The 245,378-nt window shown below is 36.1% G+C and overlaps 3 protein-coding genes across 4 annotated transcripts in view; 2 read left to right on the plus strand and 1 right to left on the minus strand.

The window, feature by feature from the left end:
• IER3IP1 (immediate early response 3 interacting protein 1) overlaps positions 1-6,982 on the plus strand; it is a 10,348-nt gene extending 3,366 nt beyond the window's left edge. The window contains exons 2-3 of the mRNA XM_051969656.1: positions 5,935-6,036; positions 6,770-6,982. Of these exons, the coding sequence (XP_051825616.1) occupies positions 5,935-6,036; positions 6,770-6,825 (158 nt within the window). The 3' untranslated portion in view covers positions 6,826-6,982. The remainder of the gene's footprint in view (positions 1-5,934; positions 6,037-6,769) is intronic.
• A 14,499-nt stretch (positions 6,983-21,481) lies between these two features.
• On the plus strand, positions 21,482-62,471 carry HDHD2 (haloacid dehalogenase like hydrolase domain containing 2). Its single transcript, XM_051969657.1, has 7 exons — positions 21,482-21,626; positions 33,150-33,260; positions 36,986-37,194; positions 41,207-41,291; positions 52,560-52,776; positions 56,370-56,433; positions 59,043-62,471. Exons 2-7 carry the CDS (start codon positions 33,160-33,162, stop codon positions 59,144-59,146), a joined length of 780 nt encoding a protein of 259 aa, XP_051825617.1. The 5' UTR covers positions 21,482-21,626; positions 33,150-33,159; the 3' UTR covers positions 59,147-62,471.
• Positions 62,472-69,470: 6,999 nt separating this feature from the next.
• On the minus strand, positions 69,471-199,566 carry KATNAL2 (katanin catalytic subunit A1 like 2). 2 transcript variants are annotated; one of them, XM_051969659.1, is made up of 16 exons: positions 199,455-199,566; positions 144,702-144,772; positions 131,969-132,135; positions 130,365-130,401; positions 123,549-123,666; positions 121,591-121,689; positions 120,355-120,453; positions 120,091-120,168; positions 115,834-115,932; positions 114,684-114,747; positions 114,360-114,478; positions 106,727-106,818; positions 102,272-102,382; positions 72,545-72,707; positions 70,326-70,428; positions 69,471-69,828 (listed from the first exon to the last, which is right to left on the minus strand). In XM_051969659.1, the coding sequence occupies exons 1-16, from the start codon at positions 199,503-199,505 to the stop codon at positions 69,689-69,691; spliced, it is 1,611 nt and encodes a 536-aa protein (XP_051825619.1). In that variant the 5' UTR covers positions 199,506-199,566; the 3' UTR covers positions 69,471-69,688. The 2 variants fall into 2 exon arrangements, with proteins under 2 accessions (XP_051825619.1, XP_051825620.1); XM_051969660.1 differs by lacking the exons at positions 69,471-69,828; positions 70,326-70,428; positions 72,545-72,707 and adding an exon at positions 97,600-97,715.
• Positions 199,567-245,378: the final 45,812 nt, after the last annotated feature.

Below are 245,378 nucleotides of genomic sequence, written 5' to 3' on the forward strand. Positions count from 1 at the left end.
AGTTCCACCAACAATGTATTAGTGTACTAGTTTTCCCATATTCCTGCCAACATTCATCATTATCTTTTCCTGTCATCTTAGCCAATCTGAGAGGTGTGTATTGGTACTCAGAGTTGCCTTAATTTGCATTTTTGAGCTAAATTTTGAACAAAGCTAGGAAATAGGAAACATCCAAGACAGTGACAGTGGAGAGGGAAAGTTAAGAGGAGCATGGAGGTAGAGTATCCTGTGAAAGGAAAAGCAGCAGTCCCAGGAAACCGGATTATATTATAGAAAGAAGTAATAAGAAACCTGGAATAGCAAGAAGGGGCCTTGAATAAAGAGTTAAAAATGCCAAACATAGGACTTTATATTTGATGCTTGTTTATATTTGAATTTGTTTTGTAGGGAGTCATATGGTTTGCCACCAGAGTGGAGGACAGATTGGAATAGGGAGAGAGTTAAGTTAAGGAAACCAGTTAAGAAACATGCAAGGCTGTGTTAACTTGGGCAAAGCATTTCCCCTCTTAATGCTCTAGATACTTCTCTAAGGCTGTAAGTTTGAGAAGAGGTGCCTACCTTCATTGATTGAAGGAGTTTTCTCACTTGGGAGTTCACCATTCCAATTGAAATTCAGTCCCTATCACCTTCCCTGTACTAAAGTACTAAATGGAATAATATAAATTATCCTTTTCCCCTCAAACATTTTCAATCTTTCTATTGCCTTTCTATCAATTCACCTACAAATATTCTCATGGGGGTGGGGGGGAGGAGGGAATCTTCTCTTGACCCTGCCATACTCTCATATTATTAGCCCATATTTTTCCTCTCTCTCTTTCACTGTCTTCCTTCCTGATTACTCAACACTTTGCAATCTGACTTCTCTTCTACAACTCTACTCAACATAACCTGTAATTAATCCAATCTAGTGGTTTCTCTTTTGTCATTTTTCATGACTCACTCTGGTATTTGGCAGTTTGAATCATTCTTTCATTTAGTATATATTCTCTTCAGCTATCTTGATGTTATACAATTCTCTTGGTTCGTTCTGCCTCTTTAACCATTCCTACTCTGACTTCTGACCCTCATCTTCATCTTACTATTACCTAAGACTTTTTTTCCTTAACCCTCTTCTTTCTATATTCTGTCCCTTATCCATCTCATCAAGTACTGTTCTTTCAATTATTTGGTTTAAACTTTGTAGTTTTTCTTGCCCTGCCACAGTGTTTTCAGTATACAATTGCTTAATAGTGTGTATATTGATTGTTAAAGAACTCTCAGATCTTTAATTTCACTCTCAGACATTTTCTAGAATTCTCATTCCGTATTTCCAGCTGTCTGATGAATTATACTCTACCTCAGTGGTTTCTTGTCGAACTAACCTTGACACAGCCAGTATTGAATTCACCAATTCCCTTCCATGTGCAAAAAATCCAAACTCCCATTTCTCTATTCTTGTTGATGGCCCTACTATCTTCCCATTGTCCTAAGGCTCATATTCCAGCAGGATTCAACTACATGTCCAATTATTTGCAAAATTCTGTCATTATTACCTCTACAGTATCTTTCATTTACATTCTCACTTCTCATAGCCACTGCAACTATCCTAATTCTCATATAGATTAGCCTTCTAATTGGCCTTCTTGCCTACAGGCTATCTCTTCTCTAAAACATCTTAGAGAACCTTTTTTCATACCATGTCAAGTCAACAAGTATTTTATAAGTGCTTACTATATCACTTGTCCAAATTAGATTCTAATAACTTAGCTAATCATTTCACTAATTAATTATGTAACTTTCAGTGAATCATTGCCTATCGATTGAAGTATAAATGATCTTAACCCTCATTCTTCAGATTGTCCTCTGATACTAAAATTATTGCTTATTGATTGTTATCTATTCCTTTAATGCAATTCCTTCTACTATATTGAAATCCTTCATATTATGTGTTAACTCAAAGCAGCCTTTTCAATCCCCTACTGTCGGAACTTGTCATTTGAACATACCTTAGTCTCCTTTGTAGCATGATGTCCATATCCCTTTTTCACAAACGCAAAATTAGATTGGTGATTGCTAGAGATTAGTCTCTTATGTACATATCCTTATATCCCAAGACCTCAGAACAGTTTTGTCCACAGAATACACACTTAATACATGCTTGCGGAATAAAACAATGAAATAAAAATTCAAACCAGAGATTGGGATGTGGCAATTATCTAGATGTACAATGCGGAGAAGTCATAAGGAGGAATGAACATTCCGAAGAACTAAATAGATTGGGGGGGAGGGGGAGCAGAAGATCAAGGATAGAGTCCTAGGAGACCTCTATAGGGTCACAAGAGAGGAAAAAAAAAGAAGCAGCAGCAAGTTAGAAAAAGTAGTTGGATGTGGAGAACCAGAGTAGTGGTTCCTACTTAGAAAAAGAAACTTAAAAAGGAAAAAATTTCAAGAAGTTTTGGTTGGTCACTAGCATCAAAAGCTGCAACAAAGTTTAGTAAAATGGGGGCAACACATTGGATTTGGTTAAAATTAGAAGATGGTTATTAGGAACTTCCATAGAATAGTGTGGTTTGTAGAGGATCAAGAAATGACTGGAATGATTGGGTGGCAGTATATTTCTATCAGGTATGAGGACAAAACAAGGCTGCATCTTCTGAAAAGTAAAGTAATTTTTTACATTGAAAAAACAAACTATAACAAACAAAAACTAACAAGAAACCCATGCTGCAACAATTTTCTTACTGACTTTAACTTTAAAATTGTGATATCTTGTGCTAGCTTAAAAATGTCCTGATTTTCACTCAGAGATTATGTTGTAATGCTAACACCATATATATAGTAGCTAAAGATCTGCAGATTCTTGGGAGATAATTTAGCTAAGAAGGTCCACACAAAGCATTTTAACAAGAGAACTGAATCTTAGCTGAACAAAGATTCAGGAGAGAAGTGAGCTTACAGCCCTGTTTCTCAGGCAGGTAAGTGAGGCAACCAATTTAGCAGGGACAGTGACTGAGATAAGTGGAATACAATCTCAGATCCATTACAGATAGGTTGTGTATTGGACCGAAATAAGAGCAGGCTTTGACCCAGGACCAGGCTGATTCATTGTGGACTGAGGCAGAGACTTGTGACTAGGTAAGTAAAACTAGAAGAATAAGTAAACAAAATACACTAATGGTAAAGAACTTTTCTGAAATCTCAGGTAGACAAGACATAGACCCAGAAGTAAAAGACAGCTTGGAGGAAGGTCAGCTAGAATTCCTGAAAGAAATTAAATGAGTTTTTTAAGTGATATTACAAATGAAAAGAGAGCTCTAGAAGAAAGAATCAGAAAAGAAAGGCAGAATCTGAATAAAAGACCTGAAAAGAGAATTAACTGCTCAGTACAGAAGTCCAAAACCTTACCCAAATAATAGATCTCTTGAAAAATAGAATAGACCAAAGAGAAGTTAAAATAAAATAGGATAATACAAAAAAAAAAAAAAAAAGTAAGGTATCTCACACCAAAAATAAGTAATCTAGAAAATCATACAAATAAAAAAATTAAGAATCATTGCTCTACCAGAAAATTGTTGTGAGGAATGTGTTTAAATAAAGAATTTGGGATTATATATTTCAAGAAATCATGAAACCTCCTAGTCCTATTAGAACAAGAAGGCAAATTGAAAATACTACTAGTTGGTCTCCTGGCCTAAAGTTTCTCCCCTCTCCAGTTCAGCTTCCATTCAGCTACTAATATCATCAGCACAGCCTGATGCATCATCATCATCCCTCTCCCACCTTCTATTTCCCCTGCTCATTCATTAAACTTTGGTAGCTCTCTATTACTTCAAGATCAAACAAAAAATCCTTTCTTTGCCTTTTAAAAGTCCTTCCTAACTTATCCGTACTTTTCCAATTCTTTTAAACCTTATTTCCCTTCACATACCCTTCAGTTTAGTCATACTGGCCTCTTCTGTTCCTTACATATAGACACTCCATTTCTAAGCTTTGGGCATTTCCATGGGCTGTTTCTATGCCTGAAGTGCTTTCCCTTCTTACCTTTTAACTCCTTACTTCCCCAAATTCCTTCAAGTCTTTACTGAAGTCCTATCTTTTGTGCCTCCCCCTACCCCCCCCAAAGAAAACCCCTTTCACAGGCTTTCTTAATTTTAGTACCTAAGATTATCTCCACTTTATTCTGTGTGTATTCTTGTATATAGTTTTTGCCTTTTTCCTTCCCTATTAGAGTTCTTGAAAGCAGGGGCTATTTTTTAAATTGTTATTTCAATTTGTTTTGTTGTTGTTGTTGTTGTTGTTGTTGTTTTACTTTCTTTGAATCCCCTGTACTTAGCACAGTGTCTAGCATGTAGCAGACACTTAACTAAAACGCTTGTTGAATAAAATTTAAATCTATGGCTATACTTTAGGCAGTCCTCACTGCCATTTGATACTAACTTTTGCAGATGACAAAACATTCTATAGATGGAAGCCCTCTGCTTTTGGACATAAATGCTGTTCTAGAGATGCCCATGAAAAGTATTATAGAAGAGAAAGTATTGTGGAGGAGAAAGTTTTCTCAGTACATCTTGAGATGTATAACCAGCAAAAACAACAAACACCTTACATAAACTATTCTTAATTGACTGTACAATTTGAAACTGATTTTAAGGGCAGTGTTGAAGGCCACTTTTATAATTTGAATTTTGAATAAGGGCAATACAGTAACTCACATTTGTTAATAATATAAAAATGAACAATCATTGCTTTTATTGCAATTTTTTTCATTAATCAGAATTCATTTTCCTGAAATTTCTGTTCTCTTATAAATAAAACCAGCAAAAATGGGGTTCATTCATCTAAGTTTAAATACTGACATGAATTATGTGAACCAGTATTCTTATGATTAAATAAAACATAGATCTAGACAAGGACAAGGAAATTGAAATTAAAGGAAAGATAATAAAGATCATTAGAAAGCTTATTCAAAACTAGATTTGAAAATAGGATTTTCACAGTGGGATTTAAGTTTTAAAAAGTGAATATCTACCATATGTTGTTAAGTCATTTTTCAGTTGTCTTATTCTTCATGACCCAGTTTGAGATTTTCTTGGCAAAGATAATGGAGAAGTTTGCCATTTCTTTTTCCAGCTCACTTTACATATGAGGACACTGAGGCAGACAGAATTAAGTAATTTGCCCAGGGTCACATAATTAGTAAGTATCTGAAGTTAGATTTAAATGATTTTGAATGAAGTCTTCTTGACTTCAGGCCCATTGATTTATCCAGTAAGCTACCTACCTTCCCCAGGAATATTTACAAGACAAATAAAATAGAGAAGATGGAAAGATCATTTGAAAAGAATGAGAGAAAGCAGCTCAACACAGATTTTACTGGAATATATATTCACAGAATTTAAATCAAAGAGTAGACAGACATTATCATTAGATGGGAAAATACCACCTAAATTCTAAAGTTATAACTTGATAAAGTCTAAATCACAATAATTCCTTTGAGTAAAGCAGACAACAAAACTTGTCTCTATTCCAATTCCTGTTCTGAACTAGCTGAGTAATTATTCAACCTTCAATTTATTTTGACTTGTAGATTTAATCTGAGAAACAAAAGTTCTTTATTTCTTTTTTAAAAATAGGATAGTGTATTACATTATTGCTTCTCTGAATTGAGTACTACTGGGTATTTCAGTTTGAAGTTTGCTTTGTAAAATAAGAAGTACATTATAGATGAATTATTTTTATATTTGTTTCTGCCTTCAGTCAAAAGTAAAAGATATTTGACCTCAGATATTTTAACTATTATTGTTTTATCTTAGAGGTAATCTGATTTCCTGATAGTTTGGGATCTTTAACAATAGCTTGGATTAATCTTTTTCAAGATGGATGGCTCTGTTGCTAATGTAGTAAGGTGAGTGCATAATAAATTTTAACATAGCTAATCATCTTTGTATTATGCAGTTGGCTGGGGAACAGACCAGGGAATTGGAGGATTTGGAGAGGAGCCAGGAATTAAATCACAGCTAATGAACCTCATTCGATCTGTACGAACAGTTATGAGAGGTAAGGAGAAGAAACAGTTTAGCTATTTTATTATATCCTGTCCTATAAAGTATTAATTCTGTGTTATGGTTTGAGGAGCATAGGCTTCTTTCTTTGTATGATGCTTCCATTTTAGAGTGGGGCCTTTTGTATTAACCTGTGAGTTTTACAATCTGAGAAATCTTTTTATTTGGTATCAGTACTTTGCTCTGTCACTTTGCCCTTTGGCAAGTTACTTTATCTCTTAGAAACAGTTTCCTCGTATTGAAGTAAAGATATACTTGTACAGATTGTTTTGATTGTTATGAGAAGACAGCTTTACAGAGGCTTAGGCCAAACCTTAGCATGCATTTTCTTGGGGTTGTGTTTTTTTTGTTTTTTAATTTAGACCAAATCTAGAGGCATAGAGATTTGCATAGACCTAGTTTGATTGAAAGCTATAAGAAAAATAAGTTTAGAAGCTCCAAATTTAAATATTTTACAAACCAAGGCCTTCAGAGTTACTCTCTTTATGATGTCTAGTGGGCTGATAAGTTTGTTAAGGACAGAACTGTTGAACTGTTAAATCTTGATGTTTAGTGCAAGATTTTTGAGTTCCACATTCCAGAAGATATTAGTCAATTTTTATTCCCTCCAAATAATTTGCATGTATTGTCATCTATTCCTGTTTCATTATTCATTGAAAAGTATTCCTTCTTATTTTCCAAACATTGTTTGTTTATATTAACAAGAGTTTGTTTTTGTTTGTTTGCAGTGCCACTGATAATAGTAAACTCAATTGCTATTGTGTTACTCTTACTGTTTGGGTGAACTTCTAAAATAGAAAAAAAACTGGAGAATCAGAAGTGGAGAAACCAGCAAGAGCCATCACTTCAGTCGTTATTGGGATGTGTAGCTTAGCTGGCCAAGCTTGCACTTGAAGTAAACTACAAAGCTGACAATAAAACAACAGTTCCTATTTATCTGATATTTTATTGTTCCACTTGCTGTTTCATTACAAAAAACCAGATTTTTGGAGCAGGACTGGTTCAGGTTTGTTCACTGACTGTTAATAACAACCCATGCCATCTTAATTATTGTTTAAACGGCACCGAATTGTTTCTTTTGTTTTGATTTCAATTTCTCACTTCTCAGGGATGAATTTCTTTTTAGTATATTTCCCAATGACAAAGTTGTTATGGAAAAAAGGTCCTTCACCCCAGTTAAGTTTAAAAACTTTTTAATAATTATAGCATGTTAAATTATGCGCCTGTAATTTGATCTTTTCTTTTTAATTGTTTTTAATTCATTTGGCAGATTCTGAAGAAATTCTTTTTAGTCAAAGTAGTTTTAAATAGTAATATTTTGGTTTTGATTTGTTTCTGTTGTCAATGATTAAAAAAAAATCTTATATATGTAACATCTAAATCAGTCCAGCCGGACGACCTAATGTTAGTGAGAATTCCTGTTAAAGAAGCACATAACCTTATTTGTCCGATTTTCTTGCATATATGTCTCCAAGACTTTTTTAATATAGTATTTTACCAGATTGGTGAACTCAGAACAGAATTTGTATTTTTTTCATTGATAGAAAAATACTGTACCCTTTTTACAACAGTAATTTATTAAAAAACAAAAATTAATTATCTTTCTGACAGAACTTATCACAGTACTTGTATCCTGAACACTTAGTACTGGATTTTATTACAATATAAAGGCCAGATTTATTGTGAATTAAGGGCTGTCTGAAAACACAACTTCTGTCACTTTTCTTTTTTATACCAAGATGCTCTTAACTCTTCTTCCTGAATAACAGCAGATTTCATCTGGATAATGTTTTGGTTTTCTTTTTTAAGTAAAAAAAAAAGTTTTTGCATTACTTCTTGCACCTTCTTATGAAGTCATTGACTCAACTCAAAAAGCACTTCTGCTTCTCCTGGGGACTTTTATACCAAAAACAGTTTTATACAATAGGTAGAAATTATGTATTAATGATTTGGGAGGGAGGGGGGGATATCAGTTGCAGTATTTTAAAAAAAATAGAATTTCTTTGTTTTTGGAGAAATTTTGTAAATAAATTTGAATTTCTAAGTTAAGCACTTGTTTTTTTAACTTAGTATATGTTGATCCAGTTTTTAAAGACTTAATATGTACAAGGCAAAGAGAAAATAAAAAACAGCCCCTTCCAACAAGAAACTTACATTCTCCTGGGGGGAATATCATATGGAAAGATATATAATAATTTGAGGAGGGAGAAAGCATTAATACCTAGGCATACAGAAAAGACTTTTGTAAAAGACAGTATATGGACTGATGTGTATATGAAACTAGGAATTCCAAGAGACAGAGGTGAATAACTTCGAGACATGGTGGGGACAGTCTTTGCAACACAGAAATAAAAGATGAGATGCCCATTAAATAGGTCAGTTTGTCAGGAAAATGGACTTAGAGGTAGAATCAGCAGCACTTGGCAAGTGATTGAATGGGGGGGTTGAAGAAGAGATGAGAATGACTAAGGTTGAAAACCTGAGTAAGTAAAAGAATGGTTGTGCCCTTAGCAAAAACAGAGGGGAGTTTGAGGGGGTAATAAGTTATGTTTTTGGAGATGTGGGGAGTTGGACGTAGAAAGTGATCCAGTGAAGTAGTAGACAGATTGTATAGAAATAGAAGCAAGAGAACAATGTCATGAAAACTCAGGGTTGAAAGTACAAGAAGAGAGGGTAGGTAACAATATTGTGTTTTTTTTTCATTTTCTTTTGTTGAGGCAATTGGGATTAAGTGACTTGCCTAGGGTCACACAGCTAGGAAGTATTAAATGTCTGAGGTCAAATTTGAGCTCAGGTCCTCCTAATTTCAGGGCCAGTGCTCTAACCACTGTGTTACCTAAATATGCCCCATTAAGTAATAATGTTAAGTGTTAGCAGAGAGACTGAAAAGGTGATGTAAGAAAAGGGCATTATTTCTAATAATTAAGATACTCATCATTGGTATTCTTGGAGAAGGCAGTTTTAGTTGAGTAGTAGAATCAGAAGGAAAATTGCAAGAAACTGCAGAATAGAAAAAAAGAAGGAAAGGCAAAAGTATAGGTGACTTTTTCTTGGAGTTTTTGACAATATTGTTGATTTTAAAAAATTTCTAAATTTGTATATAATAATTGTTTTGTCTTTTACTATAAAACTGGAGGGCACCCATTTTGTGAAACTATAGCAGCAACATCATTTAAAAAATTAAAAGAGAGCAAGATTAAGTACCTTTATTTTTTTTTCCCTGAGGCAATTGGCATTAAGTGACTTGCCTAGGGTCACATAGCTAGGAAGTATTAAGTGTCTGAGGTCAGATTTGAATTCAGATCTTCCTAACTTCAGAGCTGATGCTCTATCCATTGCACCATCTAGCTGCCCCATCAGGTACCTTTCCATGACTATGGCTAGGGGGAGAGTTATTAAAAGACAAAGAGGCATTCACAAAATGTAGATAATTTCAGTTGTATGATATGAAAAGTTTTTGCACATAATCTGCATCTAGCATAAGAAGGGAAACAAAATACACATGTGTATACATTATATACATACATATATACACACACATACATACACACATATATGTATGTTAAAAACGGAATGCTCTGTCATAATACATACATAAACATAACCAAGGGCTATTCCTGAATGGATGTGATCAAGAATCATTACAACAATTCTTAATCCACAGTTCTGAAAGAACTACAAACTATCAAACCATATGAAAGAGAAATCAAAACTACCTAGATGTTTCACCTCATTTCTAGCAAATTGGTAAAAATGACAAAAATGGAAATTCTTTATGTTGGAGGGGTTGGTGAAAGACAGTGCACTACTACACAGTTGGTAGGTCTGTTAATTGTCCAGCCATTCTAGAAAACAATTTGAAGGAATTCTGAGAAAATGACTAAAATGTTCATATATCCAAATATCCTTTTATTCATTTATGTGGACATTATGCTTCAGGACTTGAAAAATAGAAAGAAAAGTCTTACATACACAAACATTCATAGCAAAACTATTTGTAATAGCTAAAATTAGGAAACTTAAGTAGTAGATAATAGATGCCCATTAACTGGGAAATCATTAAACAAATTATACATGAATATTGTAAAACTCAAGCAGTGCCTGCCCCAAAGAGTCCCTCTCACTCTGATTGGAGAACTCCTGCCTGATCCTCAACTATTTAAGAATGACATCCAGAGAATTCTCATCTTTTCCTACATGGCTACTTTCCTGGACTTCATCTTTAAAAACTTTATTCTGCAAAATGAAATCAACTTAGATTAGAAATCACCATACGTCCTCAGATCATTTTCTACTTTGGCTCCAGAATTTTCATCATGCCTCATCCCACTGGGCAACTGTTCTGTCTCCCTGCCCCTTTCCAGTCTATTTTTTATTGTCTTCCCTACCCTCCCCCTCCCCCAATTAGAACACATCAGAGGCAGGACCAATTTTATGCCTTTCTTTGTTTCAGTGCTTAGTGTATGAGGTGCATAGCATTTATTGAATATAATTGCACAGTAAGAAAATATGAATTCAGGAATCACAAGAGAGTTTATAGGAACCACTGTAAAAGTAAAGTAAACAGAATTCAAAAAATCAATATTCACAAATGTAAATAGAAAAACAGAAAAGAAACTGAATGCTATGTAATTATAATGACCAAGCTTGGTCTTGAAGAAATCAGAAAGTGCACTTCCCTTCCTTCTATGCAAATGGAGTAGTGGACACTGAGTGAGGAATGTGTCATATACTCTCAGATTTAGTTTATATATTGGTTACTGTGCTGAATTGGGCTTTTCTTTCTCTTTTTTATTTTTATTCTTTTATGAGAAGAGAGTGAGGGACTAACTTGAAAATGATAGTGATGCAAAAACAGAAGATAGCCTTTTAAAAAAAGAAATCAGAGCATCTCAAGATTTAGAACTGGAAGGAATATCAGTTCTTTTCCATCCCCCTTATTTTATAGATGAGGAAACTGAAGTCTTGAGAAGTTAAATGATCTGCCCAGTGTCACATGGATAGTAAATAAAGTTACATTGTTACATTATTCAGAAGTTATTCTTTCTAAAAACTGTTACACAGAAAAGAAATTATTAATATTTTCAAACCAATTTTCAAAAAGAAAATGGCACAGAATGTCAAGAAGGGTAAGGAATCTAGACTGCTTTTCTTCAGTTTAGAAAAGAACTAACTTAATCATGTCAAAGTATATTGGATGTTACCAAATAACCAGTGGTGAAAATTGATATTCAAATCACAACAGTATAAAATTTACTTGTTTCCTAGGCAGCTTTAGCTCTTTGTATTTCTTCCTTTTGCTTACATGAGAAGTTTACAAAACACGAAAAATACTGAATATTTCCTTTTTCAAGTAAAAAGGCCATTTCTCTTGGCCTGGGGCATGCAATGATATGATACCTAGAAAATAATTTTCAAATTTCTTGATGGCTTTATAGTACTAACATACCAAATAATCAAATACGTTGTTACAAAAAGTTCATGTAAAATATGCAGAATACCTGAATTTGTAGCAGATTTTAAAAGCTTCCAATTTTGAAGAAATTCCTTATTATATGTAATGAATTGTACAGAACATAAGAATGACAATCCTTGGTCTGGTATTATATATGAGTATATATATACACCAGTATATGCACACACACACACACACACACACACACACACACACACACACACCCCTACATAGGCTTGTGAATTCCAATGAGTAAAGGTGTAAATACAAGCATTATATCAATTAGTTCTTAGTACCTTGTTTCAGGTTCTGGCCCAAAACATCTTCTTGTAAGATCAGATCAATAATCTATCAACTCTAATGAGTTAGCAATTTGTAAAGATTCCAACATATCTCCCTTTCTTTTGTTTTAGGACATAGGGTGGTCATGATCTTCCTGACTTCTCAAGGAGGTGAGAACCCCCCAAAAGTGATCACGCCTTCCCTGACACCTCAGGAAGGGAGATGAAAACACCAAAGGAAATAGGAAATCAAATCAGATTAGCGGGTTTCTGAAGGGGCTCACTTGAAACAGGTACACATAAATCCATCAATATGGGCCAGAACTTTGAAACAGATATACATGGTATACATAAATCCATCAATATGGGAGGCATTACACGTAATTTACATTAGCACATAGCAATATAACACAGCCAGTAGTAATGTAACAAATAACATGAATCAACATGAAAATTTAAGTACTGCAATAGTCTCATCAAGCCTTTATGACATTTTAGGAACAAGAGCTCTATATCCTACAGGCTCAAGTACAGAATCAAAAATCTGCTTCAATCAGACCACTTTGTTAGGTTACAAAGCACTAACTATTGAAATAGTCCGTTTCCATGCCTGCCACTTGATCTAAATTATAACAGTGCTTGACAGGAGACCTGTAAGCTTTTATAGGTTGGCCCCAGTTTTCCCAGGATAGTCCTGACTCAGGAACCATAGAATCTTATTTTAGCAGACAATAACTTAAGTGCCTGCCCACATCCTTCCCTAATGATCCGTTCCAAGGATTAACAATGTGTGGTCATCCTGGACTCCAAATGTCCACAAGCTGCTGGGACTTTTTATAGGCCTCTGAACCTTTGCTTAGTCTTTCTGGCTATTACGACTGATTTACTATTGTAAATGCTAGCCTAGTCTGGCTTTTTTTTTTTTTTTTTAATATGAAATCGCATAATGCTTTAAATGTTGAAATATATGCTCACACAATTGGGTATCTAAAGGCAAGACCCAAACCAGTTCTAGTACACATATACATATATACACATATACATAAAAATGTGTGTATGTATATGTATGCATATGCAGCTATAGGCATTGTACCTAAGGTTTTTATTCAAACTGCATAAAAGAATAGAAGAATGTAAGTAGACATTTAAGTTACTATCTGCTAAAATATGGTTCTGTGGTTTCTGAATCAAAAATATCTTAAACTGGGGCCAACATATAAGAGATTACAAATCTTCTATATTTATGTCTATACATATATATATGTGTGTATCTGTGCATTTATATACACATATATAGTTCTGTAATTTTAATTTATATAAAATGAATGCACAGATGTATTTTAATAGCTTGTGTGTGTTTGTAATTTAATGTTTATAAATAAATTTACTCGTAACTATGAGATAAATGATACAAATATTACATCTATTTTATAAATAAATAAAAAGGCCCAGAGAAGTTAGTTATATTCACAGCTAGTAAATATTTTCACAGAAGTTTTTGTTTGTTCTTCATTCTTGAAGAGGACATCAGGAAGGTGATTTCATGACATGTAGGTGAATTGGATTTGAAGGAGGGAGGGAGGGCTGTGCAAGGTCACCTGCCTCACTTCCCACTCCAGAGCCATGTGAATCTAGTGGACAGATATAAATCAAGATGACTGGAGATGGCCCTGGATGAAATGATGAAATGGAAAACCTTGATCTTTTTAAGCTAAGGTCTTCAACAGATCTCAGTTTGACTGAGGCCATACCCATTCACCGATTAAGGAAAGGTAGCAATTATGGCCAGTAATCTCCTCTTTCACTTAGTCCAAAAAACAATAAACAAAATAAATTGGGGAGGGGAAGACTTCTTTCTTTCGCTCCTTTTTTTCCTTCTGTCCACATAGGATATCATACCATTATCTACTTACGCATTTTTTTCCCTCTTTTGCAGCTCTGAACCTCCCCCTTCTCTAGATATCTTGGGATTTACTGGCTAGATTTCTTTTTCAAGAGCCATGTCTTTTTTTTCTTCTTAATAGCTTTTTATTGACAAAACATATGCATGGGAAATTTTTCAACACTGACCCTTGCAAACAATCCTGTTCCAACTTTTCCCCTCCTTCCCTCCACTCCATGTCCTAGATGTTAAACATGTTAAAGTATATGTTAAATATAATATATGTGTACATATTTATACAGTTCTCTTATTGTACAAGAAAAACTGGATTTAGAAAGGTAAAAATAACCTGGGAAGAAAAACAAAAATGCAAGCAAACAACAACAGAAAGAGTACAAATGCTATATTGTGATCCACACTCATTTCTCAGTGTCCTTTCACTGGGTATAGCTGGTTCTGTTCATCACTGATAATTGGAACTGAATTGGATCCTCATTGCCGGAGATAGCCACTTCCATCAGAATTGATCCTCATATAGTATTGTTGTTGAAGTGTATAATGATCTCCTGGTTCTGCTCATTTCACTCAAGCATCAGTTCATGTAAGTCTCTCCAAGCCTCTCTGTATTCATCCTGCTGGTCATTTCTTACAGAACAATAATATTCCATAACATTCATATACCACAATTTACCCAGCCATTCTCCAATTGATGGGCATCCATTCAATTTCCAGTTTCTAGCCACTACAAAAAGAGCTGCCACAAACATTCTTGCACATACAGGTCCCTTTTCCTCCTTTAAGATCCCTTTGGGATATAAGCTCAGTAGAAAGACTGCTGGGTCAAAGGGTATGCACAGTTTGATCATTTTTTGAGTATAGTTCCAAATTGTTCTCCAGAATAGTTAGATCCATTCACAACTCCACCAACAATGCATTAATGTCCCAGTTTCCCCACATCCCCTCCAACATTCGTCATCTTTTTCTGTCAGCCAATCTGACAGGTATGTAGTGGTATCTCAGAGTTGTCTTAATTTGCATTTCTCTGATTAATAATGATTTGGAGCATCTTTTCATATGAGTAGAAATAGTTTCAGTTTCATCATCTGAAAATTGTCTGTTCATATCCTTTGACCATTTATCAATTGGAGAATAGCTTGATTCAAGAACCTTGTCTTAAACCAAAATCTGATTCTCATTGGCTACCAATAAGTCCTAGGCCAACCCCCATTTGATCATTGTTTGGGTCCTGATTGACTCAGATTGAATGTAAATAACAATCATTTCTGTTTGACCAGTAAATATAGGAGTTAGAATTTTAACACAGGCCTTAAGAGAAATGGGCTAGTGGAAGTTTTTAAAGCAGTCTTCAAAAAGCAAATTGTATTTTCTCACTAATTTATTATAATTTCAGGAATGTGTTCCAATTTTTTTTAACTGCCCCTATCCTATCCAGAGTAGTTATTTAGGTCTTTATAAAGTACCAAGTTGTTAAAAAATTAAAAAAAAAAATCCTCTCCATGTAAGAGGACAGGAATGTGGTGATAAGCACTTTCCTAGGGTTTTCATTCAATAAAAATCAATTCAATTCCAAGCTTGCAGAACCTTGTTCTCTTTTTTGCTTCTATTCCTAAATCTGACCTCATTGTATCTTACTTTTTAACCATTGCTCTTCTGATTTCACTTCCTTCTTTCTGACACCTACTTTTAATGTTTCACTTTTTAAGAAATAGTAGATTTTTTTTTTTTTGAGTGGCTGAGGTCATGACACTGCTAGTGGAAGAGTGGACTGGTTTGTCTGCCTCATTTTAATGGATAATGATGATTTAATGGATAGTGTTGATTTTCAGCTGGATATCTAGGTCTTAACATGAAAACGGGAAGTAATATGAGTTTGGGCCCATTTGAGCCTCCTGAAGAACAATCTTAAAAAGAATTGAAGCCTGCAGAATTGTTAAACATGATAATACTCAGAAAATGACTGGCTCAAACTGAATTAAATAAACTTCTCTTCCCTGAATATTTCTACAAAGTAGAAAGAGAAAGGAGAAAACTTCAGCAATAGCATGGTGGGCAAACTTGCTAGGAAGAGGATATTTATTATAAAGAAAAAGGTAATTTCATCACTCATTCATCCAAAAATTGGTTGAAGGAACTCTATATAATTTAGCCTAGAATCAAGAATACTGGAGGGAGAAGGGGAAAACTAAGAAGATGATCAAACTTCCTGTCCTCCAAATTTTGAAAGATCATCATATGAAAGAGATTCTTGCCCCAAAGCAAAATGAAGAGCAAAGAGTGGGAATTAACAGCAATTAAAGGAGTGTTGTACTTAACAAAAGGAAAAACTTGTTGATAATTTTTTGAATAATTAATGCTGTCCAAAAATGGAATTGAAGTGCTTTAGGTGGTAGTTTTCAATCTAGTAGAGTCTGGATGACCATTATTCTGGTGTGAGTTGTGGTCCCTGTAAGAAACTAGATTGATTTATTCCTTTTTGATTCCCAACCCCATAATACCAATTCAGGAAGCTAGGAGCTTTGATTCACAAATCCTGGTCAAAAGCATCCCTTTGAATTCCAATAGAACATCTGGACCTCTCCCAGCCCCCACCCGGATCTGAGCCAACTTGGGCTGTTTCAGCCCCCATTCTAATGATCTGCTCAGGTTTCCCAATCCCCACCAAGCAAACTCTAGCCCTCACTGAAACCCAGTTAGGAGTCAACTTGGGACTCTACCCACAGACCCCTCTAGCTAAATCTCTCACTATAAAAGAGTCAAGCTGGAGCCCTCTCTTTGCAGAGGATCGAAACATGTCATCACAATGCCTGGCACCCCAAGGACTCTCTGCCCACTGGAATCCTGTTTCCAGTGTCCTCCTCTCTTTATCCTCACCTATTTCCTTAATTAGACTTTAACCTTACATCCAAACCCCATAATAAACCTCTTTTATCAATCTACGTTTTCAGGCCTGTAAATTCCTTTATAGGGGACTCTCGGCTGCTACTAGACTTCATTTAACTCTCTACCCTTGTGCCAAATCCAAAGGGGTTGCAGGGGAGCTCTATTTGACTCCCTGTAAGCCAAACCAGCCACTAGACTTCAGTTAAACCCTAATTTCATTTAGGTACCCCATCTAGACCTTAACAATTTATTTTAAAAAAATTTTTTAAGACAGGATTCCTGCTTAAGGACAGTTTGGACTTGATGATCCCTGAGAAGATCTTGTCTAGCTCTATGAGTCAATACCTTAACCACCTTTTAGTTCTCTAGTATTTAGTACCATATCTACTATTATATAGTTGTTTCTCTCTTGCTTACTCTTGCCTCAACCACTTTGCAGCACTAGCTATACCATCTATACTATGACTATCTCAAATTTTTCCACTATCTCTCATTCTTTTGATATCATTGTGATGAGGTTTGTATCCCCTCAGTTCCCAGTGATGATGAGGTTAGTGGCAACAAGAGAGTTGTTTTAAATCCCCTTTTAATCGGCTGCAGGTTTAAAGTGAAATAATTCACTTATTCCCAAATTATTAATTGCAAGTGAAAGTTTATTGTTGGATAGAAACCATTTTGCTAAAAGACTAACTTCTATAGTGGCAGAGCTCTGTTAGGGAAATGGAATCTTATACTGAGAATGCTCAGCAGGCAGGGTCCTAGCAAATTGCTTAGCCCTCTGCAAGGAATTCATCTGAAGGAATTATATTATATTATATTATATTATATTATATTATATTATATTATATTATATTATATATATTATATCATATTAATATCTTGGTGGGGGGCTGAGACAGCCTGAGCTGATCAGACCAGGATTTCTCAATTGAATGAGAATTTAGAATTTCAAAAAGATCAATGGGAGTTGCTTCTGTTTTCCTGGGAAGATGGGCCCTGTCTCTAGACTCCTTGGAGTCTGGGAGATCCTGATCTCTCAGATCAAAAAGGGGACACAATTTAATTTTAAAAGGAACACAGTTTAGTGATAATCTTAAAGGGAACACAGCTTCAGTAAAGGAAACAGTTTCCCTCCCCCTTCAATTGCACCAAGTGGTTTATTATTTTGTCTTCAGGTAAACTGAATTTTAAAAGGTTTTGTGCTTCATGTTCTACATTTAAGATGTTTTGTTCCTCAGTAAACTGATTAGGGAACCAAGAAGATATGATGATTTTTCTGAGGGACTTTATGTAATGCTGGAGAAACTGAGCAAGATAGAGATTAGAGAGTATTTAATAATTTATTAAATGGAGAGATATGCTGGGACCAATAGATCTATGTTTGGTCCCAGGGCTGAATGAGATTGTCATCTCCAAGAATCCAGCAAACAATCAGAGTTCTCAATGACATATATATTCGTGGCTCAGACTCAGAGGGTAGACTGAGGCAGGGTTAGAGTCCAGATACTGGGAGTGGGAACGGGATTCTGACAGCGTGGGGTGAACCTCTTGAGAGGGATGACATAATCAGGGGGAGGCACCCCAGATGTGGGGAGAGGCATCTTGATAAGACAGTATCTGATATTCTAATAGCTTGGGATGGAGAGAGGCATTCTGATATTCTATCAAGTATTCTGATAAAGAGGGAAGGGAGGTTTTGCAGAACTGAGAAGCAGGGAAACCAAGGCAGGACTGGGTCAGGATAATTAGGGAAACTGAGTCAGGACAATAAAAGAGAACTATGGCATAACATTTAGAGCCACTGATCCACATATCAGAACAAGAAAGGGTAGGAAACCAGAGATCTCCTTCCAAATAGACAGGCATCCAGAGATGGGATGACACCATGAAACTTGAGTTCTCTTTCCAAAGGGATAGAAGACAAGGGAACTGACTAGTTTGGATCAAGGATTGAAATCTGGGAATGAGAATAAGCAAGTAGTATTGTTCTCGTCTTATAAGTTTAAAAGACAAATCGATTTCTAAATCCAACACCTTGATACTGCAAGCAGTGCATACACTGTATGCAATGTGTGAAGGTCACTAGATTATGTATTCTGATTCTGTATTCAAGAGTAACAAAAAACAAAATAAAAAGTTTGGGTAGACTAATAAGAGACAGTGAGTATCTCAGGAGAGGAAGTTTTTGTCCCATTTCCTAAGGCCTGCTTGTTCTATCAAGAAAGAAAGGGGATAAGTGAATGCCCCTCTGTGAGGATTTAGCAGAATCCAATGTTGATTTTTCACAAACATTAATAGGGAAAGGGGGGTTCTCACTGCAGAAATTTGAGTAAGGGGAAATTTAAGTAATTCAAGAACAAGGAAGGGACTTGATCAGTTTCTCCTACTCAAATAAATTTCTTCATTTGCTGGCAAAAGTTTCTACAAATGAATGATTATGTAGTAATACTGCATCTAAACTAGGAAGAAGAAAAGAAAATCCTTGCAGAAAACTTGTGTCAGAGATTTGTTTGAGGATATTTTTCATAGTTGACTGGAGACAGGAATACCCTGGAAACAGTATACCCAATCTGGTTTTAGATTGCAGCACTGCTATCACAATTAGTATGGCAGCTCCAAAGATGTGTTCCCAATTTTCCTTTTTTTATATAGGAAAATTCTATCTCTGATAAGTATTAGAGATGCATTCTTTCCTTTTCAGGGATTCCAAGAAGGTGAATTGTGGAACACAAAATGTTATCTGATTCTTCTGCTTCCAGATCTAGGCCTTGGAATCTTGAGCAAAGTAATTGGTTAAGTGAGATGAGACTGGAATGTTTTCTAATTTACCCAAGGTTAGCTACCAAGCAACATGTGGAGGAATCTAAAGTATAATGCTAATAGCTGTATTGTCTAGTGCCGATGGTTATTTTATCTGTAAATTTATTGGGAAAAAGAGAGACTTCTTCTGGTCATAGAGATGACCGAAAAAAGCAAGGGACAATTAATACTTATAGGATACATGCTAATTACCTGAAAAATAAACAAATTATTTTAAGTCCGCAAAGGTTTCATAAAGATACGATTCAAAAGAAGAATCTAAGACATAAAGATTCTAACAAAACCTTACTTATTACTGTAGTTATGTATAAATGTATATATGCATGTATATATTTCATGGCAAGCAATATTGATTCACTTACATTCCTAAGAGAAGGTTAGCTTTTGTATTTAGGGTTCCATTTCTTTAATTTCAAATCTGAGAATTTAAAATCCTAAGAAGTAAAACCATTATCTATAATTAGAAAGTGCAAAGAACTACATCTGATATTGTAGAAAATATTGTCTCAGTAAGTTTTATTGGCCTTGCCACACAGAGGAAGGTGAAATGATAATGGGATGAAGCATTTCTGTGGAAGGTGCCAGCATCCTCTCAGTTTGAAACCCTGGAGTCATACTTGACTCCATCCTCCCTCACATACTACATCTAACTAGTTGTCAAGTGTGGCCAATTTTACCTCTACATCTTCTGCATGTATCCCTTCTCTCCATTCACAAACTCATCACCCCAATTTAGCCATCTTTCACATCCATACAGCCATCATTTGCTTTCTCAGGTTCACAATAAAAGATAATAATAGCTAACATTTATATAGTGCTTTAATGTTTGCAAAGTGCCTTGCATATATTAATTCATTTGATGTTCACAAAAGTCTTGTGAAAGGTAGTATTATTATCATTAACTTGCCTACCAAAACCCAGCTATTTAGTGTTTGAGGCCGAATTTTAATTCAAATTCTGACTCTAAATCTGTCACTCTATCCACTGAGTATGCTCTCTGTTTTCCCAAAACATCTATTTCAAACCTTTTACTTTCTCTCTCAAACCTAATTGTCTCCTCCATGCCCCGGCTCAGTTAGGACTTAAGGCTCCATCTTCACTGAGAAGATTGAGAATGCCTGATGTGAGTTTTCTCCATTTCTCGATCTTTTTTTTTAAAAATAAATTCACTGATTCTTAACTATTTTTTAATATCGTTGTTTCTCACTAAGGCTGTTGTTTGTCCTTCATTTGTAAAGACCTGACAGATGAGGGCTTCTTGACTTGCATACGAATTGGATTTAAGTGAAACAAAGTTGCACAAAGCTGTCAGTCTCAGTCTCTTCCCAAGTCGTTGAAGTCCAGTGGCAAGACAGAAGTTCGACCACTGGGCCATGGCCCAGCCGGCAGTGGATGCTCGGCATTTTTGATGCCCTAAATCCTCCACAAGGCCTGCTCCTGCCAACTTCACGGCCACTGGAATAAAGTGTCCTCGGGTGTCCATTTCCCTGAGGAAAGTCTTCCCGTGCTAGGGGAAGACTCACCCACAGAGTAGGATTATCCACTACCCTCAACCGGGTTTAGCCCCGTCTGCCAAGGTGGTTTTGCAGGGGTGTTTGCCCTCTTTGTAGCTTCTTGGAGCTCAGGGGACAGTGGGGTGACAGGTGGACACCAGGATGAGCAGTCCTGAAAAGTTAGGCAACCCTCACCGAAGAGCTAGCCCTCCTTGAGCGCCCCATACACCGACATCTTTGTATTAGAGAGAGAGTCTCTTCTCTGTCCCTCTCCCTCCTCCCCTCTCCACCCCGCAATTAATGATTTCCTACTTCTCCTGTACATAACTGAGTTGTATTGTTTGCGCCGTGTCTCCCTCGTTGATTGTAAGCACCTTGCAGACAGGGAGGGTTTATCCTAGAGTCAAGTGTAGGGCTGGGCACAGTGCAGTGCTTAGTGAATGTTAATTGATTGGTTTTAATGGATTAGTAGGTTAAGTTATAACAAGGCGAACTACATGGGAAAAACTCCTAAGTTTAAAGCGTTGCGGCGGACAAAGAAGGCGGGACTTCTCCGGGAGGAAGGCGGGACTTCCTCTGCAGCTCTAGTGTTTCCGGGGCTGCGCAGAAGGTGCAGTGGGGCCGTGCTCGATCTGTCCTTTTGCTCCAGGGGTAGCGTCTTGCGTGTTCTACTTGGGCCGCATCAGGACTGAAGAAGTTGCAGAAGCGCTAGCGGTTGGCTCAGGGTTCGACTTGTTGCTTTGTTCTGAAGGGGTGTGTTTCCCGGAGCTTTCTTTTTCTCGACTTGAGACTAGTGCCAGCACCTTCCCCCCCCCCCCGTGAATGGACGGGTCCCCCGGCCTCTCTTCCAGGGCGGCACGGGCGGTACCATCTCCGCGGGGAGGGGGGAGCTATGGTGCGGCGTGAACCCTAGGTTTGGAGTCCTAGGAAAAACCTGCCTCCTGCGCGGGGATAGTGGGGGCCGACGTTCTCTTGATTCGGGACTGTGCGCGGACCGCCCAACCTCTCAAAGCCCAAGCTTTCTTCTCTATAAAATAAGTAGCAATCAATTCCAGTAGTAGCTCATTCCCAGGCCTTTTGAGGGCAAAACTCTTTGCAAATCGGAGTCGCAGTCACTGAGGGCCGGGTTCAAATCCCGCCACTGTCAGTTACTATGCATTGACCTTTGTACAAGTTGCTTCCGTTCAATTTCCTTTTATAAAATGAGAGTGTTGCACTGGATGACCTCCAAGGTCTTTTCCACCTCGTAAATCCTTGCTGAGAGGTGAGAAAGGACTGATTTGCTGCTTCCCTACCCAGAGAAGGTGGGAACGGGATTAGCACGCCTTGAAGCTGGGCCTGGTGCTTGTGGGGGCCTGTGTATGGTTAGAAACCAGCCCCGCTGCTTTTCGTTGACCTAGTACTGGAAGGGACTTTTGGGGTTGTCCCTGGTAACAACCCTCCACCGATTCAGCATTTTCATGAAATTGACTTAGGTTGCCTTAAGAGCAGGGATTTGGATCCAGAATCTAATGCTGCCCTTTAATGCATATTCCATTTGCAGCTATTATTTATTCTAAATGGTGGAGCTGAAGGTGATCCTGGCACTCATCTAGTTCAGTCATTTTATTGGAAGAGGAAGCAAGAAACCCGGAGAGGTTAAAAGGCCCAGAGAGTAAGAACCCAAACTTGAATTTCAGTCCTCTTCCTCTGACTCAGAATTCAGTGTTATCTGGACCAGAATGTTTATATCAATCAGGGGAGTTTATTTTGTATGTTCTTGTCAAAATGGTCTTTGATTTAAAATCAAAGCTGAAAATGAGAATTAAGAGATTCTGCTGTTTCTCTAGTACGTATTTAATCCATTAAATTTTACTGAGGAGGATATGATTTACTTTTTTTTTTTTTAAATTAACATTCAGTTACCAAATATTTGTGCATTATAGATACTCAGATGTTTTTTGATTTGGCTGATTTGTGTTCTGCAGAGACAAAAAGGAGGCCAAAGAGGGTGATACTACAGCCTGTTGAGAGAAATTGGGTCACCTTGGAAAGAGTTGCTTGAGGTTCTAACAATCAGTGTATGGACAAATCTCTTACTTTTTCGGCCCTGTTTTATTTTTTTTTTTGTGGGAATGAGGGTGGGCCAATCAGGATTGAGCCCAGGGTAACAGGGCTAGTAAATGCCTCAGATGGGATTTGAACCCAGGTTCTCCTAACTTCAGAGCTGGGGTTCTGTCCATTGTGCCAATCAACTGCCTCTCAGCCCTATTTAACAAAGGCCTTAATTATTGGTTTTATCTACCTTGAAATGTGAGGAAAGCATTTCTATTTTTAAAAATCATTTAGGGTTAGGGTCATTTTTTTGCTATCTGTTTTTACTATTACGCCTTGACAGTTCAAGTTATTGAATCTAGAATACTCTTTATCCTGGGATGAGAAGAGAAGAGAATTAATTTTTCTTTTGCTTAAGTAAAAGATTTACAATATGTTTAAGTTTCAACCAGGGCTTGGGTGAGATACAAGAGGTGCAAGCATAAGGCAGAATTAGGAAGGGCACTTGAAAAACTTATTTTTCTGTTTGGCATGAAGTCTTAGAAGCTGATTTGTTGAGAAACAGAATTTTAATCATTACCTTATTCCAGCTTATGGTAGGAGAAACTTAGGGGAATTTCCTCTTGGTTAAATTGAGGTATCTAGCTTTTAATAAGACAACTAAGTAGTTAGGGTTTTTGCTTGTGATGCTCCAAGTAGTCAGTTCTGTTGTAACGCTAAGGTAGAATTCTGAGTTTGAAAAATACAACTGAGTGTAATAGGAGGTTTTTTGTAGTGTTTGGCAACCTGCAAACAATGAACTATGATGAACTGTATGGAATTACTTAATAACAATTGAAATTGTCATTAGTAGATGTGATTAGATAGAGATAATCTCTTCAGTAAAGATATACTCCTTACAGTTCCTGTTCTGATGATTTGTCATTGTGTAGAAATTACCCTAGTGTTTTGAAGATAGATATGCTAGTAGTATGCTTTGACATATTGAAGTCCTATCCAATAGGATTCTGTGAAGCAAATCTCTTTATTTTCATTGATTCTTCAATCAGTTTGATTTTAATCATTTTCATCTTTATTTAAATTTATTTGACCCTCAGAAAAAAATTTTAATTTTTAGAATTCATTTTTCTTTCATTAGAGATTTAACTATTATGAGGAATATGGAAAAATCTACTTTACTTTTGTTTTCTGATCTTTTGCCTACCTGTGTGGAAATGATATTTACTGTTGACCAGTGACTTATACCCTGGCTACAATGAACTGAAAATTAATTTTATTTGGAAAGGCAAAATAACTATATTGATATATCTAATGAAGAATATAATTTTGTTTTAAGTAGCTTTATCTTTTATGGGATAGTTATTAAATTTATCCCCAAAGGTAGAATCTGAATATTTTTATAGACCATTTAAGCATCTTAACATGATGGAACATTTAAATGGAATTTCTAGAAGTAGCCTTAGTCCTTGGAGCCTGTTAACTGTTCTCTTTTTGAAAAAGTAATGGTTGAGTATTCTAGCCATTAATGATTATTGTTCTTTCTCAGGATAATGTTAAAAATGCATACCAAATGACTGCTTGCCAGATAGATTTTAGAGAGGATTCTTGTTCAGCTACGATGGATTGGACCAGAACCTCTAGCAGTTCCTTCTAACTCAGAGATTCTGTGAATGATTCTGTATTAAATGATTCTGTAAGAAACAAAATATCTTATCAAGAACTCCACTGATTAACTATGAATTCTGGAAAGTTTATTTTACATTCTTACAAAAATATGGAATTCATAGAGGAGGTATGAAGGCCAGATCAAGTCTTTTTATGTTACTACAACAAACCTGATGGTCAAGATCCTTCTAGGTTACAGTTCTTCCATATATAGTAATAATATACTCATACTAAGCAAAATGTGACCAGAGCAGCTCCTCCTTTGGTTCTTTAAGCTTGTGCTGACATTCACTTCTCCATTTTCCCAGCCCTTCCATTACTCTTCTTAGCTACAATTCTAGCACATTCCCTGTGGGTATTTACTCTGTCTAGGTCACCTGTAGAAGCAAAATAGCTAACATTTATAATTTCAAAAAGGGGAAAGTGGCAGAGTTAAACCTGTATTATTTAGAAATCTTGATATCTAGAGCTCCTAATTAACCAGATTGTTTTCCTGTACTTTTAGGTAAAAGAAATTAAATAAGAAAACAAGCTAAATTGGAAATTTTAAAAATATAACTTTCTGAAGATATCTTGAGGTCATTGGCAATTCCTATCAATTTTCTATATTTCTTTATAAACTTACTGAAGTAATTTGGAGACTAAATTGTGTGTGTGTGTGTGTGTGTGTGTGTGTGTGTGTAATTTAGTCTCTAAATTTATACACACAATTTATACAATTATATATATACAAAACATATGCAAATATATGTAGACATATATAATCTCCTAATTTACATTTTAAAGCCAGTGTCACCCACTTCAAAGTAATCAATATGAGTCTTGTGCATTTATTTTATTTATGCTGTCATTCGCTTTTCTGACCATTTTTAGAATTCATCTAAATTTATTTTCAGACTTAAGGCACATCCTTTTGGATATCTTCAGTGATAAAGCGATTTGATTTAGAAAACCAAAATTCACTTGTAATGAATCATTGTGAATGAGATGGGGAATCAAGATTGACAATATCATTTTTTTTTCATTTAAATTTTATTTTATTTAATAATAACTTTGTATTGACAGAATCCATGCCAGGGTAATTTTTTACAGCATTATCCCTTGCACTCGCTTATGTTTCGTTTTTTCCCCTCCCTCCCTCCACCCCCCCCAAGATGGCAAGCAGTCCTATATATGTTAAATATGTTGCAGTATATCCTAGATACAATACATATTTGCAGAACCGAACAATTCTCCTTTTGCACAGGGAGAACTGGATTCAGAAGGTAAAAATAACTCGGGAAGAAAATCAAAAATGCAAATAGTTCACATTCGTTTCCCAGTGGTCCTTCTCTGGGTGTAGCTGTCTCTGTCCATCATTTATCCATTGAAACTCAGTTAGGTCTCTTTGTCATAGAAATCCACTTCCATCAGAATACATCCTCATACAATATCGTTGTCGAAGTGTATAATGATCTCCTGGTTCTGCTCATCTCACTTAGCATCAGTCCATGTAGGTCTCTCCAAGCCTCTGACAGTATCATTTTTTGATAAAAGTTAATATGAGAAATGGGTGGGCATTTGATTTCCACAGTTATGAAAATTAAATAGGAGGAATGAAACTTAAATTAGAAAATTGAAGCTGACGAGGACATCAAAGAATCATCAAGGATGGAGATTTTAGATTTGAACAGCAGCCCTCTGGACTTTGCTCTTCCCCTCCTAGGGTTATCTTCCCCTCATTGGGCATTTGTTGTCCTTTGTTCTCCAAGAGGACCAAAATGACATCACAATGTTAGAAGTGAGTTACAATGTGTCCGGCTGTGGCTGATCAGACCAGCAAAAGGCTGGAATGTTCTGCCACAGGCTGGACACAAATTGTCTATATGCATATTTGAAATAGCTTCTCTAATTTTGCACATCTTGCGTTTCTTTTGTGCTAATTCAGTTCTGCTTTGCTCATAAAGCATAACATCTTCTCTGGTAAAAGCAAGCCATGCTGGATGTAGGATGTGTTCAGGGAATATTAGTACCTCTGGTGTGAAGGCTGCCAAGCCTTTTACAAGGCTGCTTTTCACTTTTAGTGTCCAGCTAATCCACTTGACTCTCACCTGTGACTACAAGAAGCTGTATAGCATGCACAGTGGCCACATCCTGGCAGACCAATTCAGCAAATAGGCTAAACCAGGTTGAGGACAACCAAAGGTTCTCAGTCTTCCCCCAAAAGAATGTGAGAATGTAAACTCCTTGGGACAGGGACTGGCTGTGTACTAAGGAGAAGAATTTTCCCTCTTGGGCAAGGAAGGATCAGGAGAGTGGAGACATGACCAACTGCAGAAACTCAAAGAACCAAAGGAAGAACTGCTCAAGCCACATTTTGCTTAAAAAAGTATTATATACTTTATAAGGGAGAATAGTAATCTGCAAAGAATCCTGATCTGTCAGAATCCTGAAGGAAGAAGTAGAGTTTAACTAAACCTCATAAAAAGGCTTGACTTGGCCTTAGGTGTATTCCCATAAATCTTTCCTGCATTCATCAGTGAATCAGTGGAATTCTTGATGAGATACTTTGTTTCTTACAATAACAAGATTGATTATTTTATGACCCAAATGCATGGGAAAATGTTAAATTATGAAAGAAGAATTAAATTATGATTATCACAGGATTATATAATATTATCACAAGATTATATAATTCTTATCCAATCACCTAATTTTAATGATAAGGAAATTGAAACCCATTAGATGTAATTTTCTAGTATCCTTGATCATGTTAGCATGATCTTGTTTCTCTGATTCAACTCTTAAATCTCTTTCCACTGCTTGCTTAGTAAGACATTTAAAAAATCTCTTCATTTCAAGCTGATAACTGAACTGTTGAAAATAAAAAGGAAATTTTGTTTAATTTTTATTTAACCAAAATATTACCTTTTCTAATGATCCTGGCTAATAGAACTTACGCTGTAGTTGAGGAAGAATTTCAATCACAGCTACTTCATTTTTTAAAACACTTAGCCACCTTTTAGAATAAAAAAGTAGCTCCTTGTGTGTGTGCATTAAAATATTTCATTAAATTTTTATTCCTTTTGATATCTAAATTCATACAGTATTAATAGCATAATACTTTTCCTTGATGTGATTGGTACATTACAAGTTATTGTGTCAAAAATCCATTTAATAATATTTGTGGACAGCTCCTGATACATATTTTGTGATGAAGCCAAATTTGGTCTTACATCATGATAAATTCATTATCCATTTAGAAAAAGTCATCATTATATGATTCAGTCACTGAATTTTTTTCATTTCATTTGTTCATCTGGTGCCCTCACTGTCTGTATGAGATGATAACAAAATCACAAATCCCTAAAGTTCCTAAGCCAGTTATTTGGACATCATTTTAAAAGTGTTTATGTGTCGAACTTCCATGTTCAGAAGGTCTGAAATAATTTTTATCTGATCATAACCTTCCATTTTTCATCTCTCACTTTAACTCTTCTTCAGTAGTCAGTAAATATTTATTAAGCACCCATTATGTGCCAGATACTTAGCCTAACCACGGGGAGAGGTGAAGAAAGGTAAAAGACAGCCCATGTTCTTGATAAGCTCACAAGCTAATGGGAGAGACAATCTAGAAACAACCATGCACAAACAAACTCTATCCAGGATAAATTGGATTTAATCAGTTGAGAGAAGATACTAGAATTGAGGTGACTGGGAAAGGCTTCTTGTAGCAGTTGAAATTTTAGCTGGGACTTGAAGGAAGCCAGAGGCAAAGATGAGAAGAGAGAGTTTTCCACCAGCGGGAGGCAGCCAATGAACATCCCTGCAATTCAGAGATGAAGTTTTTTGTTTGAGGAACATCAAGGAAGTGAATGTCATTAGATCCCAGAGTATGTAGAGGCAGATGGGGAATGTGAAAGACTAGAAAGGTGTGTGTGTGTAAGGGAACTTTTTAAACGACAAAATTTTATATTTGATCTTGAACACGATAGGGAATCACTGGAGTTTGAGTGGGGGAGTAATCTGATCACACCTGCACTCCACAAAGATCCTTTGATGGCTGAGTGAAGGATGGACTGGAGTGGAGAGAGTCTTGACCCAGTGGACCTCCCCCCGCCCCCAGCAGGCTGTTGCAGTAGTCCAGACCTGAGGGCCTGCATCAGGGTGGGTGGGTGCAGGATCAGGACAGAGAAGGGGATGTGGTAAGGGGTATCACAAAGGGAAAATCATAAAGCGTTAGCTACATGTCAGATGTGGGAAGCCTCCAGACCATAATGCCCCTCAGTATTTTCTTAAGCCATCATACATGCTTTCACTTTTTCCCCTTCTCAATAGTGACCCTGTAGTCTCTACCCAGCCCTTCACTCTCAGATCCATTACCTGCTTTTTTTTTTTTTTTTTTGCCACATATGACTTACCAGATCCTTTCTGCATTACTCCCACCATTGGAATTGTCTAATCTTGGGCCCTCATTGTAGCAAGATATCTTTTCATGCCTTTGTCCTTGTTTTTTTTTTTATCCTTTACAGAAGCTATTTTAGACAAACTCATTTTCCCTCCACCTCCCACACCATCACTTTCAGATGAAGAACTTACATCAAACTTTACCAAGAAGATAAAAGCCATTCCCATGAGTTCCCTGTTGAATCATTCCCTATGTCTCAGTACTTGGCAGCCTGACATCACTTGATTAAAACTCTCTCCAAAGCTGTCAGTGATCTCTTAATTATCAGACCTTATTCTCATCCTTCACCTTTTTGTTGCATTTTACACTGCAGACTAATATTTTTGGGACAGCTCATCTTCTGAATATTCTTTTTGTTGGATCTTCATAGTACTCTTCTAGTTCTCCTAGCTACCTGACTATCTCTGTGTCCTTTCCTTCATTTTATCTCCTGTCTCCTGGGTATACCCTAATGTGGGAATACACAAAGGCTCTCTTCTTTTCTGTTCTCTCCATGCATGCCCTCCTGCAGGTTTAATTATTTTTTTCTATATATATGATTCACTGGTCTGTACATTCCTTTTATTCTCTCTTAAATTCCAGTCTGTTGTCTCCATCAGTCTGCTGGATAGTCAAACTAGATGACTGGTAGATATCTCTAACATGTATAAAACAAAATGTTATTTTTCCTGAAACCCCTTCCTCTCCTGAATTGCTTGAACCCCTCTTCTATTTCTGTCAAGGCAAGGGACCCACCATCCTTCTAGTCACTCAGATTTAGAACTTCTGATTCATCTTCAGCCTTTCATCTTGTCACATATCTAGTCATTTACCAGATATTCCATTCTGTTGCTATATCTCTCTAAAATAACCTTTCTTCTTCTCATGTGGCCTCCATCTAGTTCAGGCCTTCATCACAAATGTCTGGACTATTGTAGTAGCTTCCTACTTGGTCTCCTTCATCCCAATCTATCCTCTACATTGGTGTCAAAAATGTTTTTCCTAAAAGGTCTGACCATATCATTCAAAAAATTCCAGTCATTGGCTGTTGTCTGTTTAGTCTTTAAAGTCTTTCACGACTTGGTTTCAATCTGCCTTTTTGTGTTTATTCTATATTCTCTTCTAACAATTTTAAGGTCCAAGACCCATTTTAGGCTTTTGTCACCTTTGATACAGTATTCCATGCCTTTGCACTGATTTCCCCCATGCCTTGAATATATAATTCTTTTAAATCTGTGGTTTCCTAAAGACCCAATTCATATGCCATTTTTCTATGTGAAACTTTTTCTGATTATCCCAACTGCTATAAAAATTTTCCCCCAAAAGTTATCTTGTATTTATTTTCTAGACACTCAAATGGATACATGGATACATGTTACCACCCCCATTCCCCATCCAGTGGAATGTAAGCCTCTTCAGGACAAAGACATTTATATATGTACGTGTGTGTGTGTGTGTGTGTGTGTGTGTGTGTGTGTGTATGTGTATGTTAATCCCTAATATGGAAGAATCAGTTTTAATATTATTTCGCTTATTCCTTATCACCATTTATATATTAGTTCTTGTGGTACCCAGTTCTGACCAATTGCTAGCTGCCTGCCACTGTTAACCCTTTCTGCCTTCAACATCAAGTTGTGATGAATAGAAAGTTTGGCAAGGAAACGGCTTCCTTAGTATTTATGGTTCCTCTCCAGAGGATCCTGGAAGTTGGTACCAGTAACTTGTAAATGAAAAATATTTATGTGAAAGAAAATAATTGGGTACATCTATTTTTTTTTTGTCTTAATTCCTCTCATGGCAGTCTCTTTTAAAATTTTGGTTCTTTTAAAAATAATAATATCTTTTTTATTTTTCAAAAGACATACAAAGAGTTTTCAACATCCACCCTCCTTCCATATTTTTCTCTCTCCCTCCTCTAGACCGTAAGTAATCTCATATGAGTTAAACATGTACAGTTTTTCTAAACATTTTTACATTTATACTGCATAAGAAAAACTAGATCAAAAAAGGAAATCAATGAGAAAGAAAAAAACAAGCAAGCAAACGTCAGAAGGTAAAAGTACTATGTTGTGATCCCCATTCAGTCCCTACAGTCTTCTTTCTGGATACAGAAAGTCTCTTTCCATCACGGATCTATTGGAATTGGCTTGAATCGCTTCATTGTTGAAAAGAGCCATGTCCATCAGAATTGATCATTGTATAATCTTGCTGTTGCTGTATACAGTGTTTATACAGTATTTTCCTGGTTCTGCTCATTTCACTTAGCATCTGTTCATGTAAGTCTCTCCAGGCCTCTCTGTATTCATTCTGCTGATCATTTCTTATAGAACAGTAATATTCCATAACATTCACATGTCATAAGTTTAGCCATTCTCCAATTAATGGGCATCCACTCAGTTTCCAGTTCCTTGTCACTACAAAAAGGGCTGCCACAAACATTTTTGCACCTCTGGGTCCTTTTCCCTTTTTTATCATCGCTTTGCAATACAGGTCCAGTGGAGACACTGCTGGATCAAAGGGTAGTACAGTTTGATAGTCCTTTGGGCATAGTTCTGATTTAATCTAGTTTGAAGAGTGTATTCTAACATTGGAGTGGGGTTTGATGGATTTATGAATTTCTCCTGTGGATGGTTCATAAATATGCTTAGTGCAGGACAAGAACTAAATCTTAGTGGTTAAAATTGAGTTTTATAAATGTAATTTATTTTTTATCATGGATATTCCTGTAATCAAATGAAAGTTTTGTCATGATAAAAGTAAACATTTATTGTCTTTTTTCTTTTCCCTAACACAATGTTTATAGGCAGGTGACAATTACAATAAATCAATATTCACAGAATTACATAATTTTTAGAGCTGGAAGAGATCTTAGTAACAACCTAGTCTAACCCACATATGTTACTGAGGTTCAGGGTCAGTGACTTTAAGATCACATATCCAATTAGTATAAAAGCTGGGCGTTTTTTGTTTGTTTGTTTGTTTTTGTGTGCTGTAATTTAAACTTAAATCTTCAGACTCTTAGTATACTGTTCTAGTTTCTTTGACTCATCATAACTTTTTAAAACCAAAATTCTAGTTGTACCTCTGTCAAATGGCTGTGTTATTGTGACAGAACTGTGCTATCATAACATTATAACATGTGCTATTTAGATGGAGGGATACAGTAGGATTTAAACAATAATCATATAAGTCTTGTTACTTGGTAAAATGTTTTGTAAAAATTTTGCAGGATGTAATCTAGGTTTTTGATTTGGTAGCTTTTGAAAGAGCTTAGATAGGTGCCATGTTTTTCTGTCTCATATTCTTCCTCCAAAATGTCTTACATAAAAATTCTCTCTCCATATTTATTGACATTTCCCAAAATAAGGAAGAAAAACAATATCTAGGTTTTACAAATTTAATTCTATATCCACCTTTTAATTTAGAGCAGAAGTTTGACCTTGGTTGTTATAGCATCAAATTTATTCCTTCATATTATACTCTATAAAGAAAGATTTAGATGGCCCATAAAATCATCTGCCCAGTTTATATCCTATCCTTGAAGCAAAAGAGGGTGATTGGTCTGAATAAAAGAGAAGTGTCTTAATCTGCACAGTCTATAAAAAAGAAGGGGCAGGGGGAAAATAACATTGGTAAATTAAGGAAAATATTATGTAATTTATGCCATATTTATAACCTATTTTTTGCCTTTAGTGACCCAAATATGTCATCAGAAAGTGGTAAATGTGTATATGGGATTTTTGGATGTGATCTAAAAAGCATTCATTTTTATTATGATTTAGTAAATATAATAGGAATTTGATAAACCCTTAGTACTTTCCCTTTGCTCTTAGATCTACAGTTTCCTACATTTAACATACGGTTGCATATTAATCTTTGAAAGATCATTTAAATATCTTGATGTGTTCTGACTTACATTTTTGCATGCTCTCTTTTATTTTTAAACCTTGTAGGAAAAATAGCATTAGAAAGAAGTTTTTTACTATTTGTGTTGAATTCTTGCTTTTCAAAAACTTGTTTTCTTCCATAATAGTGATCTTACCACTGAACAATATCTTTCTCTTTGTGAATAATATTATTTGCATACTTATCAGTTTTTATTTTCCATTGTCTTCTAAATAGTATTTTTAATTTCATTTTCTTCCTCCTAGGGAATGAAGGATGGCGGCACGCCGTGCATTAAAAGCTGTTTTGGTAGATCTCAGTGGCACACTTCACATTGAAGATGCAGCTGTACCAGGCGCACAGGACGCTCTTAAAAGGCAAGCTCTCCTCCAAGTTCAGTTGACAAATACATTTGTGAGTGCCATTTTACCCAAGCAGATCATTAGCTAAATGGATGGTGTGAAGATGACACTTCATAAGCTTACCCTCTAGAAGAAACTGCTTTGAGTTTAACTCTAAGATGCATGGATTGTAATTTTTTTAAGCACGTTTCTCTAAGCCTACATGGCTGTAAATAGCATTATTTCCAAGGCACTAGCTGTATCACTTAAGATCTCAAAGCCCCAGTTTCCTCATTGTAAAATAATACTCTCTATCTCACAGGGTTGTGGTGAGGAAGACGCTTTGTAAACCTTAAAGCATTATGGGATAATATGTTTTTTTCAGCATCAGAATAATACCTTGCTCAGAAAAGGTACTTGATTATTATGTTTTGACATTTTGATTTAATTAGCATTATTTCCCCCTCTTCACTTCTCTGTAGTGAGAAAAAAAAATCAGCTCTCTTAAATATAGAATAATCACAAAGAAATAACTGAATTTGAAGATTGGAATTTCCAATTGATAAGAAAAACTTGTTCGAAGTCAATTTGATTTTCTTTATGTTTTTAGGCAGGCAAAAAGTTAAAGTTGTTTAAATAAGATTTTTAAAAAGACTAGCAGTTGTGACTTTGGTTGTGGAAACAGGGATGTGCCCTGTCCTCCAGGCAGGGAATGCTTTATCCTTCTCATATATCTCCCAGAAGCTTAGGGTCAGGCACAGAGTTTGGTTAATGCAAAGTTCAGGAAATCCAGGCCACATATTGTGAGTCATGATGTTTACCTGAATCAGTTTGATACATTTTCTTTTTTTAAAAAATTAAATTTGAAGAATTCTTAATGCTTAGAACTGTTGTGGAGTTGGGTTTTTTTTTAAGTTTAAAAGACATTTTAGGATAATTCTGATGTGGTTTGTCAGTCAGTTCACGGATAGACACAGTGAGTACCCCAAAACATAAGAATACAGTCCTTTCCTTTGAGATTTGAACCTTGTTGAGGGTTTAATACTTGGGCATAAGACAAAGTGAGACTACTTCAGAGGCTCTCATCAGATGCTCAGTTGTATAATGTAATGGCCATAGACTGCTACATACGGGCTGTAGATTAGAAGATGTTTATAACTAATATTTGTACCATAAGTTGAATAGAATAATATTTTAATCTAGAAAAGACCTCCAGCCCTCTAGTCCAACCTCCTCATTTTATCCATGAGGAAAACACGGTCAGAAAGGTCAGATGATGTGCCCAGGATTATATAAGTAGTGACAGGTAGTATTTGAACTCAAGCCCTTTAGATTCAAAACCCATATTTTACACTGTATCATAGTACCTTTCAGTATATATGTATATCTATGCGATATATGTCTGTGTATATAGATGTGTGTTTTCTGTACACAGATGTGCAAAGCATAATACATATTATATACACCCATGTGTGGATTATATGTATATATATGTACATATATATGTATATGATATTTTTCTATTGTATCTAGATTACTGTTGTCATACAATAGGTTCATTTCAACATATTGCATGAATTCATAGCAATTTCTTGCTGTTATGTATTATATCAATCAATTGAAGATAATTTCTGAGAATCTGCAAAAGACACTAAAAGGGATTACTCATAATTTGAAAGTTTGGGAATCACTGTTAAAATGATAACATTTTCATTCTTTGATATAGATCAGGAATATAAAGTACCATAGAAATTCAAAGGAAGGGATAGGTCAAAGTGTTAGCTTTTCCACTTTACAGATGGGGAGTTGAAAACAAAAAGTCTTATCAAAGCAGTGTGGAGAAATAGTAAAAGAGATGTAACTTGTAATTATGAACATGGGCTACCGACTTTGAAACAAAACAAGTTCTTTTGATTAGCAGGCAGTGTTGCTTCTGAGTAGAACCTCTGTTTATTTTTTTTTTAACTTAAAAGCTTAATTTGTAGAATAACAAATTAATTTGTAATTAATGAGAAGAAGAGGAAAATTTTGTTAATATATTTGGCTATTTTAAATAATGACTTCTCTAAATAGGTGTGTAAGCTATGAGTCTTTGATCCCAGAGATGCAGGGACCTGCAAATCGCTCTGATACTAGGACTGGCACATTTCCATTCCAAAGAAAAAAATCCTCAATAGCAGCACTGCCAGTTTTCGTTTCTATAGTAACAAATAGTCAAAGGGAAGGTGGGGGAGTAGTAAAAATAAAAGTGAAAACTCATTAAAAATGATGTGACTATTTCAGTACTTACACATGTTCATTTTTAGGATAATAGTTTTGTTGAGGTAATCAATTTTTTTGAAAGGAAATACACCAAAGTTAATGTGTTTTGCAGAAAACCTGCCACATGGACAATTATATTTCCAAGAAAGAGTGAATTATTTAATAAAATAAATTTGGTGTAGTGTCCTTTGGGTAAATTCACTCTTTCTCCCCCTTCTCCTCTCATTCTCTTTATTTCCAAGTTTCTCTCTCTCTTTCCTACCCCAGTATTTTAAGTTTCTGAGACTTAAAAAGTATGTGAATTAATTATATCCAAAAGCATAATTATTTTAAAAATATGTTTTAAATTTTCTTTTAACAGGAGCCAGAGATTCACTTTGATTCTGAAACTTAAAGTCATCTGAAAGCTTAGCTTCTTACCTTACTGTCTCAAGAATAATACACGCCATAACATCATGTAACCAGAATAAAAGCATAATTTAGGCATTTTGGCCTCTAAAAATGGAATGTTTTACCTCAACTGCTGAGGTAGTGATAGCTTTCTAGACTTGACTACAAATGAGATAACATATAAAATGCTTTGTAAACCAGAAAATATGCTATTGCTTGTTAGTTTCTGATGTTTTTCTGCTGTGATTGTTATTGTTGTTAAACTGGTCTAAGTGCCTGAGGAAAATTTATAGTACATGAAAAGAAGAACTTTATATTCTTCAAGTTTCACAGCAAAAATCCTGCCATAAGAAGTATGGCATGTTCAAATTCCACATTCTTCTCATCATTAGCGTTACAATCTCAAACAAGTCAGTTATCTACTCTGTGCCTCAGTTTCCTAATATATAAAATGAGGAACTGAGCTAGATGACCTTCAGGCATCTTCCCTTATGCCTCTGATTCTGATTCCCTTTTCTTTCTGAAGTCACCTGTGGTGGGATTTTGAATGTAATTGCTGTCACCCTTGGTTTTTTCTTTACTTCTTTTCTTTCTTTTTAAAATTTAAACCCTATGGTAAATAAGATGCAGTTAAGTTAAATATGGGAGTATCACTGAAGCACAGATGGATGGATATAACTTTATGGGATATAACTTTGCTGATCCTTGAAGTTGTAGGGTTAAACCATTTATGCAGACAGGTTAAACCAGGTGGCACCTAACTGATGGCCTCAGACTTTTCAGTGAGCTGGGCATTATCTGACCCAATCTTGTGCAGACTTCCCCTGGCAGGATGGGCAGGTGAGAACAGTTTGTTTCAGTGACTGTGAAGGCAGCTGAAGCAGGCACATGGAGCACTTAGAGCTGGGTCAGACACAGAAGGTCAGAGGAACTTGTTTAAGTAATAATAAAATGAGCTTTTTCATTCAGAAAATATCATCTTAGGTCTTATTATATGAAAAACAGAATGCTTATTATTATAGGAACCCAGTACAATTCTATTTGTTAAGCTGTGTTTTTTTCTTTTTTAGGTAATTACTCCATTAACACCAGCATTTTCTTTTTTCTAGGTTACGTACTGCTCCTGTTGCCATTAGGTTTGTGACAAATACAACCAAAGAGAGCAAGGCAGAATTGTTAGAGAGACTGAGAAAAATGAATTTTGATGTTGCTGAGCATGAGATATTCACTTCTCTGACAGCAGCCAGAAACCTAGTGCAGGAGAAACAAGTTAGGCCCATGTTGCTGATTGATGATCGAGCACTACCAGATTTTGAAGGTATGGGAAATTTAGAGTGTGAGAGGAAGGGGGGGGAGGGGGGAGGGAGGTGTTTATGCGTGTAATATGTGTGTGTTTATGCGTGTTATATGTGTGTGTTTATGCATGTTTGCTCCTGGGGGAAAAAAAAGGTCTTTTCCCCTGATTTTCTTCTAACAATTTAACATTGAAATAGCTGGTGTTCCTGGTGATGTTTTAGTCTAATCTCCTATTTTATAAGCTTTTCATGGTGATTCAATACCTAGATTACAATCTCCTTGCCACTTCTTCCTATCCTATGACATAGGATTTTAGCTTGTCTTTTCATCATTTTTATGGCCTCTCCTTTGTTATTTAGACAATTTTGCTTTGGATGTGGAACTTTATTTTTATGTTGATGATCTTGCCTCCTTGTTTCCTTTTACACATTACACATTACACATTTACACATTATATAGGAGGCAAAATGATACTATACAGAAAGAAATGTAAAAATCAACAGTCACAAAATATGGACAATTTTTAAAGATAATTTGAAATCACCGTATAAGTCTGTATATTTATACTTCCAATTTCATTAAAAGACCAGAAAATAAATTTTCTCATTTTTATTAGGCTTTTCCCTTTTGTCTTTATCTGATGAAAATTGGAAGTTTCCAATATAGAGGTGATATTGAAATGCATTCATGTATTCCTAAGTCTGAAACAAACCTTAAGATACCTTCTGGTCCAACACTATGCTATATTATTATACTAAATGGACAAGAATACTGCAGATGGTCTTGCTTTATTAAGATATTACCATAGGAACGGGAAAATGCCTAAGCATCTCTTCTAATAGGGTATAAGGATAATATAGATAACTCATGCACAACAATCCCAAACATGGCCAAAGGTTTTAGCTGCTTTCTTGCTAAAATTTTAATGATTATTGGTGATAATAGGAATGATACTACTAAATTAGAGTTATCACTTCAGGGAGCCTTGATTTCAGAGATCTGGCTATTTCTCCCTCATCTTGGTAGGGGATCTCCAGCATTATATGGGATATTCAGGGGGGATAAGCTCTGTCAGGGTGAGGGCCTGCTGATTCCTTTTCAGGCTTGTTCATCTACCTTTGGTATCCATCTGTCACCCACCTCTCACCTGTGACTCAAAAAACTCAGTGACCACATCTCAGTAAACCATTTATGCAGACAGGTGAAATCAGGTGGCGCGTAAGTGACGGCCTCAGACCTTTCAGTGAGCTGGGCGATATCTGCCCCAATCATGTGCAGACTTCCCCTGGCAGGATGGGCAGGTGAGAATGGTTTGTTTCAGTGGTGTTCAGGCACGTGAAGCACTTAGAGCTGGGTCAGCCACGGAAGATGCCAGCATTACCCCTGGCATCCCAGCTGTGGCCAGCCATCTTGCCCTTTCTCCTGCCACTGGACTTCAGCGACTCTGGAAGTGAGAGTGAGCCTTTGTACAACTCTGCTTCACTTAATTCACACAGAAATCAAAGACTTCATCCTGTGATGTCATTGGTCCTTTTTGAAATAAAGGACAAACAACAACAATAACAGGTCACCTTTGTGAATTTCTGTCACTGAAAATTGTGTTCATTTCAGCCAGCTAGTGGTGGGCCTCTCTGAGCTTGGCTGGGGGGGTCTTTGAGGAACTGACACACATCTTCCTTTGCCAGTCTGAACTCTAAAGCTTCCTGGTGGATCAGTCTTCCCAAATTGGTACTTCACTAGCATAGCTTTGGCCAGGGTCACCTTCGTGCTCATATAAAGCAGTGAAGAAGGGTTTAGTAGAGGGAGTATTCTGAAAAAATAAGAAAACTAGAACTTTTGATCCAGGAGATGCTCCTTCTGCAGAGAAGCCTTCTTTGATCCCCCGCACACCCAGTCTTAATGTTCTCTCATTATTAATATCTTTCTAGAGTTTTGGTTTTTTAACTTTTCTTTGCATCTTTTTACTCTCTATCTTGTATTATGCTTGGATGATATGTTTTATTCCCCTCCTGGAAAGTAAGCTCCTATTTTTCAGGAAGAACTCTTTAATTTTCCTAGGACCTACCCTGGTATCTTACACATAGTGGATAGGGTCTTAATAAATGCATGTTAAATTCTGTTTACTCTAGTTCTCTTATTTCTTCATGGAAAAATTAGTGGCAAGACAGCTACAGAGAGCAGAACAGCCAGGATCCAAGATAACCAACTCTTTGCTTATGAAACACTGAATAATTAAACTGCCTATATTTGTACAACAATTTTGCAGTTCAGCCAAATCTTGCTCTTTCTGGGCCACAGTGAATATCAAAGATGAATAGAAATCAGTGAGTTAAAAATTTGGAAAGGAAAAACAAATGCCCAATGGTAGTAGTTGCCAGCCTGTTGAGTAGAATTGGCGACTCTCAGGCAGGGATCCTGCTGGCCCAGACACCCTTTTCTGTGGCTTCTTAGGGTTCCCATAGCAAAAGAAATGTGGCCTGTGATAAAGTTCTCTCATCTTCCACATCTCAGAAGTTTTGTTACAGTGTGGCAACTCTTTCCTCTGCCTCTCTTGCCCTCCAATCCTACCTTGTAATCTTAAGGTTTCATGGAAGTGAATAATATTTCTTCTTCACAAAAAAAAAAAAAAAAAAAAAAAGATCCCCAGCCTTATAGTGAATGAGTCAATGACTTGAGAGATTGTACTGAAAATCTAGTACCAAGGAAAAAACTTCATCAACCCTCTCAAGCACAGGCTACAAGCTTTTTAAACCCTTAAAGGACCAATTTCAGTCCCTCGTGTAGCTGTGATTTCACAAGTGTTAAGTTTTCTTACATGGAAGCAAACTATAGAGTGGCTGTAACAGAAGAACTCCCCCATGGGCATCTGGCCTATAAGGATCCATGGCCATGGGACAGAAGGAAAAATTTCGTCAGAACTGTGTCCATGAGAAATACTTATGACACACTAAGAGAAATGTGGATAACGAGGTGCTCTCCTCCCCCGCCCCCCATAAGATCTGAATCATCTCATTGTTGAAAAGAGCCACATCCATGAATTGATCATCATGTAATCTTCTGTTGTTGTGTATAATGATCTGGTTCTGCTCATTTCACTTAGCATCAATTCATATAAGTTCTCCAGGCTTCTCCCTAATTATCCTGCTGATCGTTTCTTACAGAACAATAATATTCCATAACATTCATATACCATAACTTATTTAGCCATTCTCCAACTAATGGGCATCCCCTCAGTTTCCAGTTTCTTGCCACTACGAAAAGGGCTGCTAAACATTTTTATACATGTGGGTCCCTTTCCGGGAGTCAAAGTTTTTGAGTAGAAAAGTATGTGACTAAATTTACTCATTAGGAAGATTAATCTGGCATTATTATGCAAGTAAGATTGAATGTAGAATGTAGAAATCCTAGGTGGAAGTCTATTGCAAAAAATGTGACACTTGGAGAACCAAAACTGTGTTTGGGATTATGCAAAAAAACTGTATTCAGGTTACAATGTACTGCATATTTATTGCAAATGGGCTAGCCTTAGCTATATCAATTAGAGAATCCAATTTATCTTGCTCGTTGAGTTTTTAATTTCTCATCAGTTGATATTGATCTGTTAGCTAAGTCTTAGCTGCTGTTCTTTCTTACAATCAGTGAAGTTTTTTGAAGTTGGAAATTACTTGTTTCATAGCAGCAGGTTGTTGCTTCTAAGTTTTGTTTGCCTGTATTCTGTTTCAAAAAGAGCAGAAAAGAGTTTATTGTGCTTTTTAGTTGCTTAAAAAAAACTCCCTTTCTTGCCATTCAAAAAAATAATTAATGCTTGTTCTTCTAAGGTATAGTTTCAGAAAATGAATGAATGAATGAATGAGTGAATAATTGAATAAAGTAGAGCATCAGGATCTATACTTCTCAAGTCCATTTCACTTCAAGTCATTGTATGACTAAAATGGGAGTTTATATATGTTTGAAATAAAGTAGTTATAAAAGTAGAAAATATACAATTCATTTTTCATTGCTAATTTCAACAATTCTACTTTTTACCTTTCCAGGAATACCAGTAAATGATCCTAACGCTGTAGTCATAGGATTGGCACCAGAACATTTTAATTATCAAGTTCTAAATGAGGCATTCCGGTGAGTCTTTAATAAAAATTCTTAAACTGATTCCTTTTCAGCTTTTGTAGAAAATCATCTCAGGAATTGCTGTCCTTTTTCCCCCCTCTTTCTCTGATAACAGTAATCTAGTAATTGAGTTTCCATCACCGGCTTCTATCCATAGCCTTACATTTGTTAAGAATATTTTGCATGTTAAATACTGTGCTCATTGTGGAGGTGGATTTTTTTGATGTTTTAAGTTCTTCCAAATCAGGCAGTGTTTTTGAGCTAGGTAGGCTAAGTCCATTCCTCCCCTGTGTTTCATAGTATCCAATGAAGTCACAGCTTCGAATAAAATTGACTAAAATACTTTTAGCCTTTATTTTTACCCTCCTGTGATTCTCTACTGAGCTTATTTCTTAGGATGAACAGCACCTAGTTTAATGAACTAATAATAGATTGAATTGAAAAAAGGTTTTTCCCCAAATGGAATCCACTACTATGAAGAAATAGATATGTTTGGTTGTGTTTTAGATTAATTTCTTTGTAACCTCAGTAACTGTTGTTTGGCGTTAATCCTGAGAATTTGATTTACTTTTTGTGGCCTAACATTTTGTGGCTTATCATTTGACACTAATTAAAAGCCTTTGCTGTATGTAGCAATCCTTGCCATGCAGAAGACACCAAAAATAGTGACCCTGATCAATACAGGATTTCAGGTGTGAAATGCAAAAAAAGTAGATAACTACTAAAAGTGCAAATGGAGCTAATGATATATGTTGCAAGTTTTTGGTTGTTTGGTTTATTTCCTATTTTTTGTGTTCCTTCTGAAAGAAAAAATGGACAATAATGTGGTTTCTCAGGACATCTGCATTATTAGTATAACACTTTAAAATGTGCAAAGTATTATTAGACATATTCTCATTTGGTTCTTATAGCAACCCGGTGATGACTACAGATATTTTCTCCATTTTACAGATTAAGAAACTGAGAAACTAAGAAAGCTTAGCCAATTTGGCCCTGGTCACATAAACTAGAAGCCATCAGTCATAGGATTCAAACCTTATCCTTACTTCATTTGGCAAGCCAGTAATAAATTCATTTCAAACTAGTGGTTAAGAATGCTTACTGGGGAGAATGTGAACTAATTTAATAATGTTCCAAAATGGAACAGTAAATTTTTTATCTTTATCTAATGCTATAAAAAAATCATGTCACTAATAAGCAAAATACTTCAAAAATCAGTAGTAGTCTTGCCTTTTTATAGCAGTTATGATTGCACTCACCTCATCTTATTCTCTTCATTCACACAACTATTCCCCAGCCCATAACCTTATCACCTTTTTACCTAGAGAATTATAATCACCTGCTACTAACTGGACTTTTTTCTTTCCCTCTCTTTATATCCCCATGCTTAGCACAGTGGGTGGTGCATTGGAAGCCCTTAAATGTTTGTTGACCGACTGACTAAATTACCGAGTTACTTAATGCCCTTCACAACTTAGACCCAGTCTACCTTGCCAATCCTGCTTCATGAATGTAGGTACAGCCACACTAGCTTTTTTACTGTTCCTCAAACACAACACTCCACCTCCTGTCTCTGGTCATCCCTAGAATGCCTTCTCTCTTCTTCCCTCTCCCCTCCTTTTTTAGAGGGCTTTAAGACCCAAATCAAGAGGTTGGCTGATCTCCCAACTGCCAGAGTCTCCCCTACCCCACCCCTGCCATCCTTTTGTATCTACTTTACATATGCTCATTGTTTTCCCAGGCTACATTGTCAGAACCTCAGAGTTGGACTGTTTGATTTTTGTCTGTATTTCTGATACCCAAAAACATGCCATGGGGTAGGTAGGTGCTTGATAATACCTGCTTATTTGCTTGATGGCTTGATAGTCCCAGACTCAGGAAAAGAGGAAGTCACCTATTCCCTTTGCCTCTATTGCTCTCCTGGGTTTTTGGAGATTCCTCAGGCTGCAGTTTTTCTGATTATGTGAGGGAAAAAGAGGGGTCAGCTGAACCATTCTGGCCATTTTGGCTGTTCTGCATCCACTCACCATTTGTCCTTTCCCTGCTACGGGAAGGATCCTTTGTTTAACAAGAGTAGCCTGGTGTTCCCTGTTTGCCACTTGCCTATTTTGGTCATACCCCACACTGGGGAAAGCTGTCTTTAGTTCATTCGCAAGGTCGTCCTGCTGGGCTTCCTTAGGGGTTCCTCTACTTCAGCTGCTTAGAGATTACCCTACCTACCATTTACCTCCAGACACCTCCAACTACACTAACCTGGGCCTTAGCACTTTATTTCTTCCTTCAGAATCAGACTTAGCCCAGCTATTTTTTATTCAACTCTTTAACCACTAAATTCAAGGAGAAGGTATTGATTGATTTTAGCCTGCAACTTGGGAAGGACATCTTTAATAGGAAATGGGTGGTCTGTGTTCTTAGCTGCATGGTAGCCTCATGGTAATAAAAATGTATCTTGACTTAATACTGACTTTCTAATTGCTTGGATGCTGTCTAATTAGTACACTTTTCCAATGATATTGATTTTTAAAACGCTACATTTTAAAGCATTACAGTGCACTTATAGGGTCAACTCGAATTTCACAAATGCACTTAACAGCTGTGTAGAGAGTTAACAGCAAGAATCGGAGGTCTTGCCCTTCTTTGCATATTGATGTTTCCATAGAGAATATGCCTCCCAACAAATGACTGCAGTTATTTGAATTGTGTGTGGCAAATATAGACACTTAAAATGAGCTGCTGATTAGTTAAATTACTATTCAGGTTGATTATGAGAATCAGAATTAGGTGCTAAATCTCATTGCTTTTCTGCCTTAAAAACTAGCCCTAGAGGCATGTTACCTTTGGACACATGCTCCTTCCAGCCTTATAAATTATAGTGGATCTTATTTACTGTGTATTTAGTGGGTAGACCTCTCTCTGTATTTAAAAGTGTATTTGTAAATTGCTGTATATTTGTCTTAAGATATTTAAGCAGAATTAAGAGAAGCTAATTATTCTTTTTTTTTTTTTTAAAGAATAGAAAATAGAAAGACAGAAAAGGAAAACAAAACAGAACAGAACAGAAGATTGCCATGTGCCCAGTAGATCATCAGGGAGGATTCAAAATATATGACAATAAATTTCCAGTTCAAGATATATAATTGTAGAAGAAATTTTATTCATGAGCTTCTATCTTTTCTTTGCTTCCTTCTGGTTGTTCTTTTGTTTTCTGCTGCGTACTTTTTTACTTTATTCTTTTCCCCCCCTTTCATTCCTTTCACCTCCCCTAAGCAGGCTATAGTTAAGCATAGATATATTTTAAAAATATATACATATACACTCACACACCTCACCTCCCCATATACATTCACATCCTTCCACGGACCACACACACACACTTATACTTACATCTATACATACATATACATAGAGTAATCCGAATACATTTCTACACACACACACACACACACACATTCTCTCTCTCTCTCTCTCTCTCTCTCTCTCTCTCTCTCTCTCTCTCTCTCTCTTTCTCTCTCTCTCTCTCTCTCATATGCAACTAATTGTTCTTAAAGAACCAAGATTGTAGGCTTTTAGGTAGATGGAAATCAGAGGGAAGAAGATGAGCCAGTTATAAAGAATGGATTTGATTCAATATTAGTTTGTATAAACTTCTAACTACTACATAAGAGTCATAGAGAGCATTTCTTAATGGATTGTAAGTTTCCATTCCATCCAGCTTTTCCTATTTAATATTTCAAAAGAGAAGAATGTTCTCTTTTTTTCTTTTTTTAAAAAATGAGGAGGTTTCTTTGAGCAATTCATTGTCTGTCTTGAGCCACAAAATAATTCTTTCTGGGGGAAACTGATTTAAAACAAAACAAAAAAAAATAATAGCAAACTTTTTGTGAGGTCATTTCTAAATAGAAATGGGCTTGAGGAGCTCTAAATTCTTGATTTCATGGCCATCTGGTATTGAATTTAAGGACATGAATCATAATTTCCAACATTGTTTTCTATTGTGGGTTAAGTTTACCTTTCAAAATGCTTGATAAAGCTGACTAAAGACTTGCTATTTAATTGGGAGTTCAGTTTCTGTACTTGAAAGCTCTTCTGCATCTTTACTTAAAGATTGCTTGCTGTAAAGATGTCTGAGCTTATTCGTATGTAGTCACCAAGGGAAATAATAGATATAAAATAAATGTACAAACTTTTCTTTGGGAAAAATCTATCTTAATCTTGTTAATTTTTTTTTCCTCTTTCTGTTCCTTTACATTCTCAACTCTTCATCTTCTAATATAGCATTTTGGTAAAATACACAGTTGTCCGAGGTATATCTCAGTATATGTCTTTGTTCATCCACCTCCAGCTTTCTGCCACATTCCTGCCTTCTAACAATTTTGTTAGAACCCACTTTGCAGACATTAAGCAAAAATTTGTTATTCTCTTTGATAGATCAGATATTTGAATGAAATGAGTTTTTGAAAATTAGAAGAGATAACATAATCTATGAAAATAAATTACCTCAGATTTTAACATTTTTAAAATTCAAAAAAGTTAAACTCTCAAAAACAAACTGGAGGGGGAAAACTTAAAGGCTTTTTTCTGGAGTTGTGAAAATAGTTTCCTGTGTAAAACTTAAGCATTTTTTAATATTCTTAATTATAGGTGTCTTCATCAAGATATCATCCGACAGTGATTACACATTTAAATGTGTAAAAATTCATTTTTAGAAATGTGCTAATTTATTAAAGTCCACTTTGAATAATTGTTGAAGCCATTCTCTGCTAGCAGTCCCTGGGGATCAGAGAATAGGTAGGGAGTTAAATTGCTCTAATGTACTCCCTTAAGAAAAAGAGATAGAGAGCTGGAACAAAGCCAGCAATACAGGCTATAGCTATTACTGAATTCCTGAAGGAGACTCATTCTTTATTTCTAAGCCTCGAAGGCCCTGGCCATTAGGAATGCCAGAAAACTTGGTAGTAGCACATAAACGAGAAATATTTTTTGGTTTTGTTTTTTCTAAATGTTGAATGCCACTCAGTCCTTGAAATAGTTTCTTCTTAATTAAAGCCTATTATCATGAAAATAAAACACTTTAGAGATGGGAAATGTGTTTAACATTATAAAGAGCTTGAGCTTCTTAAGTATCCCATCAGTTTGTGCATTTAGAAGAACTTGATGTGCAGATTTAAATATTATATACTAGATAGAACTGAATCAAATTTCCAAGCAATTCATTGCCATGACTGCTGCATCTGAAATGATTTTGAAACACTATTAAGGCAATTCTTACTGCCCCAAATTAATGTCCCAGTGATTGGATCTGACTTCACAGAGTTAAATAAAAGAAATTTTATGTAAGAAATTTGTTGTTACCTAGTAGTCAGCCATTTTAGGCATACAAAGGTAAAACTACTTGTTTTGAATTTAATACAGTTTCTTTTTTATCTTCTCTTTTTAATTCCACTCAAAATTATCTTCACTCAAAATTAAAATACCTCCAACAGCCTTCTCAGTAAGCAGTTGCATTTATTAACATGGCAATGATTTTTCAAAATTGTTTAAATCATACTCCAACAAGTAAAAAAAAAATAATATATGCATATTTCCTTAAGTACTTTAGTATGCTGTGCTAATAATTATATAAATAACAAATCTTAAATTTAGACATTATAAAAGGATGAGATAGAACTGAAATGAAATACATTCTATATGTAGAATTTTTTGAGTAGGGGGGGAATGACATAATCAGATCCCAGCCTTAGGAAAATTATTTTGGCAGCTGTGAATGTATAAGAGAAGGGAGAGTCTTGAGGCAGAAAGACCATTTGCAGTAGTCTAGGTGAGAAGTGATGAGGCCTGAATTAGGATAGGGGCTCTGTGAGTGAAGGAGTGAACAAATGTGAGAAATACAGTGGTGTAAATGAGAAGTTTTGTCCACCTATTGAATAGACTAAGAGGCAGTGAAGAGAAGATAACACAGAGGTGATAAACCTGAGTAACTGAAAGGATGGTGGTACCCTTGATCATCCGGAAGAGGGGTAGGTTTGGTAGGGAAAGGTAATGTGAGTGAGATCTGCAATCTGGAACCATCAGTTCACTCTTGTTCATCTTTTTACTCACTGTGTCCCACCCTAAAAGAAAAGGGAGAAGCCTGAGCTTTTAGTCCTTTCTCACTTAGCTCTTATTCCATGGTTGTTCAAGGGAGGCACTGTGATGTGTTCTAGGAGAGTAGGGGCATGTATGCTGGGGAAGAGTAGAGAGCCCTCCCAGAGGAAGGTAATGGAATGGAGGAATGTTGGAGGGTTAGGGTAGGTATAATTATATTGGAAACAAGCCCCAAACTGTCGTTTATAAACAAAAGCAAAAAAAAAGAGCATGCTATAATCCATTTTCTCCTCTTTTGTCAGATTACTTCTGCCTGTGGTCTACTGTTTGATGGCAGTGTGATAATGGGAACATTCTTGTGCACTTTTTTGAGAACACACTACCACAAAATTATGTTGAAATGAGTGTGGTCTTCCTATGATGTTTTTCAGCTTAATCTATTATGTCAGTTCAGTTTGATTGCTTGATGTTTTGTATTTGTCTCTCGTTTCGATTAAATATAGTATGCTGCTAAAAATTGTTAGTTAGCAATTTTAGCAGTTGCTCAAGTTATAGCTTAATTTCAAGTTGTGTTTCACACTATTTGTTTCAAAATAGCCAGAAGTTTTCAGCGGATATGTGTGCCTAAAAGTAATGAAGCATTTTCTAAGTAGCAAAGACTTTAATAAACCCAAAGACCTTACTTACCTGGGTAATGACTCAATATTTGACAAATGCTACTGAGGAATATAGGAAAGCAATCTGGCAGAAATTAGGTATACGCTAACATCTCATAGCATATAACAAGATAAACTACAAATTTATAAATAACTTATCCATGAAAAGTGACATGAGTTAGGGGAATAAAGAAGAAATTACCTTTTGGACTTATGGAGGAGGGGAAAGTTCATGACCAAACAAGTAATACAGGTTCACAGAGAGGTAATATAGACAATGATTATATAAAATTTGAAATTTTCGGCACAAATAACACCAGTGTAGTTAAAATTCTAATTTTAAAATTACAAACAATTAGGAAAAAAATCTTTTGCAGCAAATTTCTCTGATCGAGGACATATAAGGAACTGATTAAAATTTATGAGACTAATTGCCATTTCTCAATAATTAAGTGGTCAAAGGATAGGAACAAGAACAGGCATTTTTCAAAAGAAAATCTATATGAAAAAAATGCTCCAAATCATTAGTAATTAGAGAAATGAAAAATAAAGCACACAGAAATATAGCAGTTTTAATGTCTACTAATTGGGGAATTTCTCAAATTATAGAATATGAACAGAATTGAATGTTAATATACTACAAGAAATGTTAAAATGGATAGTTTCAGAAGAAACTGGGAAAACCTTTGTGAACTAATGTGAAAAAAAGTATGCAGAATTAGAAGAATAATTTATACAATAACATTATAAAGAAAGAGACCTTGAGAACTCTGATCAATTAAGTGACATTAACTGTGCCAAAGATGAAAATGACAATCCAATAATGATGAAGAAGCTGATGGATTCAAAATGTTTGGACATGGCAAGTTGGAGTATTTATTTTTCTTGACAGCATATTTGCTTTAAGAGTATTTTTTTCTTTTACAGTGGGGAAAAAAATAAACAGAACTAATAAAATCTTGATTTTTTAAATTTTCTTTATTTTTCTTTAGACTCATTTTCTTTCTTTTTTTTTAATTATAGGTTTTTATTTACAAGATATATGTATGGTTAATTTTTCAGCATTGACCTTTGCAAAAATTTCCGTTCCAACTTTTTCTCTCCTTCCCCTACCCCTTTCCCCAGATGGCAGGTAGACCAATACATGTTAAATATGTTAAAGTATATGTTAAATACAATATATGTATACATAGCCATACAGTTATAAAATCTTGATGTTAAAGCAGAATAAAAAGATGAAATAAAATATTGTACAGATCCTTTTTTTTTTTTTAAACAGTCTGCTAACATGGTTCTACCAAAATTATTAGAAGGCAGAAATGTGACAGAAAACTGGAGGTGGAGGGAAAACTCCACCATGAACTATGAGATATACTTAAGGTGACTTTATGTTGTGTCAAAATGCTATATTAGAAGATAAAGAATTGAGAGTGTAAAGAAACAGAAATTGAAAAAAAATTTAATTAAGATAGATTTTTCCCAAAGAGAATCTTGTATATGTATTTTATACCTTTTATTTTTCTTATTGACTACATAAGGACAAGTTGAAATTTCTTTAAGTTGCAGAGCAGAGGAGCTAGATTCTCAATTAAGTAGGTAGGTTCAGTCTTTAGTCAATTTTATCAACTTTTTGAAACAAACTTAACAGAAAATAAAATTGGGAACTGTGGTTCCATGCTCTTAAATTCAATCCCTGAGAACCCTAAAATGGCCCAAACCCATGCCTCTTCCAAAGTTACCCACTTCTGTTGAACCATCCTTCTGATGTCAGGTTCACAACTTCACTGTCATACTTGCCATCTAACTCACTTGCATGTAATCCAATCATTTGCTACATCTTGTAGTTTGTACCTCCATAACACCTTTTGCATCCATCTCTTCTTGCTATTCAAATGGCCACTGTCCTGACCGAGGCCCTCATCACCCCTCAGTCTGACAGTGACAGTAGTCTCTTAATTGGTCATCTTGCCTTAACCCCCTTTTGCCTTCCAATTCATTTTCCACATAGTTCCTCCTTCACAGATGACTGGAGTAAGTTTTCAAGGCAGAGATCTATCCATATTGCTTTCCTACTTAATTAATTGCAATAACTTTTAGGATCAGACCTCCTCTGATATTTGTAACCTGGTTCTATTTTCCACTGTAATGGAAAAAACCAAGGATTGGGTGTAGAGACCTGAATGTTCTAGCTCTGTGTTGGCCCTTAATCAGTGACAGAAAAGTTAACATGTTTCTTAACTTCCTTAGACCTCTTTTTTTTTTTTTTTTAAAGTTAAGGAGTTGAAGGAAGATATCTATTTAATTTCCTTTCAGCTCTAAAATTAGTTTGAATCTCTATTTCTCTTTAGCTTTTTTTCCCTTCATTTTTAATGATCCTAGTTTTTGTGACCTTCTTTTGAATTTTAGTTTATTTTTCTTCCAAATCAGGATTTGGCAAACCAGCTTGCCTGCTTATGAGCCAAGAATGGTTTTTAAATTTTTAAATACAATAAAATTTTATTTAAAATATGTTAAAAACAACCGCAACAACAACATGTTTAACTCTTGGTACCAAAGCAGCTAACCCTGCTCTAGATCATTAGTATTTTTTTGGTTTTAAATTTCCTCAAGACAATAACAATGAATTTTTCCAGGTCTTTGCATGTTATCTTCTAGTGTAGACTTTTAAGTCAGGGTTGCTTTAATCCACCTTTTCTCTTTGTGTTCCAAAAAGGCTTACAGTTTGGCAGGAAATCTCAGGTTTTCTGTGGTAGATCCGTACCAATTGCAAAAGCAACCTTAATATTACCTTAGAACCACGTTAAGTACTGTGATGTACATGTGAATATTTGTTTTATATTAAAGATCTGTTCATTAATTTCCTGGATAAGGTTTAGTTTCTAATCCATTCTAACTGCATCTGTGTACATATAACAAAATATATACTATAAGAAAGATTGATAGGAGCAGGAACCATTTCACTGAGAGATTTGTACATCCTGCAGTCTAGTATAGGCCCAATTCCCATTTAGAGTAGTATAGAGCAACCCACAATTTCACCCCTTCCAGGGAAGGCACTGAAATACTGTCTGGGAATTAAGTACACACATCAATCAAACTTACAAGCCCTTTTCCCAGTTAATATATGATAAAATATTTACTAAGTAAATCAAATGTTTTTAGTTTAGCTATATAAATGGAATGCACTTTTGAGGTCTGTTGCATAAAGAAATCCAGTTCCCCAGCACAGAAGCAAATGAATGGGAAATGGGGATGGGGGTGGGGATATGTCTAGTGAAGGACACTAGGAGGTGATTTGTCCATTAGCTGTGGTTCTTTAAGGCAAGCACAATGGCTTTGTTAGACTTTTAAACAATTGGATCATAGAACCTCTCCTAAGAAATAAATTTCTGTTAATATCAGTGATTGAATTTGAGTAGTAGGAAAGGATCTTTCTTGTGCTGTGAGTCATCTGTAGTAATGTGGTACATTTTAACTAACACTTGGGCATGGTAATAGCCCAGTATTGGTTTTTACTTAATGAAATATTTAATCACAAAGGTCCGAATTCTGCATCTCCCACAGGAAGGTAGTCTTGAGACCACTGACAAAAATAATTTAGCAGTTTGATAGTTGAGTGCTTAATTACTAGAAATTGTTAAGAGAAAGATGTGATGAGTTTTTAAATAGTGAGCTTAGGAAATATTTTAATATAAGTAAATGTCTCAAAATAACTTAGACTAGTGGAATTATACTGGTTAAAAGCTAGTTAAGAAATCAAGTTCTTCTCCCCTCTTACACAGTATATGAATGTGATTGCTCAGAAGTCTGTTTACTGTTACCATTAGGGGATGGGGAAACCATATCTGAGTGCACTTGTTCAGTTGCAGTTTTTCACCTCAGTATTGGTACATAGGATCTTTGGTTTAGTGTAGGATTTGACTATCAAACTGGTAATAGAGTCCTCTATCATCTTATGTATCCAAATGGTAATCAGAGTAGAAAATTGTAACTTTAAATAGCAAATTCAGCCCTAAAAAAATATACAAATGGCATATAATGTTACTACTATAATATTAGCAATTATAGGATTAAAAAAATAATAAGATGCAAAAAGAAATAAGAATTAAACTTGGGATCAGAAAATGAATTTTTTTTCTTAAAGCATTTTAAAATATTTTGAATAAGAAGAAATGCTGAACTATCATGTGAAAGAAAAACTTAGTTGACAATTTAACTAAAGCAAGAAAAATTATATTAACTTACAAAGAGATTCCTGATCCTCCTTGGTAAGTAAGTAAATAAACTTTATTCCTTGAGTTATCTTTCTTTGGTGATGTAATTCAGTTGTCTGAAGCCACTAAGGATAAAAGGTTGAATCATCATAATTGTAATTCATGGCAATCTTTTCCATTAAAGTCTTTGTATGTTCATTAAACAGACAAAAAGATGTTAAATGATAAGAAGAAATTATGTATTTAAGTGAGAAAAATCATTGTCTAAAGTTAACATCCCTCTCAGTCTCTTAAAGTCAGTTTGCATTTTTTTCTTCTCTTTTTAGGTTATTATTGAATGGTGCTCCTTTTATAGCAATACATAAAGCCAGATATTATAAGAGGAAAGATGGCTTAGCCCTGGGACCTGGCCCATTTGTTACTGGTTTGGAGTATGCTACAGACACCAAAGCCATAGTGGTGGGGAAGCCAGAGGGAAAATTTTTTCTGGAAGCTTTGCGTGGCATTGATTGTACACCAGACGAAGTCATTATGATTGGAGATGTAAGTAAATGTTCCACAACTGTTTCATCATACCTAGTGAACTGGTTTAGAATAGCTACTTTAGGAATGCAGGTGTTACCACTGGCCTTATATGTAGAGTAATAATTCAAATTGTTGGCATAATTAAAATGATATAAAATTAAATGTAAGAATAATGTAAATTTTAAAATGTAAAGACTCAGAGTAGTTGTTATCTTGATAGATGATTTTTGGAACCTAAGTTTTGAAGGTTTCTAATAATTCCAAAGAAAATGGTGAAGCATGTGTGTGTGTGTGTGTGTGTGTATTTGACATATTTATATATAATATATATTTTTTAACTTCTTTATTATAAGCCTTCAAAATTATATAATTACCAGTCATTGATTTCCAGTTGATAAATAGTCAAAAGATACGAACAGACATTTTTCTAAGGAAGAAATTCAGGTTATCAAAAGCCATATGAAAAAATGTTCCAGGTCACTAATAATTTAAAAAAATGCACATTGAAGCTCCATCTCACATACCCATCAAATTGACAAAATTAATAAGAGGAAAATGACAAAGTTACTAATTGTATATGCTCTTTGACTTAATGATACCACTCCTAGCGATATATTCAAAAAATTTTTTAAAAAGAGTTAAAGGACCCATAGGTACAAAAAGTTTATAGCAGTTCTTTTTATAGTAGCTGAGAACAACAAAGAAAAGAGGCTATTTATCAATTGGGGAATGGTCAAAAAATTTATAGTAGCATGGAATATTATTATCCTGTCAGAAATAATGAAAGGGATGGTTTAAAAAATTTAGAAGATCTTTATGAAGTAATGCAGAGTAAAGTGAGCAGAACCATGAGAACAAGTTATACAGTGTAATATTTCAAACTCAAACAACTTTGAAAGACATAAGAACTCTTATAGTGCAGTGACAAACCATCCTTGCCTTCAAAGGACTCATCATGAAGCATACTACTTACCCCCTGACATCGATAGTGAATGCAGGGCTGATTGGGACATATTTTTTTTTGATATGACCAAGAGTGGAACTAATTAATTTTTTCTTGATTTTGCATATTTGTTACAAGTGCTTTCTACCTCCCAGCCTCATCCCCAATTATGAAAAGTAGGAAGGAGAGAAAATAGATTTTGTTGATAGAAAGAAATAAAATTACATCTTTAATAAATGAATCTAGACACTCCATATGTAGTAGAGTGTTTAGTGCTTAGTGACTGAAGTACTACACTTGAGTTAGGAGGGCATGAGTTTTCATTCTGCTTTAGATACTTGCTATCTTTGGGCTCAGGCACAAGTCAGACATTCACCTCTTTCAGCCTCACTTTTCATATTTTTAAAACAAAAATAATAGCACTTCACACGGTTGTATTATGTAAAGTAGTTTGTAATTTTAAAGGCAGTATACATTTTAGCAGTTAATATGTTATTGCTGAGTCATTTTTCAGTCGTGCCCAATTTTTCATACCCCACTTGGGATTTTCTTGGCAGATATTAGTATACCATTTCCTTCCAGTCATTTTACAAATGAGGAAACTGAGGCAAGCAGGATTAGATGACTTGTCCAGAGTCACCCTGCTATGACAACATTCTGTACTCTATGGCGCCACCTAGCTGCTTCCCTTACCATGCAGTAATTTACACATTTAAATCATTTAAATTCTTTCTACTTCTCCGAAGAAGATGGATTATGTAAATATATTTTTAAAACTTGAAAGTCTCTTATGGAAGTGATCCTGGGTTCTTAATAAGAATAACAACTGTTGTTTGTCCAATATTTAATGGCTTAACAAAGTGTTTTACCTGCATTTTCTCATCTAAGCCTAAAAGGAAATCTCTTGAGAGAGGCAGCAGAGCAAAAGCTTGGCCAGTTATTGTCAAATTACTTGTTGTCCAAGTATCAGCATCCATGGGTTCTGAGAAACTCACCATCCCTAGAATTTGGCAGCCCAATGATTGATAGGGTTTTTCAGCCATAGCAGTTTTTGAAGACCAGCTCCTAAGAGTTTTGAATTACATTATAAAGGGGAGAAATAAAGGGAGAAATCCTTGAAGTATAGTAATTTCAGTTGAACAGTCATATTAAATGAGCTTATTTTCGCTTCATGTAACTAAGCAAATAGCAGATCTATCCTTTAGGATGGTAGTGGAAATATTAATCCATAGTCTGATTCTTTGAAGATTTTCAGGTTATTTTTTGCTAAATTCATTAACTCTCAATACAATAGGCTAGAAGATAAATATAATACTATTGTATCATAGTTACTCCTGGACTCAGTGATACCACTACTAGAGCTATGTTCAAAAAAGGGAAATGTAATTGCTGCATAGAACATCCTTTCACAATACTTTATAGTTTACAAAATATTTATACAACATATACTGTCATTTTATGCTCATAATTATCTTATAAAGAAGGTAACACATGTGGCATTGATTTCATTGTATAAAAGACAAGTTTAGAGCTTAAATCCAGGTCCTTTTAGATAATGTTCTTTCCAGGACATTGTGGATTCACATCTTCATTGGACCCTGGTTATGTCGGTGGCAAGTGGCACTAGCCCAGTTTTGAATCATAGAATTTAAGAAAGAAATTCTAGAGTTCATTTATTCTACTCTTCCCTATTCCTCCATTCATGTATGACAGATAAGGAAATTGAGTCAAGTAAGATCTAATTCCTTGCCCAATCTTACTTAGGTGATTCAGAATAAAACTCAAACCAGATGTCAGCACATTTTTTGATTTCTATATTACTTTGTCTCACTATAATTGGATATGGATAAAATTGCTTTCCAAAGTCACTTGAACAGTTGAGATTTTTATTCTCACTTTCTCAGTTCCTAGTCCTCCCTTTTCTGAATTCTGCTCTCTGTTATGGATTTGTAGAATCATAATCTGATGACACCTTTAGATGCCACCTTTTTATAGTATTCCTAATCTCTAGAATTGGACTATATTTAAATTACACCTAAAAAGCAAAAGTTTATTTGCCCTATGTTTTAATATTCTCAGGAAAGGAGCATTTTAATATTTTCACAGGAGGAGTCTCTATCCTCTCATAGAAAATGTATCATGTGAATTTCAAGGCTGTACACTAGAATACCTGCTTTCAAAATCTAACACAATTAGTGACTACTATATTACTTTGGCTTCATATCTTTAGAAGTGGAAAAAAATGGGAAAAAATGTCTTATCCATTTTCTGCTTTAATGTAAAAAGTAGCATATATTTCTGAAAGTACAGAACATTTAAGTTCAATAAATATGTTCTCTGTGCTTCATATAACAATTTGGCTACTCTAATGCCTGTTTTAATCTTCAGACATTTCCCCGACAGGTAGGACACGGCTGGGAGACTACTTTGTCTTACCTCTTTTTCACTTCCTTTTCATGGAAGGTGATGGAATTACAGAAGTCATTATATGTGAAATGTAGGTCGTACCTCATTTCATTTGTAGCTTCAGAGAAACAACTACGTGCACTGAGTCATAGTGATGTTTATGCTAATTGATGGGTTGTGGGTGGTTTTTATAAGTTGACTTTTTGGAAGTAAATGCTGGTGTCTTGACTGGTAATTAAACTAATTCTATTTTGTTTCCTAGGACTGCAGAGATGATGTAGGTGGAGCTCAGAGTATTGGTATGCTAGGTATCTTGGTGAAGACTGGTATGTATCTTTTACTTCTGCCTGTCCTCTTGGGCAATAGGGGAGGGGGTGGAGGGAGGGAGGGGAAAAATCAGAACAGAAGCGAATGCAAGGGATAATGTTGTAAAAAAAATTACCCTGGCATGGGTTCTGTCAATATAAAGTTATTATAAAATAAAATAAAATATTAAAAAAAATAACCAAAAAAAAAAAATACCATAGGGGGAAAAAACCACTGGATCCAAAAACTATCTGTCTGCAAAAATGGCAAAGCCTCCTGGAGACCTTAGTTTTCCTTATGCTTCCAATTGGAAGTAAAGTGCTCTGAAGTTCCCAATAGGCAGAAGTCTATAGAGGGAAGGAAGGCCTATATTTATGGCCATATTCATATTACTAGAAGCTTCATTATAATGATAATTGTGAGATCTGCAGTCCCCTTTGTACAAATAGAATTCAAAACAAGTGCTTTCTGGACATCTCCTATGCCATCTGAGATTGATTAGATCAGTTCATCATTGACTACAATGTTTTGTAATATATAGTGACAACATAATCATTCCTTTAGTTCCTGTAGTGTGTGTGTGTGTGCGCATGTGTGTGTTAAAGCCATCACATTTGGCATCTGGCCATTTAAACCATCCAATATATAATATTCAGCATTCCTAATAACATTTTCTAAAGCCTCTTTTTGCCTATTTTCAGTTTATTATAATTAGTAAAGTTTGAGAAACAGTAGGAATTCAGATGTTTGAGACCAAGGTATCACAAAAGTGTTGATTTCTCAAATACAGTTTTCCTCCAAAGAACATAATCGACTAAGAGCCATTTGTAGATGAAGAAGTGGACAGTAGATGAAGTCCAGTAATTTATCCTATGGCCTATTGTATTGAGAATGAATTTAGCAGAAAGTAACCAGAAAATCTGTCAAAGAATTATCGTCAAAGCCTGGCTATGGATTAATGTTTCCACTGCCATCCTAGCTCCATAAAGTGATAAAAACCATTTAATGTGACTGTTCAGCTGAAAGAAGATTTAAAATACACAAGTCTTGAAACAATAGACTCTAAAAATTATTCTCATGAGAAAGTCACGTTGGCCTTAGTGTGAGAATGGGTTTTGTCCAAGATGGTGTTCAGGCCATTGCATATACATTCCAATATTTAGAGTCCCCATTTTGCCAGGGATATGTATTTTTGCTCTGCTGTTCACTAATCTAAGATTAATTTATAGATTATTTATAATAGTAGCCCCAGATCTTCTCCAAGGTCTTCCTTCCTATGTAGTGAACTGATAGTTGGTGCTCTATTTTATTTTGTTTGTTTATTCAAATTATTGTACCTTTGCAGCCACACCATTCTTGCCCTGGGAGCCCATGATCCTGTAATTGAGGATTGACTGAAAGGGCCTGAAATAACCTTATTGCAGTTCTTCACTGGACAGGCTCTATAAGTGGGAAACCTAAAGTTATCAAGTAATTTGAAGTAAACTTTCTTTTACGTGTGGCTTACTACAGAGGAGCTCAAAGATAATACCAACAGAGTAACAATACTCTTAAATGATTCCTATTTTAGGATTTGAAAAAGTTCACTCTTGCACCTGAAAACTTGTCATAAATTCTTAAGAGCTGTAGGAGAACTCAGTAGTCATTCTTGAAAAGAATTCTAACAAACTACACCTTATCAACCAGTGGCTTCCTAGCCTTTGCTGGAAAACTTCCAATGAGAAAGAGCCCACTAGGTCTCCCATTAGCCCATCCTGCTTTGGGATACCCCTGATCGTTAAAGATACTAATCTTTAGGGCATGAATCCTAACATAGCTTTTCTTCCCTCCCCCCAGTCTCTGCCTCTGTCTTCTCTCCCCTCCTCCTGTCCCCCGCACTTCCCCTTCCTATTTCCTTCTCTGTGTCTGTGTCTCTTTTCCCTCTCTCCCCTATTTCTTTCTTTCCCCCTCCCTCTCTGTGTCTGTGTATCTCTTTTCCCTCTCTCCCCTATTTCTCTCTGTATCCCCCCTCCCTCTCTCTGTCTGTCTCTTTTCCCTCTCTCCCCATTTTTCTCTCTCTCCCTCCACTCTCACTTTTATACTCTTTCAAGTCTTTATCTCACTATATCATAATGTTGATTCTTAAAGAGCAAGGAATTGTGGGAAAATGTAGGTTGGAAAGTGAGAACAAATAGTATAAATAGGTAACAATTCACATTTTTATATACAGTCTCTCATCCCATGATCCTAGGCCGTTAATTCAAAAATGATTCCCATTTTTTCAAATGAGGATACAGTGATTGTGATTTTTCTTGCTTCCAATTTAAAGACATTCATTTTTCATCCCTGTCTTTAAAGTAAATGGGGGGATGGAGGATGATTTTGGCAGTGAAAGAAATTTAAAGTTGCCATAAAACAATACAGTAATGTTATCATTGAGCAGTTCCTGTGATTCTGAAAATGTTGAGTGTGAAGTTTGTTTGAACTATTTCTTAGATCAAAGCTTTTGCAGGACATGGTTACCTTCTGGTTCTCCAGTGACTGGGGGAGGGGAGAAAAAGGGGAAGTTCCAGGATGACCTAGGTGCTCTAGGACCAGGATTAATTTAACATCCAAAGCAAATGCCTTTGTTTGCTCTGTTTACTTTCAGGGAAATATCGAACAGCAGATGAAGAGAAAATTAATCCAGCTCCTTATTTAACCTGTGAGAGTTTCCCACATGCTGTGGACCACATCCTACAACATTTACTTTAAGGGATGATGACAACATGAACCAACTTGAAATATAACTTTATTTCCCAGAATGCATCTTTCTTTGAAGACTCATTGGACCAGAATACATAGAAGCAGGAGGGAAAGATATCGAACTTTAGCCAGTTACCATGCCTTAGGACTAATCCCCTTTGGTTATTTTTTTATGTGTGTGTGAACATGATAAAACCTGAAGAAACAAAAGCTGAAATTTTATGCCATTCCTTTTAAAATATCCACCAGTTTAGACAGTCCTTCGAAAGAAAATCTACCTTAAGAATGGTGTTCTGCTTATCTTTTAACAATTACTCTGGGAGGGGATAGTATTCAGTGTGTGAATAAAGTTGACTCAGTTTTTTAAAATTATAAAACAGTGTTAATAGCCTGTAGTTTTAGTATTTTATGTAGACTTAGTATTGATTGCAACTGTGAAACCCATCAAATATTTGAAGCAAATGAAACATGTAGAAAGTAAAATGAATTATCCCTTAGACCAAACAATCAAGTGAATTTGCTTTAACTGATGATGAAAACTAGATTATCTGCTGTATTATTCCCATCACGAGTGACTTTTTTTTTCTCTTCATTAGCCAGAAACGACTAATTTAAATTTAGAGCCTGATTTTAATTTAAAATAATATTACCATTAATAACCTATTCATTGCAGATACCTATTATGCTGTGTAACAGTTGTTTTGGAAATTTTATGTAAAATTAAAACTATCAGTATTTTACAGATGTTTTAATTAGACATTGTTATTAACAGGAACAGTGCAGAAACTAAAATCAAGCCTTTAATGTCTTATAGACCATGCATTTTTGAAGTTACTGTCCACCAGGGTCCTATTAACTGTACATTTGTAAGATTTCATTATTTTTCCCTCTAACACTATGGGAAAAATCTTTTAGAAGCTACTGGGACATATTCAAGCTTTTATGTACTTGCTTAGTACAGCTGTAAAATGAAATCCCGTCATTTAGCATGGATCATTCTTCTCATGTTAAATCCACCAAAATGAAGGGGCCTAAGCTGGTAATGATTTTTCTTGCACATTTGCATACTGTGATAATCCCAGTCCTTTGCTGCTGTTGTACAGGGCTCTTGGGCATTAAATTATTAGAATGTAATTGTACATCATCATAGCATTCACCTTATTGAAACTCATTGGTGTTAATGAGCTGTGTGTTTTGGTACTTCATTGAGTGTAGTTTTGGAGAAGGCTGGGTTGAAGTGGTCGTCATCTCTCCATTCAGTCCTTTTCCTCAGGCTACCAAACGCTGTTTGAATATCACACAGACCATAGAAGGCACAAGTTCAGAAAGCATATGAGAGGGACACAGACAAATCAGAGCTGCCTAGATCTTCCTCCATGTTTTTGGAACTACCCGTGTTTTCCTTGCCTTCTTAGTGCTGGAGTAGCAAGAGAATTTGGAAATGAAAATAAAATAAAATTGAACTAAAATAAAAAAGTATGAACAATAATTAATTCTGCCCTTGTTTACTGATTCACTGCTTTAAAAGTAGGAAAAATAGTGCCAGAGAAGACAAAGCTCTGGGTCTCAGCCTGGGTTTCTCACAGTGTATGTATCAGCAGCAGGGGCACCTCCAATTAAGAGTAAGGGTGGGAGTGGGGAAAAGAAAATCCTGTTTATAATCTCTGAATATTTAGAATGCATTTTTACAATCAAAACAGACAAGCAGATATTGAGCTTTCTAATTTGTTTCAGTAGGGAGAAAAAAAAACCCCAAACTTCTCTAAGGGTAAATCTTTCTGGAGAGGATTCTAACTACTGCAGTTGTTTTTTAGGCACTTTTGAGCACAGGGTCCTCTGAGATTTGCTGCTTTGGCTGTGTACCTGGTTACCTGTGTACCTAAATACCTGCTTCTTACTGCTGCTTTTTAAACCTCAGTTAAGTAGTTGAATGCCTGTTAAATATCCAGCTCTGTACTAAGTACTTTAGGGAATACAGAAAAGTATCCTGGTCTCCAGGATAAGAAGGCAAGACTAACAGGAAATAATTAGAGCACAGCACAAGCCAGGGTAAGTGATGAATTTTGCAGTATCGATAACAAAAGAATTATATATGTTCAAAGAAGGGTGAAAGTGTGAGTTGGGTAGTTAGGATCTGTTTCTTGAAAGAAGCATTAATTAAGTTGCAACTCTTAGAAGGGAAAGAGTAGGCATGAAGACAGCTCTCTCTAATGATTTGTAAAGAGCTTATTTCAATTTTTTTCTGAAAAGAATATGCCAAAAATGAGCTATAACCTGCAAATATCAGTATGAATGATATGCAGAACTAACTGCCACTCCCACTGAAGTAAAGCCAAATATGAGAAAAAATGAACTAGAAAAATATTTTGGTGAGGAAATATCAAAGGACATTCACAAAGGTGCCCATAATTTTTGAAGACTCTTAAGGTTTGGATAAACTGGTATATTGTTGGCACATCCCCATAACCGTTTCTTTTAGAAGGAGATTCAGTTCATGATCTGTTTTCCGACCGTCCAGTGACAAGAGACAGAGACTATGGGTTATGGTATTTGTCAATCTTTGTATAATCTTACCATGGCCAGGAAGTGGGAGAACTTAATAGCAATTTCATGAGATTGTGAACCTGACAGAAATTTTATTATTTTTCACATTTATCTTCTGAGACCAGTAGACACTTGGTATGATTTTGTTGAATGAAACTGAGTTTTGAGGTTCTTTCTAGGGCTCAGTCTTTGCTCCCCAGATATTTAATGTGCCCAGAACATGCAGTGCTAACAAATTTAAGAATTGATAGGAAGTTTAGCTATCATTAAAGATAGATATCATTAAAGCAATGATTATAACTAAATCCTTAAGTTGCTGTGTTGTTCCTTCTTGTACATATATGTATAATATATCTCTAATCAAAACAAACTCTAACTTTGTTTATATAGGAGACACACAAACCAACTTAATTTTCATTTTAAAAAGCTAGAGGAAAAGTAGAGTAAGAAGTAGGTTTAAGGACACTTCTTCACTTCATTTTTAAACACTAAATAAGCAAGTGTTAGAAGTTTTTAAGTTCTTTGGAAATCTTGAGTAGTCCCTCTAGGGATTTTTTTTTACTATTACTTTCTCCAAATGAGAATGAAGGTTGGTCAAAATCCTTAAAAATGTCTGTACGATGAAGGCATTTTTTTTTTTCTTTTCTTTCTTTTTTGGGGAGGAGGGGTGAATATGACTGATGAAGGAATTTGCAATGGGCTTTGTTTTGCCTCAGTGCTAGAGTAGCAAGAGAATTTGGAAATGAAAATAAAATAAAATTGAACTAAAATAAAACTGTATGAACAATAATTCTGTTGTTTGTTTTCAGCTTTGGGTCTTCTTACAAATCTTAAACACCTTGGGCCCCTATAATAGAGAATTATTTGTATTCAGAGGCTGAGCATTAAATGAAATTCACTACAAATCCTGCCTCTAGTGACAAACCGCACTTGAACCTTAACATCTGTTTGCTTAGGGCCTTCCTTGGGCTAGTTGGGAGCCATTTGGCTGACTTGGCTGAATCGAGGTGGGGAAGAACCTCCAAGGTCATGAAGACCCGTGCCTAAGTAAGAAACCCTCTGAGAAAGGTCATTGGCCTGGAATAGCTATTTGCCACAGCTAATTGGTAAGGATTCAGGCCTAAACTCGACACACTGAATCCCTCCTCCCCTTGGAAACTGCAATGTCTGCTGCCAGTCTCCCCGACTTTTCACGTTTTCAGGCCCTCCTCACTTTGTAGGCGCTGACTGAGGAAGGCTGCTGCTCCCTGAAGATTACAATTTCATGAAGCTGTCGGAGATGTCAGATCATTTAAACAAATAAATAAATGGATTCATCCAAGTTCCTTTTCCTGCCCTGTTAGCCTTCCACGCCATCTGTTGCACTAGGAAAGTATCAGGGAGAAGACCAAGGGGTTGGAGAAGCAGCACTATACGGTGGAAAGTGCACGGCCTTTGCAGTCAGAAGGTACGAACTGGGGTTTGCTTGGCAGAGATAGTGGAGGGGGTTGCCATTTCCTCCTCCAGCTCATTCCCAGATGGGGAAACTGAGGGACCCAGGGTGAAGTGACCTGTCCAGGGTCACACAGTAGGGAGCTGAGGACTTGAACTCGGGTCCTCCTATCTCCAGGGCCCACACTGTGTCCCCTGGCTGCTTAATAGTAATTAATTATTCAGGATTGGGATCCAGGACCTGTACTGCCAAATCAAGGGTTGTCCGTAGTACCATGCTGCTTTTCCAATAACAGACATTTATATAGTCCTCCATTGGATCCTTAGGACAACCATCCTCCCATCAGGTAGGTCAGAGGTGCGAGTGACTTGTCCATACCATTAATATATCTAATAGTCTAGATTCTCTCCTTCAGCACACTTGGGTGGGTAAGAGATTCTTGGTAGGGGCATCATACATAATGCCGTGGAAGTGGGAGAAGATAATTACCTTAAAAAATATCTCACCTTTTATGACACATTATCTATTCAAAACATCCAAATACCAACATTAAAGGGAAAAAAAGGTGCTTTTGTGATCCAAATTTCTATGATAAAACTCACATTTACTCATAAGAATCATAGGTACTCAGTATTAGGGCTATAAGGATCCTAGTGGTCATCTAGACCCAGGATTTTAATCTGGGATCCACAGAACTGCCAAGGGGTCTGTGTTAAACTTTCAGAGGGTCTGTGAAGTTGATTATGGTAATTTTTTTTTTTTTTTACTGAGATCTGGCTTCCATTGGTATGTACTATATTTTATATTTTAAAAAATTCCGGGGGCAGCTGGATGGCCAGTGGATAGAGCATCATCCCTGAAGTCAAGGGGACCTGAGTTCAAATGTGATCTCAAATAATACTTCCTAGCTATGTGACCCTGGGCAAGTCACTTCACCCCAATTGCCTCAGGGGAGGGGGAACATTCTGAGTAGGAATCCATAACCAAAAAAGATTAAGAACCTGTGATCTAATCCAACTCCCTTATTTTATTAATAAGAAAATAATCCCAGAAAGAGTAGTGATTTGATATAGTAATAAAGCCAGAAGTAAGTCCAATGCCCTTTGTACACGCAATCTCAAGTGCAGTAATCACAATGATCATTCACTTCGGGATTTACACAGTGCTTTTTTTCCACATCAGCCCATGAGGCAGACAGTCTTCCAGTCATCTCATTTTGCAGATAAGGAATCAGGTACAGAGACTGCTTTGCTCAAAGTTACCCAAATAATTAATGACAAAGCTGAAGCTCAAACCCAGATTCTCTGTATTTGCTATGTTGTTTCTCCTAAACCACACACGTCCTCAACTTCAATGAAGTTTCGAAGTCTTTCAGGGTAGGTATGATCCTAGGTTTGAGAATTATGCCCCCAGATATGTTTAATCCTATATCAGATTGTCTGCCATTTTAGGCAGGCACCAGAGAGAGGAGGGAGAACATCCCAAAAGAAATGGTCCCCCCCAGGCTTTGCTTGAAGTCTGGTGTTCTGGAGACCTGCCTCTAGAAAACAGCCTATCCCTGTTTGGGGTAGCTCTAATTGTTATGGAAGGACTTCCTATATCAAGCTTAAATCTACCCTTCTACAAATTCTACCCATTGCTCCTAGTTTAACCTCATAAATCTATTTTTCCCCACACAACAAGACTTAAGATATTTGTCCTGTCTCCCTAACTCCTCTGTTCTTTAGCTTATTCATCTTCAATGGCAATTTCAATATGAAATGATCTTGAGACCCTTCCTTCCCTGGTCCTCTTTAACTTATCAGTGCTTTACCTAAAAGTCAACTGAATTGACTATTCCATATATATGGAATGGCTACTTAGGTGACAAAGCCAAAAATCTCAAGCATAAATCCTCTATCTCCAAAGCCTTCTCAAATCTTCCAACTCCACCTCAGCCACATAGAGAGATGGTCACACACTTTATTTTGTCATCATCTATGACTCTTCTGCTTCTATATTCAAGGAATACAAAATTCAGCCCTCAGAATAACTTTTTATCATTTCATCTTTCCCTATGCTTTATGACCCTGGTCCTCATGCTCCCTGTGACTTCCATTCTTTCAGTTCTTTCCCAGGTCATCATCCCTACAAACACTTTGATCCTTTTCTAATTGCTAAATCTCATAGCCTTTTCCTCAGTTCCCTCCTTCTTGACTTCTCAGAAACATGGGTCTCCACTGAACACCATTTCTTCTTGGATGCTCTCTTCTCTGATTTTGCTCTGAACATTCAATATCTTTTGTTAGATATCCATCCATGTCATGCCCTTGATTTAATCAGCCTCTATGGGTTCAGTGATAACTTCCATGCAAATGATCCCCATATCTATATATCTAGCCATAGCCTGTCTCCTGAACTCCAGAACCACATCAGTCAATAAACAGTTATTAACTACCTACTATGTACCAGGCAATGTGCTAAGCTCTGGGAGTACAGAGGTAGACAATTCTGGCCCTCAAGAAACTAATGGGAAAGACCACAAGCAAATATGTACAAATAAGGGAAAAATAGAAAATTATTTTAAAGAAAAAATACTAAAATTAAGAGAGTACTCAATGAGACCTACATGAACTGATGCTAAGTGAAATGAGCAGAACCAAGAGATCACTATACACAGCAACAAGAAGATTATTTGATGATCAATTTGGATGGACGTGGCTCTTTTCAACAATGAGGTAATTCAGGCCAGTTCCAATGGACTTATGATGTAGAGAGCCATCTATATCCAGAGAGAGAGAAATGTGGGAACTGAGGGTGGATCACAGCATAGCATTCTCACTCTCTCTGTTGTGGCTTACTTGCATTTTGTTTTCTTATTCACTTTTTCCCCTTTTTGATCTGATTTTTCCTATGCAGCATGATGAATGTGGAAATATGTATTGAGGAATTGCATGTGTTTAACATATATTGGATCACTTGCCGACTGGGGTAGGAGGTGGAGGGAAGGGAGAGAAAAAAACAGAACACAGGGTTTTGTAGGGATGAATGTCAAAAATTATCCATGTTTATATTTTGAAAATAAAAAGCTTTAATAATAAAAACATATTGGATTACTTGCCATCTAGGGAAGGAAGAGAGAAAGGGGAGAAATTTGGAACACAAGGTTTTGCAAGGGTCAATGTTGAAAAATTAACCATGGATATGTTTTGAAAATAAAAAGCTTCAATAAAAAGAGGTTATTTCCTTTAGCTTTTTTAAATTAAAAATTACAAAGCTCTGAGCCATCATAATAGGTGAGAATTTCCATGGAGAAGAGAAGGGGGAGTGGTTGGGTATTGCACATGAAAATATGATTCTATGTTATCTGGAACTTGTTTTTGTTTAATTGTATTTAAATTCATAAAGTAAGTTTAAAAGCTAAAAAAAAAAAAAGGTATTTAATGAAAGACAGAGAAGTCAGTAGGTGAAGATGAGAAACATGAGAATTTGAGACATAAAAAATGCCTGAAGCCAAAAGATGGAGTGTCTTGTTTATCAAAAAGTATCACCAGATTGAAGAATATGTATTGGGGAGTAAGGTGTAAAAGGCTGGATGGAGAAGGGTATGAAGAACTTTGAATATCAAACAGAGGCTATTTCATTCTGGAGACAATAGGGAGCCATTGGATTTTACTGAGTAAGAGAGTGACATGGATAAATCTTTGTTTTAGGAAAATCACTTTGGTGGCTGAATGGAGGATGGACTGGGGTGGGGAGAGGCTGAAGACAGGCAGATCCACCAGTGGATTATTGCAACTGTCTAAACATGAGATGATGAGAATCTTCACCACGGAGGTGGTAATATCAGGAGAGAAGGGAGTGTATTTAAGAGATGTTGTAAGGAGAAAATTGGATTGCAAAGAGGAAATGCAGATTGGATCTGGAAAGATGAAATAGTAAGAAGTCAAGTTTGTAAACCTAGGGGTCTGGGAGGATAGCAGTACCCTTAGCAGTAATAGGGAAAGTAGGGAAAGGTTTCGAGGGCAAAAATAATGAACTTGGTTTTGGAAATGCTAAGTTTAAAATGTCTATTAGACATCTAGTTTGAGATGTCTGAAAGGCATTTGGAGATGCGAGATTGGAGATCAGCAGAGAAATTAGGGCAGGATGGGTAGATTTGAGAATCATCAGCAGAAATAATAATTAAATATACAAGATGACCTAGAACAGATACCTACAGTTAGAGGTGTTTGAGGACTGAGGAATGGTGTGCTAGGTAGGAGGGGACCTAGGAGAGAAAGGTGTTCTGAAAACAGCGAGAAGAAATTATTAAGTAGAGAGTAATCAACCCAGTGAAAGACTCTAGAGAAGTCAAAAACAGGACTAAGAAAAGTCCCGTGGATCTGAATTTTAAAATTACTGTAACTTTGGAGAGAAAAGTTCCATAGAACGATGAGGGCAGACACCAGATTCTAAGGGGTTAGGAAAGTGAGGAGAAAAATTGGAGGCATCTATCACAGGCAGCCTTTGCAAGAAGTTTGATCATAATGGACACAAGAAATAGATGGTGATAGTTAGCAGAGATGGAAAGATTACATGACAGCATGATAATTGTGGAAAAGTGTATAGAAGAACTGCACATGTTTAACATATATTGGATTATTTGCCATCTAAGGAAGAGGGTGGGGGGAAAGGGAAAGAGAAAAAAATTAGAACACAAGGTTTGGCTGGGGTGAATGTTGAAAGTTATGCAAATATTTTGAAAATAAAAAGCTTTAAAAAAATTACATGAAGGTTTTTTTTTCAGGTTAAGAGAGACATAGGCATGATTATAGGCAGAAGGGAAGAAATTAGTACATAGGGACAGAATGAAAAGAAATGAATAAGTGAGATGACAGAGGGGACAAAATCAGAGGAAGGGATGCAGATGAAGGGTGGGCATTGATAAGGAGGAAGGGCACCTGAGTGTGAGATGGGTGAAAGAAGAGATACTGGCAGAAGGCATCTGAGGGAATGTGAGATGAAGAAGAGGGAAAAAGAGAGAGCTGATGGCAAATAGCCTCAATTATTTTTTGTAAAAAATAATAATAATGAGCAAAGTTCTCAGCTCAGGGCTGGGGAGAGGAAAAGTTTGGAAGTGCTGTTCTGGAGAGTAGGATAGTGCATGGACACATTAGATTTAGAAGATTTGCTTAACAGCAGGATAGGCCTAATTATATATTTATATATAAATATAGTGGACAGAGCAGTTATGTGATTTTTTTGCACCCACATTCAGCAGCCCCTGTATAGGGGCTAAAGCAGAGAATAGTGGTAGTTGTCCAAAGTTGAAACCTGGCAAGATGCAATTGGTAATGTGACTCTGAATTGGGTTGGGTCATCTATGTGTCAAGGTGATGGCTAGTGCAAGGGAGATGGCCTGGCCTGTGAGAGAATTAAGGGACTGAAGGACTAGCAGTTGTCACCAAAAGCTTCTAGGGCATCTCCACCTAGATGTGACTAAGCCATTTCAAATTCTCTAGGTCCACCTTGCCTTCAAGAACGTTCCTGTCCTCCAGTCAGCCAGGCTTAAACCTGCAAGTCAATTGTGACTGAACTTACTCCCACTCCTCTTCTACCCAGTCTGTCTGTACTCTGTATACATATTTTGTATGTATATAATTATTTACATGTCTTCCCCAATAGAAGGGGAGTTTTTTTGATGTCAGGGGCAGTGGTTTTTTGCCTTTATTTGTATCCCAAAAGTTTACCAGAATGCCTGGAATATTTTAAACATTTAATTAAAAGTTGGCTAACTCTTTTAGTGTTCCTTTTCTTTTCAGTCATTGAAATGGCAGCTGTCAAATGAGCTCTCAGACACAGCTTTCAACAGGATCCTTCCAAGATCATTTGTGTAGTACCAATATAACTTTTTAATTTGACCTTTTTCTCCTCAAAAGAAAATACTGGGTCAACCTTAAAACACACTTTAAAATGTGGGTATATAACTTATATTAGATTGCTTCCCATCTTGGGAAATGGGAATAAGAGGAGAAAAATTTGGAAACTCAAAATCTTTAAAAAAAAAAAATGAATACTGAAAATGGTCTTTACATATAATTGGAAAAAATAAAATACTACTAAATAAATAATTTTTTAAAAGAGAAAACTAATGTGGGAAATATCTTTATACATAATTGGAAAAAATAAAATACTACTAAATAAATAAATTTTTTAAAGAGAAAACTAATGTGGGAAATATCTTTATACATAATTGGAAAAAATAAAATACTACTAAATAAATAATTTTTAAAGAGAAAACTAATGTGGGAAATTGTTCATAAAAGTTTTATGCAAAGAAATTGAGAAAACATCTACATTGTATTGTAGAAGATAAACAATATTACACACATATAATTGGATTTCACAATATCTTGTTATTTATCATATAAAATGTAAAAGGCATCTCAGATTTCCAATGAAAATACACTAAACGCAAGTTTTCTGAAATAAGACTTTTTTCCAACAACTGAATGAATTTTCTCTTCTATAGTCCCACTTATAAAACTGGTAGTGATAACACCTTGAAATCTATGATGTCTCCTGTGGATGATGGGAAAGGGGCAAGGGTAAATTCAGACAGATTCATAGTCACTTTGCCAGGCTGAATATTTCTGAATCAGATTCTTGACAGAAGGTTTGGTGTGAGCCATCACATCCAGAAAGTCTGCGGTAGTCACGGTGTCCAGCCGGATGGCATGTAAATTGCTGTTCTCTAGATAAAAACAACAATAATCGACCTGATGTTGATCAATGCTGTCGAAATGCTAATAGGTCTTCTATCAATGTGATGCATACATAATGTAGCACACTTAATGGTTAATGCAGTGAAGCTCAGAGTAGAGAGGGAAGGAGATTCTTAATGCGAGATTGAGTCTAGCCTCTGAAATCCCGACCCAAAGGTGACCTAAATGTAGCTTTATCGAAACATTATGTAATATTTATATAGTGCCTTAAATGGACAGCTCGATGTAAAAGGGAATTTTCGGAAGAAACAGAACTCTGGGCCTTCGGGTACTAATCATTTGAAAGCAAACACGATCCCAAACAAGACACTAAAAAAGGTGGAGGGAGCCCAGAGCCCCCAGACCTGTTAACAAGGTCCGTGTTGCAAGTCTAGGCCAGGCCCAGGGGCCAAGCCCCACCTGCTGGTGGGTGTTAAGACTAGAAAACATAAAAACAACTATGGTCTTCATCGAGTTTCTCATCTACCTGATTGGAGATTTTCAAGTGCATTAAAGATTTTTCTCACAGGTCGCATGGCTGCCTCCTTGCAGACTAGTTTGATGTCTGAGCCAGAGTAGCCCTCAGTCTCCTGAAGTAATAACAAAACAAGCCATTAGTTCGCTGGTAATACAAGTCCATTTTCCTGAATGTTCTCTATTACGTGAGGTGAATGGGCCCTGATTTTCCTTTTGTTTATACTTTGTATGTGCTCAGAGAGCTCCCTGCTCTGATACTGCTGAGCAATTTCCAGAGGTTTTCAAGAGAATGATGAATATCACGGTTTGATAAGTGGATGAATTAGAGCATTAAACAACTTTCTACCATCTCAAGAGATTCTGTCCCACTTTACTGGTGGGATGAATGCCTGTAAAACTTAGAAGAAAGTAGGGCTCCTCAATCTAATGTGCTGTAGCTACTAAGCTGTCTTATTCTGCATAAAACTCTTGGCTGACAGGAATTAATATACAAGTAACGCTTGTCACTGGTGCTCTCCAAACTTTCAGAAGAAACCTCGTTACCCCCATCTCTGCTGCTGAAATCCTTCTTCAAGGTCCAGCCGAGTACCATCTCTTCCATGACACTTCCCTTCCCCCTGTAGCTGGAGAAATGTTATTCCTTCCTTGGATCTTTCAGAGCACTCAGTTCGACCTGTGTCCTTATTCATTCACTTTTTATATATAACTACTATGAATGCTCCTTGAGGATAGGGATTATAGTCTCATGGTTCATTCTCTGGTACAGCATCTCTTACATTAGTGCTAAAGAACTACTGAATTTTGCTTCAATTCCCTACAGGAAATTTTTGGGGGGGAATGTCCTCCAGTCAGTTAATCTACACACATTTATTGGACATCTACCATGTGCCAGGCACTCTGCTAAGTGTTGAAAATACAGAGAAAGGGAGAGATGTGCAAATGAAATAAAGATAGCATAAGTTAAAGATAATCTTAGAGGAGAGGTCCTAAAATTAAGGAAAATTGGCAAAAGGTAGACTCAGTTACTTGAAGGAAGCTAGAGGCATAAAAAGGAGGACAAAGATACGAGGAATGACCAGTAAAAAGCTGAGTCTGGAGATGGAGTGACCCACACAAAAGGAGCCAGGAGGCCAGTGCCATTAATCATGGAGGGGAGCAAGGTATAAGAATAATGGAAATACAGAAAGGGGCCAGTTATAAATGGTTTTAAGAACCAAACAAAGAATTTCATATTTAATTCTGGAGGTAACAGGGAGTCCACTGGGGCCAAATAAATAGAGGGGTGATATAATCAGCCATGTGCTCAAGGCTTGACAGCTGAGTGGGAGACGGATGGACTGGAGTGAGGAGATACTTGTGACAGAGAAACCCACCGGCAGGCTACTGCAATAGCTCAGTGAGGTGGAGGGCCTGCATCAGAGAGGGTCAGGGTCCCAGGAGGGAAGAGCAGGACATGGCGGGTGAATGGATATGAATGGTGAAAGACTGAGGAGATGAGGAGGCAATTTTGCTTCAAACCTGGGTGACCGGGAAAATGGGGGTACTCTTCACCACTTAGGAAGATGAGAGGCTGGGAGGTCATTTTGGACATGTTGATTTTAAGATATAGATGGGCCATTCAGTTCAATATATCCAATAGTCAGATGTACAGACAAGTCAGAAGAGATTTTAGGGCCAGAAGAGAACCATCTACATAGAGATGATGATTGAATCCTTGGGAGTTGAGATTATCAAGCAAAATAGTATAGAGGAAGAAGAGGGTCATCTCTAGAAATTCCCTTGTCAAGTAATCTGGGATATCCCTACGTCCCATGGGTCCCCAAGCTGTGCCAGGAGCTGCACTTATAGCATGAGTATCTGACATTTTCCTTATACTCAAATCCGAAAGGGAATCAAAAATGGAAGAATCCTTCCCCCTCCCCAAACTAAACAAAATCATTCTTTCCCTTTAATTTAAAACTCCCTGTAAGTGGAAGGAATTATCTCTCAGCCTTCTACCCAGTACCCAAACTCCTCAGAGATGGCAATACAGCTTCTGCTTTAATATTTTCCCTGCCTTATTTTTCAAACTTTAACTGACTATATTGGCAAGATCCTGGCTAAGACAACTTTGTTTACTTAAGCTCCTGGGGAAGCCAGCCTTATTTCCTTAAAGTCTGAGCTAGGCCGAGGTGCTTTAGAGAATAGACCCCACGGCGCCAGGCTGGGGATGGGGGAGCTGGCCATCACCTGGCCCAGCAGGCCATACTCCAGTTCAGCGTGGAGCTCCACGCCACCGCTGTTGCTCACGGCGGGCAGCCAATGGCGGATCATGGCTTGTCTTGCCTCCTTGCTGGGGAGATCCACCAGAATCCTCTTTTCCAGGCGGCGTAACATCGCACAGTCTAATTCCCTGGAACACATCAGAAACAACAGTAAGATGGGTGGAAGTGAAAGTTTCTTGGCCAAATAGTGTAACTTAAAGGTGATCTAATGCTACTCTCTTGTAGAAAGTTACTTTGTACGTTAACAATTATGAAACATCTCTGCTGGGTGAGCAAATATTATACTTATTCCCAGGCTGACTGGGAAGAAAGAATTTGTTATACTTAGCAATATCAGACCTAAAACTTCATTATAAAGCAGCAGTCATCAAAACCATTTGGAACTGGCTAAGAAATAAGGGTAGAGGATCAGTGCAATAGATTAGAAGACACAACACAATAATCAAGGCCTGTAACAATCTCATATTTGATAAACCCCTAAATTCCAGCTCCTGGGATAAGAAATCACTATTTCACAAAAATTGCCAGGAAAATTGGAAAATAATATGTCATCAGCATAGACCTACATCTTACACCCCATACCAAAATAAAGTCAAAATGAGTATGTGATTTGGGCAAAAAGGGTGATACTATAAGCAAATTAGGAAAACAAGGAATAATTTATCTATCAAATCTTTGGAGAAGGGAGGATTTATGACCAAAGAAGAACTAGAGAACATTATGAAATGCAAAATGGATAACTTTGATTACATTAAATTAAATTAAGAAGTTTTTGCACAAACAAAATCAACAGAAACAGGACTAAAGGGAAATACAAAGATAGGAAAAAGTTTTTACAGCCAGTGTTTCTTGTAAAGGTCTCATTTCTATAACATATAAAGAAATGTGTCAAATTTATAAGAATACAAATCATTCCCCAATTGACAAATGGTCAAAGGATATGATCAGACAATTTTCAGATGATGAAACTAAAGCCATCTATAGTCATGAAAAAAATTCTCTAAATCACTACTGATTAGAGAAATGGAAATTAAAACAATTCTAAGGTACCTCTCTGTTAGAATCCTTACAACGTGTTAAGCCATTAGCATTGATAGAGACAATAATTATCTAGTTTAACATGATTCAGTATGATTGATCTGATCTTTTAAGGAGATGTTATGAGCCAGAACTTGAAACAAGGTACTAAGTGGAATTGAGGAGACACCGTTTAAATCTAGTTTAGAATTGTTTAATCCTACAACAAATAATGGTTTCCAGTCATATAATGATGTACACTCAGTGAACAGCATATAAGCAAGAAACTCTCAGGGCCAAGGAGCACTCTGGGAGATACAGAAGCCCACAAGCCCACTCTCGGAGGTGGAGTCTGATTCATTCTATCTTCCACCTTTGTGCTGGCTGGAGGCTGAAGAAAGCAGAGGCAAAGGACAAGCTGCAAGAGCTCTTGGAACCAAGGAGGGAGAGAGGCCTCTAAGAAAGCTAACCAGGCCCAAGGAAAGAGACAAGACTGGGAAGGAGAAAATAAACCTTTGGATTTTATCAACTGGCTGTATTTGGGGTGATTATTACTTTTAACTGAAACTAAGGCTGCCTCCAGAAAACCTCCGCAAGAAATCTGCTCCCAGAGAATCATCATATATTTTTTAAAAAGAAGAGAAAACCACATCTCTCAGATTGCCTAAGATGACAGGAAAAAATTATAAATGTTGGAGGGGATGTGGGAAAATTGAGACACTAATGCATTGTTGGTAGAGTTGTGAATGAAATGATACGACCATTCTGGAGAGCAATCTGGAACTATGCCTAAAAGGTTATAAAGCTGTACATACCTTTTGACCCAGCAGTGTCACTAATGAGTCTGTATCCCAAGGAAATCATAAAGGAAGGAAAAGAACCCACGTGTACAAAAATGTTTGTAACAGCTCTTTTTGTGGTAGCAAAGAATTGGAAATGCCCATCAATTGGGGAATGGCTGAATAAGTTGTAGTACATGAAGATAATGGAATATTATTGTTCTACAAAAAAATGATGAACAAGCTTATTTTAGAAAAACCTGGAAAGATTTACATGGACTGATACTGAAATAAACAAGCAGAACTAGGAACACAGTGTACACAATAACAGCAAGATAATGATAAACTATGAAAGACTTGGTTCTTCTCAGTGGTTCAAGTTATCCAAAGCAATCCCAATAAATTTTGGATAAAAATGCCATTTGCATCCAGAAAAAAAAAAAACTATGGAAAATGAAGATAAATCAAAACATGCTATATTCACTTCTTTTTTCTCTTTGTTTTTTTCTCTACTGTGGTTTTTCCCTTTTGTTGTGCTTTTTCTCTTCCAACACAATTCTTAAAGCAATATGTATTAAAAATAAATAAAAATAAAAATAAAATAGAATTTGTTATAGATATATAGTTTTATATAAATATATACACACGTGTATTTATATGCATGTGTGTATATCTGTTGTGTGTTTGTGTACAATACCATTAAGGTGATCTGAGATATCATTCAATGAAGGCTAAGCAAAGCTGTGAATAAGATAAGAATCCAAACTGAATATACTAGCATTTCTACTGTAGTGATGATGCCTTTTTTCAATAAGAATCTGGCAAATTATTCCTGAAAATAACTTTAGCACTTTAGGAAACTGAATCATTTCAATCCTTGACAAACTCTTCAGTGAATGAGGAAGCATTGGATTTGGAACCTGAGGCCTAGGTTTCAAATCCTATTTCTGCTACTTGTTAGTTGTGTTGTCTTGACCAAACTACTTCTCAGGGTTTCAGTTTCCTCATCTGTAAAATGAACGGCTTAGATGATCTCTAAGGAGGTAACTAGATAGTACAGTGGTTAAGAGCATTGGACTCGGAGTCAGGAAGTTCCAAACATTACTTTAAATACTTGCAGTTCTCCAGGCAAATTATTTAACATCTTTCAGCTTAGGTTTCCTCATCGGTAAAATAAGGTTATTAATTCTAACTGCCCCCACAGGAGTGTTAGGAAGATCAAATGAGATAACATATGTACAGCACTTTGGAAACTTTAAAGCAATATGTAAATGTTATTGCTAGTATAAAAAGTTCTTTATTGTTATAAATATTAGGTTACTATAAACTGCTATACTGCTGAACTTTGCTAGTGGCCTCTAAAAGTTTAATGCCTCCCTAATGAATCCAGAATAAATACAGATTTTTAACCTGTGCTTTTCCTGAAATATAGCTCACATTTTTTGCAATTTTTAGTGTGCCAATACATCTTTTGAAGTGTATGTCTGTGTAACGCTGCTCCATTTTTCATTGTAAGTTTCTGAAGGGCAGCAACTACCTGTTATTTTTCTAGCAACTAACTGTTATTTTTCTTGTGCAGTGCGTGGATACTCAATGTTATTTAATGATGATGATTAATTCAATGAAAAATATTTCTTGATAAGGACACTGACGGTTCTTTACCTCTTCCTCCAAAAGAGTAAGAAATATTTTGAAAGTAAAACTACTATCAAAAGGAAACACCTTTAAAGTAATTCCTATAATATGTATACATATATTGTATTTAACATATACTTTAACATATTTAACATGTATTGGTTTATCTGCTAACTGGGGGCGGGGGGGAAGGGAGGGGAAAAACTGGAACAAAAGGTTTTGTAATTGTCAATGCTGAAAAATTACCCATGCATATATCTTGTAAATAAAAAGCTATAATAAATTTTTTTAAAAAATAAAGTAATCCTTATAGGAAATTGTTATATTTTGTAAACAAAAAACAAAGGCTGTTCTATATTCCAGATACTCCCAACTGCACCCTGGGGTCCATGATACTGAAATAAAGAAAGTCAGAAATTAACTGTAGGTGGAATAGCCTTCACTGCTACCTCAAAGTCTATCACAAGTGGTGGCTTGTCTGGTCCCTACGTGACAGAGCCTACTGAACTAAAATAAGTAAATAATAAAGGTTTTATACAACTATTGATGGAGTAATCACAGCAAGCCTTCATCAGCATTCATAGTGGAGTTCCCCCCTTGATAAACATTTAATTAGTGTACTCCATCCTTCAACAAGGGGAAAAGTTAAGAATTAAGTCATCATGAATATGGTGGCAAGAAAACCAGCAAAATTCTGAGAAAATAACCAAGGAAAGGACAGATTTTAATGCCATAAAGAAATACTATAAGTAAATTCTAGAACAAAATTGCAGAAAAAGAATAATTCTTCAACAACTAAAACTGGAGCCCCAGAAATGACTACAGAATAATTATACCAAATTCCAAGGGAGATAAGATCTCATTAAAAATTGAAGGAAGGGATAAAGAATTCAACAGATAGTTGAAAATAGAAACTTTTAGAAAACTTTAGCAATATATCAGGCAACTTGAAAAAAAGAAGAGAAGAAAACAGATTTTAAACATTAAACAATATCAAGACATGTTAAAACAAAGTTAAAGATAGTAAAATCAGAAAAACATGTGATAACAAAAACCTGAAAAAGACCAGAGAGATAATATAAGAATCATTTGTTTTCTAGAAAAACTTAAGTAATTAAAAATTTTGAATACCCCATTTTAATAAATTACAAAGTTGCCCAAAAATGTTAGAACCATTGTAGTGACAACATACAGAATCCACAGATGACTACCAGGAAGAAACCTCATATATTACATAATTAGAAATATGATTCTATGTATACATAGATGGTTTTAGGATTCCTTCTAACTCTAGTTCTGATTTTAAATTACAGAAGATAAGACATTATTTTTTCCTCCAACACTTCTACATTCTGAGTTAAACATCTTCAATTTGTCCTTTATGATATGGTTTACAGTCCTCACCATCTCGGTCACACTCTACCCACCTTCAACATCTAGAATTGAATTCTTAATTGCTGATGCATTCTAACCAAATCAAGGTACTACTGCTTTCCTCATTCTGGACACCAAAACTATTAGTTATATTTTAACTATCTTGTCATACTGCTTCCTGATACTAACGTACTAAATCATGCAGATTTTCTTTTCCAATGATTGCAGTCTAGTCTCATCTTCCCTCAAATGCAGTTGTGTTAATTTTTTGAAACCACATGTTGGAACTTATTTTTATCCCTACATCTTTTTATTAGATTCAGATCATTGTTCTAGATTGTATTAAAAGCTTTCTGGATGTTTCACACATTTACCCTATCTTTCTTTTTATTAGATTCAGATCATTGTTCTAGATTGTATTAAAAGCTTTCTGAATGTTTCACACATTTACCCTATCTTTTTAACCTGAGGATATTAAATACCATTTTTAATGGTATTTCTTTGATGGTTAACTCATCTTTAAGGGATGAATTAGAGTCAACTTGTCAATATCAGTTTTTGTATTTCAAAGATCTTTTATTTCTTTCTTCCTCTCTTTGTCTCTGTTTCTATCTCTCTCCGTCTGTCTCCCGGTTTATCTGTGTCTTTCTGTCTTTTTCTGTCTCTCTGTCTCTCTCTCTGTTTCTGTCTCTTTCTTTCTGTGTCTCTGTTTCTCTTGCTCTGTGTCTGTTTCTTTCTCTGTGTGTGTGTGTTTCTTTGTGTGTGTATCTTCTCTCTCTGTCTCTCTGTCTTTCTCTCTCTCTCACACACACACACACACACACACACACTCACAAACACATACACAACTCAGATAGACCATGGCCCCTTTTTAACCAAAAAGATTATTTTTAGGAGTTGCTTTGGCTGAAAAATTTGTCACCCCACCATCAAACTAATGAGCTCCTCAAGCTTACTTAAGTTGGTGCCTGGGACCACAACACAGTCTGTTGTGAGGCACCCATTTGAAGCTTTTGCCAATTGGTAAGACTGGCCAGAGTTTGTCTTTGGCCAACACAGAAGGTGACTGGCTGATAACTGCTGTACTGGGCCAAGAACACCAGCTCACCCTCAGCTGTGCTAAAGCACTTTTGGCTTCCTGCTTCTACTGATGTGGGTGTTCAGGGCTGTTTGGCCTTCTGCTGAACACCCTAGACTGCTATGGTTGGAGTTCTTGTGTCCTCTAGATCAAATGTTTCTGTCTCTTCAGACAGATTCAACTGTGGGCTAGTAAAGCAGCTGCACAGCTTGTAAAAGAAAATGTGAATAGATGGGTTGGAAGACACGAACCTTAGTAAGTAGACTTTAAAAATCTGTTTGTTCTACTCAAAGGCCTTTTCCTCTTCTTTTGTGGTTTTCAACTTTGTTTCAGACATAAGACTATTAGATGTAAATGAGGTATCACTCTACAATTTGTTATTAGCCCCCTTTAAAAGGCCCTATTTGGTGTTCTTGGCTCTAACCAACTCTCTGTAGGGCAGAAAAGTTACAATATGCCAAACTCAGAGCTGCCCTAAATGTCCCTCCAAATTTAATGCTATGTTTAACATATACTGGATTGCTTGCCATCTAGGGGAGGGGTGGGGGGAAGGAGGGGAAAATCTAAAACACAAGGCTATGCAAGGGTCAATGTTGTCAAATTATCCATGCATATGTTTTGAAAATAAAAAGCTTTAGAAAAAAATTAATGCTAAAAGAAAGCTAAATTGCTGACTTCTAGTGACACAAAATCCTCATATCTGGGCCAAAGATGCAAACCAGAACAGTCTGGCACATAAAGTATGATTCCTGGTTAAAATCAGGATGACACATAGTATGAAAAACTTTTGGGAGTCAAGAGCTTCATTTTTTTTCATTCATTCAACAGCATTTGTTAAGCGCCTATTTATGTCCAATCTATTTGGAAACACTGGGCATATGAAAATAAACAATTTTTTTTTATTTTAAAAAGTTCTTTTCTTCAAGGAGCTTACTAGCAACTGGGAGGATACAGGAGAGTTAGCATGTCCCAGTGCAAGACAGAGCAGGATTCAGAGACTAAGGCATTGTATTCAAGGCTAAGTTCTCCAAGTTGTGGTATATGAATGTTATATTTGTTCTGTAAGAAACGATCAGCAGGATGATTTTGCAGAGTCCTGTAGAGATTGACAGAAACTAATGCTGAGTGAAATGGGCAGAACCAGGAGAGCATTATATATGGCAACAGCAAGATTATATGATGATCAAATCTGATGGACGAAGCTTTTGTCCACAATGAGGTGACTCAGACCAGTTCCAATGGTCTTGTGATTAAGAGAGCCATTTATACCCAGAGAGAGGCCTGTGGGAACTGAGTGGGGTTCACAACATAGCATTCTCATTTTTTTGTTGTTTACTTGCATTTTGTTTTCTTTCTCACTTTTTCCCCTTTCAGATCTGATTTTTGTGTGTGTGTGTGTGTACAGCATGATATTTGTGGAAATTATGTATAGAGGAATTGCACATGTTTAGCATATATTGGATTACTTGCTGATTAGAGGAGAGAGGGAAAGGGAGGGGAAAAAATCAGAACACAAGGTTTTGTAGGAGTGAATGTCAAAAAATGAAAATAAAAATTGAAAATAAAAACCTATAATTTAAAAACGGCTAAGTTTTCCTACTTAGAATCATGGGATCACAGAGTGAGGCTGGAAGGGATCTTGACATCATTTGAAAAGTAAAGGACTGAGAAACTTACATTCTCAAAAGAGAGGAAAAAAACTGTTATCCTTTAAAAATTCCACTATTTCTAAGTTCAGTAAAAGAAAAACAAAGCAACAAGGTAACATGCTTTGTTAAAGAAAAAAACCTAGCAGAGAGGGGAGAATGTTAGAACTTAACTATTCCTTGTTTTGAGGTATTACACGAAATTATTGCTCAAAACACAGAAGTGCAAAGTAAAGAGTAAGGAACTTCATAAATTGCAAGGAAGGGTTTTGAAAAAGAAAAAAAATAGTAGAATGACCATAGATTGACTGTGTAGAATAAAAGGAAGGAGGTAAGTTGGGAAATGGGATAGAATCAAGAAGGGAGCCTCAAGCAAAACAGACCACAATTACAGAGCCCTTTAAAATCCCTTACATAACTTATCTTTCCCCCTTCCTTACACATTATTCCCCCAATACATCTGAGATTTTTCCAACCTGGTCATCTTGTTTGCCTTCATATATAATATTCAACCCCCTATCTGTGTGTCCCCATTCTTGGACTGTATTCTCTCCTCATTTTCACTTTTTAGAATCATTTTATTCCAGATTCAATTCAAGTACCACCTTCTTTGATTTTTTTTTCAAAAAATTTTAAACATTTTTATTTAAAGTTTTGAGTTTCAAATTCGATACCACCCCATTCCCCAAGACCTGAAGCAATCAGATATGGATTATATTTGTACAATTATGTAAAACATTTCCATATTAGTCATTTTGTAGAAGACGACTCAAATAAAAGAAAAAAAGTGGAAAATAGCAAGCTTCAGTTTGTATTCAAGCATTATCAGTTCTTTCTCTGAAGTGTGCTTCATCATTAATTTTGGGATCATCTTGGATCATTGTATTGCAAAGAATAGTTAAGTCATTTGCCTTTCTTCATCAATGTCTCCAGGTTCTATTCACTTTACTTCATATAAGTTCATATAAGTCTTTCCAGTTTTTTTCTGAAATCATCCTGTGAGACACCTGCCTCCTGAAGCCCTTTCTGATCTCCTCATCTGCTAGGGCTTTCCCTCTCAAGCTATTTTGCATATATGTTAGTTATCCATTTTTGCATACTATGTATTAGGACCTGGCCCTATGTTGGGTGGCCATAGACTTTCAGATACTTTTCCAGAATCCAAGTGCTTGTTGAGGGTAAGGCTCTGTATGAAAGCTTCTGAGATTGTTTCTGTAGAGTTCTGGGAAAGACTAATCAGCCATGTGGATTTTGAAGAATCAAGAATTTAGCACCGGATTTGTGCTCTTCTGCTTTTCTTTTCAAATGCTCTGAAAGGAGAGGTCCTTCCTAGTCAATCTAGTCTTATTAATGCCACAGGTGAAGTGGGAACAAGAATATCTGTGACAAGTGAGCCCTGGCCCTTGCGTGCTAGGCTGGGTGAAATGATCCCTGCTTCCCCAAGCCCGACTCATGGCTGAGTCAGGAAAGTCAGTTGTTGTTAATCACAATAGTTAACACTAAACACTTCTCTTTTTTAGAGAAAAGAATTGGTGCTACATACTCTGACAGCAATCAGTTTCCCCCCGAGATTTCTGTACATTCTTTTTTCTCTGTTTATTTGAAATAAAATGTGTGCTGTGATGTGGGTGATAGAAATTGGGTTCCCCAGTAAAAGAACCATCTAGTACCAATATGAGAATGAAAAGTTGGGTTAGCAATAGGTTTTTCCCTGGAAGACTGCCCACCTGATAAAGCCACTAGCAACAATTTCCAAAGCCAGTTCAAAGTATTAAACAGGAGAGAATAAAGCCTAGAGCATGATTTGTAATATGAACTTTCATTCCCCACATACATGAGGAATACCACAGATAAAAGACATAGATAATATGGGGAATAACATAGATAATAGACATAGAAAAATCTACTCATACTTAAAATATGAATCTATTTAGATCTGTGTTTATAATATTTTAAGAAGCCCAAAAGCCAAGAATGAAATAGGAATAGAAGACGAGGACTATATTAGGATCTTCTGAATTCTTCTATGTCCAGCACTCAAGCCCTTCTATATTTCTTATGGGATTTTCACCCATCACGGTAATATGTTTGAAATGCTGAATAGTAGCTAAAACACCATGTTTATTTGTTCTTCAAATGTATATGTACATACTTGTCTCCCCTTTGAGAATGCAAGTCTCTGAGGGGAGGGATTTCTTCATTCTTTCTACCTGTATCCCTAGCTCCTAGGTGGTATACAGTAGACACTTAGTAAATGCTTACTGATTGATAGCTGCGGCTCTCATTTATTTAGTGCTCTAAAGTTTATAAACAACCAAAATAACCCTTTGAGCCAGGCAGTAAGATGTCATTGCTCTCATTTTCAGATGAGGAGATAGATTTGAAGAAGAAAATTACTTTCTTACAATTGTGTACCTAGTCAGCTTCATAGTACTTTTGCCGTTAAGTGGATCCCGTGTAGAAGAATTATGGAAGAAAGGGGGCAAGAGTTCTATAGGATGAGACAATGATACGACATAGATGGCATGTGATCTGCACTATTAAGAGAGAGTATCTATATGAATGAGATCACAAACCCCATGTAAGTACTGACCCTGGCCGCAACAGGGAGGAAAGAATGGAAGGGAGACTAAGGTGGCAACAGTGGAAAAGAAGAATCCTTTCCAGACACTCCCAGAAGGAAGAATCAAGGCTTGGTACTTCATTAGGTGCTTGGGGGAAAGAAAGGGGAACTGTCACATTGTTTTTTGCGGTTCCGAACCTGGGAGAAGCAGAGGCATCAAGACCCCCCTCACAAATGTGTACGATGAAAAGCCTTTCCTCTGGCTGGTCTGGAGGAAGATGGGGCCGCCAAGGAGGGCTTGGGCTCTCTCCTCCTCCTTCTCCTGAGCCCCACAAGACCTTTTCTGGTCAAAAATCCCCAAAATGCCATGAGAAAATTGTTTAATGCAGAGATAGGAGATAAAGGGCCCCGTGGTGATGGTTCTATTGATCAACTAATGCCCCAAACAAAGAGATTTACTTCCAAACTGCTGGAAGGCACAATATAAATGAAACAGTGACAGCCCTAATGGATGAATGCACTTTTAATGACACCAATAATAAAAGTCATACAAGGGGGAAAACAAGGGACAAATGAAATGTGTCGTGGAATCATCATTCTTTACAGAAGAAAAATAAACTTGTAGCCACCAAAGTGAAGAGTCTCCCCCGTTCCTTCTTGGAAGAGCGGCTAGATGGCTCAGAGGAGAGAGCGCCAGGACTGGAGTTCAAATCCAGCCTCAGATACTTAGTACCCGTGTGATCGTGGGGAGAAGGAAAGGACAAACCACTCCAGTATCTCTGCCAAGGAACCCCCCCCCCGACAGTTTTGGTGTGCCATGGTCCATGGAATCCTGGAGAGACTGAACACGACTGAGCAACTCAACAACAACAGTCCTTCTTGCTCTGATTTCTCAACACTTCCAACCCCAAACCTCCAAGACCCTCAGCTGTCCAAGACAATGATACATAAATAAATCTACACAGGTCAAAATTCTTTAAACATTGTAGATCAAATAGCTTAGCATCCTAGTCTGGGATCTAAAATCAACAACTCTGGGATCCACCTATATCACTCAATTTGAAATCAGGAGAAATAGGTTCAAATTCTTTCTCTTCTAATTACTATGAGAGCCTGGATGAAGTTCTTTACCTCTTTGGGCCTGTATCTTCATCTTTAAAATGAGGGGGCTGAAAAAAAGAAAAGATTCCTGGGATCTACAGACCATAGTCATATTTCAGGGAACCTGTGAACTTATATGGGAAAAATTTACATCTTGATTTTCACTAATTCCTAATTGGAATTTAGCATTTCCTTCATGTAGGTACTCTAACTACTCATTATTCTGAAAAAAAGGTTTCAGGCTTTACCAAAATGCCAAAAGGTCATTTCTATGATCTTTGGCCAAGAATCCCTGGACCAGGTGATCATGAAATATTCTAGCTCTAAATCCTATAATGCTAGTCTTTTGGAACTTTCAAGGTTCTTTAAACATCATCTCCAATATTTAATAGTGGCACTGTGGGAATAAAAGAGCTGTTGCAGCAGACTGATGACTGATCATCATGCAATATGGCTAGGAAGGTCTAGCCCATAATTAAATTGTGAATACACACACATGTAAGTATGTATGTGTGTATATGACATAAATAATATATTACTTGCCTTCTCAATGGATGGAGGAAGAGCTAGAGGGAAGGAAAAAATGTGGAACTCATAATTTAAAAAAAATGAATGGTAAAAAATACTCCATGTTATCAGTGAAAAGGTGGGCATGGAATAGGATGTTAAACAAACAAACAAACACAAGAAAATATGACTGAGCACTAATAAATGAAAGAAGCCAAAGGTATGTAGACTATTCAGAAGACTTAAAATCATGAATATTTTCTTCAACAGGCAAATACAAAGCAATTAACATGGGCAAATCCTGAATTTATTGTTTGTTGAGTATTTCTAAAGTATTTTCTATGATAGATTAACAAACACCAAATTGTGAAGTCAAAAATGTTAGTCTTCAGGAGCCTTCTTTTCTTAATGTACTCTTTGGTGATCCTTCTTCATTTTATCGATTTGGAAAACTAATGCCTTCCTCTTTCCCTCCTCTCTTTATGAAAACCTCTTTCAAGGAAATCATCTGATTTCAGTCATTTTTACCTGAACACAAATTTAAGCTACTGTTACATTTCCAAGATATAATTTCATTTAGGCCTTTTCTCTAGTGCAAGAATGAAAAACACATATTAATGGGATTTTAGGCATGAATGAGCAAATAAGGAAAGAATTTGGCAGGGGGGAGCAGAAAGATCCTTACTGGAATCCCTAAAGTCACAACCTATAGAAGGACCTCTATTCTGCTCAAATATAATACCAATCCCCACATGCATAAAACATGGCATTGGCAATAAAAATGAAAAAAAAAACAACCTTAAAGTTCTCTCTTAGGATTCAGCTACCAGAACAGAAAGATTACACAAATGTTTATAAAACCTGTCGCCCTGATACAGTAAATTTGTTATTGGGAAGGAAAACAGAGGGCTTTAATCTTGACAAATGAGCACTAAACATTTACCAGCTCACATAATTTTAACAACATTCTCTCTTCCAAGTCTGCAAGGGTAAAAACACACACACACACACACACACACACACACACACACACTGTACGTAGTAGAGTAATAAATCCTGCCAGTGATCTGGTACTGTGATTTTTTTTTTCCTATCTTTTTTGGTGAGGAAATTGCTGTTAAGTGACTTTGAACTCAGGTCGTCTTCCTGACTCCAAGGCTGGTGCATTATCTAGGTGTCCCTACCATATCTTTGGACAAATTCTTGGGCTATGCCATTTCCCCGCCACTGCCCTTAGTGTACTTTTTTATTTCTTCATCTTTAATTCCTACAAGGCAACTATATTCCCATGTCTCACAGTCGCATAACAACACGTAAACTGATGATCGCAGCTATCAGAGGTCCAGCCACAATAGTCCACAGCAGTTTGCTGGTAACCACTGCAGCCAAATCTACTGACAAGCTAGTCCTGAAGAGCAATGCGCTTGATCCAGACCTTTCCCAGTAAGATCTGGAGTGAAGCAAGGTTGCCCACTATCACCATTATTATTTAATATCATATTAGAAACACTAGCCTCGGCAATAAGAGTCGAGAAAGATATTAAAGGAATTAGAGTGGGCAATGAGGAAACCAAACTATCACTCTTTGCAGATGATATGATGGTATACCTAGAGAACCCCAAAGATTCTACCAAAAAGCTATTGGAAATAATTCATAATTTTAGCAAAGTAGCTGGCTACAAAATAAATCCCCATAAATCCTCAGCATTTTTATACATCTCCAACAAAACCCAACAGCAAGAGATACAAAGAGAAATTCCATTCAGAATAACTGTTGATACCATAAAATATTTGGGAATCTATCTACCAAAGGAAAGTCAGGAATTATATGAGCAAAATTATAAAAAAGTCTCCACACAAATAAAGTCAGACTTAAATAATTGGAAAAATATTAAGTGCTCTTGGATCGGCCGAGCGAACATAATAAAGATGACAATACTCCCTAAACTAATCTATTTATTTAGTGCTATACCAATCAGACTTCCAAGAAAATATTTTATTGATCTAGAAAAAATAACAACAAAATTCATATGGAACAATAAAAAGTCGAGAATCTCAAGGGAATTAATGAAAAAAAAAATCAAATAAAGGTGGCCTAGCTGTACCTGATCTAAAATTATATTATAAAGCAGCAGTCACCAAAACCATCTGGTATTGGCTTAGAAATAGATTAGTGGATCAGTGGAAAAGGCTAGGCTCACAAGACAGAATAGTCAATTATAGCAATCTAGTGTTTGACAAACCCAAAGCCCCTAACTTCTGGGAAAAGAATTCATTATTTGATAAAAACTGCTGGGATAATTGGAAATTAGTATGGCAGAAATTAGGCATGGACCCACACTTAACACCATATACCAAGATAAGATCAAAATGGGTCTATGACCTAGGCATAAAGAACGAGATTATAAATAAATTAGAGGAACATAGAATAGTTTATCTCTCAGACTTGTGGAGGAGAAAGAAATTTGTGACCAAAGATGAACTAGAGACCATTACTGATCACAAAATAGAAAATTTCGATTACATCAAATTAAAAAGCCTTTGTACAAATAAAACTAATGCAAACAAGATTAGAAGGGAAGCAACAAACTGGGAAAACATTTTCACAGTTAAAGGTTCTGATAAAGGCCTCATTTCCAAAATATATAGAGAACTGACTCAAATTTATAAGAAATCAAGCCATTCTCCAATTGATAAATGGTCAAAGGATATGAACAGACAATTTTCAGAGGATGAAATTGAAACTATTACCACTCATATGAAAGAGTGTTCCAAATCATTATTGATCAGAGAAATGCAAATTAAGACAACTCTGAGATACCACTACACACCTGTCAGATTGGCTAAGATGACAGGAAAAAATAATGATGAATGTTGGAGGGGATGCGGGAAAACTGGGACACTAATGCATTGTTGGTGGAGTTGTGAACGAATCCAACCATTCTGGAGAGCAATCTGGAATTATGCCCAAAAAATTATCAAATTGTGCATACCCTTTGATCCAGCAGTGTTTCTATTGGGCTTATATCCCAAAGAAATACTAAAGAAGGGAAAGGGACCTGTATGTGCCAAAATGTTTGTAGCAGCCCTCTTTGTAGTGGCCAGAAACTGGAAAATGAATGGATGCCCATCAATTGGAGAATGGCTGGGTAAATTGTGGTATATGAATGTTATGGAATATTATTGTTCTGTAAGAAATGACCAGCAAGATGAATACAGAGAGGACTGGCGAGACTTACATGAACTGATGCTAAGTGAAATGAGCAGAACCAGGAGATCATTATACACTTCGACAACGATATTGTATGAGGACATATTTTGATGGAAGTGGATTTCTTTGACAAAGAGACCTGAGTTTCAATTGATAAATGACGGACAAAAGCAGCTACCCCCAAAGAAAGAACACTGGGAAACGAATGTGAACTATCTGCATTTTTGTTTTTCTTCCCGGGTTATTTATACCTTCTGAATCCAATTCTCCCTATGCAACAAGAGAACTATTCGGTTCTGCAAACATATATTGTATCTAGGATATACTGCAACATATCCAACATATAAAGGACTGCTTGCCATCTAGGGGAGGGGGTGGAGGGAGGGAGGGGAAAAAAAATCGGAACAGAAACGAGTGTCAATATAAAGTAATTATTAAATAAAAAATTTAAAAAAAAAATGTGCTTGATCCAGGTCAGCACTGGATTTACTCAGAAGTCAAAACACTGTGCCTTTTGCATGCACCCAGAAGTGAATTTGGTGGAATGGGTGGTATTTATCACATTAATTTTGATACCCTTTCTCTAGGGTCTTTGTGGAAAATGAAAGGGAAAGTGTGCCCTAGATGGGAGAGGAAGTGAGAAAATATTTTTTTTAATTCTGTCTTTACTTTACTTCCTTAGAAAATATCTCTTTATAAAAACTTATTGATGTTAATTGATCAATTCATTTTCAGGAGAAAGAAAGTTTGAATGATATTAGAGAAAAGGCACTAAATGGAGGCTCTTGAACAATAATGCTATTAGAGGACACCTGTCTTACCATTTCAATACACTGCTAGAGTAGGACTTTTTAAACTTTTTCTACTGGAAACCCGTTTTTGCCCCCCAAAATTTTATGTGACCTCTCGAATCTGAGCACAGGTGTTTCTGGCAGAGTTTGTACATGCACAGTGCAAAGTGTGAATATTTTGCATTCAGAACCAAGGCTGCAGTGAAGTCACACGATGCAACAGGGGCAAAATGCTGCCAGAAACACTTTGGATTCATTACATTTTCGATTTTGAATTAATTTTTGGTGTTGGGCGTTCAGAAACCTTTTATGTTGTCAAATTTTTCTTTTTCTTTATTTTTTATTTTTAAAACATATGCACAGAGAATTTTTCAACATTGACCTTTGCATAGCCTTGAGTTTCAGATTTTCCTCTCTTTTCCCCTATCCCCTCCCCTGGATGGCAAGTAATCCAATATGTTATACATGTTGAAATATATGTTAAATCCAACATGTGTAAACAAATTTATATAATTCTCTTGTTGCATAAGAAAAATCAGATAAAAAGGAAAGAAAATGAGTAAGAAAATAAAATGCAAGCAAACAACATCAAAAAGAGTGAGATGTTATATTGTGGTCCACATTCAGCTCCCATACTCCTCTCTCTAGGTGTAGATGTCAAATTTTTCATTCAGTTATGCAACCCCCATGTGGGGTCAAGACACATACAGTTTAAGGACTTTTACTCTACAATCCTGAGAGAAGAAGAAGCTATCTGAGTCCTGGGAATTCAATTTATTAGTCTGAGTGGGTTTGGAAGAGAGAGACCAGAGCCTATATAGCCTACAATAAAATAAAAAGAAACTGCAATGGAATAAGTTACAAGGCCTCTTCAACAAGATGGAAAGAGCCCTCCAAAGTGAATTTTGTTTTCCAAGAGTAAACTAGGAGACAGAAGGGAGAGGCCATCACTGCTCCCTCTGTCCACCACTGTCCCTAACAGGCTGGGGTTGCTCTGTCACTGCTAGCAATCCGAGTCCTTTGTCCTGCCACAGCATCTAGCTTGATCACTCTGCTGTCCACAGTTCCTTCCTTCAGTGCAGTCAGCCTTCTGGCTCTGAACTCAGCCCTTTATGTCCCAAAAGCTCTTGTTTTTAGCCAGATTATCTACTACTGAGTTCATATCCAGAGGTCAGCTGCCTAATCAATCCAAAGACTCCTGTAGTTTATATAGTCCCAGTCCCATAAGACCCAAGACCCTTAAACAGGACTCTTGTAAAGCATGTCCGTCTTACCACTGTCGTCCTTTGAATAAGGGAAAGATAAGTCTAGTAGGAGAAATTTTTAAAAATCAGCCAGAAAAACCTTTGAAGGATTAAAAGGTAAGATTAATACACAGGAAGCAACAGAAGCCCTTATACTCCCTTTGAGCTGGAGTGAGAAGGAACAAGGAAGCTGTCAAAGAAGGTAATAATCAGGTATCTAACAGGAAGAATCAGAAGCTGTGGTCAACAAAAGCAAAATAAAATGTAGGCCTTCAACTCTAACAACTACTAAAATTTATCATTACTTTATAACAAAATTAGAAATGGGACAATTCTGTCATGGGGATTAGAGAAGGGAAGGGTAATTTTAAATTGTCAGGTTTCCAGCTCATAAATTGCCCTCACATTTAAGAACCTTAAATTTTTTTTTAAAAGAAGGAAAAAATTATTTAAAAAGTCCAAAAAATAAGAATAAGAAAAAACATTTAAGATAATAATTGTATCAGCTCCTGATAAATTGATCCCCTAGGCTGGCTAACAGTATTCCCAGGACACAATGAAGTATTAAGCTTTTACCCTCTTTAGACTTTGAATGGTTGCATCTGCAGCTAGCAAAAGGCATGATAACACTAGCTGATCACAGTCTCAGTGTCCTATTTGCAGCTTTTATATAAAGGAGTGAAACTGGAAGTGACGTATTCATAGCTTATAAAGGAATTGTTTAGTAGTGGCAAGGAAGTGGAAAATGAATGGATGCCCTTCAGTTGGGGGATGGCTGAATAAGTTATGGTATATGAATGTAATGGAACATTTAGTGTTCTGTTAAGAAATGATCAGCAAGATGATTTTACAAAGACCCAGCTGGAATGATGCTGAGTGAAGGAAGAAGAACGAGGACATTTTACAAAGTAACAACGTTATGTGATGATCAACTGCGATGGACTTATTTCAACAATGAGGTGATTCAAGGCACAGACTTGTGATGGAACATGCCATCTGCATCCTGAGAGAGAACTATGGAGACTGAATGTGGATCAAAGCTTAGTATTTTCACCTTTTTTCTTGTTCTTGTCTAATTGCTTGTGGGTTTTTTTTCCTTTCAACACGTATAACATGTTTCTGTCCTCCTATGAAACTCTTAACAGAGTTAAGAGGAACAGGCCTGAAAGGACCAGCAGAGAAAAACAAAGAAAAACTCTATTGAAATAAAGGCATCCTACAAGCCAAAATATTCAAGGGATAAAACATCTACAGAAATGTGTGCTGAAATACCACAACAAACAATGAGAAAAATTTCAAATGATAAAAAAAATTGGTAATAAATGGATTAAAGGAATCAAATAGTCTAACAATATAAAAATAAATCCCACTGATACAAGGTAGAATAAGAATTGATAAAAATGAGTAACATAAGAAAACTGAAAACATCAACCAATAATCAAGGGAGCAAAAAGTTAAGCCAAGATCAATGAATACATAAATTATAAATGAAGACTATGTCCAGGTTTCCAAATAATTTAAGAAACAACTAAAGATTTGAATGAGGGTGAACCTTAAGAATTTAGATGACCACCATACACATACACATACACACACACACACCAACAGCCCATAAGTCTTATTTGAGAAACTAATTAGAGAATAATTATCAGAATTTTTTTTAAAAGTCACAAAGTAGGCAATACTCTGCAAATGGAAAGATAGACCACTGAAATGGAAAAATCCAAAAATACAAGTCTTTAATAATATCATTATTCACATTTCTATAGTGACTTGAAGTTTGTCAACTAATTTCTTTTCACAAGAGATAGATAAGAAAAGTATTATTATCCCCATTTTACAGATAAGAAAACCAAGGTTAAGAGAGGTAATATGACTTATTTATATCACATAACTAATAAGTATGAGATCCAGGATTTGTACCTAGTTCTTCTTACTCCTATATAGCATTCTTTCCAAAGCAAATAACTAACACATTTGGAAATCTGAGGACAAATAATTAATTGCTCAAGCATTAAAATTATTTAGAAAAATTTAGAATCTCATTAAAATAAATAAGAGACAAAGTTGAGCAAGATTATATACAAGTCTTAAAGGTACAGGAATTGAGATAAAGATTGCCTATCTTGCCAAGCATACTGTTTAAAGATAAAACGGGATCTTTCAAAAATCATCAAGAAAAGAATTTATCAACAAAATTCCCAAATTAAAAATCTCAGGATAAAAAATATAAAGTATGTCTTTGTAATCAAAACAATCAAATTAGAAAAAGTATTAAAATGTACATTATTATTATCAAAAAATAAGAAATATAAGTTGAAATATATTCATATTTGTAAGTAGGTACTTCAAGTTGACACAAAAAAAAGTCAATGGGAAAAAAGAGAGGATTGCATGAAAGGAAGAAATTTGATAATTCTCAAAACTATATTTCTATCTTTAACAAAAAGAAAAGATAAAAAATCCACTGAAAATCATGAAGAAGTAAGGGACCAAAAATTAGAAATGTCATTTAGTTCATTATTTCGTCTTCATAATAAAAATAGTTATAGAATAGGAGATAAAACTTAAAATTAGTTATAGAATATAATTATAGTATAAAAATAGGTATAAAATAAAAGATAAAACAATCCTTCCAGAAAACATATATCTTCAAAAATAAAGAGGAAAAAAAATTCCAGAAGACAAACCCAATTAACTTATAAAATTCAATGTGAATAATATTAATTCCTCTAATTAAAAAAGTTACAGAATCTATAAATCTACAAACATTTATAAATCATGCTGCTTACAAGACAGACACATTTAATGTGAAATGTTAGAACTAGATTAAAATTAAAAGGCTTTAAACTCATCATGGAAAAACAAATAGATAAACAAATAAAGCAACAGTGACAGAAAAGGAGCAAACAACTGGCAATCAAAAAGAAATAAGTCTTGTGACCAGAAAGAAAGATGAAGCGTTAGACACTTTCACCAGATATTCTTAACTTTCAAAAATTCTTTACAAATAAGAGAGAAATAACTGTATGGGTATGTATACATATATTGTATTTAACATATACTTTAACATATTCAACATGTATTGGTCTACCTGCCATCAGAGGGAGAGGGTGGGGGAAAGGAGGAGAAAAATTGGAACAAAAGGTTTTGCAATTGTCAATGCTGAAAAATTACCCATGCATATATCTTGTAAGTAAAAATCTATAATAAAAATAAGAGAGGAATTATGCATTATATATAGACTAATTACAATTGAATTCATGTGACAAAATAAAGAAAATGCCAAAATATAAAAAAAAACTTTATAAATTTGTACTGGAGAATTTTAAAGTACTCCTTCAGTATAGTTCTCTCATAAGTCTCTATAGTTCCTTCAGGGAAGTAAAAGCTAACAGAGGGGCTGGTATTTGTGGTCCATCTGGAATTCTCCCATGCTTCAGAAACTCTGTGATCACTTCTCTCTTTATCTATCCTACTCCCCACTTTTCTACAAGAAGTAAACATTAATTCTGTCCAGGCAGAGGGAACAGAGGATGGTGGAAAACATGCAGCCTTCTGATTCCAGTTTTGTGTTAGGGCACCCCTATGCCTATAGGCATTCTGCTGGAATACTGTTTCTGTTCTCCTATGAAAAAACTATTAGCCCAGCTATGAAGAGGAAAAAAAACAACCAGGGAAGGAATTAGGATAAAAGTTTGGGGAAGCACATGAGGCTGTGTGGGGTTTGTAGGAAAGAGGACCAAGGCTCTGGAATCATTCCTGATCCCCTAAGTGATTATACAAGGCAGAGACTCAGACTAGTAAACAATGTTTCCTACAGTGGTTAAAGAGGCTGGAGCCTTGGAGATATACCCACCAGCAAATGGAAAGTGATAGAAGAAAATAAAGGGGAAAAGACTAAATTACCAAAGATTTTATTCATATACCACAATTTATTCAGCCATTCTCCAACTGATGGGCATTCATTCAGTTTCCAGTTTCTGGCCACTACAAAGAGAGCTGCCATAAACATTCTTGATTACCAAAGATTTTTAAGAGGAAAAAACCTTTTTTTCCAAAGCCCAGAGAACAAATAGATATATCAATAAAGAAGATCCTAAAATCAGAAGGAAAAATGATTACTAAATCCTAAAAGAGATTAATTACAAAGCTGGCTCAAAAATTCAAGATGGAGAAAAAATGATTTGATACTTTAATGAAATTCCTGGGATTTCTATGAGAGCAAGAAATAAAAGAAACTTCAAAATGGTTCAAAATATAAGTAAAATCTGTAACAGAATAAATTATTAATGGCTGTTACTCAGAATGAAGAATTCTCGAAGCAAAATTTAAAATCTCTATTAGCAAAACAAAAAACTGAATTCAAAGCTGAAAGTCCTTCTAAAGAAGTGAAAAAGAGAATAACAAATTTGGAACAAAAAAATAATGCAGTTGAGGAAAATCTGGGGAAAGAAAAGCAAAAATAATAGTATTAAGAGAATGCATGGACTCTGTACTACCCAAAGAAATGGATCTTCATGACAGATTTTAATAATCATAAGTTTCCTAGCAGGATATGACAAAATAAACAAACAAGCAACAACAACAAAACTCTTGACTATATTAAGGAAAACTACTCAGAACTTTCTGGATACAGAAAAATAAATATTGCTTTAAAAAATTCACATATATTCTCCAGAAAAAAATTAACAATGGATGCTCTTCAAACTCCAAGATTTATTATAGCAATTAAATTGAAAATTTTCAATGGCAGGTAACAAATTCTGCAAGTAGCCAGGAAAAATTCCATCTAATAAATAAGAGGAAAAGTCTGAAGTTCTGTCTCACACCCATCAGATTCCCATCTCCTGATAGAAATGATAGATTCAAGAAATCCAAAGAGATAACACAAAGATGAAAAGCATCCATATGTACAAGAATATGTATAGAAGCACTAGTAATTTTGCAAAGAACTAAGGGAGTATCCACCAACTGGGGAAAAAAAATAATGATATTGTATGATAAGAAATGGGAGATGAAATTTATTCAGAGAAACTTGGAAAGATTTTTATGAACTTGAAAAACTACTTGAAAAGAACCAAGAGAACAATTTATACAATGACTACTACATGTAAAAGAAAACAGCTTTGATCAATGCAATTACCAATGCTTTAGAGAAATTAATGACAATACTTTCCACCCCTAGATAAAGAGGTATGAACTAAACATATATAATGGAATATACTTTTTTGAACATGGTCAATGAATGAATCTTAACTATGCTTATTTGTTTCAAGGAAAGGTTTTTTTACATTGGAGAGCTGGAGGAAAGAGAAGAGAGGTGATTATGATGATGACAAAAAAAAGAGCAAAAGAAAGAAAAGAAAATCAATGAAGCATTTTTAAAATGTACAGAAGATGCATACCCTTTGACCCAGCAGTACCATTATTGAGTCTGTAGCCCAAGGAAATCACAAGGGAGGAAAAGAACCCCACATGTGTAAAAATGTTTGTAGCAGCTCTTTTTGTGAAGACAGAGAATTGGAAAATGAGTGGATGCTCATCAACTGGGAAATGGCTGATAAGTTGTGGTATATGAAGGTAATGGAATATTATTGTTCTATTAAAATGATATATAAGCTGATTATAGAAAAGCCTGGAAAGATTTACATGAACTGATGATGAGTGAAACAAAGAGAACCAGGAACACATTGTACTCAGTAACAGCAAGATGACCAACTTGCTCTTCTCAGTAGTTCAATGATCCAAGGCAATCCCAATAAACTTTATGATAGAAATACGCCATCTGCATTCAAAAAGAGAACTACTGAGATTGAATGTACAGCAACACAGGCTATGTTACTTTTTTTCTGGTTTTTCCTTCTCTCATGATTCTTCCCTTTTTTTATGATTTTTCTTTCCCAACATGATTCATGAAGAAATGTGTATTTAAAAAGTTAATATTCATATATAACTAGAAAAAAACAATTTTTAAATTAAAAGATAAAAAATGAACAGATGAGAAAAGAAAGAGGTTATAAGCAAGCAGCTTTGAAACTAACATACTGAATTTATTATATACTTTTAAAAAAGACACACACTAGATGTGATGGAGATTTGTAGATTCATATGTGATCTTTTTCCTGTTCTTTGCATATGTTGCTATTTGTCAAATTCAGAAAAACAAAAAAATTGTGATATATGTACATGTGCATATGTGTATGTATACACACATATATGTATGTATACATATATACACATGTACATAAACACATTAGAGGACCCTGTTCTTCTGCTTTGGAAGGGGTGTTGGCTGAGTGAGGAGCAGAAGAACCTGGCCATGGCTCTTGTAGCTTCAGGTTGGAAAAGCATTTCTCTTCCTTTTTCTCATACCACTTCCCTGTTTTCCTCAACTTAAAAGCTCAGGGAGATGTAAGAATTAATTTTCACCAAACTATTTAGGATTATATAGTAACAACTGTTATGGTTATAGCAGTTGGTTTTAGCAGTCTTTCAACTCTTAAGTCAGATGGCCAATGCTTTGCATGATTAATGAAGTTTTCTTTATTTAACAAGTCCAACGTAGAAATAAAGAAAGCTTCTCACAGGATTCATTAATTGAGAGGTCCCTACATAGAGGATCTATCTTAAATCCTTCACACTGGCTTTCCTTCTATTCAAATGAGAAATAGCTATAGCAAAGGCAGAATTTATGTTTTTTAAAATCTACAAAAAGTGAATGTGATGACGCAATAGTGTAAACATGAAATCAGCGACTACAATAATTTGATTTAGTCAATATATATTTTTAAAAATCTGTTTAGATATGTCTAGGCAGCTAGGTGATGCTGTGGTATATAAAGTACTGAGGTTAGATTCAGGAACCCCAAAGTTCAAATCAAGTCTCAGATATTTATAGACATGTGACTTTGTGATACCTCTGGTCCCCTCACCCTCATCAACTGCAAAATGGGGAGAACAAGGGCTTCCCCACTCTCCAAGAATTTCCAGTTTCCTTGGTAGATGAGGGGAGGGAACACAGTTAAATACATCCAGTAATTTGAAGAGAGAGCATTAACAATTGAAGACCTCAGAGAAGGTGGTTCTGAGGAAGACAAAGATTCTACCAGACTAAGATGAAGAAACAATTCTTTTCAGGCCTATGAATAGAAGTTGTGTATTAATGCCCAGAAGTAGAAGATGGGATGCTGGTTTTGGGAAATAGAGTGCCAATTTGGCTGACAGCACAGAGCCTTAAATGTCAAGCTCAGGATTGTGTATTTTGTTTTATAATGAGAAGCCATGCATAAGACTCCATGTGAGAAAATGCAATGTGGGTCTCCACTACTTGAAATGGTGATCAAAATCAAATGTGATACATATGGCAAAAGAATAATAGTGATGTTTCTTGGGATAGCAAGAACTGGCCACAAAGTGGCTGCTCATCATTTGAGATATGGTTGAACAAAGGGTAGTATCTGGATATTATGGAATATGATTGTCCTGTAAGAAATGACAAATATTTAAAATTCAAAAAAACATGAGAAAACTTCTATGACCTGATCCAAAGTAAAGTAAGCACAACCACTAAAACACCATATAAAATTAAATAAATGAAAAGAAAAATAAAACAAAGCCCAATACTACATAATTTGAATGACCAATCTCGACTTTTGAAGTGGGAAAATGCACCTCTGTCCTTTCATTGGAACTTAGGTGAGGGGTACTGCATAAGCAGTCAGACAGATAACTGTCTGTTGGTTGTGCTTCACTGTATTTTTTTTTCTCAATAGGGAAGTTAGGGGAGAATTTATTTGAAATTGGCTGTTACATAAAAAAAAAAGTTTTTAAAAATGATCTTAGGCCATATTACAAGAGGTACAATGTCCACAATTATGGAGTTGATAATACAGATCTGCTGCAGTCTGGTCAGATATTCAATTCTGCATGCCACATTTTAGAAAGATCATTAATAAGTGGCAAAGGATGCAGAGGACTCTAAGAATCATGCATTTTAAAAATATCAACAAATTTTAATTTGACTCATAATATTTACATGTGAGATCTTTGTCCAATGACCAAGGCATAAATAGACTGTTGTATTGATGGAGGGGCTGAAATCATATCAATCTTGAAATTCTTGCTATAAATAAAACCAGAAGAATGAACGAAATTGCAGCTAAATGGAAGAATGGCTCACCGGTACTCCTGGAAGAAGAAAATAAAGTAGTTTTTTTTATTATACATTGGAGGAGAAAAAAGAAACATTACTTTATGGGATATTTGGCCATTATATACTACAGAACCTTATTGCAAAAAGACCACCATGAAAACAGTTGCAGTGTAGGTATCAACATCAGTTCCTGAGGATAATGTGATAAAGAAATTCTACAAAGAATTTCATAAGACCATCCAAATCAAATCATTATACACTCTGATACTTGATTACTACAGTATAAAAGTAAGAAATGGCAAGGATGAGGAGAAACATATGAGAAAGAGTAAGGAAACAGGCCAAAGAGATAGATTACACTAAGGCCCCATGCTTACATATGATGAACACTTTCTTTGGAAAAAAAAAAAAAAAAAGAACCAGACATGGCAACATCAAATAATACAACAGAGAATAAAATACTATATTTTAATAGATGAAAAAGGCTTGCTTTTCAAATGAGAATCAAATGAATCATCTGTCTATATTCATACAAACCATCAACTCATCAGGTTTAAGAACAGAATCAGTTTTTTTTTTTTAATGGAGAATTTTAAAAAAGATATTCTGTAAATTGAACCAACTCTAAGTTAACTTAAATAACTGAAAATCAAAAAAGAAGTAAATAGACTACAAAATTAATATTAAGACCAACTCTAATAATTTCATTCAGAGTATGTAAATTAGTTGACTGGAAAAAGAAAGAGCTAAGAAGAACAACTTATTCAGGAAATAAATGATTTCTTTGTCTGATTCAAGGGACTACCAAAAAGCAATACTGGGTTAGAACATGAACTCATTTGTAAAAATCTTAGGATGGATGATTGTGGACAAAATTGTCTCAAAGCAGTAGAAGATAAAACCAGTTTTAAAGAAGTTAGCAAGGTATCCAACCAAATAAAGTAATCCCAAGGTATTCAAGGGCGATTATGGAAGGAGTGCAGACAGAAGAAAAATAGAAAAAAAATTGCAAAACACATTTCATCAGGGGCTGCTAGGTGGTGCAGTGAATAGAGCGCCAGCCCTGAAGTCAGGAGGACCCAAATTCAAATTTGATCTCAAAAACTTAACACTTCCCAGCTATGTGACTCTGTTACCCTGGGTAAATCACTTAAATCCAATTGCCTCAGGAAAAACAACAACAACAACAATGAAAAAAAAAAAAAAAAAAACACATTTCATCAAACTGCTTCTCTAGCAAGGATAGTAGAACCACCTCTCTTAAATCACAGTCCCAGGAGTGTTTATATAGGAAACAGAAATGGCAATAAAGAAAACAAAGACAGGAAATGGGACAAGTTGAATTCGGAATATATATAGAAGGTCTTTGCTAAGGTAGTTCAATTGTGAGTGCATTGAGGGTCTAATATGTAAAGTCTTCTCTGAAGGAGGAAAAGATACAAAAGTTGTAGAAAAATTCTGAGCCTAATTAATATCCCCCAAAAAGTGAATGAAAGAACATCAATCTTAATGATCTATAAACTTATTGTTGTATTTATACAAAATCTTTGAGAGTATTATACACACAAATGGAAGGAGTCCATGATGAGAGTACTAGCAGAGAAAAAGCAGGGCTAACAAGTGATATTCAACAATAAACCCCATTTATCATTTTGCAATGAAATGAAAGATGTAGAGAATACAATATCCCATTATGTTTTGTTGATTATGAAACAGAGTGCTGCCTTATAGGTTCTTTTATGAGCTTCCCATATGTATACCAAGCTCATTCAAATTTCCTTCATAGATATAACCCTGTTCAATGACCCTCTCTGATTATAAACATTATTGGCGGCATGAATCAGGGAGATTGCAATGGTGAAGCTCCATCATGGAGTACAGGTGATGCCCTGTGAATAGTGAGAGCCTGTTTCCACCTGTTTATGGATGATATTACTCTAACTGCACCAAGCCTCAGAATATTACAGAACCTCCCAAGTTTAAGTTACTGATCCACTCAAGAAAGACCCAATGGATAAAGAATGTCTGTTGCCTATATGTCAACATGCATTTGGATGGATATCCTACAGAGCTCACCCAGCAGGATGTATCTCTGGGATAGACAATACAGAGGAATAAGAAGCTGGGCCCTAAGTTGAACAGGAGAGGGAGAGTGGGTTGGATTCCATCAAGAAAATAGCAAAGCTTTTACTGACTCCAAGCTTCTCATGAAGCAATTATAACCATCTTGGAAATTAGAGCTATTTTTGCAGAATGATTTACTTTGGAAAGAAATGGATTCTTCCTTGCTAGAACTCTTCAAGGTAAAGGTTAATTGACTTCTTATCAGGATATTGTAAAAGGCTTTTTTATTCAGGTACAGGGTTGAACAAGATGGCCTCTAGGGTCCCTTTCCACTGTGTGACTATAGAAAATTAAGTTGAATTAAGTTGAAATGAATTGATGATAGTAATAGTAGGTAAAAGTAGTTACTCTACCATATAGGACACTGGGGATAGTCAGAGAGAAGCAATTTCAAGCGATAAATCAGCGGGAAAACAATACAAAGTGTAGCTATTTGGTAAGTACTATCAAAATTTGGAGCAAATGTGACAAATGAGGAAACAAAACCAAGATGCAGCAGAGTTAGGGACAGCAAATGACCTTAGAAATCTCAGCTACATCCATAGTTTGAAGAATTTGTATACCTTCATTCTGGGACAAAACATAACTCATGTTACTGGTCTTTTTTCAACTGAGCTCACGTATTTTGGTCACTCACACACACAATCATAAAGGAATGTCTTCCCATGAGAAAGATACCACAGTAAATAATAAATAAGAGACAACAAAAGAGAAAGGGGGATTGACTCTTCCACAGCAGCTAAATGTAACGTAATTTGGGCAGAGTGGAGAACAAACATGAGTAAAAAACATAGGTTGCCAGGCAAAAGAAAAGACAAGAGATATCATTTACCTACAGCTTAATATTTCTACTTTTTTCTTCAGAACTTCCAATACAAAGTTTGCTTTCGATGCAAATCATTTTACCCCCTTATTTCTTCCAAATTTCTCATCTTTTTATCTGGGGCTTTGGTTTCCCAGACAGAGGAAGCTGCAAACCTATTGCTAACAGCTGAGGTCAGCTTCAACTTGCTTCACATCATGATTATTTGGACAAATTATCATTGAGATATCATAGACATCTAAAGAAGGGATTTGCCTTAATGGCTCTGTTAAATATCCTGTTTCCCTCTGGATTCCTAGGCCTGGGTTTAAGAATGCTTAGCAATCAAGGTAGGTCAAACTAACTCTAATTGTGCATATTAAACATTTCTAACCTGCTTATTAGCTTAAATGATAATGTTAAAGTTGAAATATTTATTATTCCTCTGTTTATTTTCACATGAAATGACTCTGATGAGATGTTATTTCTCTTTTCTCTACCTTCTACTTCCTGATACACCAGATCAGGGAAAGAGCTAAATGGAGAGCTTATGCTTGGTTCTACTTATGAGAAGGTACTAACTTCTTACTTATCAGAGTGGAATAAGTATATTAATAGAATCTTAAGGGGCAGATGAGTGTCCTGCCCTGAAAGATGCCCCAAATAGGATTTGACACTAACCTGGAAAAACTTCCTCAGCTCCAGACAGGTCAATAGTTATTCTACTCACTAGAAGAATCAAGAATATTACACTACTCTCTTTGAGAAAATGGTTAAGTCTTTCTTATGACACATACCTGTCTTTGCCTTTACAGAGTACTTGACAGCTTCCAAAGGCTTTTGCAAACATCATCTCATAAAATGATTGTGTCACTCTGTTGAGGGCAGCTGTTCATATTCCCATATTCACCTTCCTCACGTGTGTGTGTATATATACACACACACATATATGAGTGTATATACATATATATACACACACACACATACACACACACACACACACACACACACACACACACACACACACACATTCTTGTAGGTGAAATGTATGAAGAGAAATGGAATAAGGGATTTAGAGATGTGAGTCTTAATCCGGTCTCTGACATGAATCAGGCAAGCACCAAAGAAGTCATTGTCCCTTCTCCAGATCTTTTAGTTCAGTCTCTTTACTATTTGATTGACCTTTAAAACCAGGATGCTAATGGTGGATTATATAGTCAATTAGAGAATATTTATTTTTCTACTTACTGTACTCTCATTAAAGAAAAGACTGGCCTCTTAACTTTTAAAACATATAACCATAAAATCCAACCACACCACTTCAGAAATACTCTTTGAGCCCTAGAGATTTTTAAGCACTTTATAGATTTATTTCAAAGCCTTGTGTAGCTTAAATATCATTTTTAAAAATCTGGCTTTAAAATGGAAATAGTCCATTTAAAATATTAGCATATGGTAGTGCTAACATATGTTTTCTTTATTAAAGATGATTCTCACTTGGTTCAAATAGTAAGAATTTCAGAGTCTAAGAGAAAAGCTTCAAATTAATCTTCAAATACTTTAAACAAATATAAAAGCTTTTCTATAAGTTCTTTGGATGAAGACTTTATTCTTGCTTAGCGGCTCGGGCAAATTTATTCAAAATATTCTGTTCTAGTCTCTTACCAAGGCAGATTGGAAGCTGCTAAAACAAAGACAAGATCTTCTGATCGGGCCAATCCATCCATCTGCATTAGCAATTCTGTTTTCATACGAAGACTTCCTTCATGTTCTCCCCTATTAAGAAGAAAAGAAGCATGAATTTCCAAAGTAATGGGGAACTTTTATTTCTAACAGTGTAGCTCACAGTAACTCACTCCAAGTCACTATTTCAAATTCTTTCAAACTATCAACCATGATTAATTTATACTAGCTAACACTCATGTATGTTAAAGTCTTCCTTCATTTCATTACACTGAGAAGCCACTGATAATGAAACAAATAATCAAAAACAAAAACCAAAACCATATGATTTAATTTAATCTTGTCATAAAGATTAACAAAATGGAAGTGAGTGAATGCTAATGGCAGTATTTAAAAGAAAAAACCATCAAATTGAGGATTGGCAGTAAACTGGGAAATAGCATAAGGGAAGGGAAAACAGTATTAAAGGCGATGATGCTATGTCCATCTGCAGCATTATATGTATTATATAGTCTCTTTATAAACCATTGTATGCAGGCTGCCTAGTTTTAGTTATCTGAAATTGTCACAAGAGGAGACATTAATAGCCAAACTAAAGCCATTTTCCATAGTTCTGATAGAAAAACTAATATAAGTATAAGGAAGGTACAGCTTATCCCATACGCAGTCAGAATGGAAAAATAAGACAGCACAATTTCTTCACAATTAAGTTTATCTCCTACTTCTTTCTTTTCCTCCAAAAACCACTATCAATAAGAAAGAAAAAAAACATCTTTTCCTAACTTCAATAATCCAAATTGACCAAATAGAAAGCTACTCAGGTCTGTTTTCACTTTGTTTCTTTAAACTCAACTAAAAGTACAAACATTTAAATTCTTGTCTTTTGAGGATAGCCAGGTGGTACAATGGATAGAGTGCTGGGCTTAGATTTAGGAAGGCCTGAGTTGAAACACTTATTAGCTGTGTGATTCTGGGCAATTACTTAATCCTAATTGCCTCAGTTTCCTCATTTGTAACTGGAGAAGTAAATGGCAAACCATACCAGTATCTTTGCCAAGAAACCCCCAAATGGGGTTATGGAGTGTTAAGATACAACTGAATAACAATTTTTGAGAGCATAGTTTTCCATTTCTTGCTTTAATGGTGAAAGCCATGGTGCAAGGGAAGATTGAGAAAACTCAAAGTTGCAAGATCTGGAACCAAATCCTGACTTTGTCCTTTCCTAATTATATGACGAAAAGCAAGTCACCTTTTTTTCCCTAGGCCTCAGGTTCCTTATTTTTTTTAAGTGACAGAGGTAGACAAGATGGCCTATAAGGTCTCTTCCATTTCTAGAGCTATGATTCTATGTAGGGGATAGTGGAGGCAGTAAGAAAATCTGCCCAGCAATACAGTGTGGATTCATATTGTCTTTAAGAATTACTCATCCTCTGAAATTGAAACTATTACCACTCATATGAAAGAGTGTTCCAAATCATTATTGATCAGAAAAATGCAAATTAAGACAACTCTGAGATACCACTACACACCTGTCAGATTGGCTAAGATGACAGGAAAAAATAATGATGAATGTTGGAGGGGATGCGGGAAAACTGGGACACTATTGCATTGTTGGTGGAGTTGTGAACGAATCCAACCATTCTGGAGAGCAATCTGGAATTATGCCCAAAAAATTATCAAATTGTGCATACCCTTTGATCCAGCAGTGTTTCTATTGGGCTTATATCCCAAAGAAATACTAAAGAAGGGAAAGGGACCTGTATGTGCCAAAATGTTTGTAGCAGCCCTGTTTGTAGTGGCTAGAAACTGGAAAATGAATGGATGCCCATCAATTGGAGAATGGCTGGGTAAATTATGGTATATGAATGCTATGGAATATTATTGTTCTGTAAGAAATGACCAGCAGGATGAATACAGAGAGGACTGGCGAGACTTACATGAACTGATGCTAAGTGAAATGAGCAGAACCAGGAGATCATTATACACTTCGACAACGATATTGTATGAGGACATATTTTGATGGAAGGGGATTTCTTTGACAAAGAGATCTGAGTTTCAATTGATAAATGACGGACAAAAGCAGCCACACCCAAAGAAAGAACACTGGGAAACGAATGTGAACTATCTGCATTTTTGTTTTTCTTCCCGGGTTATTTATACCTTCTGAATCCAATTCTCCCTATGCAACAAGAGAACTGTTCGGTTCTGCAAACATATATTGTATCTAGGATATACTGCAACAAATCCAACATATAAAGGACTGCTTGCCATCTAGGGGAGGGGGTGGAGGGAGGGAGGGAAAAAAATTGGAACAGAAACGAGTGTCAATATAAAGTAATTATTAAATAAAAATTTAAAAAAAAAAAAAAGAATTACTCATCCTCCAAAAGGATGGATTTTCTTAAAAGATATCATTTAAGGAGGAGAGAGGGGAAAGAAGAAGACAATTTGGAACCCAAAATAATTTTAAAATGTGATATTAAAATTGTTTTTATATGTAATGAAAAAAATAAAATATTCAAAAAAAGATCATTTAAATTTTTTTTTCTAGCTTGAGTCAACATTTTATAAGGACAATGACAAGATGGAATACATCTGAAGAAGAACAATTGGAGACTATACTATGTAAGGTCTGGTTAAATTAACTATAGATATATTTCATATGGAGAAAAGCAGACTTGGAAATGGGACAGGGGATATGGCAGGCATCCTCAAGTGTCTAGTGAAATAATTGCATGGAAAAGAAACTAGATTAATTTTGCTTGGCCCTAGAGAGGCAAGATAGAAGTTGTCAGGAAGTAGATTTATTTAACATGAGAAAAACTGACCAATAGTTTTCCAACAGTAAGAATTGTCCAAAAGACACATGCTGCTAGTAGATTCCCTGTCTCTGGAGGTAAATCAAAAAGCTAACATCAGGGATGCTATAAAAGTGACACTTATTCAAAGACAGGTTGGACTGGATGAACTCTGACATCTGAGATTTCCATGTTAGACAAGTTGGCTTCCTTTTAATTATAAGCTAGGTTGAGGTTTTGAATGTAGTCATTAACTGTGGGTGCCATAGATTTTGATCAGTAGCGCAAGGCAATGCCTGCTTCTATAGTGCTATGAAACAATTCTGTTCAAAGCATAAAATTAAAAAAAAAGTATTTTTCATAAATATGGGAAAAAATTCACAGTTGGATAGCTGTTATTTCTTGCTGGTGATTTTAGGAGATATTAAATCTTTATCCACAGCATGTAAAATATTGGTTTAACCCCAAAGAGATACTAAAGAAAGGAAAGGGACCTGTATGTGCCAAAATGTTTGTGGCAGCCCTGTTTGTAGTGGCTAGAAGCTGGAAAATGAAAGGATGTCCATCAATTGGAGAATGGAAAATGGAGAATTGTGGTATATGAACGTTATGGAATATTATTGTTCTGTAAGGAACGACCAGCAGGATGAATACAGAAAGGACTGGCGAGATTACATGAACTGATGCTGAGTGAAATGAGCAGAACCAGGAGATCATTATATATCTCAACAATGATACTATTTGAGGATGTATTCTGATGGAAGTGGACCTCTTTGATAAAGAGAGCCTTAATTGATCAAAGATAGACAGAAGCAGCTACACCCAGAGAAAGAACACTGGAAATGAATATAAACTGCTTGCATTTATGTTTTTCCTCCCGGGTTATTTATACCTTCTGAATTCAATTCTCCCTGTGCAACAAGAAAACTGTTTGGTTCTGCACACATATATTGTATCTAGGATATACTGTAACCTATTCAACATGTAAAGGACTGCTTGCCATCTGGGGAGGGGGTGGAGGGAGGGAGGGGAAAAATCAGAACAGAAATGAATGCAAGGGATAATGCTGTAAAAAATTACCCTGGCATGCGTTCTATCAATAAAAAATTATTTTAAAAAAATATTGGTTTAAATATGCCTCTGACCTGATCTGATGTTACAGAGCACTAAGGTTGCCATCCTGGTCAAATGTATCAAAAATGACATTTTCTCGAGAGGGGTTTGTGAGAGCATGGGATAGAACTCTGACTCCTTCTTTGGTGCCAGCTGAAGAGGACAGCCCTATGGCTGAAAGGCGGTCCTGGGATCTAGAAAAAGCACTTCCCTCCAACTCATTTATGCCAGCAGGATGAAACTAACAGCCTGATACATTGGGCCTGAATGATCTTCAATCCTGAAAACCACTCCTGGTGAGGATAAATTTTTTGCCAGTCAAAGAAACTATTTAAAGCATCTATTCAGTTAACAAGATCTAATTTAAAGGACCTTCCATCTGTTTGCTGAAAATGTGTTGGCTTATTAATAGGCTCATTCTTCTGGTAAATGTTGATGGGTTCTGAATATCAGACACACAAGAGAGGGAAAAAATCACCACCACCACCACAAAATACATTATTCTGAAACAAAAGTCCTTACACACCCCGGAGTAGTGCCTCTTTGACTCATTACTGACTCCAGTTCATCCAGAAAAATTGTTGAAGGAGCATGATAACGAGCAAGTTCAAATAATACCTGTACCAAGAAAAAAAAGCAGTTTAAATACTCAGGTTAAAAGTCTTAGTAGCTCACTTAAGGGCTTATAAGAACTAAATCATTAAGCATTTATGTTGTATTTGGTGAACCCAAAATAACACTTGCAATCATTGCACTTATTCATCCTAGCATTACTCCTTGCAATTAAATGGTCCTGTTTCCAATAATCATTTGTTAACATTGTGTCCAGAAAGGGTAATAATTTGCTCAAGGTTACCCAATCCACAGTGGGTAAACTTAAATTGGGAACTCCTTCCTTGACTTCCTAGTCTAATGGTTAGCCCCTGCTAATAATAACAGAAGCTAGAAGTGCATCATAACATATGGGCACAGTGGCTCTATTTTTTAAAGCCACTCAAGACAATTTCTCTCATCAGTAATAGATTTATAGTTACAAATAATTACTAGGAATAACTGCAGAAGGGCTATTCTAGGAAACGGGGTGGGAAACAGAAATAATAGGATGTGCAAAAAGATTACCAAAGAAATCAGGTCCAGATTGATCATTAGAAATACTCTAGTTTAAACGGTCTCCTGTTTATTTGCTTGTCATAAAATATGATCACAAAGTTGGCAACTGCATTCTACTCAAATGAAGAATAAAAAATGAAAAATGCAACATAACAGAGTTGTATTACAACTACATTTAACTTTAGTAAGCTCAACCGCATGCATTAAACAACCACCAAAAAAAAGATGGAAAAACATTTGTGTTCAGCAATGCAGGCACAAAATCATTCAGTGACATCATTATCCACAGACCATGTTTTCTGAGTCTCACTCTCAAATTCCCTAGAATTGGGACAATCTATGAAAAGAGCCCAAATTGGTTTATAACTACCCCTGATTTACTCTTGTCATACCTAACTGATAGGTTACAAGGTCTCACCTAGCTGCAGTGGTCAGACTCCCATCTCAAGTTCCTAAACTTCATATGAGATTTAAGACATCGGAAGGAAGCTCATTTTGACTATGAAGGATTTTTTTTTCTTTTTGCCTTATGGATTGATTGTCTAACCCCACAAAAGATAAAATCACAGTGTGCTGCATACTGCTTTTGTTTTGTTTTTCTAGGTCATCTGAACCAGTCCTTTCATTTTACAGTTGAAGAAACCAATTTCAGAGAAGTGAAGCGGTTTACCCAGCATCAGAAAATGGCAAAAGTAATGGTCAAAGCGGTGTCCCAACCCTCGGGCCAGAGTTCTTTCCACAATTTCAGACTACATAAGGGATGAAAATGCTTATAATAGTGTACCTAAGGATCTCCAAGGACTTGGAGGAAGTCAGGTGGATCCTCTATAAAACTTGTAGATTGAAAGAAGGGAGGGATCAACAAGTTGTATGCATTTGCTAAAGAGATCACTCAACTATTCAGTAGCAATCACGTTCTTAAGAGGCATGAACAAAATGCCTTCACCCATTAGGAGAAGAGGGATATAACCAAACGGTAGTCTATAAATAACTCTTTAATTGAAATAAGAGAAACAAATGTCAGGAAAACTCCCCTCTGATTTAGGAGAAGGTCCTAACGGTTCTGTGAAAGACTTCTAAACAAAGAGAGTAGATAAATGCCAAACCCAGTGCTTTTCCACCAAGTCGATGCCAAATGCTTAGAAAATCAAAGCTTAGACGGTGTACAGCAAGACCTCTGGAGGATGTGAATTCCTGAAGTCAGGAGGAATTAGATGTTCCTTTTTTTAATGGGGTAATCAGGGTGAATTTATAATAGTGAGTTTTAGGCTGCAATGGATGATGCTGATAGAGTGAGTTAAATTCACATTAATATATATTAGTGCTCCTTAAATACAACAAAATTCCAATAACTGAAATACTAGTGAAATGTGAGGATTTGGCTAAATGAATTTTCTTGTTAATTCAAGGTTTGGGTTTTTTTTAAACATCTTTTTCAATTCACCCTTGATGCAAATATTGTTAATATCTCTGAGGTGACTTATTTGTTTTATTCAAGTTTGGTCTTCAGGAAACATTACAGAACTTCTTTGATCAAGTGTTTGCGAGGTTTTAATATGAAAGACCTGAACATCAATTGTCACTATAGATAGAAAAGATCTGGGAGACTCAACTGAATACATACTGCTTCTGGGACATTTTAATTCTGATTGGGGTGTGTGTGTGTGTGTGTGTGTGTGTGAGCACATGCATATGTTCTAATTGTAGGTTATGTGTTTTTGTTTTATTTTATTTTGTTTGCAGAGGTGGGATAATGAATACTTTCTGATGTTAACTTTTTAGAAATATTGGATTTATAAAAAGTAGAACAATTTCTTTTCTTAAATTAGACTAAGTGAAAATTCTGGTTAACTGGATCTTGGTTATTTAAGGTTTTACTACATCTTTTTAGTATTTATTGATGAGAACACACAGATCACAAATTTAAAGTCACTTAGTAAGCTAAAAGTGATTTAATGAAAGGTTCCATATAAGTCACAATCCATTGAAAAAAAGCCAAATGATAGGCCCATGGAACACCTATCTAGCCATTAAAAAACAAGATGTAATTTTTCTTTGACCACAGGAATATTTGATCAAATGAGATGTTTGTGAAAGCATTTTATAAACTTAAAGCACTTTGAAACATAAGCTAATTATTTTCTTAATGCTTACTCATTACACATTCTACTGAATGCAACAGTATAAATCCCATTGCCTATTCCCCCATTCTACCTCTACCATGCTCAATGGGAGGTTATACTTTGGATCTCACCATTACTTTTAAGGATACTATTTCCATAATAAAAAAATTATATTTTTCTACCTACCTCTCATCATTGTCTCTCCCTATGCTTCTTCCTATGCCAAACTAGTTTTTAAAAATCACAGCCTACTCTACACAGAAGCTATTCCAAACCATATTTTTTCTCTTCAAATCTCTCTTACCTTCCCTTCTCCCTCTTTCCATCTACTACATTGAGGACATCCCTTCTTATTTCACAGAGAAAATTAAGGCCATTTCTCATGAACTTCTCCTTTCCCCTTGCCCTCATTTTAAAACTTCTTGATATTATTCCATATTCTTTCTATCTTTCTTTCAGTCTCTGATAATGAAGTAGCCCTTCTCTTAATGAAGGTCACATCTTCTACAAGTGTCTTTTGTCCTGTCCTCTTTGATCCTGTCCAGTATACTGCTCCTCAATTATCATCCCCCTTCAAATAGTCAATCTTTCCCCAAAGGGAAAAATAGGAAGGCCAAAAAGAATCAGAGATAAGTAAGATAACTTTGAAAGTTGAATGTTGAATTGATTATATTTTTAATATTTTATTTTTCCTCAATTACATGTAAAAATAATTAACAGCATTCATTTTTTTTTATTTCGATAACAAATTTTCTCTCACCCTCCCTTGCTCTCTCACCCTCCCTTGCTCTCTCACCCTCTAAGACAGTAAGCAATTTGATATAAGTTATACATGTTCAATCATGGAAAACATATCACCAAATTAGTTGTACTGTGAAAGAAGATACAGACCCAAGGAAAAAAAATCATGAAAAAAATGCAGAAAGTGAAAAAAAGTATGCTTCAATCTGCATTCAGACTCCATCAGTTCTTTTTATCATGAGTTTTTTGGTATTATCTTAAGACTGCTGAGAATGGCTAAGTCATTCACAATTCATCATACAGTATTGCTATTACTCTGTACAATATTCTCCTGGTTTTGCTTGTTTCATTTTGCACCATTTCATATAAGTCTTTCAAGGTCTTACTCATCATTTCTTATAGCATAGCAATATTCCATTACGATCATATATCACAACTTTTTCAGCCATTCCCCAATTGATTGGCATTCCTTCAATTCCCAATTCTTTGTCATCACAAAAAGAGCTGTTATAAAAAATTTTTTATATAAATAGGTCTTTCCCTTCCCATCCCTCCCCTTTAAAAAAAAATCTCTTTGAGATACAGACCTAGTATTGTTGGTTCAAATGGATGCATCACCCATAAGTTTTAAAAGAAGAGCAAACTATGTATAAAGAAATCCACAGTTGCACATACAAACATTCTTCTTCTGTTTTATTAAGTATATGAAACTACTTATTTTCTTTTATATTTGCTAAGTTTAGAATAAAGAAAAATTAACCTACAAGTTGGAGAGGAGACCAGGGATTAGGGAAAAAATTAACAAGGTATTTTGGGAGATGAACTAGAGACCATTATCGATCACAAAATAGAAAATTTTGATTATATCAAATTAAAAAGCCTTTGTACAAACAGAACGAATGCAAACAAGATTAGTAGGGAAGCAACAAACTGGGAAAACATCTTTACAATTAAAGGTTCTGATAAAGGCCTCATTTCCAAAATATATAGAGAACTGACTCAAATTTATAAGAAATCAAGCCATTCTCCAATTGATAAATGGTCAAAGGATATGAACAGACAATTTTCAGATGAAGAAATTGAAACTATTACCACTCACATGAAAGAGTATTCCAAATAATTATTGATCAGAGAAATGCAAATTAAGACAACTCTGAGATATCATTACACACCTGTCAGATTGGCTAAAATGACAGGAAAAAAAAAATAATGATGAATGTTGGAGGGGATGCGGGAAAACGGGGACACTGATGCATTGTTGGTGGAGTTGTGAACGAATCCAGCCATCCTGGAGAGCGATCTGGAATTATGCCCAAAAAGTTATCAAACTGTGCATACCCTTTGATCCAGCAGTGTTACTTCTGGGCTTATACCCCAAAGAGATACTAAAAAAGGGAAAGGGACCTGTATGTGCCAAAATGTTTGTAGCAGCCCTGTTTGTAGTGGCTAGAAACTGGAAAATGAATGGATGCCCATCAATTGGAGAATGGCTGGGTAAATTGTAGTATATGAATGTTATGGAATATTATTGCTCTGTAAGGAATGACCAACAGGATGAATACAGAGAGGCTTGGAGAGACCTACATGGACTGATGCTAAGTGAGATGAGCAGAACCAGGAGATCATTATACACTTCAACAACGATATTGTATGAGGATGTATTCTGATGGAAGTGGATTTCTATGACAAAGAGACTTAACTGAGTTTCAATGGATAAATGATGGACAGAAACAGCTACACCCAAAGCAGGAATACTGGGAAATGAATATGAACTATTTGCATTTTTGATTTTCTTCCCGAGTTATTTTTACCTTCTGAATCCAATTCTCCCTGTGCAGAGGGAGAATTGTTCGGTTCTGCAAATATGTATTGTATCTAGGATATACTGCTACATATTTAACATATATAGGACTGCTTGCCATCTTGGGGGGGGGGGTGGAGGGAGGGAGGGGAAAAAACGAAACATAAGTGATTGCAAGGGATAATGTTGTATAAAAATTATCCTGGCATGGATTCTGTCAATACAAAGTTATTATTAAATAAAATAAAATTTAAAAAAAATTTTAAAAAAAACAAGATATTTTGGGGAGATATTGTGATTGAAGATTGGGGAAACAGTTGGAATATTTGGATATCATGCATAAGAGGGAAATCAAAAATTTGTTGAGTCATTTGTATACACATGAGATTTAAAGTTGGGGGGAATTAAAGTGTTGAGGCAGTAATATATAAAAAGAAAAAAGGGAGGACAAAACTTTAGGACCCTCCTAATATCTTTAGAGATTTCAAATATATTATTTCATGAATTAGGCAAACCATATGTACTATGTAAAAAAACTATACATAAAATATTCTCTAAATTCTCAAGAATCAGGCAAAACAGATATTATTATCACCATTGGACAAGTGAGCAAACTGAGGACCAACAATAATAATTCCACAAATAAATATTAAGCATCTACTACCTGTTAGGTGCTAGTGATACAGAATCAAATATAAACCAGATTAGGTCATCAAAGAGTCTTTATTCTAGCTATGATGTGTACTTTGAGGAGGTGGAGAGATCTAAAATGCTTCATGGAAGAAATGGCATCGCTGAGCCTTAATGGAAGAGGAGGATTCTAAGAGGCAAAAGATGAGACTATATAACATAGATGGGATGTTGAGTTTGGAGACTAGCTAATAGTCTAGGTTGGGTGGAATATAAAAGTACATGAGAGACAAAAAAGGTGAAACACATCTGGAACAGGACTTTGAGCCAGATGGTGGAGGTCCTTAAATATCAAGTAGGAAATAAATAACTAAAAAGATGTTAGTTTTGTTTTTTGGGTTTGTTTGTTGTTTTTTTAAAGCTATATTATGTGAACCAAATCATTTCCAATAGAGCAGTAATGAACTGAACCAGCTACAGCCAGTGAAAGAACTCTGGGAGATGTCTATGAACTATTACATAGAATTCCCAATCCCTCTATTTTTGTCCGCCTGCATTTTTGATTTCCTTCACAGGCTAATAGCACACTATTTCAAACTCTTTTTGTACAGCAAAATAACTGTTAGGACATGTATGCTTATATTGTATTTGTTTTATACTTTAACATATTTAACATGTATTGGTCAACCTGCCATCAGGGGGAGAGGAAGAAGGGAAGGAGAGAAAAAATTGGAACAAAAAGTTTGGCAATTGTCAGTGCTGTAAAATTACCCATGCATATAACTTGTAAATAAAAAAGCTATAATAAAAAAAAAAGCTATATCATAGAGAATGAAAGAAGGGGAAAAGCTGCTGCTTGGAATGTATGGGATTAACAATAACTAAGACAGAAAAAGATCTAAATTGCTTTAATTCTTATTTTGTTTCTATTTTTTCTGTCAATGACAATACAAACAAAATAAAAATTATAAAAATAGGAATAAGTAGAAAATATGTTTAAATTAAATAAAATTATATAAGTATATAAAATATATTATAAATAATATATGTAGATAATACATAAATATGTCTGTAAATTATATATGTATATAAAGTTCTATTTGTATGGATATATGTTATACATAATATAATATTATCCATATAAATACAAATTTATATAAATTATGAATTAAAATGATAAATTATTATAAATATAAAATATAATGATTAACATATGATAGCAATAAGAAATAAAATAAATATATTTATAAAATAAATTGCTGATAGCAATTTTGAGCAATTTTGTTGCTGATAGGCACCTAAGTGTCACCATAGTTACACAGAGCTCTAAGATTGGAGTCCAGAAGACATGATTTTAAATTCCTCCTGAGACACTTAGTAGGTGTGGAATCTTGGGCAAATCTCTTAATTTCTGTCTTAGTTTCCTTAACTGCAAAATGGTTGTTGTGAGGATCAAATGAGATAATATGACACATAGTAGGTGCCATATAAATGTTTTCTTCTGTTTCAAAAATCTAATTCCCCCAAGGTATTAGAAGTCAGAAGGGACAACTGTCTTTTTTTCAATGATGCTATCATAGGATGTGTGAGCAAAGGCCAAGTAAAAAATGGCCATTCTTTTTTGTGTGTTTTTGGGAAATAAAAGCCCACAGTGAAATTTTTCATAAGCATCATCTTTGAAACCAGGGGAATTCACCTCCTCACTTCCTTTTACCCTACAAGAATTTAAAGGCAATGAGATCAGGGGTTCCTACCCGGACGAGTTTCTCTGAATCACCTCTCCACTTGCTAACAATGGTAGATGCAGAAATATTAAAGAAGGTTGTTTTGCATTCAGTAGCCACAGCTTTAGCCAGCAAAGTCTTTCCAGTACCTAGAGATGCAAGAATGAGATTGAACATTCAGTTGTAGAAGCCAGTCTCAAGGTGAGCTCAGCTGGGCTGAGACGTACAATAGCAACTTTCCCAATGAGTTAGAAGTGGACTACAACACTTTCAAAATGAACTCCTCCCATTCAACAAAAGGATAACTCAGCTAACACAAAAACAAAAGTAGAAGACATAAAAATGTGTATTTACCTGGAGGGCCATAAAGTAATAGTCCTTTCCATGGGGAAAGAATCCCTGTAAATAGCTGTGGATACTATGGAAACAAGAGAAATTCAGGGACAAATTACATGTTTTGTACCCATGTGTATGGGGAAAACTAACAAAAATAAAAGTGAAAAACATAAAATCCAGATTTGTTATAATGTGTATTTAATAGGACTAAATTTCATGTGTAATGACCAACTTGATTTTCTGACTTTGAATTTTTAAAAAATTTATTCTTAATAAAAGTGCATGTAGACACTATGTTTGATAGCACATTTCATAATATTTCTTATTATTTTATCCTAAATTTTATACTTACTCCAAATTTTTATTATGTTATATATATTATAATTTATCATATTTGTATTTACCCTGAATATTTATATTTTATCCTGAGTTTTAGTCTCGAGAAATTTATAGAGACTGTACAAAGTTTGCCAGGATCTTTCTGCTTAAAAATAAAAAGAATGACCAGAACTAAGGAATACATAATATTAAGCAGTTATGCATCTCTACCATGTTGAAGTAGCATGTTTCATTCAAGAATAACATTTAGTAATAAATTCAGTAGAAAATAAAACAAAGAATCTCCACTTTCTGATTCTCAATTTATTCACCAGTAAAATGAGATAATAATAGTCATCTTCTTCACATAGGGTTCAATGACGGTAATACAAGATAAAAGCATGTGGATGAACTTTGTCCTTTTAAAGGAATACCCTTTTAAAGAAAGGCATTTTCACTATAAAAAGTATATTTTTAGGAGGCTGGTGTGAAGTTGAAGAGACAATGACATCCTATTCAAAAAACACTGCATATATCCAATTATTTCCTGAGCTCTATATCTGTGGTCCTACGTCCTATGAGCTTAAGGAATTTTTTCACCTAGCCAATTATCTTAAACTAAATCATCAATATAATAAGATTTCCAAATGGACATTAACATTATGAATTTGGCTTTAGATTACTCTAATCTGGGCAAAGCAGCCTGATACAGCTAACTAGCTAATTCACTGATGAGAAAACACCCTGTACTTCATTTCCTATTGCATGCGACTCTTAACATATATCTGTCCAATTGATAATAGGCAGGAATAACTCCCAAGAGATGATTTTAGAGCTTTTTCGTCCTTACCCTTATAGGATACACAACAGCCTCTTTGACTAACTGCTTGGCTGCATCAAGTCCAATAATGTCATTCCACTTTATGTTGGGATTCTGGAGATAAATGTCCTGCAATGCACATTTGATCATTTTGTTAAAATTAATGTTTTTCTCTATAGCAATAATAAACACAAAGACAGAAAAACAGTTGACTTATAATAGGCTATAAAGTACTGGTAATAAAAACTTTTCACATTATACATGGACATACTGAAATTTTTGGTTAGTTCACCAAAGGGAGGCAATGAAAACATTCAGTTCTTTTCCCTGGAGAAGTCATTGATGACAGATACTTCTAGAAAAATTCTTGTAACTATGGACTTCACCTGCCTTCAGTCAATAACAAATAAAGATGATTTATGGCAATAATTAAAAAGGCTCCAGAATATGCCTTCAAATTACATGAGTTTTTACTGTGAAACAGAGTTACTGAAGGAGTACTGGGCTCTTTTTTTCCCCTTGGTCTTGCTAATACGTTCCTAATTCATTACACAAAAAGAGGTAATGCTATTTAGAAAGCAATTTCTTTTTATTCCCAGTGATGGCTCCCTGTTTCTATCAAGTAGCAATTGCTTCTACCAAATTCAAAAAAGGCAACTACAAAACAAAAGTGCAGGTTTTTCTCTTACTAGGACTTTAATTTTATTGGGTTTTTAGAGGCATTAGCAACTATTTGGGGCAAACAATTAAGATGGCTTTTACTGATAAGTAATTTAGAGTTTCTAAACTTCAGTTTCACAAGAAGCATAAAAAAAAATTCTCTGAGGTTCTTTTGCTGCATCAGGCTACCTGAATTTGTAAGTATTTTGTATCAGAAGCGTTGCCATTAAGAAAATCCAACCATGGAACTATCCTTGCAGTAAAATGTTCCATAAAGATCATGAGACCCACCCATGTGGGTGATGTTAGCAAAAACATGCAAGACAAACATTATAAGAAACAAATTCCCCCACAGATTAGAGTTAAAAACTATATTTAATAAGATTAAATTTCATGTGTGGTGACCAACTTTTTTCAAATTTTTTACAATTTCTCTTAATTGCCAATCACCAACTTATCACCTACTTTGGGAAAAAAGCAACAAAGACCCATGGAATGGCGTATTTACTTGATGCCTCTGGGTATGGCCAGCTATGTTCCAAATGAAGACTTTTCCAGAATTGAGATCAAGGCCAGTATTATTATGAACTATATCCTTAGTGTGGGATCAGTATAGGGAAGGACATTTCTCATGATCACAACTATCCAACAATAGAGTGGATTGCCTCTGGAGGTGGTGAAATCTATAGCATTGTAAGTTCTCAAGTAGAGATTGGACATATAACCACTTTCTAGGAAGGCTATAGAGGGGATTCTGTTTTAGGGACTGTGCTGACCTCTAAAGATGCTTCCAGCTTACACTCACTTATTGTTTTGTTCATATCATCCCTTTTGTAAAAAAGATGTTTTGTATGAATTGATGCAAAGTGAAATAAGCATAAAATTACAATAATAGCGTATATGTGCTATGCTAAATGTTTTACAATTATTATCTCATTGGACCTCACACCTCTGGAGAGGTAGCTGTTAATATTATCCCCATTTGACAGATGAGGAAAATGAGGCAAACAGAGGTTAAGTGACTTGCCCAGGCTCATACAGCTAGTGAATGTCTTTCAAAGTTTAGATTCAAAGATGAGAAGATTCTTCCCTGATTTCTATGCAGAGGTAGGAGACTATGGATGTGGAACACTGCATATAATGTCATACTTATTGAATGTACTAGTTAGGTTTAATGAATTATTTTTTCACTTTTTAAAAGTCTTAAGTATAAGGGATAGAACTTTGTGAGTCAGAGTGGGAAATATACTGGGAATGTAGGCAATATCTTTTTAAAAGTACAATTTCTTTTTTAAAAGTTACAATTGACAGCATTTTTATTTGCTTGGTCTTTTAAATAAATGAGTTTACAATATGGTCATGTATTTCTAATGCTACAGATTCTAAGGTCAAATTTCCTTCTGTGACAAAAGCTTAGCCTGAGGAACCTTTCAGCCTCTGCTGGCACACTGTGATAACTGACAAAGCTGAACGATTTTTAGAAATTAAGAGTTGGAATGTGATGCAAGGAAAACAGCTCAGATTCAGGAGTCATTATTTTTGAGTTCAAATCCTGCCTGTGTTTGAACAAGTCACTTAAATACCTTGTTCCTCAGGTTCCTAAAATAAAGGAGGTCAACTAATGATCTTTGAGATCCCTTCAGCTCTATTTACTATTCTCTATGGGTGAAGGGACAGGAACATACATTAGACTTTTCTCTGAGAAAAGTTTGTTCATTTATATAATATATATATTATATAATATATAGTATGTATAAAAAACCAAATGTTTATTTAACTAGTTAACAAAAAATTAGAAAGCAAGTCTATAATTCAAGATCTATCTTGTTTCTTACATCAATCCATGAATCTAAGTTGTCTAAAGTGGTTCCATGTCTTGCCAATTTTATTATCTGCCAAGATAGCAGCAGATATTTGCCACCAACACCACTCACTCAATCAATAAGCATTATGCATTAAGTTTACTATGTGCTAAGCATTGAAGATGCAAAGATAAAATAAAAAAATATCCTGCCCTCAAGGAGTTTAATTTTAATGGGAGTGAGAGGTCAGAGTAGAGATGGGGATCACAATATTTGAATTCACATATTTCTACTGAGCTGGAACTAATTAGCATATTTTACATTAATTATGACTTCAAATAGCTCGAATTTGACCATGGGTGATCTCTTCAGAGGATTCATTATTTGCACTAATCAGGATCTAGTTGTATATAGTTATAGGTACATATAAAATACAGAAAGAGCAAATGGTAATCTCTGAGGGTAAGGGAACTAATCTGGAGAGGACTAATCTCTTCTGTACATAGTAGGATTTATATTGAGTCATATAAGATGGCAGAGAGAAAAGATACAGATAAAGAGGGAGGGCATTCCAGTCACAGGATCAAACCGTACAAAAGTACAGAGGTGGAAGAAAAGTATGTGTGTACAGAGAGAGGGGTGGGGAAAGAAAGAGACAGAGAGACAGAAAGAAGGAGACAGAGACAGAGAGGGAAAGGGAGAGAGGAAGGGAGGGAGGGACAGTGAGTGTGAAGAGTGAAGGGAAAACAAGCTTTGGCACATGATTAGATATTTTAGGAAAGAGTAAGGAGGATACCACCAATGTTGCAAACTTGGGTGACTAGGAAGATGATGGGCTTTCTGAAAGATAGTAGAGAAATTAGAAAGAAGAGTAGGTTTGGGAAAAAATATATTGAGTTCTGTTTTGGACATGATGAGTTTGAGATCCCTGTGGTCCATGCAGTTCAAAATACTTGATAGGTAGTCAGTGGTATAGGACTGGAGTTCTACAGAGAGACTGGGGATGGACACAAAGATCTGGGAATCATTAACATTGAGATAATTGAAACTGCAGGAGCTAATGAAATATCCAGTCAGAAAATGTAGAGATAAAAGAAAAAAATAGGACATGACTTGTACTTATCTGAAAACTGGATGCCCTTAGCAGAGACTGGGTACCACTTGTAGAAGATAGAGTGGATTTAACTGTCCACCATCAGGTTGAGCTGCATGATCTCTGCTGCATGGCCTCTGAGGTCCCTTCCTGCTTTCAGTGTTGATTTACCCTCTTGCTTCACCTCCTTTATGAAGGGTGGTTCAGGGAATAGTTCCTGCTCTCTGCCTCCAGACTCTAATATTGTGCTCCATAAATATTAAAAGTCAGAAGTGGTCCTTTTGGTTGGCATCATCGGTGATCTTTTTGATACAAGGCCTAGTTTATCCTCAAATTATGAAATCATCTTGACTTTTTTTGCCTTTTTCTGAAACTAAGTAAGATCTAAAGAAGGTTTTTTGTTTTGTTTTTTGGCCAGGAGACAAGGGATGGGCGTGGTGAAGAGATAGTATATTTTACCTTAGCTGAACTTCTGCCTTCCTTATAAATAAGTCCTTTTTCAGTTGGTTATCATGGTCTCTATTGCAAGATGGGTTTTTTGTATTGTAATTTTATGATTCTATAATTTATTTATCATGCATTATTGTGCCTCTAAATATGAGCATCTTTGCAATTGGGGGCACTTTATAAATAAATGATCATATTTATTGTTATTAATAAAAGAAACAGTCTACGCGCTCCACTAGCCACAATCAGGCTCAGTAAATTTGTGAATTGAATATCAGATCTTACCCTGCTTACAACAGCCGCGAGTTCTCTCATCTCACTATTCATGCCAATAAATGCACTAAGAGGTTTTAGCAATCGTACCTGAAGATAGAAACAAAAAGCCTAACATTAAGATGTTGTTTCATAATTTAGGGGGAAAAAAAGTGTACACAAAGACATGATAATGTGTTATAATGACCTTTGATCTCTATTTCTAATTTCATTTTCTAAAGTTCATTTAGGTTGTGGTATCTTTTGAAAGACAAATATAGCATAACTGCCACTTACTGAAGGGTCTGGATTATAGTCAAAACTGTTTAGGGTTATTTCATTGGTTGTTCCTTTGATAGCATCTGTGATCAACCCATGGAAGTCAATTACTTGACCCTGAAAGTTAACAATGATTATTTACTGTGTGAAATATTTCACTGAATTGTAGACAATTTTATTAAAGCTACAGTAATTATTTTTTATTATTTTTTAGTGCATAAGGTGAGATTTCTAAAACAAGAAATATACAGAAAAGGGGGCCTGTACTTAATAGAATCATAGCTTAAATCAATCTTAGCATATATTCCAATCCCAACATTTTAGAAAGGAAGAAACTTGAGGTTTCAAAAAATTGGGTGACTTTCTAAAGTATGAGTCCCAGGAATAGAATCCAATTCTCCTAATTCTCAGCCCAGTGCTCATTCCACTATATCATATAGACTAAACTATGGGTTAAAAAGTCATGTAATCATCATATATGGCAATTTTGTCTCACCAGATATAAGTAAAGACTCAGAGGGATGATCACATCCTTGTTGACTCATGCCATCTGCCAAATCTAATAATATTATACAATATATACAATTCAAGTATTCAATACAATACATTTCAAATATTCTTATGCTTTGGAAATATGCATTCTCAATATGAGATGAGCTTATTGGAAGAAAAAACCTAAACATATAGAAAATAAACAAACCTACTATAAAATGGGTGACTGAAGTGACATGGTTTTTTCTTGTAGATGTAAAAATAAAATAAAATATTTATGGTCTACAGCAAGGATTTCAAGCAGACCAGCCATGTTCTATCACAGGGACTATTTCATGTGATATCATTTTCATTTTTCTCCTTGGACACTTTATTTATTATATTATAGTATAGACTAAAGAAAGACTTTCCTTCTTGGGCATTCAAAATTGGTTTCCAAATTTCAAATATCTATGGGCTGAGGGAGGGCTAAGAATGACATTTAGTATCACACTTTTCTCCATGTATCCTGATATCATTCTAGAGAGAATCAGAGTATAAATTTAGATTGCAACATCAGAGATAAAAGATGACATTAGCAAGCCACTATTGACAAGTGAATAAATAAAATACTCATTATATAATATATGAAGGTTGTACTGCAAGTTATAGTCTTGATTATAATGGACCAGCACTACAATTGAAAAAAATTTCCTATTTATTTCAAAGTCTTATAAGAAATTTTCCCATTTTAAATGATGAATATTTCAGCATTTGACTTACCCTTCTGGGATGAGCATTGTCACCCCCAACACCTTTGTTGATTCCTGATATATTTAAACCAAAGTCAGAAGTGTCTAAGGTAGCTGTATTGTCAGCCTCCTGAAGGAGGAAGAAAACAGTTGCAAGGATAAAAATTCAGCTCTGATTACTGGTCCAGCTGAATATGCTATACTTATCATGTAATGCTACATATTATGGTTACCTGTGTTTGTCTCTTATCCTGCAACTAGGTTATAAATTTCATGAGGGCAGACTATGAACCTGGCATAGTGCTCTGCACACAGTAGGCAGTCACATTTTCTCTGTTGGTAGCACTGGTCTAATTCATCGAGTGTTCTTAAAGAAACACATTATGGGGGAAAATAACCTTGAAAAATTAAATATAATATGTTGGTCTTATGAAAGGCGAAAGTTCTTTAGAATTTTTGTGATTTAGTACTTAATTCCAACTGAATGAAAAATCAGTCTTTATGTAACGTAAAATACTATCCTTTATATACCCAAGTAATGCTACTCCTCAGCCATCCAAAAGGCATATCCCTATCAACAGAACATGTTGACCAGAAATAACTAGCCTATCTCATTACTTCTTATCTTTACCTTTAGCATCATATTGTAATTACCTGAGGTAACCATTCATAGGCCAACCTACCCAAAAAATACAGGATCTAATTTAGTATTCCTTCATAATATTTCTTTTGATCCTTTTTCTCAGCCTTCTATCTTCATTTTCCATTATACAGTTTCTCCTTAATGCCTAACATGGATTCTTTACGCTTATCCAGTTCTATCTGCCTCTTGAATTGCAGGAATAAAGATATGAGTTACATTTCTATCACAATCAAGTCCTCTACTCCTCAATTTATACCAACCTGTTTTTTTTTTTAATTTTAATAGCTTTTTATTTACAAATTATATGCATGGGTAAGTTTACAGCATTGACAATTGCCAAACCTTTTGTTCCAATTTTTCCCCTCCTTCCCCCCACCCTCTCCCCTAGATGTCAGGTTGACCAATACATGTTAAATATATTAGAGTATAAATTAAATACAAAATAAGTATACATGTCCAAACCATTATTTTGCTGTACTAAAAGAATCGTACTCTGAAATAGTGTACAATTAGTCTGTGAAGGAAATCAAAAATGCAGGCAGGCAAAAATAGAGGGATTGGGAATTCAATGTAATGGTTCTTAGTCATCTCCCAGAGTTCTCTTGCTGGGTGTAGCTGGTTCAGTTCATTACTGCTCTATTAGAACTGATTTTATACCAACCTGTTTTTAAAACACACACATACAGACCAATTTTTAGAATTTCATGGTATAAGGAAGTCCTTGTTAGAAAACTCCTTTAATCAATGTAAACTAGCACTTGATCTGAAAACTTGCAGTATTAAGAGAGTTGCTGAGAGGGACTTCTTCACAGTCACACAGTCATTGTGTCTCAGAGGCAGGATTTGACACCAGCATTCAGAATTCTAAAGCCATCTACTTCTTTCTTTCTGTCTGTCTGTCTCTGTCTGTCTGTCTGTCTCTGTCTGTCTGTCTGTCTCTGTCTCACTCTCTCTTCAGCCTGTATTTCTGAAACTGGGTTCATGACAAGAGAAAACCTTGAAGAGAAGAGGAACCATTGATAGGGTCACTGCAAGCTGGGAGACTTTGCTTATTTCTCTCTCCTCTAACTAAGTCTAACTCACAGACTTCATAAAGTGTTTTGAATCTAGCACTCATGTATAAAGGATAAGTGATTTCAACAACCCAAAGAAGTCATGTGTGAAATCTAGAGTCAAATGACGATCCCCTTTCATCATACACTATATGAGAATCAATTTAATTCTCCCCCCCAAAAAAAACTAGTATTTCCCTTTTGGGTAGCTATATCTTAATGTGAACAACGGATGAGGATCAATCCCAATCACAATCAATTATAGTAAGCAAGCTTTGGAAGTTCCATTTTAACCTGTTTAGAGTTATCCTTGTTGGGGGACTTGGGCTCCAATGTCTTCCCTGATGTCGTCTTTGACTGTGGCCGATGTTGAGGGATCCTAGGAAGATTCTGAGAAGTATCATTCACCACCCTATGGTACAAAAAACCTTGAAGGAAATTATTTTAACTACTTAATTTGCAGCAAACAAGCAATCAGGAAGTACAGCAAACCTGAGGGAAGAGAGTCATATACTTTAAGACTATCCTTCTTGTACTCTTCTGCTTCCAGCTCAATGCTCTCTGACCTTCCTCCCTGCAAATTCATGTGCTTCAAATCTGACTCAAAACTCACCTCCTCCAGGAAGCTGCATTCCTCATTCTACTCTGAATATTCCTGTTTTCCACCTTCCCTTAACCTTTATATATGGTTTAATCAGGTAGCCCTTGTTGTTTGATAAGCAATTTGCCTCTTCATCTATGAAGCAGACTTTCCCAAAGACAGCAATTGTGTGCTATTCACTTATTTTTAGGTCCTATTCATTCTGTGCTTGATCTGTGGGAGAGTTTTCCAAGCTTGTATTAGTCTGACTAGATGCGTTGCACTTTGACCCAAACATAGTCATATTATTTTATTCTTCTTCAAGAATGAAGGACAACGAAGGACAACAACCTACCAATATACACATTATATACAATACCACTATGTATATAATACATATACTATATTTACCACCATATATAATAAACACTCAAAAACATTTTTAAACAAAAATAACTTAAAACATGATCTATAATTACTTAGAATTTGGATTTATGAAAGATTTTTTTAAAAATAATTCCTAATAGTTATTCCTCAGAATATCTTTCTAAGGTCAAAATAAGTTCAATATGTTACAATATACATTTTATGGATAAAGAATTACACACAAAAAAACAAAAGACTTTATTAGGTTCACGTAGTAAATGGGGAAGATCAAGAAACCCTGCAGTAATAAGCTGTTGCTCAGTCTTCTCTGATCTGCTATTCAATACACAACTTAAGAGTTCACTAGAATTTTTTAATACACAACTTAAGTATTAACTAGAATTTTTCCCTCTCATACTAACGTCCCACTTGATTGTATTTTTGACTTAATTTTTTTCATGGGAATGTTTGTGTATTTGTATTTGGTACTATAGCCCCAATGAGAAAGTCTATGTTAGTAAAAGAGTATAAAACACTGTCATTCTCATCTTGTAGAAAATGCAATGAGCTAAGAGTCCAGAGGTCTGGGTTCCCCACCAAGAATGCTCTGATCTGTGCTGAACAAATAGTGGCAACTTTTCTCTGACTCACTTTTATCTAATATAAAATGACTAAACAATTTGCATTCTAAATACCTCTCTCTGTCTTTGAGAGGATGCACATGTTGTCTTTCCTTTTTATAAAATTAAATAATGGCTTATTTCAAAACACATGCAAAGATAGTTTTCAACATTCACCTGGCAAAATCTTGTGTTCCTAATTTTTTCCCTCCCTTCCCCCCACCTTCTTCCCTCGATTACAGCAATCCAATAGAAGTTAAACATGCACAATTCCTTTATACATATTTCCACATTTGTCATGCTGCACAAGAAAAATCAGATCAAAAAAGGGAAAAATCAGAAAGAAAACAAAATGCAAGCAAACAACAACAGTGAAAATATGATATTGCATTCCACACTCAGTCCCCACAGTTCTCTCTCTGGGTGCAGATGGCTCTCTCCATCACTAAATAATTGGAACTGGTTTGAATCATCTCGTTGAAGAGAGCCATGTCCATCAGAATTGATCATTGTTGCCATGTACAATGATCTCCTGGTTCTGTACATTTCACTCAGCATCAGTTAATGTAAATCTCTCCAGGCCTTTCTGAAATCACCCTGCTGATCGCTTCTACAAAACAGTAATATTTCCACAACATTTAAATACTATAATTTATTCAACCATTCTCTAATTGATGGGCATCCACTCAGTTTCCAGTTCCTTGCCACTACAAAAAGGGCTGCCACAGTCTTGCACTACATATTGTCTTCTCAAATGAATATAAGCTCCTCGAGGACAATCTTTGTATTCCCCTGCACCTGGTACCTGGTATGATGCTTAACAAGTGCTTAATAAATATTACTGATAATATGAAATATTTATGGAAGTTCCATGAGAAGTAGAGAACCTTTACAGGATGTAAGCCCTTCCTACTTTACTCCCATCTCCAGGCTAGCCTTAATGCCTGCAATGCTGTCTTCTCCACACCACATTTATTGGTTTCTTCCCTGATTTCCTCCAAAACCATTCCATTCTCACGTTTTACAGGAGGCCCTGTCTGGTCCTCTCCCCACTCTCCCCCATTGCCTTTCTTCCGGGATTACCTTCCCACTATTCTGTATACATCTCATATATACATAGCTCTTTTCATAAGGAGACCCTATCACAATGGGCTTGTGTTTTTTCTCCCTGTTGACGCATTATAGTTGACATTAAAAAAAAAAAAAAAAAAAAACTTCACTTACATGACTGTCTTGATCCCTAGGAAATTGACAGAAGATGGGGATTTTATATTCATCTGACAAATCAAGAAACTGAAGCATAAGATAGATGGAGCAGCTGCTTGGAAAGCGTCAAAGAAGTTAAGGAAAAAACTGGAACCTAAGCTTCTATTTATTTTCTGTATTATTTTATCTAAGCATAGGAAAGTTACATACACATGTATATATTCTTTTTTTTTTTCTTTTGGCTGAGGCAATTGGTTAGAGGTGACTCGCCCAGGGTCACACAGCTAGGACATGTTGAGTATCTGAGGCCAGATTGGAACTCAGGTCTTCCTGACTACGGGACTGGTACTCTCTCCACTGAGCCACCCAGCTGCCCCACACATGTACACATTCTTAAACATCCCCTGAATTTATTCATTTTCTTCCTTTCTGAAGCAGTCCATGTTTGGTCTTTAGCATGAACCGAACATGTTCTTCAGTCATTTTTCAGTTGTGTCCAACTCTTCATGACCCCATTTATGGCTAGTCATGTCCTTTTACAGCTCATTTTACAGATGAGGAAAACAGGCTTAAGTGACTGCCCAGGACTGCATCACTAATAAATGTCTGAGGCCAGATTTGAGCTCAGGAAGATGATTCTACTAGCTAGAACAAATACATATACATACATACATCTATACATACACCTATAATCTTCCAGAATTCTGAACTAGATTAGGTTTGATCTATAGTAGGAGACACACACACACATACACATGACCTTCTAGAATTCTAGGCTGATTTCTGTGTGTGTGTGTGTGTGTGTGTGTGTGTGTTTCTGTCTCTCTCTTCTTTCTCTCTGTCTCTGTTTCTCTCTCTGTCTCTCTTTCTTTTTCTCTGTTTCTCCTTCTCTTTCTCTCTGTTTCTCCTTCTCTTTCTCTCTGTCTCTGTTTGACTTTCTGTTTCTCCTCTTTCTCTCTGTTTCTCCTTCTCTTTCTCTGCGTCTCTCTTTGTGTCTCTCTGTCTCTGTCTCTCTCTCTCCTCTCTGTCTGTCTCTTTTTCTCTATCTCTCTGTCTCACTCTGTATCCCTTTGCCTCTATCTTTCTTTCTGTGTCTCTGTTTCTCTCTGTATCTCTCTCTTTCTCTCCTCTCCTCTCCGGTCTGTCTCTGTCTGTGTGTGTGTGTACATACACATATATACATACATACTATATATATAATTCTAGAATGTATAGTCCATAATACATATACATATATAGTACAGAATTCTAGACTATCTATATATGTAGTTCAAGTTCGATCTTTAACTACAATGTGTGTGTAAATATATGTGTATATAAACACAAATGTATTCTTCTAGAATTACACACACACACACACACACACACACACACACATATACGTGTGTGTGTATATTCTAGCTAACACTCAAACTTGGACTAGCTCAGAAAGGAAAAAATAAATAAATTCAGGGATGTTTAAGAATTAATTAATTTCTTAAACAATTAATTGTTTAACAAAAGTTTCCAGCCTTGATGACAGCCCTCTACAAATGAATGTTAACTGGGCTCTCTTCCCTGATGTGAAATACAAAAAGCATTATTATGCATGAGTACTAATTTACTAATGACAGAAATAAAGGCACAGACTCTTAAATAATTCTCTTTAGCAATAGAAGTTTAATGAGAACATAATTCATTAATTTCCTATCTGATCCAACCATTCTGGAGAGCAATTTGGAACTTTGCCCAAAGGGCTATCAAACTGTGCATTCCCTTTGATCCAGCAATACCACTGTTAGGTCTATATTCCAAAGACATCCAAAAAAGGGGAAAGGATCTATTTTGTGATGGCTAAGAACTGGAAATCAAAGGTATACCCATCAATTAAGGAATGGCCAAATAAGCCATGGTATGATTATAATGGAATATTATTGTGCCAAAAGAAATAACAAACAGAATGATTTCGGAAACATCTGGAAAGACTTAGGTGAACTGATGCATAGTGAAGTGAACATAATCAGGAGAATATAGTTCAATGAACTATGAATAACTTGCCTATTTCTCAGTAAAACAATGATCCAAGACAATCCCAAAGGACTAATGGTGAAGCATATTATTCACCTCCAGAGAAAGAACTGAGATTGATTGCATGCTATTTTTCATTTTCTTTCTTTTATCTTTTTCTTTTATTCAAATCTTCTCATACAAAATGAATAACATGGAAACATTTTACATAATTGCACAAGTATCTGCTGTCTTGGGGGAAGGAGGAAGAATTTGGGATTCAAAATTCAAAATTTAAATAAAAATGCTTTTTAAAAATTCCTATCTTGTTCTTCCCAATTCTAATTCTTGTTCATCCAGATCACTGAATAGCAGTCAAAAGACCTGGGTTCAAGTGTCACAGCTGCCATAATCAGATATGAAAGTCCCTTCCCCTTTCCAAATCCCAACTTCTTCATCTGTTAAATAGGATTATTTAAATGGAGTACATGCACTATTTACCTCAAAGAGTTGTGTAAAAATCTAATGAAATCATGTGTAGAAAGTATTTCATAAATATAAAATCCTATCTATAAACTCCCGAGTTTCTGTTTTTGACCTTTATCTCATACACACACACATACATATGTATCCATCCATGCATGTGTATGCATATGTATATGATCTCATAATACACATCTCATATCTGTCCTTTATACTATATCTCTCTGCATTCACATACACACACATATCCATGCAAGTAGAAGTATTCCCAAGCTGTCCAATCACCCACCAGGCTTTTGCTACTACAAAGAAACAATGAACTCTAAAAGCCCTCATCACTCAATTACAGAACTTCTTGCCGGGGTAAGAAATGCTGAGGAAGTTCTGAGCATGAATTTAGGTTGTAAATAATCAGAATTCGCATGTGTTTCAAAGCCCTGCTTTTTAAAATGCCCCCTCGCTGTTTCCTCTCACTAGTAGTTACCATTTATTACTATAGTCTGACTAGTTTTATGGAAACTATAAATAAAAGAATAACACTTTTGTCAAAACAATAAAACTGTTCCTAAAGAATGGCGCAAAACTGCATTAGCCTTAGGCAGCGTATTAACATGAAGCATTTCAATAGCACTTCCCATCGTGCACATGCTCCTCTCCAATCATTTTTATTAGCTACCCCAACAAGCTTGTGAGGTGGGTGTAGCACATTCCAGTTACTCTCCTTTTAGTGGTACTAGATGAGGGGGTCGGAAGGTTACATAGCCAGAGTTAGGATATTTAGCCCTTAAACTTTTAATAAGTTGTTTTTCCAAATAAGCTATTCCAAACACCTCAATGGCAAAATCACCAGGACACTATACAATTTTTTCATCACCAGGACACTATACAGTTTACAAAATGGTGTGATCTCTGCAGCCATTCAAACTTTTCCTTCTAATGAAGTTTAAACCTTTTAACAGCAAATAGAATATTCAGACTTCCATAACTAAAGAAGCTATTACTATCGGTATACTCAGATCTATAAAGATCCAAGCCTGATGCTAAAAACTCACATTATCTCTTTAAGAAATTGGCTCCTTCAGATCTTTTTTTTTTTTTAACTCTAATCTGGCACAGGAGAAGGCAGAAAGAAAAACCCAGAACTGAAGAAAACTGAAATGAGAGGGATGAGAGGAAGGAGTAAGGCAAAGAGGGAAAAGTAGAGTTGGTATAGTAGGATAGACTTTGCTTAAAAAAAAAAAAGAAAATTTATTATAATAAAGAGAAAAAGAGAACTCACAGAGGAACTCATATAAGATGCAACAAACCCAGAATGGAATTTTGCTACGGCATAGGATGGTCTAGATTAAGGACATAAAATAGGGAAAGGAAAGGGAGAAGTCAGAAGGAATGCAGGAAATGTGTACTGATCCACCATGGTAATAATCTATGCAAAGTAATAATGAAAACATGGCTTGCTGTGACATAACAGTTCTCATAATGTTGGTCCCTTTTTGAGAACTACTGCTATAAACTGCTTCAAGAAAATGCTTCCATCCTGATCTACTAAGAAGTCAGATAAAGCATCAAGGATTAACATTGTTCAATAGATGTTATTGGGCAAGGATCCTCAGGGGTATTCCCTTGTGGTCAAGCTGATTCCTGATCTCATAGTGGGATGGGACTGAGTTTGGGGAGTCTGCAGTCTGTCGGGCCCATTTGCCGATGTGCAGCTGCTTAGTTCATGACTATTCAGAGATGGGTCACTGTACTCTCAATCCACAAGCACCTCTCATTGGATAAATAGGAATGAGTGTTTTACTCCAACCATAATGACCTCAGGACAGGTGCAATGAGTTATTTGGAAATAGTTAATTCTATTCACTTTACCTTCTGGACTTTCCACTTCTGGGTATCTTGTTTTCTTCTGCAGGAAAAGTAAATGTTGAAAGAAGAAAAAAAAAAAAGTTTGACCAAATTCCTAACAAAGGAAAGAGTAATTCTGACATCTGTCTGTCCCTCCTTTTAAGAAATCTGTATGTATGTGATTATAAACCCTACTGAAATCCAGACTTGTGGGCTTCTTGGCCAATGATGTGTGAAAATAACCCTGCTATGAGAAAAGCTGAACCCTGTAGCCTTCGTGAGAGAGGCACAAAGTACATGATACCTTAGGATCATGAGGGTCCAACACTGGAGCTATTGTTTCATGAAGTTGTTGCTTGATTTCGTCTCATTGCAATGTGAGTGGCATTAACTCAAGACATGAACCTTATCAGATATTTCATGACATTTATAATGTTGGGCAGCTTTACCCTCAAAGAAGGAAGAACACTGATGTCAGAAATCACAGGACAATAATGCCAAGTGTTATACTGAAATTTATGTGCAAAAACCCATATCTTGTATATTACCCCTGATGATCTAGTCATTAGGACTTATCATGTTTTTTTAATTTGATTTCTGAACAGAAAAGCAACATTTGGATTTTTGTACTGTAGGAATAATTGAATTAGATAAACTGTAGGGATCCTTCTAACTCCAAGATTCTATGATTCTGGGATCCTTGGGCTCAGCTGTTCTGAGCTCATAGTGCTTCTTGTTTCCTAGTCCCTGAATTAAATGTTCAAGTCTGTGGCTTAACAAGTCTCTGGTAAAGAGGACAGTGATCTTCCTTGACTTATAATTACTTCCTCTACTTATGGGCTTTTAAGATTCAATCTATTGCTACAAAACAAGGGTCCTGACTTTAGATACTCCCTCGACCAGCCTCTATTTACTTCTAACCTATAGTGGACCTATGTATTATATTGATTATTATTTGAATTGATAGCTTTTGAGAGCATTTCATTATCTATACATGAGCTATTAGCTTTACCAAAGTCCATTTCCCTGTGACTCTCAAGGCAGCTAATAGGTTTTCCTATCTAGCTGGAAAGATCTCTTGTCATATAAGTCCTTTCTGAAACATATCTTTCTATCTTTAATAGAAAGAAAGAACTATAGCTCATATTTATAGAGAATATTAACATTTACAAAAATGTCATGGCAGTTACCTCCATTTTTTAAGTAAAAAAAAAAAAAAATGGAGACTGACAAATGAAGTGACTTTCTAATATAAGCATCATGAATAGGCTTTGAGTCCAGTGCTCTCTCATCATACCACACACATGGTCATGCAGGAAAAGTACTCTTGATCTCAAGAACTTCTTATGACAAACTGGAATTCTGATCTTTCAGCTCTAAAATGTCTAATAGTAAAGTGCATGGCAGGGGCATGAAACAACATCCAGATTATTACACTTAATTTAGTGTTTGACTCAAGGGGAAGAGCATTATATGATCTTTATAATACTATATTATCTTCATGTCGGATAAGGGGCATCATCTTTATTGTGGAGTAAGATGCAAATACAACATTGATTTAAGTCTTATTACATACATACATATATATACATACACACATACATACACACACACATATTGCCACATACCAGTTTCAACTGCCTTTCTGACAATTTTAGGAAATTTCTGGAATTTCACAAAATAATAGCTTTCGTATTCCATCAAAATAGTTTCAAGATCAACATTGTCACAAACTTCAAAACGCCGTAAGCCTTGTTTGGTTTCTTGTTCCAATGCGTTGGCAGCATCAATATATCTAGCAATTTCAAAAGAAACAGATCAGTCATTAACAAGATTCCAGAGGGAAAAAATAATAAAAGAAGCAGTAACTACTGGGTTAAAGAGAAGCACTATAGAAAAGAACAAATCTATGTTAAATAGACCAGAATACACCTGGAGTCAAGAGGGGATGACTAAAAAAAAAAAACCAAGTCTGCCTTTTAAAGGTTACAATTTATTCATTCATATGTGTGCTGTCTCCTTAAGAATAGTCAGTCATCTTGAGTAACTACACATACAGCTGACACTTATATAGTGTTTACTGTGTGCCTGGCACGTACTAAACACTTTAAATTATTATCTTATTCGACCCTTATAACACATCCTTGTGAGATAAATTCAATTATTATCCACATTATATAGATGAGAAAAATGAGGCAAGTAGAGGTTAAATGACTTGCTCAGCCAGTAAGTGAATCAGGTTACATTTGAATTTGGGTCTTCCTGATTTCCTGGCTCCAGGCCTTTTGCTCACGCCACTGCATCAACTAGTTACCTATAATCAATAATGCTGTTATTGCCTGTAGTGTTTTTTAAATGATAAATTGAGAAATTTGACAATTATTTTTCAAGTTTATAAGCTACTTAAAAGAATTTATTTTATACTTATTATTGACCAAAAATGATAATACATTTCAAACCAATTTTTAATATTGTTTTTTGACTGATAGCTTTCAAAAGCATTTCATTATCTCTATATATAAAACTATGCTCTTCACCAATGCCCAGTTCCCTTTGATGTTTAAGGGAGCTACAGACTTTCTGATTTAACTAGAGAGATGCCCAGTTCCCTTTGATTTTTAAGGGAGCTACAGGCTTTCCAATATAACTAGAAAGATGTCACTCAATTAAGAAACATTTATTTTATTAAGCATCAAGATAACTAGGTAATACCATCTAGGGGAGGGAGTGGGGGGAAGGAGAGGGAAATCTGGAACACAAGATTTTGAAAGTATCATTGTTGAAAAATTATCCATGACTTATTTTGTATTTAATGTATACTTTAATATATTTAACACATACTGGTCATCCTACCATCTAGGGGAGAGGGTGGGGAAGGAGGGGAAAAATTGGAACAAAAGGCTTGGCAATTGTCAATGCTGTAAAATTATCCATGCATATAGCTTATAAAGAAAAAGAAAAAGAAAAATTATCCATGCATATATTTTGAAAATAAAAAAACTTGAATTAAAAAAAAAAAAAGGACAGCTAGATGACTCAGTGGATTGACTGCTGGGTCTAAAGTCAAGGAGATTTATTCCCTGAGTTCAAATCTGGCCCAAATAAATCACTTAACTCCGTTTGTCTCCATTTCCTAATCTGTAAAATGAGTTAGAGAAGGAAATGGCAGCAAACTACTCCAGTACCTTTGCTAAGAAAATCCCAAATGGAGTCATGAAGAGTCAGACATGACTGATCAACAATTGAACTACTATATACCAGGCATGGCGCTAACTGGGGATACAAAAGAGGAACTCATGGTCAAATAGGGAAGACAATGAGCAAAAAAGTGTGTGGGAAATTATAGGAAAGAAACAACAGAGGAAAGGCTTTAGAATTAAGAGAACTTGGAGAAAGCTTCTTGTACAGTAAAGAAGTCTAGCAAGAAAGAAGGCTTTCAGAGGGAAAGATAATGAGTTTCTTTTGGACATGTTGACTTTAAGTTTTCCACGGAACATCCAATTTGAGATGTTCAGTAATTGCTTGGTGAAGCAAGCCTGAAGATCAAGAAAGAAGTTAAAGTTGAATGAGTAAATCTAAAAATCATCAGCATGGAAATGATAATTCCATTTGATAAAATGGATAATGATAAAATGATAAAAATGCAAGCTGATGAGATCACCAAGTGAAACAATGTAGAGGAAGAAATAAAAAGGGCCCAGGATCAAGGTTTGGGGGAACTCTGCCTTAATGGCATGACAGGGATGAAAATACAGCAAAGAAAACTGAAATGATCTGACAGATAGCAGAACAAGGGTAGAAAGGTGTCAGTAATTTATTGGCAGGGTCAAGAAGAAGGTGATCAATGGTGTAGAGAGGACAAAAACAACGAGGATTGAAAAAAAAGAGGTTATTAGATTTGAAATTGAAGAAAGCAGTTTCTGAAGTCAGAAGCCAGACTGTGGAGAGTTAAGAAAAGAATGAGAGGAAAGGAAGTTGGAGGCATCAGTTATAGACGGCCTTCTTAAAAAAGGGAGGAAAGATGTCAAAGGTTATTAGTAAGGAGGAGCACATGAAATGAGGCTTTTTGGAGGAGGAGGGGAGACCTGGCATGGTTTTAGGCAGGTGGGAAGCAGTCAGTCCATAGTAAGAAATCAAAAGCCAAGTGTGAATGATAACGGGGGCAATCTGCTGGAGAAGAGGGAATGGTATAGTGCATATAGAGGGATGGGCCTTTCCAAGGAAAAGAGGCCATTCTTTATGTGGGGCAGAGGAGTGGGAGGAGACAGTAAGCAGAAGGCATTTGGACCGATGTGGAATGAGAAGGACAAGAAAAAAAGGGAGTTCTCTGTCAATGGCCTCAACTTTTTTCAGTGAAATGTGAAGGAGATTCCTCATTTAAGAGTTGGAAGAGAAAAAAAAGGGAACCACAGGAGGTTTGGGGAGGACAAAAAGGTTTAGAAAACTCATTGTGGTAAGGAAGATAGCTGAGTTAAAAAGAGAAATTTTAAAAGATTGCCTTGCTTTAGTAAGCACCCTGTTGGGATCACATATCATAAAGCCATAGTGGAGGGAACAGTAGTCAACAGTTTCATGATTTTCTCAGCATAAGAATGGGAGCAAAGGTGGTAAATTATGGGAATAATCAATCCAAGGCTGAGAGTTGGAGGGCAAGATTGGCAATAAAAGAACAAGGGACTTGAGAGAAGAAGACAATGGGAAGTTGAACTGGTTCATCAAAGGGTCAAGATGGGGAAGAGAGAAGACAGTATTCAAACACGAAAAAGGGACACAGGTGAGGATGAAAAACAGGGTCATCATAAGGAGAAGGGAATGACATCAGATTATCGCCAGAGAAGAATTTCAGAGTTCATGAATACAAAAGTAACATACATTTGATGGTTATGTGGAAGTCAAAAGTTATGACCATCTTTGTATGTAACTGAACTGTGATGGAAAAGTTAAGTTGTGTGAAATGAAGACGTTGGGAAACTATAAGGTTAGGGAACTTGATAAAGTTTTTTGCTTTAGGTTTTTTCTATTGTAGTAAGTTTATTTATTTTTAATACATGTTGCTTTGTGAGTCATGTTGGGTGAGAAAAATCAGAACAAAGAGGAAAAACCATGGGAGATATAAATTAAAAAAAAAAAACAGAAAAAAGAAGTGAACATAACATGTGTTGATTTACATTCAGTCTCCTTAGTTCTTTTTTTAGATATAAATGGCATTTTCTATCCAAAGTCAATTGGAATTGCTTTGGATCACTGAACTACTTAGAAGATCCAAGTCTTTCATAATAAATCATCTCACATTCTTGCTGTTATTGTGTATAATGTACTCCTGGTTCTGCTTGTTTCACTCAGGATCATTTCATGTAAATCTTTCCAAGTCTTTCTATAATCAGCTTGTTCATCATTTTTTATAGAATGATAATATTCCATTGTTTTCATTTACCACAACTTATTCAACCATTCCCCAATTGATGGGGAATCTTTTCCAATTCTTTGCTATCACAAAAAGAGCTGCTGCAAATATTTTGCACTTGTGGGTCCTTTTCCTTCCTTTATGATTTCCTTGGGTTACAGATTCAGTAATGGCTCTGTTGGGTCAAAGGGTCTCCACAGTTTGAGAGCCCTTCAGGCATAGTTCTAGATTGCTCTCCAGAATGGTTAGATCAGTTCACAACATCACCAACAGTGTATTAGTTTCCCAGTTTTCCCACATCCCCTCCAACATTTATCATTATCTTTTCCTGTCATCTTAGCCAGTCTGGGAGGTGTGAGGTGGTACCTCAGAGTTGTTTTGATTTGCATTTCTCATCAATAATGATTTAGAGCATTTTTTCCATGTAACTATAAATGGCTTAAATTTCATCATCTGAAAATTGTCTATTTGTATCCTTTGACCATTTATCAATTGGGGAATGACTTGTATTCTTATAATTTGACACATTTCCTTATATATTTTAGAAATGAGACTTTTATCAGAAATACTGGCTATAAATATTTTTTCTAGCTTTGTATTTCCCTTTTAATCTTGTTTCTGTTGGTTTTGTTTGTGCAAAACCTTTTTAATTTAATGTAATCAAAGTTGTCCATTTTGCCTTTCATAATGTTCTCTAGTTCTTTGGTCATAAATTTCTCCCTTCTCCAAAATCTGATAGGTAAATTATTCCTTGTTCTCCTAATTTGTTTATGGTATCATCTTTTATGCCCAAATCATGTATCCAATTTATCCTTATTTTGGTATAGGGTGTAAGAAATAGATCTATGCTGAGTTTATGAGTTATGAGTTATTTGATTTTTAATTCTACTTGAGTTTTAATATGTATGTTGAAGTATTCCCAAGAGAAGAAGGTGAGGAGGAGACTGTAAGCCTACCACTGAAACTATTAAGGAAAAAAAGGGAGCACCCTTGAGCTTAGTAGAAAGCATCATAATTTTGACTGAATATTCCTGAAAACCAAATGTTTAATGATTCCTTAAATTGATATTGGTCATTATCACCATTTTATAAATTGAGAAACTGAGGCAGAGTTTTGTTCGAAGTTACATGAAAGACATATGTGAATCTGAAATCCACTCAAAGCAATTCCTTCAAAAGAGGAAATTGGGCATAATGAAAACAACACTGAGCTCAGAAGCTGGCTAACTGTATAACTCTAAATCTCACTTAACCTTGATAGGACTCAGTTTTTTCAACTGTAAAAATGAAAAATTAGAAAGGATGATCTTTAAGGTCCCCTCTAGCTCCAACTTTTTGTATTTCTTGGACTTAATCAATGAAAATTGTTTTTCCTAGCACTGTTGTAGGTCTTGAATTTTTGGTAAGCTGATGACTTTTTGGTGAAGGAAGAGAATGTGATTTCATAAATTTTCACTCCTCAAAGAATCAAATCTCATTTCCTCCATGAAGATGTCTGTGCTTATTCCTGATCATATGATCATTCTCTTTTCTTCATTCCTATAGTACTTAGTCTGTAACAAATAGCATTTGATTATAAATCCTCCCAATAACCTCTTCCCCCACTTTTTTCTGCTTTAGTTTTCCTAATTTACTCATTCTGCCTACCTACAAAGCCTATTTTTCAGTTTTTACCTTCATTCTGCTCATCTGTCAGATGGCTTCTGGAAAAATTGTACCCAGTAATCCAGTATTTTGTCATACTAATGATGTAAGGGTATCCTCTAGTGGTGTAAAAGGTAACTGCAGAATGTGGGGAGGATCTGTTTTCTGTTTTGTCTTGAAGCATCCGGCCTTTTGGATATGACTTCTCACCAGTGCCAAAAAGTAGGAACTGTTACTTTTGCCTTTTTTGTGTATCCTTACAGTTTGGCACAGTGACTACAACAGACTACCTGCTTCATCAACACTTGTCAACTGTCCACTTGTTTATATATATCCATCCTTGTATTGCTTTTTCTGATTACTTGTGAAAACTGTTCACAGGCAAGGTCCTGATCTTTTCTTTATTCTGGAGATATGGGCTGTTATGTCACATAGTAAAATTAGTTCTGTGCCTGAAATAGGGACTTAATAAATACATGCCATGGGACTGAACACCTACTTAACGTGAAGGGGCAAACACAAACATTAAAATTAGCCCAGAAAAATGATTTTATCTGCTCTTTAGCCAGGCTGAGTCACTAGATTTACCTTAATCTGAACCTAGAGCTCTGATAAAGAATTGGGGTTGGGATGGTAGGGTAAGCAACAAGACTTTTCCTCAATGTCACAAATATATAACAAACTTTGTTGGGGAGAACTAGCTTTAATTTCATATAACTAACCTAATTCAATAACATTTTCCTTTTTAAAAGCACTACATATACAAGAGCTATCACTAACACTGCTATTCTACTAGAGTATTCCACTAGGATTTCAGCACAGCAATTTTCTTCTGAAGCCTTCCTTGCTCTGCCAAATCAGTCATCTCTACTTCCTCTAAATTCCCAAGCACCATAGTGATATCTTTCATCATTCATTTGGCAACTATCTCATAAACTACCTGTTAATTCCTATTCAAATTTATACCTATATAGTCACATAATAAAACAATAACAGCAATCTGGAATTATGCCCAAAAAGTTATCAAACTGTGCATAACCTTGATCCAGCAGTGTTTCTACTGGGCTTATACCCTAAAGAGATATTAAAGAAGGGAAAGGGACCTGTATGTGCAAGAATGTTTGTGGCAGCCCTGTTTGTAGTGGCTAGAAGCTGGAAAATGAATGGATGCCCATCAATTGGAGAATGGCTGGGTAAATTGTGGTATATGAATGTTATGGAATATTATTGTTCTGTAAGGAACGACCAACAGGATGAATACAGAGAGGCCTGGAGAGACTTACACATGAACTGATGCTAAGTGAAATGAGCAGAACCAGGAGATCATTATATACCTCAACAACAATACTGTATGAGGATGTATTCTGATGGAAGTGGATCTCTTCGATAAAGAAAGCTAACTCAGTTTCAATTGATCAAAGATGGACAGAAGCAGCTATACCTAAAGAAAGGACACTGGGAAATGAATATAAACTGCTTGCATTTTGTTTTTTCTTTCTGGGTTATTTTTATCTTCTGAATCCAATTCTTCCTGTGCAACAAGAGAACTGTTCGGTTTCGCACACATATATTGTATCTAGGATATACTGCAACATATCCAACATATAAAGGACTGCTTGCCATCTAGGGGAGGGGGTGTAAGGAGGGAGGGGAAAAGTCGGAACAGAAGTGAATGCAAGGGATAATGTTGTAAAAAATTACCCAGGCATGGGCTCTGTCAATAAAAAGTTATAATTATTAAAAAAATAAAAAACAATAACAAGAATAATAGCATTTACTAGAGTTTTTAAGGTTTGCAAAGTGCTTCCCAAGTTATCCCTTCTGATATAAAAACATCAAAATTTGACTCTAAAAGATTGTAGTCCCCCTCCTCAGGGCAGAGATCATTCAATTCTACAAACATTTGCTAGTTTTATTAGTATGATTCATAATGCTAGGGTCCAGGCTTTTTAAAATTAAAAAAAGTCTTCAGAAGCATCCATGTTGAGGGGATGTTGTTCATCCTTCATTTTTGAAGCAGACCAATGATATTACAGGGAGATGTCTTGATTTGCATGTGAATTGGACTTACGGTAGAGCCACACAAAGCCAGCCTCCCTCTCCAGTCCAGAGATATCAAAGTCCGGTGGACAAACTGACCGTGTCTGACCAAGCTCGAAGGGCTCCACAGTGCCTACTTCAACCGCCTTCATGGCCATTGGAACAAACTGTTCTCATCTGCCCATTCCACCTGGAAAATCTCCCCACGCTTGGGATAGCCATCCCCCTAACTCACTAATGGGTTTGCGGCCTGTCAGTTACCCTCAATCTGGTTTAACTCCTCCGCTGAGATGGTTTTACCAAGATGTAGAAACTAGAGATTCTTGGAGCCATGGGTAACAATTGAGTGAAAAGATGAGCAGTTAGGAAAAAGAGTTCAGTAAACCATCCCCCAGAAGTTCTAGCTCTCCTGAACACCCCCATAAGCCATATACAAAAGAAATCCTCCTCCTCCTCATATTATCCTCCCCAAATGGACACCTTGATCTCCCTTTGAAAATCTGAAGGCAGGGGGGAGTCCACCACCACTCTATACAATCCATTTTACTTCTGGGCAGCTCTAAGCAGTATGGAAAATTTTTATGATCTCCAGTCTAAATTTGTCTCTGCAATTTCTATTCATGGCTCCTGGTCTTGCCCCCCAAAATACAAGGAAACAAATATAATCCCTCACCTACTTGACAACCCATTCAAACACTTGAAGGCAGTTGTTACAGTCCCTCAGTCTTTCCTTCTCTAAGGGAAAAACCCAAAACAAAAAAATAGTTCCTTCAACTTAATCTCAAATAGACAGATTCCAGGCTGAGGAAGACAGGTAATTAAATACAAGGCAATTTGTGGAGAGAGAAACAACTGGGACAGAGGAGAAGAATCAGAAAAAGTTTCTGAGCAGCAACTGAGCCAATGAGGCTAAGAATTCAGAGACAGAATGCATTCTAGGCACAGGGCATTCAATTATGCAGAGTTAAGAAACCAAATGGCAAGTTCGATTGGCTGCTGCTGATTATACCTGGTCCTCAAAGAGGATCAAAGTGACATTGTTATGTCAGGGTCAATGAACAATGTGACTGTGACTGATCAGATCAATATGAATTCAGAAGGATCTACAACTGGGCCCAAATCGTCCTTATGAAATTTGGAGTGAACATGTCTCTAAGCTTGTGTGTGGTGTGTGTATTTTATATCAGAGGCACTAGGAGAACCACTGAAATTTCTAGTCAAGGATTTTGACATGGTTAAATCAACACTTCCAGAAGATGATTTTGGCATTTGAATGAAAGATGGACTGGGAAGATGGGAAACTGGATAAGGGAAATCAATTAGGAGGCTCTTGCTTTTTACTTCAGATGGAGAGGGATAAAGTGATGAGAGACTAAGCTGGGATGACTCAGTGACTGGAGGGAAATAGGTAATGTGTTAAATGTTATGGAAGCAGAATTAAATGGAATTGTCAGTTGTCTGATTTTAAGAGGCAAGAGAAAGGGAAAAGCCAAGTTTTTGTTGTTGTTTTGTTTTGCTGTACTGTGCTTCTGAACCTAGGTGAATGGGAGGACAATATTGCCCTGGAAAGGAAGGAAGTTCAAATTTAGGGGGAAAGATGATGAGTTCTATTTTGGGAGCATTGTATTTGAAATGATGCTGAGGACATCTGATTGGAAATATCTAGGAAATACCAGTGATGTGGAAATGGAAGTCAGGAGAGATTAGTGCTAGATTATATGTATACACATATTTTATACATATGTATATATAATATTCTATACTTCTTTCTATTCCCACAGCTAATAGCACAACAGATGTTCTAAAAATATTTGCTGATTAAATGAAATAAACCATATTGTTTTATCCAGCACTAACAGGCTTAGTCTATTAACTAATATATCTTCAGCTCTTTTGAGCCAAAGATAGAGACCTAAATGGATTCAGTGGGAATGAACATTTAATCAACTTCTAAACCACAAAATCCAGTACTGTTTTATAGAACAAGAGGAAAGTTACTGTCCTTAAACAAGCTTTTTGCAACAGAAATCTTTCCATTCCATGGGTCTTCTGATGATTTTAGACTTCATTACTGGGTGCATTTTCCTTCATGACCCCATCTCATTCACTGGTTGTGATGGAAGAATCGGAATACTTCTTGTTTTGCTCTGCCGTTTTAAGACTCTTCCTTGCTCACTGTGAGTCAGCAGCCTTTCCTCCTTTGAGGTTTATGCCATTCACATTTGTCAACCAATCATGAATCTGGTGACCATTACCTGTTGAACCCTACAAAATTTTCCTTTCTTCCTTAATGAATTCAGTGTCCAGCTCACAGTTTTTTTGTTTTTTTGTTGTTGTTGTTGTTGTTGTTGTTGTTTTTTGGCTGAGGCAATTGGGGTAAAGTGACTTGCCCAGGGTGACACAGTTAAGATGTGTTAAGTGTCTGAAGCCAGATAACTCAGGTCCTCTTGACTTCAAGGCTGGTGCTCTATCCACTGAACCACCTAGGTGCCCTTCACAGTCTTTTTTCTACCCCAATTCTTGCCCTTTTACAAAGGGATTTAAACACACAGATTGACACTCTCTCAAATATCCTAACTTCTCAGTTTCTCAATTTTCTCAGTTCCCAAAGCCTACTCTAAACTACACAGATGTTGTACTCACCAACAAGTATTCCATTTCCAAGGTTAACTCTGAAATTCTTCTGATTACTGACTTTTACCATTCCATCTTTCCCTAAGCCTTATGACACCCCAACCTCATTCTTCATCCTCACCAAAACCTGACAATCATTCTTCCATCCCTCAATTCCTTCTCAATCCATTATCCCTTTAGTATATACACCTTCTTACCTTGCCTATCTTGACGCTCTCTGAACAGTTCAACTTCATACTGTTTTCTACTCATAAATCTCTTGTTCCCTTATCTTATCACTGATCACATCTTGGCAATCTTGGATCATTCTCACAATCTGCCTTCATATCTATTCCCATACTGCTTAAAAGAGCTGCAAATATATACATATCTATTCCCATACTGCTTAAAAGAGCTGCAAATATATATATATATGAAACTTCTGAGTTTGTTACAAATTTATTTCATATAATCTTAACCGAACCTTCATTGAAGCAAGGAAGTCTTTTAGATTTCCATGACTTACTCTCCCCCACTTATCATAGAGATTATTCAAAACCTTTTTATCACTCTTCAAATCAACCTTTCTTTCCTTTCTCCACTTTTCTCCTCTCAGTTGAGAACCTTCACTAAAAAGCTCAGATCATTAGCCAAGAGCTGCTTCTTCCCTCCTCATTTTGCATAATTCAGATATCTTCCCCTACTATTTTCTCCTCATTTTATTTTTTCTTTAGGAAGTGGTGGCCCTTCTTGTCAAGTCAAACTTCTCTATATCCATCCTTGATCTAACCTCATTCCAGCTTTTTGAGCATATTGCCTCTTAATCATCCCCATTCTTTCATTAATCTTCAATCTCTTCCTATCTCCTAATTTACTTTATCGCGCACAAACATATTCATGTCACCTCCCACTTGATCCAACCATCCCTCTTCCCTATCATGTTTGGCCTTTTTGGCTAAACTCCTTGAGAAACTATATATACTAGAAGCTTCCAATTCCTGTTTTCTCTCTCTTTATCTCTCTGCAATATGGTTTCTGACCTCATTGTTCAATTGAAACTGTTCTCTCCAAAGTCATTAGTGATCACTTAATTGCCAAATCCAACAGCCTTTTCTTAATTCTCAGCCTTATTGATCTTTCTGCTGCCTCTGACACTGTCAATCATTCTCTTCTCGTGAATATTCTCCCCTCTCTAGTTTTGTGACACTGCTCTCTCCTGTTCTGTTTGACTATTCTTGCCCAGTGTCCTTTGTTGGATCTCTAAGTTAAGCTCATCCTCCATGTGTCTTTTAACATTCTGTCCTGGTCTTTCTTCTACCTCTGTCTCAGGGGTTCTTAACCTGTAGACCTTGAACTTATTTCTGAACTATACAGTAGACCAAGTACTGTATTTCAGTATAATCAGTTTTCTTTGTAATAAAAATTTGCATATAAGTGTATATAAATTTTATAATATAGTGTAATATGTTGTCATGTAAATTTTAAAATATTATTTTCTGAGAAGGGATTTATAAGGCTTACCAGACTGCCAAAGAAGTATACAGAGTATGTACTATCTCCCATAGAGGTGATGATCATTTCTAATCAAATGATTCCCAAATCTACCTATTATTTACATATATACCCGTATACATACATACACACATATAAACATATACACACATATCCTTGACTTCTCAAGCTTATCTCCTATCACCAATTACCTTGTGAATATATTGAACTGGATGTTCCTTGAGCATCTCAAAATGAACATGTCCACAATAGCCAATACCGAAGAGAACGGTACTGCCTGCTGACAACTTTCCCTATGTCTGGACTGTACTCCTTTCTCCTTCCCATCCTCCGCCTCCATCTACTGAAATGTCAGCCCTTCTTCACATGCCTCCTCCAAGGCCTGTTCCTTCATTAAAGTGATCTCCTTTTTACAGCACTCACACACTTAGACTCTCTTCTGCATTACAGTCATTTGGTTATATGCCTTATCTCCCCCTTTTGCTGCTGTTGCTCAGTCTTTCCAGTTGTGTCTGAGCCTACGTGACCCTGCTTGGGATTTTCTTGGCAAAGATGATGGAGCAGCTTGCCATTTCCTTCTCCAGCTCATTTTACAGAATAAGATCCTAGGTCAAGTGACGAGCCATTTGAACTCAGTACTCCTGCCTCCAAGCCCAGCACCCTAACCTCCATGAGTATGCTGTAAGTTCCCTGAGGACAGCACACATTTTTTGCATCTCTGTCTCTCCCACAGTGGCCACACTACTACACTCACACATCAAAAACATTTGTTTGGTTGAATTAGAAAACAGAGAGCCAATAGGGTACACATGAATTACTGGAAGAAAGGAAGGATAGATGACTAAAAACAGTATTTATTTAGTATTGACACAATGGGAAAACAGCTGCTGATTGAGTTAAACTATTCAAAGTCATACAGCTAGTTAAAAGCAGATGGGGAGTGTGAAGCAGAAGAGGGATGTCTTTTGTATGATCTCTTGTCCCGAGCTAATTACAGACAAACCTGGCAGGGGAAAGAAAATGTTTACAAAGGATATGGGAGGGAAAAATAATTATCTAAATGAAAGGAGAAAGGGAAAATAAGGCAAAAGAAGAATTAATAGGTTAGGTAATCTTTGATATTAGATATATATGGTAATATAACATACCCTTCCTGTGTTAAATAATGCAAAATCAAAATGAGAAGATTTCTTCGGCGAGCTTCTGCCCTCATTTCACCCTGTAAACAAAGAGGGAAATTCAGATGAGATGGAGGTGAAACATAACATATTCTTTTTATAGCAATAAGTACTAGAAGGTAAACATAACCTGTCAAAAACAAACTGCATGATTTAAGAGGGAGAAAGCAGTTCATAGTCTCAAGGGGGACATAAAGTTGCTTTCCATTCTGACTTTGTTCTTCAACTGCCTTTTTGACTGTAAACTTAAGGTATGATGACTTAAATTAGAAACGCAATTTACTAGCTGAACTTCTTGCTGAAAAGCTAATTGGGCTTTTATCATAGGGAGTACATGAAAAAAACACAACTACTATGGGGACTGTGTTAAGGCCAGAAGAGTAGCAAGAAATATATAAGCGCCAGCCAGAAATAAGATCTGACATGGGAGGCATGTCTGCTTCTTGCATTCACTGGGGACTCCAACTAGTCCCTATGTTACGATAAGGTAGCATTCCAGGAAATCATTTAGGATTCTTAGGGGTTATATGGCAGGAATCTGGAGTCATTTCATAGATGAGAAAGCTGAGAACAAAGAAGTTCCATGACTTGCTAATTCTGGGAATAGTGCTGAGATTTAAACCAAGGTCCTTGCCTCGTCCAGCTAAGCTCTGGAATGTTCACACATGTTATAGAAAATGCCCCAAAAAGTGAAATTCTTAAATAGCAGACTCCTCTCAATGATATTTAATAATAATTAAATTATGCACATTTGGAACTTTTATTCACAAGTTAAGGCACATTTACATTTAGTACAAGGGGGGTTAACCTAGGTTCCATGGATTTCAAGGGGTCACTTGATAGATATCATGAGCCCTCTGAATTTAGTTTTGTAATATTTTCACAACTGAATTTCAAGATAATAGTTCAGTAATTGGTTCTCTTTGTAACCACTCTTTATTTGCCCATTTAAAAACATTCTGATGCAGGGTCAACAGGCTTCACCAGATTGCAGAGAGGTTCCATAACATTCACAAAGAAGATCCCTTAATTTAGACCGAGGCTTCTTAAGCTTTTTTCACTCACACTCCTTTTCACTTGGGATATTTTTACATGATCTCAGGTGGGTATATAGGTATTTAAAGTAGATTTGCAAATCAAACATTTACTGATAACAATTCATAATTTTGTGATCCCAACATTTAGCTATGTGACCACATATGGGGTCATGATACATAGTCTAAGAAACTGATCTAGGTCAATCATCTCATTTTATAGTGAGGAAAACGAGGCCCCCAAATGACATGGCTAATAAATAGCATAGGCAGAATTCAAATCCATGTCCTCTGACTCCAAATCTAAGTTTCTTTCCATTTGACCATCCTGTCTCCTGAATCTTTTTTCAAGTGGTCTAATTTTATAATCAGTCTTAAAGTTTTGAACTGAGTTTTGCTACTCTATAACCATGCTTCATTGCTATCCCTACTTCAATCACCACTCTTATCCATCATACTTGGCTCCAAGATGGAGATTGTCCAAAAAGCAAATAAACACACCTTCAGAGATTAAAGATTCACCACTATCCAGCCTACTCAAAAAAAAAAAAGTGTCTCAGATAATTCACAAAAAAAAGAGGTTTCAAAATATGAGCAATACCTCCTCAAAATAACTAATTGTGAAAGGATCAGCACTGGTTTGGATGTGTAAATTCCAGTATACTGAAAAATCACTATGCCCTCACATCTTTGCAATAGAATAAAAACAAAGTCACTTAATACAATACTCAAATCATAGATCTTCTCTAATCCTTTATAAATTGTAATTAAACTTTTTTGAGGGGCGGGCCTAAGTTTGCCAACACTTATTGGGATCGTGATAGTGGAATGAGCAACCAGACTCACCTCCAAATCCCCAAAGCATTTATTAGGGACTAGAAAAGAAAGCTAAAAAATACAAAAATTAAACTAGTGTACCATACACGTGGTCTTTTTATATCATTGCTACCACAAAGATGGGCTAGAGCAACACAAGCAGAGCCACAGGGACAATTTTTGTGTCCAGGGCACACAGGATGGAAACAGAAAATAAAGGAGGTTCATTTGAAGTACAACTGCTTGGGGACAGAAAGTTTTCTTCCAGGTCAATTTACACCTTGACTTGTCCACCAGGAAGAAATTCACTCAAAGGAAGTATGTGCCACCTGAAAGCTTCCCATTTTAACTAATTATTTTGCCTAACCAAGTGTTAAACTCAGCTGATTCTAAATGAATGAATGAATGAATAAGAATTTCATATGCACTTACTAGGTATTGAGCATTTGGTTAAGTACTGAGAATTCAAATTTTAAAAAAAGAAATAGTTCCTGCCCTCAAAGAATTTATATTCTAATGGGATGAGAGAACACATAAAAGGGACTTGTAGCCAGAAAAAAATGATGAGTGATGCATGAATCTCTGTTTCTGTGTCTTTGTCTCAATCTCTCCCTCCCTCTCTCTCTTTTTCTCTCTTTCCCTCCCCTTCTCTTTTCTTCTCCTTCTCCCCTTCCTCTCCCTTTTTCCTTCTCTCTCTCTCCCTTTCTCCTTCTCCTCTCCCTCTTTTCCCTTTCCTCCCTTTCTTCCTTCTCCCTCCTTCTCCTCCCTCTCCCTCTGCATCTCCCTTCCTCTGTCTGTCTCTGTCTCTCTGTCTGTCTGTCTATCTGTCTCTCTCTCCCATTTTGTGTGTCTTTCTCCCCCACACACACACTCTAGTTGGGGTCCCCAGAAGTTATGATTGCTAATGTGTCTCAGCCCTCTATTAGGTAACTCCTGAGGCTCCTTCTGAGTTGAGTTTTCCCAGTTATCAGTTAGCGAGTAAATATCAATTAGCTTTTAGAAAGGGTATTTACTTTAAAAAAAAAAAAAGTATGGTAAAAAGACTGGTACAACATACTGTCCCAAACTAAGGGCATACTCTGTCCTTGCACACACCAAGCCCCTGGGAAAGTGGGCTCCAACTTAAAATACAAAGGTAGTGAGGTCTCTGGCTGGTTGGAGGCAAAGCACTTCTAAGATTGAAATTAATCAGGGGTATCTCTGCATGTGTCACCGGCTGGGCTCATACTATCCAGTTCCTTTCCCTTGCATACATAATTATATAGGTACAAACAATTGATTCAAGCTCACTTTGAAATACAGATTATCAGGAATGCAATAGGCACATTTAATAATGAAAATACCTTAAGTATAACTGATTCATACCTATCATTGATAAATTGTTGCACCAAATCTCAGTCAAATTGAAAATAAAATTATGAGAATACAGCAATTCAATTAAGAGCCCAACATGTAATATTTTTCCCTACCATTATTCCTAACAAAGACAGTATAGTGTTTGTACAATTCTGGCCCCTGTCTCTAGGTCCCCTCCCTCATGGACATACTTCCAAGTCCTTTATTTGCTGGCATAAGATGGAAGAGGACATCTGTACAACTACTAGGAAAATCCCATGTTGAAAAAAAAAATGATTTGGGAGAAGTCTGCAGCAAAGAGAAGTCTGGCCCCAGATAAAATGGAAGGAGAATTATACTCTCCAAAGTAATAGAGAAATTAAGAAGAAGAGTGGGTTTGAGAGACAAAATATTAGTTCTTTGGACACACGGCATTTGTGATGCCCATGGCACTTCCAACTTGAAATATCTCCTAGGTCACTGATGATGGGGGTCTGAAGCTCAGGGGAAATAGCAGTCTAAAATTTTAACAGATGAGCAAACTGAAGTCTAAGTGTTTTCAATCACAAATGTGGTAACAATATCAGAGTAGGAGCTTGAACTCAGTTTCCTTAATTCCAAAGCTCATGTTCTTTCTTACTATAGTCGAGGGTACGCCATCCTCCCAGTCCTCCAGATGCATAATTTAGGCGTCACCTTGGATGACTCACAAGTTCTCCTGCCACACCCAATCTGTTGTCAAATTCTGTCACTTTGACTTTCACAGGATCTCTTGTATTTCTCTCTGATGTTGCCGCCTGCCTGATCCAGATCCTCATCACTGAACTATTGCAAAAACCTATTGGCTGGTCTCTCCCCACTACAGTCCCTTCTCCACTCAGCTGTCAAGTTAATTTGACCATGCTTTCCCCGGCCCCCCTTCAATAAGCCCCAGTAGTTCCCCATTTCCTCCAGATTCCAATATTAAACACTCCATTTGGCATTCAAAGCCTTTCCTAACCTGGCTCCCTCCCCCCACGCCGACATTCTTACACCTTACTTCCCACCACATCCTCTGTGCCTTCTCTTTGCTGACACAGAGACTCTCTTTCTCAATTTTGCCGATTTTGACTAGTTCTCTCCCACACAAGGAATTCCCTCCTCTATATCTCTGTTTCCAGGCTCCCTGGTTTGCTTCAGCTAAAATTCTTCTACCTTTTACAAGAAGCCTTGAGTTAAAATAAGTCTATAACAAATATCTATTACTTTTGATAATAAAATTGGATTTAGTCATCTTCTATGAAAAGATCTAAGTTCCAAAGTAGCTGCAAAGGACTGGGGTTCCTCATAGCGATTATATAGGCATATATTATATCATATAGGCATATATAATTAAAGGAAACATCTTCAGCTCCTAGTGAGGGGAGGTCAAAGGGAGAATTCTTTCCCTTAACCAGATCCCCTTTCTGAAATATTACATCGACTACAAACAAGATACAGTCAGAAAGTGGGGACAGCTAGGGGACATTCCCCCTTCCCTCCTCTACTTCATATGAACCCTTTGCTGATGACACATCTCCAAAAACATTTGTGGCTATTTACTGATTTTTTCCTTGAAGATCTCATTGGACATTTTTTTTTACAATCAGGATTCCTGGTCCCATTTGTATTTGAACTGAGGTGATCAATAACTGTCCAGAAGTTAAAGGAATCAAACCAATTCACTGGCTGCTTAAAGCCTTCCCAGATAATCCTGCTCCATTTCTCAGAGCTGCCTGAGATCTTTCCCTATTAAGACACAAACTTTTGAGTACAAATATTTGACATGGCTGGGGATTAATTTTTTTTGCATTATACATTCTATTATAAGCAGGATTTGAGCACTCTATGCCACCTTAACCCATTTCTGGCACGCCTCCAAGGTATTCTTCCAAAGTTAATTTAGATGCATCTGGTTTCTACCTGCCCTAGTATATTAATCCCATTTCCTTTTCAATTCATTTAATTTCTTCTTTTTTCAAGGCTGTAGCACATATTATACCCCATCCTTCCTCATCTGTAAATGACATTTTCAAGGGTTAAACAGAAAAAATACTGGAGCAGCTAGGTGGCACAGAGGATAGAGCACCAGCCCTGAAGTCAGGAGGACTTGAGTTCAGACACTTAACACTTTCTAGCTGTGTGACCCTGGGCAAGTCACTTAACCCCAATTGTCTCAGGAGGAAAAAAACAAACAGAAAAAATATTGCTTTCCATTTTGATGCTGGGAGGGGAACTCCCCTATTATTTTCCATTCCAGAAAACCCACTTATTGTGTCAATTTGTCTTGGTTCATTAATTAATTTAGTTTTTCTGATAACAAAAGTAATTAATGGTCTTATCTTTTGAATCTCAAATGTGTATTAGGGACCCAAATATTACATGTATAATCATCTATCTACATATTTATATATAGTATATGTGCTTTGATATATTAATATATCTCACACACATAAATATTAAGGAGCATTTATTAAATTTCTGCTTCATAACACTATGCTAGGCACCTGGGATACAAAGATAAAAGTGAAGGCATTCCTTGTTCCCAAAATATTTGCTTACATTCTATAAAGATAGATAGGTTCATAATAAAAACAAATATGCTGTCCACCTGATGCTAGAAAACTAGTACTACAGTAAACATGAGCTAGAGAGTAGAAGAACAATATGTTAGGTATGTGCTCTCTAGTCCAGGCTGGGGACCTTTCCCAGATGGTCCTTAGACTAAGAAATCTGTGTACCTATCCCGGACTTCAGCTTATCTGCCTTAGATAAGAACTTGACTATTCAGCTAGCATTTATTAACTGTACTGTGCTAATCACTAATCACTGTGCTAGTGATTCAAAGACAAAAGTTCCTTACAATTAAGAATCTCTAAATGTTGTAGTATTTTTCTTTGCTATTTTCTCATTGAATTAATCATTTAATTCCAAAGAATACTGGCTATGGAACTTCAATGAATTGATTCATACACTATCTAAGAGGAGACCAATTTATAACATAGCAAAAAAAATTAATGGACCCTAAAAAATTTTTGAGATGATAAAACTTTGGAAAAAGTAATTTTAACAGAATGAACATTCTTTTGTAATGAATGTTTATAGCACTGTTCAGCTAAGTGATTTCTAGCAGTCCATTTAGCCCACAACCACTCATTTAAATCCTTGTTCTATAAAATTACCTTAATTGGTTACTTAAAATAAACACACACACACACACACACACACACACACACACATACAAAATAATATCACCTGAAGTGTTTGGATATCATTTATTCAACCAACATTTCCTTACTATACCAATTCATATTGATTTCCTTCTTCTCTCAACTACAATGGGATATTTGACAAGTTGCTTCATATATGTTAGTCTTCTCTTTTCAATTAAATTCGAAGCTACTTGAGATCAGGGATTCTATCATCTGTATTTTCTAGGTCTATGACTAAACAATTTTGAAATATATAAACCATACAGTTTTAACTGATCTTATTATAGATGATGACATCTCTTTCCAGACTTCAAATTCCAAGAGAACCAGAATTTTATTTACTTTTGCATCCCCTAGATGCTTAACGTCTTGAAAACATGAGGACTCAATAAAGATTTGTTCAATAGAAAATGGATCTATTTTCTCATAGATGTGGATATTTCCTCTATTTGTACTTCCTTCTCATACTTTTTTGTTTCTTATCCACTTTCTAGAGGAGCTACTCAGTGTACTAGAAGCCTTTCTTTAAGTCTTTTTGCATTCGGGGGGCACCACTGCAACTTTGGGGCCTATTACATGTTATCTCTTGTTCTTGCTACATAGCAAGGCCATCTGCCTTTGCACTCATATATTTCCTGAGTGATATTCCTTATATTATTTCTTTTGTGTAGATTTGAAAATATGCTGCATCCCATATGTCTCCACAGATCCCTAGTCAACCACAACTTTAATTCTTTGGCGACTGGTTTTCCAAAATTCTCAGTCACATAGCAACACCAGCAAAGTGTGTTAAAAATGTTTGGAATAATTAAAGCACTATGCAATCAGCCAAATGTAATCCAGCCTACTCTCTTCCTCATAGCCATTCCTGAGACGAAGTTGCCCATTTGCAATGCTTGTCTTAAACATTTATTTTTACTGTATTGTAGATTGGTTATACAACTATGTGGCACAGCCCACACTATAGGAATCCCTTATTCACATAAACTAGAAGGAAATTTTAAATTCAATGAATTAGCATTTGCTGTATATTTCTATCACTTAATGCCTTGAAATTTTGATTTGCTTCACTTATAGTGCCATCTAGTGTAATTTGAGGAGAATGCTTTTTCATGAAATTATTTCAATATTTTGATGCCGCCAGTTCCTTAAATTATTTACAACTTAAAATCTTCTTATACCATAAGGAAGGACCATGTCCATTACAGATCCGAGCCCATAATTTTTTTAATGACCAAAAATTGAAGAAGAAGAATCAGGAAGAACAAATTTGATAGCCATTATCTAAATGACCAACTTCTCTGTGCCTTGGCTCTCCCTATAAAAATCCAGCCTGCCTTTCAAGATTCGATTCTGATATCACAGCCGCCCTGAAATCTCTCCTGATATTATCAGATATAAGTAATCTCTTCTTCCTCTGAATTTCTAAAGTACTTTTCTCACACCTATCTTCTGGCACTTAACACCTTCTGCTTGGTTTTACTGTCATTTATGCATGTGGTTTACCTCCCTATCTAGACTATGATCTCCTCCAATATATTATCCGTATTTTTGTTAACTTCCATCCCAAATAGCACATTGATTTGCTTTTCTGGCACAATAATTCAATAAATGACTTGTTGAAAAAAGGTCACTAATCAATGTGCTATCACATTGCCTGTGCCTGTTTCTATCAAGAAGATAGAGGTATATTTCTTTATCTATTATCTAGGACCAAAATTGATCATGTATCTAATCTCAATTTAAGTATTATTTTTATTTACAAGATTGTCTTTATTATGTGTATTTACTGGTTTTATGCCTTTGTTCTTCCCCTATATATGTCTTCCCATATTTCTCATATCCATCTTTTTTTCTGGTAGAAGAATATACTGTATCATATACCACAATTTGTTAAGTCATTTCTGATCGCAAGGTTTCTATTTCTAGTTTTTTGTTATCACAAAATGTTGGTAAGAATTTTGGGACCTTTCTTTCTATCTTTGACAAAAAAAAAAAAATTACATCATAACTGGCTGAATTCACAAATCCCTTAAGAGCATGTAAGCATGCCTTTTTTTCCTAAAGCTCAACTAATGTTGACTATTCTGCCTTGTGTCATTTTTGTCAATTTACTTGACAAGAAATAAAACCTCAGAGATATTTTTAACTTTGCATTTATCCTACTATAATAAAAATGAGATCCACAAAGAATTGAATATGACTGAACTGATTCAATAACAGCAGCAGCGATTTAGGGAACTAGCATAAACAACTAAGACCAAGAGTCATTTCTCCAATGGATTAGTGGTCAAAGTATATAAACAAATACTTTTCAAAACAAGGATTGCAAACTGTTAACTATATGAAAGACTGTTGCATGTCACAATAGTAAAACACAATAGTAAAAAACAAGCAAATAGTAAAAAAAAAAAACCTCAATAAATTAAATAATGAACTAACAGGTAACAAAAGTTAGAAATAGTTTATTGTTAGAGAGATGATAGAAAGACAAGCATACTCTAACATCCAACATTTAAGGATCATAAATTGGTCCAACTATTCTGGAAAGTAATTTAGAATAATAGGGGAAGAGGAAAAAGGAAAGAAACATTTGGTAAGCACTATGCTACATACACACTCTACAAATATTATCTCACAACAATCCTGCATAGTATGCTATGCAATCGGAGGCTATGTGTGAATAAGTATATATCTGAGAAACTTGTTGCAAAGGGTTTTCCCCCAAAATTAAATATTTCTCTCCTAATTTGAACTATATGGTTTTTATTTGTGCAAAAAAAATTGTCCAGAATTTCTGCCATAGTTTTCCTAGCAGTTTTTTGCAAATGGTGTGTTTTGGGCTCAACCTTTGAAGTCTTTGGGTTTTATCAAACAAGTGCTACGAGATCACTGTTTTGTTATGCGGTATACCTAAAATGTCCCCCAATCACCTTTTTATTGCTTCTTTACAGTATAGTCTGAAATTCAGTATTGTTAAGCCCCCTATGATTCCACTTTATTTTTTTCCATAAGATTCCTAACATTTTGTTTTTGTAGATAAACTTTTTTTCTAGCTCTACATAATCTTTGATATATTGATTGGTAGAGTACTGAATCAATAAATCAATTTAGGCAGCATTGCCATTTTTATTATCTTGATACTTTTCAACAATGAGCAATTTATGGCATTGTTTATTTTTTATTAATGCTTTTTATTTTCAAAACATATTCAAAAAAACTGGATAATTTTTCAACATTGACCCCTGCCAAACCTTGTGTTCCAAATTTTCCCCTCCTTTCCACGCCTCCCCCCCAAGATGGTAAGTAATCTAATATATGTTAAACATGTTAAAATATGTTAAATCCAATATATATGTATACATATTTATATATTTATATTGTATAGCATTATTTAAAACTATCTATTTCTATAAAAGATGTATGATTGTATTGATAAAACTACTGTTCATGTCTTGGTAGCTGAACTACTAATTATTTTAGAAATATTTTATAATTCTTTTAGAAGTTAGTTATTTTGATCAAATGAAGGTGGCCTAGCTATACTAGATCTAAAATTATATTATAAAGCAGTGGTTACCCAAAAGGTATTGGCTAAGAAATAGACTAGTTGATCAGTGGAATAAGTTAGGTTCAAAGGACAAAACAGCCACTAACTTTAATAATCTAGTATTTGACAAACCCAAAGGCCCCAGCTTTGGAGATAAGAACTCACTGTTTGACAAAAACTGCTGGGAAATTTGGAAATTAGTATGGCAGAAAGTAGGCATTGACCCACACTTAACAAAGTACACCAAGATAAGGTCAAAATGGGTTCATGACCTAGGCATAAAGAATGAGATTATAAATAAATTAGAGGAACATAGGATAGTTTATCTCTCAGACCTGTGGAAGAGGAAGGAATTTATGACCAAAGAAGAACTAGAGATCACTAATGACCACAAAATAGAAAAATTTGATTATATCAAATTGAAAAGTTTTTGTACAAACAAAACTAATGCAAACAAGATTAGAAGCGAAACAATAAACTGGGAAAACATTTTTTACAATCAAAGGTTCTGATAAAGGCCTCTTTTCCAAAACATATAGAGAATTGACTCTAATTTATAAGAAATCAAACCATTTTCCAATTGATAAATGGTCAAAGGATATGAACAAACAATTCTCAGACAAAGAAATTGAAACTATTTCTAGCCATATGAAAAGATGCTCCAAGTCATTATTAATCCGAGAAATGCAAATTAAAACAACTCTGAGATAGCACTACATACCTGTCAGATTGGCTAGAATGACAGGGAAAGATAATGTGGAATGTTGGAGGGGTGATGTGGGAAAACTGGGACACTGATGCATTGTTGGTGGAATTGTGAACACATCCAGCCATTCTGGAGAGCAATTGGGAACTATGCTCAAAAAGTTATCAAACTGTGCTACCCTTTGATCCAGCAGTGTTTCTACTGGGCTTATCCCCCAAAGAAATACTAAAGAAGGGAAAGGGACCTGTATGTGCCAAAATGTTTGTAGCAGCCCTCTTTGTAGTGGCCAGAAACTGGAAATTGAATGGATGCCCATCAATTGGAGAATGGCTGGGTAAATTGTGTTATATGAATGTTATGGAATATTATTGTTCTGTAAGAAATGACCAGCAGGAGGATTTCAGAAAGGCCTGGAGAGACTTACATGAACTGATGCTGAGTGAAACGAACAGAACCAGGAGATCATTATATATCTCAACAACGATACTATATGAAGATCAATTCTGATGGATGTGGCTCTCTTCAACAATGAGATGAACAAAATCATTTCCAACAGAACAGTAATGAACTGAACCAGCTACACTCAGGGTAAGAACTCTGGGAGATGACTAAGAACCATTACATAGAATTCCCAATCCCTCTATTTTTGCCAGCCTGCATTTTTGATTTCCTTCACAGGCTAATTGTACAATATTTCAGAGTCCGATTCTTTTTGTACAGCAAAATAATGGTTTGGGCATGTATACTTATTTGGTATTTAATTTATTCTTTAACATATTTAACATGTATTGGTCAACCTGACATCTGGGGGAAAGAGTGGGGGGAAGGAGGGGAAAAGTTAGAACAAAAGGATTTGCAACTGTCAATGCTGAAAAATTACCTATGCATATATCTTGTAAATAAAAAGCTATAATAATAAAAAAGGGGGGGGAAGAAGTTATTTTGAAGAAAATTTCATTCTTCCTCTTGGGTTTTGTTTGTAATATATAGGAAGGCTAATGACTTGTGGGAATTTATTTGATATCCTGTCATTTTTGAAGAAGTAATTTTATTGGAAAGAGCTTTATCTCCATTATTTTGTTTTTCTGATAACATTTATCATATTATTAAAAGTTCCACTTATTCCTGTGCTTTTTAGTGTTCTCAAAATAAATATTTTATTTTGTTAAACATGTTTTCTGCATATTATAAGCATGTCTTTTTATTTGAGGTATTACTATAGTTTATTATATTTATGGTTTTCCAAATATTAAATCAACCTTTCATTCCTGGTATAAATTCAATCTGGTACATTATTTTGATGTACTACTGTAACTTTTTTTTGTTAATATTTTATCTAAAACTTTTGTGTTGTAGTTTTCTACTACTGGTTTGTAGTTTTCTGTTTTTCTCTCCTCTTTCAGGATCATAACTGCACCATATAAGAAATTTGAAAGGATTTCTTCTTTTCCTATTTTTGCAGGTAGTTCACTGGTCTTTGAATGTTTGCTAGAATGCAGGTGTAAATTTCTTTAGTCCTGATATTTTTTCTTTAAGAGTTAATTTACATCTTGTTAAATTTCTTTTTCTGAGACAAGGTTATTTAAATTCTCTACATCTTGTTCTGTTGTTACTGTGGGCATTTTAAATTTTGTAGATATTTAGCTAAGTTGTCATTTTTAATAATTGTACTTTGGCTTTCTTCTCTTATGCCCTTCTTTTTTAAATTTTTAATAGCTTCTTATTTACAAGTTATATACATGGATAATTTTACAGCATTGACAACTGGCAACTCTTTTGTCCCAATTTTTCCCCCTCCTTCTCCCACTCCCTCCCCTAGATGACAGGATGACCAATACATGATAAATATGTTAAAGTATAAATTAAATACCAAATAAATATACATGTCCAAACCGTTATTTTGCTGTACAGAAAGAATCAGACTCTGAAATATTGTACAATTAACCTGTGAAAAAAATCAAAAATGCAGGCGGGCAAAAATAGAGGGATTGGGAATTCTATGTAATGGTTCTTAGTCATCTCCCAGAGTTCTTTCACTGGTATAGCTGGTTCAGTTCTTTACTGCTCCACTGGAACTGATTTAGTTCATCTCATTGCTGAAAATGGCCAGGTCCATCAGAATTGATCATCATATAGTATTGTTATTGAAGTATATGATGATCTCCTGGTCCTGATCATTTCACTCAGCATCAGCTCATGTAAATCTCTCCAGGCCTTTCTGAAATCATGCTGTTGGTCATTTCTTACTGAACAATAATATTTCATAATATTCATATACCACAATTTATTCAGCCATTCTCCAATTGATGGGCATCTACTCAGTTTCCAGTTTCTGGCCACTACAAAGAGGTCTTATGCCCTTTTTTTAAAAAAATCAGATGACTTAGTGAATTATCTATTTTTTCCTCCAAAAAAAAAAAGAGTTCCTAATTTGAATGATCAACTCATTGGGATTTTTGACTTTCAATTTCATTAATCTATTCTTGAATTTTCAGAGTTCCTATTTTGGTATTTAATTGGGTTTTTTACATTTTTGTTGCTTTTTCTAATCTTTTTTAAAAAATTATATCTTCAACTCTTTAAATTATTTCTTCTCTCCCACTGATAAGAGTGTTTTGAGATAATGTATTCCCTCTGGACTATGTGGGCTACAACTCAAGAGTGTGGGTATGCTGTTTTTCTCTAGTCATTTTAAAAAATGCTATTATCTATTGTTTCTTTGATTTGTCTGATCTGCCAATTATTGAGGAGTAAGTTATTGAGTCTTTGGTTATTTCTTAATTCTTTCTTCAAAGGCTTTTTATTGAATATAATTTATTTCATAATGGTCAGTAAAAGATGGATTTAATATTTCTGCTTCTTTGCATTTGTGAGATTTTTATGTATGGTTTATTTTTGTAAAGATGCCATGCAAAGCTAATAATGTGCTACCCCTTTCTTATACCCATCTCATCATTGTTCTCTGTTTTATATATATATTTGCATTTATATTTTTTCTAAAATTCTATTCAGATTTTAAACTTTTCTTTTGTTTATATTTTATTGCATGAAAGGGATGCATTGTTATTCTCAACTATTACAATTTTATTATTTTTTCTATAAAAATTAACTTTTCCTTTGAGTATTTAATGTTACATCATTTGATGCATATGTATATATTATTAAATAATTGTCTGTAAATTATTAAATGAATAATGCATTTTCCCTATTTATCACTTTTAATCAAATGTATTTTTAATAGTCTTGTCTGAGATCATGATGGCTAGTCCTGCTGTTCTGAGTTCAGCTGAAACATAATAGATGTTACTCCAAACCCTAATTGTTTTATTTCAAATATATTTCTTATAAATGTTATATTGTTATGATTTTTTAATCTTCTCTTTTATGGGGCAGTTTATCATATTAGTGGTATAAGAAATCTCTCTATCATACAAATATGAAATTGCTTCTGCTTCCACTACCCAATTCTCTTCCCCTTGTCCAGTCTCCATTCACAGATTCCTTCCTTTTATTCTCACATACACACATATGCAAACTCAAGCTATTTAAAGATTCATCCCTTCCTTCATTTTCTCTAGTTTATTCCATTTTCTTCCCAGTTTTTTTCTTTTCTTCAGATCATCAAAACACACCAAAAGCAATACCAAGTTTTCTCTTTTATTTATTCCCTCTTTGATCCATCAGGACCCTTGTTTTTTTCCCCTACTATTACAGTGCAAACCTTTCATTATCCAATCATCCCTTTCAATGTCTCAAAAGTATTTCCTTTTTGGGGAGTGGTGTTTCTCTGGACTCCTCTGCTTAGATTTCAAAGTAACTGATCAGTTTTATCAGGAAAGCTTAGAGGACCACTATTTTATTAGAAGTCTATTCTTTCCCTGCCTGGAAAATTATTCTCTATTAGAAACCTTTATTATTTGACTTTTGCCACCACATCTTTTTTCTTTGACTAGGAAGCTCTGGGTTGTGACTATGACATTTGTGACTAGGATCTCAGAGGTCTCTCAAGCCAGCAATCTATGCTAGGCTGATCCAGGGACAGAGTGTTCAGGACCTTCTTGGTCCGAGCTTCAAAGCCTACTGATCAAAAGAGGCATCAGTTGCACAGCTGCAGGTTTCCAGAGATCCAAGAGACAATATGTTTTGTTCTCCTGTATCTTTGTCACCTCCTGGGTACTTAGATGCAGACTCTGGACTTTCCTGGTTTGCCCAGGACCAAGAACTGGACTTTTTCTGGCTAGATCTATTCCCTAGAATCAACATGCTTTTGGCTAGTTCCATATATAGGCAGGGGCTAGAAAGATGCAATTAACTGTGATTTCTTCTTGTATTTCTTGATCATTAACCTGGTCTGGTGGTGCTCTTTCATTCTTGCTACAGCGGGTGTGTGAAAGAAGTAGTGCCATTCACTCCACCACCTTGAGAAGATTTCCCCTCAAGCCATTTTTATAATGCCCCGGGGTATGTTAAAATTATGTGACATTTTCTTACATATGTATCTCATTATTATGATTGAAAAAGCTGTACTGCTGACTCATTGTTAAGCAGAATAAAACAAAGAACAAGAATAAAGAACACTGAGATCTAATTCCAGAGTATTTAATCTTTTCATCTTAAGAAGGGTGAATATGAAATTTTCCCCTAAGAAAACAGCTTTTATAAATCTTTCAGAAGTGTCCATTCTCCTTGCCTGAACTGTCAATGTCCCTACCTCTTTCATAAGCTTCTTTCCCCTGGAACCTCAAAGCTTCCCAAACTGCTTTTATTGTCTCTACAGGAGATGATCCATGGACAGGAGCTGCTTGGTCCAGTGATTCAGGATTCTGTCAGCTTGGTAACAAGGCCATTTCAAAACTGGTTTTCTTATTATGGCAGACTGTGAAACAGCTTGTAATAGGAGCCTCTAGGCCTTGAAATAATAATGTGATTTTTACTTTTAGACAAGTTTGATGGAAACCCAGAACTTAACACTAGAAAATAGATAATCATAAGGAAATATACAATCCAATCTCTCTCTACCAAATATATCAGTTCCTTATCCTAGTGGCTCTTATTACTTGGAGCCAAAAACTTGGTTTTCCAAATATATACTGGTTAAAGAAAGATGTATTCAAGTTCTAATGAACCTTACATATTTACTTCTCAAGGCAGTAAATGTTTGTGGTAATATACCAATGAAATTTAAATTTTTACAGAAAACTTCTGTGACCTGAAAAATAAACAAATTAAGATCAATTATAAGAGCATAAGTGTCTGGGCACATAGGTATAATTAGATGTTCAATTAATTTGTTCGTACCCAGGGAGAAGCTTGGTATTGAGTGTTTGATCTGAGCATCTCATCTGTCCCTATTTTCAATGATCTGGGCTTCTTTGTCATTTATTTCCTTTGTGAGCTATTGTGTAGTAAGTTTTTCTATTATGAGATTCAAAATTGAATCCTATGATACCAGAGACAGAGGAAAAAGGAAGCATTGAATATCATTCCCACTTTTACACTTAGAAGAGAGTTGTAGGAAAACCTTCTGCATGTACGATGCACATAGCATTAGTGTTTTTAATTTCCTTTTTTATGGGTACAATGGAGATTAACTTGCAATAGCTTATTTCAATTTCTATAATACATTCCAATTTTTACATTAAGCTTTCCATCTCAAAAACATATAGTTAAAAAGGATACATCTGTTCTTTTTGACTGTTTTTATTGTAGTTCTATTTTGTAGTCCCTGAATCTAATATTCACTTAGAAACTTCAAAGTATCTGCCCACCAGTTCTAATGTTTTCTCCATAATTCTTTCTTCCTTTCTTTCAGGAATCCTTATAGATTTTGAAAACAATCTAAAAAAACATTACCACTATCGAAAGAAGAAGTATTTACAATTCTTGCAAAGAATTTACAATTCTTGATTACATTAAATACAATAGCATAGTTAGCCAAATGTGCACAGGAGCACAGTATTCCATAAAGGGAAACTTAAAAAAACAAATGAAAAAACAAAAAAAAAAAAACATTTTTATGATTATAGCTTTCAAAGAGTACATTCAAAACCAATGAACTTTCTTCTTCAGATTATTGTCATTATCCAAGGAATTAAAATATGCAATTATGGCTGATTCACTCATATATGTGAATGTTAATTTATGGAGAAATATAAATACAGTATTAGAAAAATTCCATTTTGTATTTCTAAGACAATTAAAAACAAAAGCAAAATTAAATGACGGTGATATAAAGAGTAAAGAATACATTTCATATACAATGCCACTACTAGGTCTGTATCCCAAAGAGAAAAAAAAAAGGAGGAGAGACTATCTGTACAAAAATATTTATACCAGCTCTTTTTCTGGTGGCAAAAAATATTTGGAAATTGAAGGGATGCCTATCAATCGAAGAATAGCTGAACAAGTTGTGGTATATTGTAATGGGCTGAGGCTTGCATTGATGCACTGAGGTCCCAAGCATGTGAGGCTAAATAGTAACTGGACCATACTCTATTAATATATATTCTTGGAGAAATCCCCCCCCACACACACTCTTTGTGCAAGTCCTGATGTGTTGTATAGGAAATGACAATTTTGGTGGGTGGAGGCAGGGGAGTAGAAAGGGAAGGGGAAAGAAAGGCTGCTGGCTGGCGATTTGTCACGGCTGCTCACATTGCTATCGCTACCCCCCTTCGCCTCTGCTAGCTGGCTTCCTGTCGCAGCTGCCCATATTGCTATTGCAATCCTTCTTCACCTCTACTGAGAAAAAAGATTGAAGGTTTTTCCTTTAACCTGAATTCCTGACTCCGGCTGATTATAAGTATGCGGTCATCACAGTATATGAATATAATGTTATATTACTGTGATATAAGAAACTATGAAGAAGATGATTTCACAAAAACCTGATAATCAAATTAAAGAGAGCAAGGGACAGTTTACTTGTCAGATCTGTGGAGAAGGGAAGAATTTATGGACAAAGAAGAACTCAAGAACATTATGAAATACAAAATGGATAATTTTTATTACATTAAGTTAAAAAGATTTTGCACAAACAAAACCAAAGAAATCAATATTAGAAGGAAATCAGAAAGCTGGGGGGAAAATTTTTTACAGCCAGTGTTTCTGATAAAAGCCTTATTTCTAAAATATATAGAAAATTGACTCAAATTTATAAAAAGATAAACCATTCCCCAATTAATAAATGGTCAAAGGATGTTGATGTAAACTGTCCCCCTGATCTTTGGAGGGGAAGGGTTGGAAAGGCCCTGAAACTGTGTCCTCGTTAATCTTTTGGGGGAAGGGTAGCCCTGGGTCTCAAACCCTCCTGGTCTCTGGGAGGACTTCACCCTCCTATTCATAAGGGAAACTCCCAGATAAGTAATATCATTCAATTCAATTGGAGATCTTGGCTTGGGGTATAATCATTATTCTCTATAGAGTTGAAAATTAGTCCCACAAATTCATCTGGAGATTGGCCCCAGCTCCGAGCCAAAGAAGCTCAATATAATTAAACACTTTGTGCCCAGACCTTTGCAAATAATCCTAACAGGATTTTGCCCGCTGATGAAGATATTTTCTCTTTTCAGTGTAATAAATCCATTTTTTGCCACAAACCTTGCACATGTATTCATTTGAGTTTGCGAATTCTTTTGCAAAGCCTGTGACCAGCCAGGGCACCCTATAGTCAGGGGATCTCTCAACCCTCATTTTTCATACCTCAACAATATGAATAAACAATTTTCAGAAGAAGAAATTAAAGTCCTTTCTAGTTATATGACAAAAATGCTCTAAATCACTATTGATTAGAGAAATGCAAATTAAGACAATTCTGAGACTCCACTTCACACCTCTCATATTGGCTAAGATGACAGGAAAAGTTGATGAATGTTGGAGGGGATGAAACACAATTGTGACATTAATGCATTGTTGGTAGAATTGCTAAATGATCTATCCATTCTGGAGAGCCATTTGGAATGACACCCAAAGGACTATAAAACTGTGCATACCCTTTGATCCAGCAGTGCCATTACTGTGTCTGTATCTCAAAGAGATCATACAAAAGGGAAAGGGACCCACATGTGTAAAAATGTTTGTGGCAGCCCTTTTTCTAGTGGCAAGAAACTGGGAACTGAGGGGATGCCCATCAGTTGGAGAATGGCTGAATAAGTTATGGTATATGAATGTTATGGAATGTTTTTGTTCTGTAAGAAACAATCAGCAGGATGATTTCAGAGAAGCCTGAAACTGATGCTAAGTGAAGTGAGCAGAACCAAGAGAACATTGTACACAGTAACAACAAGATTATGTGACAATCAACTGTGGTGGACTCTTTTCAACAATGAGGTGATTCAAGATAATTCCAATAGACTTGTGATGGAAAATGTCATCAACATCCAGAGAGAAAACTATGAATCTTGAATGTGGATCAAAGCATAGTATTTTCACCATTTTTTGTTGTTATTGTTGTTTGCTTGTTTTTTTTTTCCTTTTGGTCTGGTGTTTGTGTGTGTGTGTGTGTATAGAATGACAAATATGGAAATATGTTTAGAAGAGTTATACATGTTTAACCTATATTAGATTGTTCGCTGTCTTGGGAAGAGAAAGGGAAAGAAAAAATTTGAAACACAAGGTTTTGCAAATGTGAATGTTAAAAACTATCTTTACATGTATTTAGATAAATAAAATACTATTAAAATAAATTTTAAAAAATAAAAATAAAGAAAAACCTAGATTTCTATGAGCTGATGCAAAGTAAAGTGAACAGAACCAAAAGAACATTGTACACAAAACAGTTAACATTGTACGTTGATCGACTAAGAGTGACTTAGCTCTTCTTGTTCTGCTTCAGTTTCCCTGAATTGTTCTACCTCAGTCTCCCTGGTGGCAATCCCCCTTCCTGGCTATTAGGACTGAGATAATTAGCACTGGGAGCCTTGACCATTAGCATTCCATAAAGCCAAAAACTGCACATGGTTTATCTCTAATATGTGTACATATCTCCCACCTCAGACATCCTGGCTCCTAGTCTTCCCAACTTATCAGAATTTATGATCCTTCTTCACCCCCAACCTGTCAGAACTGAATTTATGGTCCATTCCTGGAAGTTCCCGCTCACCAGTGCTCTATCCTCCCTCTGCTTTTGTTTCCCTGATTGCTGGAGCTCTATAAGAATCCCTGGAAGCCCCACTCCTTGATACTTTGAGACAAGAGTCCGACCCAGCCAACTAGTCCAAACTCTCCCTTTAGTAAAATATTAAAAACTTCTACTCTCTATCTTGCCTCAGTTTCTTCAGCATTACATTTTAGAGGATCCCCACGAAATATGAGATCTGAGAGCAGGAGTAGAGACTGGAGACCAGCAGGTCCCCACCTGGAGCCTCGGGGCCACTGAGATCTGGGCTCTTTGAAGAAGGCTGGCCCTCTGGCTTGTTCCACAGCGCCCATGGAGAGAGCAGTTTTTGGCTGTGGCAAGGCTCATTGTGGACCCCTCCATTTCAGCCACAGGAGATTAAGTTCTGTTTTTCCTGTTCTGTTCTGTTTTGCTAGCATAATTGGGTCCCCAGAAGATAGGTTGACCAACCGTAAATAATCTGGGAAGCATTAATAGTGCACTATGTAATGCTATCTATTCTGGGTGCTTTTTTAAAGCACTATTTGGTTCTGGGTGCCGCATTTTTGGCAAAACTCTGGGTGTCTTAGGACACAATTTGGTTCTCGGTATTTTTTACATCTGGGCATTCTCTGTGAAGACAGAAAACGCACCAAACTGATATTTGAAAGCCTCTTTATAAGGCTCCATTTGAATTTCTGGGAGGGAGAGATTGTCGATCTGAAAGCTCTGCTCACAGCATTCCTGAGGTATCAGGAGCTTGCCCCTAGCTTGTATGTGTTAAACATGGTGTCTATGTGGTCAGTGCTTATGACTTGTCTGTTTTGTTGATTTAAGGATTCTGTCAAGTTTTAAGAACAATGATTAAGAAATTTGACAATTGGTCATTTTGATGTTGCAAAGGTGCTGAGCATAAAAAATTTGCTTGTGGTTGTTAACTTCTTATTGGACTTAAGTATAACCTGTTTGCACTAATTTGAAAGTAAAAGGAACAGAAAAACTTGGCTACCTTTAAAACACTGGCAGAAAAGCAGTTTTTCCAAAAAGCCAGCTAGAAGAAAAGAAAGAGGGCAATTAAAAATCTTATCTGATTCAAGTTGCAGCTCTTGGGGGGAGGGGAGAGGGGAGGGGGAGAAGGGTGAAGATGGTAAGACAGAGAATAAAAGAAATTGATGCTAATTGCTTTGAAAAAACTCAGGCATTTAAAAAAAGTTTCTGAGAGCCAGTTTAAAATATATATACATGAGTATGTGTGTGTGTATAATATTTTTTATTTTATATTTTAACTTTCGCTTTACTTTTAACTTTTACTTTTTAATTTTACTTGACTACTGAAAGAAAAAAAAATTTTTTAAGCTGTATTTGATTTGATTCAGTTTAACAATAGCTTATTAAAACAAAGTTCTGGTAACTTACTGGAAGAAGTCACATACCTCCTAATTAGATGAAGTATATTACCTTCTGAAACATAGTGGGTAATTTGTAAACATTATTAAGTTATGCTTTAATCAGCTCTGCTGACCATGTATATGAGTTTTATGGAGTTACTGAGTTGGTCATTGTATTGTGAATCTTAAAAGTTTTGAAGAAAAGGAAAGGAGAAAAGAAGGTGATTTAAAGAAATGGGATAAGAAAAATTGATTTGTAAGACAGTTTAAATGATTTCAGGAAGGAATCAGTTGGAAAGAGAGAGATGGAACTGTTGGGAAGGGCAGTCAGAGAGGAGACAGAGATGGAATGTGATTTTGGGGAGATAATATTGGTAATTGAGAGAGAAAAATAAAGTAAAAGCATGTAGCAAAGGGAAAGAGGACATTGAGAGAAAAAAAAATTAAGAGGCAGATCTTTTAATGAACTTGCCAGCTATCTGGATTGGGAAAACACACTGGCTGGCTAAATCCTGAGAAGGATTTGGCATCCTAAAAGTTAATTATAAAGAGAAGTTGAATGGGGGAGGGAGAAACTAGAAAGGATCATTTGGCTTCAAAGGTGAAAATTTAATTCACCTTTCCTTCCCCCATTACTTTGTCTATGGAAGGAAATGGAGATAAATTTGCAGGTTTGCTGCAGAGAGCATGTTATGGTTTAAAGGGAAGCCTACTTTTACATGGTGTTAATTGACTGTTTTTTTAGATGCATAATGGTCTCCTTCTTTAAGGAATATGATAACAAGTGTGATCTATAATTTGATAAGGTTATTTCCTAAAGTTTAATTGATACTTTTTAAGAATGAAAAAATGTGGAATTAGGATATTCTGTATTAGTTTTAATTGATTGTATTGAATCATCTTCAGATTGTGCCCATTATTTAAAGGGCCTCTGAGAATAATAATTTTTGCCTTTGTCCCTTTGAATATGTTTCTGTTATCGACAATAAGCAATTTAGGATTTTTCTATGTATTGGGCATTTTAACGCAAAATGATTTGTATAATGTTTAGCTTATAAAACATCTACTTTGATATGAAAGATAAGCTGTTTGATATGAAAGAACTTTCTGGGAGATATCTCTTATTGTTATCAATAGAAGGTCATAGTAAATATCTGTTTAGGATTCATCTGAAGCTTTGGTTAATGATATTTGTTATTGGAGATAAAATTTCTTGGGCCTGTAGCTAATAATCTTTGGGAGTTTTAAAGCTCCATCTCCTAAAAGTTACTGGGACAATTATCTGGAGTAAAATTGAGTTAAGGCTACTTTATCCTATGTCCTGTATATGCTGAAGAATCAGTTCTAACTGATTATATTATGTTCGAGTCATGTCCCTATTTTTTCCTCCTGTGACTGATTTCTATGATCAGAACATATAGTCAATAAAAACCATTAATGCAATTCAATGATGTTATACCTTACTGTTTCCAATCTGCTTATATGTAATCATTATATGCTAAATACTTAGGTAGATGAGTGTTTGGACTAGTCATCTATCAGTTACTGGATATTTGTGTCTATAGGTATCCAGGTCTTTAAAGGTTTCTGAAATAAAGAGAGAACAATTAGCACAGTGGTCTGTGAGACCAAACTGCTATTTTGTTTATTGGGACTATTGCTGACAACTGTTTATCAGCCCTGTGAGATAAAATTCCCATGTTCCTTACATGTGAAGCTGCTGGCCAATCTATACTGGCTTTTCTACATTTTGTATCAAGACTGGTTCACAAAGACTACTATTTCAGACTATTCGAAGCTTTATTTGTTAGATTTGTTTTCTGTTCTAGATTTTGGTCAAATTACAGCTATACTGACCTGCTTCTGAGACCTGGATCAGCTCACTGATTGCTTTCACCATACCCACCCCCCTCCCTGGAATAGGATTTCAGTTCTTTGCCCTTTTTCAACAGGAAGCAGTTTTAGAGGAGATGTCACCCCTGCTCCTGATGGACTTTGAGCCTCATTGATTTGGGGGGATCTGAAAGTGGTTGATATATTACTGTTAAATTCTGCTAAGTCCCCTATTACTGTGTGTTTAGGATTTGGGATGGAAAATGTTGGGTTAAAATTTGGTAACTGTTGCTATAAAGGAGATCTGCATTATCTAATTGATCACAATGTTCCCTTCAGAACATTAATTGTTTGAGGGAGCTTTAGATAAGTTCCAGAGTGAAAAATCCCTACTGTACTAGTCTATTAGGTATAGAAACTTTAATTCACTTTCAGGACTTATATATGGGATAGCTACTTGACAATTTATTTACTCATCTTTGGATGATTTCTGTAATAAAACAAAAGGTGAGGATAAGAGATAAGGGACTAGGAAAGCTGGGAATTTTTCCCAAAAGTCACCCCTAGTGCTACTGAGTCACTTGGTCTCAGGCATTTCTGCCCTATCCCCTAACCCACCAGTTCAAATCGAAAGCCCTTCCAGCAGTCTTTTTTTTTTTTTTTTTTTGTCTTTACTACCTGCTTGGTTTATTTATTTATTTATTTTTGGTTATAGCTTTTTATTTACAAGTTATATGCACGGGTAATTTTACAGCATTGACAATTGTCAAATCCTTTGTTCCAATTTTCTCCTTCCTTCCCCCCATTCCCTTCCCCCGATGTCAGATTGACCGATACATGTTAAATATGTTAAAGTATAAGTTAAATATAATATATGTATACATGTCCTAACAGTTATTTTGCTGTACAAAAAGAATCGGACTTTGAAATAGTGTACAATTAGCCTGTGAAGGAAATCAAAAATGCAAGTGGACAAAAATAGAGGGATTGGGAATTCTATGTAGTGGTTCTTAGTCATCTCCCAGAGTTCTTTCGCTGGGTGTAGCTGATTCAGTTCATTACTGCTCCATTGGAACTGATTTAGTTCATCTCATTGCTGAAGATGACCGAGTCCATCAGAATTGATCATCATATAGTATTGTTGTTGAGGTATATAATGATCTCCTGGTTCTGCTCATTTCACTCAGCATCAGTTCGTGTAAGTCTCTCCAGGCCTTTCTGAAATCATCCTGCTGGTCATTTCTTACGGAACAATAATATTCCATAACATTCATATACCACAATTTACCCAGCCATTCTCCAATTGATGGGCAGCCACTCAGTTTTCAGTTCCAGCCTACAAAGAGGGCTGCCACAAACATTTTGGGACATACAGGTCCCTTTCCCTTCTTAAGATTTCTTTGGGATATAAGCCCAGTAGCAACACTGCTGGATCAAAGGGTATGTACAGTTTGATAACTTTTTGAGCATAGTTCCAAATTGCTCTCCAGAATGGCTGGATGTGTTCACAATTCCACCAACAATGTATTAGTGTCCCTGTTTTCCCACATCCCCTCCAATATTCCACATTATCTTTCCCTGTCATCGCTTGGTTTATTATTCAAACCGCAACTGGACTATGATTGCTGATTCTGCTTAAACTTTAAAACCCCTTATTCTTTTGGAATTGCCTTAGCAGACTCAGTTTCTGGAACCATTTTCTGTTTTTAGGAAAAACCAGAAATCATCCTTGGAAATTTCCAAGATACAGGCACCTGTCTTGGGACTGGCAGTCTTTCTAATCTGCTTCTCCAGTCCTGTAACCCCTGTAGTTTTGAAGGCGATTTAGGAGAGAGTAGAAAGAAAATTTGTATGTGGAAAAAGGTTGGGTGGGGTAGGGAGAAATAGGATCTTTTGTCTTCAAAGATGAAGATTAAATTCACCCCCACTGCTCTCTGCTACTTTAGGAATGGAGCATCTAATTAGAAAGATTGGAAAAGACAGAGGAAAGTTTTTAATGGAAGGATTTCTGTGTGGGGAAAATTGAGTGGGAAACAGGAAGGAATCTTTTGTCCAGGGGTGCAGTTTAGCTCACCTTCCCTCTCTCCTGCCTCTTTGGAGATGGAGTGGGGGGAAGGGCAGCCACATGGAATCCTCTGCTCTCTCCCCTCCCCCAAATATGTTCCAGCCTTTTTTTTTTTTTTTTTTTTAATCAAGTTGTAGCCACCTGGAGGAGCAAACTGTGATTTAAGTTAATTGGCTGAATATTTGTTTCTTTTGATACATAATGGTTTCCTTGGTTAAGAAATATGGTCATAAATGTGATTCATACTTTGGTAGGGTTATTCCTAAAAGTTTAATATTTTTAAGAACCTCTTGGATTCTTTTAGGTGGTATTAGGATATTCTGTATAGGATATTATATCTAAGTTTTAATTGATTGTATTGGGTCATCCTGAAGTCATTTAAAAAGCCTCTGAAAATAATAGGTTTTTTTCTTTGTCCTTTTCAAAATGTTTCTGTTATGTTTAATATGCAATTTGGGATATTTATCTATGTATTAGGTATTTTAAAGCAAAATGATTTATTTGTATGTATAATGTTCACTTATGAAACTGTCTACTTAGATATGAAAGAAGTGAACTTACTGAGACAAATTCTTACTGTTATAAATATAAGGTTATGGTAAATACCTTTTTGGGATTTATCTGAAACTTTGGTTAATGGAATTCGTTATTAGAAATAAAATTTCTTGGGCTTATAGTAAATGCTATTTGGGAGTTTTAAAGCTCCACACTCTGACAGTTGGTAAGACAATTAACTGGAGTAAAAATGAATTAAAGCTATTTTATCCTGTATGTACTGAAGGTTGAGTTTTAACTGCTTCTGTTATGTTATAGTTATGTCCCTGCATTTTTTCCTCCTGTGACTGATTTCTATAATTAGAGCAATGGTCGACAGAAACTGTTACTGCAATTCAATTGTGTCATACCTTGCTATTTCCATTCTGGTTATATGTAATCATTATATCCTAAATATTTGGGCAAATAAGTATTTAGTCTGGTCATCTATCTGTTACCGGATATTGTATCTATGATATTCAAGTGTTTCTTTAAAGATTTTTAAGTAATGAAAGGATGATTAACAATGGTCTGTGAAACCTAACTTTTTTTTTTTTTTTTTTTTTAATGGGGATTATAGCTGACAGCCTTTTGCTTGTGAGACAAGCATCTCTTCACATAGGAAGGTGTTGGCCAAACTATTTTGGCCTTGCCATATCTTGCAGCAGTCCTTGTGGACCAGTCTTTCTAGTTCAAACTGTTCTAACCTTTATTTGTTAGAATTGTAGGGTTTTTTTGTTTGTTTTGTTCTAGATTTTGATCACATTACAGATATTGGCTTGCTTCTGGGACCTAGATCAGCTTTGATTGTCAACACACCACACCACACCCATGCCCCCTGCTTGGACTGAGAGTCTCCAACCGCACTCAGCCTGAAGTTGTTTTGAATGAGGTTTTGTCCCTTACCCAGTGAACTGATAGGAGGAAATTTGGGAATGGTTGATGAATGACTGATTGGGTCATCTATACCGTATGTTTAAGATTTGGGATGGAAATCATTAAAACTGTGTAACTATTGCTGTTATGTTTGAGGGATTTTTAGAAAACCTTACTGTACTAGTCTGTTATGTATAGGAATTTTGATTCACTCTTGGGATTTATATGTGAGATGGTTATTTGATAATTCCTTTCCGTGAGAAAAAAGGGAGAAAGAAATAGGAAATTGGGGAAACTGGTGTATTTTTCTCAAAATACCTGAAAGAATGGGAACCCTTGGTTCCCATTTTACTTTGCCTTAGGCACTTCTGCCCCACCTCCTATCTCACAAGTTCAGATTGAATTGGAAATCCTTAAATTTACGGGACTATGATTTGCTGGTTATGTATTAACTTTGAAATCCCTTATTCTATTGGAATTGACCTGGCAGACCCAGTTTTGGGGATTATTTTTTGGAAACAACCAGAAATCAGACACCTGTCTTGGGACTGGCAGTCTCTCTGATCTGGTTCTCCACTCCTGTAACCCTAGTTCCTTAACTAGTATTTCAGCATTCTCAAAGGAGCTTACAGTTTGATATCATGCCTCTAAAAGTTTGGGGTTTGCTTGCCTTGGTCTAACTGTGCATAATTTGCTCAGAAATCTGATTTTTTCTACAGCCCTGTCTGTTCTTCTGGGTGGGGACAGCTGGAACTACTCCAATCCTCACCCTTCTCCCCTGGAGTGGGTTGTCCCTCTGAGTGGACCTTGAGCCCTTGAGCCCTGTTGCTCTATAAACAGAGACTGAGTTAAATGCACAATAACCACAGACCTAACTCACAGTGAACTGTCCATCTCAAACTGGTCTCTGGCTGAGATGCTCTGGAACCGACATGCTAGCAACAGGAAGTCTTTGTATTGCTGATTAACTCTGGGGTTATCAAGGAGAGACTTGTCCTTGCATTTTTCTATTTTTATTTTGGTTTCTTTGCTTCACATAGGGTTAGTCAAAATTATGGTGCTAAGACCTTCCAAGTATCTAGAGGAAGGTAATTCAATGGTTTGAATATTCAGAAGAGAGAGTGTGGAATATTGTGCTTCTTTTATTGTCCTGACTCAGTTCCCCTAAATTGTCCTGCCTCAGTTTCCCTGAATTGTTCTGCCTCAGTTACTAATTGTTCTGCAACATTACTCCTCCCTCCTAATCATGATGATCCAGATAAGGTGAAAGACCTTCTATTTTAGACATCATGACCCCATCCCTTCCCTACTTATCAGAATGCCTCTCCCCATCCCAGAACATCGGGTGCCTTGGCCCACCCTGTCAGAACCGGATTGATAGTTTGTTCCTGCTCTCTATGCTCTGACTCCACCCCTGCCTCGATCTACCCTTGTAGCTGAGCCACCTGCATATAGATGTCATTGAGAACACACATTGTTTGCTGGATTCTTGGAGACAACAGTCTCATTCAGCCCTGGGACCAAACCATGGATCCATTTGGTCCCAGTAAATCTCTTCCTTTCAAAAAAAAATATTAAAAACTCTCTAATCTCTATTTTGCCTCAGTTTCTCTGGAATTACAGGTTCACAGTGGTTAAGTGACTTGCCCCTGATCACACAGCTGTTATGCACAGTGTTGAGAAATCTGAGGAAAACTGCCAACAAGTTAGATATAGTTCTGCAGAGAATCTGTGGCAGTTTATAACCACAGTCACACAGGATAAAATGACAAAGTGCAGATTTGTACTACTGAAGAAAAGACCCACATCAATAAGATCATAGCTCAATCAAAATAATAGCTTTGGTCCAAGATTTCATTTTTGGATAGGGAAAGGAGACCATGATGAAGTAGGTTGTGGGCCCTTTAAGAAACTGATTTGTGATCCTTTCAAATTGATTTGTGATTCAGATTATTCCCAGCCCTTCCTGGCTGATGCATTATCAATTCAAGAAGCTAGGACCTTTGATTCACAAATTCTGGTCAAAAGTACCCCTTTGAATTCCAATAGGAGATCCGGGCTTGTCCCAGCCCCCGCTGGATCTGAGCCAACTTGGGACTCCACCCACGGGCCCCCTTTAGCTAAATCTCTCATTATAAAAAGAGCCAAATTAAAATCCTCTCTTTGCAGAGGTTCCAAACATGCCAGCCCTATGCTTGGCACGTCAAGGGCCTCTGCCCACTGGAATACTGTTTCCAGTGCCCTCCTCTCTTTACCCTCACCTATTTCCTTAACTAGACTTTAACCTTACTTCCAATCTCCATAATAAACCTCTTTTATTAATCTTGGTTTGGGGGTCTGTAAATTCCTTTACAGAGATCTTGCACTGCCACTAGACTTCATTTAACTCCCTGACCACCAGTAATCCTAATTTCATTTGGATACCCCAAATCTTAACCTCATCAATGAGAAAAGAACTAAAAGACAAGTAACATCTAATGTAAAATTTTATCACAGTATTTTATAAAGCTACAGAAAAGCAAACTTTCTTTTATGGATGGGCCAGACATCTTTCAGAGACTTCATGTGACTTCCCAATTTTCCATTCCTCAGAAATGACCCTAAGGCATGTGCCTTCAGGATTAGCTGTCTAATCTGTATAGCCTGCTCAGTACAGGTACAGGAAGAACATCGTTCCACAGTAACCACAGCAATTTCAAGCAATGCCCATAAATCTGCAGTAATGGTCAGTAGTGAAGTGGTTAATCTTTCTCATGAGTTAACATAGAGAAGCACTTAAAACATAAAAGTTACTTAAAATTCAGCTTAGCTTTACTGTGATTTAAAGTTTGTTTAATTAGTATTTAGAATTGCACATTGTTTATAGCTATTGGTATTTCAATAGATGTTTAAATGTTTGAACGTTTAAAGTTTAATAAGCTCCAGTTCTTTCAAGAACAATAACAAAAAAAACCTGGTGTAATTAAATTTTCAATTACTGTGGAGAGGTTTTTTTTTTTTGTTGTTGTTGTTGTTTTTTTTTTTTTTTTTTGGGTCCACACAATTAATAAAAGCTAAGGCACTTAACAACATCTCATTTGAAAAACTAAATAGACAACCACCTCATTAATTAGCAAACATTTACAGTAGATTTTATTTCAATATAAAAAAACAAAGTGAATAACTCCCAGAATAACTACAATGATTCCATTAGAGGAAAGATACAGAAATCCTAGCTTTCCTGGTCAGTTTGTAGTACACACATAAATTTAACACTATCTATGGATCCAAATCACAGCTGATATACTGATAAATGTCAAAGCAATTTGCTTCTCAAACAGTATATTTTTGAATGCTCCTAAGAGACTACTAAAAATTTAATTTAAATGCCAGTTTGACCTTGATCTGGTTTTGAGCCTTGAGATTTATAGGGATTAGGATAAGAATCTATTTCATTTTCATACTTTAGTGGTTCTGTGATTTCACTTACATGGATACTTCTTCTAGGGACGCAGATCAGAACTTTTCTACTGCTATTTCTAGAGCTTTTAAAAGAATTCTCAATTTAGTGGTCAAGTTAGGGACTTGTCAAACATAATGAACAGAAAATTATTTAGATATATGTTTGGGACAGAAGGACCACAAAAACAATAAGAGACTCAGAGGAAGAAAAAGCAAAAGGATTTATTATGATCTTATGAGAAAGAGAGTCTCCCATTTGACAAGGTGTTTGTGAGTAAAAGGAGTGCCAAGTAAAAATTGTAAAACATAAGATTAAATAGACTAAAATAGCCTAAAAGAAGCCTCCTTAACCCCTTGGCCTTTTCTCCCATTGTTTGGGGAGTCCTGGTTTACATTCTAATCCTGGAAATCTAACCCAGAAACAAAAGAATAAATTGCCTTTAAGAGAGGTACTTAAATGCTAATTAAAAGGTGGTGGCAAACAGGAGGGGACAAACACCTGCAACTTGTTTAGCTATAGCTCTACTTATTATTATAAAGTCTCAAATCACAATTAAGGTATAGTTTAAGGCTCTATTTCCATAAGAGTATCTTCACTCAGTTTAATTCCACATGAAAGAGAGAGAGTGAGATCTCTCAAGACAGTTGTGAAAATCAAGTAAGGCTTCATCAACACCAGAGTTAGGGTAGGCCTGAACCAACACCTATTAGGACATACCTACTTCCCCTTCAAGCTAGTTTTCCATGACACCATTTGCTTCCTACCTCAAACTAAACCAAATATGGGCAGTTATGCTCTTATTGGCCAAAGTTCAATTTCCTGGGGTAGTTCCCTCATTGAGAATGTAAACTTCAGCCAATGAGGATGAAGGTCACTGGTGGGAGGGGTTTTTGCTTTAGGGACTACCATATATACTGGAGTATAAGCCGACCCGAATATAAGCCGAGGCCCCTAATTTTAACCCAAAAATCTGGGGAAACTTATTATATCAGTAGGTTTAGGTAGCGCACCGGTGCCGCAGAGGAGGAGAGTGGGTGCTGGTATACATATGTAGGGCGGTTGCCAGCATTAGTATACAGTCCGGTTACCGACTGATACTACAGGAACAGCCGCGTCACCGTAGCAATGGCCGGCCCTGTAGTATCACTGTCGGCACTGGCGCTGTATACTACATAGCAGGGGGGCATTCAAAGGGATATTTACACATGTTTTATCTAGTGACTCGAGTATAAGCGGAGGAGATTTTCTGCCCAAAAATTGGGCAGCAATTTTCTACAGCACCTTCTCCCTTCCATTGCTTGCTCCACTGGAGTGACACTGGCTTCTAGCAAGAAAGTATGATAAACCTTCATTTTGCTCCTAGAGATATCTCCAATATTTTTTTTTTTAGCTTTTTTTTATTATATAATGATCACTCACCACTCTGAGCCACAAACACAGAATAATGTCTTGGTGTAGTATTACTGTATTTATTTTTTAAACTCATTGTTTCAAGTCAATGAGTACAATATTCCCATTATTAAGGGAAAGTAAGTCAAAGGGGCAATTTACTTTAATTGTAAACATTCCTAATTACCAGAATTCTACTAAGATCTGAATAAATATATAAAAGCAGAGTGGAGTAGCCAAGATGGTGGAGTAAAGGTGCAAAACCAGCAGGAAGCTGTCACCATTTTGTGAAAAACAGGGATCTGATTCCCATAGTTATGAAAACTAAATTAGAAAACTGAAACCCAAGAAGAGATCAAAAAATAATCAGAGGTGGAAGTTTTAGATTTGAACAGGAACTCTCTTCAATTTGCCTCCATAAGAATGTAAACTTCTTGGGGGCAGGGACTGACTTTTGTAATCTGGGGTGGAAACCTGAGATTGGAAAAAGAATCTGTAATGGGCTGAGGCTTGAGTTGATGCACTGAGGTCCCAAGCACATGAGGCTAAATAGTAATTGGACCATACTCTATTAATATATAAGCTTGGAGAAAGAATGGCCTCCACCCACCAAAATCGTCATTTCCTATCCAACACATCAGGACTTGCACAAAGAGTGGGCGGGGGCCATTCTTTCTCCAAGCTTATATATTAATAGAGTATGGTCCAATTACTATTTAGCCTCATGTGCTTGGGACCTCAGTGCATCAACTCAAGCCTCAGCCCATTACAAGAATCCTTTAGGTTTTGTCCCTTATCCTTCACACTTAAATTCTGCAATAAGAATTGTAAGCTTTTTGGGAACAAGGACAGGCTATGTAATGAGAGATGGAAACTCACATTCTGTAATTTCTGTAACAGTCAATTAATGGAGTATGGGGAAGGGATTTGCACTTGCAGTTTCAAATGTGTGTTTACTCACCTAGACATCTTTTCTTGCAAGAATGTAAAATAAATCTTTCCTGCATTCATCAGAGAGTCAGTGGAGTTCTTGGTAAGATATTTTGTTTCTTACAATTTCCTTTCCAGACAACTTTAAAATAATACCTCACATCAAATTTGGAGTGTTAGAGCCAATAAGTCAGGATAGGGCATTTTTCTAGCTTAAGATACTTTAGGTTTAACATAGATTACTTGCTATCTAGGGAAGAGGGTGGAAGGAAGTGAAGGGAAAAAATTTGGAACACAAGGTTTTGCAAGGGTGAACATTGAAAATTATCCATGCATATGTTTTGAAATAAAAAGCTTTAATAATAAAATAAGCCTTGGAGGTAGCTGCCAACAGCAGTAGCAACAGCAATAGCAGCTTTAGGAGTTTTGGGCCCAAAGATGGTAAGAGCATCTATCTATAATAATATGAAAAATGTTCTAAATCACTATTGATTACAGAAAGGCAAATTAAAAAAATTCTGAGGTACCACTTCATATCCATCAAATTCTCTCACATGATAGAAAAGGAAAATACTGGGAAAGATATGGAAAAATAGGGATATTAATTCACTCTTGGTGGAGTTGTGACTTTTCCAATGATTCTGTAGAACAATTTGGAACTATGTCTAAAGGCCTTATAAAACTGTACTCTTTGTGCAAGGAATACCATTACTAGGTTTGAATTTCAAAGAGACAAAAAGAAAAAGACATATCTGCACAAGAATATTTATAGCTACTCTTTTTTATAATGGCAAAGAGCTGGAAATTAACAGGATGCCCATTAATTGCAGGACAGCAGAACAACCTGTGATATATGTTTGTGATGGCATCCTATTGTGCTATAAGAAATGGTAGAGGAAGATAGTTTCAAAAACATGAGAAGACCAATATGAACTAATGTGAAATAAAATGAGTAAAAGAAAGAGATCATTGTATACAATAAGAGCAATATTATAATGAAGATAAACTGTGAAAGACTAAGTTACTTTGATTAAAACAATGATCATTTCAAAAGACTCATGATGAAAAATGTTATTCCTCTCCAGAGAGATGATTTTTCTTGCTTTTTTTGTGATACAATTAATATGGAAATATGTTTTGTATAATTTCACACGTATCAAAGATATCAATGTTTGCTTTCTCAGTGGGTAGAAGAAAGATGGAAGGGAGAAAATTTGAAACTCAAAATTTGTATAAAAAGAATGTTAAGAGTGTGTGTGTATGTATAAAAGAGGAAGAAAGGGAAGGAGAGAGGGAAGGGAGAAAGGGAGAAAGAGAAAGAGAGACAGAGAAAGACAGATAGAGAGACAGACAGAGAGAGGTATAAAGGCAGGAACTCTGTATGATTGTATTAATCCTACAACAAGGTGTTGACGCAGTGGAATTGATAAGACAATGGTTATCTAGTTTAGCATGTGAATTCTCTAGTTCAGTATGATTGATTTAATCTTTCAACAAATAATGGTTCCCTCATAATATAATGATTGGTTTATACTCAGTGTATTGTAATGATGTAATTGTAATAGAATATATAAACTGGGGACAAACTCAGCCAGAGGGAGAGAAGACAGAGGACTGGAGGCTGGAGTTCAAGCCCTCAGAAAGAGACAGACTTCAAGACAGAGACCATCCTGATGGCTCTCCTGCCTCCTGCACTGAAACCAAGACCCATTCCGGAGGGCCTCTAGAAAGCTAACCCTGCCCCAGGCAAAGGAGACAGACTGTGAAAGAGACAATACTTTGGACTTTATTCCTGACTATTCTCGGGATGATTACTCTGCTAAAACGAAGGCTGGTCCCAAGACCTCCAGAAAGCTAACCAGAACATTACAGAGAAGGATACAGAGAGAGACAGAGAGAGAAAATGTGTGTGTGTGTGTGTGTGTGTGTGTGTGTGTGTGTGTGTATGAGAGCCTTCACCACTAAGACATAAAGGTGTTTGCAGAATAGAACTACCTACGAGGGAAAAAAACTGCTGAAAATGCAATCCAATCCAACAAATATTTATCAAGTATTTACTATGTGGAAAGCATTCTCCTAAGAACTAGAAATATAAAGAATTCTATAGTGAGCAAAAGATCTTTTGGCTAAAAATGTATGTGTAATTCCTCCCATGATTATTTTATTTGTCAGTTTTTAAGGGAAAAAAGAAATGCTAGTAGTTATTTATACAGTGGCAGAAACCATAGGACCTGTAATTGAGAGTATAGAAAAGGAAGGAAAGGTGTCAATAGATCAGATAGTAGGTGGAATGAGAGAAAATGTAACAATATAAGAGAACAGGGAAAATAGTTATAACCCAGCAAGAACAAAGGTAACTGAATTATTTTATCATTTTTTTTCATTATTGAGTATGTATATGATTTTTATTTCTCAAGGAAAGGTCTCTACTGTTTTCCAGGTTAGGAGTTGGAGTAGAAATTCTTAACTCTGAAAGTTTTTCCTTCTTGTGTTTCAATATACCTCATTTAAGCATATTTCTCCATAGATATCCATATTTTGGGGATATCCACTATTACAACCTGTTTGTTTGGGGGAAACTAGAGTCAGAACTTAACAATTACACATTTAACTTTTGGGACTTCAAGAATTTGTGTGGTTTTATTAGTAACCTCATTTTTGCTTTGACATTAGTAACTGCACATTTACAGCTATGTGCAGTCAAGAAAAACATCAGAGGTACAATGCCTGCAGATTTGTGGAGTCTTGTTCTATTAAGCACTTTACTGGTCTTGTTCATTCTACCACTTCGAGAGCTCTCTATGCATTTGTGGCATGTTTTTAATTATTTTCCTTTAAAATTCAAATTTTTAATTGTATTTATACTCCCCAAATAGTGCAAAGTCAATGATGTAACTTAGTGAGAAAACAAATTTGTTAGATAAATTTTGTGTTGGAATCTGTCAGCAAAAAAGAAGGAAAGTATTCATAAAAGCATTCATGAATCTGCTTCAGAAATTACTAAAGTAATCTCTCAAGTTTGTAATGAGAGAAAAAATGGACAAGTGACTAAGTTTATGGGTAAATAAGATGGTGGAAGAACAAAAAAGGTGTGGTGGATACAGCAGCCATCTATCTGCTTGAAGGCCCAACAAATGTATAAGTATGTAATGGAAGGCCAAAAGATGATTACTAGAGAAGGAAATGACTAGCCATTCTAGTAGGTTTTACCAAGAAAACCATAGAGAGCACTAAAAGATAGATAAAAGAGAAGACATTCTAAGATGAGCCCCTCAGGTCAGAAGGTGTCCAACAGACTACTGGGGAAAAGTGGAGGGCAATACAAGTAAGCTCCAATACTATATGTGTCTACTGACAAAAGTAAAGTCTGCTATTGTAAAGATCAATATTGTATCAGAAACTGGAATGTAAGATCTATAAACCAAGGTAAACTAGAGGTGGTCAAACAAGGAGATAGAAAAATTAAATATATTCAGGTGATTACTAAATATAATACTGTGGGCAAAAATCTTTTAGAGGAATTGGAGCAGCTCTCATAGTCAATAAAAGACTGAGAAAAGCAGTACTAGTATAATCTCCAAAATGATAAAATGCTCTCTAATTGAATCCAAGGCAACTTCAACACTACAGTAACACAATTCTATGATTGCAAAGAGGCCAAAGTTGATTAGGTCTGTGAAGATTAATATCAGCATCTAGAAATATTTCCAAAAAAAAAAAAAAAAAAAAAAAGATGTCATTTTCATCGGAAGCAATTGGAATGCTAAAGTAGGAAATTGAAATAAGAGACAAGTTTAGCGGTGGAGAACAAAATGAAACAGATCAGAAAATAATAGAGTTTTTGTCAAGATGTCAAGAAGAGCAAGAAAACAAAGAGCAAAGAAAGCAAAACAATAATATATGCTGATCAATTCTGATGGATGTGGTTCTCTTCAACAATGAGATTATTCAAACCAGTTCCAACTGTTCAGTAATGAAGAGGATCAGCTACACCAGAGAGAGAACTATGGGAAATGAGTGTGGACCACAACATAGCATTTCCATTCTTTCTGTTGTTTACTCTTCATAGCAAACCTTTTTCAGCAATTTGAAAGATGACTTTATACTTATACTATCACCAGATGATCAATATGGAAATCAGATTAATTATACACTTTTCAGCAAAAAATGGAAAAGTTCTATACAATCAGTTGAAACAAGACCAAGAACTGAGTGTGACTCAGATCATGAACTTCTTATTGCAAAATGTATTTAAATTGAAGAAAGTAGGGAAAAGCATCAGCCCATGTAGGTATGCTCTAAATAACATCCTTTATTAATATGAAGTGGAAGTGATAAAGAAATTTAAGGGATTGGATCTGATAGATAAATTGCCTGAACAACCAAGGACAAAAATTTACAATACATTACAATACATACAAGAAGAGCAAGAAAACAAAGAGCAAAGAAAGCAAAACAATAATATATGCTGATCAATTCTGATGGATGTGGTTCTCTTCAACAATGAGATTATTCAAACCAGTTCCAACTGTTCAGTAATGAAGAGGATCAGCTACACCAGAGAGAGAACTATGGGAAATGAGTGTGGACCACAACATAGCATTTCCATTCTTTCTGTTGTTTGCTGTTGTTGTTTTCCCTCTCAGTTTTTTTTTACTTTCTTTCTAGATCTAATTTTTCTTGTGCAGCAAGATAACTGTATAAATATGTATACATATATTGTATTTAACATACACTTTTAACATATTTAACATGTATTGGACAACTTATCATCTGGGGGAAGAGGTGGGGGGGAGGAGGTGGGGGGAAGGAGGAGAAAAGTTGGAACAGAAGGTTTTGCAAAGGTCAATGTTGAAAAATAATCCATGGATAATGTTGTAAAAAAAAATTACCCTGGCATGGATTCTGTCAATATAGAGTTATTATAAAATAAAATATTAATTTAAAAAAAAAAGAAAAAAGAAAAATAACCCATGCGCTTATAGCCCAAAGAGATATTAAAGAAGGGAAAAGGACCTGTATGTGCCAAAATGTTCTGGCAGCCCTTTTTGTAGTGGCTAGAAACTGGAACTTGAATGGATGTCCATCAATTGGAGAATGGCTGGGTAAATTGTGGTATATGAATATTATGGAATATTATTGTTCTATAAGAAATGACGAGCAGGATGAATACAGAAAGGACTGGCGAGACTTACATAAACTGATGCTGAGTGAAATAAGCAGAGCCAGGAGATCATTATACACCTTCAACAACAATACTGTAGAGAAGGAACACTAGGAAATGAATGTGGACTACTTGCATTTTTGTTTTTCTTCCCATATTTTTACCTTCTCAATCTGATTTTTCTTGTGCAACAAGAGAACTGTATAGATCTGTACACATATATTGTATTTAAGATATACTTTAATATGTTTAACATGTATGAGACTGCCTGCCATCTAAGGGAAGGGGTGGAGGAAGGGAAGGGAAAAGTTGGAACTGAAGTGAGTGCAAGGGACAATGTTGAAAAATCACCCATGCATATGTTGTCAATAAAAAGCTATATTTAAAAAAAAGAAATAGAATCCATGCATATGTTTTGCAAATAAAAAGCTATAATAAAAAAAAAAGAGAAAAGCAGAAACAAACAAACAAACAAACAAACAAAGAAGAAAATAAAATTTAGTCAAGTGGGCCTGAGGAAACATTGCTTGGCATTCCTAAGACTAATGGAGGAGACAGAATTCCAGCTGAGCTATTTAAAATCCTAAAAAAAATGATGCTGTTAGTTGTTTGTTTGGTTTTTTTTGCACTCAATATGCCAGCAAATTTCGAAAATTCAACAGTGGCCACTGATTGGAAAAGATCAGTTTATATCACAAACCTAGAGAAGGTCAATGCCAAAGAACATTCAAATTATCAAACTATTAATTACAGTCACTTCACAAAACCATAAGGTTATACAATTTCAAACAAAAGATTACAGTTTTTGGTGGTTTCAGAAACTTAACCTCTATTTCCCACAGGTTCAATGTACCAACATTCATATTTTTGACTTTCAGGCTATGTTCTAGGAACATAATGTTTGCCCCACAATAGTTGAAGATTGATTCTGTTTTTCCCTTTCCTTGTATTCTGTACATTTGTGATGAGGGAGAAGGAGGAAGAATGGCATTAACAACAAATCACTACAAGAGTAATAAGTACTTGGTAGAATCTAGAATGTATCTAAGAATACAGAATTTATAATTTCTTAAATGTTTATAATTCCCTTAGTTTCATTGTTTCATTAAAAACTTTACAAATTAATGATTATAATGCAGAATGAGGGTTTCTGATTAGTAATCTAGTCGCTGTCCTTCATTCTTGAAGAAGACCAAAATGACATCATTATGTTAGAATTGAGTTACAGTGTGTCCAACTGTGGCTGATCAGATCAGTCTGAGCTCAGAATGCTCTGCCACTGGTCGGACACACATCGTCCATATGAACATTTGGGGTGGAATCTCTAATTTTACATATCTCATATATCTTCTGAGCTAATTCATTTCTGCTTTGCTCATAGAGCCCAGCACTTTCTCTGATAAGGGTATGCCATGCTGGGCAGTCCTGTGCCAGTGTCTCCCATGTCATACAACTGATTCTAAAGAACTTTGAGAGTGTCCTTTTATTTCTTTTTCTGACCACCTTGTGAGCACTGTCCGTATGTGAGTTCTCCATAAAATAATCTTTTTGGGAAGCTCATTTGGCATTCAAATAATGTGGCCAATCCAACAAAATTGTACTCTTTACAGTAGAATTGGAATGCTTGGCAATTTAATTCAGTTTCTAAGAAACTACTGGCAGAATTCAAAAATTTCCCTGATCATTCTCTAATAGATTGTCACCAACACTCATATTCCTTACCTCTTAGGTTTTTAATAGGATTTTCATTCTATTTGCATCTCAGATGCACTGAATATTCCTTTTTTTCTGAATTTAAAATTCAATTTGTAAAGTCCAAAAAATTTGGCATCAGATTATCTTACCTAAAGTTTTCATATGTGTATTTTTATGAAGAGGCAATCAGCTACAACACTTCTGGAGTACAGGTTCAAAACATAAAGTTCAAGGAATGGGAAATTGGATGGCCTTTAAACTTTTCTATAACAAAAACACCGGTGCTCTAATACCATCCTGGATTGCCAACTCCCTGGCATGTGCCTCATGGTTATTTTTTTTATATTAAAGTTTTTAACTTTCAAAACATATGCATGGATAATTTTTGTCATTTACCTTTGCAAAACCTTGTGTTCCAAATTTTTTTCCCTCCCTTCCCTCACCCTCTCCCTTAGACAGCAAGTAATCTAATATTGATTAAACATGTGCAATTATTCTATACATATTTCCACAATTACGTTGAACAAGAAAAATCAGATCAAAAAGGAAAAATATGAGAAAGAAAACCAAAAAAGGTGAAAATGCTATGTTGTGATCCACACTCAGTTCCCACAGCCCTCTCTCTGGGTGTAGATGGCTCTGTTCATCACAAGATCATTGGGATTGACCTAAATCATCTCATTGTGACAAAGAGCCATGCCCATCAGAACTGATCATCATATAATGTTCTTGTTGCTGTGTCCAATGATCTCCTGGTTCTGCTTACTTCATTTATATCAGTTCACATACGAATCTCCAGGCCTCTCTGACACCATCCTGCTGATCATTTCCTACAGAACAATAACATTCTACAATATTCAAACACTATAACTTACTCAGCAATTCTCCAACTGATGGACAGCCACTCAGTTTCCAGTTCCTTGCCACTACAAAAAGGACTTCTATGATTCTAATCCATTAAAAGGATAAAATCCATCCAACTTTTGACTGGCTTTATTCTCTCTGTCTCTCCGTGTCTCTCTGTCTCTGTCTCTCTGTCTCTTCTCTCCTATATCCTCCTCAGAAGGGGCAGCTACACAGTACAATGGATAGAGAGAGCAACAGGCCTAGAACTGAAAAGACTCATTATCATATCTGACTTCATATGTTTACTAGCTATATCACTCTGGACAACTTAACCCTGTTTGCCTCAGTTTCCTCATCTGATAAAAACAGCTAGAGAAGGAAAGGCAAGGGTTCTAGTATCTTAACCAAGAAAATCTCAAATGGGATCATGGAGAGTTGGACTCAACTGAAATGACTCAAAAACTACTTTTTTAGAAATCCTATGTTAAAGAATCCTAGATCTAGAGCCAGAAAACACCTCACAGGACATCTACTCCTTTTAGATATGAGGAAACTGAGTCCAAGGGAAATTAAGTAATTCAAGGATTCTGCAAAGATATGTCAGCAAAGTACTGGGTCTACCAAAAATCAGAATCAGTCAGTCTAGAACCAGTTTATCCAACTCAAGAGAGTGTAATTGATTCAGAATACTAAATAACCAGGCACACACATAGGTGTAACTTGTGTATATACACACATACATATGTGATACATACACACATACATACTAGGAACTAATAAAGACCATTTATATAAGTTGCTATAGTGCAAAGAAATTGTGACCCATGTCAATCAAGGCAGTTCCCAAGTTGTGAAATAATGGATCCTTAAAGAACATCTAACTAATGGTGAGGGGAAAACTATATTTAATTTCACTTATACCTTGAAAGTAGTGGGAAAATCAATCAATAAGCTCCTACTATGTTCTAGAAACTAACTTTCTTTTCTTTATTTTATTTTTTATTACAGCTTTTTATATATAAAACATATGCATGGGTAATTTTTCAACATTGACTCTTGCAAAACCTTCTGTTCCAATTTTCCCTTCCTTCCCCCCATACTCTCCCCTAGATGGCAGGTAGTCCCATGTATGTTAAATATGTTAAAGTATATGTTAAATATATGTATACATAATTATACAGTTATCTTGTAGAAACTAATTTTCTATAAGGGAGAAATACTTACAATTAAACTCTTAATTAGAAGTGTCTAATTGTTGTTAAGAACAAATAAGAACAAAATATTTGAGCAAGTCTGGGGAGCCCAGAGCCATTATTAAGTACATCATCCTCCAAGATGAAAATTCTATTCAATCAAAGCATAGTGTTTTCACTCTTTTTTTGTTGTTGATGGTTTTTGTTTGCTTATTTTTTTCCCTTTCTCATGTTTTTCTTTCTTTTTTGACCTGATTGTGTGTATGTGTGTGTGTGTGTGTGTGTGTGTGTGCATATGCGTGCGTGCACCATGATGAATATGGAATTTTTTAAAAGAACTGTACATGTTTAATCTATATTGCTGTTTGCTGTCTTGGAGAGGGGGTAAGGGGGGAAGGAAGAAAATTTGGAACATAAGGTTTTGCAAAAGTAAATGCTAAAAACTATCTTTGCATATGTTTGGAAAAATAAAATACTATTAAACACAAAAAAATTAACAATCTAATAAAGCTAAAATTAAACTAGAAAAAGAAAAAAGAAAATCTTATCCAAACCCGAAAAGTGAAGCAATCAATATGTGTAGTGGTGGCAATCCATTTAGAGAGTCACCAGGCAAGACTTTGAGATCTACCAGTTATTTCTTTTCTGTATATATGTATATATTTCTATATTATATGTGTATGTTTGTGCACATGTGCATTCACCTCAGGTCTACATGGTAATTACTAATTTGTAGTGTGTTAAAAGGCAATGAATCAAAAATTCTTTATTAGGATATGAACAGACAATTTTCAGATGATGAAATTGAAACTATTTCCACTTATATACAAGGGTGTTCCAAATCACTATTGATCAGAGAAATGCAAATTAAGACAATCCTGAGATACCACTACATACCTGTCAGATTGGCTAAGATGACAGGAAAAAATCATGATTAATGTTGGAGGGGATGTGGGAAAACTGGAACACTGATGCATTGTTGGTGGAGTTGTGAACGAATCCAACCATTCTGGAGAGCAATCTGGAATTATGCCCAAAAAATTATCAAACTGTGCATACTCTTTGACCCAGCAGTGCTACTACTGGGCTTATATCCCAAAGAAATACTAAAGAAGGGAAAGGGACCTGTATGTGCCAAAATGTTTGTAGCAGCCCTGTTTGTAGTGGCTAGAAACTGGAAAATGAATGGATGTCCATCAATTGGAGAATGGCTGGGTAAATTGTGGTATATGAACATTATGGAATATTATTGTTCTGTAAAAAATGATCAGCAGGATGAATACAGAGAAGCTTGGAGAGACTTATATGAACTGATGCTATGTGAAATGAGCAGAACCAGGAGATCATTATACACTTCGACAACGGTACTGTATGTGGATGTATTCTGATGGAAATGGATATCTTCAACAATGAGAAGATCCAATTCAGTTCCAATGATCAATGATGGACAGAATCAGCTACACCCAGAGAAGGAACACTGGGAAATGAGTGTAAACTGTTTGCATTTTTGTTTTTCTTCCCAGATTATTTTTACTTTCTGAATCCAATTCTTCCTGTGCAACAAGAGAACTGTTTGGTTCTGCACACATATATTGTATCTAGGATATACTATAACATATTTAATATGTATAAGACTGCTTGCCATCTAGGGGAGGAGGTGGAGGGAAGGAAGGGAAAAAATCGTAACAGAAGTAAGTGCAAGGGATAATGTTGTAAATAATTATCCATGCATATGTACTGTCAATAAAAAGTAATAATTTTTTTTAATTCTTTGTTATATGGGGTGGCTCTATGGGTGAGGGAACTTTAGGTAATATATAAACAACGGTATCAATTAAAATTTATTTTTTAAAAGATCAGTGTATATTTCTGGAAGAAAATAAGATTTTTGGATTTTTATTACATCCCCTATTTCATAGTGTAAGAACTATTATTTTTAAGCTCTTTCTAGAGACAGCTAAATAGTGCCATCAATAGAGGTCCAATCCTGGAATTGGGAAAATTCATCTTTATGAGTTCAAATTTGGCCTCAAACACTTAACTGTGTGATCCTAGGCAAGTCACTTAACTCTGCTTCAATTTCCTCATCTGTAAAATGAATAGAGAAGGAAAAGGCAAAGCCCTCCAATATCTTGCCAAGAAAACCCCAAATAGAGTCACAATGTATCAGAAAAGACTAAAAATGCATGAAAAACAATAAATAAGCTATTTCTAAGCCATCATACTTAAAAGCCTTCCTTCCAGTTATCTTTTGATTTAGTTGTTCCACTACCATTCAATTTCAAGCCAAGCAATCTCTAAATTGGTGTATGTCCTAAGACCGGTTGGACAAGTTTTAAGTTATTCAAGGTCAAACGATTAGCATCAGAAATTCTACCAGGTTCTCCACTAGAATGAAATCAAAATCACAGTTCTAATCATGGAGCAGGACTACCTGTAAGAAAATTTCTTGTCTCAGTCATAACTTCAGTTATTGAAACAGACAGAATTTATAACCCAAGCCAGTACAGAGGCTTTGCCACTTACGTGGTCAGAATGGATCAGAGGTCCCCTTTAAATCCACAACATTCTCTGCCACAGCTTACAAAATCTGAAGTGTAGCATTTAGGAAAAGAGAGAGACACAGACAGAGACAGGGAGACAGAGACACACATACACAGAGAGAGAGAAGGAGAGGGAGAGGGAGAGGGAGAGGGAGAGAGAGAGAAGAGAGAGAGAGACAGAGAGAGAGAGAGAGAGAGAGAGAGAGAGAGAGAGACAGAGAGAGAGAGAGAGAAGAGAGAGAAGAGAGAGAGAAAGGGAGACAGAGAGAGACAGAGACAGAGAGAGACAGAGAGACAAAGAGAGACAGAAAGTGAGATACTAAAAGAGACAGGGAAGGGGGGAGGGAGGAGAGTAAGGCTTTTGGAACAGGGTTGAAGAAGAGGCAAGACTGAAGACCAAACTTCATAGGCAATATCGTACTTTTAAGTGACTTGCCCAGTGACTGGGGCTGAATTTGAACTCAGATCCTATTGACTCCCGGGCCAGCTCTTTTCACAGCACCAGCAAGTATTATCTCATAAATATCAAAAGAGAATACTTTATTAAAAATAGAATTTTATTAACTTAGAGCTCAAAACATTAATACAATGGGAAATTAAACATAACAAATGAGTTTTGGTTCCTATGGTGATAAAGCTTTGATTCTGTTTACTTCATGTATCAGTTGTTGAGTTGTTCCAGTCATGTCCAACACTTTGTGACCTCATTGGGGCTTTCTTGACAAAGAGACTGGAGTAGTTTAGAATTTCCTTTTTTATCTCATTTTACAGAGGAGGAAATTGAGGTAAACAAGGTTAAGTGACTTGCCCCAAATCACATAGCTAATAAGCTTGGGAGTTATAGACCTTAGATATTTAACTGTGTGACCTTGGGCAAGTTGATAAAGGAATTGAACTAGTTTAGAAGTATCAAACACCAGGCAGGCAGGCTGCAAATAACATTAAAATGTAACTGGGAAATACTTAACAATAAACAAAAATAATATAGAACACAGATAATGTTAACATATGGTTTTCTAAGGCACTAGTGGCCACAAGGATCCTTAAGTACAGTTTAGTGGCCATCACTTCCATTTATATTTGATAGCAGAGAACTAGATCTTTTCTGAAATCTTTTCTTGATTTCTAGTCCAACTCATTTTCAAACAAGTAAAAAGCTCTAGAATAAGTGGGGGAAAGGGAAGTCTTATAATTTGACATTTGAAAAGTGAAGCATTTCTTTTTTTAATAGTATTTTATTTTTTCCAATTACATGTAAATATAATTTTTAACATTCATTTAAAAAAATTTTTAAGTTCCAAATTTTCTCCCTCTTTCTCTCTCACCTTCCCCTAAAATGATAAGCAATTCGATATAAGTTATATATACACAATCATGTAAAACATCTCCAAATTAGTGAAGTTGTAAAAGTAAAAACAGATTTAAAAGAGGGGATGAGGAGACATGAAAAAAATAGAGTGAAAATGACAAGCTTCAATCTGCATTCAGATTCCATCAGTTTTTCACTTGGTTATGGATAGCATTTTTCATCATGAATCCTGTGGAACTGCCTTGGATTATTGTATTGCTGAGAAGAGCCAAGTCATTCAGAATTGATCATCATATGATGATGCTGTTACTGTGTACAATGTTCTCCTGATTCTACTAACTTAAAAAGTGAAAAATTCGAATGATCTAGAAATTAGGATACTCCCTACTTTATTTGTTTTGCAATTGTGCTTTGGGAGATAGAAGAGTACAATGCAAAAAGATTCAGATCTGAAGGATCAAGGCCCAGATCTGCCACCCACAGGATTGGAAAAAATCTCAGTATCGCCTACTCTCAGTTTCCTAACTTCAGAAATAAGGGATTTGTACTTTAAGGTAGCTTCCACTTCTACATGGCCAGTAGGTGGCGCCATAGTTCTGGACCTAGAGTCAAAAACTCATCTTCCTGAGTTCCAACCTGGGCTCAGACACTTATTAGCTGTGTGACTCTGGTTACTAAACTCTTTTGTCTGTTTTTTCAACTGTAAAATAAACTAGAGAAGGAAATGGCAAACTACTTCTGCCAAGAAAACCCCAAATGGGGTCATAAAAGAAGCAGGCACAACTGAAAATGACTCAACCACAAAACTGCTGCCATATCTATGATGGTGTCTGACCCCTATCAGCCTTCTTTGAAGTTAAGATCCCAGTGCCAATCCTCTCTCTCTCTATGCAGTGATCCCTTGAGAATTTCATGTTTCACATTTGTAGTTTTGGCTATTCAGACTAGGACATCAGATAATTTAATGGAAATTCTTGGAAATTTGCAGGATGATACATATTTGTAAAGAAAACTAAAAAAAATTAATAAGTCATATAAATACTATATTTAGTCATTAATTTTCACTTATCACAATAAGCATCTATAAAGGAAACATTTAAAAATGACTATGTCATAAATACATACTGTATTTAATAATTAATTTTCATTTACCACCGTAAGCATGTATACATAAATCTTTTTTTTTTTTTTTTAATAACTTTTTATTGACAGAACCCATGCCAGGGTAATTTTTTACAACATTATCCCTTGCACTCACTTCTGTTCCGATTTTTCCCCTCCTTCCTTCCTTCCCTCCACCCCCTCCTCCAGATGGTAACAGTCCTATACGTTAAATATGTCACAGCATATCCTAGATACAATATATGTGTACAGAACCATACAGTTCTCTTGTTGTACAGGAAGAATTGGATTCAGAAGGTAGAAATAACCTGGGAAGAAAAATAAAAATGCAAACAGTTTATATTCATTTCCCAGTGTTCCTTCTTTGGGTGTAGCTGCTTCTGTCCATCATTGATCAACTGAAACTGAGTTAGATCTTCTCTTTATCGAAGAGATCCACTTCCATCAGAATACATCCTCATACAATATCGTTGTTGAAGTGTATAATGATGTCCTGGTTCTGTTCATTTCACTCAGCATCAGTTCATGTAAGTCTCTCCAAGTCTCTCTGTATTCATCCTGCTGGTCATTCCTTACAGAACAATAATATTCCATAATATTCATATACCACAATTTACCCAACCATTCTCCAATTGATGGACATCCATTCATTTTCCAGCTTCTAGCCACTACAAACAGGGCAAGCATACATAAATCTATTATAAACAGTTAAATTTCGTTAAAGAGCTTTGTCTTTGGGTTGTTCCTGTGTCTCTCTAGCAACCAGTCTCAAGTCAAATGGTTTTCTCCCCCAGTGACCCCTGCTTTGTGCTTTTCCTAGGAAAAGGAAATTCCTGAAGCAGTTGTTGGAGCTGCACCTGAAGCTGCCAATCTCCTCCATCTACAATTTTCCAGACCTGGTGAGAAGTCTGCCAAATGTTATCCAATTTTAGCTTTATGTAACTGTGGTCTCTATTTTACCCATGGGAAAACTGAGATTTAGAGAGGTGAATGACTTGCCCAGCATCACTGTTGTGATGTCATATTAAGTCATGAACAGCCCTATCCATTGCAGCACCTAGCTGCCTAGAGCCACAAAGCTAGTAAGTGACAAAGATGGCATAAAAGCCCTTCTCTTCCTGATTCTAAGGTTAGGATTCTTGTATCATATCTCATTGCCTCAAGACTGGAGGAGGTGGGTGGAGAGAGCATAGCAGGGAAGGGAATGGACAGCAGGGGAAATGAGGGAGAGATGGATCTGAAAAGGGAGAGAGAAAAATGAACATAATGTGGTATCCTGAGAGATCCCAGGGAGTAAATAGTTAATTATACTAAATTCTATAGAGATCAATAACTGACAAAATGTTATTTTCAGGATTAGGGAGCTTTTAGTCACCTCTGAAAATACAATTTCAGTAGATTATAGGGGCTGAGATTAGATTACAAAACTGTTAAAGAAGGAATAGAGATTTAAGGAAGAAATAGATCCTGCTTTGCTTCCATTGCACCTTTCTCTATCCTATGATGTTTTCCCTAATCTTAATCCTTGGTTTAATCTCAGCTCTTCTCACCTTCTTTAACTTCTGGAATCTCATTTTCTAACTTTTTACCTATGCATATTCTACCATATTTCAAGGTCAAACTTTTCCCTCATTCTTTGTAGATCTCTGCAGCCCAGAAACTCAACATTGTTTATGCCTTCCATTTCACAGCTATAGTGAACTACCTTTCAATAGCTGTTAATGTTATTAAACTTATGTGTTCAGTCTGAGGCCTAAGCACCAAGACTATAGGCCACTGGGATTTCACTGTGGATATTCCAAGAAAAAAATAAAAGTCTCCATTGGCCTTGTCTATTAACATTATATACAGAAAAATAAATAAATAAATAAAACCCTACATTTTTTTTAAGCTCAACTGGAAATACTAAGAAATAATATTTCCTTTAGCCTAAAATCCTTTCTAGATTTTTTTCAAAAGAAAAAATTTTCCTGTAAGAAAATGGGGTAGTAGGGTCAAGGAAAAAAAAAAAAAAAAGACATGTCCTGGGAATGTGATTAAAGGGGATAAAGACGATAACCAAACTAATTTCTTATCTAGTTAGTCATAGCTTTCAGTGGAAAAGTGAGTGATTGGCCATCTATGTCCTCCTCTCCATTAAAGGAGCATTTCACAAAGATTAACACAAGCACAACCAGAGCAACTTCCCTCCTTCCATTCCAACTTCAAGGTAGATACTATTATCATCCCCATTTTGTAATGAGGTGGAAAGAGATTAAATATTTTGGCCAGGATCATACAAGTAGTAAATGTTTGAGGCTGTATTAGAAATCATTTACTCCTGACTGGTTTCCAAGCCCAGCGCCCTATTTATTGTACCACCTAATTGCCTAACATAACTTCAAGAAAGGAATCTATAGTTTTTAGTTGAAAATTAAGTAACTACTGTGATAGAATATTAACCTTAAGCTTCATGTTAACATATTGTGACCTTTTTCTTATGCAAGATTCTTTTAATGTTACCTCAAATTGTCTTGGAGTAGAGAATGTGAGGAAGGGGGCAAAGCTGGAGTAGGGAAAACAACTATGTCAGTTTAGACATTTCTCTCTCTAAACTAGAAAGACTTAAATTTAGATTAAGGTTAAAGTCACAGTTATTGGCAAATTTGTGCCTAAAATGTATAGTTTCATGATTTTTTCCTGAAATTTTTGTCTTTCAATCACAGTATAGTATCTTACATATATAGATAGGCACACAACAAATGTTTTAAAATTATATTTTCAAAAAGTAAGACAATAGACTAGAAATGAAACTTCTAACCTGTCTTTCATGAGGAGGTTGCACTTTTTCTCAATAAGAGGTGGCTCCTTGATCTCTCATTTCATCCATTTCTCCCTTGGAATAGTTCCACTAACTCCCCTACCATCTCTAATCTTTGATCTCTTCTTGTCTACTGATTTCTTTCCAGGTGACTTTAAACCCAACCAAGTTTATTCAATCCTTAGATTAGACAACTGTCCTTAGTGGCTATCATTCTATATTTCTTTTCCCCTACTTGAATAATCTCCTTGAGAAAGCTGTCTATCCTAGATGTCCCTATCTTCTTCTTCTCACTCTCTTCTAAACCTTTTGCCTTTTGGCTTGCAACCTCACAATTCAACTGCAACTGCTTTTTTCAAATTCATTAATGATCTCTTAACTAACAAATCTAATGGCTTTTTCTCAGTCCGCATTGATTTTTTTACAACAAAGAGCTGACTGTGTAATCTTTAACTCAATTGTCTCCAGAAGTTCCCCATTATCTCCAGGTTCAAGTATAAAATTTTGCTTTGTACATAAAGCTCTTCATCACGTCCCCTTTTATCTGCCCAGTTTTCTTACACAGCTGTTCAACAAGCATTTAATAAATGCTTAATAAATATATTAAAATAAGCATTTAATAAATGCTTAATAAATATCTATTAAGTACCAACCACAGTATCAGAGCAGAAGATAGAAGTGTCAGTCCATGCCCTCAAAATGCAAAGTATATACAAATAAGTTATATACAAGATAAAAATGGAGATAATGAAAACAGGGGAGAACTAGCATTAAGGATGATTGAGAAAACCTTCTTTCAGAAGATGGGATTTTAGCAAGTATTTGAAAGAAATTAAATTGGAAGAAACGAGGAGGGAGAATATTTCAAGTGTGGAGAATATTCCTTGAGTTCCCTGAGTCAGGAGATGGATTCTTGAACTGATAACAGCCAGGAGACCAAGATCACTGGATTGCAGAGAATGTGGTATACCATATAAAGTGCAAAAAGACTGGAAAAGGATGGGTTAAGGAAAACTTTATTTAAATTTTATTTTTAGTTCACATTTTCTTCCTTTTATCCCTCCCCCACCTGCTGAGAAGACAAGAAAAACAATACTTACTATACATAAAATTATGTAAAACATTTCCTTATTAATATGTACTGAGAAAAAAAAAGGAAGAAATAAAAAGAAAAGAAGGTAAAAAATATGCTTCAATCTGCACTCTGAGTCTATTAGTTTTCTACTTGGAGGTTGCTAACATTTTATATCACGAGTCCTTTGGAATTGTGGTGGATCATTGTATTAGTAGTTATTAATACTTTCACAATTGATTATCTTTACATTATTGCTATCATATATATAATGTTTTCCTGTTTCTGATCACATCATTTTTTGTTTGCTCACATAGATTTTTTCAAGTTTTTCTGAAACCATCCCTTTCATCATTTCTTATTGTATAATAATACTCTTTAACATTCATAAACTGTAAGAGTTCACAACTGATTTTAGAGGTCTTTGTTTAAAGCCAAACAACAGTTAATTACAACTTTCTGAAATACACATGAACCATATAGGAGCTTGCTAGTGGGACAAATGGAGGAGATACAAAAATCTCTATCTAAACATCCTTTACATGCGATGGAAAAGTATAGCAAAGGTGGGAAAAGGACAAAACCCTTCCTAAAGGGTAGTAGCAAGGCAACAGAAAACGCCATGTTCTTTTCTCTTGAAAATTGCTACACTATGAAGATAGGAGGATCTGCTTATTTGTAAGGGTCCCGACAATTGCACAAGCAGTTTTCCATGCTAGTGCAGACTGACTGGAGCCTGTCTTGATTCCCAAGGCAAAATCCAAGTCCAATTTGGAAGGCAAAGAAGAAATTATGTTTTATCTGGGGGCAAAGAGGTCTTCATCCTTGATATATTCAGGGATTTCTGAGTATTCTGAGTTCAGTATTTCTAGAAAATATGGCAACTCAAAAAAACAAATTCAAGAGTAACATTAGTACTTTATATTTGATCTTGGAGGCAAGAGAGAGCCACTGACGTTGATGACTATGGGGTAACATGATAGCAGCAGTGTCAGAGGATAAAAAAGGATATATACAAGAGATGTTATGAAGGTAGAAAAGACAGGACTTGGCAATTAACTGGAGTGTGTGTGTGTGTGTGTGTGTGTGTGTGTGTGTGTGTGTGTAACCTTTTGGGAAATGTAAATTGGAAATTGTGTTCAATCAGTATAATCAGATTTGATTTTTAACTAAGGCCTGTAAGGAACAATTAAACTTAATTAAATTACATTTTTATCAATATGTTGTTCAATTTTATCTCCCTCACTTTTGTAAGCTCAACTCCCTTGTTTTGTTAAGACTTCCTCTTAATAAAGGCTTCCCCCTTTTTTGTGAGTTAAAGTTTCCCTTTTTGTATCTAAGTTAGATTTATGAAAATTCACAAAATATTTCATGATGCTTCCATAGTATATCATTGAGTTGCTTCATTAATCAGATACCTGAACTAATAAGAAAGCTGAGCTTTGATATAATTAAAATCACATGATATTGAGAATATTTCCAGCCCGGATGTTACAAATAAATGTATTTCTCTATTCCTGTTATACTTCCCTAATCCAATGAATATGCATTAATACCATGAATATGTATTGATCTCATTTAACATGTACTTTGATTAGTTCCTCTTTTTATACTATAAAAATGCTATATTCTGCCATTAATGGCTTTGGGTATTGAGGATGTATTAGCTCTTAATAATTGTCAACTGCTAGCTTTGCCAATAAACTGAATATGCTTGGAACTTTTTTGCCCCAGTTTCTCTTCATTGTAAATTTCTAAAATGACACTTTCTTCTTTCATGTACCATACTGTTACTCAAACAAGACACTCCATCTTTTTACTCCCTGTCTTTTCACTTGCTGTCTCTCAAGCTTAGAATATTCTACCTCCTTTGCTTCTATCAGAGCTTCCCTCAAAAATCAACTCAAATTTCAACTAATACCTTTCCTAGTTCCCCTCACTACTCATGACTCTTATCTTCTATCTACTTTGTATATCTCTGCTATAGAGATATAGAATGTGAGGTTCATTGAGGGAAGGCATTGTGTCTTTCCATTTCTTTATAATCTCATTGCTTAGTAGAGTGCCAGGCACACAATAAGAACTTAATGTTTGTGACTGATATTCAAATTATACAAGATATGCGGTTCAGCAAAATCTATTTTTATAAACTATACAAAATCTATATTTATTAATTGCAAACTCAACCTCTGGCAATTTAGCATAGATACTCTCTGTCATCCCTTCCACCAGGATATAGTCATTATCCCTCATTATCCCTTAAATCAGTTCATGATTCATCCTATGAGTGTGTATACTTCAGTGTTCTCTTCCAGATATGGTTTTCATTTTTCTGTATTCTGTTCTGGTGGTCTCATTAGCTGACAAGTTCTATTATCATCTTCATGCATATAACTATCCAGATCTACATGTCTTGCCCTAGTCTCTCTCTTTTAAGTTCCAATCACACAACACCAACTTATGTTCATAGGTATCTCAAACTCGGAATCTCAAAAAGATTTTTTTTTTTCCCCAAAACGATTCATGATTTTTCCCAAAAAACCTTTTTGTCTTCCTAATATCTGTTGACAGCATTATCATTCTTCTGGTCACCCAAATTTGCAACCTCGGAGTCATTCTAGATTCTTTACTCTTTTTTTTAAGTCCCCATATCCAATCAGATATCAAGTCTTTTCAATTCTACTCAACATCTGTCACATCCATTTCTTTCCCACCACTTACATGGCTTTTGTTCAGGCCCTGATGTAACGCAATACACTCCTAATCAGTCTTTCTGCTTCAAAAGCTAATCTTAGTATTTCAAGTAACTTCACTTTCTTGATCATTCTCTACCTAGCTATCAGATTGAAATTCTTTTTATTTCATTTTTTTCAATTAATCAGTATCTATTTTCTTTCTCCTATCCCTAATTTAAGAGAAAAAAACCCACTTCTCATAACAAATATGCACAATGAAGCAAAACAAATTATCATACTGTTCAAGTCCAGAAATGTCTCACTCTACAGCTTGAATCCATCACCTCAGAGGCAGAAAGAAGGTAACATAGTTCAACATCTGCTTTCTGAAATTACGGTTGGTCACTGAATTGATCAAAATCTTAAGTATTTGACAGTTATTTATCTTTCCAATGTTGCTATTATATAAATTGTTCTGGTTCCTCTCATTTTAATTTGCATCTGTTGACATGTCTTCCTGGGTTTCTCTGAAACTATTCTTTTTGTCATTGTAGAATTTCATTACATCTATAAACCATAATTTGTTCAACCATTCCTTAATTAATGGACAAATCTTCGTTTCTAGGTGTTCATCACTACAAAAAGAGTTGCTATAAATATTTTTACACATATAGGTCCTTTTCTTCTTCCTTTGTTCTCTTTGGGATATAGATCTAGTAAATGAATCGCTAATCCAAAGGGCTAAATTAATATTTCTAAAGAATATCTCTGACTCATCATTTTTCTGCCTCCTAAGGATGGCCCACTTGTTCATCCTTCCTTCTCTTCCCTCTTGGATAAAATGAAAATTCCTCTATTTAGTGCTTCAAGTCTTCTACTATCTGGCTTCACCTCTCCTCTCCTGTCATGCATATTTCCTTCTTTTCTATATTCTGTATTCCAAACCAACTGGCCTACCAGCTGTTCCTCCATATGAGATTCTCTCTCTTATCTCCATGTCCTTTGCATAGGCTAATTCCAGTGTTTGAAGTAGAACTACCTCTTCACATAGACCTTTTAGATTTCCTAGCTTTCTTCAAAGTTCAATAAACGTTCAGCTCTAGCATTACTTCCTCCACAAGGTCATTGGGTCTTCATACTTGTTAGTACCCAAAGGTACATATAAGTATCTTAGTAACCCTAAGTTAAGACAGCGGGTTATAAAAGAAAGAAGAAAACACAAGATAAAAGGCTATTTATAAGGTTTACAACAAGCATATTTTAAAGTCTATATTATAGACCAGAAAGGCAGGAACCCAGAGAAATTTATTTCACTGCATTCTACAGATGAATTAAAATTGGAATTTATTTCACTCCTTTTCTTCCGTATTTTAAATATGAGCCTCCTGATAGGTAAACTTAAATTCTTAGCTATCAAACATGTCATTAGACAGACTGATCTTTAAAAGCCCTTCTTACTCTAACTTTAATTATAGGTCTAAGATTTCTAAGCATTTGAGTGCCGATATATATATACATATATATATACATATATATATATAATATATATATACATACACACACACATATACACACTCACACATACACATAAGTATATGCTTATATATACACACTTATTTTGGGGCCTGTGCAGAGATGGGGCTTAGTGGAACCATAGGGCAAAGTTGGAATGGTTAAGGTGAGACAAAATTATTAGAGGATGTAAAAGGAAATAAGACTTTCAGGTGCATATTCTCTCCACCTAGCACCAGTCATGGCCTTCTACAGGAGCCCCCTGGCACAGATACGCACCCCACCCCCACCCCCAATTCCTCCTGTTCATTCTGCGCATCACGCCGCAGCCTACTCGCTTCCTGGCAAAGGACACCCTCCCCAGCAGGAATCCCAATCAAAATTCTCTCTACGCCTGCGCAGAAACCAAAAGCCGACCTTAGGGGCTTTTTCTGCGCTTGCGCTGCCATGGCTCATGTCCGGTTGTCACTATAGCAACGGATGACTCTCCCGACCAGTCTCTTCTCTGGGGTGTGGGAAAGGAAGCGCAGAGTGCTCAGAGTCGGCCGCTTCTTTTTGTCAGCCATTACTCACCGCTTCTCGCGCCTGGTGTGTGACTTTGAGAGTCTGGTAGGAAAGCTCCATTAGCGCTGTATTATGAGCGGGAGGAAGGAGAAAAGAACACTGACCCTCGCCCGACCACCTCAGTAGGTACTATAGTTGCGGCTCGTGAAACCTAGTGATTATGTACCCCGCCTCCTTCGGGATTGGGCAGGGCCTAGGAAAAATGACCAATCATCAGCCAGAGCTGGGCTAGGGTTTCTGTCAATCACTGTCTATAAAGGCAGATCGGCGGTTAGCTTGGTGGTGAGTAGCCAATCATATTTCAGTTTGTCTAGTAGCTGGCCAATCGTGGCTTGGAAGGGGTAGGGGCCAGAATGATTGGCAGGACTAGGCAAGAAAGCTTTCTTCTTAACCTTAGGAAGGTTCCTTTTTTTCTCTGTCTCTGATTGTTGCGGTGTTTGTGTCCCTCCCTCCTTAAATCCTGTAGACCTGTTGTATGTCTGTTACTTGCCACAAGTGTAGAGAAAGGACGTTGAAGTGCATTCTTCCATTCGCCTTGAGATTGGCAATTTCTGTCTGTGGAGGATGACCCAATGTTTAGATGTCCTTTGGCCGTCTGCATCCTGGCATTACCCAACCTGCCCGCTTCGCCTCGTTATCTCACGCCCAGTTCCCCATCTCTTGTCCATCTTGTAACGCCAAAATCTCATGCAGTCTCCTCCAGGAAGTCTTTCCCTTCATAATCATCTGGTGTTTTGTTTTATGGCTCTCATGTCCTCATTGTGTATTATAACTGTATATTTATGGAGAATTAACTTTCTGCGTCGCCCAGACCTAGCGCTTTGCTCTTAACAGCAGTGAAAAAGATAAATGCGCTGATGAATTGTTCTTTGGAAAAGATGGCCTACTCCAAAGGAGGATTAAGAAATTTATTATTCTGAGATTATCCCGGTAATTGTTCCCTGAGCCTTAACAAAAAGAATTATTTCTAGACATTGATCGATCCAGGATCTCATAGGGAGTTCCTCTCTCCGACCTTCACGGGGCATCTCATGTATATTTTCTCATTCTGTGCAATTCTTGTCTGTGTTTTAACAAATCCTTCTTAATGAATCTACTCAATGTGCTAGAGGCCTTTTTCTAGGTAGTTTTAATATCTTAAGATTCTTAGACTGTTTTTCGTTATGTTTATGCCAGATATAGGACTAGTTTACTTCCTTTATTGATTATATGTATCGTATATGCACATATATGCATATATATGTAATTATGTTACATATTTATAATTATACAATTATAATCTATTTTAATGCTATAATTATTGTAATGATAATTACATATCTAATATCCATCTCTAGTCATCCTGATTTATATCTGCCCACTGAACCCTGATGACTGGAGGAGAAAGGGAAGCTAGTAACTGCACAGCCCACTCTTATTTAAATCCACTTCACTTGCATGTCATAACATCACTTCTAATGTCTTGATCATATCTTCAAGAACAAAAGACAAACAACAGCGTATTCTATTATTATAAATTTATAATTATGAGTAATAATTATCTTGATTTATGTAATTATTATGTTGACAGTTATATATCCAATATGATAGATATGATATATAATTATGTTATATAGTCTTGCAATCTCAGAATTATTCTCTAACCTTTTTATATGCCTTGCTCCAATTCTACTGAATTTGCAATTATATCATAATTGTATGTTACATAACATGTATATATTTATTAATATGATATGATTATAAATATACTAAAATTATCATCTATATAATGTAATTACATATGTATATTTGGTAGAGTCTTTTATAGTGCTTTCTTTGCAGGCTATAGTGGTATTTTTCTTCTCTTCCTGCATCTTTTTTTTTTAAGCAAGGGGAGTGGGGTTAAATGACTTTCTCAGGGTCCCACAGCTAGTAAGTGTCAAGTGTCTAATTTGAGGTCTGTATTTGAACTCAAGACTTCCTGACTTAAGAGTCAGTGCTCTATCCACTGCACCATCTACCTAGCTTTCTCTTCTTTTTTAAGAACTATGAAGACACAAAAACAAAACTATTACTCAACCAACAGTATGTCATAGTATAAAATTTTTACTTTATCTTCTTTTAATTTCTTTTTTCATTATCATGAACTTGATAAACATTAACAAAAATGAATGTTTTTCCAGATAGAGAAGTATAAAAAAAAAAAAAAAAGATTTAAATGAAACTGTATCACTTCACTACATAGAGCTTGTTGATTTTTCTAAGTATATTACAAATTTAACATGTTGTTTCCTATGTTGTCTGTCTTGTCTCTGTCCCTTATACTTTTTCCTCTCTATGTGTGTGTGTGTGTGTGTGTGTGTTCTGTTTTTTTTTTTTTTTTTTGAGAAGCAATTGGGATTAAGTGACTTGCCCAGAATCACATAGCTAATATTAAATGTTAATTGTCTGACACCAGATTTAAATTCAGATCCTTCTGACTGCAAGGCTAATGCTTTATCCACTGTGCTATCTAGCTGCTCCTCCTTTATATTTTAAAATGAGTCATTGACATTCTTTTCCTTATTTTCTTCCTTATTAAAAAATCAATATGGCTACACTATTCATTTGCTACCTTAAGTTCTGTCTTTCAAAAATAAAAAAGCTCTTCTTGGTAATAAATATTATTGTGAAATAAACAAATCAAAAGAATCACATATTAGCAAAAGTTTAAAATGCATAACTAATTCTGCACCTTTAGGTCATCAACTCTGTGCCATGAGGGAGGAACATGACTCAGCATCAGTTTTCTAGACTCTTGCTTAGTTATTAAGAATGGTTCTGAAGTCTTTCACAATTATTTTTCTTTTTAATGTGGTAGTTATGGAATATTATTTTTCATTTAGTTCTGCTTATCTTATTCTGAATCAAATCACACAAGTCACAACAGGTTGCTCTCACTCCATTCTTTTTGACATTTCTCTCAGGGCAAATAATATCCTTTTACATTCATAACTTGTTAAGGTGTGAGCCAATTGTTGTAAAGGTACTATCCAATTTATTTCCAGTTCTTTACTACAAAAAGAATGCTGCTATTAATCCACACAAACTTATTAGCTATGCTGAGCTCTGGAATACAAAGAAAAGTGTCCTTGCTCTCAAGGTAGTCACATTGTATGGAGGAGGCAATATATGAGCAATTCTGTACAAATATTATTGATAATATGTACATAGATGAATGAATGGATGGATGGATGGAATATGGATGGATGGATGGATGTGTGTGTGTATATATATTTACACACATATATACATGGTCACTAGAAGGTAATGTCAGATAGTGCAGCCTGGAGTGGGAAAGGAAGGAATGAAAGGCATACCATGTAGATTAGAATAGAAACTGGGGCAGTGGGTAGAGCATTGGCCCTGAAGTCAGGAGGACTTGAGTTCAAATTCAAATCTGGCCTTAGACACTTGGATCCTGGGCAAGTCACTTAACCCCAATTGCCTCAGCAAAGAGAGAGAGACAGACAGACAGAGACAAGGAGGAAGAAAGTGAGGGAGTACACAAGATGAGAGGAAAGAGAAAGGGGTACATATAAGAAATGCTATGAAGATAGAAACTACAAAATTTGATACTTGATTGGATATGTATAGTGAGTATAAAGGAATTGGAGGATGATTCTGAGATTGAAAGCCCAAATGACTGGGAGAATAGGAGAATTTGGAAAAGAGATTTTGAGGGTAAAAATAAGGTTTTTTTTTTTTTTTTTGGACAGGTAGAGTTTGAGATGTCTCTGAAACCTCAAATTTGAAATAATTAAGAGATGGTTAGAAATACAAAAATGATCAGGAGAAAAGTTAGGGGTGAATAGACATACAATTCAAATACATAGTTGATAAATGAACTTACAGATCATCAAGTGAGATAGGAGAGAGGGACAAGAAAAGAAAACCCAGAATAGAACCTTGGGGGATGTCCACAGTTAAAGTGTGTGACTTAGAGGAAAATCCCAGAAAGAAACCTGAGAAGTATCAGTTAAACAGGTAAGAGAAAAACCTGGAGAAAAGAATGTTATAAAAATCTACAAAGGAGCAAACACCTAAGAGAAAGTGATCATTCGTGTTACAGACTACAGAGAGATGAAGAATGAAGACTGAGAGAAGGCCATAAGATTTGACATTTAGAGGATTATTGATAACTTTGGAGAAAGCACTTTCAGGGGGGTAGAAACCAGAGTATAAAGGAAACTGAAGAACAGGAAAGAATAGAAAGTAGAGGCATTGGTGTACATGGCCTTCTCAAGGAGTTGAGAGAGAGAGCAAAAGATAGTAGTATTGGGTCAGATCAAGTGAGGGTTTTCTAAGTTTATTTGGAGGAGACATAAGAGTGTTTATAAATGATAAAGAAATAGCCAATAGATATCAATACATTGAAGGTTAATGAGAAGTGGGAATGATAGGGGAAACAGTGTGCTGGAAATTAAAGGGAATAGGATCAAAGTTACATGCTGAGGAATTGGTCTTGTGAAGGAAACTTTGTGTGAGACAAACATGAGGGAAGAGATAGTACGGGTAGACACCTGAGTGATGAAAGAGAAGGAGGAGAGAAGAAAGCGCTCTAGGGGATTGGCTTCAAAATTTTTAGGTGAATTTTGAGGCAAAGTCCTTAGCTGAGAGGATGGGGAAATTAAGGATGAATGAAAAGATTTGGAATAACTGTTGTGGTAAGTGGGATAGTAAACTGACTAGAAAAGTATGAAACATTACCTTGCTGCAATGAAGTGGATTTCAGCTAAGATTGTATGACATAAATTTGTAATGGTGGGACAGGTGAAATCTGAAATGACTGATTTTAATGATTGATATATATATGGTATTATTATAAATTTATAATTATAGAATTATAATCTATTTTAATTAATGATAACTATAATCTATTTTAATTCTATAATTATTATAATGATAATTATATATCTAATATCCATCTCCAGTTATATATGCAACTCCTATAACTGAATGAAATTTTCTCACAAGACAAAAATTGGACTAGATCCATAATTGAATAGAAAGGGAAGTGAGGTAGGTCCAGAATTGAATTCCAGGATGGAGTCCTAATTCACTCAATTTCCACAATTCTTGCAGTAGATAAATTCTTAGAATTTCCACTATCATACAATGTGATTTCTTGACTTTCTCCATCTCTGTTGGATATGAAAAAAGAATAATAGAGTAGTAATCCAAGGCTGTGGTTTGAGAAGGCATAATTGATGAAAAAAATAAGATAAGGAACTAGAGTATAGAATGAGCAGTAGAGAGGGGGGGACAGGGAATGTGGTTATTGTAGAGGAGATAACTTGCAATAGAACAGAGGAGCAGAGGTATTAAAGGTCATGATAAGGAGAAAGAACAGGAATAGGGGTCATGAGGTAGAAATAAAGATACTATAAATATTTTTATGCATATGAATCTTTTTCCTTCTTTCTTTGATCTTTTTGAGAGTATATGCTTTGTAGTAGTATTTGGGTCAAAAAGGTGTGTACAGATTAGTGACTTTTGAACATAGTTCTAAATTGTTTTCTAGAACAGTTGGATCGATTCATGGGTTCATTAATGATAAATTAGTATTCCTATCCTTAATAGTCTCCAACAGTTGTTATTTTATTTCTGTGTCATCTTTGCCAATCTGATGATAGGAGTAGAATCTCAGAATTATTTTAATTAGCATTTCTCTTTTTATTAGTGATTTGGAACATTTGTCACATGGTTGCTGATAACTTGCCTCTTTTTTTTTTTTTTGGAGTACAAGTTATTCATGTAGCTTTTGCTATTTATTGTTTAATCATTTTTTTCAGTTGTGTCAAACTCTGTGATCTCCTTCTGGGGTTTTCTTGGCAAAGATACTGAAGAGGCTTGCTAGCTTCTCCAGTTCATTTTACAGATGAGGAAACTGAGGCAAATAAAGTTGACTAGTCCAGGAACATAGCTAATAAGCTGACTGCAGCTCAGCACTTTATCCACTGCATCACCTAATTGCCATATAACCTTTGACTATTTAAATAGAAGGAAATGGTTTTTGTTTGTCTATATTTCTTTCAATTCTTTATGTAGCTTATATATCAAACTCATTAGAGAAACTTGCTATGAAGATTTTTTTTCCTTCTAGTTAATTATTTCCCTTCTTGATATACATTGACTTCCCCAGAAGATATTGAATGTCAAGCCATATGTATCAGATGCCCAGCCGTGTGTTAGGGGCTTTACCAAATACAAAGAATTAACAGCCATTAACCTCCAAGAATTTGTTAGCTAATCAGGGAGAAAAGAATCATAGAATTGTCATAGAAAGGAAATTAATGATCATTGGTCCAATACTTCCTCCCTACCTCCTTCCCAAACCCCCAACCCATTAAAAAATTATTATTCCAATGAATTTGCCATCTTGTCAATATGAATGCTCTTTTCAATGGAAGAAAACATAATTATTCACATCTTCTCATCCTGAGTGATTCTTGTTACACTTTTTCCATAATTCAATAGGATCATAGATTCGGAGCTAGAAGAGACATCAGAGATAATTTAATCCAACTCCCTTATTTTACAGATGAGGATACTGAGGCACTGAAGTGCTGCAAGACAGACAAGTACTAAGACTGGGTTTGAATACAGGTTGCCCGAGGCCAAAGAGATTAGTATTCTTTCTATGTATCACACTGTCTTTCATCTCTTTGATAAGGAGTCTGCTCAGGCTGCTGGACACCTACTTCTAAGTGGCTTAACATTTTATTTTATTATTTATTTGTTTGTTTTATTTATTTTTAATATCCATTGTTTCATGAATCATGTTGGGAGAGAAAAATCAGAGCAAAAAGGAAAAACCATGAGAGAAATTTAAAAAACAGAAAAAAGAAGTGAACATATCATGTGTTGATTTACATTCAGTCTCCTTAGTTCTTTTTCTAGATACAGATGGCATTTTCTGTCCAAAGTCTATTGAGATTGCTTCGGATCACTGAACTACTGAGAACAACTAAGCCTTGCATAGTTGATCATAGCACATTCTTGCTGTTACTGTGGACAATGTCTTCCTGGTTGTGCTCATTTTGCTCAGCATCAGTTCGTGTAAATCTTTCCAGGCCTTTCTATTATCAGCTTGTTCATCATTTTTTACAGAACAATAATATTCCATTACCTTCATATACCACAACTTGTTCAGCCATTCCCCAAATGATCGTCATTCCCTTCATTCCCAATTCTTTGCTACCACAAAAAGGTGGCTTAACATTTTATAAGCAATGCAGCAAACTGTCCCTGGATTATTCCTTGCTTTAAAGCTACTAACATTCTCAATCCAGCCCATCTCCTTTCCTGATCAGACATTTCACTGATAAACCTTTTATCCCACTTAATTTTTTCCTTTTTTTTTTTTTTTTTTGATGTTTAGCAATTTTTCTTAATTTGACAAATCCTTGTTCACAGAATTTTAGAACCTCTTTAATATCATGATTTTGTGGTTATTATTGTTCCATTGTTTCAGTCATACCCAACTCTTCATACCTAATTTGGGGTTTTCTTGGCAGAGATACTGGAATGGTTTACCATTTCCTACTCCAGTTCATTTTACAGATAAGGAAATTAAGGCAAACAGAGTTAAATGACTTGTCCAAGGTCTAAGTAGGTGTCTGAGGTTGGATTTGAACTCAGGAAGATGAGTTTTCTTGACTCCAGGCCCAGCACTCCATCCACTATGCCACCTAGTTGTCATGATACCCCTTGTTTGTTTGTTTTTAATTTAAATATTTTTGTTTGATTAATAACTTTTGTTTTTAACGCTATAGCTATTGTCTTTTCCCTCATGAATCAAACTTGTGACAAAGGAAAATAGCTAGCCAATTTGTAAGCATTTATTAAGTGTCTATTAATGGGTCAGGCATTTTATTTGATACTGGGAATACACAAACAAAAATTGTCCCTACTTAAAGAGTTTTTATTCTACTGAGGAAGACACCATGTACATACATAACTATGAATGTGTAGCCTTTTCTGATTTGCTTGGTCAGCATCCCAAGCCAAGCAGAAGCCTGGGTTTGACCTGTTTCCAGCCATGTGCAGAGGGAGGGTTCCTCCTCCCTGTGGCACCACCCTCAGAACCTGTGCAGATACCTTTGACTGCTTTTTGTGGACAGTAATGATTTAGGAGTTCACACCGAGAGATAATGAAAAATCTCTTTAGTGACTATTGAGCTAGAATTCCATGGTGCTACTAAAGGGGAGATTTTGGGTGCTGGCATTTCTGAAGTTCAGGAATGACTTCAATATTTAAAAAAATTTTTAATAATAGCTTTTATTTGCAAAATATGTGCAAAAATGGTTTTCAGTATTCACTCTTGCAAAACCTAGTTTTCCAAGCTTTTCTTCCTCTCTTCCCCTCCCCTAGACAACAAACAATCCAATATAAGTTAAATATGTGCCATTTTTCTATACATTTCCACATTTATCATGCTGCACAAGAAAAAATCCGATTAAAAAGGGAAAAAAGTGAGAAAAAGAAAAAAGCAAGGAAAAACAAAACAAAATAAAACAAGTGCAAACCCTATATTGTGATCCACACTCAGTTCCCACAATCCTGTCTCTGGGTGTAGATGGCTCTCTTTATCACAAGACCTTTGGAACTTCTTAAGGGGGGCAGGTCAATTCTCTGAGAGCCTTCACAGCTGTGGATCACAGCATATGAAGGTGTTGCAGGCAGCATTTGCTGACACAGATGTTGTGGACTGGGAATGAGATAAATTGGAAGCAGAGGAAGAGGAGAGAAGTCAGACAACTCAAGGTCTCTCACTCAGAGAGGTCAGAGAACAGCAACTGCCTCTCAGTCTCCTTGTATCATCCTCTCACAAGAGGAGATCCATTCTGGGTTGCATCTCCAGCAGCCACTGTCAGGTGGCTCCCACATTACAACAGGAACTGGTCTAAATCACCTCATTGTTGAAGAGAGTTACGTCCATCAGAATCAATCATTGTAAAGTCTTCTTGTTGCCGTGTACAATGATCTCTGGTCCTGCTCATTTCACTTAGCATCAGTTCATGTAAGTCTCGCCAGTCCTCTCTGTATTCATCCTGCTGGTCATTTCTTACAGAAGAATAATATTCTGTAATGTTCATATACCACAATTTATTCAGCCATTCTCTAATTTTTGGGCATCCACTCAGTTTCCAGTTTCTGGCCACTACAAACAGGGCTGCCACAAACATTTTGGCACATACAGGTCCCTTTCCCTTCTTTAAGATTTCTTTGGCATATAAGTGAAGTAGTAATGCTACCGGATCAAAGGTATGCACAGTTTGATAACTTTTTGTGCACAGTTCCAAATTGCTCTCCAGAATGGTTGGATCCATTCACAACTCCACCAACAATGCATCAGTGTCCCAATTCTCCCACATCCCCTCCAACATTCGTCATTCTATTTTCTTGTCACCTTAGCCCATTTGGACTCTCCAGTGTTTCTCCCATGTGGTGCCTGTTTATAAGCTCATACCCTCTGAGACAAGGCAGGCTTAGCCTGTGCTTCAGGAGGCACCTGCCTACTGTTTGCATCTTCTTTCCTAGATCTCAGAAGAGGCCTGATGCTGAATGAAGTGAGCAGAGCCAGCAGAACTTTGTACATAGAAGCACTAACATTGTGGGATGACCAGCTATGATAGACTTACTTTTTCTCAGCAATGCGGTAATCTAAGACAATTCCAATAGCCTTGGGATGGAAAATGGTATCTATACCAAAGAAAGAACTATGGAGTCTGAAGGAAAATCAAAGCATACTATTTTCACCTTTTTTTTTTCAGGGGTTTCCCCTTTTGTCATGATTCTTCTTTTATAACATGACTAATGTGGAAATGTGTTTAACATGATGGCACTTGTATAACTTATGTCAGTTTGCATGTCATCTTATCAGGGAGGAGGGAGGAAGAGAAGGGTGGGTGAACATTTTGGAATTCAAAATCTTATAAAAATGAATGTTGAAAATTATTTTTTACATATAATTGGAAAAAACGAAACACTATTTACAATTTTAAAAATACACACACACACATACACACACACATACACACACACACACACACACCCTGACATCTTCTCCTTCCTGGATATCCAATCACCAGGTCAACAACTCCTGGATCAGTTTTATTAAATGATATATGTAAAAATCTGATCTGAGTGCTGATGATACAAATAAAGGCAAAAACAGTCCTTCCCCTCAAAATCTCACATTCTGATATAGGGTACAATGTGCTAGAAACTGGATATACAATATATATATATATATATATATAATATATATATATATATATATATATATATAATATATATATATATCTATACTACAGGTTGTTTGTTGAATTGTTTCAGTCATGTCTCCAAGACTCCATTTCAGGTTTTCTTGGCTTATTTTATAAATGAGGAAACTGAAATTAACAGTATTAAGTGTCCAGGCTCATACAGCTAATGAGTATCTGAGGCAATATTTGCACTCATCCCCTGTGCCACATAGCTACCCTATGCTACAGTGTAAATAAAAATAAATCTTGGAGGGAGGACATTTGGTAGAGGAGATAGATCTGGAAAAGGCCTCATGCAAAATGTGGAATTTGTTTGATTGGTTAGCTGTTGTCCATTTTCTAAGGGGACCAAAATGCTATTACTATATTAGGCCTAACAGATAAATTTGAGCTCAGACGGCTCTACCAAAAATGGGGCACAAATGGAACATATGAACATTTGGAATGGAGATAGGCTTAAATGTGCGTGTCTCATATTTCTTTTGAGCTACTGAAATTCTGCTTTGCTTATAGACAATGGCTCTGACAGTGTCATCTGTGGGGATATCCCTGGAAAGTATACTGCCAAATTAAGTGAATTTATCCACAGCTTTCAAAATTTCTCCATTTTTTATAATCAATGATTCCATGTAATGTGCTTCTGGAGGTCCCTATTCAGGTGCCAAAATGTAATGTCTAGGCTAGCTCTCTGGAGGATCTTGGAACCAGCCTTGATGTTAGTGCAGGAGGCAGAAGAGCCACCAGGAAGATGGTCAAAGATGGAATGTCTCATTTCCATTCCTCTCAGCCCTTAAATATCTCAGTATCATTACATCATTACAGCACTCTAAGTATATGTGAGAACCATTACATAACTATAATAAGTACTAAGTACATGTGAACTAGAGAAATATCAATCACACTGAATTAATACCCTGGTGTAAGTATTTTTCCTTCAAGAATACTTTTCTCAGAGTTCCCCAATATCTGCTTTTAGAACAATATCTGTTTTAGAACACAGGTGATCGTGCCCTCCCTGACTTCTCAAGAAGATAAGAACATGGAGAGCAATCTGGAATTATGCCCAAAAAGTTATCAAATTGTGCATACCCTTTGATCCAGCAGTGTTTCTATTGGGCTTATATCCCAAAGAAATACTAAAGAAGGGAAAGGGATCTGTATGTGCCAAAATGTTTGTAGCAGCCCTATTGTAGTGGCTAGAAACTGGAAAATGAATGGATGCCCATCAATTGGAGAATGGCTGGGTAAATTGTGGTATATGAATGTTATGGAATATTATTGTTCTGTAAGAAATGACCAGCAGGATGTATACAGAGAGGCTTGGAGAGACCTACATGAATTGATGCTAAGTGAAATGAGCAGAACCAGGAGATCATTATACACTTCGACAACAATACTGTATGAGGACATATTTTGATGGAAGTGGATTTCTTTGACAAAGAGACCTAACTGAGTTTCAATGGATAAATGATGGACAGAGACAGCTACACCCAAAGAAAGAACACTGGGAAACGAATGTGAACTATCTGCATTTTTGTTTTTCTTCCCGGGTTATTTATACCTTCTGAATCCAATTCTCCCTGTGCAACAAGAGAACTGTTCGGTTCTGCAAACATATATTGTATCTAGGATATACTGCAACATATCCAACATATATAGGACTGCTTTCCATCTAGGGGAGGGGGTGGAAGGAGGGAGGGGAAAAATTGGAACAGAAATGAGTGCAAGGGATAATGTTGTAAAAAAATTACCCTGGCATGGATTCTGTCAATATAAAGTAATTATTAAATAAAAATTAAAAAAAAAAAAAAAAGATAAGAACACCAAACCAGATATTGTTAGCAGATTTCCTCTAGGCTGAAGAGATTTACTTGAAACAGGTATACACAAAACCATCAGCATGGGAGGTATTACACAAAAACATAATAATATAACACAGGCTAGTAGTGATGTAACAAACAATATAAATCAACATGAAAAATTATACATTTCCATAAGTCCTAGAAGGAAGGTATATAAATAACAATCACACATACACCTCCTTCAGCAGCCAAGAGATAGTCCAAAACCAATCTATTGTCCATTACTTCCTGTGTCAGGTAATCCAATGATCCCTGCAAGTTTTTGAAGTCCTGCAACAATCTTTTTATTTATTAGGGAATCCAATGATTCCCGAGGGTTTTGAAGTCCTGCATCAGTCTCATTTACAATTTTTGATGTTCATGAATCAATTGCCATACACATTAGGTTAACTGCTGGGCTCTTTCAGTGGCACACATTGTCAAAGAAGGAACCACCCGATGTTTCTTGGGTCTGCTCCTTCGTTTCAAGGGTCTGCTCTGTCTCTCTCTGATGGACAAGGCAATTATGGTTAATTGGCACCCATCTGATTCCTTCTCTACCTGTAGAGATACAAGCAAACCCTCTCCCCCAAGCAGTTAGCCTATCTGGTCCCTTCCATTCACCACTTTCTGGGTCTTTCCACATCACCTGGCGATTATCTAAAGATAGTGGAGCTGCTCACACTGGACACTGCCCTTCTGGTGGGTTATAAAATCTGTCTGCCAGAGCCAGTGCATCTTTGTCAAAAATCAAGAAGTTAATAGTATAAAAGGTTAGATTTAGTAGTTCTCTAGGGTTACCTATGGCTCCCCCTTTCTTTTGTTTTTGGAGGAGCGTCTTAATGTCTCTGTTTCTCCTCTCTACTATTGCCTGTCCTTGAGGATTAAAAGGTATGCCAGTGTTGTGTAAAATCTTATACTGTGCACAAAAGTGTGCAAAATGTTTAGAAGTACATGCAGGTCCATTGTCTGTTTTTATTGTTTGTGGCACACCCATAATTGCAAAAGCTTACATAAGGAATTCAGGGACCACTCAGCTGTCTCTTGCTGCTGGTATTGCAAAAGTGAATCCTGAAAAGGTGTCTACCACAACATGGATAAAAGACAGATGACCAAAAGATTTATAATGGGTCACATCCATTTGCCAAATTTCATTGGATGTCAAACCACAAGGGTTCTTCCCTGGAGGAAGTGCAGGAGCATGGAAAGGAAGGCAAACTGTACAGGCTTTTACTGTGCTCCTCGCTTCTTCTCTTGTTATTCCAAATTGTAAACATAAAGCTCGAGCAGCCTGATGATATTTAGAATGCGATTCCTGGGCTTCCTGAAATAAAGGAGTACTAGCCAACATAGTTAAAAGACTATCTGCCTTTGAATTCCCATCAAAAATAGGACCTGGAAGTCCACTATGAGAGTGGACATGCAAGATATAAATCTTACCTGGATGCTTTCTCACTTGCTCTTGAATTTTCTTAAAGAACTTATTTATATTAGATGCCACAGATTTTATTTGTAGAACACCAGTTCTGGTGCAGAATAGTCAGAACTCTCTTTATAGTTAAGTCACAAGAGTATATAGCACAAATATTATGTTTGGATGCATGTGTAAAGATAGTTGGTCCTTTAAGAGGAATTTCAGAAACCTTTTCTTCAAAAATCCATTGCCAATTATGTAATATCCGGGTTATTTTTAATGGAGACCCGTGTGTAAAATTTGGAGCCATGGCCAATAAAATTTGCTACTCTGGGATGGTCTCACAGCACACATTAATGTGTGCATTAGTATAAAAGGAGTATATCTTGTCAGGTCTTACCCCAGATAATTGTACTGCTCGCTTAATGGCCTTTAATAAAATTCTAGCCACAAGCACTGGGTAAGGAGTAAGGCTTTGTTCTGGTTGTCTGGGAGGTTTACCCCTCTATCACATTGTCTCCTTGATGAAGAACTATTGTGGGTGTCTCTTTTGTAGGAAAAACTGATATTTCCAAGTGTTTTTGAGTAACTCTTTCAACCACATTGGACAAAACCAGTTCAACCTCTCTCAAAGACTTGAGCTTCTTTTGTATACTGGTATGGTGAGTTTAAAGCACTATCTCCCCTTAAACTGTCATATAATGGTTGTAATTGATAGGTAGTCAAGCCTAACACGGGAGGCATCCATTGGATATTTCCTATCAATTTCTGGTGTTCAGCTTCTCTGTTCTTAAGGAAAGTTTTTGTACTGTAAGCACTTTAGGGTATACTTCATAGCCTAAATATTGAAAAGGAGTGTGCCTTTGAATTGTTTCTGAAGCTATATGCAATTTGTAGTTCCTTAGTGTTTCTATGGTCTTTTTCAGACATACTTCTAACATTTACTTCTCAGATGCACATCCCAATATATTATCCATGTGATGTAATAACATTACTTTTGAAAATGCTTTTTTTTACTAGAGTAAGAGCAGCAACAACATACATTTAACACATAGTAGGACTATTTTTCATTCCCTGTGGCAAAACTGTCCATTCATATTTTTTATAAGGCTCAGCTAAGTTAATGCTGGGCCTGAAAAGGCAAATCTTTTCATATCCTCCTTATCTAGAGGGATAGAATAGAAACAATCCTTAAAGTCTATAACTCAAAGAAGTCATTCTCTAGGCAATTGATGTCTAGGAGATGGAAGCCCAGGCTGAAGAGTTCCCATAGTTTCCATCTGTTCATTTACTTTTCTTAAATCAGTCAACATCCTCCATTTTCCAGATTTCTTTGTTACAAGAAATATTGGGGAATTCCAAGGATTTAGAGAAGGTTGTAAGTGTCCTTGGTCAAGTTGCTCCTGTACTGTATCTAATAAGACCTATATTTTATCGCTACCTAAGGGCCACTGTTCTATCCACACTGGTGTATCAGTTTTCCATTGAATAGGAACAGGTGAGAGTATTGGCAGGCCTTCAACAGCAGCCCTGCCTAAAAAGCCAAGGTACTCATTTGTAATCCTAACTGTTGTAAAATGTCTCTTCCTCACAAATTGATGGAGATTTTTTCTACTACAAAAGGAGTAAAAACTCCCGTTTTACCTTCAAATATCGATCTCAAAGGAGTAGCACTAACTTCTGCTATTGATCCTCCTACACCAGACATGTAGGTGTCTGCCTTAATCTTTGGCCAGTGACTGGGCCAGCTGGCACCTCTAATGACTGTACGATCTGCACCTGTGTCTACCAATCCTTCTAATGATATGCCATTTATATAGATAGTGAGCATAGGTCGGTCAGCTGTCACAGCTGCTGTCTAGTATATTCCTGGATTTTGTTGCTTGGAGTCAGAATCTGGGCAACTATCACCAGATTGCTTATTAGAAATCTGTATCAGTAAACTTGATCTACGACTTCTCCTGGGTGATATTTGTCTACCTGTATTAGTGACTGGGATATTATCTACACATTCCCCAGTTTCCCACATCAGTGTATGGATGGATACTGTTTTGTAAGTACTCTCAGAAAGTGAAATGGTCATGCCTATTGTGCCTGGAGGCAAAGGATTCGTAGGCTGGAAAGGAACAGATTTCACCTCTCCAGGGGGTATCTCAGTTGTCCCATCTGCATATACCTCTATTCTCCCCAATTGTAATCCCTTTCTCCCATCAAGTTGCTTCCTGGCTGACTGATTGTGTAATCCCTTTCTCCCATCAGATTGCTTCTTGGCTAATTGATTAGTCATGTCTGGGTATTGAAATTCTAAAGGCTCTCTGGGTGTAGCATTGGCTGCCATCATGCCCCAAGTATTTTTTGCCTTGGGTCCTGGGGTTGGGCCCCTCATCCCATTTCCCTGAATCAGTCTACATTTTGATGCCCAATAGAAGCCTCTGTTTCGCTTTGAACATGGGGTTTTGGGTCTTGTTCTCTCACCTTGTTTTCTCACTCTGTCTTTATGCCAACATTGAGCTTTCAGATGCCCTACTTTACCACATTGAAAGTATTGACGACTCGCTCTGGAAGTTCTTTGCCAAAAGGAACCCTGTCTTCCCATGTTGGGATCTTGGGAAGTCTGCATCATTGCCTAGCTATAAAAGGCATTTATGCCCACTGTGGCACAGCATATTATGATCTCCTCTTAAGGAGCATCCTTGTGTGTCCTAGTATAATTCTTCTACAAATCTCATTAGTATTTTCTTTAGCAAGTTGTTTTATCATGATTCCCGTTGCTGCATTTTCACCAATATTTCATATGACAGCTGTCTGCAAACATCCCACAAAATCAGCAAAGGGTTCATTTGGACCTTGTGCTATTTTCATGAATGTTTCTCCTCTATCTTGTTTTTCTGGGAGGGTATCCCATGCTTTGATAGCAGCAGCCACAATCTGCTCATATATTGCTACAGGATAATTAATCTGCGCTAAAGTGTCTGCATAAGGACCTACACCTGTTAGCTGGTCACAGGTGAATTGGTATATTAACTCCAGTTTGCCTATTTCATTGGGCTTGTATACTACAGGGTTCACTATACTCAGAAAGCTACAAGTTTTGTCCAGTTCTAAACATGTCCTTGATATAGATTTCCAATCATTAGGGGTTAAAATTTCATAAGCCAAATTCTCTAATACCATCTTAACATAAGACGATATAGACCCATAAAGAGTGCAAGCCTTTTTCAGATCTTTGATAGTTTCCAAATTAAAGGGAGTGTATCTTCTTCTTTTTTGACCTGAAGAGTCAAACTCTTCAGTCACAGGGTATGCTTCTATTTTCAAATCAGATATATCCTGTCCTTCATTTTTAGCTTTAATTAGTGCCTTTTCTAATCATGTCATAAGGGGTAGAAAAGGCTGCTGCATGGGTAGTGCTGATTGTGTCATTGCCCCTCCCCCTCCTCCTTCCACCCACAAAGGTGAAATGGAGGGGGGAGGGTCAGGAGATGGAGAATGCCCATGCTGATGCTTAGAAGCACCATACTCCTTAATTTCATCAGCACTGTACTTAACTCTTCTTGTCCAATTCTTCATGCTTTTCAGCTGCTTTGTCAGTACCACCCCCCTCCTGCTCTTCTTCCTTATTTTAGAACTTGTGGAATTCCTTAAAGCCAATTGTATTATATGATATATTTGTATATTATATAATTGTATATATTGCATATATAGACTGTTTCCTCAGGAATTGAATTAGGACCATTAGCATTGTAATATTTAATTAGTTGCTCTCCCACTAGTTTCACTTATCTGGTTCTAATTTTTCTTCCTTAGAGAACCAAGGAGACATGCATGCTAATATTTCTAAGAGTCCGATGATCTGCTTCCAAGTTACCAACAAATCTTGCTTCTTTATTAACTTAACTATGCTTGCTACACACTTCCCTTGGGGTGGGGAAGGCTCTTTTCTTAATATTTGTCCCTTTTCAGTTGAAAAAAAACAAAAGTGACTAGTTTACTCACCCTATTTCCAGGTCACAGGGACTTCTCCACTGAATTTATGATCGCATCAGTCAAACTGCTGAGTGAAGGTCTTACATCCAGAACCTCGAAATGTAGTGTATTTCTTTCAGTGCCCCACATTCGGATGCCAAAATGTCCTTCTGGAGGTCCCTGTTTAGGTATCAAAATGTAGTGTCTAGACTAGCTCTCTGGAGGATCTTGGGACCAGCCTTGATCTTAGTGCAGGAGGCAGGAGAGCCACCAGGAAGCTGGTCAAAGATGGAATGTCTCATTTCCTGTCCTCTTAGCCCTTAAATATCTCAGTATGATTACATCATTACATCACTCTAAGTATGTGTGAACTAGAGAACCATTATATCACCATACTACGTACTAAGTACATGTGAACTAGAGAGCCATCATCTCATCAATCACACTGAGTTAGCTACTGTTAGTGTCTTTGCTTTAAGTATACTTTTCTCAGAGTTCCCCAATATCTTCGGTCCTCTACAATTCCATGTGTATGGATTGTATGATACTGGCTGGTAGGGAACCCCCATTTTCTTAATTTTAATTATTAGGCAAAAATTAGCACAAGCAGAAAAGAATCAATCCATACTTTATGGCAGTGGTTCTCAAAGTATGGTCTAGAGAATCCTGGGGATCTCTGAAACCCTTTTAGAGGGTCTACAAATTCAAAAATAGTTTTTATTTCCAATATGGTAACTGTCTATAAATATAATCCAGATAAACAAAAACTCTTTGGAGAGATCCTCAATAATTTTTAATAGGATAAAGATACTAAAAACAAAAGTTTGAGAACCACTACTTTATGGCATTCAAGCCTCAGAGGGCTGCATTAAGTGCATACCAATTCTCCCTCCACTTTAGTCTTTTCAAATTAAATAATTTACTGTCAGTGTAGTAACTATCCTTGATATCTTTTGCTGTCCTTGTATCAAAGGCTTTAGTCATATAGTAAGTGTTATATTTAGACCTCCATTCTGCCGGCATGTCTCCTGAAGATGTACACAATAAACATCATATTGACCACTCTTTGGCCCTTTCAGTAACCACACTGACTCTCTGACTCTCAGGTAAATGACCATTTTCAGGTCTATTAAGAAAAACTCTGGCAAGAATCTTGTCAGCAATGACTAAAAGAGACAACCTTTCCTCTCCTCCCCACAGCCTTCCACTGTAATTGTCACAGGGCACCCTTTTCTTTTTCTGGATAGACCATGGAAGCATCCTTGGATTCCTGGGGGATAACCTTTTCTTGCCATATAACTCAGAAGAGAGAGAGACAGATATCAGCTTGCTGTTATGAGATGTAAAATTGGTACTTAGCAGCTCTTAACAGGAAATTTGGCTTGACTGTTGTGGGTCTTTCAATTCATTGACTACTCCGGATAAATTACTGGATTACTTTCTAATCATTCTGATTCTTTGTTACTTAGCATATGTTTGACAGTGTGGGAATATAACTTGATTTTAGTTCAATATTTGATTTTAATTTGTATTCTGGGTACTTTTTTACTCCACCACCTCTTTTTCCTAATCCAGGAAGAACTCTTAGATTAGAACCAAAAAAATAGAATTGTCCATTGAGTAGCCTATCTGAGAAGCTGTGGAGAGGACCTAACTTCCCTTTTTGAGAAGTTAGGTTTACTAAGCCCAATCTGAGCAAATCACAAAAACTGATGAAGATCATCAATAGAGGAAGGAGTAGCAGCCCCTGTAACTTCAGCTGAGACATATCTATAAGTAAGCAACTGTGTTAAACATATAAAATAAATACTAGACAATTTTTTTTGATAAGGAGCTACTAACCACTATTGAGACAATATCCCCTCTCCAATTGAGAAATGAAATACCATTATTTTTCTATTATACCAATAAGCAATTATTAATATTGTGAAATAGTATTTTTTTTTAGTAACTTTTTCTTTCGAGTTGAAGCCCAGATACTGGGTCAGTTGTGAAGAAAACTTCTGATAGATGAGATTGCCTAAATTCTCTGGTCCCCTCCCGCCCTTCCCCCAGAATCTAATCTAGGTCAATGCCAGTCCTTACAATGTTAGGTTCATTCCCCTGAAACCCTCCATTGTTCAACTTGGGTGGTCTGAGTGGAGGATTCTTTTGTTTAATGGAAGACTTTTAGTTCATCCCCTCATTAAAAGAGTTCATTAAAAGAAACTACCCCACAATTAATTGTCAACCAGTCAGGGTGATTTTTACTTGTCAGGAGCAACTTTTTTTCCCAAAGGTATTTAAGCATTCAGAGACCACTGATCATCAATTTGTTATTTCATAGTCTATTTAATAAATTATTAATTCTTTTCATTTGTCAAAGAATGGAAGAAAAACAAACCAATAACCTTATTATAAACATGTACATTTCCTTTATTTCTTTGACAAGAGATACAAAATGTCAGTCTGGGTGACGAATACAGAAATATGTTTAGAAGAATTGCATGTGTTTAACCTACATCTAAATTAAAACCAAAACAATCCTAAGACCAACACAGTTGGTTTCATCACTTACTGATAAATAGAGGAAGAAGAAATGGACCCAATGTCAGATTTTATTCTTGGGCTCAAAGATCACTGCAGTTAGGAATTGTAGCCATGAAATTAAGACACTTGCTCCTCAGAAGGACATTTATGGCAAATCTTGACAGTATATTTATTAAAAGGCAGGGCCATCACCTTATCGACAAAGATCTATATAGTCAAAAAAAAATTTTAATATAATGGGAAAGAAATTTAAACAAAACTCTATTCTGCACCCATTTGAAACCACATGTCTTTTTTTTTTTTTTAAATGCAAAGGAATTTCATTGTGCACACCAAACTGACATTCTGCAAACCTGAGCCTAATCATTAGTGAAAAAAAGATAGACATTCCATAAAGGAGATGCATATGAGGCTTTCCAAAAGGAAAAATAAGAAATAAAAAACACAGAACAAAATGTCTATTAGAATAATTAACTTGAAAACATCTCAAACAAAAAAGCAAGAAAAGTGAATCAAAGAGAATAGAAATAAAATATAATGAAATAAAATACAACAGAACAGGAAAGATATGTGTATACACACACATGTGTATTCATCATAATATATGTATTCTGTTTAATTTTATTATTTCTTGTTTAGCTTTTCTAGTGATTCCCATCTTTCTTAAATAATATTAATAATATGTAATTCTAAAGCTTCTGTAGAGTCTATAAGACTTTGATCATTTTGTTTTATTGCCAATCCCCCTTTTCCAATATATTTTCCACCATCTTCTTGTTTTCCCACTTGTCCTTTAAAGTCAGTGAAAATTATATTTTTAACTTGATCTGCAGCATCTTATTCATAGAATTTTTCTTATATTTCTATATAATAGATATTGGTATATTAGCTGTAAATATTTTTTTTTAAAAAGGTTTTTTTTTTTTTTAAATGACTCTCAAAAGGACTTCTGCTCATGAGGTATATGAACAAGTATGCCCTAAAAACATAGCCGACTGATCCTGATATTGGGGCTTAGCCGGATATGCTTCAGTACATATGGGACTTTGGGATTTCACAGGGCATTGGAAATAGACAGTGTGACTGACTAGCAAGCACATGGTATGGGGGTACGTTGCCAAATGAGAGGAGTTATATCCAGGGGAGTTCATGGAGTGTCTAAATAGATAGCTGGAGTGTGAGCAGATGCCATCTCTGCACTCATCACTCTGTGCTCATAGTGAGGTGACTGAGATGCCAGCTATGTGACTTTTACCGAACCCTCACCCATGTCTGTGGGATGGAGGGGAGCGGATCACGGACCCACAACACATTGAGGCCAGTCCTACAAAAGACAGGACCTTTCCAAAGTAGGTAACTATGGGATTATGAGGAAAGAAAGAAAAATATATTTGCCTTGTGGCATGAGACTGCCTTTCAACCTGAAAAGGGAACCATAGTCCCTGTCCATCAGGGTTAGGAATGCCAACTCAAGGCATCGATTACTCTTGTGAATGCCCTTGTTAATGCCCGCTCTGCATTCACTACTGACAGTCTCTCCTCATTCCCAGGCCCTCAGAGAAATCTCTGGTCACTGTCTTTTGCAGTGCTTAAGCCAGTTTTACCAAGCTTATCTCTGTCTGAGGTCTACAGAGATCTCTGGCCATCATTTCATAGAACGATGGTTTAAATGCACAATAGAGGGCTTGAGAACAGCCATGTGCAAGCTCAAAGTCTTTTATGCATGCTTTCACATCCTGCCTAGCTGACCTCCTGTTGACTTCCAGTGAACTGCAGGTCAAAGAGAGCAACTTCCTCACCCTCACAGCTTAAGGTCTATGAGGTCACACGCACAGCCAATCAGAGGAGATGCCTCCTGTTAATGGTGCCGATCTCAATGCAACTAAAGTTCCCGCCCATGAGACGGTCCTACTAGTACACAGCAAACCCACTTCCAGGAGTCTCAGGCAAAGCCTATTTATGTCCTGTTGCACTGCCAGTGACTCCTCCTTTAACCCTTACATGGAGTCATTGTAAATTCTGTTTCAAAGTTACCAATGATTTCTCCATTGCCAGATCCAATGGCCTTTTCTCAATTCTTTTTGGTCTCTGTGAAGCTTTTGACACTTCATCACCCTCACTTCCTCTTTTCTATACTCTCTCCTCTTATCAGACCTCTCCTCAATTTCTTGCTGCCTCTTCCTCCAGGTCTGCCCCTCAGATGTCTCCCTCAAATCTAGACTTAACTTGTCTAGGCCTGAAAAAGAAAGAGAAATGTTTATTTTTATTTCTTGTCTTCCCCTGGTTCTTCCCCTCACTTTTTCTTTCTTTAAATTTTCCCTATGATCTTGATTAGCCAAACTTCAAGGATCACTGTTGAAAATTATCTATGCATGTTTTGAAAATAAAAAGCTTTAATTAAAAAACCCAACAACAAAATAAAATTCTTGTTGCCAATTGGTGCTTTAAAAAGCATCTGCTCCTTTGTCTTTGAAAGGACACCCATGAACCATCATTCCATTTAACTACAGCTTCTCTTTCTCTTCCATTTTCATTATGACAAAAATGTCAAGATTAGTATAATTTAGTTGAACGAGTAGCATGTTCACTGAACTCATGTTTAGAGTATTGACATATCAGTATTTTAGCCAAGCTAACAGAATCCTTTGCCCCTCTTTTATCATTCTACCACTCTCACTGAAATAACTTTTTACTTTGTTTTAGTGGTTAATTTACCTGCTACCTACAGCTCCCAAACAAGCAGAATTCAGGGGACACAAAGCATCCATGTATTTCTCCTATTTTCATATGCTTTCTATTAACATTGACACTAGGCAAAAATACTTGAAATATGCACTTGGGCAAGAAGGAAGAGATTTCATGCATCTAAAGAAATTATATCTTTTAAGTCCTATGGCACTTTGAGACAATCATACTACAATTATATTATAGGATCAATATTAAAACACTGTGTAAGTTCAGTAGATGAGATCATAAGCAAATGCGGTCCCTACCCTATAATCATTGGGGAGGTACCTCTGTTACACTAAGTTTCTACTAGTCTCACCCTAAGAGAGACATGGTCAAGCAGCTTCTGTTTAACCTGCAATTACTGTCATTGCAAACTACTCAAAAAAATGCTATCAATTAAACCCAAACTCTAGGGAAATTTATCAGGATAATAGACACAAGCTACAACTTAAGGGGAACTCATCCAAGGGTCACCAATGAAGGCACTAAAGACTTAAGCCTGGGATCCGACCCACTCCATCTCATAGACTTTCTGAGATATCTTCACCTGGTCCCATTTAGTCCCTCTTCTTTTTCATACATTTGAAAATTTCTCACAAAAATCCTGACAAATTTCTTCCACTAGGATATCTTGGTTATCAAGGCCTTCAGTACTAATTGTAATCCTCCCTCTTCCATTTAGAATCAACACCTGCATATCAGTGGAAGCTTTCAGAAACCATTTTAGCTAAGAAATCTTGAACTATTCTAGTGATCAAGTGCATAAGCAAACTGGTGACAGGGTACTGCTGCTTAAAGCAATGAGCAGGAATCAGAGACTCTGTTTCCACCTTGGGTCCATTGTCACATCCTTCCCACCTCAAGCAATCTTGACCCAGATTCATCTGGGACAAAGGGATGAAGGTCTCATCTTCTGGAGCTGCTTCTAGCTGACAAGGGACATACAGACCAGTGGCGTCCAGACTGAGGAGGGGAGACAAGTGACTTGTAGGCAGCAGTAGGCTCCAGTGCTGAATGTCAGAATCAGGCCTCAGGTGATTGCAGTTTGACCAAATGGTTGAAATTTCATGACTCAAAAATCTGGAAGAAGCAACTCTCACAAGTAGATTAAAAATACAAGGACTAAATATGAGCAAAAAAAAAAGAATAAACAAAAGTGGAGTTAATATGAAAGTTACTGGGACAGTAACAAGAACCCTACCCAGAGGAAGGCTGGAGAAGGGAGAGTAAATGAGGCTATCAGGAATGCCTCTCATCTAAACAGCTTTTCCTAGGATAAAAATCAAAGAATGTTTTCCCCAAATTCCTGCTTTTGTTTCCTCAAAGGAGCAGGGGCAATGGGTGGAACACTGTGCCCTTCAGTGAGTATGATCTCCTTTAGCAAAAACTCTAGAGCCTTTAGTCTTACAAGGGAGGGCTTTTACCCAATGAGTACAGGTGTTAAAACCAAAAGCAGTTTGAAGCCCCTGCAAGGAGCACATACACAGGCCTTTTTAACAGTCCTTTTAGAATTTACTTGCCTAGGAACTATATGAGGGAATACAAGAGTCAAAAGTTGGGGAATTAAAGGTGCTATGGTCAGGGGCAAACAGGCAGCAGCATGGGCAGCTGAATCTGTAAGCCTATTTCCCTTGGCCTGAAGTGAATCCTCCTTCTGATGTCCTTTACCAAACATAATAGAAACTTCTCTAGGTCCATGGACAACTTGCAGTAATTGTTGCTCTGAATACTTAATGTGGGAGTGTTTAGCTGTCAAAAATCCTCTTTCTTTCCATATAGCTCCATGATTATGCAAGACAAGAAAAACATATTTGAAGTCAGTATAGATATTTTTACTTCTTTCCCCAATTCTAAAGCTCTGATATAGGCAAAAATGCTCAAGCATTTGGGGGGTGGGGCAGAATCTCCAACTATTAGCCTGGGATGAACTGGGGAGCTTCTTCAATTAGAAGGGCTGTGGGAGCTAGCTCTGAGGCAGGAGGGTCACCCTAAAGACACCAAGTTTCTTTGAGAAGTAAGCAAAGGGTCTAGGATAGGTTCCAGAGACCCCTAGAACCTAGCCCTGCCTTCCATCAATGTACAGTGTGAAAGGCTTTAGGTAGGCCTAATGCCTAAACAAGAGATTAGTTTAGCTTTCAGGATCCTAAAAACCTTGGTCTGGTCAGGGCAAGCTAGGATTATCTGCTTCCTCTTCATGAGCAAAAGGGAAGGTGGGAGGTGGCCCAAATACTTAGGCAAAGTGGGCCTTCAGACAAAAACTCTTGTCCCAGGAAGCAAGAGTTAAAGGTTTTATGGCTGTAGCCAGAGAAGCCTCCAGGGCTGGGCTGCAGGTCAAGATATCATCTACATATTTGTATTGTGTCTTATCTTCCACTGATCACTTGCTCTGATTACAGAAATTTGCTATAAGAGAAAAAAGCAGGGACATGATTATAATATACTACAATCAGTCAAAACTGATTCTTCAGAACCTCAATCAGAGAACATACATGATAGAATAAAGCATCCTTAGCTCTGACAACCAATCATGGAGTTTCCACCTCATAGCCAGACTTGGGAATAATCAGGTGGGAAGCAAAAAAACAGAAATGGGAAACTGAGTCAGAAGACTCCCATCTTAAGCAGAGGCTAAAGATGTCCTCCCAGCTCTCACCCAGATAAGACATCCACCTGTAAGGCATCTCTCTGAGTAATTGATGGCATATTTCTTTCAGATGGTGGATCTCTGGTTTGATATCCAAATTTGAAAGTCAAAATACTAGTTACAGTCTTAAGAGATTTGATCTCAATAGCAAATTTCACCAATCAGGGGCTTCAAGTCTATATAAAAACAAAACAAAAAAAATCTTACAAACCACTGTTCATAACCTATCAAATGCACCTGAAAAATAGTCAAAACTAGTGTAGGGATATTAGGTTAAAATTCTGCTCTAGATACTTTTAAGAAAGCTATGTCATATTTGTTATTATATTTATTAAACTCTTATGCCCTTAAATAAATATTAAATAATTTACTGAAGACAGATGGAGACCTTGGTAGAATTAATCACTTTCAGAGAACTTGCAGTTCTAACAAACCTCTTAAAAGTTTCTTACATTGCTAAGCAGTGGAATCTTTGATACAGCATCAAAAATGACCTTGCCTTAAAGCAGCCATAAACTAGAAAAATAAAAACATTCAGCTATTAACACCATGTAAATGTAAGCTGATCCTTTAAACAATAAAAGCAATTAATGTTAAAGTAATTTCATTTAACCATTCCAACAGCGGTGTGGACTCCGCTCCGCTCCGCGACAGCAGTTTGTTCTCTTATTTCTAAGAAGGTGCCACATCCATGGAGGAGGGAGGGTGAATTCAGTCTTCTCCTTTACAAGCTGACAGATCTTTCCCTTTCTCCTTCCCACCCTTCTTTGTGAAAGGAAGAGATGAGCCTCAGGCAACCAGAAGTTTGTATAAACTACTTCCTCTGAATTTAGAGGATCTTTCCCATTCACATGCGAGTTTAGCTTTTGACACCCAAATATTTTAGCCAAATTGTCCCTCCTTCAACGTCTTCTAATGGCCTATGATTCCACCTATCTTTTGTAACTTCCTGCTTATTCTAACCATGAGTTTGTTACAAAATTTACCCTCAACATAGACTCATTGTCTGGGTCTGAGGGATCCAGACCTGAGTATTTTCTCATACTTTCTTTCAATCTCTTTAAGAACTCAGAAGGGAATTCCTCCTTCCTTTCTATTCTGTGAAATTGCTCCTTCAGGTTCTGTGGTTTGGGCACTGCACTCAATTGCTATAATTATTAAATCCCTTAGGTCTTTGCAGGTGACCCCGATGAACTTCACTGTTATGGTTCCAAGGCAGGTCCTGATTGGGATGTTTCTGATCAGCTGGTACTGCCCCAGCTTCCAAGAGATGCCTTCTCTCCCATTCTACCATGGCAGCCCTTCTCTCCTAATATTTAATATAGACATTGACTCACCCAGATATATATGTTAGGGCCCAGAAACTGATCTAATTGTTCTGATAGACCCGTTGGGTTTTCCATAAGTGGTTAAAGTAGCTCCACTTCCCTCCTCAGATGTCTAGGGAGAGGAGTAGAGGGAGTTAATAAGTTCTCTGGAGTATTCCTAGGGCTGGAGGTGGTTGGGGGTGGGGCAATAGGGGTGGGCATGATCTGAGGAGGAGAAGCATATGGGAGAGGGCGAGAAAGAAGAGGGTCCCATAGGTGTGGTGGGACTGACTCTTGTTCTGCCCTTCTCTTCCCCACTCCACATGATGTCTCTCCACCTCTCCATGTGTCCTTGCTGAGTTAGGGAATAAGGGAAAGGGGAAGAAAAAGAGACTCTTAATGTACTATTGTCCTTGAAAAGGCCTTAATTTACTTGAATTTGCTTTCAAATTACTTCACATATACACAAAATCCATTTATCTTAACGTTGGTAGTGTATGTTGGTCATATCTAAAAACCCATACAAAGATATCAGATTTAAAGCAATTTAAATCCAATAAAAAAGTTAATACTCATAGCATTTGTTTTATGCTAAGCACTTTTGCAATCTTGAAATGCCCAATTGCCAAACTTCCGAATCATAGCTCTCAAAAATTAAACAGCCCTCAGCTTGGCCAGATATGAAGTCTACAGGAACAAGTCAGGCCTTTTTCTCCTTTTTTTTTTTTTTTTTTTTTGATAAAATCTAACTCACAGAATAGATATGACACAGACGTTCTGCACAAAGACACAAATACAGACAAAAATTACATGGAAGAGGACCATCCCTTCCCCATATACATAGAAATATCACATTAAGTGCACTTTTGCTCTGAAGATTTGATTTGGAATGCTCTTTCCCCTCTCTCTGGGGAAAGCAGTTCCAGTCTCCTGGCTTGGGATCTTGTAATACACAGAGCTGACTTTTTGACTCAGATCCTCAAGCCCTGAAGGAATCATTTCCATCCAGCATTCATCCAGAGCACCCCTGCTCTGTGCTGTTTTTCAAGACTTCCTTCTGGCTTCTGAGGTGCCACCCCTTAATCTTGGATCTCCAAGCATTGATGATCCCAGGGGCCCTTCCACCAAATGACAGCCCAACGACACAGATAGAGCCCTGGGGAGAACAGTTTCAATCTGGACTGCTCCTTCCCCTTTACCCTTGGATTATTCATGCATAAATTACCTGACTGGCCATCTGCCTTTCTTCTTCAAAGACTTGTGCTCCTGTTTGTATTTGAGTGCCTCCCTGCATCACCCCAGCCATTTCTCTAGGAAGTCATCCTGAATGAGCCCCCATAAACTGTGTGGGACAGGTGCTAGACCCTTTCCCAACTGACTACTCAGAGGAATCTTCAGATACAAAGAGCAAGCATTTATTCGGTCCTTGCAAGGAGAGGCCCAAGCACACCTGAGTGACACAGAGCCTCTCACCTCCCATCTACCTGGCCTAGAGAGCTGGAGATAGTGAATTTGGTTTAATAGTAAAAGACCCAAGTCTTTTCATTGGATGAGCTGACTTCCCTGCCATTGACCAATGGTTAGCAATGTTATCTACTCCCTGTGGGTCATGTCACTTCCTGGAGTTTAGACCTAGGGTCTGACCTTTTCTGTCCTACAGCCCTCTGAGAATAGGGATCATGTGACTTCCTACAATTTAGGCTTAGGGCCTGATCTAATCCATCCCATAGACTTTTTGAGAAACCTTCACTTAGTCCCATTCATCAGTGTGGAACTAGTTCTCAGAGCTAGAGATGAAGAAACAAAATCATGACCATAGAAGTGAGAGGCAGATTTTTTAAAAGCTGCCAAAAGAAAGTATGGAAAAGAAAGAAAAAAGAATCAGAGCAGAGAGCCTTAGAAATGCTTATATTTGGGATAAGAAACATCTAGCATGCTTTTTTTGTTGTTGTTGTTTTAATTTTTTTATAATAGCTTTTTGTTTTTTCAAAATACACACATAGTTTTCAACACCCTTGCCAAATTTATGTTCCATATTTTTCTTCCTCCCTTCCCTCCACTCCTCCCTTAGACAGCAAGTAATCCAATATAGATTAAATATGTACAATTCTTTTAAACATATTTCCACATTTAATATAGTATGCTTTTAAGAAAGAAACAGGACAAATGAAAAGAAGACTGAAGATATACGGTGAGAGAGCAAAGATGATTTTTGGATCAAAGTCCCAGACAAGATAAGAGGAAACTTGGCTGAAGATAAAAGTAGAAGATTAGCCTCTATGAAAAATACCTTTTCCTTTGATAAAAGAGAGAAACAAGGTTAGATAAAGATAGAAGTAAAGAGGGGCAGCTGCATTGTGCAGTGAATAGAGCACCAGTCCTGAAGTCAAGAGGACCTGAGTTCAAATCTTCCCTCAGATAGGTAACATTTCTTACCTGTGTGACCCTGGGCAAGTCACTTAATCCTAATTGCCTCAGCAAAATTTTTAATATATACGTACATATATATAATATATTTTAATATATACATACATACATATATATTTTAATATATACATACATATATATATACATACATATATATATATGAAAGAGGTATGGAAGAGAAGAATATTTTGGATGCCCTTAATCTTCTCATAAAGGGATAACTATGCAGCACAGTGGATAGAGCATCTGGCTTAGAGTCAGGAAGACATCTGAGTTCAATTTAATCCTCAGACACTGTGTGACCCTGAACAAATCACTTAATCTCATTTGTCTCAGTTTTCTCATCTGTAAAATGAGTTGAAGGAAATGGCAAACTACTCCAGTATTTTTGTCAAGAAAGTCCCAAATACAAAGAAAATACATTTTTTTTTTTTAAAGTCCCAAATGGAGTCATGAAAAATCAGACATGATTGATAAATAACAATTTTAATAAGGAAGAAAGCAAGAAGAACAATTTAATATGAAGGAATGGAATTTGGACATTAGGAAAATGGAAAAAGTTGGTAACAGTAACTTAATCAATCAACAAAAATTATTAAGTAATTATTCTGTGCCAGATACTGTTCTAGGTATTGTGTGTGTGCATTCAGTTGTTGTTGTTGTTTTCAGTTGTATCTGACTCTTCATTGAAAAGTCCTGGTTTTCAAGGAGTTTACCTTCTGTGGGGGAGAGGGAGATATTCACATAAATAGAGACAAAATATGCTCAATAAGTAAATCATTTGAAGGAAAAGTATTAGAGTATTGGATCAGGAAAGGCCTCATAAGGAAGTAGCACTTGAGCTGAGCTTTGAAAGAAGCAAGGTTTCTAAGGGGCAGAATGCCTCAGGTATGGGAATTGTATAGCAAACTAAAGAATGGAGATGGTGAGTATCAAAAATGCATATGTTAATATCACTCTCGTTATATTCAGTTTAACAATGATATTGCTTTGGTGACTTTGAGAGATTGGGTGTTCTGATTTGGACTGGTAGTTTCCTGTAGAGACTTCAGTTGGTATTCCTTCTTTGCCAAGCCATACTCTAATGAATTTTAAATTAGCTGAGTTTTAAAACGTGGCAAAATATGATCCAATGGTTATTGGCTAAAGGGTTTGTAGCAGGCTGCTTACAGTTATAATACTGGTTCTCTATATGAACCTAGCTTGGGCAGATAAATAAGAATAGTAAAGGGGACTGCTTCAGTACGGTAGTCTGACTTTTCTGACAGGTTGGCAATAGGCTTATTATCTCCATTAGCTAGTGTGCAGACATATTGCATGAATTAATAATTTTGAAACCAAACTATCCAAGAATTAAATCAGAATGAAAAGAGATGAGGTGATAATCAAGATGTGTAAGGAAATGGCATAAATATTTGAAACTTAGTCATTTCCTCATGAGGACAAAGAACATGAACTTTTCAAAAGATGAGGTGCAAATAGCAACAACTATCTGAAAAAAAATTATCACAAGTAGTGAGAAAAATGAAAATTAAAACAACTCTTTGTTGGAATCTTTACAAACTGCTAACTCATTAGAGTTGATAAATTATTGATCTGATCTTACAAGAAGATGTTTTGGGCCAGAACCTGAAACAAGGTACTAAGTAGAACTAATTGATACAATGCTTGTGTTTGTACCTTTACTCATTGGAGTTCACACAGTTGGGAGATTTCAGGATTTAGTATGAGATATCTGAATTCACACCTTCCTTGAAGCTCTTTGGGCCAAAGAGCACTATGGGAGAAAACCTATAATCCCATTCTCTCAAACGCATCATATATAAGGCCAGTGAAGAGTGATTCATTCCGGAATATTTTCCACTTTGCTGGCTGGTGGCGGAAGGAGAGTTTTCAGAGGAAGAAGCTACGAGTGGAGAGTTCAATGGAAGATTGAGAAGGCTCTCTCAGAGGCACAACCAGATTCATCTTCATCTCACACCACTGTGGTGGCTGGGCTCCTGCACTTCCCCCACTGAGACCAAGCTGGTCTGAAAGACTCACCAGAAAGCTAGCTGAGCCCCAAGTGAAGGAGACAAGAGATTCATTCCATCTTTGTGCTGACTGGAGGCTGAAGAAAGCAGAGACAGAGGCTAAAGGACAGAACCTTTGGATTTAGAGACATTCGGAGGGAGCTCTTGGAACCAAGCAGAGAAAGAGGCCTCAACTAACTGGGCTATTTTAGAAGGAGAAAATAAACGTTTGTATTTTTACCAGCTGGCTGCATTTGGGGTAATTATTGATCTGAATTGATACTAAGGTTGCCTCCAAGAAAACCTCCCCCGAGAAACCTGCACCTCTCCCCCAGAGAGAACTATGCTACTTATTTTAAAAAGAAGATCACCACAACTCTTAACTTTTTAGTATACCAATCAAACAGGCAAAAATGATAAAAAAAAGAAAGCAAGTGTTGAAGGAGCTGTGTGAATAAAGTTAGTTACACTATTGTTGGATTTATAATTATGTGAGAAAAGTTACTGAATGGTTTATATCTTTAATTCACCGATCCCTTTTCTTTGTATCCCAAAGAGGTCAAAAGAGAGAAATATCCCATATCTAACATATTTGCAGCAGCACTTTTTAAGGTAAGAAATAATTGTAAACAAAGTACTCATTCACTTGGGAAAGGTTGGAATACATTATAGTGGGGCAGCTAGATGGTGTTATGGATAGAGCACACACCCTGCGATCTGGAGACCCTGAGGTCAATTTTAATCTTAGACAAAAATATTTACTAGACTGTGTGACCCTGGGCAAATCACTTAACTGAGATTGTCTGGCAAAAAAAAAAAAAAAATATATATATATACACATACATATATATGATTGCCTTGCCCCCTAAATATATATATGTGTGTGGGTGTACACATATGTGTGTGTGTGTATATATATATATATACATATATATATGTATATATATATAAATATATATATTATTATTATTAAACACATATACATACTCAAGGAATATTGGGGCTATAAAAATAATAAATGAGATAAATTTGGGAGAAGCATAAGTATATTTGTACAAATTGACAGAGGGCTAAAAAGCACAGTCAGGATAATAAATTGTCTGCAAGGCATAAATGAAAACAACACTTTAACTGAGCTGAAATCAGATTAAATGCAAAGACAAACTTTTGCTTTATCAGATGATTGATTCAAAACACTTGCCTCTTTTCCCCATAGGGAGTGGATAAAGTTGCCAAATGTTGCCATTCTGTCACATGGTGTGGCTTTTCCAATTTGTTTTGCATAATTATTTTTCCTTGTTACAAGGAAAGTTTTCAGGAAATTACTCATATTAAAATACAAAAAGGAAATAGAAATAAACAAATTTTAAATTAATAATAAAGTTAACCTGAGTAGGGAAGTTTGCAGTTACCAGCAATGCCAAAATAAGAAAAAAAAGAAAAAAAAAGAAAAAAGCTCCATAAAACTATACAATCTCAACCTGTCATTTCCAGACCAAAAGCTGGCAGACCCAAAGCATACTTAGCATTAAGTTTCTACAAGTGCTGCTCTACCTTCTCTACTGACTGTTCCACAGTAAAGTAAATGAATAACTAAAAACCCAATCTTTTGTGTAGCTATCTAACTAGTCCATATAAAGGAGAGAAAAAAAAAAGAAGTTGTCAAGATTATAGATCAAAAGAAAATTAAATATATGCTAGTGATACAGTTAGGGAACCAAATGATGCGATTAATGGCAATGCAGAGAGTTGAGGTGTGAAAATACCCTCCAAGGTGAAAGAATTCATGAACCTGAAATATTACACTGACAACAGGAAGTTTATTATTGGCACTGCAGAAGTCAACTTTTCCTAGGAAGACTGACTTCCAAGTGACAAAGTCCTGGCAGAGAGATAAAGACTCTAGCAGAGAAATCCTGGAAAAGAGATAAACAGAGGTATTAACACTGAGAACAGAATGGCTTCTCAGTGGGCAGGGGTCCTGACAGGCAGCTATGCCAAGGCGAGAGGTTCCTTGACAAGGCAGGTCCTGCTTTGGGCCTCTGCAAAGAAATGAGCCCCAAGTTGCCCTTTAACAGGAAATCTGAGACTCAAGTTTCAATTGAATGAAATTACTTCAATGTTGTCACTGCCCCCAGGCCTAGATTTCCAGTAGAATCAGACCACTTAAGTTAGAGCTAAGTAGGAGTGGTCCTGGACTAATTTTTAGCTCAATAGAGGGTGCAGCTACTCAATACAAATGTCAGGTCCAGATCTCCAGCTAAGTAGGGTATGGTCCTGGACAAATCTTAATGAAACCACTTAAGTGCCCAGAGGGTGGGTCCCTGTGAGGAGAGTTTCAGGGCTCACCCCAAAAGTCAGGGACAATTTCAGGGTTCACCCCTGTTACTAGTACAAAGCACACTGCCATAGCTATCTCCATCATGGAAAAAAGTAAGAGTTAATGAATTATAGCAAGCCATTCTTATATATGGGTACAGCTAGGTGATGTAGTAGATAGAGTACTGACACCCTGGACTCAGAAAGACCTTGCTTTCAAATCCAGCCTCAGACACACTTAATACTTACTAGCTGAGGGACCTGGGACAATTCACTTAATTCCAATTGCCACATATATCCCTCCAAAAATATTTATATATTGAAGAATTGAGGAAATTTTTTCTTTTTGTCCTTAGGAAGAGTTATTTTTTGCTCTTTCAAGCTCTTTGTTTTGTGAAGAGCCATGTTCAGTTGCATCCCCATCCCCTTTTTTGCTGCTTTTTATTTTCTGTTTTTTGTTTTGTCTGTTTTTAGCTCAAAGAGGAGCTCAGAAAACACTTCCTGTTCCCTACTTTCCCTCTTTCTTAACACTCTCTCACTTCTTCCTTTCCTTTTTTATTTTTCCTGAGTATTGAGAGGTTTAGTTAGGAAATCTATTTTTTCTGCCACACAGGAGTTCTGCCATACCTCCTGAAAGTTCAGTAGTGGTTCAGTAGTATCCTGAATAAAATGACTTCATTGTTCTTTCCCCAAGAACTTTCCCCAAGGGAATTCCCATTGAAAGTTTCATCCTCCACTTCTATTCCAATATTTTAGCTCTATATTTTTTTCTTCTCCTTCACTCATAGCTCTTAGCTCTACCTGTACCACTATGCAATTTACTTTTAGAAGTTATTCAAGGTAAGATCCTAGTGCAAAATAGCTCTCTGATCATAAAAAAGAGAAAGGGACCCATATGTTCAAAAATATTTGTAGCAGCCTTTTTTGTAGTGGCAAGGAAATTATGGTATATGAATGCTATGGCATGTTATTGGTCTGTAAGAAATAACCAGCAGGATGATTTCAGAGAGGCCTAGAGAGACTTACATGAACTGATGCTGAGTGAAATGAGTGAACCAGGAGATCATTATACACAGCAACAATAAGACTATACAATGATCAGTTCTGATAGACATGGCTCTCTTCAACGTCTTGTGATAAAGAGAGCCATCCGCATCCAGAGGGAGGACTGTGGGAATTGAGTGGGGATCACAATATAGTATTTTTCACTTTTTATTGTTTGCTTGCGTTTTGTTTTCTCTCTTTTTTTTCCTTCCTTTTTGATCTGATTTTTCTTGTGCAGCATGATGATTATGGAAATATGTATAGAAGAATTGCACATTTTTAACATATATTGGATTACTTGCTGTCTAGGGAAAGGGGTTAAGGGAGGGAGAAAAAAATTTGGAGCACAAGGTTTTGCAAGGGTGAATGTTGAAAATTATCTATGCATTATATGTTTTGAATGTTTTGAAAATAAAGTTTTATTAAAAATAGCTCTATAATCACATTAATTCTTGTTTTTCTGAACAATTTACATAATTGCTCATGAACTAAAATTTTGCTGATATATACTTTATACATTGATGGTATAGGGTTTGTTTGTTTTGGTAAATTGTTAGGATTCTTACAAGGTATTAAGTCAGTGGAATTGATAGAGACAATAATTATCTAATTTAGCAAGATACAGTATGATTGATCTGATCCTACAAGGAGATGTTATGCGCCAGAACTATGCTAAGTCACTGGAATTGATAGAGACAATGATTATATACTTAGTACTTACTAGGGTTCTATGAGATTCACATCTTTAAGAGAGCATATATAAACTAGGAGCCTCAACCAGGATTCACTCCAGGAGATTCAGAAGCCAGGATTCAGTTGAGGAGATTCACAAGCCAGAGAAGGAAGCTTAAACTCTCGGAACCAAGACTACAGAAGGCCTCTAGGAAAACTAGCCGAGCCCCAAGTGAAGGAGATAAAACTTTGAAGGAGACAATAGAGGATTTGGACCTTAACTCCTGGCTGCATTTGGGGTGATTACACTGAAATGAAACTAAGACTGCTTCCAGAAGCCCCCCAAGAAAGCTGCTTATTTTTAGAGAAGAATATTACACCAAATACATGTAAAGATAGTTTTCAACTTCCTTTTTTTTCCCACCAGAGGCAATTGGGGTTAAGTGACTTGCCTAGGGTCACATAACTAAAAAGTATAAAGTGTCTGATGCTGGATTTGAACCCAGGTCTTCCTGACTTCAGGGCTAGCACTCCACTATATTATCTAGCTGCTCCCATTTAAAAATGTGTGTGTGTGTGTGTGTGTGTGTGTGTGTGTGTGTGTGTGTGTGTGTGTATACATTTATTTATTTATTTTTCCTAGTTATATGTAAATTTTTTTTACATTCCAGATTCTCCCTTTACTTCCCACAGTTTCCCCACACTGAGAAGATCAATGTGAAGTTATTCAAAACATTTTCATAAAAGTCATCAACATTCATTTTTTATAAGATTTTGAGTTCCAAATTTTTCTTCTTCTCTTTCTCCCCTCCTCCCTCCCTCTCTTTCTTCCTCTCTAAGACTGCAAGCAATTTGATATGAATTATAAATGCGCAATCATATTAAACATATTTCCACATTAGTTATTAAAAGGATCAGAACAAAAGGAAAAAACCATGGGAAAAAAAAAACCAAAAGCAACAAAAAAAGTGAAAACTAGAATGCTTTCATCTACATTCAGACCCTATTGTTCTTTCTCTGGGTCTGGATAGCATTTTCCATCATGAGTTTTTGAAATTATCTTGGATCATTGTATCGCTGAGAAGATATAGGCTTTCATAATTGATCATTATACAGTGTTGATGTTCTGATTTTTAAAGGTAGACCTATGAGAATATATTGTTAGTTACAATATTTTAAAGTAGACTACTAGTGAAGTCAAAAGGTCCCAAGTTTAAGAGATTCATTTATAATATAGATAAAAAGGAAGTTGCTCAACATTAGAAACTGTTTTGTGACATGACTCCTTTCATAGTCTGGTGAAACTGATGCATTTTTAAAAATTATTTTAAGCTAAATTTCAGTTAGAAATTTGTGAAAATAAAGATGTAATTGTTTTCCCGTCCAAGTTTACAGACAGATCCTAAGTATAGAACATGCAACCAAGACTATGCTCATATGTGTAGTATATATCTATTTATCCATATATGATAAACTTTCATATATGGAAGAAGTAGAAGCTTCTGCTTTTGAGAAAACTCATATATATAGAGAATAGGACCCCATGTTATACAGGATGAGTCTCATGTATAATATATGCAGACATAATAAAAATTCTAATGCATAATAATAATAATAATCAAGGTTCCAGGTATAAAGTAATATGTCTGTATATAGTTATCAAAAAATTAAATTACATAAGAATTTAAAGATAGTAAACATAAGTGTAATAGGCTATTTTTTGGCTAGCAACTGAGAGAGAGAAAGGGAGAGAAAGGGAGAAGAGAAACAGAAAGAGCTAGAGAGAGAGAGAGAGAGAGAGAGAGACAGGTGTGTGTGTGTGTGTGTGTGTGTGTGTGTGTATGTGTGTGCAATTGGGACAGGGACTTTGATCTAAATTCCCTTTAATGGGCAGGGAGAAAGCAAAAGGATCCCACCATTCTGCTATTCAGTCTTCCCTAACATGCCCATTTTACCAATTGTTTGCTTGGCCTTCAGACCCTTTGATCACTATCATCCTCAAGAGCAACTTTTAAGAAACCCAGGAGGCTGAGGTATAGTACTCAGGGATAAGCTGCTTGTCCAAGATTGATTTTCAATGTCCTTCTCTATTCAACCTTAGTGTCATGGATGGGTCCTGTAAATTTTGGGTAAAAGGTAGTTGGGTTGTCATAGTAGTTCCAGTATTTGGAAGTCCACTTCCAAATTGTGGAGACTCTGCTTTAATGGCAAGCTAGGGCTATATATAGAACGTGAAAAAGAAGCATTTGTCTAAAGAATCTTCCTAGCAAGCTTCACTAGACTATTGTAGATTAAGTTCTCATGGTTCTAAGCAGCCTCTAAACATTCCGCTTCACACATTTGTTAATAAATTGTTAAAAGCATAATTATGTGCCAGGCACTGTGCTAAGAACTGAGAATACAAATAAAACAAAAAAGATCGGTAGTCTTTGCTTTTGAGGATTTTACTTTGTAATAGAGGAAGAGAATGGTCAAAAGAGAATAGAATGATATGTGGGAGGAGTTGGGGGCCTGTTGCAGGATAGTTTTGAAGTCTGGAAGTGAAAAACAAGGTTGTTCTGAGTTCTTCCAAAAAAAAAAAAAAAATGAAGGTTCCAAAAAGAGCTCACCAGTAGCAGAAAGGGTGGATCTTACAGAGGGATGTTCCAGGTTGAGAAGGCCATGGGAATGGTTGGATGCTATGTAATAAGGAAGCCAGAGGTGCAGACAGAGTAGTTCCAGACCATGAGATAATATAGTTTGGAAGTCTAGAAGCTAAGAACAGGACTGAAAGCAGAATGAGTTCATTAGAAAGACACAAAGACATACATTTCTCAGTCAGATGTGGACACAAAAGAACCATTGACTCAAGAAAGGAAGAAGTTTTGAGTGTGACCACTGGCAGAAGAGAAGAGAGTAGATCATGGATTTAAAGGCAAACAAATCTTGGTAATCATCATCATCATCATCTAGCTATAGAAAGTACTCCATGAGAAAAGAATTTATATCAGGGCTCTGTAGTGTCAGAGGAATGAGTTACTTTGGTCATATGTATAATCTTACTATTGCATTCTAAATTTGTGTCCACACTTTCCTTAGAGCTTGTAAATCTTTGTGGGAGAATGCACTGCAAGTTTATGAAGGGAATGTAGCTGCTAAAGAAAAATTTTAGTTCAGGCTTCATTCTAGTCAATTAAAGGCAAATTCAGAAAATAAGACAAAAAAGAATTTATTGTGTTATCAAATCAAAGCTTTGATCTATTTTTATAGACATTAATAGAATAATTTACATGTAAAAGTAAGACAATTACAACTGTAGACATTTTGATGAAGAGATTAGCTAAGTGTCATTCCAGTTTCTCATTACAGCATCACTGGGAGATGAGAGTAATCTAAAGGGAACCTCCTCCTTTCCTGCAGTCTAGTTGAGCTCAGTATCCAAAAGTTGAGCATAGTTAAAATTTGGGATTATATTTTGCCCACTGATCTGAGATTAAACATAAGCTATTATTCTTCATTTTTAATATAATTTTTTATTTTTCCAAATACATGCAAGGATAGTTTTCAACATTAACTTTTGCAAAACCTTGTGTTACAAATTTTTGTTTCCTTTCTTCCCCTGTTCCTTCCCCAAAACAGCAAGCAATCCATTACAGGTTAAAAATGTGCAATTCTTCCAAATATATTTTCATATTCATCATGTTGCTCAAGAAAAAAAATCAAAGGGGGGAGGAAGGGTGGGAGGGAGAAAAGCAAACAAACAAACAAACAAAAAGGAGAAAATACTAAGCTTTGATCCACATTCAATCTCTATAGTTCTTGCTCTGGATGCATATGACTCTTTCCATCACAAGTCTGTTGGAATTGCCTTGAATCACCTCATTGTTAAAAAGAGTCAAATCATCATATAATCTTGTTTTTGCTGTGTACAATATTTTCTTGGTTCTTCTCACTTCACTCAGAATCAGCCTTTATTTTTATGTTATTGGGTTTATAGGCTGATTGTTAAGGATATGTTCATTGGTGGGGGCTCCTAAACTTCAGTTTTGTAAGTGTAGACCCAAAGAAGATACTGATCTGCAAACTAACAATTAATTGAGAATTTACCCAGAGGGAGTACTATTATCAAAGAAAAAAAGAATTAATGCTGGACTTTATATATTTAAGCACAAGTCTGCCAGAAACAATTTTTAAAAATTATTATTATTCTAAATATAAGTATTTTTAGTTGAATGAAAGAAATTCCCAAAGTAATAGTCTTCCTATGCTTGCAGTATCTCTTTACCCTAAGACAATTTAAAATAACATTTGTAGGAATCTTAAAGGAAAAACTCTCTCAATATGTTAAAGTTTTGAGGTAATATTCCAGAACAGCAACAGCTATTGTTACTAATTGAACTAAAAAAGTGTCTCCCTTTTGGATCAATACTTTAATACTTTGTAAATAAATTAGAGTATTTCTTTTATAAGGATGGGTCATAGCAAATGGCTTCAGAAAATAAGGAAAGTAATTATATTTTAAAATTGGTTGCTTGGTTGGTCTCCTTTATTCTTGATGAGGACCTAAATGATGTTACTATGTTAAAATCAAGTAACAATATGTCTGACTGACTGATTAGACCAATATGAGCTTGAAATGCTTTACCCCAAATCAGGCACAAATAGTTCCTGTGAACATTTAGAGATTTTTCTAACTTTCCTCATCTCTTTTTTCTTTTGAACTACTTCAATTATGCTTTGTTCATAGAGCATAGCACCTTCTCTGATCAGGGCATGCTGTGCTTGGTAGTCCTTTGCCAGTATCTGGCATGTCATGTAATTAGTTCTAAAGTTTTTAAGGGATTCCTTGAGAATGTCCTTGTATCTTTTTTTCCCTATCCTTGCCTGTGTGAGTTATCTGCAAAAGTCCTTTTGGCAAGTGTACATTTGGCATTTGAATAGTAATTCAGCCTAACAGAATTGTGCTTGGCAATTTGAATGCTTGGCAGTTCAAGAATTTAGATCAAGAAAGAACCTCAGTGTTTGTACTTTATCTTGCCTGGATATCTTCAGAATCTTCCTAAGACAATTGGAATGGAAGCAATTCCATTTCCTGTCATGGCACTAGCAGACTGTCCAGATTTCACAGGCATACAACAATGATGTCAGCACAATGGTTCTATAGACCTTAAGTTTTGGTTGTCAGACTTCTGACACACTTGCTTCTCTCCCACACTTGCTTTTGGAGTCTCCAATGTTGAGCTAGCCCTGGCAATGTATGTGTCAACCTCATAATCTATATGGACCCTGAAACGTATACTGCCAAGGTGAGTGAACATATTCACAGCATTCAAAACTTTATTTGCTGTAACTGATGGTTCCACATGTAGCTGGTGTGATGCTGGCTGATGGAGTAATTAGTGCAAGCAGCAGAGAATTGGACTATACTATGTTGCATCTCAGTTTCAGAGGCTGTAATTGAGTGCAGTCATCTGCAAACCAAAATAATCATGCACCAGCACTCCCTCCATGTTAGTCTTGGCTTACAGCCTTTTAAGTTGAAGAATATAGTATCAGTGCAGTAGCTGACCTTGATGCCATGTTCGTTCTCATTAATGGCATTTGGAAACATGAATGAGAATATGCCCAAAAGTGTAGGAATAATCACAAAGCCTTGTTTCACTCCATTGGTGACTGGGAAAGTGCAAAAGTAGCATCCATTTTCTAGCATGCCATTGTGAAATTGACATACAATACTGAAGAACTTTTTCAAAGAACCAAGTTTTGACACAATTTTCCATAAGCACTCAGGACTGAAAGTATCGAAGGTTTTAGTCAGATCTATATTTATTGTATACAGACCTCTATTTACACGATAGGCAGGTATGCAGACCTGACATATATCCTGGAAGTGTTGGGCAACAAACACCATATTGATTGTTCCTTGGCCCCTTCTGAAGCCAGACTGGCTCTCAGATAAATTACCATTTTCCTGGTGAAGGATAAACCTATTAAAAAGGGCTCAGGCAAGAATTTTGCCAGCAGTTACTGAGAGATCCAGCTTATGTGATGGTCACAGGACAATGTTTTCTCTTTTCCTTTATAAAGATGAACATTGGAAGGCATCCTTGAACTCTTGCAGGATAACTTCCTTTTTCCATATAACCCAAACAAATTTCAATCAGCTTTTGTATAAGCAAGGACCCCGCTCCTTTTCCTCCCTGCCTCTTGTAAATATCAGCTGGAATCGAATCAGCACCACATGCTTTGCCACATAAGAGGAGCCTAATGGAATTCAAAATCTCATCTTCATTTGGGACTTCAGATAGAGAGGAATTGATTTCAACCTGAGGTAAATAGTCAGTGGCTTCAGCATTGATTGATGATGTCTGTTGAGATCACTATGGAAGTGTTCAGCCCATCTTTCTAGAATCATGTCCTTATCACTAATCAATGTGGCTCCATCAGCACTGTAGTAGAGATGCACCATTTTGGCTGGGTAATAACCTTTAGAGCTTCATAAAAGCACTTTGGATTGTTATTATAAGCATAAAATTGGATTTCATCCACCTTCTTACTAAGCCAAAAATTGTGCATCTCTTTAAGCTTTGCTTGTACTTTACTTTTTAAAAAGCATTTATTTTTATTTTTAAAATAATAATAGATTTTAATTTTTCAAAATTTGTGAAAAGATAGTTTTCAGTATTTACCCTTGCAATATCTTGTGTTCAAAGTTTTTCTTCTCTTCCTATTCCTCTAGAAAGCAAGTCATCTAATATTGATTAAACATTTGCACTTCTAAAAATATTTCTACATTTATCATGCTGTACAAGAAAAATCAGATTAAAAGGGGAAAATTTGTGAAAAAACCCAAACAAATAATATCAACAAAGGTGAAAATACTATGTTGTGATCAACACTCAGTCCCCACAGTCCTCTCTCTAGGTGCAGATAGCTCTCTCCATCATAAGACTATTAGAATTAGCTTGAATCATCTCGCTATTGAAGAGAGCCTTATATATCATAGTTGATCATGACATAATCTTTTTGTTGCAGTGTACAATTGTGGTGTTTTTCTTCTTTAAAATAATAGTGGTTCTCTCTGGGAGCGAGCAGGTTTCTCAGAGAGGTTTTCTCAGAGAGGCAGCCTTAGTTTCAATTGAAAGTAATAATTATCTCAAAATGTAGCCAGGTGATAAAATTGCAAACGTTTATTTTCTCCTTCCAAAATAGGCCTATTTCTCTGCTTGGTTCCAAGAGCTCCCTCCCAATGTCTCCAAATCCAAAGATGATTTGTCCTCCAGCCAGCACAAAGGTGAATCTGTCTTGCCTCTGAGAGAGGGCTTGTGGGCTTCCTCCCAGAGTACTCCTCTCCAACCCCAGTCAATGTTCCGAAGTAACTCTCTTCAGAAAGAGGGCTTCTGGCTGAACTCACTTGATGCTCCCCTCTCAATCTAATTCAGCTGAACTCTCTCGACTGGGCCGCTGTCTGCTTCTTATATCTGAGAGAGTGGGATTGTGGGCTATCTCCCAGCATGTTGTCTGGCCCTAAGAGCTTCAAGGGAGGTGTGAATTCAGATATCTCATACTAAATCCTGAAATTTCCCAAACATGTGAACTCCAATGAGTAAAGGTGTGAACACAAGCTTTGTGTCAATTAGTTCTACTTAGTACCTTGTTTCAGTTTCTGGCCCAAAACATCTCCTTGTAAGAACAGATCAATGATACTGAACCATGCTAAATTAGTTAATTATTATCTCTATCAACTCTAATGACTTAAGAATTTGTAAAGATTCCAACATACAATGATCTCCTGGGTCTGTTCATTTCATTTAGCATCAATTTATGTCTCTCTGGGCCTCTCTGAAATCATCTTGGTGATCTTTTCTTATAGAACAATAATATTGAATTACATTCATATACCATAACTTAAGTCATTCCCCAATTGACAAACATCTATTCATTTTCCAATTCTTTGTTACCATAAAAAGAGCTCCAAACATTTTTGCACATGTAGGTCCTTTTCCTCCTTTGTAATTCTCTTCGGGTATATACTCAGTTCTGGCACTTCTGTATCAAAGCAACTCTGCTTCTTAAGGAGTTGTTTTCTTTCTTTCTTTTTTTATTATAGCTTTTTATTTACAAAATGCATATATGCGTGGGTAATTTTTCAGCATTGACAATTGGAAAACCTTTTGTTCCAATTTTTCCTCTTCTTCCCTCCACCCCCTCCCTTAGATGGCGGGTTGACCAATACATGTTAAACACATTAAAGTATATGTTAAATATAATATATGTATACATGTCCATAAAGTTATTTTGCCGTACAAAAAGAATCGGACTTTGAAATAGTGTACAATTAACTTGTAAAGGAAATTTAAAAATGCAGGTGGACAAAAATAGAGAATTCTATGTAGTCGTTCATAGTCATCTTTCACTGAGTGTAGCTGGTTCAATTCATTACTGCTCTATTGGAACTGATTTGGTTCATCTCATTGTTGAAGAGGGCCATGTCCATCAGAATTGATCATCATATAGTATTGTTGTTGAAATATATAATGATATTCTGGTCCTGCTTATTTCACTTAGCAAAGGAGTTGTTTTCTTCAGTGTTCTCTCCCCGCCCCCCCCAATTTTGCCAATTGTATTTTTTAAGGAATTGTTTTCTGCAGTCAATTTTTGTCTCTCCTTTTCCAAACTATTGATTCTCTCTTGTACAACTCTCATTTCTTTTCCCAATTTTTCTTCTCCCTCTCTTATTTAATTTTTTAAAAATTTTTTTGAGCTTTTCTAGGAGGGCTTTTTGGGTTTGAGACTAATTCATATTCTTCTTTGAGGCCTCACATGTAGGCATTTTGAAATTGTTGTTGTCTTCTAAGTTTGTGTTTAGAGCTTTCCTGTCACCATAGTAGCTTTCTATGGTCAAAGCTTTTTTTTGTTTTTGTTTTTTGTTTTTGTTTTTGTTTTTTTGCTCTTTTTAAATTTATTTTGTAACTTTTAAAGTTGAGCTTTATTCCTAGGGCAGAGAAGACACTATCCCAGGCTTCTTGTCCTGGGGCCCAGAGAACACTGGCTTTCTGCACTAAGACCTCCATGGCTTGAGTCTTGCTCAGTGTGTTGGGGTAGCCTGACCTAGCACACCTGTTGTTCAGGCACTCTAGGGCTGGCAGTTTGCCTTCTACACTGAGGCTAGAAGCTTAACAGCTGATCTGCTGTGCTACTCATTTGTTGAGCCACGACTGAAAGAACTTGTTTGCTGATCTTGCTTGTGGCTAAGAGCTTCCCACTAGGTGGGACATTGTCCATTCTGGGATGCATTCCCCGTTACCTAAGTGAGACACCTTTCCTGAAGTCCTTCTAAGTTACCTTGAACTAGAAAATTGTTTCACTCCATCTTTTTGTGGGTTCTGTAGAATCTATTTAGAGACTTGATTTAATGTTGTTTCTGAGGGAAAGTGAGGAAAGCTTGAACGACTCCTGACTTCTCTCCATCATTTTGGTTCTATCCCCTGTGATATATCCCTTATTATTAGTTTTACTGTACATTACTTGGAGCTCTTCTGCTAAAGCACTTACCTTTGGAAAGTGGGTAAGTCTTCAAGTATGGACAATCGCACCACTCTCTAGCGAGTTAGGAATGTTAATTGCTTGAGGGGTATCAAGTACCCAAGCTTTTTTTTTTTTGGTATACAAGTAAATTCAGTGGGGGTAGGGGTGGTGTCTTACTTTAAACTGGTTGATAAGCAATTGTTCCAGGTGCTAGGAGTGATCACATTCCTCAACCAAGTCTTAGTTTAGACTGAGAGTGGTCTCCTTTAGAATTCTAAGACAAATTATTTTTTAAACAAAATAGGTAAATGGATGGATTTCAGAATAATATTAATTGTTAAATGATACAGTGTAATATTAACTTTCTTCAGTTAAGGGACTCTAAGCAACAAGTACAGGTGGTCCAGCTTCCCAGCCATGCAGGCTTAGGTTCAAACAATGTAGTAAAGTTAGATCCAGAATTGAGTCTCAGAATGGAGTCAGTCCTACAAATTTCCACACAAAAAAATATTTATTTCTTAATATTTCTAGAGAAACTAAAAAAAAGATTTTCTGTTTTCATACTACATCTGGCTACTGATATGTTATGATTTATAATAATGATTATTTTCATATTATTAAACAATCCTTGCACTTCTATCTGGTTTATAACAAATATTTTATGTACTTTGATATATTCTGTATTTTTTTTTGCATCTAAAATATCCATTCATGATATTTGCATACTGATTTCTTTTTATGACTTATTCATATGTCTTAATTTGTCAGTATTTAGCATCTGATACTGAAAATAATCAATAGGTTCTTCAAATATAAGTTCAAAAAATACATATAATACTTAAATGCACGTACATATGTGTATGTATATGGACTAACAGTAAAATAGAAATGTGCTGTTTACTGGCCATTGATGTTAGAAAACAACTGCCATTCCATTAAAATGGCCTCATAAGAGTTGGCAAACTGATTGCTCCCTATTTTTGTATACTGATGTAAGAATGATTTTTACATGTTTAAATACAATGTATCCAAAACACATTGGCTGGCACAATTTGGCCCAGGTAGTTTATCAATAGACCATTACCACCACTACAGAATGACAGTAAGTAAGCTGACTGAACTTGGTGATAATGCTGTGATTAATTATTTGGTGAGCTTATTGAGAGTGTGAGAAATAATTCCAAAGGCCTTGGGAGGGGTGAAGTTAAAAGTCTTTAATTATACAACT

This window comes from Antechinus flavipes, chromosome 1, assembly GCF_016432865.1.
Source record: "Antechinus flavipes isolate AdamAnt ecotype Samford, QLD, Australia chromosome 1, AdamAnt_v2, whole genome shotgun sequence".
In the NCBI taxonomy this organism is placed as follows: domain Eukaryota; kingdom Metazoa; phylum Chordata; class Mammalia; order Dasyuromorphia; family Dasyuridae; genus Antechinus; species Antechinus flavipes.

Bases quoted from the DNA above. Each gene is read 5' to 3' on its own strand.
- KATNAL2 (XM_051969659.1), bottom strand. From the start codon at position 199,505: ATGGAGCTTTCCTACCAGACTCTCAAAGTCACACACCAGGCGCGAGAA. The intron at 120,169-120,354 runs GTAAGTGGCAGT...TTCTATCTTCAG, and splicing joins ACTATAATCCAGACCCTTCA to GTACGATTGCTAAAACCTCT. The intron at 114,479-114,683 runs GTAAATACACAT...TTGCATCTCTAG, and splicing joins ATTACTTTATGGCCCTCCAG to GTACTGGAAAGACTTTGCTG.
- HDHD2 (XM_051969657.1), top strand. From the start codon at position 33,160: ATGGCGGCACGCCGTGCATTAAAAGCTGTTTTGGTAGATCTCAGTGGC. The intron at 37,195-41,206 runs GTATGGGAAATT...TTACCTTTCCAG, and splicing joins AGCACTACCAGATTTTGAAG to GAATACCAGTAAATGATCCT. The intron at 41,292-52,559 runs GTGAGTCTTTAA...TTCTCTTTTTAG, and splicing joins GTTCTAAATGAGGCATTCCG to GTTATTATTGAATGGTGCTC.